The 288,358-nt window shown below is 42.9% G+C and overlaps 1 protein-coding gene across 2 annotated transcripts; it reads right to left on the minus strand.

The window, feature by feature from the left end:
* Window positions 1–86,853: 86,853 nt before the first annotated feature.
* On the minus strand, window positions 86,854–210,754 carry RAD18 (RAD18 E3 ubiquitin protein ligase). Of its 2 annotated transcripts, XM_081184251.1 has the most exons (13): window positions 210,620–210,754; window positions 207,577–207,658; window positions 202,566–202,627; window positions 200,393–200,463; window positions 180,369–180,706; window positions 176,240–176,339; window positions 168,381–168,565; window positions 164,497–164,573; window positions 162,306–162,366; window positions 146,683–146,814; window positions 142,904–143,066; window positions 114,067–114,129; window positions 86,854–87,502 (listed from the first exon to the last, which is right to left on the minus strand). In XM_081184251.1, exons 1-13 carry the CDS (start codon window positions 210,671–210,673, stop codon window positions 87,409–87,411), a joined length of 1,482 nt encoding a protein of 493 aa, XP_081040377.1. In that variant the 5' UTR covers window positions 210,674–210,754; the 3' UTR covers window positions 86,854–87,408. The 2 variants fall into 2 exon arrangements, with proteins under 2 accessions (XP_081040377.1, XP_081040378.1); XM_081184252.1 differs by lacking the exon at window positions 114,067–114,129.
* Window positions 210,755–288,358: the final 77,604 nt, after the last annotated feature.

The following is a 288,358-nucleotide window of genomic DNA, read 5'->3' on the forward strand; positions in this document are numbered from 1 at the left end:
TTTTGCCTAAAGTGTGTGAAGAAATCACAGTCATCCTTTGGACGAAGGCCTTGGGCCAAATTTTAATCTCCATTTTGAACCTGGCTCACTTTGTTGCTTCTGGATTACTTTAGAATAGATTCATCATCTGGTGACCTGCACTAGGGCTGATGGATGACATCTGTACAGGTCACTTGGATCATCTGCCAGCATGGTGTTTTTGCTGCTAAAACAGATGTCATTTTTTGTATTTCCAGGAAATTTCATAGTGTCTTCTCCCTTGGCAGCCACTCTGAATGGTTTAATACAGGTTTATTTTTCTTTCTTTCTTTACTATGGTGATACTGCACGATCCTTTATCCTTTTCATGAGCAACTCTACAAACCAAAATAACTATGTCACCAATTCAGATCCTGAAGTTATCCCAGCAAGGGAATGTATATTTCCCATACAGCCAAGGAACAGAGGAGTAAGGCTCAGACATGTACGTTTAGTGCTCTTTGGTTAATCGCAATATGATCCCAGTTTGTGAAGCGACTGTGAGGGTTCATGAAGGACAGGTCTATTATAAAGGACACATAATAGGACTCCTGGAATATCCCAGGGTGCATCTGTTGCTGGCATGAGCAGCTGCAGTCCTAAAATTTATTGGCATTTGAAAGCAGGTCCCTGATTCTTCAGCTGATAATAGACTAGACAAAATTCAGGTCTCTCCCACCTTTTGCCCCATCTTTTTCTAGGCACAGATCCACACTTTAAAGCTCTGTGTCCTAGCACTCTTCTCTTTTTGCCCAGGTGCTTTCCCTGTGAAAATCCGCTCTTTAATGCTGAATCGTAACAAATGGCACTTTGGATTTTCTGTGGATTGTCATTTGCTCCGATTCAGAGGTAAAGAGCTTTCATGGGGAAAGCACTAGGGCAAACAAGAAGGAAAAAGCATTTGGGTGTGGCGCTTTAAAGTGCAGACCCGTGCCTAAAAATGCACCACAAAAGGAAGTCTGGATGAGCCCTCATTCTATTGAACAAACCCTGGAAGAATGATGAAAGCAAAAGTATCTTTTCTTCTCCCCGCTCCACTTTGTGGTTGTGTGTGGCTAGGCTCCCTCTTCAAACTACAGAAAAACTTCATCCCATCTCATCTCATCTCGTACCATAACATCTTATACCATCCCATCCCATCCCATGTAGGGATGCGGGTGGCGCTGGGTCTAAACCACTGGTCCTCTTGAACCTGCCAATCGGAAGGTTGGCGGTTCAAATCTGCATGATGGGGTGAGCTCCCTTTGCTCTGTCCCAGCTTCTGCCAACCTAACAGTTTGAAAGTACACCAGTGCAAGTAGATAAATAGGCACCACTGTGGTAGGAAGGTAAATAGCATTTCTGTGCGCTCTGGTTTCTGTCACAGTGTTCCGTTGCGCCAGAAGTGGTTTAGTCATGCTGGCCACATGACCCAGAAAGCTGTCTGTGGACAAACACTGGCTCCCTCGGCCTGAAAGCGAGATGAGTGCCACAACCCCATAGTCGCCTTTGACTGTACTTCACTATCCAGGGGTCCTTTACCTTTACCTTACCTTTTACCATACCATACCATACCATACCATACCATACCATACCATACTATGTTATTTGATTGTTTGTTTGTTTGTTTGTTTGTTTGTATTATTTAGAATATTCATATTCCACTTTTCAACAAAATGTTCTCAAGGCAATCTACAATGTAGCATGCAAATATTTTTCAATAATGTGATTTACATTCATGGCAGAAATGAGATTTTCTTAACAACAGCAGCAGCAGCAGCAACAACAACAGTAATAATAATAATTATATGTGCACATCCAGTGAGTCTGAATTGTTGGAATATTCAGGTCAGATAAAGGAAAGTACTTCTTCACACAGCTTATAATTACACTATGGAACTCCCTCCCTTAGAAGGCAGTGATGGCCACCAATTTAGATGGCTTTAAAGGAGGACTGGACAAATTCGTGGAGGAGAGGGCTATCGATACCACTAGCCATGTTTTACTCTAGTTTGAGGCAGCGATGCTCCAGAATACCAGTTGCTTGAAACCACTGGAGCGGAGAGTGCTCTCGTGCTCAAATCCTGCTTGCAGGTTTCCCCCAGGCATCTAGCTGGCCACTTTGAGGATAGAATGCTAGACTAGATGGGTCATTGGCCTGACTCAGCAGGCTCTTATGTTCTTACATTTCAGTTTGAACCCTCCCCTGTGTGTGTTTAACTTGCCACAGGATCTTGTCCCCATGGCCAATCTCTCCATTCCTCACAGCTACATGCACATGACATAGGTGAAGCATCACAACTTGTCAGCATAGCACAGCGGCTTCCCTCAAGCAAGCAAGAAAAAAAGGTTGTTTGGGCCAACAAGGTCACGGAAACCTACCTACATATATATATATATATCCTGTAAATGAGTCTGCACTTCAGACACACTCCTCTGTTCCTTCAGGCACAAATAAAATGAAAGCACATTTCACAGCAGTGCAGGAGAACATTTATCAGAGAGTAAAGTAGTACAGGGTGGCATCACTTTATCACTTAAGGTGATGAGAGCGACAGGCAGGAAGAAGGGAATTTAAAAGCATGGGAATATTGGCAGTATTGACCTACTTTTGAATCAGATGTTTTTAAACACTCTGATAGGCTGCAGGGAATGCTTTGACATCACTGGAACAGCTCTGATTGGCCAAGAGCAGCTGAGATTCCAAAAGACCACATATGCTTGTACCCAAAGGTACTTTGCTGTGCAATTGAGTTTATTAGTGAAATGTCACACTGAGAGAAATAAGCAAATGTTAATTAGACCAGATGTTGAATATTTATCTTTCTTCTCCGGGTCCCAGGAATCTCCATGAAGAAGCTCTAAGCCACCTGTGGTGAGAAATAATATTTAGGCTTTCACTTCCACACAGGCTTCAAGGATATTCTCTCTTTCTGCAATGTATGCCTCCTTTTCCTGAATCACCCTGAGAACAGTAAATGTCATACTCATGGCTGCTGAAGTAACTGATTCACCTTTATCAGAGGCTCAGAGGATGTTAGTACAAGTACTTAAGCGTTATTATTCTAGAATATTCTCCATTGTCTGTGTCAGGTATTGCTGAAATGCAGCTACTGTATAATCCCAGTAACCTGCACAAGAAGGAGAAGAAGAAGAAAAATTATTAGATGGAGTGTTGCTGCCTATGGATGAAATTATACCGGGCAAAATCCTGTACTGTGCATTATTTTATTTGTTTATTTCAAAATATTTATGAATTGCTCAAAATCATAGATCTCAGGGCATTTTTCCAACAGAATAAAATAAAGAAGAACACACGCTACACATAAATCAGTAGAGTATTAAAAGTGATCAGGTAAAACTGACATTTTGGAATTGCTTGCTGAAAGAAAGATGTTTTCATGACATGCTGAAATCCATAGGATGTCAGTATCTGCCTCACCTCCTCTGGGAGGCTGTTCCATATGCACATAGTGGAACAATATCAGGCACCGTTGAAGCCAGTAGAGTCTGGCGCATTGGGGTAATTGTGGCATTCTCACTGTCCCATCAACTTAAGGGCTGGTGCTATCATTAGGCCAACACTACAGTTCTATAATTCTATGATGGGGGGAAGCAGTAAGATCCCTTTCCCAGTCTGGTTCAACCACTCCTTGTACTTGTTATTTGGTTTTTAAAGAGCCATATGAGGGCAAATGTTGGACATAACTAGTTTCTCCCTGAGAGAACACAGAAGACAGCCAGCTCTGCTCCCCACCCTAAGTAGTGCTGTGGTTATCAGTAAGTCTATTAAAATCCCCAGAGTGGCTTCAGGGAGAAGCATCAGTGATTTTAGATGCAGTTAAAAGTACAGACAACCACCTAGTTTGGAGTTCTCTTGTCTTCAAATAGGATTGATTCTTATTCTCTGCCCACCTGGGAGTTTTATATATCACCAGGAAGTGAAAAACAGAACCAATGTATGCCACAGCCCAATTTGTCTGTAGCAAATTATCTCACTTGAGGATGTGGGGTGGGGAAGCATTTATCCTGTGTGCCTGCTGCTATTTTTCAGACTATTTGTGATTACAGGAACAGGAACACTTCTGGTTTCGGCCTATACCCCTTGAATTTTTAACAACATGACCGTGTGTCTGTTACTACCTGCATTCTCAGTATTCTCATTTCATTTTTAGAAGAAAAAGAAAAAGAAAAAGATAAGGTGAGGTGAGGTGTAATATCCATCAGGCTCCTGTGACACCACCCATGTTTTGAGATAGCTTGTCCTCTTTCCTGGTGCCTGAGCCATCCTTTTCTTTTCAGAACTTGTTTACTCGGGTATAAAACAAATGCAGAATAATCAGTCAATTGGTTTTAGATTATTAAATCCTATAATTGGTAAGATTAAACAAAGGGCATGATCCCCATTGCTCCTGGCACCATGGAAAGCTGTTAAAGTTTTTCATCTTGCTTCCATGTCCTGGGTGGATAGTTGTCCCCCCCCACACACACACACACTCTTTCAATCCTGTGATTGGGTTTATATGCATCTCATTGCTGTGGCACAACATTCATTGTTGGATGTATGCCAATGTGGGAGGAAAACAAATATGAACCATCTTATGCAACGCTTCTCGGAGTAAATTGCACTTAAACTGGTGGGGTTTACTTCTGAGTAGATGCAGAGAGTATTCCACTGTGAGGCAACTTTCAGTCAAATGCTACTTGTGAGAATTCCACAAATTTTTATTTCCTACTAAGCACTTTTAATTGGCAATGATTAGACACTGTGGGCAGCTCCCCACCTGAGATTGTCTTCCATAAACATGGTTTTAACAGTGAGTCCGTAAGTGACTGTGGAGGCTAATTCTGTATCCACACGTCCTTCCACAGTAGGAACATAGGTTTCCAGGTGGGAGTTGATCACGGTGAGGGTTTGTCAATGCCTTCCTCTTAGCACATTACTCCCTTTTGTCTTCAAAGTCCAAGACACCTTTGGCAAAGACTGTTCTTCAACTGGAGCGCTCACAGGCCAGTGTTTCCCAGTTGTCGGTGTTTATACTACATTTTTAAAGATTTGCCTTGAGAGAGTCTTTAAACATCTTTAGTTGACCACCAGCATTATGCTTTCCATTTTTTAAGTTTGGAATAGAGTAGTTGCTTTGGAAGACGATCATCAGGAATCCGCACAGCATGACCAGTCCAACAAAGTTGATGTTGAAGAATCATTGCTTCAACGCTGGAGGTCTCTGCTTCTTCCAATACACTGGCATTAGTTCGCCTGCCTTCCCAAGTGATGTGTAAAAATTTCCGGAGACACCATTGATGGAATCTTTCGAGGAGCTGGAGCTGGCGTTTATAAGTGGTCCCTGTTTCACAAGCATACAGTAAGGTTGGTAGTACAATAGCTTTGTAAACAAGCATTTTGGTTTCCCTGCAAATGTCCTGGTCCTCAAACACTCAGCACTTCAGTTGGGAGAAAGCTGCACTCGCAGAGCTCAGGTGATGCTGGATTTCAGCATCAGTGTCGGCCCTTGTCGAAAGATAACTGCCCAGGTAGAAGAGATTAACACTTTCCTATGTTACACCATTGAGCTGGACCTAAGGAACTGGTGGCAAGTCACACCAAGGCAATTTCACACAGGTTGAATGGGAGAACTCCTCCGCAATCTGAAGTTTTGAAGTTTCTGGCTTTGTGCCTTTACAAAGTACCTTGACTCTTTTCAGAATGATTGCCTCCTCATTGCTTTCGACTCCTTTGTCTTGCACACATTGTGGAAGGCTTTCAGATCACTCAATTCCATGGCATCATGGAAATTCTTTATCAGTGTGCTGCTTTTAAGTCTCTCAGTCCTGACCTTGGCATAATTCAGGTGTCTCTGTTGGGTCTGTGGATAAGCAGCTGCATTCACTTCGGAGAGAATAGTACAATGTGCAGCAGCAAAGGGATTGGTCCAGCTCATCAGCAATAATGAAATCCTCATTTTTATTTTTATTTTTATTCTTGATTTTTGCAGCTTTCCATTACAAAGAGCAGATCTGTTGCTGTGCACCATTTCTTGCATCTGAGCCAGGAAGGGACGTCTGCCATAATGTATTCTATTTAAATGGCACCAGAAATTAGGCTGATCTTATTGTACTATTTGGAGTCTTTGTTTTAGAGCTATTGTGAAACTTTTCTCCCCACTATTATTGCTCCATTGATTTATTCAGTTTGAGGGAAAGCAAGTGGCTTTACTCAAAGTAGCCCCAGTGGATACTTCCCTGATTTAATTCTTCATCTCAATATCTCCCTGACCATTCTGATTATGGAGATGATAGCACATCACCAATATTAAAATACTCTTGGGGCCTGTTATCAGCATCCACAACGATTCTGTGGAGAAGTCTGTGGGGGATTTCTAGCTTGCTGGACTCAATGCCCTCTTTGACGTACAGAGTGGCATCACCTCCAGTGTTGCTTTTGCTATAGAGATGATATCCAGAGATACATGTGTCCCACTGGTTCTCTGCTTTTCTACCAGGTTTCCATTCTGCTTACTATATCAATGTTGTCTTCTAAGACCAAGCACTTCAGTTCACCCATCTTAGCTCAGAGGCATCTAGCCTTAGCATATAAACCAGGCATAGGCAAACTCGGCCGTCCAGATGTTTTAGGACTACAACTCCCATCATCCCTGACCACTGGTCCTGTTAGCTAGGGATGATGGGAATTGTAGTCTCAAACATCTGGAGGGCCGGAATTTGCCTATCCCTGGATTGTTTGTTGTTGTTTAGTTGTTTAGTTGTGTCCAACTCTTTGTGACCCCATGGACCAGAGCACACCAGGCACTCCTGTCTTCCACTGCCTCCCGCAGTTTGGTCAACTCATGCTGGTAGCTTCGAGAACACTATCCTGATATAAACACTTGTGTAGTGTCTCTCTCTTCAAATGTCTTGGGCACTTGAGTTTTGTCCAGCTGTGCTTTGCCATCTATGAACTGCTATCCTCTGCCTCTGCATTTAAATTTCCATCCATTTTATCATCTTCATCCCAAGGGGGAGATTTGCTCCAAACCTGACCCACCTCACAACTCCCCAACGATAGCAAAAACCGTGCGCACAAAAATTGCAAGGGAATAACTTCTACTAAATTACAATCAACTTTACTTCAAGTGAAAGCACTTATTTTATTCCCCAAAATAAATTTTAAAAATGCCACAGCAATTTGGTGACATTTAACTTTTATTGCTAGAAATTATAACGCAGATAATATTTAATGGCTTGCAGATTGGTTTCTTGGCAAAGGATAAATCTCTGATACATAGCATGAAATTATGTCATAGTGCTGGAATATTTTGTTTTGTACAGTGTTACATTTACCCCCTTAATATTATCCAACAAAGAACTCACATAATAAAGCATGCAGGGTAGGGTGGTTCATAAAAAACTTTTTTTTGAAAATGCCTGCTCCAAAGGTCTTATCTTACTGCACTAGGGATTATATAGCTTTATCTGAAATTTCATGCATATCAGTTAATATCTTGACCCTCCTCCATGAAAATAGCTGTTTACTTGGCCGTTTTTCTATGTTGTGAAGGCTGAAATTTCAGTTCAGTGGAGCTGTGGTTACTTTGATTTGGGTATAACTGTAAGCTGTTTATCACTGTTGTTGTTATTATCATTGTTATTATTATTGTCATTGGTTTTTATTGATTTATTGGTTGCTTTGTTGCTTGTATAGTATATTTTGTTTTTTAATGTTTTATGTTTTGCTGTGTTTTATATGTTGTAAGCTGCCCAGAGTGGCTGGGGAAACCCAGCCAGATGGGCGGGATATAAATTTAAAATTTATTATTATTATTATTATTATTATTATTATTATTATTATTATTCAGAGGCATGAGTGCTGCGTCCGCTTCCAGCATCCCCATACATGCTGGCTGGCTGCGCCCTTCACCTGCACTGACTGTGGAGTTCTGAAAGGGGGTTCTAAGTATTTTCAGCTGAACACGCTAAGAAGTCTCACCATGATCCCCTCCGTTATGATTATGGCTCCTGAACACAAGAAGGATTCCAAGGCCAGCAAGCAAAGGGCTACAGCCAGCAGGGACAAGGCTAGATTGCACAGCCCCACTATTCCTTCAACACATCTTCAGGCAAGGGCTCAAATGGGGACCTAGGAGCTGGGTTACCATGAGATGAATTTGATGCTGTTTGGAACAAGATGGTGGTGATATGTAGAATGATAGCAAAAGGTTGCCTAAGGGTTGCTTGTTTGATGTGGTTGTGCCATGTCAGCAGAGGGCAAAAGTTGTTATTCATCATCACTGTGATGAGTTTTTATGCTCATTACAACTACTACCAGGTGACTGGCGTGCTTTGCTGTTCCGAGCCCAAGTGTCAGGGACCATGAGGAGGAGGAATGGTGGGAGCCGCCCCCTCCCCCTGCTCCTGAATCTTCCCAGGAGCAGGAGGACAGTATAGCTTTGGAACAGTGGTTTGCAGAGGGACATAGTTCAGAAGGCAGAAGCTGGGAAGTACTGGCTGGGGAACAGCTAAGAGAAGAAGCACTGGGGGGGCGGAGAGTTAACAGATTCACTGTCTCTGTAAAGCATTCCTCCGCCCAGCCCAAGGACAAGAAGAGCTGATAAGGTGGAAGCACAGAAAGCACAGAAATTACGAGCTCAGTTTACAAGATGCAGTAGTGACATGGGTGGAACCCTTAATTGGGAGCACCGCCATTCCTGTGAAATGGATTCTTTGTCTCTCGCTGTGATCATTAATGTTTCTAACTGGTAACGAGACTCCTTTTCCTTTGTTCTGCTTATCTACTGCTGGTGTGGGGGGGGGAGCCAATTCCCTGAAGCCTGACACCAAGAGACTTTGCGTTGTGAAGGGTGGCTGTGGAACAGCAACAACCCCCAAACACACAGATGCTTTCTGGCCTTTGTCTAGGTCAGCAGTGAGAAAGCCTCACTCAGATCCAATATCCTAGATGTAATTTGTTTGCTACATTTGCACTGCACCCTTTCTCAAAGGAGTACAGGGTGGTGCCTATGGTATCACAGGCTGCCTCCAAAGGTTAGTGTGACCGTTTTCTGGAATCAGTGAGAGTCGTTTGTGCAGCTCATAAGAACAAAATGACAGTCCATTAGGCACCAAAGCACGCCGTCACCTGACACTTTTAAAAAGTGGTTCCCTGGCACTGAAATCTATTCACTGGGGAATGAATGGGAGGGTGTTAGGCATGCACCATTGGCTCATAGTTCAGGATCCTGGAAAGAGCCAAGAATGAGCCTACATGTACACATTCCAGTTCCATCAAGGTCCAACTCAAAACGTATTTGGAGTTAGGACTGCAGTGCAGTTTAATCGCAGCATGTTGAAATTAGAGATTGGAGATTAGAGATGTCTTAGAACCTGTTGAAACGTTCTGTCTGGGATTTATTGACACAGAGAACAGTGATGTTTTGCAGCTCACCTAGTGTAGATATGAAGAGTGCCTTGTTAGGCAACATTCCTCACCAAAGTCTCTATTCTATCTGTAGTATTACATCAGCCACAAGTAAGGATGGGCAAATCTGTCAATTTCGTTTCTCTCAGTTTTTCATTTTTCCAGTCTTGTTCAGTTCCCTACATTTCCACATCAGCTTGCTAATAGAAATTTAAAAACTAGTTCAAATAAAAATTCAGTAGCATTTTAGTATGAATTTGTCCCAAGACACCCATTTTTGTTTGCAATTTTTCCTAATGCACACATTTGTGCCAAGTATTCCCCCCCCCCATAAGAAGCATTTTTGTGTGCTATTTTCACTAATGCATGTACTATTTTGCACATTTGTTTAGTCGTGTCCAACTCTTCGTGACCCCATGGGCCAAAGCACGCCAGGCACTCCTCTCTTCACTATTTTGCACACTTCACCCTAATACAAGCATTTTTTTAAAATACAATGTTTGGCTAAAGAGCAACATTGCAAAATTCTGAGAAGTATGAATTTTAACTGATTGCAATATTTGCAATATTACAAATGAGCCACGGACACTGGATTAGAAGGAATCAGCTTTACTTAGCAGCATACTGCTACCATACTATATACAAGACTAAAACTAGTCAGATCTTAGCTTTCTTACCTTGCTGGTTGCTCCCAGAACTGATCCCCTGCTTGCATAGTTGTCTAATTCTTCCTGCTCACATGATGTTCTGTATTTCAGAGGAGAATGGCTTCTCCCATCCCAAAGCCAGAAAACCACTCTTTCAAATCTCACTCCCTCATGCTACCTTTCCCTCAGCATCCTCACAGCCTTATTGTTCCGCATCAGGAGATCGGGTTAAATATATTGGTCTATTTTGCAGAATTGTTATTTGAATGATCGTTTAAATAATGTGCGTGAAGTGCTTTGAGCAGCTCAAACTACAACAAGTAGTTGCTAAGCAGTAACATTATGATCATTGTTGTTAGTAGAACATGATTCAGCTGCAGTCAAGAAATATGAAACCCCTTTGATTTCAATGAATCTTGGCTGCAATCCAATACACACTCACCTGGGAGTAAACATTTCAGTGGGACTTACCTGTGAGCCAATATACATACAATTGCACTGTTAGGCATATAGTTAACTTTCCCAACAAAATCAATACACTTTAAAGGTGATTAGCTTTGGCAGGATTCGGCCTTTTTATATATATAGTATAAGTGCTTTACATCTTACATTTTACATTTCAAGAGATCTTACATTTTATTTCAAGCTAGGTGCATTTGTCTATTTTTCTATGCAAACACTGGTGCTGTTGTGACAACACCTTCTATTTTAAGGGCAATTTTATTTCCAAAAGTGACTGTAGGATTGATTAAATGACTATAAATACATGTACATGCATAGCCTTGCATATCAAAATATATTTTCAACAGGCTCGTGTTTGGCTTTTAGATGTTCAAGCAAATACACATTTGTTATGTGAAACTGGGTTCTGAATGCAAACTTGGGCATGGAGAGACTGGTCACATTTATCTCCTGCGGCTCAATGGGAAGTTGCTAGAATGTGAAGATAATTTGTATTGGGGCAAAGAAAGGCCAAAACCAGTCACAATTAATAATATGATCTAGTCCGGTGTTTAGTTTGATGCAGACTTCCCTAGGGATGCACAGGCAGTTGCCAGGCTGGGCATGAGATGATCATTAACCTCTCCAAGCATTCATGTCCATCAGTCCAGAAGACAACATATCCCTCAAGTGTTGTAAATCAGTGTGTTCCAAGAAATTATGTGCCTCATCCTTTGTAATAGGGGCCAGTGGAACAATCCATTGTCTTTGCAGCATGACTGTCTACCAGCATGGTTAGATACACCATATGGGGATTTCTGGGCCACCCAGTAGGTTAATCATAATGAAGGATATGATGCTACAGTGTAGCTTCAGAGCTACAAAGCCCTTCTAGTTTACACCAAGTAGGAAGGGTTCATCAAGTCTAGATTAAAACATAGTCTCTTGAGTTCCACTCAACATTTTTCCATTCATTTAATTAAAAATAAATAATGAAGGAAATACATTAAACAACACCAAAATATCAAACTCTGAAAAATGTTTTTGAAAATCACAATCACACAATCTTGAGAGTGAATATAGAACAGCTAGCTATGACCTAAATCCCTGTTTCAAATGCCCTTTCTATCACGAATTCAGTAGGTGAATTCGTTTTGCAATCTTATCCCCTCCCCACAACCAACAAGATGAAGGTAGTAAATCTGACATATTAGGATTATCTGTAAGGATTCCTAGAGCCCATATCTCATGAGAACACTGTTCTATAAATGCTGAGTATTGTCATTAAAGGAGAGCATACATAAGTGCAAAAGGGAGGACACTTGAATCATAGAAGGGATTATGAAGACCATCTATTTAATCCCCTGCAATCCAGGAATATGCAACTTTCCCCGAACCTGCAACCTTAGCATTATCAGCACCATGCTCTAACCAGCTGCCCTCTCCAAACCTGCATCTCTTCTTTCCACACAGCCTGTTAAACTTTTAAATTAACCTACAACAGCAAGCTGGGTGATTATCCTCTGCTATTCAATGAGAGCACACCATTCTGAATGGCTAGGGCATCTTAGAGGAAACTGCTGAAGTGCGTAAGATTGGACACACTTCAGAACTCTCACTTCATAAAAGGACATGACAGCTGGGCTCTCTGACCTGCTCCACAGCCTACTTACTCAAAACCAGCCCTTGGCAGACTCAATTAAATATCATTTTAGGGTCTATTTAAACAAAACATTACTTTGAGTTAAATATCCTGAAGCAAGCGATGTGACCTCCAGCCCAGCTTCAAATGATTAGGATGAAACTGATTTCAGGCAAGTCATTTGCTTCATTAGGAACATTTCTTGCTTTCATGGTAGAATGCACAACTGCAATGAATGACATACACTTTGCATGCTTAATGAATATAGGTGCAGACGAAGGATGGGAATGTGTCAATCGACCATGAATTATGATTATGCTGAAGCAAAAATGAGAGCAACTGGAGCTCCTTTATTATGACTAGCAAGCCTGGGCCAATTGTGATGGGTTGGATTTCAAAACTCTCTGAACAAATATTGCATCACAATGACTGAGGTAATCAGTTTCCTTTTGGCTCAACCTGTTTCCTACATCTGACAATCCTCAAAGCATAAGGCTGCATTTATCGGATTAATGCAACTCCTCTCTTCCAAAACGGCAGTGTCATGAGATAATGTTAGACAGATTAAAAAGTAGACAGCCACCTTGCACTCCTTACTTAACTAAAGAAATCTCAGCTAGGAGGAACAAGGCACATGAGTGTAAAAGGGATTTATTATCTAAGTGTTCTGAGTTTTGGAAATCCATCCAGGTTTTTGTTTTCTTTTACATGACTGGTTTTTGAACAAATGGGATCACCTTTGTGACTCTTTAGGAAATGCTAAATGAAAAACCACTGAAAATCTACTTTCTATAATACAGTGGTACCTCAGGTTACATCTGCTTCAGGTTACATATGCTTCAGGTTACAGACTCCGCTAACCCAGAAATAGTGCTTCAGGTTAAGAACTTTGCTTCAGGATGAGAACAGAAATTGTGCTCCGGTGGTGCGGTGGCAGCAGGAGGCCCCATTAGCTAAAGTGGTGCTTCAGGTTAAGAACAGTTTCAGGTTAAGAACAGACCTCTGGAACAAATTAAGTACTTAACCTGAGGTACCACTGTACTTCTGATAAAATGAAAGAGACTGCCTCTTGTTGCTGCAATCTCTAAGGCTGGAACTATGAAAACTTCTGTTTCCCAAATTCTTGTTGGGAATATTCTAAAAAATGCAGGAGTTGTGGAGAACTTGCACAGAGGCATCCCTTGAGAGGATTAGTGGGAATTTTCATCCCCTCTCAAAGCCACCTGTTTTGAGCTGAAGAAGAAGAAGAAGAAGAAGAAGAAGAAGAAGAAGAAGAAGAAGAAGAAGAAGAAGAAGAAGAAGAAGAAGGAGTTATTATTATGACCATTGGCTGAGACTCATGACTATTGTAATCCAACAACACCTGGAGGACCACAGGTTGCTCACCCCTGGTCTACACTCTCAGAGGAGACATTAGCTGGATCCATTTTGATCTCTTTTGAAGCCTGGCTGTATCACCAAAATTGACTTGGTCACCCTGGTGGATGACCTATGCTGAAAGAAGGACAGAAGGAGCATGAAAACCATGCTAGGTCTCTAGGACCATGTCTGGATTGGGGATTTGGGGAGGAGACACTGTCTTTCAGTGGTTCTACTCCTGCCCTGGTAACTAACTGCAGAAGATGGTACTGTAAGACTACTTCCCAGACCCATGGCTTTTATCTATCCTACATTGCTATGTCTTGTCCATTTAACACAGGGATAGCCACAGTTGTGTCCTCCAGATGTTGTGGACCACAAGTCCCATCACCTCCAGTCAACATGGCAAATGGTCTCAGGTGATGAAAGCTGTAGTCAGCAACATGTGGGAGGTGTTTTCTTTAATTGCTTTCAGCTGTTCTCATGCTCTGTTGCACTACTTTATCTTGGTGTGGGCAGTAGGATTTTATTGTATTGTATTAGATTATCTTGTTATATATTTTATATTAGGTGTTGTTTTATGACTGCCTGAGAGTACTGAAGGGCTTCATCTCCAACTTCAACTAAATTCAGTGCCCTTCACTGGGCAGCACAAACCAAGTGCCTTACCCTTGCCAGCCAGTGTCACCTCTGCCAACATTTCCATTTCGGTGCAATTAAGAAAAACAGAAGCGCTGTACTTTAATTGGGGGGCAAGATACAACAGCCTTTCCCTCTTAACATGAAAAGCAATTAGAGCAGATGGCATCAAATGGATCCACCTGCATAATATCCTGCAGATGGGGTGATAGCGGTTGTGTGTGTTTTAATGAACATCAGACCTGGCAGCATGCTTTATCAAGGTTATGTTTTGCACGCCTCACTCTTATTATGCACACTGGAAGCTTCAGCAGTTTTGCTCAACGTGTGCATAGCAGATGTGTCGCAGAGCTGAGTAGCTTCACTCAGTTTGTGAAGTTTCCCTGTATCAACATTTTTCTTGGTCATGGTTGTGCCTTGCAAATTGGGCTCGCAATTGGCAATGCAGTTTTGCCCTATTTGGCTGCTCCCACTGATGTGATGCAATGACAAACCTAGACAGCATCTTAAAAAGCAGAGACATCACCTTGCCAACAAAGGTCCGTATAGTTAAAGCCATGGTTTTCCCAGTAGTGATGTATGGAAGTGAGAGCTGGACCATAAAGAAGGTTGATCACTGAAGAATTGATGCTTTTGAATTATGGTGCTGGAGGAGACTCTTGAGAGTCCCGTGGACTGCAAGAAGATCAAACCTCTCCATTCTGAAGGAAGTCAGCCCTGAGTGCTCACTGGAAGGACAGATGCTGAAGCTGAGGCTCCAATACTTTGGCCACCTCATGAGAAGAGAAGACTCCCTGGAAAAGACCCTGATGTTGGGAAAGATTGAGGGCACAAGGAGAAGAGGACGACAGAGAATGAGATGGTTGGATGGTGTCCTAGAAGCTACCACCATGAGTTTGACCAAACTGCGGGAGGCAGTGGAAGACAGGAGTGCCTGGCATGCTCTGGTCCATGGGGTCACGAAGAGTTGGACACGACTAAACGACTAAACAACAACAATGAAATATGACAGTTTATAAATATGACTTTGTCCATGATCTATATATACGTTGTAAATGATTTTTTGCCTGCAGTACACCCCTAACAAAGGAATCAGTTCTAGACTTGCTGTACTCTCTTTGAACCTTTTTGGTTTTCATGAAGACTCCACTTCCAAGTGTCCTATGTACACTTACACAGTATTTTGAAACATGTACTTTCCTTGGGTTCACAATAAACAAAAATTCTTTGGGATCAATCATTATTAATTTTATTTTACAGTTGGGAAACTGAGGCTGAAAGATAATTATCTATTGAAAGTCAACCACTGAATTCATGGCACAGTGAAGACTGTTGCTTATATAATTCCACTGCCATCAAGGGCCAGTTTTCCTCTAATGTATTGTGTTCTAATTGAACTGTGGATCATGCTGTGAGTCCATATTTTTTAAAGTTCAGAGCATATTGATAGTAAAACTCTTCAGTTTCTCCTGAAGGAATGATAAAACACTTGACTGAGAGGAGAAAGGCAAGAACTGACCCCCATGACTTCCATTCCTTTACTTAAAATAAGAGACCTATAAAAAATTCAACAGCCCACCAAGGCATTATGGCTGGCGGCACCTGCTAAGCAACCTTTAGATGAAGTCTATTTTGAGAAGTCTATTTAAAAAACCCACATGCACATTTCAAAGTTTCCAAATATAGGGTCAATTTTTCCGACTTGTGGGAGCCAGCATTTCATGATAATAGATCAGCAGGCGTTACTTCTTTGTTCTGTTTTCATCAATGAGCAGAAGCTGCTTTTGAAGGGACTGTCGCTCAATTTTGTTCATTTTCCTCACTCTTTTGATGTGTTTAGTCATCCCACTAAGTTTTTCTTCTTATTTCTCTTCTTCTAAATGTCTTTGATTACATTACCTGAATCTACCCATTACTGACAACTATAATTTCTTTGTCCTCTTCGTTTTAAAGCAAAACCTTCCCCGCACTCCAAAGATTAAAGAGAGTTAAACCACTTAAAAGTGACAAGAAGGAAAGAGTAGTATGTTGACACCTAGATGTCTAAGTTCCATTTCCTTTTGTACCAAAAAAGTCACTGCAATCCATTTTTTAGGATGGAAAACGTTGTTTCTGGAAGAACCGGATTCAAATCCTGTTGTTGCCATCCATAGGAGCCAACTCCTAGGAGCTGAGAGGTCTTTGTCCCCCGTCCCCCCCATAAAATTATTTGAGGGGGCTAGGCCCTCCCAAAGTTGATGGACATTACCATTCAAAGTGCATGCACGCACTGCATCATGTGATCAATTATTTGGGGTAGGGCTTACCTGGGCCCTCAATATTTTATTCCAGTTGGCACCCTGTTGCCATCAATTTCGGTAAGGAAAGAGGAAGTGCTGTCTCTTCGTCTCAGACTGCCTAATACGTGATATGGAAAATGGGTTCTGTGGGGGTGTTCTGTGGGTGAACACCTGAAACAACTGCAATGTACACCCCATTACAAGTAATATGAATACAGTCGTACCTTAGAAGTTGAATGGAATCCATTCCAGAAGTCCGTTTGACTTCCCAAACGTTCGGGAACTAAGGCGCAGCTTCCGATTGGCTGCAGTAAGCTCCTGCAGCCAATTGGAAGCCGTGGAAGCCACGGCCGACATTCAGATTCCGAAGAACGTTTGCAAACGAGAACACTCACTTCCAGGTTCACAGTGTTTGGGAGCCAAAACGTTCGTCTCACAAGGCGTTCAGCTTCCAAGGTATGACTGTACTACATAACTGGAGAATGCTACTAGTTGCAAGGTTTACAACAAGATCAAAACAAATTCCAGAAGAGCAAACTCTAGAAGTTGTAGCAACAGAAGCATTTTAAAGAGGTAAATGGTCTTTTGGCTCTCTAGAGGGGGGAAAGGAGCATAAGAAAAGCATGATGGAACAGACCAAAGACCCATCTAGTTCAGCATTCTGTTACCACAGCAACCAACTATATGCCTATGGGAAGCCCAAAAGCAGGACGCAGTCCTATCTATGTTTTGCATCTTTATCTTTCAACTGCCTTGAGACGTAGTCTGGGGGAAAGGCGGGATGTAAATGAATATAATAAAAATTAAAATAATAATAATGCCCCAGTCACTGGTATTCAGTAACTGCAGCCTCCATACACTCAAACATTTCTCCAATGAAAACAGGGAAATCCTAGTTCATAATATTAATAATTTTATTATTTATATCCCGCCCATCTGTCTGGGTTTCCCCAGCCACTCTGGGCAGCTTCCAACATGTATAAAAAACATAATAAAACATTAAACATTTATAAGCTTCCCTGTGCAGGGCTGCCTTCATACGTCTTTTAAAGGTTGTAAAGTTGCTTATCTCCTTGGCTTGGAGGTCTCATAACTCCATACCCTCCAATGTTTCTCCAATGGAAATTGGGAGGTCCTAAGGAAAAATGGGACATTCCAGGATCAAATCAGAAACTGGGACAGTTTTTGTAAATCCAGGACATTCCTTGGAAAATAGCACCACTTGGAGGGTCAGGGCCTCTGATCCCGGAAGTAGTATACAGCCTTAAGGACTAGTGTCCACTGAGAGCCTTACCCTCCATGAATTTGTCCAATCCCATTTTAACATCATTGAAAGTGATGGTCATATCCATTTTTTCCCCATTCAGGAAGGTTTTTACATGTTCTATATTTTATACAACACCTCTAGCATATTTGGATGGGCAATGTAACAAAATTTTGCTAAATCTATGTGTATGTGATCAAAATATAGTCAAGAACCTATGTACAGAACTTGTACATCAAGTTCATTTTCTATTCTGCCAGTCTGCCAGGAAGAGATTCCTCACAGGTCTTTTCAAAGTTCAAAGTGGATTAATAAATTCCAGCAGAACCCATTATTTGCTGTCTGGTTCAGATAAAAATGTTAGTTTTAAGACAGTAACATTAGTAATAGCCGCTGAAACAAAATCAGATATAAGTAGGTACCACTGATTGCCATGGAGACCATCTGATATAATATTTATCGCAATGCTACTGTTGCAAATGTAAATCTTTCCACCTTTATAAAAACACATAGTAATTTGCTATATTGCTGAGCAAGTGTGGATCTAATACCCTGAGCTATATAGATAAGATACATCATATCTAATACCCTGAGCTATATAGATAAGATATATCATATGGAACATATTGCTTTTACAAGGAATGTTAGTTTAAATAACACATCTTTTGGGGGAAATGGAACCAATTCCATTCTCTTTTTCCCACTGCTTTCCAATGAAATTAGCTCACATTTTCAATTGTCAGTCACGAGGTGTAGAAAAATTAAGCATATATGTGGATAAGTATGTGTAAAGCTGACCTTGATACCTGGCAGCTAAGATGTCAACTCACTCCACTGAAAAGTATTGCATATGAAAACAAAAGAAATGGAAGTTCTTTCTGGGGTGCTATACCTGGGATGGTCCATTGACATATGCAAGTCATCACTTGAAATTTAAGACATCCTCAGATAATAAATGTGTGTGTATGTGTGTGGACCTGCAGATATATACCCTCCAACATTTCTCTGATGAAAATAGGGACATCCTATTCAATAATAATAATAATAATAATAATAATAATAATAATAATTATATTCCCCCATTTGACTGGGTTTCCCCAGCCACTCTAGGCAGCTTCCAACATATAAAACAAAATAAATAAACATTAAAAACTTCCCTATACAGGGCTGCCTTCAGATGTCTTCTAAAAGTTGTATAGTTACTTATCTAATTTGGCTCAAGGGTCCAATGAAAATAGGGATGTCCTACCATACCTTCCAACATTTCTCCAATGAAAATAGGGACATCCTAAGGAAAAGCGGGGCATTCTGGGATCAAATCAGAAACCGGGATGCCTTCTGTAAATCTTGGACGGTCCCTGGAAAACAGGGACACTTGGAGTGTCTGCTGATGACAAAAGCAGATAGCAGGGTGGTCAGTCATGGTGTCTCCTGGCCTAGTGTTGTGTTGTGTTGTGTTGTGTTGCGTTGCGTTGCGTTTTGACACAGTGCTGCCAAGAACATCTTGAAAGGCACGTTTTCACATAAATGCAGAAAAGTACAACCAAAATTACCATGGAGCTGTGGCAACTCTTATGGAATGTAAGGTTATAACATTTGGAGCTATTCATTTTGGAAAAGAAGCAAGTAATGATAGACATGTATATAATTAGGCATGATGCAGAGGAAGAAGATATAGTGAAGTTTTTGTACATTTCACATAGTTCTTGAATTTAGGATGATCTAGTGAAATAAATGGTGGGGGAGCAGTGGCATAGACGGTTCTCCCACACAGGGCACTGAGCTGAGGGGGCGTAAAGTAAACAACAACAACAACAACAACAACAACAACAACAACACCTATATTTATGCAGGTACCTACAGAAAAGATCAATTTTAAAAGCAACTGTACCAAAAGGAATTATGAGGAATTGTTGTGAAAATAAGAAATGGAGGGGGACAAATTTTGTCATTGCTCAGGGTGCCACATTACCAAAGTCTACCCCTGTGGGGAGTCAGGAGAGACAAGACCAATGACTTCTTTGAACTTCCCCAAAATGCAGCAATGGTCAACAACAAGCAGCTTTGAAAAGGGATTAGACAAATTCATATTACAAAATATATGAACCAAAATTCACACTTCTCCAAATTGTGCAATACAGTTCTTCAATCAAGTTATATGTTCAAAACTGCATCTACTAGGATAAAAATGTCTGTATTACCAAAATAACATAAAAATGCATTATATTAGTGTAAATTGCTTTGCAAAATAATATGTTTATATTAGGCTATGTTAGGAGAAATTCACTTATGAATTTTCATGGGGACTTTCTAATTACAGCTGATACAGAAATGTGGAGAACTAAATTCAAGCTTAGAAAAATAAGAAATTGAGAGAAATCAAAATTTGACAGTTGCTCATCCTCAATGACTACCGTAGGAGAGGTCTGTTGCCCTCATGCCCTGACAGTGGGTTTCCCATAAGCATCTGCTTGACCACAGAATGTCAAATTAGATAAAACTTTGGTCTTATACAGCAAGGCTGTTCTTATGTCCTTACATAATCAAATCATTTTTCCAAACTGTGAATTTACAGTGCATGTTCTTACTATGAATATTTAAAATCTAATTCTCCCCATGAACGCTTTGTGTTGACTTCCATGGTACACTTGTTTTAATTTCGAGGAAGCACTAAAAAGACGTGAAGCATTTTCTAAGTGTTAGGTTGAAGGGAGGGGAATTTTGTTTCTGAGGGGGGCTTTATTTCAAAGAGACTGATATGGCCAGTCCATTTACCTACTAAGTAGTGGCAATTGTACTGTTTCTACTGACTGACTCATTACAACTCTGCCAAAAGTTTATCACTACACTTCCCTAGGCTTCTATTGAATCCTTGCCCTATGGTTCTTTCTTAATAAAATCTGAATTACTACACCCGCAGTACAATTTCACTAATTTCTAACATTCACCACTGTGAGAACAGGATGCTGGAACGGATAGGCCACTGGCCTGGCCCAGCAAGCTGTTCTTTTGTAGAAGAAGAAGAAGAAGAAGAAGAAGAAGAAGAAGAAGAAGAAGAAGAAGAAGAAGAATCATAGAGTTGGAATAGACCACAAGGGCCATCGAGTCCAACCCCCTGCCAAGCAGGAAACACCATCAGAGCACTCCTGACATATGGTTGTCAAGCCTCTGCTTAAAGACCTCCAAAGTAGGAGACTCCACCACACTCCTTGGCAGCAAATTCCACTGTCGAACAGCTCTTACTGTCAGGAAGGTCTTCCTAATGTTTAGGTGGAATCTTCTTTCTTGTAGTTTGGATCCATTGCTCCGTGTCCGCTTCTCTGGAGCAGCAGAAAACAACCTTTCTCCCTCCTCTATGTGACATCCTTATATATATTTGAACATGGCTATCATATCACCCCTTAACCTCCTCTTCTCCAGGCTAAACATGCCCAGCTCCCTTAGCCGTTCCTCATAAGGCATCGTTTCCAGGCCTTTGACCATTTTGGTTGCCCTCCTCTGGACACGTTCCAGTTTGTCAGTGTCCTTCTTGAACTGTGGTGCCCAGAACTGGACACAGTACTCCAGGTGAGGTCTGACCAGAGCAGAATACAGTGGCACTATTACTTCCCTTGATCTAGATGCTATACTCCTATTGATGCAGCCCAGAATTGCATTGGCTTTTTTAGCTGCCGCGTCACACTGTTGGCTCATGTCAAGTTTGTGGTCAACCAAGACTCCTAGATCCTTTTCACATGTACTCCTCTGAAGAAGAAGAAGAAGAAGAAGAAGAAGAAGAAGAAGAATAGTAGTAGTTTGGATTTGATATCCCGCTTTATCACTACCCTAAGGAGTCTCAAAGTGGCTAACAATCTCCTTTCCCTTCCTCCCCCACAACAAGCACTCTATGAGGTGAGTGAGGCTGAGAGACTTTAGAGAAGTGTGACTAGCCCAAGGTCACCCAGCAGCTGCATGTGGAGGAGCGGGGAAGCGAACCCGGTTCACCAGATTACGAGTTCACCGCTCTTAAGCACTACACCACACTGGCTCCCAGTTATAATATTCCAATAGGTTCTGTTATGCCATGCTTAACTAATTAAACTTCAGAACAATTCCAAAGACGGTACTAGAAACTTTTAAACCATCTTAAACTGACTTGTAAAACTCCTTATGTAGTTACTCAAAAAATGCTCTTCCATGGGATACAAACTGGTCCAGGATTACAGATAAAGATAAGTTTCAGTGGTCAACCTGTCTCTGTTTCCGGTCTAAAAAACATGCATTCATAATCCAATATATTTATCCAACTGTAAGCACATGTTCATAGCCCAGTTGTGAAAAGGCCAAATATGGTCAATTTAAAAGTCAATTTCCAATGATCTGTTTCAAAACATGTTTTTCTCAAGACCAAAAAGAACACTGAAATGACGACCATCGTCTTTTAAAAGCATACGCAGTATAAATATATTCTATATCTCATTCTCATCTGGTTATGGATACTAAAATATTTGCTTTCTGTGACTAAGCTTAGATATTCAAAGGCAAACATTATATGAAGGCAGCAGTCCTTGAGCCACAGAATGACATGATGAGCAGCTTCAAAGGGAATTGTTTACAAGGTCATTTCAGATGGATGAACTATCCCTTCTTTCATTCTTTACCTGGTCTTCTGAACAGATAATTCAAGATGGTTCAAGTGGGGCAAAATTAGGACTCAGCATGCACTAGCCAACCCTTCCATAAAACATGAGGACTGTGGTTTCTGCCTCGTGTATTTTTTGTGATTTTCATACTGTTCTGAATATTAACAAACATGCAGGTTGGTTCGCCCTCTCTCCCAATCAGCATTTTTAAATGGGAACAATTACATTCTGTTTGACCTTTGGGGGGGTTATTTCTATTATAAGCTGTCCATTGCTGCCACAATGATATCTCTTTTCTAGTCCGAGCAAGGTTGTTCCCCTATTATGCTTCAGCTTTCGTTTCTATTGACTGTGGCTTTTTACCCATTCCGTAGCTGATATTATTTCGAAGTGCTGTTACCTAGAGATAGACAAAGCTGCTGACGAACGTCAGGTTGCTTTCAAAGGCCTGTGAAAGGTGGATAAAGTTTTGCATGCTAGGAACCTTTGGCTTGCCAGACCCTCAGGGCCGACTTGAAGTCTACAGGTTTACCTGCCCACTCTCAGGTGGCAGGGGGAGGGCTTGAAACCCCAGGTGAGTGAGAGCACCTTCCCTACTGAGGCTCCGTAAGCAGGTGAGAAGGAATGCTCGCCCTCACTTCAGCTAGACCTAGGAATACCCCCTTTAGCTAAGGTTCTTTTCTTTAGAGCTACCCCAGCCAATAGAGAGGGTGATGCTGCTGCCTCAGGTTGTAAAAGCGCTCTCCCCGGTAGCAGCCCCATGGCCACCCCACTTGCCCTGCTGCCTCCTCCAGCAGCAGAGAGACGACGCCACCACCAACCCCGAAGAAGAAGAAGAAGAAGAAGAAGAAGAAGAAGAAGAAGAGGAGGAGGAGGAGGAGGAGGAGGAAGCAGCAGCAGCAGCAGCAGCAGCAGCGCTGATTTCAGGCAAGATCACATACATTTGGGGCAAAATCTCACCCACAATTGGTGCAATCTTGCCTGAAATGGGTGCCAATGGTGGTAGCATTTTCCTGCCAGTAGCAAATGTGGCAGGGCACGCGGCGGTGGCAGAGAAGGCAGTGGCTGCAGTGGCAGCAGAAGCAAGTAGGTGGTGGCACCTCAAACAGTGAAATGGTACGTGCTACCCCTGCTTCTCTTCATTGACATGTTTGCTCATTGGTTACCCTTTGCATCTTTTATTTGAATGACATGTGCTCAGCAATCCTTGGTTAATGCTTGTTGTGTCGTGCTTAATGGCAGCACAGAGCCTACTTCCTGTGACATTGCCAGGGGCCACCCCTAGGCCTCAATTTGGGGCCCTGAAAACTCAGGGTCTGGGGTGCTCCTGGCCTGGAAACCCTCATGAGGCTGTGGATCTCTGGTAAATTGTTTCCAATCCAATTTTTTCATATACAGTCATACCTCATGTTACGTTTGCTTCATGTTGCATTCTTTCAGGTTACGTCCCACGGCAACCCGGAACTACTGGAAAGGGTTACTTCCGGGTTTCGCCATTCACCCATGCGCAGAAGTGCAAAATAATGTCACGTGCATGCGCAGAAGTGCCGAATTGCAACCTGCACATGCGCAGATGCACCGCTGCAGGCTGCGCTCTTTTCATGTTGCGAACGGGCCTCCGGAACAGATCCCGTTCACAACCAGAGGTACCACTGTGTGTGTGTGTGTGTGTGTGTGTGTGTGTGTGTGTGTGTGTGTGTGTATTTTATTAAATTTGTATACTGCCCTTCATCCCTAGACCTCAGGGTGGTTCATAACATTGAGTCTGCAGTCCTATACCCACTTACCTGGAAGTAAGTCTCATTGAACTTTTAAGTAGGTGTGTTTGGGATTTCAAAAAGCAAAAAAGAAGGAAGTCATACAGGTCCATGACCTTGTTTGAAGCGGGCCTAGCAGCAACTTAAAAACAACAACAAAAAAAAAACCTTTAAAATTAATCATAAGCAAAACCTACTGAGGAAATACCTGCTTGATTTCCTGTACTCTGTTCCGCTCATAGTTCCTGGTCAACATGAATGCTTTTAGTCAACAGAGAATTGGCTCTGGGAGTATAGTTCTGGCAACATTTAAACAACCAATCCAAGCAGAAGACAAAGGCAATTTGTTTCTCCAGACCGTGCTTTTTTATTTTAGTCTGTATTTTTAATGAGAGAACCAGCTGGTAGAAATGTCAGAAATTTCAAAGTAATGTCCTCAACGTGAGTCAATGACCTTGTTCACACATAATGCCAAGCCAAACCATAGCTTAGCACAAATGTGCAAGTGTTCTTCGTATGCAGCACATGGTTTGTTAGAGGAGACAAACCTCAAGCTGGGGTTCAGACAACACACTAAACCAAACCATGGCTTAGCTGGGGGTGGGGAACTGGAGCTGGGCAATTGGGCCACAGGCCACACTGACAAGTGGGTGTGGTTGCCTGGCTGTCAATCACCTGACATCACCATGACACCAAGTGAAGCATTTACCTTTGTCCACATGATTTAAAATTAAAATCCGCAGGCCACTAATAAGCCTGCCATATTGAACTGATTTGAATAGCATGAACTTCTTGAAATGAAATCACAGGATGAGCAACATTAACTCTGAAAGAGCTTCAAGGGCTCTTGAGATTATTTTTCAAAGTTCCATACAGATAGGTTGTTCTCAACATTTTGCCCCAGTGCTAATTAGACGAAATGAGTTTTACAATGCCTAGAAAAGGAGGTCTGGCCATCAGAAAGGACTCTTGGATAACACACATTTGGCAAGCAATCACTCAGTGAGGGGTTGGGAAGCACCTGAAACAGATGCTGGTTTTCATCTGCTCTGCCAATTGGGCATCTGAATTTAAGACTGAAAGATGAAGGGCTGGCTTGTCCTTAGGCTGACACCCACACACAGGAAGGCTCAGCCACACACAGAAACTGTACTCTGGATATCTAAATATCCTGGCACAGACCCCCAATTAGCACCATAGCAGCTCTTTTCTAGTTTATTATTTGTGATCAACTGCTGCCCAAATGATAGGGTTACATTCTTTGGGTGGAATTAAACGCTGAGCTACTACTGAGCTACTACTGTTCAAGCGTATCAGCTTGCCAGATAGAACTATCCCTCTCCCCCTTGTGCACTGATGAGCCAATTTGGGGAGGCACAGGGGTGTGGGGTGAATGGGAGGGGAGAAAACACAAAACCCATTGCACATTCTTGTTTTGTGATAGCAATGCGCGCACACTGCAGTTTGATGCAGAAGAGTAAGTGATGCCTGTGGGAATGGGGGTTATTGTTTTGTTGTTTTGCCTTACTTATTTAATTGTGTTTTGTCTTGTATTTTGTTCTGTGCAAACAGAAGTGGGTACATACTGCCAAGCCCCAACCTCTGTGGCGCATCATTGCTATACATATTAGAGGCACCCACAGTTCTGAAGCGGTCAGCTCTGCGACTAGAGGAAGCTCAGGGGGCTAGCACCCCAGCACAATCAGGGTGGTAAACAGCATGGGAGTCGACTGCAGAGGCAGCCTCCAGTGAACCATGTGCTCAGCCATGTTCTGACCACAGCACTACTCTGTCCTACCTTGCCCTGCCCTGGTAGGCAGCAGCAACATCACTGCCAGGAGGGCAGCTCTGTGCACTTGCCACACCAGTCACCCCTGGGGACCCTCCACAAATAAGGGTGGCTCCTTCCTTCAGGCCTTTGTCCTCAAATTCATGGAGTGCGTAGAGATGACATGCTGGAGAGGGCAGGGCTTGGCACTGGGTCCCAGCTTCCTCTTGTGTGTTCATTTATACACAAGAAGATGATGATGATAATAATAATAATAATAATAATAATAATAATAATAATAATAATAATAATTTATTTATACCCCGCCCATTTGGCAGGGTTTCCCCAGCCACTCTGGGCACTACGAACAAAGTATTAAAATACAGTAGTCTGTTAAACATTAAAAGCTTCCCTAAAGAGGGCTGCCTTCAGATGTCTTCTAAAAATCTGGTAGTTGTTTTTCTCTTTGACATCTGGTGGGAGGGCGTTCCAAAGGACGGGTGCCACTACCAAGAAGGCCCTCTGCCTGGTTCCCTGTAACTTGGCTTCTCACAGTGAGGGAACTGCCAGAAGGCCCTCGGCGTTGCATCTCAGTGTCTGGGCAGAACGATGGTGGTGGAGACGCTCCTTCAGGCATACAGGACCAAGGCCATTTAGGGCTTTAAAGGTCAGCACCAACACTTTGAATTGTGCTCGGAAACGTACTGGGAGCCAATGTAGATCAAACACACAAACAGGGCTCAATTTACTGAGTGGTTAATGTGCAGAAATCGTAGTAGCTTGCTACAGCTACTACAGATCTTGCCTTTAATTCAGATGGCCAAGCCAACTCAGTCAGTAGAGCGCGAGAGGGTTGTGGGTTTGAGTCCCATGTTGGGTAAAATATTCCTGCATTGCAGGGGGTTAGACTAGAGGATGCCCGTGGTGGCTTCCAACTCAACAAATGTTTTGGTTCTGTGATTCCACTAAGTCCTACTCAGGGCAGACCTGTTGTAATTAATGCACCTAAGTTTGACATGTCTCTTAACTTCAGTAGATCTACTCTGGGTAGTTCTACCACTGAACACCACCCAGAAAATCTTGCTACTTGATAAGTTCATCAACCTGTACTTAATTCCTTTCTTATACATGGTATTAGTCACCCTTTAACGCCTCATTTCATTAGGTACATAATGCATCCCTTACTTCTTCAAATGAGCCCTATTCAGTCATTAGCCCTCTTCAGACCTTTATTCATGACAAGTGAATCTGTGGAGGGAGAAATGCATTTGTCATCTTTATTCTAATATGTGTAGAAAGCCTCTAAAAAGAGTTTTTGTTCAAACTAGTGGTTTAACTGGATTCTAATGCTGTTTTTGTATGGTGCTAGGTTATTCAGGGAGACTGGAACTGCAGACAGAATGAAATCGCATGGCAGAAACTATTAGCATTCCAGCAATATTGTCACTATCATATGTGAACTTTCTTGCCATTGACAGATACTGTCAGTACCCTGATGAAAGACTACCATGTGAAGAACTGGTACATGATGTGCATTCCATAAGTGTTTTGTTTTGTTTTTGGAAGCCATTTTTATCATTTTGAACTGGCCAGGAACACAGAGCCTTCTGTATATCACAGATGCACACAGACACAGGCATCTTGATAGGTATTGCGACATGTTCTCTCTCTCTCTCACACACACATACACACGGGGGGGGGGTGGAGAGATTTTCTTACCCCCCCAAAATGAATTAGGAGTCACTCCCTACTCCTCTGTCACCAGGCTGGTTGTCACAATCACAAAACAACTCTATGGAGGAACTTATTACTAGGATGTAAAACAATTGGCCAGTCAGCATCTTCCATGCCCTTCTTGCTATCTCAAAAAAACAACAACAAACAACAGCCTGCTACAACAAACAACAACCTGAGTAGTCTGCATATACAGTGGTACCTCGGGTTAAGAACTTAATTCATTCTGGAGATCTGTTCTTAACCTGAAACTGTTCTTAACTTGAGGTACCACTTTAGCTAATGGAGCCTCCCGCTGCCGCCACACGACTTCTGTTCTCATCCTGAAGCAAAGTTCTTAACCCGAGGTACTATTTCTGGGTTAACGGAGTCTTTAACCTGAAACGTCTGTAACCTGAGGTACCACTGTACATGGCTGGCATGTGATAGACTTAGGCTAGACCAAAAGCAAAGTGACTAAAGTAGAAATCCTGTTTTGCCTACTGTATTTCAGAACTCCCTGGCCTGCTTCTGTTGTTAAACACCAAGTCTGCCCAGAATAAACTATCTATTATTCACAGATTGTTCATGGGTGGGGGGGGCAACTTAGCATGTATAACTGAGGCTTGGGTGGATGAGCTGGGTAACTCTATGCTAAGCCAGCTGTGTCTACCTGAATACTTGGTGACATGCCATGTCAGAGTGTCAGAGAAGTGCAGGTAACCATCATTCATTAAAAAAAAAATCCATCTCTCTTGCTAGGAAACTGATCCCCACCATTTTGGGGTTTAAATGGTTGTTTGTGGTGTTGGATCAGAAAGAACAGGGATATTGTATAGTGTGGCATCTTCTCTCTCCACCCGCACTAGATGTGGTGATGGGGAATCCATCGTGATTGTGTTGGGGGACTTCAGTGTCCACTCTGAGGCTGCTTCAGATAGGCTGGTTTGGAACTTCAGGGCCTCCAGGACAACCATGAGAGCTGCCTCCATACATGATTGGCCTGACACATGTGGCCAGACATACCCTCAACCTGGTCTTTGCCAAAGAGTGGATCTGTAATACCCCACTGATGGTGACGAGGAGGGAATCTTTGTGAGTCTGTTGTCATGGGCAGGTCACTTTTTGCTGTCTGTTGTCATGGTCAGATTGACTCCTTCACTCTGCAGAGCTCACCTTATTCTTTTGATTGTGATTTGCTTTAAATGATTCTAATACTATATTTTTAAATTATTGTAATTCACCTTGCGACTTCATAGGGAAGGGTGAGTAAGAAATGTAACAATAAAGGCAGAAGAAGAGAGAGGATGGGGGGGGGGAATTGCCAGTAAAGTCCCTGCTGTAAGCAAAAAGTCATCACTTATTCCACATATACCGAAACAGTACCAATTGTATTGAACACACACAGCTCCTCCTTTAAGCTTATTTATCTACTTGAATAAGGAGTGATTTTACAGCAAGAACAATTCTATTACTTTCATGAGATTTGTTTACAGGGACAGGGACATTGTTAATGGAATACCAAGCTCCATTTGGGACAATCAAATTCCAAACATTTGTTTCCCATGTACAATTTGTTGATGCCTGCGGCAGACATTCTAAATTGCTGCTAGTTAATAATGAACAAAATAGGCTGGTGAAATATGTCGTTGAGTAAATAGATTAGTTCCTGCACAAGGACTCTTATTCCCTTAGAAAAGGCCAGTAAGTACCACATGTGAAAAAAGTTGGCTATGAACATGAGAGCTAATTTCCATCTAATATTAAGTGGCAACTCAAAAGCGCATTCATACATTATATGTCAGATCTAATATATGCTAATATATTAGCAGCCAGAAGCAGTCCTATTTAGCTGGTTGCAGCCTCTGGGAGCTCGTGACCAGAACCTGTAAACAGGGGCATTTGCAAGGGCATTTTGAGGGGTGAAGGTGGAGTGCTGTCCCACAGTGCATGTGGTAGGACCCAGAGGCATGGATGGCAAGGGAGCTGCTGCAGTTGCCTGCAACTCCTGTGCCATGTTTGTCCTCCAGTCTCACAATATGCAAAACTACACCTGCAGCAAGTGCAAGCTGCTTGCCTCGCTGGAAGAGCAGGTACAGCAACCTGAGGCCCAACTATCCACAGGCGAGTTGTCAGGCAAGGTGAGGAATTTCTTGATAGAGCAGAGTGTACCGTCCTGGAACAGCGACACTGGTGGGGTGCCCCTAGGGAGGGGGAAGATCGCCCATTTCCGGAGACAGACCCCTGGAGGAATGTGACACACAGAAGCAGGACATTCAGGAGCCATGCTGTGTCACTAGAGCTGCAAAATTAATTCCATGCCCTCATCTCAGACACCAGGGAGCAAGGACAGCAGTTGCAGACCTCAGAATGCACCAAGGCAGCTGTGGAAAGTACAGCGTACAGAACAATTCTCCAGAGGAGGAAAAGATGTGTGGTGCTGGTAGGTGACTCTCTACTGAGGGGGACAGAGCCAGCAGTGTGCGGAGGTAACAGGGTGTCCTGGGAGGTATGCTGTCTTCCATTTGCAAAGGCTGCTCAAGCCACACTCAAAACATCTCCACGTGTGTTGGCCCCACCTGCATAGTCCCTGGCTTTCCTGTGTTGAGGAAGGAAAGTCTTCAAGGGAAGCACAACAAACAGATATGATTGTATCTGCCATATTTAGGCTACAGAAAGTATTCTCATAGCAGTCCCCCCCCCCCCGAGGTTGGTTCAGGGAATAGTGACAAGGGAGTGGGCCTTTTCAGTTGTGGTTCCCTGCCTGTGGACTGCTCTCCCCACCAAAGTCCACCTGGTGTTTTCTGTGCCAGGTGAAGACCTACTTTTGGTTGTTGTTGCTGGTGTGCTGCCAAAGCTTCCAGTGGCTGTTATGGGAGTTGTTATGGTACAGTGTTTTTATATTAGTTGCTTGTAGACCTTCAGGTGAAGTGCCTAACAAGTCTTAATTGATCCATATTCTTATTGTATAATATCAAACAGGTCCCATAGGTACATGAAACTATGTTGAACCAGGGTCTTCGAGAGAAGGAGCTCTGTTATTCAAAATAAAAATGAAAATCTGATACTTATTTCTTGTTACACATCTTTGCAAAATTTCATGGGTGGTAGTCGAAAGCAGTTCTACAAGTCCATTTAGGGGGCTCACTTTGTGAGGCAATTGATTACTGGGTGGCTTTAGTCCACTGTGCAACTACAGCTTGACAGCTGGAGCCCAAAGTTGTTTGCAAGGCCAACAGTGTCAGGCCTGGTCTCCTTTCATTACAGCTCTCCACTTTGGCCTTTCGGAGGAGCATGAAGGACTGAGGTGCAATTCAGCCTCAAACCGGAATAACAGCTGACGTCCTCAAAAGGATTAAGCAGACACACATTAAAATGCCATCAAGTTATATAAGCCCTCAGCCAACAAATGTAATAGTTAAAGTTATGTTCTTTGTGTCCTCACAAGCAAAACAGAACAGTATCCAGACAAGATTCTTGGCAACACGCTTCATTATTTTGGTTTCAGAGCTGTTACTAGGCAAAAGTAATGTGGTAGTCATGCCTTGGCCTGCTCAATGTACAATAGAGCCCTTCTGCCCCCCACCCACTTTTTTTTTTACTTCGTCCTTCTTTTCACCGCACTTATTATGCCTCCGTACCAAAGCAAAATGCACTCACTCATTGAATAATTGTAGTTATTATTCAAAGTATAGTCTCAAAGAAAGGCATCTATATGCATCCAATTAAAAAGCATGGTATTCTTCTGAGTCTCCTGAGTACTGCTGGCTAGCATTTTCCTGAGACTCTTGGGTACCAGCAAGCTAGATCTAAATATGCTGCCTTCACCCAAAGGTGTGCAAAAGTAACACATTGCTGTTCTAAATTTTTTGCCTGTGAGCTTATAATAAACAGCCCTTTGAAAATGCAGTGATGTAATATGCAAAGGATTCAAATTATGTGCCAGCAGCCATATTCTGACAGGTTTTGGGTTTGTTTGTTTTAAAGGAAAAGGTTTTAATAATGCTGTGCTTTTTTAAATAGATTTTAATAGATTTGTTTTTATATTGTTTCCATTCTATTAGAGTTTAGTTACTTTTTAATCATTGTCATAAATCTACATATAGTTTTTTGTATTTTATCCGTGTGGTTTTAATTTGCGTAAGCCTCCTTGGTTTGTACTTCAGGGAAAATCAAACTATGGTTTAAGACAGGGGTAGCCAACTCCTAAGAGACTGTGATCTACTCACAGAATTAAAAACTGGCAGTGATCTACCCCCTTTTCAGGGGTTCAGGGCAAAGTTGGTGAGCTTTTTCTAGGGAAGAGGAAAGCCCCGACAGATCGCTGGGGAAACAAACAGCCTCACTGAGTAAACTCTGTCTTCCGTTCTGCAGGTCGTGCAACAATGGAGGGTGGGACCGGATTCTATTTTACCGACGCGAAGGAGAGGGACCCAGCAATCTACCGCAATCTACCAAAACCTCCCGGAGATCTACCAGTAGATCATGATTGACCTGTTGCACATCCCTGGTTTAAGAGGACCAGGCAAACATGTGGGTTCACAGAGAGGAGCTTGCAACTTTTTACTCTAGTGTTGTGCTGAGCTAAGCCATGTTTGGTTTTGTCTACGGCTCATGGTTAGTGGGGAGAGAGCTGAATCACAGATGACATGCTAACCTTGGATTAACTCAGCATGGTGCATCAGCAGAATAGACCAGGGAGAAGCTTGGTTCAGAAACCCACATATTCACAAGGTCCTAGCGAGTCATAGTTTGGCTTACCTGATGTGCAAACAGGGCCACAGGAAAATAATAGCCAAACCCCCCTGAATGCAGGATAACAAGGTGTGCTTCAGGCTCCTTCAACCAGCAACAATCTCTACTAAATACAAGCTCTGCTTCCGCTCAAAATCAAAGTGATGCAATTCATGGAGTCAGCTTGTCAGTGCTACTCTTGCCTTATCACAGTGTGAAAAGCTACTTTGTCACCTAGCATCAAATAAGGATAGCCTGCTGTTGTGCCAGGTGGGGAAACAGCAGCCAGAGAGAAGCCTTGTTATTCTCTTCTGGAAGACATCATTTATGTTCCAGTCAGTCAGGCTTTACCCTGGACCAACCAAGCAGACAACAATGTCATGAACCGCCTTGATAAAGGAAATTCTGACAATTAAGCTCTAGACAAGCAACAGCCTAAATATCTGAAGCTGGGGCACTTCTCCAAACTATTAAATATGCAAGCCAGTGCTTGGAATCAGACACATTACTAAAATAATATAGTGCAAAGTAAACATACTTACTTTGTTTTATTTTAAACATTTATATATACTCCAGACTCTCTGTGTGAAATGCCTAGCAGACCATAGCTCTAAAAAATATGCCAAATAAATTGTCCATATTTTATGAGACAGAGAGCTGAAACAATTCTAAACATATCCGAGACTTCAGGTCTACTTCAGCAGAAGAGTTGAAAGCAGTTTACATAGTCTTAACAATGAAAAACCACTGGTCAATGTAATTTTAATTTTACCTTATAAAGAATGAATACTTTTTTTCTTTCTTTTACTGACAATAAGCAGAAAGAAAGAAAGAAACCAAGGAACACATTTCTTAAAATGTTAAGACTGACAATATTTCTTTATTAAAAAATATCTCAGAAGCAAGAAAAAAACTAGGAATGATGAGGCAATTAAAGATGTGCTTAAGGAGGATAAAAGCTGGATTTTATTTTATTTTATTTTATTTTATTTTATTTTATTGCATCTGTTTTCACTAAGGAAGATATATGGCAGATACCCATGCCAGAACTGACATTTTCAGAAAGCGGGTCTGGCAAGTAATAGTGGCAAAGGGACAAAGGTCTAGGTGAAAAGGGTGAATTCGATGTAAGGGATCATTAGAAAAAGGGATCAAAAATAAAATGATATCACTGTGACTTTATAAAAGTCTATGCTGCAACAACATTTGGGATACTGGGTCCAGTTCTGGTGCTGAGTTGGAGAGTTGGAGAAGGGCAACCAAAGTGAGTACAGGACTGCAGCAACACCCCCATGAGAAAAAGCTTCGATTTATGGAACTATTTAGTTGGGGGAGTGAGATGTGAATCATGTGGGGACATGAGAGAGCTGTGCACAGGTCATAAAGAAAGTGGAAGGAGAGTGGTATTTCCCTTCCTCTCTTGTGATACTAGAAACCAGGGTCACCAAATGAAATTGAAAGTTGGAAGCACTACTTTGCACAGAGCATAATCTAACAATGGGATTTGTTGCCACAAGGTGTGGTGATGGCTTTGAAAGGGGGATTAGACCAGTGTTTCCCAAACGTTTTTGGGCAACGGCACACCTGTGTACTAAAAAAAAATCTCGCGGCACACCACCATTAAAGCCCCGCCCCGTGACGTCAGCGCGCAGCGTCACGCCGGGAGGGACGCACAAAAGTGAACGTTTTTTCCCTCGGCAGCTCCTCTCAGCTGCGCTCAATCCGCCTCCGCGCAGGCTGAGGGAGGGAGGGAGGGGCGCGTGTGACCCGTCTCTGCTGGGAGACCAAACCCAGCGAGACAGAGTCGCGCGGAGGCGCCCAGGCAGCGCTGCCGGCTGCGAGGAGGAGCGCCAGGCAGCAGCAGGAGGCGCGGCCTCTCCTCGCCGCCCCCGCCCCGCCTCTCGCCGCCCGACTCGCCCGCCTCCCTCCAGGCATCTCGCGGCACACCAGCCGGTGTCTCACGGCACACTCGTGTGCCGGGGAACACCGGTTGGGAAACACTGGATTAGACTAATTCAGGGGCAGGGATAAGGCTACTGTTGGCTATATACTGTATTACCTCCTGTGTCAGACGCACTAAGCCTCTGAATAACCGGATGCCCTCTATGTGGCTTTGTTACTGTGGAAAATAAGATGATGGATTTCATAGGCCTTTGGCCTAATTTAGCAGGGCTCTTTTTATAGTCCCGTACTGGTGATCTCTGTATTTCATCAACTCTGTTGCATGGAATGATGTGATTCTTTAAAAAAAAAGACTGGAAGGAGGAGCTGGAGGAGAAGAACAGAGAAGTAATAGAACATTTTAATTGTGAACTTTAATGCAAAGATTGTACAAGTATCTGGTGGGAATGGTTTATATTTAGCATATTGTGCCTAAGGATATGGGGAAGGCGGAATAGAAGAACCTTTGGTTCCCTGCCATTGTATAGATTTGAAGTTTGTAACAGCACTAGCTGCAACTTGACAAAACAAAGGATTAAATGCTGCCTCTTTATCCAATTATGCTACCCTGGCACAACTTGTAGTTCCGTTAGTACTTTTCCTAAAGGAAAACGCCTTATTAAATATCCTAATGAATTCCAAGAAACAGATTAAGTCTTGAATTACGGTCCACAGAAGTCCTTGTCCAGGTGATATACCTCCAGCCAAGTTACCCTACAGGTTAATTACCTCAGAAAGTTGTCGTGAAGAGATGAAGAAACTGTGAATGCCAATAGTAAAGACTGGGTCCTAAATAATTGTTATTTCATTATTTATTAAATTGATATACCACCCTTAATCCAAGGATCACGGGGATGTTTAAAACAAAGAAACAGGGATGTTAACAACAAAGAAACAAGCAAAATAATAACCCTCCTCCCCAAATTATGGGGAGCAACACTGAAATCACTAGAAGCACAATTGCCATAAGGGCTACTCACTGCATGATTCATTTTGAGCATGCATAGCTTACATTTAACCCTAGCACACATTGCTTCACTGTGGAATTCCAATTATGAAATTAACTGTGACCAGAAGTAGTAATGACCCCAGTTTGGATTTATAAGGGATTTAGACAAATTCATGGAGGATAAGACTTTCAGTAGCTGTGTATAACATCAGAAGTAGTATGCCTCTGAGTAACCTTTGCTGGTGAGCAAAAGTTGGGAGAGTTTTGTTGCGCACAAGGGAATCCTGCCTGTGGGATTCTCATAGACATCTGGTTGGCCATTTGTGAGAACAGGATGCTGCAGTATGTGAGGTCCGGAGGGTAGCAACACGAAAATGGGCCTTTTCTGTTGTGGCTCCCTGTTTGTGGAATGTTCTCCTTAGGGAGGTTTGCCTAGTGCCTTCATTATATATATTTCAGGCACCAGGCAAAAACGTTCCTCTTCAACCAGGCCTTTGGCTGATTAATATTCTAAAGCCTTTTAAATGTGTCTGTGGGAAGCAGGGTTGTTGTTGTGTTTTTTGTTTTAATTATTTACTTGTGTTTTTATCCTGTATTTTATCCTGTGAATTTCCCTGAGATCTTGTGATGAAGGGTGGTATGTAAATTTAATAAAGAAAAATAATTAAAGAAAATAGACAGGCCTTTGGTCTGACTCGTCTTACTTTCTTAATTGTCCTTCCATAGGGGAGCACACTTCCAGCGTTATGAACACATATGTCTTTAAACACAGGTAGAACAGTGACTTCATCATGCCAAGCTGTATTATAACACTTGCCCTCCTATAATCTAATAGTCTGGGATGGGCCGTACCCCTAAGGATAAAGACTGCATTTCTGAATGATAACCATACACCTGCCAGTCCATTAACCACCCCTCAAGTCTTGCACAGTGGGAAAACCTACACCCACGGTAATTCAAGATAATTCATTTGCCCTGTTGCACTTTGCTGAACAATTAGGTATTTCTAACTACTTCTGCGTAACAAAGCTGCTGCCCAGCACATACTGACGCGCACTAATTGCAGAGGATAAATGCTTTTAGTTCTTAATACTGAACTAACAAGCCTGTGTCTTTTTGCCAGGCTCACATGGAGCTTTAAAGGTCATTCTGCCGTCACCAATAATCATTCCCCCAGGGCATGTGATTCAGGAGTGGAATTCACAGCGCCTCTTAACAAGGCTGTAAGCAGCTAAGTGGGAAGATTCGCTCTTTGCCGTGGCGCACAGGGTTATATACTGTAGTAGGAGAAACTCACAGGAGTGATCTGTCTCTTGATGAGTATGTTTGCTTTAACCTCAGCGGCACAGAGCAAACAGCTGTCATCCCAGCAAGGAGACAAGAGGGGATTGTGTAAAGCTGAAGGCCGTTGGTCCCTCCAGATGTTGTCCATTGCAGTTCCCACCAGCTGTGCTGACTGTGGCCGTCAAAAGCTGGAGACCAACCACATCGGGAAAGCCACAGTTTCCCCAGCCCTTCTTGAAGCATAAAAACTGCCTATTTAGCAGTGTCCTAAGTGGGGCCCATGGGACACGGGTGGCGCTGTGGGTTAAACTACAGAGCCTAGGACTTGCCAATCAGAAGGTCGGCGGTTCAAATCCCCACGACGGGGTGAGCTCCCATTGCTCGGTCCCTGCTCCTGCCAACCTAGCAGTTCAAAAGTATGTCAAAGTGCAAGTAGATAAATAGGTACCGCTCCGGCGGGAAGGTAAACGGCGTTTCCGTGCACTGCTCTGGTTCACCAGAAGCGGCTAAGTCATGCTGGCCACATGACCCGGAAGCTGTACACCGGCTCCCTCAGCCTATAGAGCGAGATGAGCACCGCAACCCCAGAGTCGGTCACGACTGAACCTAATGGTCAGGGGTCCCTTTACCTTTAAGTGGGGCCCATATTCAATTAAAAATGACATTGAAAAATACACCACTTGTGAATAATGTGTGAATTCTGCAAATAGCACATTTTATCAACAAGAGCTCAAAATGTGTCCCATTTCATAGCCTTTAGTTAATTAATTGCTTCCTGATCTTAGTCAATTTTTTTGTTGTTTTTTTAGGTGTTGAGACCTTCTGGCTGTTTCACAGTGTTGTTTGACCCCAGGATGTGTCTTCGAATGCCTGTTCTTACTCCTCTCTATCCTTCTCCTATAATAAATGATTATTTGGACAAAGCCCCATGTAAATCTTTCTTCTTTGAAAGGAGTCATTAAAGTTGTTTTCAAACCTAAAGTATATTTCTTCCTTCATTCCTCAGCCCAAAACTGAAAAAAGGACTAATGAGGCGCAGTTTGCAGGAATCTCTTAACGTAGTACCATACACAATGCCTAAAATTGTTTGACTAAGAGTGATGAAGCTCAAGTGATCTAAATCCATCACATAATATGAGCTATAAATAAACTGATCCCCCCCCCCCCAGGTCCGGGGCCCAGAGTGATGAACTATTGCAAGATAATAACCAGCAGCTATTCACCTGCCTTTCATAGTTCTGCCAAACACCTTAATTTTGCCGTATGGTTTTAATAGTTCTTGGCATGTCCCAACATAAATATTGATATTTTCCTTAGATGAAATCAGCTGCCCTCTGAAGACGAGAATCGCTTAGAGACACCAATTTGAATGAGTATTTAAAGAACTGCTTACACATCTGCTACAATAATGTGTGCCTACAGATGCCGTTCATAAATCCACACAAGCACGGGGCTCCTCTTGCTAGGACTAGCAGCCAGAGCCCTAGGGGCACACGGCTTTCCCCGTCATGTTAAAACCAAGAATGGGAGACTCCTTTCAGGACGTGAGGATACACTGCAACTTTTTCTTTGCAGGTCCCATTTGCTGTCCAAACTGGACTGAACTACTTGCCTACAAAAAGCTTTCCCATGTAGAACAACATCCACATCCTTTATGCATACTTTGTAGCAACTACACGGCATATACATTGGCCATAAACTGTTTGAGAGAAGCACTGTGCTAGACTGAGATTTATTTTAAGCAAGAGCCTGGAAATTAAACCTTGTCAGACAAAGACCATGACACCTGTGTTTTGCACTTATGTGCCTTAATATCAGCAAGAGTGGCACAAATTGAACTCTTGCCATGAAAATGACCTTTTGCAGAAGGAAACGCCAGGCACACCGTGAAATCTACTGCAATCTGTTTAAAGGTGGCTCTTCCAGCACAACCAGTCTTTCACATGCTGGTGTTACCTGGACCGCATGAAAGAAAACATTGCTTCACAATAGTGGTTAGTTAGTGGCAAGCATGAACAATGATGTAGTGTACACCTCTTTGGAATGATGCCTCGATGTGGGGGGGAAATGATAGAGCTGTGTTTTAACCAACCCAGACGATCTCTTCTGAAACATCAGACATCTATCAGAGCTTCAAGCAGAGGTTCTCAAAAACATTATTCATATTTGAAAGAATGTCAAGCAAGTGATGTTAGTCTGTGTTTGTGTATGAATTCCTAACAGGAGAGTCATCAATTAAGTGTCAGGTTCTGAGCATTCACTGCCCCTTCATCACAGATAGATCCAGGAGAGTTTGCCCATGCCCAGCCTGCAAGCTTCTCAGAGACATAAAGTAGGTAGGTGCTTGGTCTGATCCAGTGGGGCAACTTTTATGAAGCATACCAGTACAAGAAACAGCTGCAGGGTCAGATCACGTTCAGTCTCACCCTTAACCACACGTGCCTCAAATTTGTACCATAGTTTTGGGAGAGAAGTGAGAGGAGGTGTGGTCAGAGAAGTAAAAACAAATTTGGAATTGAGCTTAAAATCCCCATTTCAAATCATTGTATTCATGAAGACTTTCAAAGGCACAAATGATACAAGGCAGGTTTATAAAGCTGCTGATTTTTCAGGAGACCCTACTGTACATGAGAATCAAAAGAAGTTCCCGGAGGAAGGCTATTTCTCTACAGTTTACTTGAAACAGTACAGTACATTAGACAGCTGCTTAAATACAGCTTGTGATCCTTGCTTGAGGCTCACCTAATACAATTGTTGGAAAGTTATCTTCTGTATTTTGTTTGCGGCCTCACAAGTATATACAGTGGTACCTCGGGTTACATACACTTCAGGTTACATACGTTTCAAGTTACAGACTCTGCTAACCCAGAAATAGTGCTTCAGGTTAAGAACTTTGCTTCAGGATGAGAACAGAAATTGTGCTCTGGCGGTGCAGCGGCAGCAGGAGGCCCCATTAGCTAAAGAGGTGCTTCAGGTTAAGAACAGTTTCAGGTTAAGAACGGACCTCCGGAACCAATTAAGTACTTAACCCAAGGTACCACTGTACAGACCAAAAAAGCATGCTGTCATTAAATTTTACGTGGCATACATCCCTCTTTTACGATTATAAATAAAATCACATGACAAAAAACAACAACAAAACAATGCATTTCCATTCTGCATTATTTCCACACCTGGTTTTTGTCAGCATGCGACTGGATCTCATTCGTAACCATAGCAATGAAAGGAACAGATTTGCATGCATTTAAACTATGTATGCAGTGCTTCTGCTTCCACTTCAATCAATGAGATTTAGCTGTGATTGCTGCATTGCATTGAACTAGATGACCCTCTGGGAACCTTCCAATTCTATGATTCTGTTGTGGATGTGAGGACTTAGTCATCAGATATGAAATTACAGCGCACATAGAAGCCTCTTCACTGCCGGGAACCCTGATGAGGCAGGGTTGCAAACCGTGGAGAGGCTTCCAGATGTGTTCAACTGATCATGCTTAGAAATCATCTTCAGAGACCTCCTCATCAAAGGTCTGAAGACGACAGCACAAGCGCAAGGATGTTGGAAGCAGGGCTTGTGTATGCACTCCTTCCATCCTCCCCATTTTAACCCCCCCCCCAGGTGTCCTGGCAAACACCTGAAGCTAATACAACTCACTTTTCAGCTGGCTCTTAATCCCCTGGGAAGTGTGGACTTGAAATCATAGTTTATGTTCTCATTTGTATTTAATTCTGCTGTTACATTTGCATGACCCTCTCATCTTCTGTTGGCAGGCATTTCCCATTCACTGCTGGTGTTTGTATATATTTGATTGTCTTCCTGTCTAATTTCTTATCGCTAAGTTCATTTTTCTCAAGTTTTGCTTTTGATCTCATCTGAGTGCTTTCTTTCCCCTTGTCTTCCCGAAGTAAACACTTGTTTAGCTTACATCCTCAGTTGCTCCCTTTGACTGTTGTCAGAGAACATAAAATGTAAGGTCCTGACTCAGGGTAGTTATCTCTTAATTTCCCATAGCGTTTTTCCCCAAGAGAGGTTTTTGATATCCATGCCAAATTCTTGCTTGAGTTACCGCATTTGGTCAAGCTTATGAGCAGAGCTACACTGCATACTTCCCAGCACAGGCGTCACTGAAAATCACAGGCAAAATCTCCCTTGTACTTTGGGATACTGTTGAATTCTACTTTATATCTGAGTATACTGAGATGGGCTCCACTAGACGCCATGAGGCTAAGTGGGGAAATGACTTATTTGCTGCTGTCACTATTGCTGAGATGACCCAACAATGACTTCTAACTCATCTATGGTCAGACTCAGGTCACTTCCAGACAACCTATTTTGATTTGTTTGCACAAAGTTTACGGGTAGGTTAGATGAAGTCCACTACTTATTGAGCTTTTATTCCATTTTGGTTGCAGGGAGGTAATAATAATAATAATAATAATAATAATAATAATAATAATAATAATAATAATAATTTATTATTTATACCCCGCCCATCTGGCTGGGCCTCCCCAGCCACTCTGGGCGGCTTCCATAGAAAACAGAAATACAGTAAAATATCACACGTTGAAAACTTCCCTGAACAGGGCTGCCTTAAGATGTCTTATGTATAGTGTTTCTTTTCTTAAAAAAATGTTTAGGGGTACTCTCATTCTCCTAGTCATATTGAAATACTGCCCCTCAATGAGACCAAACGTAGATTCACAAAATGTATAGGGGTACATGTCCCCCCAGAAAAAAGCACTGGTTATATATATTGTTAGGATTCTGGGGGTGGGTGGGACCCCTAAACCTAATAAATAAATTAATAAATGATAGGATTTGGATTATTTGGGATATGAAGGGAAAATACAAGCTGCAGAGGAATTCCTAGGCTTGCCTATGCAAAATGGCCTGCCCTGAGATGTAAGCAGAGACAGGGGATTTGGGAGGTTGCTGGGGTAACTGTGTGTGATGTCACAGGAAGAGTTTGGGGCCTTTGGCAAGAGGCTTGGAAAAACTGAAAAAAGGGCAGAATGATCTTGGCTGGCTGAAGGGAGGCTGGGAGTAGTGCTGCACTACTGTGGGGAACAAGCGCTTCTTGACTATGCTGTAGGATCTGTACTCCCTCTATGTAGACTAGGGGTTGTCATCCTGGTCCCTACCGCCCACTAGTGGGTGTTTCAGGATTCTAGGTGGGCGGTAGGGGGTTCTATGGCACAAGCTGAATCCTCCTTCCATCAAGCGCTGGTGGGCGGTAAGGAAATTCTACCATCAAGAAAGATGCATTAGTGGGCAGGTATAAAATGCATTGTGGTAGGTATAAAAAGGTTGACTACCCCTGATGTAGACTATGTGTAATTAAACCATATTTCTAAAGGCACAACAATCTACGCCGCATCTTGAGTCTCACAGGAACAGACCCTGGACCCCTCTGGAATCTTGGCCCTGCTAGGCAGAGATTGGGATTGGCTCCCAATAGCCTCATCCAGAAGTGTGCGTAGCTTAAGCACTACATACAGAAAGTCTCCGATTTCTTTTTGTTTTTAACTGGAGATGCCATGTATTCAAACAGAAACAGGTATGTGGTGATGGGAAGGATCTCATTCTCAAACCCTGAAGGATTGCTGCTAGTCAAAGTAGTCTTGGAGAGATGGGAAAATAGTCGGATCTGGCAGAAGGCAGTGTCCTCTTGTTACATTTCCATTGCACTGATAAGATGATTGACAACAGTCAGCTTGGACTACTGCAATGCGCTCTACGTGGGGCTACCTTTGAAGGTGACCCGGAAACTACAACTAATCCAGAATGCAGCAGCCAGACTGGTGACTGGGAACGGCCGCCGAGACCATATAACACCGGTCTTGAAAGACCTACATTGGCTCCCAGTACGTTTCCGAGCACAATTCAAAGTGTTGGTGCTGACCTTTAAAGCCCTAAACGGCCTCGGTCCAGTATACCTGAAGGAGCGTCTCCACCTCCATCGTTCTACCCGGACACTGAGGTCCAGCACCGAGGGCCTTCTGGCGGTTCCCTCACTGCGAGAAGCCAAGTTACAGGCAACCAGGCAGAGGGCCTTCTCGGTAGTGGCGCCCTCCCTGTGGAACGCCCTCCCACCAGATGTCAAAGAGAACAACAACTACCAGACTTTTAGAAGACATCTGAAGGCAGCCCTGTTTAGGGAAGCTTTTAATGTTTGATGTATCATAGTATTTTAATATTCTTTTGGAAGCCGCCCAGAGTGGCTAGGGAAATCCAGCCAGATGGGCGGGGTATAAATAATAAATTAATAATATTATTATTATTATTCAGTGGGACTAGATCTAAACCTTGGCCTTCCAGACAGCTGGTTGGTGCTGGTACTGAATTGGTCAAGTAACACAATACTGAACACCACATCCGCATGCATATCTAGTTCTTCATCCAACTAGAGAGATAAACACAGAAGTCTGCTTCTGTTGCATATCACACTTTGCTGGATCAGAACATGTTGCCTTCCTATAGCTAGGTCAAATCCAGCCATACATATTCTTAAAATGTATTTTATAGACTCATAGAATTGTAGAGTTGGGAGAGACCCTGATGATCCTCTAGTCCAGGCATAGGCAAACTCAGCCCTTCAGATGTTTTGGGACTACAATTCCCATCATTCCTAACCACTGGTCCTGTTAGCTAGGGATGATGGGAGTTGTAGTCCCAAAACATCTGGAGGGCCAAGTTTGCCTATGCCAGCTCTAATCCAAACCCCCTACAATGCAGGAATATTCAGCTGTCCCATATGGGGATCAAACTTTCAACCTGTGCATTATCAGCACCATGCTCTAACCAACTGAGCTTTTTATGGAGAATAAGAAAACCTCTTGTGGCTATTTTCATGCCCACCAATTTGCGAAACACCAACCTGTGCTCAGAGTTGGGTCCCAAACTTCAGCCAGGAGTTGCCTGAGGAAGGTTATGACAGGTCATCCCGTGGACCACAGATGTTAAAAGGACCTCACTCCTCATTAAAGCACAGAAGCTTCTGTAACAAGTAGACGTTGTTATAAATTAATTATCAAAGGGACTCTCCAATGAGAGAGGGTTGCTGGGATCTGATCAAAGCATCTGCATGAAAGTTAGGACTGACCTTTTTTGCTTTTGCCTTTTTTAGATAACTATAAAATATAGCACACTAAAAGATGTGCAGTATGGACTGCCAACAGAGAAACGGAGCCTTTCAACGTTTGAAATGACTGCCCTGTAAGAACTGGTTTAAGTTTTTGGGTGCCTGGACAAACAGAAACATTTTGACCTGGTGCTGAAAAGACAACAAACTGGCATCAATAGGCATGGCTAGATTGGAGTAGTGCAACGGGAGCAATTGCACCAGGGCCCATGCCTACAAGGGGACCCAGACTCCAAGCTTCCTTAAGAAAAGGGGGGGGAAAGCAAGAAGGGAAACTCCAGACATCCTGGAAGTAAAACCTATGAAGCAAACTGTGCAGCCAGCTTTCAATGAAATTTCTGTAAGATGAACCAGCCTGGCTGTTCCCACCTTTTAGTGTTTTTAGTCAATGAGTGAAGTCAGAGCTGTGCTTAATGAGTGAGTTCATTGAAATCTAGGCTGCAGGAGTCCCTAAGGGCTAATCACAGTTAAGGATGACGTACATCAAATCAGGGTGACCTCCCTCCCACCCAAGATCATCAGTCTGAGGGTACCATAGTTCATCACCTTCATCTGGGTGTTTGGACAGAAGTACCACCCCCTGGATCCCCTTAACGGGATACCCTGATTTCCTGGCTGGCAGTGGAGAGCAGCTCCTTACCCGCCCCCTGTCCACCCAGACTAAGGCTCCAACCCAACGCCTTAAGCACCACCAAATTGTGACAACTGCTATGAGGTAGGCAAAAACCCCAGAAGGGCCCAATTTGTCTGCAGGCAATTTCCTCCCTGGGCCCATATATGGCAGCCAAGTATAGGTGTTACACAGGGCCTGCCCTCTTAGGCAAACCTACACATAAGGCATGGGATAGGCGGTGAAGCCAGCACTAACTGAGACTAGGGCTTGGGCGCAGCTGGTTTTTATGGCCAAGGAGTGGACCAGAGGGAAGACCTTTTTCCCTCCGGTCCACTCCTTAAGCTGCACCCCCAAGCATGCCTGTGATTAGCCACAGGTGAATGTCGGTAATCTGGTGAAGGAGGAAACGACAGCCTCCCCCAGTTGCGCCACAGCCAGAAGACCACTTTGCCAAAGCCATGCCAGATTGCAACCACCACTTCCCTACAGCCTGTAGGTAAGCTTCTGAGAAGCTGCTCTCTCCCCACCCCCACCCCTTCAATGTACTGTCCCTTCCTGCTTCTGTCTCATTTTCTGGTCTTTGGAATTTCCACAGTTTCCCCTTCCTTCTTTTCTAGCAACCATGCGCAATCCCACTGCCTTGTATCCTCTCCCCACAGTGGGTGGGAGGTGGTCTTCGTTGCATTCCACACCACAGTGGTAGAAAACAGCACGCCTGATATTTTTCTGACCTACGCTTCTTCATGAAATGTCACACGTTCATTTAGCTTGCTTCAGCTCCAGATATAAAAGTGATGTTGAGGGATGATTAAAACTAGCCAGCTGTCCTTTGTGCCATCTCTTCTGACGTGAGTCACAGCCACAAATTAATAACAACACAGCGGACTCAGATCAGGTCCAAAGAATTCAAGTTGGCAGGTATGACTCATAGCTTGAAGGAGCGCTGACAGCAAGAAGGGACAGAGTAGCTGTGGCATTGTTTACCCACACGAAGACCCTGAAAGAAAGCATTCTCTGCAAATGGCAAGCCTTGCCTAGAATGCCACTCTCAGAAATTTAGCAGAGAAGCTTTCACAGCTGGAGGTACCAATGCTTCTGAATACCAGTTGCTTGAAACCGCAGGTGGGCAGAGTATTGTTGTCCTGCTTGCGGGTTTCCCACAAGCATCTGGGTGGCCACTGTGAGAACAGGATGCTGGACTAGATGGGCTTGATCCAACAGGCTCTTAAGCTTGCTGCTTTCTTCCTTCTGTTCCTAGTCAAATTTCTTGAATCTTCTCTGATGACAAGCCAAAAGCCAGGCATGCCTATTTGTCCCTGTAATCTCGTGCCCAGATCCAGGAAACTCATATTTCTTTTTTAAAAAAGAAATAAAGAAATAAATGTAGCAATTTGATGCACTTAAACAGTTTTACTCCACTTAAAAAGGATCTGGGAAAAGGAGAATCCAATGGTCAGAGAGCTGGAGCAACTGTCCTAAGAAGAAAGCCAGTGTGGTGTAGTGGTTAAGAGCGGTAGTCTCGTAATCTGGGGAACCGGGTTCGCGTCTCTGCTCCTCCACATGCAGCTGCTGGGTGACCTTGGGCTAGTCACACTTCTCTGAAGTCTCTCAGCCTCACTCACCTCACAGAGTGTTTGTTGTTGGGGAGGAAGGGAAAGGAGAATGTTAGCCGCTTTGAGACTCCTTTGGGTAGTGATAAAGCGGGATAGCAAATCCAAACTCTTCTTCTTCTTCTTCTTCATTTGGCTGTGTTGAGTTTAGAAAAAGATGAACGAGGGGGGAAACGACAGACATATAAAATGGTGCATGCTTATATTCCTCCTCTCTCATAAGAACAAATCCGGTAAAATTGAATGGTGGGAGATTGGGGGCGAACAAAAAAAGGCACTTATCCTCATAGTGCATAAATAATGAAATTTGTTTCCATGAGATGTGGATAAAGCAAATTAATGAAAGATAACAGGTTATCAATGGGTAGTAGTCATGATGGCTGTGTGCTCCCTCCAGGATCAAAGGCAGCATCCCTGGGAATAAAAGTGGCTGAGAAACAACAACAGGAGAGGTCTGCTGCGCTCATGTCTTGCTTCTGGGCTTCCCCCAGGCATCTGGTTTGCCACGATAGGAAACAGGATGCTGGTCTTTGGTTTGAGCCAGCAGGGCTCTTCATGTGTATCTGCTCTCTGTTGGCACTTGGCTAAAGTTATGTTTCAATTATGCAAATATTTTGCCAGAGACATTTGATTGCCATGTTCTTCTGCATGATAGACCCAAAGCATTCTGCAACACTGATTATTGAGCCTGTATTAGGACAGGCAGGAATCCTGCAATGCGTGAAGACAGGCAGTCAGGTCATGCATCCATAGCAGTGGGAAGGAATGATCACTGGGAGGGTTGCAGAGAGGGTTGCACCCGTAGCAGCCAAACAAGATACCTTCATCTGCCACACCTGCAACAAAATATGTTTATCCCACAGCCATGGCAGGCACTGTAACTTCACCCCCAAAGGCTCACTCCTCCATTGTCTCTCGAGACAGAAGGATGCCAATCAAATGAAGACAGGTGTGGAGAGCAGCTGGCCAGATGTGGCCCATGGGTCTCACTTTCCAGTTCACAGTCTCCCCACCTTGCACCACTTCATATCCTCCACTGCCACTGGTCCGCTCCCACCCCGGCAGTGCGTGGGTCCTGATCTGGGGCTGGGGACATTGGTGGCATGTCTTGCCTCAGGTCACAGGCCATCCTTGCTGTTGTTCATTCTGTATACGACAGGACAAAAAGCGGGCAGAACCCCACCTAACAGAAACACTAACAGGATACTGTGAGGACATTTGCCTTGTGCCTTTGGTGCTTGCAGCTAGCTGAAACACAATATTCTGCTGTATTAGGAGTTATGCTTTGTTACACTTTTTAATTTAAAAGTACACAATATGTTAGATCATTACAACAGTACAGCAGCTTCTAAAGGAAAGCAAGAAGGGGGAAGCAAGGGAGGGAGACTAGCCTACCCAAAGACGGCATTTCTTACATGCTAGACAAAGCTTTTCATTATGTAAAGTCAACTGCCAGGGACATTTTTTTAAATCCAATATTAACTCTATTCCCAACGATTTGTTTTGATATGCACAAGAGCCACAACACTTGATCCAAAATCCCCCAAATTCTCTTTCATTTTCAATCATTGCCAAAGCCCAGGGCCTTTCCTTATAACGAGAAAGATGCAATGCATTTTATAAATTGATCGTAGGCATGAGCATGAACAAATCAGAGTCTGTGGCCCCGGCTCAAACAATTCATCTGAAACTTTGCCCAACTTCTTTATTAAAAGTTTCAGCAATTGTCCCCTGCTCTGCAGAAAGAAGAATTCCAGACTCTTCTGCTGGCTTTCAGGGTGGTGGCGGGGGGGGGGGCAGGGGATGGACTAAAGACCATGTTTTTTCCCTAAGCTTTTTGGTATGCTTTGATATTTCTTTATGAATTTGAATGTTTTGTTGTGCTTGGCTGGATGTTTTATTTGCTGCTCTTTGTGTTTCAGAGGGATTCCCTGCTCTCACTCTCATATATTTAAAAGTCAGCTGGCTCTGGGATAAATATGGGGTAAAATGTATTTTAAACACAAGCACACACACTCAAGGGCATGAAGTATATTCAAAGGACAATGTCAGTGAAATATCTGGACATGATGAAGGGAAGGGAAATAGAAACATAGGTAGCTGCATACAACAATAAAAACTGATGCTATAGATTTGAGGGAGGGCTAAACCCTAGAAATTAATAAATGGTAGGATTTTGATTATTTGAGACTATTGAAGGGAAGACTGGAGGCCAGTGGGGAAAAAATACAGGCTAAGCTTCCTTTCCAAGCCAGATCCTCACTTGGGATAGCGGTGTTAACATGACAAAAGGTGTTGCTGACCCACCTAAGAGGAATCCTTGGGCCTGGGCAGACAGAGGTTGTCATGGTGATGGTGCATGTGAGAGAGAGGCAACAGGAAAAGAGTGTATTTATAGCAACATGCGTAGGGAAGAAGAAGGGGGAGGACAAAGACTGAGATCCATCTTGGGCAGGCTGGCTGAAGGTTGGCTGGAAGAGATACCGCTGCCTCCAGTGCTGCACTGGTGCGGGGAACAAGCCCTTCTTGAGATGACCATGCTGTAAGATCAATAGTCCCTCCATGCAGAATGAAGGTGTAAATGTGTGAATAAATCAGATTTCTTAAAGCAATGACAGCCTCCGCTGTGTCTTCAATTTTCCAAATAAGCACAAACCCTGGGTAAACGCCTGGAACCCCCTGGAATTTTGCTACCGCTCGGCACAGAGTAGGGATGGCATCCAACTTTTGGAACACTATGGTTCAAATACATGGTTCTCCTGTGACCCACTTAGTGATTTTGCATTGCAATGGAAACAAGAAAATAATAATTACTTAAGATATGCTAAGTAATTATAGCTAAGATATGAATCTGTTACCACTGCTGCATCTCAGAACCTTTGCTAAAACCAAAATTTGTTAAACTATCAGGCTCTGATATCTTACTGATGCCAGAAGATCACTTTGGATGAGTTTGGCATCTGCAGTTCCTATCTTTCTACTAGTTTCTGCTATTATGAAAAGGGACCATTTTCATTGCATATTCACAGCAGTATCATAGATGACATGCTGTCTGCATAGAGTTTTTGTGGGTCAGGAAAATGTTGAAGTGATTATAAATTTGGAGGTGGGATCCGGTGGAACTTGTTACTATTGATTTATATTGAGTAGCTTTAAATGCAACATTCAGTCAAATAAAAGTTTTTCAGTCAGACAACTGAATTACAAATGCAGTAAAAGCATTTTTTAAAATGAATTTTTATCAATGTTCTAAAAGGCAAGGCTACGCATCACAAAACCATCACAAAAACCAACCAACCAAGATAGATTCCCAGAGTTATAACAAAGGCAAGTAAAAATAAAAACAAGATTTTTGAAACGTTGGTGTTTCATCTGATTATTCTGTCTCTTTTCATAAGTTCTGTAGTGTGCAGAATAAAGTTCGCAAGATACTGGTCACCAGTTGAAAGTTTACACAATTCATTTCAAGCTTTTGTCATTTCTTGAAACCATATGCACAAATACATATTGCTGCAATTGGAAAACTGACGCTGTGATTGTTTGGTTCATGGCATTGGTATGTTATAGAGCCGTATTCTGTGATTGTTTGGTTCCTGGCATTGGCGGATGTCGAGTAACCAATATAATATTTCACTGGGGAGGGGGGAGCCCAGAGTACTATATACCTCCTAATAGACAGAAATATCAGTGCATCTAAGGAATAATCACAAGGTGATCTAAAACACCACAGCTGGGGGACAGAGGAACTAGAAGCAACAGCATATTTTAATCTCACTTTTATTCCATTCCTAACTACACAACAATCTTTTCTGACAAAGTGGGCTTGAGTCCATGAAAGTTTATGCCATAAAAATGTGTTAGTCTCTAAGGTGACATAAGATTCATTATTCTAATTTTCTAGATAAGAGGTCTATCATCCTTTTTTTCTTGACTACAACCCACTTTTTCTCAAAACAGCGCCCAGAGTCCCTAAATCATAAAAATCATGGAAGTGTAGATTTGGAAGCTACCTCAATGTGAATCTAGTCTAATCCCCTGCAATGCAGGAATCTCAGCTAAAGCATCCATGACAGATGGCCATCCAATCTCTACTTAAAAATCTCCAAAGAAGGACAGTACATCACCTTTCGAGGAAGTACATTGCACAGTCGAATAGCTCTTACCATCAAAAAGATTTCTTTCTGATGTTTAATCAGAATCTCCATTCTTTTGGCTCAAGTCTTACCATCCAGAGCAGGAAAAAACAAGCTTGCTGCCATCTTCCACGTGACACCCTTTAGATATTTGAATATGACTATCATATCTCCTGCCAGTCTCCTTTTTTCCAGGCTAAACATATCCAACTCCCTCAACTGCTCCTCATAAGGTTTGGTTTCCAGACTCTTGATCATCTTGGTTGCCCTCCTCTGCACATGTTCCAGCTTGTCAATATCCTTCTTAAATTGTGGTGCCCAGAACTGGACACAGTTCTTCAGGTGTGGTCTGACCAAGGCAGAATAGAGCAGGACTATGACTTCCCTAAGTGCAAGCTGGATTTCGAAGGGGTAGAGGAACCAGAGACCAAATTGCAAACATGCGCTGGATTATGAAGAAAGCTAGAGAGTTCCAGAAAGACATCTACTTCTGCTTCATTGACTATGCAAAAGCCTTTGGCTGTGTCGACCACAGCAAACTATGGCAAGTTCTTAAAGAAATGGGAGTGCCTGATCACCTCATCTGTCTCCTGAGAAATCTCTATGTGGGACAAGAAGCTATAGTTAGAACTGCATATGGAACAACTGATTGGTTCAAAATTGGGAAAGGAGTACAACAAGGCTGTATATTGTCTCACTGCTTATTTAACTTATATGCAGAATTCATCATGCGAAAGGCTGGGCTGGATGAATCCCAAGCTGGAATTAAGATCGCCGGAAGAAATATCAACAACCTCAGATATGCAGATGACACAACCTTGATGGCAGAAAGTGAGGAAGAATTAAAGAACCTTTTAATGAGGGTGAAAGAGGAGAGCGCAAAATATGGTCTGAAGCTCAACATCCAAAAAACCAAGATCATAGCCACTGGTCCCATCACCTCCTGGCAAATAGAAGGGGAAGAAATGGAGGCAGTGAGAGATTTTACTTTCTTGGGCTCCATGATCACTGCAGATGGTGACAGCAGTCACGAAATTAAAAGATGCCTGCTCCTTGGGAGAAAGGCGATGGCAAACCTAGACAGCGTCTTAAAAAGCAGAGACATCACCTTGCCGTATAGTCCATATAGTTAAAGCCATGGTTTTCCCAGTAGTGATGTATGGAAGTGAGAGCTGGACCATCAAGAAGGCTGATCGCCAAAGAATTGATGTTTTGAATTCTGGTGCTGGAGGAGACTCTTGAGAGTCCTATGGACTGCAAGAAGATCAAACCTCTCCATTCTTAAGGAAATCAGCCCTGAGTGCTCACTGGAAGGATAGATCGTGAAGCTGAGGCTCCAATACTTTGGCCACCTCATGAGAAGAGAAGACACCCTGGAAAAGACCCTGATGTTGGGAAAGATTGAGGGCACAAGAAGAAGGGGACCACAGAGGACGAGGTGGTTGGACGGTGTTCTCAAAGCTACAAACATGAGTCTGACCAAACTGCGGGAGGCAGTGGAAGACAGGAGTGCCTGGCGTGCTCTGGTCCATGGGGTCACGAAGAGTCGGACACGACTAAACGACTAAACAACAACAACAATGACTTCCCTTGATCTGGACACTAGATTTATGTGGATGCAGTCTAGAATAGCATTAGCTTTTTTGCTGCTGCATCGTACTATTGACTCATGTTAAGCTTGCGGCCTACTAAGACCCCTAAGATCCTTCTCAAATGTACTACTGGCAAGCCAGGGGTCATCCCCGCCCCCATTTTATAGTTGTGCATCTGGTTCTTCCTGCCTAAGTGTAGAATCTTACATTTGTCCCTATTGAAATTCATTTTGTTACCTTGGGCCCAGTTCTCCAATCTGTTAAGGTCATCTTGAGTCTTGATTCTGTCTTCAGTGGCATTAGCTTCCCCTTCCAGTTTGGTGTCATCTACAAATTGGATGAGCACCCCTTCAATTCATACATCCAAGTCGTTTATAAAGACATTGAACAAGAACAGGCCCAAGACACAACCCTGTGTTTGTAACTTTATTCCAAGATGATGAGATGATAAGTCAGCAAACTTTGGATTTGGTCAGTCAACCAGCCACAGTACAAATCCGCCTTCAAGGCTCTGATCCACCCTTGAAGAAGCAACCCATCAAAAACTGAACACCATGAAGCAAGGGAGATCTCTCGTCACACATCCCTTGGCTGCTGCTTTCCCTTCAACATGTACTTCTCACAGCTGGGGTGTATCCCAGTATGTATTTACCCCTCCGTGGTACTGTTCTGAGTCTAGGAAGCAATGGGCAAAGAGGCAGTCTCCCGCTATTTCCTATAACCAACGCAGCTCACGATCATCATCCTGCAGTGGTTACATGGGATGTTATGCACACCAGAAACTAGCCTTCCCTGCCCCTCTTTCATTGAGGTCCCTTGTACTAAGGTCAGACATTCCCTGGCCTTAGCATGCAGAGGGCAGGGCCCTATTGGTAATATAATAATTATCATCACATTAAATCAATCTGCACACAAACAGGAAACAGCGAGAGACTAATATAAATAAGACCACACAGTTGTTTGCCTAACACATTAAATGATTGGTTTTTTTTACTTAACAGCATATGCATTTGATCTTGTTCGCTTTGACTTCCAAATCAGCCATCACTGTCTTTATAAAGGAAAACAGAGCCATGGTAATCACATTACATTGCAAATTGCTTCATCAGTTTTGGGGTTTTTGTTTGTTTTTTTAACTTTCCACTCTCGGCCTTGTTCCTCACGAAACCAGTGACAAGTGTGAATAATTTGACTGGCGGCACCCCCTGCTTTTATTTATTTATTTTTAAAATCTAGTGCTGTGTTGGTAAGGATCAAAGTCAAATCGTACAAACGCGATGCCTGAAATTATTATCACGCCTAATGTCAACATTCTGGAAACTCTTTCACGACTCCCATTCACGCAATGTCAGTGTGGTGTAGTGGTTAAGAGTGGTAGACTTGTAATCTGGGGGACTGGGTTCGAGTCTACGCTCCTCCACATGCAGCTGCTGGGTGACCTTAGGCTAGTCACACTTCCCTGAAGTCTCTCAGCCCCACTCACCTCACAGAGTGTTTGTTGTGGGGGATGAAGGGAAAGGAGAATGTTAGCCGCTTTGAGACTCCTTCGGGTAGTGATAAAGTGGAATATCAAATCCAAACTCTCTCCCAGTGGATTGTGTCCAGTTTTAGCAGCTCCCTTTCGTGTATTATTCCAGATGGAGAGCCCTCCCCACGTGCAGCAGCTGGGGGAGGGAGCTGCGCTTCCCGCCCCACTCCCAGGGTTGCATCTCCGGCGCATGCTGACCTCAGAGGTCTGAAAAGGGAAGTCTTTGTGTGGAAAGCTCCTCCCCCTTTTCAGCATGCAGTTTGGGGGTGACAGGGAAGCAATATCAGGGGAGGCTCTACGCCTGCAGCCCTGGTCTTTTCCTGTCCTGTTGGTCCAATTCCTGCTGCTATACGTGAGCATCTTACTTGGGAACAGAGTGGGGGAGGGTGTCCAAGGGTAGCTCCTATCATACCTCTTGATTTGGGACTTTCAGCAAGCGAGAATTTCATTATTGCTGTTGTACAAAAATCTAGAAAGGAGAGGAGAGAGAGAGAGAGAGAGAGAGAGAGAGAGAGAGAGAGAGAGGGAGGGAGAGGGGGGGCAGTTTAACAGAAAATTTATTCCGGCATTAATTTCCCTCATGCAATCAGAATCATGTGGCTGGTCTCAACCATTCCGCTGTATAACAGGCACGGGGTGGCAATTTTGCAACCAAGATAAAGTCTTCTGTGATCAAACCATGTGTGGAACCTGGGCAACTGCATCAGGCTCCTCGCTGCAGATGTTTACCTTTCCGTATGTGGAGAGCACCAAGCACAGGGGCCTAATAGAGGAGGCAGAACCAAACAACACTTCCTTGTTTCCTTGTGTAAGAGAAACAAATGTCTGAGTAGCACTTGGCCTGACCTAGGGTGGATACAGATACCCATTTCAACCATGCATCGTGTGTAGTGAAATCCTCATTACCGCTTATCACAGTAATGCAGGTGGCTCAGCTGCCTGTGGGTGAACAGGATGGGAACTTTGCACCCAGGATGATGAACTGTGTGGGCTGGATGATGCCTGCACAAATGTGAGACATTTCCACCCGTGTTTAAACTAATCTCTGGTACTTTCTAAAGGGAAGTGATACCAGCCGCCCAGAGTGGCTGGGGAAACTCAGCCAGATGGGCAGGTTATAAATAATAAATTATTATTATTATTACCAACATTCTCTCATATGCAATGTGGCATTTGTTTGTCTCTCTCAATAGAGTTTTAATTGGATTGTATGTTCCAATAGCTGTAGCTACGACCTGTTCCTCCCCCCCCCTGTATGTATTTTCTGTTTTGTTGCATATTTTAAGGCTGAATTATTTGAAAAGCATAGAAAAAATACATACTGTATTTTACATTACTAAGTATGTATTATATAAAATACATACAATTTAAATGCAGATAGGGGGACATTATTTCCAAAAACCCAGAACAATTTAGACAAAAGATTTATGATTGAGTGCCAACAAAAATGTCAAAAGATGGGATTTGTTGCTCTAGCTGGAACAACTTGGGTATCTCTGACTGAAATCAGACTTTCTTGTCATTCATGTTGGTGGTTCCAATGAGAGGGCAATGGTCTCTGGGGTCATACCACATGAATGTGAATAGCTTGTTAAGTAGAATCAAAGGGAGAGGGGTCTCTGTAAGATATGTGTTCTTCAATGAATAATAATAATAATAATAATAATAATAATAATAATAATAATTTATTATTTATACCCCGCCCATCTGGCTGAGTTTCCCCAGCCACTCTTGGCGGCTCCCAATCAGTGTTAAAAACAGTACAGCGTTACATATTGAAAACTTCCCTGAACAGGGCTGCCTTAAGATGTCTTCTGAATGTCAGGTAATTATTTATCTCTTTGACATCTGATGGGAGGGCGTTCCACAGGGCGGGCGCCACTACCGAGAAGGCCCTCTGTCTGGTTCCCTGTAGCCTCACTTCTCGCAATGAGGGAACCGCCAGAAGGCCCTCGGCGCTGGATCTCAGTGAACGATGGGGGTGGAGACGTGAATCCCAATCCAGGTCCCATCTAACAAGAATCCAAGAGCTTTGTTGTAGCAGTTTAGTAGGACCTGTGGCATCAAATGTGGGGTGGCTGCTGATGCTTGGAAACTCGGGAAGGAAGGAAGGAAGGTTAGGAAGGAAGCACATTGTTGCAAGGGGCCTAATTTCTGTAATTCTGATTTTACAACAAAGTGTCAAACTAAGAGAATGGGAAACTTCTGTGTAGACTAGGCTAGCCAGTAATGGAGCTACATTCCACTGTGGAGAAGTCCACAGCATCACTCCCTTTCATTACTGTTTATGTGTTGCACTACAGACTCTGCAGTTTGTTCCATCTCTTCCTTTATTCCATTTCCCCAAATCCTTCCCCCATCCGACAGTAGTATTTCCATCTGTACCAAATCATCAACTCCTACTCTTCTTCTGCCCCATTCAACTTGTTTTTAAAACATCCAGCTGTTCTGATCAACAGCTGCAGTGAGACTGCTCACCCCTCCCTTTCCAGAAATATTGTGGATCAGCTATTCTGAAGGCACTAGCAAGCTTGCCTCCTGTTAGGGAATATTTAGGGCAACCTGGAGATGAAATTCAAAATATATTGTGGTGGTGTTTTAGCCAGTTGGTGGGGGCATATAAATATGCAGAGGATACTTGGAAGTCTCACTTCCTGGAAAAATGAGGACCTATACAAAATATAAACTAAGGGCTGCTTTCTTTTCAACTGTTGATACCACATATTCTCTAGCAATTCAACTATTTGTGTATTTATTGATTATTCTTCTGACATTTTATATTTGTGTTTGACACCTGTTGATATTTCATGTCACAGATTGGTGACATTTCGCATTGAACTATATTTAATTTTTGATTAAATTCTTGATATACAAAGGTACTGGGAATCTGACTCTGTTGGTTTTGCTGAAACAGGCTATGCTTTTGAAAACAGAAACAAAATGTAGAAGTCTACATTTGCACTGTGCATCAGAGTATATGAGAAAGGCCTGCAAGCATGAGGCAACTTCGTAAAGATGATTTTCTTGTAGACTGAGGTTTTCTCAGGACAATTATCTCTGTCTCTCGAGTGGGTAAAAAATGCAGTTTCTCTGCTTACTTTGAACATATACACATTCAGTTTATAGCATGCTTGTTGCTCTGTTTTACATTGTTCTGCTTTTTGTACAGCTGTTTTAGAAGCACTTAAAAAAAATCTGCAAGCTTACTTAGCTGCCGGCACATCAATTAAAAAGTAATGGGGCCTCTCTTATTTCATGCAATGTTTCCATTACTTCTACCAGTACTTATCTTTTTAGCATTTCACTTCTGTCTCTTTCTCAATCTCATCTTCTGATGGCTATCATAGAAAAGGTTTCTTGATTTCCCAAAGCTCATGTACAGGGAACCAAGCAGAGGGCCTTCTCGGTAGTGGCACCCGCCCTGTGTAACACCCGCCCATCAGATGCCAAGGAAATAAACAACTACAGTCTCACCTTGGAAGTTGAACGGAATCCATTCCAGAAGTCCACTCGACTTCCAAAATGTTTGGAAAACAAAGCACTTCTGATTGGCCCTGGTGGAAGTTTGGGTGTCAAAGAATGTCTGCAAACTGGAACACTCACTTCTGGGTTTGCGGCATTTGAGAACCAAGGTACCACTGTAATTGTGTTTACTGCATCAAAACAGGGTGCGGGTAACTGCAAAAGGAATTGGGCATTTGCTTTAAAAAATGAAATAAAGGCAGCCTATAAAAACCCTCCCCACTCCACAGAGAGAGAACATGTATATACTCAAAATGATGGAATCATTCCATGTAAATCATCTAAGCACACAGGGTAAAACAGATTGAATTCAGGAGACACCGCTATGCTTTGCTAGTTGCATAAAGCCCACAACATTTCAATGAATGATTTAGTATTGTGGCAGAAGAATGTATTCTAATATCCGTAGGCAGAGTTGACTTCTAGGGTAATAATGTGCAAACCATTTTGCACTTGCAAAATTTAATCTTAGCACAAGCTAGGAGCATTAAACAAGCACAGGAAATCAACTGGCAAGTATTCTCATCTTGCTTGTATGTCATATATATATATATATATATATATATATATATATATATATATGTCACACACCATTGACCTTCTTCCACCATTTTGCACTGCAGAAATTGCATGAGACAAATCAAAACTGAGCCCATTTCAGTAATTTAGCTAAACACTTGCAGCTTCTTGAGGAATGACATACTCACAAAATTCTACCATAAGGTTTCAGATTCCTACCACCAGGTCTGAAATGACCTATTCCTTGTGCTCAGTGGGAACTGTTGGACAACATTAAGCAAAAAGAGATTGTTTCCTCTTGCTGAAATATCTGTGCCCTTGGGGATGGGATCTGTAAAGCCTGTTCTGTGATGAACAGGGTTGCCACTATCTTAACAATAAATAACAATAATATATATTGCATATGTCAGAAAATGATAGTGTATCTGATAGTATGAAATCCTTCCAGTTCTTTCCCCTACACGATCAGCTAGCTAGATATTCCTCCCCCCCCCCAAAAAAAAAATGATTTTGAAAAAAGCATAAAATTTGTGTGGATGTTTCCATTTTCGGATTTCAGTAATTCCCTATTTGAGTAATGTTTGAAGTCACAATCTATTACAAAAAAATGCTAATTTAATTTCCTCCAACAGTAACAGCAGCCACACAGGTTTTCTTGAATCCTAGATTGAAGTCCACAAACATCTCATTCCAAAGATATTCTACTGTCACCCAAGAGAGCCACATGCATCAAAACAAAGTTATAGCAGAAGAGTGGAGGTCTGTAAATGTTATTGGGGATACCTAACAGCAGAACTAGGGACGCGGGTGGCGCTGTGGCTTAAACCACAGAGCCTAGGACTTGCCAATCAGAAGGTGGGTGGTTCGAATCCCCGCGATGGGGTGAGCTCCTGTTGCTCGGTCCCTGCTCCTGCCAACCTAGCAGTTCGAAAGCACGTCAAAGTGCAAGTAGATAAATAGGTACCGCTCCGGTGGGAAGGTAAACGGCATTTCCGTGCGCTACTCTGGTTTCGGTGTTCCATTGCGCCAGAAGCGGCTTAGTCATGTTGGCCACATGACCCGGAAGCCGTACGCCGGCTCCCTCAGCCAATAAAGCGAGATGAGCGCCGCAACCCCAGAGTCGGTCACGACTGGACCTAATGGTCAGGGGTCACTTTACCTTTAACAGCAGAACTAGGGATGCAGGTGGTGCTGTGGTCTAAACCACAGAGCCTAGGGCTTGCGAATCAGAAGGTCAGTGGTTCAAATCCCCACAACAGGGTGAGCTCCCATTGCTCAGTCCCTGCTCCTGCCCACCTAGCAGTTTGAAAGCACATCAAAGTGCAAGTAGATAAATAGGTACTGCTCTGGCAGCAAGGTAAATGGCATTTCCGTGCGCTACTCTGGTTTCGGTGTTCCATTGCGCCAGAAGCGGCTTAGTCATGTTGGCCACATGACCCGGAAAAACTGTCTGCAGACAAACATCGGCTCCCTCGGCCCGTAAAGTGAGATGAGTGCCGCAACCCCAGAGTCGTTTGCGACTGGACTTAACTGTCAGGGGTCCTTTACCTTTACCTTTACCTTTAACACCAGAACTAGAAAAGGGACCATAACATGGTGGTAGAGATTGGCAGGTATGATGGTATCAGCTTCAAACTCTGGCACCTCTAGTTGAAAAGAGGTGAATGAGGAGGAAATGGACCTTTATCTGAAATGCTGTGGCTGAGGATGCTGCCTGCCAGTAGAATTGGCAAAACTGTCCAGGAAGATCCGAGACCAGCAAGACCAACGGTTTGAAAAAGACTGGAGTAAATTTATTACGTATTTGAAAGAATATCGTAAACATTTAACAACACTTACAGGACTGACTTAAAGGTTTGCTAGTCAAAAGTAGAAGCTTATTTACAATTATAAGGAATATGAAAACAAAAAGAAAGGTAGATAGGGGGAATGAGAAATGAGGATGAAATTATGACTGGAAGTTAGAAAGTCAGTTTGGGGGGATGGAGGGAACTCAATGACTCAAGACAGTCAAAATAAGATGATAAGAAGTGTAAAAACTGTATGGTGTTTTTTGAAAATGAAAATGCTAAGAAATATTATTATATATAAAATGAGAGAGAATGCTGCCTGCCTGAAACATTGGAACCACTCCCAGTCAATGTAAGATATAATACAGAACTAGGTGGACAATGGTATGACTTGTTACAAGGCAGCTTCCTCTACAGTTTCTGGAGCTGAAGCTCTCTCTCTCTCTCTCTCTCTCTCTCTCTCTCTCTCTCTCTCTCTCTCACACACACACACACACACACACACACACACACGTATGTCAAAGATTTCACCATCAATTCCCATTCTGCTTCCAAGATAGGAGTTCAAAGCAGTGGCCCTCCTCCAATTAAATAGCAAAAGTGTTATCAACATGATCCCAGTGATCAGAAGGAACTAAAAGAAAAACTTAGACTTCAGGTATTGGAAGGGAAACTCAAAAGTGGTGAAAGTGACCTTCTCCTGGCCAAAAATAATTATTATTTGGGGGGGGGGCTATTTGAGAAATAAGAACATACGAACCTATGGACTGGATCTGAAAAGATGGCTAGAACTAAATTATTTATTGGGAATTATTTTTCCACCACTTTCAAGAAACTACATTAAATATTTAATAGAGCAAAAATAGCTTTTCAGAGACAAATGATTCCAGGGATGGTTAAAGGAACAAATTGGTCAGGAGACGTTCCACAGGCCACTTTTGCTGATGGCATGTCTTATTTATTAGAGTTGCCATATTAGGCTGGTGCTGTTCTATTCAGGAGACAGGATTCCTATGGCAAAAACCCCCAGTGGGGCCCATACCCCAGCGGCATGTGAGTAGACCAGCGGCAATGCAGCCGCTCTGCAGGAACACTTGACTTTTGCTGAAAGTCTATGTGAAAAGGGTTCATTCTGTGAGGCGTTGCTGCTGCTCTCTCCAGTTTTGGCTTTCAGCTGCGTCTTCAACTTACCCAAAGCTGTGTCAGAATCCACTGCAACCGAGGCCAGAACAGGGTCACCTTCCCCTTGTGAAGCAGGCTGCCAGAGGTACCTCAATGGTGCACTGGTCATGCTAGGGAAGCAAGCTAGCTATGGGGCAGTAGGGCAGACAGACCACAAGGCATACATACCCTTCTAGCCACTTTCCATGCCTCAGAATTTGCCGCCTGAGGCAGCTGCCTCATACTGGCTCACAGTAGGGCTGGCCCTAGAGCTCAGATCCTGTGGCATGGAACGCGGATGGTGCTGTGGTCTAAACCACTGAGCCTCTTGGCCTCCCAATCAGAAAGTCGGTGGTTCGAATCCTCGCAATGGATGGGGTGAGCTCCCTTTGCTCTGTCCCAGGACCTGCCAACCTAGCAGTTCAAAAGTACACCAGTGCAAGTAGATAAATAGGTACCGCTTTGGTGGGAAGGTAAACAGCATTTCCGTGCGCGCTGGTTTCTGTCACAGTGTTCCGTTGCACCAGAAGCGGTTTAGTCATGCTGGCCACATGACCCTGAAAGCTGCCTGTGGACAAATGCTGGCTCCCTCAGCCTGAAAGTGAGATGAGAGCTGCACCCCATAGTCGCCTTTGACTGGACTGAACCGTCAAGGGTTCCTTTATCTTTTTATTGGCTGTGGGTCCAGCACATCAGTACTCCCATACCTGCCTCGCAGTGGTCCTGCTCCTTTAGTTAGCCAACATTAGGAGAGTTGGCACTTGAACTGATTGTAAGCAAAAACCCAGGATCTGGATCAATATTTAAATTCTGCTGGACCACCCAGAAGCAGTGAACACAACACTGTATCATATTCAACACACATTTGAGTGGAAGATTGCCTAGAAAGTCCAGCCACATTTAATTTCAGAAAAGGGAATTTCTCAAAAGTTGGAGGAATTAGTTTAAAGGAAGTTGGAGAAGTCCCAAATCCTTTCAGGAAGCCTGGCTGTTATCTGAAACCCCTTGATTAGAGGCACAGATAAGTGTGCATCGTAGATTAGAAATGGTGCAAACAATTTCAAGAGGGTGCCGGAGTGGTTAAATAGCAGCACTGAGGAAGTTGTAAAAGACAACAAGCCTCCCTTTAAGTAAAATAAAAGTGGAAGTCCTGCCCCAAAGACGAAAGCCACACACACACACACACACACACACACACACACACACACACACGGAGCGGGGAACACAAACTCTAGCAATACAAATAAAATTGGTGATAAGGAGAGCAAAAATGGAATTCAAGGAATAGATTGATAAACAACCAATACACTTTCTCACACCCCAGGCACATGAAAGCTACAGACTCCACTATTCCAATTTTAAACACCCCCTTTCTATTTTTACCTGGTTTAATTTTCCCTTAAGATCCTATATATTGAATGCTGGAACCATCTTTCTCAACTTTCCCCTCGAGTGCACAGGAACCCAGTTTTAGGGAGGTGGCTTTAGATAAAACTGCTGTGTAAACATGGAATTTACTAAGCATTTAACTAGTTTGGTTTGGCTGAAGTTTTAGGATGCAATATAGGGCTTAGCAAAATACAGTCTTTATGGGTAGCTATTTCATCAGTTATTCTTATTTGGCAACGAGTTCTTTCAGTTAATTATTCTTGCGTAAATTGCTGCTCTCTTTATATCCCCATTGCATTAAGTTGTTCCTTAGACTAATCCTCTGTTGTTTCTGTATTTACAGTTTATTTCATACTTTCATTTCCCCTTCGGTTAATCATGACATGCATCTCATATTGTTCTTCAGGGAAACCCAGAGATTTGCAGAAGAAGGGGGGAAATGTTTATAACCCCAAAACAGAGGACTGAGCATGCTCAGCCGTCACAGAAGCTGACTAGTCACGGGGGGAGGCAAGAGGGGGGAAAGGAATGGAGTATCTTGGAATATCTAATTGACTGGAACAGAGAACAGGAGCGCTCTGTACTGCAACATTTTGTGGCAGATCTCACTTGTTGCTACAAAAGCAAGTAACTGTTCTCCTAACAGGAGCAAAGCCAAATAAAACTCACAACTGCTGAACTAAGAAAAATCACTCTGAAGTAAATGGAAGAATTCATTTTTCAAGGATCCTGAACTCTTTATTCACATGTTGAATAGGTTCCCTGGAGGAAAAGGACTCATGATTTGAGCTGCATTCGGAAACTGGTATAGTACAGTGTTCCTTCTACATGCCAAAGTGCCAGAGGAATTGAGGGTGGGAATGAAAGTGATAAAAACAGATTTCCATTTCCCATTTCAAGTATCTCTATCCCACTTCTTAGGTGAACTTCCCAAACCTGAAGGAGTTCGACTGAAAAGGCAGAATGAGAGCTTAGAAACAGGGCTAAACAGTTACACAAATAGATAAGGCCACAGATTTGAATCCTTATTGCAATTTAGAAATGCAGTTCAGAATCAGGAATCTCTACATCCTATGCAAGAAATCTCTTTTAGGAGGTAAGCTGCAATAGAAGTTCTGTTGTAGCAGGAAGAGCCAACAAATGCAGACAGTATTGCACAGATGGGTCTCTCTCCCTCCATTTATATATGTGAAAATATAGCCTAAGCATGCATGTAGCTGTGAGAGCAACATGCTGATTTCATGTCTAAAAACAAGCCAGTAACATGTACTAGTCACATCACAGTTTGACTACGGCAACCTGCTCTACATGGGGCTGCCCTTGGAAACCACCCAGAAACTTCAGATGGTGCTGGATTTTGTTGCCTGCTTAGTTGCCTCCATTGGAGGGGAAAGAGAGGCCATCCTTTTAGTATATATAAGATGAAATTCAGTTTCCGTTCTATCACCATTGTGTTCATAACTCATCAGGGCTGTTTTCTCTACTGCATTTTTCAGGAACTATGCAGCCAAGCTAGGCTGCCAAGGTTATCAAGTCCCAGCAATGAAGTAGATGGATGAAGAGGCCACAGCAGTGAAGCAGTTTCCTGGGTGTGCACACCTTCTAATTTGCCACTAGTCTGCCGCGCTATGACACAGAGGGTCTCTTTTCACTGATAATCAGATGTGTCTAGACTCAGTGAAGATGTCCTCTAAGCTATGATTAATGTACTTGGTCAAGCACATAAGCACAATTTGACAGAAAACAACTCTCGGCCAAAGATACATAAAGGGGCATGTACGCAACCCAGCAACCTTCTGCCAGGGATCACCTTGATGAACAAAAGCCCTAATCTATCATTCCTGTGGCAGATTTGCAGTGAACAAGTCTCTATCACCCTCGTCCTGTTTCTGCTCATAGCCACTCTGTGAAGTAATTTGGTCTAAGACAGCGGTGTGCCTGAGTCCACCTGTAAAATCCATGGTGAAGTGCAAAATATACAAAAAAAAGATCTCAAAAGTTTGAGTACTTTAAACTTATTAGATGATCCAACTGATTTTTTTTGGTTTATGTGGGTCTTCTCCGAGTATGACTAACATTGGATATTGATCATTTAGGTTTTGTCAGATGACAAAGATAAGATGCCACAAATTGTCAGCCATTACTATTGAAAAAGTAAGTATGTCATTTGATGTTGTGAACTGCCCTGATATCTACGGATAAAGGGCAGTATACAAATTTAATAAATAATAATAAAATTCAAAGCAACTCTGTATGTCAACTGTATTAACATGTTTATTTTTTAAAAACCTGCTTACTGATATTCAATACAAAACACTGTAGCGTGTGTATTATCAAATGCTAAAAACTTTGACATTTGATAGCTGATACGTAAACACCATTTGGGGCCAGGTACCAAATACTTTCAAACAAAATACCACAGTTTTTTTATCATAGAATTGTGGAGTTGGAAGGGACCCTGAGGGTCATCTGGTCCAACCCTCTGCAGTGCAGGAATATTGTTGGAGTACAGGTTGTTGGACTACAAGTCCCATCATCCCTGAACACTGGTCAGGCTGACCAGGGCTGATGGGATTTGGACTCCAACAGTACCTGAAGGGCCACAGGTTCCCCATCCTTCTTTTTAAGGCAAGGAGGACCTAGGATTCTACCTTCTACAAGGTCAGTCTCCTTATCCACGTGGCTAGGATTGTCCTCTTTGACTGGCATTAGCTACCCCTGGCTTCAGGCTGACATCTTTCCCATCACTTGTTAATGGAATTGTTTTGACTGGAGATATGAAGCATGTGCTGAGTCACTGGCTCCTCCCCAAGAGCAGCTGTCACGCTGCAACTTTATAGAGCTGACCTTGTGAATTAGGGAACCACCCTTCCCACTCCTTATTGTCTGAGCGGCTTTGATTGGGGTCACCACCCAAATCAGATGGCTAGATAACATTTTCACAACACACAAAAAAGAACAGCAGCGCTATTCAATTGCTCAGCCTGTTCGTAATGGAAATCTGAGTGGTGCTCACAACAAACAAAAGCTGGGCTGGCATGTACTGGTGAGACTGGTGTGCCTTTCTGACCCGCCCTGGTCCCTGGGCCAGAACTGAGGAAGCTGCTGTTAAACAGGACTTGAGCTGAGCCTTCAGGTTCAATTTCATTGTAATGTTCTGGCCCCAAGCCATTTGCTCAGTGGGGCATCAGAGCTGCTATTCAGGCTCTTGTGGGAAGCTTCTAGTTCTAAGCAAGCTGTAGCCCTGTGAGTCTGCAGAATGACATGGAGCTCCTTGCATCTCTAGGTTAGGAACCAGCCATCGCCTGCTCGACTCCTTCAGGCTGAGCAGGCAAAAGAAGAGGGTGCTGTTGATACAGAGGCAGTTCTAGGGAACGATGAACAGAATCATAGATGGGGAGTATTGGAAGGGACTCAAAGGTCATCTAGCCCAGGGTTTCCCACACTTGGGTCTTCAGCTGTTGTTGGACTACAACTCCCATCACCCCTAGTTAGCAGGACCAGTGGTCAGGACTGATAGGAATTGTAGTCCAATAACAGCTGGAGAGCCAAGTTTGGGAAACCCTGTTCTAACCCAAGCCCCTGCTCACCAATGAAGGAAAGCAGGAGAATCTTGCAGCAGGGCAACCTGGTTTGCAAAAACCACAATCACAAAAACATCATTAATCTGCTGGTAAATTTTCGTTCAGAATACAGTCCTACTAGAGAAGTACCACACTGTGGTACAGGTATGAATGTGTGGTGCTTCTGCACTCACCTGCTTTGTATGTACAGTGGTAACTCGGTTTAAGTACTTAATTCGTTCCGGAGGTCCATTCTAAACCTGAAACTGTTCTTAACCTGAAGCACCACTTTAGCTAATGGGGCCTCCTCCTGCCGCCGCACCGCCAGAGCATGATTTCTGTTCTCATCCTGAAGCAAAGTTCTTAACCTGAAGCACTATTTCTGGGTTAGCGGAGTCTGTAACCTGAAGCATCTGTAACCTGAAGCGTATGTAACCCAAAGTACCACTGTAGTATGAAATTCTTGCTGCACTGGAATTGGCATGCCCTGTAAAGATACTGTTGTACAGGGGGACGTGGGTGGTGCTGTGTTCGAATCCTTGTGACATAGTGAGTTCCCTTTGCTTTGCCCCAGCTCTTGCCAACCTAGCAGTTCGAAAGCACACCAGTGCAAGTAGATGTTGTTGTTGTTTAGTCATTTAGTCGTGTCCGACTCTTCGTGACTGCATGGACCAGAGCACGCCAGGAACTCCTGTCTTCCACTGCCTCCAGTGCAAGTAGACAAATAGATACAACTGTGGCGGGATGGTAAACAGTGTTTCCATGCACTCTGGCATGCGTCACGATGTCCCGTTGTGCCAGAAACAGTTTAGTCATGCTGGCCACATGACCCGGAAAGCTGTTTGTTGACAAACACCAGCTCCCTTGGCCTGAGCACCGCAACCCCATAGTCACCTTTAGCTGGACTTAACCACCCAAGAGTCCTTTACCTTTACCTTTTTTTTTTTACTGTTGTAAAATGGACACACATGCTTCCCTTACAATACAGTCTGTATGACATGAAATTGGTAAGTGTAGATAACTTTTCGTAAGGTAAAAAGTACACTTACGTGCTTGACATTTACAAATTGAACTCCTAAGAGCTCTTATCCAAACCATATATAGTGCTTTCAGCAGCTAGGGGGTACGTATGGCAAAGTAACTGATGGATAGAGAGCTCATTCCAGGATGCAGTTGAAAAGTGTAGCTTTTGTATTTCACAGAGAATGAAGGAGCTGCAATTCTCAAGCTACTGAATCCAATATAGTCATTATCGTAAGTAAAACGCCAGTGAAAGTGGTTTAAGGGCACATGTTTATAAATGATGTTCTTCATCTATTGTGGTGAATAAGGTAAAGGTAAAAAGGGTAAAATAGCACACACACATTACCGCCTGGGAACAGTAGTATTGTGATGCGGTCAGGGAACTCCAACTGAGGATTCTTAACCTTAACAAAAATAACAGATCCCAGGATGTCAAGATGTGTGTCCAGCCCTTTGAGTGCCCAGCCGGCAATCAAAGTCCACACCCTTTCTTAGAATAGCTCTCATGGGCAAGAGCAATCTTCACCCAAGAAAACAATTTATGAGAGCAATTTTTGACACTGACAAATAAGAACAGTTTCCACTTCCAAAAACCCCAACAACAATAGAAGTGAGCCAAAGAAAAAACAGTCTGCAAGTACAGTAAGAAGCAAGGTGTCCATGTGTACAGAGGTGTCCAACAACAGTGAATCTCAAGTGGGTCTCCCAGATCCTCTCAGACTCAGACTCCCCTCCACCGAGGTTGCAATGTGCATTAAATCCATACCGCTTTCTTGTCGGTCTAATGATTTTCCAGAGTAACCAAGCTACCATAACTTTCTTTCATGAATCTTGAAAATACAGAATCGGTGTTTGCAATAGAGTTTTCCCAAAAGTGTTACTTTTAGGACAACTCTGTGCATTGCTACTCACAAGTAAGTTCCACGGAACTTGCAGCCAGGTATGTATATTGTCAGAGTGGTGTTGTGGCTAGCTAGACCAAGGCCTGGGAAATCTGAGTTCAATCCCCCTTCAGTTGTGAAGTTTACTGGGTGACCTTGGGCCAGTCACTTTCTGTCAGCCTATCCTACCTCACAGGATTGTTTTGAGGGTAAAATGGAGGAGAAGCATGTACACCACCTTGCATTTTATTTATAATTGCCAACTTATCCCACCTGTGGTGTTTACACTACTTACAACGAGTGCTTGCTTTGTCAACATTTAGTCTGTATTTCCACAATTATCCCAGAAAGGAGACGCTGCCAGTTTTTAAGCACCTGTGTCTTAGATTTACTCTTTGGATTTTAAATTGTGCACCACTCACAATAGGGTAGAGCTTAACAGCGTGGGATATTTAGTCATTTTACCCTGCCAAATGCAGGAAATGAATGTTCATCTGCCTGAAAGGAATATTTAAAGCAAACAGAAGCTGATCAAGGAGGAACTGAAAGGATATTTTCTATCTTATACACAAACAAAAAATTAAAAGATGTCTATTTACCAACCAATAAAGGAAATACTTGGATTTCTAAAATCATTTTGTGTTCTTACCTGGTGATCCTACTGTATTTTCAACACTGAATTTCAAAGAAGTAAAACTGTACAAAACAGAACAGAACACTCTCCCTCACACACACTCACAAAGGACAGAGAAAGTCTGAAATTTAAGCTAAACCTTACCATAACTCAACAGATCCAACTCTGGAAAGAATGTGGGCTCTTATCCCCAGAGTAGTTGGCAGGGGGAGCAGAAGGGGGAGAGAGAGAGCTGTTGGGAAATGTGCATGAGGAGAAAATGCCTCTAAATTCCCTTGCCCCTAAATCAGCACAGGAAAAGGTAGTGGCGGCAGTAGCAATCAATTTGGCAAATTTTGAAATGAGTCAAACATCTCCATCTGGAATAGGCCACAGACAGAAGGAAGCTCACGCAACATGACATTCTGTGAACACAATATTTGGTGGTCAAGTCAGAAACGTTCTAAAAATGGCCCTGTGCCTGCGCACAACATATACAGTGGTACCTCAGGTTAAGTAATTAATTCGTTCCGGAGGTCCATTCTTAACCTGAAACTGTTCTTAACCTGAAGCACCACTTTAGCTAATGGGGCCTCCTGCTGCCGCCGCACCGCCAGAGTATGATTTCTGTTCTCATCTGAAGCAAAGTTCTTAACTTGAAGCACTATTTCTGGGTTAGCGGAGTCTGTAACCTGAAGCGTATGTAACCTGAAGCATATGTAACCTGAGGTACCACTGTATTGGTTTGCTGAGCAACATTTCCAGCTCATCCTTGCTGTTACCTTCGGTGGCAGGGGAGGAGTAACCCTATGTTATTTCCCTCCAACACACAGTTTGGCAGCATTGAACTGTTGTTCAATTGCCCGGCTTTGTGCCAATATCTACTTTAATTGGAAAACCATTCTGTGTGCTTTGCACGCAGGCTTCAATCCCCAGCCGCAGTAGGACTTGCCCGAAACCCTTGATTGCTGCTGCCAATCATTGTAAACAATGGACCAATGGAGATGGACCAATGATATGGCTTGGGCACCTTCCTAGATTTGTTGCTCCTTTAGTTCTTGTGCCAAGAGACATCGCATAGAAGCAGAGCTTTAAGTTCTCAAATCTTCAAAGAATTTTGCCTTTGAAACATGAAGTAGCAGAAGTCTCAAGCCAAATCACCTAATGTCTGTTGAAGAATTGCATACGCTGTTCCAATTATTTTGTCTGCTTTTGTCCTTCCCCCAGTTTTTTTGGCTGCACCGTTCCATTTGTAAGACTTAGGCATTTCTGGGTACAGATAATCTCTTGGCACGCCAAAGCTGTCATCCTGCACTACATCTTGTGTTGTTGCCCTACTTACATAATTTTGTTATTATCCGTTGGAGTCATACATGGTCCCTGATGTTTATGCTGTTTATAAAGCCCAGTATTCAGGACCACCTCTGAAAACAAGTTGCTGGTGACCTGGAAGATGTACAGAGAATATAGCCACTGGATTTCATTTACCATGCAACTGATACTCAGATATTCCCCACAGTTCCAGCAGGAACAATATATCTAGCAATGGCATGTGTTATTTCATAATAATGCTGGACCTTGTCTTCTACTGATATTGCCAGACGTGTGCAATCATATTTGTGCAAGAGTTTCAGGCAGGTGGAAACAATTCTTGCTTTCATTTCAACACTGGTGTTTTAATGGATATGGGTTGTAAGGATCTACGTATCTATCATGGGCACCTACCAATTTCCTATGTCCCATTTCCAATACTATTCTGTTTTTTTATATATAAAATACTTATTAAAGTTTCAGAAAGAGGAATTACATAAAAACAAAAAATACAAAAGTAAAAGACAAAAATAAAAATACAAGAAAAATACAGAATAAAAAAGTAAGTACACTTACAGAAAAAAGGAAAAAAATAAAAATAAAAAAATCAATCTTTCCATATCTTACATTCATATCCTTGTTTCCCTGACCTCCTCATACCTTCCTTTTTGTGTTCCAATTCAATTAATTAATTCAGCAATTTCTTTCCCTCCTTATTATCCTGATCTTTAATCTTAATATATTGTAACATTAATTTTTTACCTATTTAGAAATCCAATTTTCCATATTCTTTTATATCATTACAGCTAGAAACCACTTAACTTCAATCAAACATCATTCTAACATTCATTAATTTTGCAATATTTCTGTAAATAATCTTTAAATTTCTTCCAATCTTCTTCCACCGACTCTTCTCCCTGGTCTCGGATTCTACTGGTCATTTCCGCCAATTCCATGTAGTCCATCACTTTCATCTGCCATTCTTCCAAAGTGGGTAGATCTTGTGTCTTCCAATACTTTGCGATGAGTATTCTTGCTGCTGTTGTAGCATACATAAAGAAAATTCTGTCCTTCTTTAACACCGATTGGCCGACTATGCCCAGGAGAAAGGCCTCTGGTTTCTTCAAGAAGGTATATTTAAATACCTTTTTCAGTTCATCATATATCATTTCCCAGAAAGCCTTAATCCTTGGGCACGTCCACCAAAGGTGAAAGAATGTACCTTCAGTTTCTTTACATTTCCAACCTTTATTATCGGGCAAATGATAGATTTTTGCAAGCTTGACTGGGGTTATGTACCACTGGTATATCATTTTCATAATATTCTCTCTTAAGGCATTACATGCCGTAAACTTCATACCTGTGGTCCATAACTGTTCCCAGTCAGCCATCATTATGTTATGTCCAACATCTTGTGCCCATTTAATCATCTCAGATTTCACCGTTTCATCCTGAGTATTCCATTTCAACAGCAAGTTATACATCTTTGACAAAGTCTTAGTTTTGGGTTCTAACAATTCTGTTTCCAATTTTGATTTTTCCAGCTGGAAGCCGATTTTTTTGTTCAAATTGTATGCCTCCATTATCTGATAATAATGAAGCCAATCATGCACTTTGTTTTTTAGTTTTTCAAAACTCTGCAATTTCAATCTATCTCCATCTTGTTCCAAAATTTCCCAATATTTCGGCCATTTGACCTCCATATTGAGCTTTTTCAAAGCTTTCGCTTCAATCGGTGACAGCCACCTTGGGGTTTTATTTTCCAATAAGTCCTTGTATCTTATCCAAACATTAAACAATGCTTTCCTGACAATATGGTTTTTAAATGCCTTATGCGCTTTGACCTTGTCATACCATAAATATGCATGCCATCCAAATACATTGTTAAAACCTTCTAAATCCAAAATGTCAGCGTTTTCAAGAAGTAGCCATTCTTTCAACCAGCAAAAAGCTGCTGAATCATAGTAAAGTTTCAAGTCTGGCAGGGCAAATCCACCTCTTTCCTTTGCATCTGTTAGTATTTTAAATTTTATTCTAGGCTTCTTGCCCTGCCAGACAAATCTGGAAATATCTCTCTGCCACTTCTTAAAACAGTCCATTTTGTCCACAATTTGCAATGTTTGAAACAAAAACAACATTCTAGGCAATACATTCATTTTTATCGCAGCAATATGGCCTAGCAGTGAAAGCTTCAAATTTGACCAAATTTCTAAATCTTTTTTCACTTCAACCCATTTCCAATACTATTCTGTCCATTCTCTCAAATTTGATACAGGAGATACTCACTCATGTTTGGCCTGGTAACATTTCTTCAAGACTCTTTGGAACCTCCTCAGCGAAGTTTCCACCCTTCATTCACATTGCTTCTGAGTTAAGGACACCACATGAATTATGAAAAACATATTTAAATGTATTTGTGAAGTCTGGGGCCTAGATCTGGGACTTCTCCTAAAACTGCTAAATTTAGTTGATGTACCTTAAATCTGCTATCTAGAGGTATGAACTTTGATCTGCTCGTAAATTGTATGCTTTTCAGTGCTGACTGAAAACTTTTTTTCTTAAAACAGGCCTTTGCATGATGGAGTGTTCAGACCAAGGGATTATAATACTTTCCTAATACTTTTATGGATGGGGGGGGGGGTGTTGCGTGGTATTTATCTGTTTTTATCTGCTGTGACTTGCCTGAGATCCTGTGTGATGAGGGCCAGGATATAAATCTTATAAATAAATAAAATACAAGACAGTAATCATGTGTATATGAGACAATCCCTTCTGTGAAACTCTGTGCCAGGGAAGTAATTTGCAACCTCTCCAAATCTTGTTACATTTCTTATGTGATGCAATATTACCTTTACTGGAAATCTCACACCACAGGTTAGGACATCTGGTGTTGGGCATGAACAATATGTACACATTCTCCTGCCTCTTTGAATTCCATATGAAATAATGTTTTCTCCTTCTTTCTCATTTTCCCCTCCTAAACATGTCTCTTCAGCACGTTTTCCTTTGGAAATGCCCTCATTTTATTTGCCTTTGTCGTTTCCCCAATTTTTAAATGGTTCCTTCTATACCTAAAAGCTGCCTTATTTCCCTCAGCTACGCTCAGCATATTGTACAGGGAAGGGTCGTAGCTTAGTGGAAGAGCATGCAAAAGATTCCAGGTTCCATCTCTGGAATCTCCAGGTAAGGATAGGCCCTGGACTTTGTCTGAAGTCCTGGAGCGCTGCGGCCAATCAGTGTAGACAATGCTGAGCAAGATGGATCAATGGGCTGATTCAGTATAAGGTTCCTACGAAGGTTCCTATGTTCCTACAAAGGCTCTTTATCATTATCACTGCCTTCTATTTGACAACATCGTTTCAAATTGTTCAGTATTCTCGCTGAGAAACATTCACGGTCCCCCGTCCTGAGATGTTGTGATGAGTCACGCACCACTGTAGTCTTTAAAAAGCTGCATATCACCTTTCTGTCACAGTTGGCATTTAAGGCAACTTGCTAAAATTTAGCTTTTTAAAAAATGCAATCAAAACACAAAATAGGAGACACATGAGAAAGTGGAACATTTTAGTAAGCAGCCATAGATTGTACCCCCCTCTTTTTGGCTATTTTGAGCATCAGATTTCATAGACCTGAGATGGTGCACAACCTCCCCCTTAAAGCTGCTCTTCTGAAAATCTACAGACAGTATTGCTAAGCTCTGTTTTGTGAGGAGAGGCAAAAAAATAAATAAATGGGGGGGGGCAAGGGTTGTTAAAGAAACAAGGTTGGCTGATCTGTTATCTGGCTGCGATAGGATACCATTTCTCAAACAATGTAGTTCAAATTAACTTTGACTCCAGAGATATTGGAACCACCACAGGGAACACATATTTGAAAATGCACTGCAAACTAATTACGTAACTATACATGAGCGGCTGCGGCAATTCACAGAGGGGTCACTGGCAGATGTCCAACAGGTTTCCGGATTTAAACACTAGAAAGTAAACAAATGGCCTCAGGCAAACTGAGGATGGGCTTTCATGAAAATAACGCAAGCACCACCTATTTTCTAAAAACTACAGCGAGTGCTAATCACATTCTACACAGCAGAAAACGTGCATCTTCCACTGTGCGCTGGTGAGGCAAGAACCTCCAGTGCCATGTCCATGCAGATGGAACTCATTTCATACCCTCCTTCGTATAAAACAGTACATATTTCAAAACCCACATTAATCTGCATTGTAGTGTGTAAATCTCCTTTGTGTACAGTTTTCGGCTGAAAGAAGGACTTAAATAATTAGAGGAACAGGAACACACTGCATACTGTGTGTAAGTGCTCACATAAAGGGAATGACGCAACGGGTGCACCCATTTGCAGCGCATTAGTAGAAACGTTGTGTCTCTGGGACTTCTGCAGATGCATTGAATATCCTGCCAGGACATTCAGGTGACTAGAATCTGACTGCCAGTTGGCTGTTGACCAGATTAAATAGTTCTCTTTCCTGCCTAGATCTTTAAGCAATTCATGCTAGTAGGCCATTCTCATCCTAGCCACTTTAACAGCATAACCCTACCAACATTATCTCGCATAATTGCATAATTCCTATTACCTGTGTGCCCCACTGAGACTCCCCTTTAGTCAGTTTCCTTGTGATTTACCTGTTGACGCTTGGATCTTCCTGTAACCTTAGCCCTAAGTCCTCTTTTTTTGGTCTGAATATTATTTCTTGTCCAACCTAGACAAACATATTTTGCCACCTGAGGCAAAGAAGCATATGGTTCAAAACCCACAATTCCCTGTCCCTTCAACACACACACATACACACAAACCAATTAGCCGAAATGATAAAATATGATATTTCTCAAAAACTGTTCTTCTGTTATGCTAGGGGTTACAGCCTTATCAGCTGTGGAAGATACCCAATTTCGGCTTGTGGGTTCAGATTTCACAGCCCAAAAGACATCATACCCTCTGATGATCAAGCATGGGAGATTAACAATAGAAAACAATGTGATAAGTATGTAGTTCTAATCCCTTTTCACTAACACCCAAGGTACAGAATCACTGTAGACAATACTTACTCAATGGATAAAAATTTGTCACCCAGTAAGATTGTTTCCACTGGGAAGTACAGTGGTGCCCCGCAAGACGAATGCCTCGCAAGACGGAAAACTCGCTAGACGAAAGAGTTTTCCGTTTTGGAGGTGCTTCACAAAACGAATCTCCTATGGGCTTGCTTCGCAAGACGAAAATGTCTTGCGAGTTCCTGCGGGGTTTTTTCCCTTCCCCCCTTTTTCTAAGCCGCTAAGCCGCTTATCAGCTGATCCGATAAGCCGCTAAAAGCCGCTAATAGCGCTAATAGCGCTAATCCGTCAATGGGCTTGCTTCGCAAGACGAAAAAACCGCTAGACGAAGAGAATCACAGAACGGATTCTTTTCGTCTTGCGAGGCACCACTGTATAAACTTGTTTTGAAGGCTCTGGTGTTGGCTGCTGATATTAAATCATACCAATGTGAGAGCCAGACTGGTACAGACTGGCCCTTTTCTGCGGTGGCTCCCCATTGTGGAATGCTCTCCCCATAAAGATTTGCCTGGTGCCTTCATTGCATATCTTTGGGCACCAGAGGAAAATGTTTTTCTATAGCCAAGCCTTTGGCTGATTAACATTCTATGGCCTTTTATGTGTTTGTGGGAGGGGGGTTCTTGGTTTGCTTGTTTTTATTGTGTATTTTGTGTTCTCATTTTGTAGTTTTTTGTTGTGAACCGCCCTATGATCTTCAGATAAAGGGTGGCATAACATCATCATCATAGCAGGTAAGATTGCTAGACAAGGACTGGGGAGACCCAGGTTCAATTTTTTTTCAGAAAAAAGCACTGTATATATGTAATAAGGTAATAAAATAAAATGGTCACTGCATATCAATAACGACACACCTTTACCTTATATAAATATTTATATTCCACCCATTCATAATAGATCAAGGTGGTGTACAACAATATGTACAAATACCATAAAATGTAAGTTACATAAAAACAATACAAAATAGTAATAAAAATGAGCCCTGGGCTTCTGAATGAAAACTGGAATTAGTGAGTCAGTGTCTAATTGATCCCCAGGACTGTCTTCCGCAAAGCAGATTCTTCCTTTCATCTGTCTGGAAACAAGTTTAATCAATGCCTTTTTGGGGGCTAATAATCTCTGTGCCTTTGCCATTGCCCAGTCCTAAGCGCTTTGCCTTCATAAACAATCCTCTCCTTTATTATCAAATTTGTTGGCCAGGCTAATGACATATAAAGATATAATAGGCGAGATGAATTTCTGTTAGGGAACATATCCCCTTTATGTATTCCTTATTAGCTTTTGATATTCTGGTGAGCTAGCTTCCCTACCAAAAGGCTGATATTTGCAGCTGACCTTTCTACTATTGACATTATTGTTGTACGTACTTGTTTTGTCGCCTTCATAGTGTGAAATCCAACTGGTGTTTCAAAAAGAAGTCGCCAAGGATACACACAGCAGTGTCAGATATTTTAATAGCAATATAGAATTTAAGGAATTATCAGGAAAATTAGCAACATGGATACCATATCATCATTTGACTGAAGTATTTAAGAGAGATAGGATACGAGGGTTTGGGGAACAAATATCACAACTGGAGAGGGACCTGTTGGAATGTAATGTAAAAATGTTGTTTAAAATGTATAAAAAATTATTGGGATGGGAGACCAAGGATGAGCAAGTAAAATCTGCAATGATACACTGGGCAATAGATATCAGTCATAATATAGACAAGGAAGCAGGGGAACAATTGTGGAATATGGATATTAAATTTACAGCATGTTATGGTCTAAGAGAAAATGATATGAAAATGATACATTGATGGTATCTAATACCGAGTAAATTAGCAAAAATGTATAAATCTAAATCAAACAAGTGTTGGAAATGCAAAGACAAAGAAGGTTCCTTTTATCATATGTGGTGGACTTGTAGTAAGGTTAAAGCCTACTGGGAAATGATATATAATGAATTGAAAAGGATGTTTAAAATAACCTTTGTTTAAAAAAAACACATAGAAGCTTTTCCTTTGGGAATTATAGGGACGGGACTACCTAAACTGTATAGAAACTTATTCATGTATGTGACTACAACAGCAAGACTTACTCACCACAAAATGGAAAGAAGCAGAAGTCCCAGCAAAGGAAGAACAGATATAAAAACTTATGGAATATGCAGAAATGGCAAAGCAGAATAAGAAATCAAGATAACAGACCTATTATAAAAGAATGGAAATGGTTTATTGAATATTTCCAAACAGATTGCAAACAGATAAAACATTGGTAGGATTATTGTAACAACCTGCACTTTCATAAGAGTACTGTATATATTTAAAGTAGATAATTAAATGAGCAAATTAAATGAATTTAGATATGCAGAAGATATTAAGAAATAAATTTAATGAACTGCAGAAAGAGGGGGAAGGAAGTCAAGCCTTGAAATGTTAAAATGATTGTAAAATTAATGAAATGCATAAATTCAAAAAGTATAAATAATTGTTTTTAAAAAAATTAATAGCAATATAGTTGCAATTCTTATATCTATTAATAGAACCTAGACATTTAATACTGTTTATATTTTATGTCCTCATATTGGCAGCACCCAAAATTGTCTTTCTGTTTTAGTTCCCAATTCTACCCTGCCCTTTATTTGCTACAAGGCACAAATATACATACCTCCTGGAACTTTTAACATTAATTATGGGGCCAAAGAAGAAAATCACAAATTGCTGCAGAAATGTGGAGAACTGAATGTAAGATTGGGAAAAATACAAAACCAAGAGACGTGAAGAAGAAGTTTTCAGTTGCAGTTTTCATTTCAAGATTAAGGTTATAGCCCAGAGCTCTTCTGATATATATGTGAAACTGTGCATATAGAATCTTGGCTGAATAAAATAGAATTTATTACATTTATATCTCACCTTTCATTTGCTATAGAACTCAAAGTTGTATGCATACATGGGGTTTCTCTTCAGGTAATGGCCAGAACTAGACCTGTTTAGCTTCAGCAAATTTGCTGTATCCTATGCCTTCATCTCATAACCTGGGATAGAAGCAACTCTAATCATACCCACCTCTATGACCCCATCAGAAACCTCCAAGCCAGAAAGAAGCACTTCTCTCTGAAGTATAGGCTCCCTATACCGATACAAAAGGCAATTTATTACACAAAGTAAACTCCATGATACATTTCACTGGAATAACTTTATGGCGGAAATACAGAAAGCCAGAACTAGCTTTTGAAACCGTTTCTGGTTTTGTTTTGCATATTCACTTACAGATTGTTCCAGCAAAATATATCTTCTTAAACTGCCCTGTGTGGTTCAGTTTGTGAGGCCACTGTAGTAACAAACACTTCCCACCCACCCACCCACCCCCAAGTGAAACCACAGTGAAGAAAAACAAAGCTGTTTGCAATTTTGAAAATTAAATGTGATCTTTTCCTAGGGATTTTCAGTGTCAAGCCATCGTAAGTAATGTATGAAAATGTTGATTTCAAAAATGTTTCATAATGTCAAAGGCTGATTTAATAAAGTACGTTTGTCTTGCAGGGTATCCCTACCTTTGGCATATGGCATAAGAGAATACGTTCTAGTACTGGGGGCTACACATGTTCCCCCCCCCCCCACTCACGCTGCTTGCCAACCATTGGTCATAGGGACCAATAGCAACATCTTCATGGAAGAAATGGTCAGTAGGGCTATATCTGGGATCCAGTGTATCCTATTTGGAGAGGCTGTCGTTTGAATCAAGGACAAGTATGAGAGATAAGAGTGAAGGCAGGCAACGTTTCAAGTTAGAGGAAACTCTCTATCTGTATCTATACACACGCACACACATTTTCTCAAAATGTAAAATGTTTCCACTTGTACTTTCTCCCTTTTCCTACACCTCAAAGCAGCTGACAAACCACAACAGAAAACCACAAATAAACAAAAGTAGCCAATCCTTCTGTAAGCCAAACAAGTACAGCCAGCTAAACCAAAAGGTGTGCCTTACAGTCCCCCCACCCCCCAAAAAGGCCAATTGCACAATCTCAAGGCAATAACTGTAAAGTGCCACAACAGTTCTCAACTCAAGCAAAATTAAAGCCTCAAACAGGCTGCTCATAGTTCATTAGCCCCTTGAGTTGCCCTGAACTCTCTTCTATGTGTGTTACCTAAGAACCAGGCTTTTAAAAGCATCCTGTACTCCATTGGGAGCCAGTGTGGTGTAGTGGTTAAGAGCAGTAGACTCCTAATCTGGGGAACCGGGTTCGCGTCTCTGCTCCTCCACATGCAGCTGCTGGGTGACCTTGGGCCAGTCACACTTATCTGAAGTCTCTCAGCCCCACTCACCTCACAGAGTGTTTGTTGTGGGGGAGGAAGGGAAAGGAAAATGTTAGCCGCTTTGAGACTCCTTCAGGTAGTGATAAAGCGGGATACCAAATCCAAACTCTTCTTCTTCGTCTTCTCTTCATTGTAGCCTGAAACTGAGAATGCTTTCAGACAAAAGCAGCAACAACCCCCCCCCCCAATTTCCAAACTCATTCAGAAAAATCAGATGGTACAACCCTGTTTCAACTATGCCACCTGGGTGTGAGTGAGGAAACTGCATGATCTCCCCCACAAAACTCCCTTAACTTGGAAAACTAGAATACCATATTGAAGCCCAACGCCCTCCCTGACATGGTATTTTCCAAATGCCGAGAATTTTATATTCACATTGGAGAGGAATTGTAGATGCAATTTGTTACCCGTAATCTGAAAAGTGCATAGCCAGAGCCAGAGAAGGGTGAACCTTAGACTGCTGTGTCAACCCCCTGGCATCAAACACGCTCCCACTCTTACCCAAGGGGGTCCATGAGTTGGTGTGAACATCTGAAGAAGTCTTCTACTCAGTGAGAACTTGCCATTGCAAGGAAGTCTCCACATGAACACAGATCAGTTCCCAGTGGAATAAAACCATTCCAGACAGAATAACCTGAACTGGTCCCAACGGCCATATTTCTAGAGACAAGGCCAATCTACGCTGAAACACTTCCTAATCTGTACATATGCCATGAAAAGTCAAAGTGCTGAAACAGCACAACTGATCCCCAATGACAGACGTATATTATTTGTCCTGGCAAATGGTTAGCCCACCCTGAAGGATGATGAGTTGAAGCTTCTCCAGCTACAAATTTGTGTTGTGAAACATGTTTTACAAGAAAAAACTATGTAACACAAAAAGGCAAACTTAATATTGGCAGCCAAGAGTGTTAATAATGACACCCCTTAATCAAAATAAGACCACATGATTGTTGCTATTTGGAATATCAAAAATATAAAGCAACCCATCTTTGTAAGAGCAGCACTGTGCTGCATTTAAGCATCTTGTGTTTAATTTCTGGGCCTTTTAAAATAAACCATGATGGTATGAAATGAGTTTTATGGGAGGTAACATTGGGTCAGATGCCTGAGCCTTGAATTCTGTTGCTAAAGGAAATGACAACTTCCCAGCCGCCTTCTTCTAAGGCAACCAGGCCTACATGGTTCCCGGTTTCATAGTAATGGGTTCTTAGATATATGACAATCTCTCCTTCCCTGCCCCAGTACATGCCTGATAAAACATCCCTCTACCAGATGCAATACATAAAGCTACATTTTTATATCCATTATCTAGCCTATTTTATGAAATTGTGACTGCTTTTTATTTAGAATCTGAGATGCTTTCACATTCCCCCCCCCCCGGGCAATAGTTATGAACAGACACAAGTGAGATCCTGTTCTTCGATGTTTATCGTGCCAGTGGTTGGAAGGCAGGATTACCCAGACAAGCTGCCAACATCTGGATAAAAAACATAACACTCCACATGGCGCGAGGAGAAAGACTTAGAGGCAGCTTCAAGAAGACAAGAAGAAAGTCCTCATCATATCGCCCACAATACACCCAAACAGCCTAAAACACAGGGTACGTGAACTCTGTGTTTCCTTCATGAGGCAAATGTGGGCATGAAGAGACAATTGCAGGGGACATCTGGAGGGCAAGAAATGATGCTTAACCCTTCCTTGGTTCGATCTCTCATGCAAATGCCCCCTAGCGTGTTTTAAATGAGTTTTCCCAAGCTGGCTTTAAAAGGAAGTGAGTCTAAGCAAGAGTGGCAGGGTGGCCTTAGGGGAAGATTTGCAGGGGAGAAGAACTGGCAGCCACAAAACAAACCATCTCTTACTCCCCTCCCCACCCCAATCAATTGTTCCCTGCAAGTGGCAACATGTATTAGGTGAGATGGAATGTAGCTCTGTCTACACAGGTAGGTCAAACCTGGATCCCGTATACTGGATCCCTACACCATGCTAATTTAAAAATGCTGCAGAACAAGACTATTAAGCAGTGGTTTTCCACTCAGAAGAGTAATAAGGTAGCCGAAATGTTTTGCAAAAGCAAATGCAGCAAGATGGCTGTTTCAGCTTCTGCAAGCCAAATGCCAAGTTATTTTCTGGATCACAACATGGCCTTATATATATGCATATTATTTTTCGAGGGGCTACAGCAAAGAAACGAACACACAATATAAAACAGCTAGCAGTTCAAACACTGTGGTGAACAGTATGATTTAGCCATGGGGAGTGTGCACGATTCTAAATCTCACAACTCCTTTTCAAGAAGATAAAAGGAGCTTTCATTCTGAAGAGCGCCTTCATTCCACCACTGCTCCCCCCCCCAAAAAAAACCTGCATATAACAGACGTAACACAGCACAAGCGCTCAAGCTCTCTCATTTTGTTCTATTTCTTCTTTGGCTCACTAGCAGGAGATCTCTCAGGATATGGTGCAATGAAAGCCCAAAATAGGGGGGAAAGAGAAACAACCAACAGCTTTGCTGCCTTCAGACGCTGTGATATGCAACCACCAGGAGTTCTCTGTGAAGTCAGTCACTGAAAACTTTATTTGAAAGAAGTGTTTTTCTTCAGCTCACAGCGTTTTTGCCCAGCATACTTTTCAAAATGGACTTCTAGAGATCTAGATTACAGGGTTTCCTTTGGTTAAGCAAATTCTTCTGGCACATTTGAAGAATGCTGCAATCTCAAATGGCCACTGGAATCCCAAGGATTTCTCCAATAGCTTATTATATATCTATAAACACATATTTTTTAACTTGCTTGTCAGCCCTAAATCAGGCTACCAAGGAAATTCTTTTTTTTAATTTAATGTACATTACAATTCAATGTATTCAGAACTATACGGACAAGTACATGCCCTTCTCAAAATGCTAAGAACAAAAACCAAAAACCAGACACATTAAATACAGCACCTTGAACTCTAAATTGCCTTCTGTGAATGCAGCAGAGTTCCAGTCATGAAATAGTGAATTCCTACATTCCTCTGCTGCTCCTTGCATCTTCGGCTGCTCCTGAAGAATCGGAGACCCTTGTGAATGGCGTGTCACATGGTGGCAGGGATGCAGATAAAAGTGGGGAACAGCCCCTTCCTGTGAGTGGAAGAACTTGGGCTCCAGGCCATTAATTCTGGTTAATTAATCAAGGCAGGGGTGCCAACTTGAATAAAATATTGAATAGCCATACTATTTGAATAGCAATGCCCATCACCGTGGGGGGAGGGGCTCCATTTTTTTTATTGGGAGGGGCGAAGACCCCTCGACCCCAGGAGGTGGCTCCTATGAATCAAGACATCAGTCAGTCGGAATACGTTTTGAGATAAGATTCGCCTGTTGACTTAAAAGTCTACAGTGGTACCTCTGGTTAAGAACTTGATTCGTTCTGGAGGTCTGTTCTTAACCTGAAACTGTTCTTAACTTGAAGTACCACTTTAGCTAATGGGGCCTCCCGCTGCTGCCGCCGCGCGATTTCTGTTCTCATCCTGAAGCAAAGTTCTTAACCCGAGGTACTATTTCTGGGTTAGTGGAGTCTGTAACCTGAAGCGTCTGTAACCTGAAGCGTCTGTAACCCGAGGTACCACTGTATAGGACACTCATATGGGAGGGAATTCCGCAGAACATGTTACTCCCCACTGTTACCAGTTAAGGCCCTGGTCCACCCAAGTTGCAGAAGGAGGAAGGAGCAATGTCAAGGTGAGAGAACAGATTTTACCACTTCACTGTTCAGGCTAGAGGATTTTGGATGCTCCCAGCGAGTAGAAAAGCAGTATAGCAGGCAGTAGGCTGGGTTGGAAATATCCAACTTTTCTGTCTGCAAGAAGGTTTCGACATGGGAACATGGCACAGTCCTTTCTAGCACCTCAGAATTTTGCATCCAGGCCTTACTTTTGTACAGAAAAGGACGGTTCAGTCATGCAACAGCCAGAGGTTTCTCCAGCCACATACACAAGACACATTATTACGTTTCAAGGGCACATTCCAGCCAAGCAAAGGCACTTGAGGAGAGGAGAGAGCAGGGCTTGTAAGGGAGTGGAGGGTCTCCAGGGCCAGACGGAGAGGCCTGGGGACTTGTATCAGCCTCGGCACCTCGGCTTCCCCACCCCTGCTGAAGACCTTTTTATTCTAGCAGGCTTTCATGTCCCTTTTAAACTACTGACCCCGTCTCTGTTTATATCGTAAAACACATAAACTTGTTTTATGGCGTTGTAACGTTGTATATACTGCAAGCCACCCTGAGTGATGCTTCTACACTAGAAGGGTGGGGTGGTTTTCACTGCAGAGCTTCATACGGGAACATCTCCAAAGCAACACACAACAGTTTTACAGAATCAAAACACGCAAGGTAATAAAAGAGCATGTACAAACAATGTAAAATGTTATCCCGCTGTTATATTATACTGACAGTAGGCATGGCTGGAATCACTCCTCTGAGAAGGCCTGCCTGATTATTATTAAGTTTTCAATAGGCATAGAAACTCTATAATAGAGTTGTCGCCTGTCTAATGATGTGAGGTGCAACATTATCGTGCAGGTGCTGCCACATTAAAGGCCTTGCTCGGGGCTGCCATTGAGCAGATATCCAGGGCATGTTGCAGCATCAAAAGATCTTTCCCTCATGACTACAAGTTGTTAAGGGCTTTATAGACTAACACCAAAACCTTAAATCTTTACCTGGGGTATTGTTTAGGGGGGTTTGTTGGGCCAGGCTTCTTGTTGTTTGTATCTTTATTTCAGTTCTTCCTATTTGTTCAATGTCACTGTGTATCTCCCCCCCCCCCCCCAGTTTATGACTACTTTTGTTATGTTTGTTGCTATGTACAGAGCAGGAATGACGGAAAGGCAGCATACAAGTAAAATGATTGACTTGGCCCATCAGGATATTGGCAGCCATCAACAAGTGCCTACTCAGTGACAGTCGGCCACTTCAGTTAGCATTTGAGCTGCTGTCTTCTCACCAAATACAGCTTCTGGGACAACCTTAAGGGCACCCCCACCTAAAACACACTGCGGTAAACTAGTTCCTAGGTTATCAATGCATCAAAAGTGTGGTAAAGCTCCCCGTGTCCAGAAACAGCTGTAACTATATTGCCAGTCAAGGCATTCCAAGCCACCAAGCACATGGGGTGACAAAGATGGATACACAGGTACCTGCTTCTTCAGAAAGAGTGCAGCCCCATGCAGAACTGGCAACTGCCCAGTCTCTTAGACATGAGAGCACCTCATCCATATTGCCTCAGTCCTGCTAGGACTCTGCTTTTTCCTAGTTGCACAGAAAAAGTCCTATATATGTCCAAGTGTACACATGTAGGAACTATATATACTGAATTTGGAAGCAGAGATGGCACATGTGATCCCACTTCCTTCTTCATGGCAAATCTAAGAAGTGAAAAGTGGTTATATCTACTTTCAATGTTCATCGCCAATTTATTTAGCTCATTTTTCTCCCCCCTTCAGCCTTGCGCAAAGACTGAGAAACTAATGAAGATTATGTCACGCACGGTCACTTGCTTAAACAGGGGTCACTGAGTGAAACTGGTTATCTACAAGTTTCCATAACCAAGGCTTGCTTATTTAGATTTGGCCTAGAACTGCTACTATAAACTCTAGATAAACTGAGTTTCTTCATAAATACAACTTGTGTCTCAATAATAGAAAACAGTTTGCAATGTGACAAAAACGTGTGGGGTACACACACTACTTTCCTGGAACCGAATGCCGCTACAGAAACAAAATATTGGGTTCCCCTTTTCTAGATAGTGCTGTGGTCAGTATGAAAAATGTCAGATCTGCAAGACCACATTAAATGTAGCACGAGACTCTTAATCTCAGGGTCACGTTTCAGTGTATGAAACACTGCGGGTTGTGTGTCTTCAGATGCACATGCATGCACAACTGAATTGAGTTTAACTGAATCAACAGTGCCCACACTAAAACAGCCTGGGTGTTTCTTGCTTTGTGGATGTTAAGTTTCAGAGGCTTCCATGAGTAATTAACTTTGACAGGCAATGTTTAGTAAAAAGGATAGAAATTCAATGATTGCAATGTAGATGGAAACATTTAGCTAGCACAGATTCTCTGCACGGCTGTCTAGGAAACTTTGAGCGCACAACCTTTCTTTTCCTTTTTTTTAAGGGACCATCAATCCAGAAACATTGCACATACATCAGGATTTTAAGGGTTTTAAAGGGACTCAGCATTGTTGGTCAACTGAGATTGACTTTATAATCTGCTGTTGTCTTCAAAGAGGAGCAAGGGGATCATTAATGTAAAATAAAGGGCAGAAACTCATTGTGTTGAATATATCACATGCACAGACAGTAAACTCAGAAAGCTCACCCAAACATACTCATATATCATTCACATCAAGCCTGCCAAATTTCAATTCACATTTTGGTCACATAGTAGGCCAAAAAGAACGAACCATAATATTACTAATACTATTGTTGAATACTCAAGTAGGTATGAGTCCATTCGCCAACAAAAGCTTCTTCCCTGAAAGATTTGAGGTGAAATAGTAGCCTTTGCAAAGGTTAGCAATCATCTGTTAATCTTAGATCAGAGGTTCCCAAACTGCTTCATTCCAGTGGTCTGTAGCATGTTGGTGGAGACAAGAGATGGAAGCACATGGATCATATTTAAGATTCAAGTAGATTTCAAATTTTTTATTGTATTTTTATTGCTTCTTCTATTTGTTCTATCGTATTTTATTGAAATACAATTTGAATTCTATAGAATTCAAATCACAACAGAATAAAATGGAATATAAAAGCAATAAAAAGCAATAAAAATATAATTAAAAACCATACAGCATCTAGCACAGCACATTACAATTGCTACAATAGGCAGGAAAAAACATTAAGTGTTCCACCCAGACCCCCCCAAGTGGACTGTGGAGAAAAAAATGTTTAGGAACTACTGCCTTAATATGATTATGGAGCAATGGATCCAAACTACAAGAAAGAAGATTCCACCTAAACATTAGGAAGAACTTCCTGACAGTAAGAGCTGTTCGACAGTGGAATTTGCTGCCAAGGAGTGTGGTGGAGTCTCCTTCTTTGGAGGTCTTTAAGCAGAGGCTTGACAACCATATGTCAGGAGTGCTCTGATGGTGTTTCCTGCTTGGCAGGGGGTTGGACTCGATGGCCCTTGTGGTCTCTTCCAACTCTATGATTCTATGATTCTAAGAAAGAGCCTTTACTGCTTCATATATTTCACTCAAGTAAAATGCTCAGACGATGGGTAGCTCTCAACCTGCAGCAAGAAAACTAACCACGAATAGGGAAAAAATACCAAACAGATTCAAAGAGATTGGGATACCAATTACATAATTCTTCACTGCTCTGGCTCACACAAGATTCTCTCTTCATATTTCATTGTGAGGCTCCAGTTTAAGGTCCTGAGTGTCTACTGCACATATTTAAATCTGGAAGGCATAATGCAGCACGGTGATCGAGTGTTATTCTGAGAAAAAGTTTCATAATATCTATTACCAAATGTATGTCTGTTCTCATTTGAATTTATCATCCTATTAGGTAGGTAAATTACCTTTAAACCCCTTTTTGCTATTTTATGCAGCGACAAAAAAGCTTGTTGTTGATCGTTCCCATCAAGCCGAATATAGATTGCACCATGGTTGCCACCAGTTGAAGGTGTGTTGCCAGTGTCTAGGGCAGGCATAGGCAAACTCGGCCCGCCAGATGTTTTGGGACTACAACTTCCATCATCCCTGACCACAGGTCCTGTTAGCTAGTGATGATGGGAGTCGTAGTCCCAAAACAGCTGGAGGGCTGAGTTTGCCTATGCCTGCTCTAGGGCATCTCATCCATCTTATTCATTTGTTCAGTTAAAATGGGTTCACACTGAAATTGTGGCTTGCATACAGGACATGTACTTGAGCTTTTCAGTGCTGATGCATAAGCATCTCGGAATCTGGCCGAATCATGGTTCTCAAACACATGTACACTGACTTGGTGAAAGACACTATACGCTATGGGTGCCACATGGGCACCTGAGACCAAAGCATGGCCTTTAAAGAGAAGTGCAAACCTATAAGGAACAGGTTGGATTCTCTTCTCTGAACTGGTAGACCATCAGCCAAAAGCACCTCTGCCTACTCCAAACTGAGCTGGTGGTTGTTGTTGGTGTGTCATTCTTCAGAATAGAAGGGCTTCAAATACTAATAGTTGCTTTATTTTTATTTAGTCTGCAGAAATATAGTGAACTATGCCCAAAGTATTATTTGTACTAAAGTGCAATTTTTTTGGGGGGGGGGGGAACCCCAACAGCCGTGTTGTAGCAGTCACATTTATGAAATAGATGGCTTAGGAAAAGTGTAAAGGAGATTGTTTGTTAGAAGAAAAAAGCATACATGGCCTCATTGCGCATTTATGTTGTTCTCATGCCAAATCCAGGAATGGATTTTTAAAAAACCTGGGCTTACAAGAGCATTTTTCAAATGAAAAGGAGAGTCAGCAAAAATGTAAGTTGTAGGTCTTGAGGTATGCTGCAGACAACATGTATGAGAAAGGTGGGGGGGGGGGGAATGTCTCCAATGACTCAAGGGAACCATACCACAAGCAGTAAAGAAAGATTTTACACACACTGGAGAGAGAAATAAAGAAGGTTGTGGTTTTTTGTTTTACATTTTATTAGTTTGTAGTACATCTCAGAAGCAAACTAGCATTAAGTGCTCTAGTGCTACAGAATGCCAAATAAATGACCTCTTGTAAAATATATATATATACTGTATGAGGTTTTTTAATGTTATTTTTTCCACAACCATCATGTTTTATGCATATTAAAACCGCCACAAAAGTTGGCAAAACGTCTGTACTCTTTTTTCAAAAAATGAGGTTTGTTTAAGCCAAATCTCTAGATCTCATCAGTAATGAAATTTGACTGGAATCTTATGGCTGATAAATCAGGCAGTGACAGATCCATCACTTTGTTGTAACTTTGCAAACTATCCCCAAGATTTTCTTTAGTGCAATTGCTCATACCAGGCCTAAGCAGGTTGAAGATGTGTGTGGGAAAGTGAGTCCCTGGGAATAATGGAGAAAAAGGGGTGATGGGTGGCAAATGATGCAGGTATATGAAAAGCAGGATAGATAAGATTACCTATACAAGTATGATATATTTTAGAAGTTTTCTTAATGCAAGTTAGTATCCAGGAACTTTGCTATTCTTTTCTTCGCTTATGCTTAGGCAGTAACAAGCTGCTTCTAGACTGTTCTGATTTTTGCTTGGTCATTTTCTTATCTGGGAAACTGTTGCTAAAAGAAAAGGGGAAAAAAGAGAAAAAAATTAATCTTAAAACTGAATGTAACAGAAATGGATAGTAGTTATCTTAAGACTTATGACTCATAAATACAGTGTAGTCTCTGTAAAGATCAAAAAGAATTTCTCCCCATCTTCAGCTTATCGCATCTACATTATGGGCAAAGGCTGATTAAAATAAGGCAATATTAACATAGCCAAAGGTCAGAAGAAACCACTCAGGATTCTCTAATCCGGCCTCCTGCATGCAGCTCAGATATTTATTACAAAAATCAAATTCACATACTTGAGTTTAGCTAAAGCATTCATTATTGAAGGACATCCAGTTCTGATTTTTAAGACTAAATCAGGGAGAACTGAGCAACCCCTCTGTCTCAAAAGTTAATACCCAAAGAGATCATTTTGTACAAATTTTTTAACATTCAATTTCTTTATTATATGACACTGCAGGCCTTATTAAGCCATCTATACTGATGTAGGAGAGGAACCACATGTGGTAGGTTTATAATGGAGATGATGAGTTTGTCCTAATGAACAATACAACAATTTTGAGGGTGCCTGACGGGAGTCATGCAGCCAGTATTGTATCTTTTGGCTTTCCCAACAATGGATCCGGACAAGCAGCTGGAAATAGGTGATCAAAGTGGGGATTTGAACAAAATAGCCTTAAGCAATAAAAGCTTATGCCCTAACCTCATGCTGTGTCTTTTCAAACATTAACAGTAATCTGAATATATAATATATGGAGGGGGGGGGAGAGAAAACTCAAAATCTACAGATGCTTTCAGTCTCCTGCAGTCCAGCCCATGTAAAGTTGTATCCAACGTTAATCACAGCAGATGCATTAAAATTAAAAGTCTTGACTAACTGAGGTCCGTTGAGTGCTATGGGTCTACTTTGAGAGTAGAACTGAGTTGGATATAACGTATGGTCCCAGTGATAATCAGTAATGTGTCGAAAAGACAGGAACAAAGTTACAAGAAGATCAGATAAATGCATTAAAAAAAAAAAATCTGAAAGGTTAAGAAAATGGTAAAATGTTGAAGAAGTGGAAATGTTAACCGTGATAATGAGGATCAGAAATGGGCAAGCACAGATACAGGGCCTTATGGGGAAACGGCTTCCCCTTTTAATATTACATAAATATACTAGTGACATCTCGTAACATTTAATTTGAAAAGGAATTTCTGCTCAGTCAGAAAAGGTAATTACATTTTCTCCCATGGTAGGATAAAAACCTCAGATTTCAAAATGTAAAGGGCTACTATAAATAAAGGCTACTATTGCAAAGTCAGAAGACAACAGGAGTGAATGCTGAGGAGGAATTAAAAAAGATAAAAGGGTATATTGATCAAAGCCCAAAAATCTATACACGGTCTGCTATAGTGCTGTCATTTTGAAATGTATTATATTCATTTATTTAAGGGGCAGGGAACATGAGGCCCACTATTCTACCTGGCCCATAGTACTATTGCCAGGCCCGGCCCGCTCTTCTCAGGCCACAGCGCTCAACAATCCTGCACCATGCCCTCCTTGACTGCTTTCACCTGACTGGAATGTGCCCTCGAACTATGATAATGTCTCTTTCTTAACTGGCTAAAGAGATAGGTAGGCAGGCGTCTGTAGAAACCTTTGACATTTTCATGGCTAGAACGTAGCCTACTGTAGAAAATTAAGAGTCACATCCAACAAGGTGCTTGATTTTCACTGGCATGAGATGCCTGGAAGGCTGACTGTGAGGGAAATGAGCCCTTTGCTGAAAAGGGTTCCTCATCCCTGAATTATTTTCTATACTCAAAGTATATACGGATTTAACTTACGGGGGTTTTAAAATTTCCAGTGCACCTTCACAGCAAGTGAAAGCCTCATGCTTTCAGTAAGACCTACAGAACTACCTTATACTGACTCGCGCTGGTGGTCCATCTTGTCTAGGTGCCACAGCCACAGAGTTCAGCAGCTAATTGCTTATTTAATAAATATCTTTCCTTTCAGCACAGGACCCAAGGCAGCTCACAGCATAAATGAAAACAGATACAACTAAAACACACAAATATTTTTTGAAAAGCAATTAAATAAGTAACCCTATTAAAAACACCACTGAAAACCCTCAAAGTGCACACACATCCATACACACAAGTGCAACACCCACTCTCAAGAAGACCTTGTCACAACAGCCCATTAGTGGCCTGCCAGTGAAATGAAAGCAAAGCCAGGGCCAGCCTAGCCTGCTGTGGAATGGAGTTCCACAATCTGAGAGCAGTCCCCAAGGAGGTCCTCTTTCATGTCCTCACCAAATGTGCCTGTGAAGGTGGCGGGGCTGTGAAAAAGATCTTGAACTCCAGACATGCTTCTAGAGGGAGTTAAGGCCCTTCTAATATGGTTCAATGTTCAACCAGACTCAGAGTCTGCAGCTAAGGAACTGGAACAGGCCCAAGGCTCTGAGTTCACTCTTGGAAACCCCTGAGCCTAAAGCCAACTGACAGGAACCTACAACATGCATGTATGTAGGCATACATAATTTTATTTGCATGCCACCTTTCTATAGTTCAAACCGTGATCAAGAAAGCTTACATGAAAAAAATCTAGGAACTTAAGAAATGTCAGAGAGAGCAACAAACAAAACATCAAAAGTACAGAAGCAAAATAAACAATTTCCACATATTATATATAATAATATCTAACATAAAGTTACAAAAATGAATAACAGCCAAAAAAGCACACCCTGAACAATATCCCAGTCCAAGAGTTCAGTAGCCTCAGGTTTTTGTAGCTGGAGTCAGTCAGGGTCCTGCCTTCCCAGGCCAGGTGGAAAAGGCCTGCAAGGCAGGGAAGAGGTCTTCCAGGACTCACATCCAAGATGGTCTCTGGCCTCTTCAGCAACCTGCCATATCACCAGGGCCCTCGTGGGTGCCTTTCCCTGAGCCTGAGGAAGTAAACGCATCCCACGGTGCCTCACTGGGTCAGGTGTGAGGTTATAGAATGCAACAGGGGGAGGAGTGCTAATCTTCAAGTCAAAGGGTTGGCGCTTTAAGAATCTAGGTTACCACAAAGAGTGGAGGAAATGCTTTAAAATGCTCAGTCTGCTCTCAACCTTCATTGGAGCACATTGCTTCCTTGGAGCTATCCATGGTCCTGCAACTCTTGATCTGCCTTAGCCCATGGGATAACCTGCACCAGGTCAGTGGCAATGTACTCTGAAAGGCAACAGTTTCAGTGGTTGTCCTCTCCAGTTGTTCTTGGACTACAACTCCTATCATCCCAAACCTTTGCTGATTGTGGCTAAGGCTGATGGGAGTTGTAGTTCAACAGTGTATCTAGAAGGCACCATGGTGACTACCTGCTTTTAAGTCTCAGAGAGCAGTCTTTCCAGATCCTGCTTTTCAAGGGCACTTTTATTAGAGATGTTGGACCTCATACATGTTCGATACAAGTGCTATAATTTAGCTCTGGCTCCTCCCCGTGACACAGGGAGCTACTTGATTATATGCCAGAATAAAAGACCATGTAGCTCAGCTGCCACTTTCAATGGCCTCAGGCAAAGTTCTTTCAAATATCTGTCCTTCCTTTTATGTCTCATTTGTATCTCACCTTTCCTTCAGTGCATTCAAGGTTGTTGAGAACAAGCTGCTAGGGAACATACAAATAACCGGAGGTACTCTAGATGCATATGCTTACGGAGATCAGGTCAGTAGCCATTCTAATGACTGGGACCTGATGATGTGAATGAGGCTCTTTTGCCTATCCATCCCACTACTTGCTCCCTCAACCCCTGCCCCTTCTGGCTTGTTCGTACAAGGCGGAGAAGATGACAGAGTCGGCTCACCAGGTGGCCAAGTATCACTGAGTGAGGGGGTGGTCTGCACCACTTTGAAGGAAGCAATGGTGCACGTGCTCCTGGAAAAGGAACCTTCCTGAAGATATTTGACAACTACCACCCAGGTGCTAATACCCTCCCCTTTTTAGGAAAGGTGCTTGAAGCAGTGGGGGTGGTTCATCTGCAGGCACTGTTGGGAAAAAACTGGACCTGTTCCACTCTTCTCTTCTTTTCCATTGCCAGGTAAGGATGTTGAGATCACCACATGGAACCCAGTTAGCTCTGCCACAGCCTGGTGATCCAAAGCAGGCTTCCCATATTGATGCTCCATCAGCTTTTGGAGACCCAACTGCTTAGGCAAGCATTCCCCTGATCTCCCGACATGCTTTGTTTTCATTGCTGCTTTAACTCTGAAACTCAGTGTTTCAGCTGGCTTGTTTTCTTGTACGTTTTCTATGTGCATGTTTATTTTGATGTTTGGATGAAATTATTTCATTACGCATTGCAATTATGTGTCTTTTGTAACTGGTTTTTATGCTTGTATGCCACTTAGAAGCCACCTTGACAATTAAGTGGTATATAATTGAATAAATAATAAGATGGCAGCATTAGCAACAACTTTGGTAAGTAATCTGGAAGGGGCAATTGTGCGGACCCAATGAAGCATGAGCAATTCCATGGCATATCTGGTCTCACATTCTGTACAGTAATGCTGGGAGTCTTTCTGGGAACTCCCTCCCAAGAGAGGTCTGCCCCATCCCCTTTTTAATAGCCTTTTTAAAGTTCCTTTTGGATTTTAAATGACTGATATCTTGAATTGGTTTTAGTGTCTCGTGTTTCTATATAATTTTATTACTGCAGTGTGCTTTTTTTCCTTTTTTAGTATTAGTTTATTAAGTGGGGTTTCAAAATGTTAATTGATGGTTTCACCTCTGATGGTGGGTGTCCCTGTGCTCATCTGACTGTCTGAAGTGAATAAACAAAGTTTCCAAAAATAACTTCCTTATCAAATAATTGAAACCGATTGCAGAGCTATAACAGCCAAGAGAGCCATGAAGTGCACTTACACTAGAGAGAGAAAGAGAACCTTATTCAAAGAAACTTAACAGTCCCTGAGATTACTATCATCCTCCTGTTACCAAGTGGACAGGCAACTATGGACTCACAAGCTCCACCATATGATTCCTCTCATTGCTAACTATTATTTTATAAGAACAGTTTTTACACACAAAATGCTTTCATTTTGCTCGCCATTAAACTGCATACTGGAGCTGAAATTCAACATTTTACTCAATGAACTAGAAGAAAATTCTATTTGCACAGAAATATAGAGTGTCGTTGTTGTTGTTGTTATACACCAGAAAAATGATTGTGAAATGTATGCCACTTATTCCTAAGTGAGACGACTTCTTAAATCTGCAAGCCAGTTTCCAGGAATCCAACATCACAGTTTATACATCATCTTAGTTCTACTGCCAAAGGTTGCGCAGGCATCCAGCGTAGCTGTGCCAGACTGGATCACATCAAATTAACACGTAAAGCACTAACTATGCATAATCCCAGAAGGAATGTCTTCCTTTATGGTCACTAATTCCTAGCACATGGTTGCTTCTTCAACTGCACGACAGTAATTGAACAAGACAATAAAAATTGGACAGAAAACAGAAATCGCTGATCTGAAAGTCTAAACATGGCATTTCCCCAAATCAGAACTGAAAAATAAATTTGCTGTTTTGTGCTAGAGGAGAGCTGTTGTACACCTTGGTGCATAGCTTTGATAAACATGTGAAGCAGTGGAAGATGAGTTCTAACAAGAACTCAAAAGATGCATCAAACTTTGCTACAAAAGTTGCTCAGCTAAAATAAGCGATGCAAATGCTCTACTAATAAAATGTATAATTGCTGATGTGCTAATAAGTGTGGTTTCTTTTAAATAAATAAAAACTTAGGATGTGAGTCGGTGCGAGTTCTATGAAAATCAATAGACACAATAACTTTGAGCAAATTAAATTAGTCACAGGTTAGAGGGAAAGGAAGGCATTCTATGTATACCTGTAGAGGATCTTCAAGCCATTCATGCAATCCTCCTTTTCAAAAGATCTGCAAGTGCTTTCTTATGGTGACAGAACTATCATGTTATTTATTTGAACAGAACCACAGCATCAGCAAAAGCCCATTTTACACAATGGAAATAACATCTCTCTCTCTCTCTCTCTGCTTCCTAGAAGAAGCTGGTAGCCCAGAATGGCTCCCAGCTCAAGAAGAAAAACATGCAAGTGAATGAAAAATAGATTTCTACAGCCTGCATCTTTGCCCCTGCAAAGAATGCACAATTCTTTTATAAGGAAACCAATCTCTCTTCATTTTAAGTTATTTCAAACTTTCTTCCTTCTTTATTTTTTATGCCAATGGATGGAGACTTGTTTGCTGTAACTTCTGAAACCCTTTGTGACAACCACTGGGAAAAAGTCATGACCACCTGATGAAGACCAATGATTTAGAGCATGGGACCCTCACATTCATGCTTGTTGGAGATACAGGAGAGGGCCTTCTTGGTGGCTGCTCCCGGACACCAGAATTCCCTCTCTTGAGAAGCTCCTTGCTTTTCTTTAGATTTAAAACAATGATTTTCTTTATCCCAGACTGTGGATCCAGACCACTCTGAATGTCCTTCAGCTCTTAAATACAAAGTGCGCCAATAAAATTGGATCTTTGGCTGTTGAAAATAAATAAAAGACTTAAGCACACTGAGCTCCCCAAGAAAAAAACTCACCCCAGGTCTTAGCAGGTCAGGATCATCTTCCAGGTTGTGGTTTCCCTGTGCAAATTCTGTCCTACTTCAGCATCACCAGGACTAACCTTGCAGACAGTGTTTTGAACCCAGTTTGAATTGCATTTCAAATTCTGATTAGTCACAGAGATGGAAAATGTTATATGTGCACCAAGCCTGCACCCACCAGGATTCGTCATGTCACATTTGAATGGATCCTGAAATCTTTCATGAGACAACAAACCAGTGTATAGTGGATAATCTTCCCCCTGACATATCAAAATGTATCGCAAAGGTCCTTTAGGTCTGTCTCTCAGTTCTGCCTAACAAAGGAAGCTATAGTAACAAGAAAAAACATGGCACTGCTACTACATCCACTAGAGTCTACAGAATAGCTGGAATGTTTTTTTATACACAAAAAAGGGACTTCTGTTATTGCTGCTAACTTAGCTGTCAAAGTAAAATGTGTCATCAAAGTAAAATTATAAATTGCCTTTACTAGAAACACAAGTTGTTTGATGAACTACTTACAAAATAAGCTGTTATCTAAAAATGACTGCTGAAAGCTAAAATATTCGCACTAAAACATGTTGCATTAGCAAATAGCTGGGTTGCTTCTTTTGGTGGGGGAGAAAGAGGAAGAGGAAAGAGAAAGAGAGAGAACCATAGGAAAACCTTACAAGGTAAATCCATAACAATCCAAGAAGCACACACATGCATACTTCATGTAGCTACAACTATCCTCCAAAATGAAGGGTTATCTTTCATATAAGCAAAAGTCTGGTAGAATTTCAGCTACTACTGAACTGGAAAGTAGTATTTAAGCATTGTAGCAAAACTACCAGAAGCTTTACAATGAAATGCTTGCTTTAGCTGAGTTTTCTGAATATCTCTGAATAATTCTGTTCCCCAAACCATTACATTTCAGTTTCAATGTCTGAACATTTCCCATTGTTTGTGAGTCACGATTTTTATTTTTGTTTCTTATTTTTACTAGCAGCAAAGAAAATACAATTCCAAGAATCAATTTTGTTGGGATTTTAATTTTACCAAGGAATGCATCCTTGAAATAAAAACCTGGCTGATGGTTAAATAAATGAAAAACACACAGCTGTCTGATGAGCATTTTTCATTTGATTAACATTTTCATTTTATTCAATTGATGATAAATTGTATGGTCTGGAAAATCTCAAAATGTATGCATTTAAATTCCTTGATGTGCCCAGCCCTGAAATTTACAACACAGCAAAATCAAATGATGTAAAAATAAGTCTAACAACAGGATTTTTCAAATGTCACTAAAACAAACACAAACCCTGCACCAACTAAATTAAACCTTCCATAAATCCACTGCCCTTCTATCCACTAGAGAGCAGGGATAACTAACATGGTGCCCTCCAGAAATTGTTGACTACAATTCCCATCATCCCTAGCCATGCTGGATGGGGCTGATGGGAGTTATTGTCCAACAACATCTCTAGGGGGCACCATCTTGGCTACCCTGCACTAGAGCAGTGTTTCCCAACCACTGTTCCGCGGCACACTAGTGTGCCGCGAGATGTTGCCTGGTGTGCCGCGAGATGTTGCCTGGAGGGAGGTGGGCGAGTCGGGCGGCGAGAGGCGGGGCGGCGGCAGCGAGGAGAGGCCGCCCAGCGCGGGGCTCTCGCCGTCTGCCTGCCTGGCTGCCTGCGAGCTCGGCGGGCAGCGCCTCCGTCCGCAGCGCCCGCCTCGCGGCTCTCATTCCCTGCCCCTGCCAAAGCTCACCCAGCCAAGCCGCGCTCTCCTTCCTGCCTCGCTTTGCTGCCTCCTCCCACCCCTAAATCTTGGAGGTTCCCCGGCAAGGGGGAGGGGAAAAAATTGAAACTTACACTTTCGTGCGTCCCTCCCGGCGTGACGCTGCGCGCTGACGTCACGGGGCTGTAATGGTGGTGTGCCTCGAGATTTTTTTCATCAAACAAGTGTGCCTTTGCCCAAAAAAGGTTGGGAAACACTGCACTAGAGAAACAGACTATCTACATGGGAATCAGGTCCAAAGAGATCAAAGCAAGTAGGTTAGGAAAGAATAATGGATTCTGGAAAATACTCATGGTAAGACTTGGGGAGGAAGCAAAGTACAAAAGTTGCAGTCACACTGGACAGCTATCTTCTCCTATGCCACCAACGAAGATCAGAATGAAGGCAAATCTGAAGACAAAGATGGAAAAACTTAAGGAGCGTTCTTTCTTGATTTTAAAACTTTGCATGGTTTACAAAAGAAGAAGTAGAAAATAGGGTGGGTGGGTACAAGATAGCTGTTTATTCCGAAAGGAGTCCCATGTAACCAATTTACATACTGACAAAGACAGGGCATCAAATCCAACTAATCAAAGCTGTAACAATCCTCAGATTCTCACCTATTTCATCCTATTACTTGCATTATGATAATGCAGCTTTGAGTGCCCTGCAAGACATTTTCCACTGTAAGAACAGGATGCTTACTTTACTCAGTGGATCACTGGCCTGATCCAGTAGGCTCTTCTCATGTTCTTATGTCCTGTGAGTGCTTTAGATGAATGCATTCCAGTCTTTGTCTACAAGGTATGGAGCATTCCCTCAAGCTAACTAACTGTTAGAATCCCCCCCCCTTTTTTTTTTGCAATGAGGTGTGGAGAACTAAGAATGATGTTGGCTTTTCCGATATAGCTTTTGGAGGCCTAGTTTTGCATGCAGGATCTAATCTAGATTACCTGTGACTTCTACCTACTGGATAACTTGCATCTATTGAAGGATCTGGAAAGAATCAAGAGGGATTTTCCACTTCCGCTTACTACTACCTGCTTCTCTTGGTTTCTTTGCTCCGACTCCAGAACTGCCTCTGGGTGCAATGGCAGTCATCTATTTAACACACACCGGTTTGAAAATGTTTGTAACAAGCACTTTTTGTGGAGCCTTCTGGGCATAACACCTTGCTCCAGACAGTGAAGAGAAGCATTTGCCTAAAGATTTGTGAAATGTTCTGCTTTCTTATTCTTTTTACAAGTTTTAGAACTATTTGCTTCCTTTATGTCTTGATGCCAAAGGGACCCAGATTTCCTTTAAAATAAACTCAATATTACTTTTTAATTGCATATTCTGCCTTGGGGGTTTTCAGGCAATTGTGCACTGACGCCATCCAGATATTATTCATGTATCCAGTCTGGTACAGTCTGGAAGTATCGTGCACGCTAGACTGATACATAGAAAATATTAGGGTTTTTATTATATTTATTTTTTACACAAGAGGATTTTTGGAGGCTTTCCTGCAGCCTCTGGGATTTTCATTTTTAGGAAATTAGGTGGAAGGACAGAAAGGTCAGGGAGAAAAATCACCAGTTTCATCACCAACAACACTGCCACCGTCTTCTAAAGCACAGGGCATTTTCTAAGCTCTGACCAAGATTAACAGTTAAAATAGTCCCTGCCCACGAGATCACAATCTAATAAAGAGAAAGGGAGAAAGTAATGGAAAGGGGGAAGAAACAAACAAATTCAAGTGCCTGTGCTTGAAGCTACATAACATCAGCATCATGATCTAATCAGGTGGGCCTTCCTGCATGTACTTAGTCTTCTGTCAGCCCTCAGCGCTCTGGCTAATGCCAGAATCCAGCTCAGAGGTCCCAGGGAGACTGGTTGCTGGGGTCAAATGTTCTTTCTGGAAGGGTGGGGGAATCAAGCTCCCTGCTGCTATTCCTTCTCTGGCCAATGGATGGCAGCCAGGCTAATATTCTTACCATTGATGTCCTTCCTGAGAGGAAGCCACCCATTAGCCCTTGGGCCCCTGCTGATGGCCAGGATGTCATGGATCCTTCAAAAACTGTGTTTTCAGATAACAGGCATTTCATCTCTTAGCACAGCCACAGGAATAAAGCCTAAGTTTTGTGTTCTGTGTGTGCCCCTCTAGCAAAACAAAATTTTTGCATCTGCTTACAGTTGATGGCGATCAAGTTCTGAAACTGGATTAAATTAGTGGTTTAATCCAGTAACAAAGAAGTACTCCAAACAAGCATTGAACTGCCTATGGGAGCAGACAGGGGGAGCAAAACATGTCAATCAAGAATGCAGTTACCTTTTGCTAACTTAAAAAAAAGAAGAGACGGGAGCTCTAAGACAACTGAGCAAGGAGAAAAGTGGCAGAGAATAGAAGCCACAGCCAATGCATAGAAAGGATGGGGCAGCGCATGTGTTGTCCTCTCGATTTTGTGAGGCTACATCTCCTCTGATCCTTGGCCACTGGCCATGCCGGCTGCAGCTGGTGGGGTCCAACAACGTCAGGAGGGAAGTATGTGGGTTGCCACAGCTATAAGGGGGCAAAATGCCAGTCCATGTGACAAAATCGTGCAACCGTTTCCCTGCCTTCTATTTTCTTATCATTGTGATAGACATATGAAGTTGGCTATTAAAGAGAGATGCAGGGCTACTTACTGGAATTATTCAAGGCTAGCAGTTGGAATCCAAACTGAAATCACAGTTTGACAGTGTACTGTAGGCCTTCAAAGAAATGCACTCTTTTGCAGCTCTTAAACTCTTCTTTAATGCTTAAACTAGAAACTGCTCTCCTCAAAACTTCCTCTATTTTTGGTCTGCATTCGCGCTCATTCCAAGGGTCTGGAGCCAAGCAAACAAGACATTTGCCTACTGTGTTCAATTTACTGGCATCTTTTGTGCTTGTCGAACTACCAACCCACTCCAGCATTTTGCTTACGTAAGTCGCAACAGCAGCCAAAAAATTCGGATCTAAGATTATTCCCCCCCTCACCAAGGGAGATCATGTCTGACATCAAATCAATAAAGCTAAAAATAAATTTTGACACATAGCATGGATAGATGGTAAAGGTAACTGATTCTGTATCTGAATGTGATGTTTGGAGAAAAATAAGACAATTGATTTTCTACTCCAAGTTTTTTTTTTTTTTTTTAAATCAAACTAACTTGATTGAACATTATTCCAATGGCACAGTTTCATTTGCTTTTTCCAAGAAAGCATCCACTGAGCATTTTTCATGGCAAGGAAAAAAATTATGTGGAGATTACTTTAGCATATTAAGAAGCCAGAAATATTTTTAAAAAACAACTGGTTTTACATAAACATCACTGAGCAGAGAAGCATGCTTTACAAATGCACAGAACAACATAACAAATATTTAGAATCCTACCCATCACCAGCCTGTGGGATTGACAATTTAGAATTTCATATTCTTATAAATGTGTAAATTTAAATTCTTTTGTTTTGTTTCAGTATTTAAGATATCATTACCTGGTTTCTTAAGTGCTCTGGGGTGGGGGTTAACTATAATTTGGGGATTTAATGATTCACCTTAAAGACTAGTAAAACAGAGACTTGTATGAATTCCCTCTCACCATACTAATCCAGTGATAGTTTTGATACTGCCATGGGTGCTATCACATCATAAAAAACCCCTTCCATTCTCCTAAGTCTTGAAAGAAACCTGCAAAGGTCAGGCAGGCAATGACTCTCCTCAGCCAAAAATCTAAGAATCTGAGTAGCCCAGCTACAGAAAAACAGGACTGTCCGAAGATTGCAGCACACAGCACTAAATCTCTCTGCTGCCCCTTTAACTAGGTAAGGAGCTGGGCAGACCAGAAGTGGAAAAGAGGCAAGACATGGGAGGGGAAGACTCAAGGCGAGGCTGTCAGCAGAAGAAAAGGGAAGCTGCTGACACAACTCCAGCAGGTTCTTGGCAAAGGGAGTAGGAGTCTTGAGCCTAGGAGCACAGAAGGCACAATGAGGAAGGAAAGATCAGGTGGGTGCCTTTAGCGGAAAAGAGGTGGTCTGAAGTAAAGGAAGGGTAAAGAGCAGGGCTAGGGGCTTTGGTGGCGAGCTAGGAGAGGGAAGAACTAGGAAAGCTAGGTTCGGGAGGGGCCACTGGGTTATAAAAACCTTATAAACACAGAATAATGAAGAGAGTACGCAAGAGTCAGCCACGACTGGACCTAATGGTCAGGGGTCCCTTTACCTTTACCTTTTACACACATTGATGGCTCAGGGTAGGCTTGGGAGTTGCAGGCAGGTGGCGTGTCGAATGTCACCTGCGGGTGCGTCAGCCACCCACAACACCCAAGTCTCCCCCGAGCTGTCAAAATGAAGGCAAAGTGGCGCAGCTCCCCCCTTCCCCCAACAGCTCGGGGTAGGCTTGGGAGTCGCGGATGGGCAGTGAGGCAAATGTCATCCCCCTCAGTGATGACACCCAGGGCGGTCCGTCCCCCAACATCCCCTTCCTATGCCTCTGCATATGCAAACTGAAAAATACTGTTCTAAATTTGTGCTAAAAATGTCACTCTATTACTATCGCTGTTTTTAGTCTTCGTGTATTTTAAAGTAAAATTGTTGTGTAATTTTATCTTTTTTAAAGTCCTGTGGCCATCCAAATAAAATGTTATGGTTCTTTCCAGTTATAATTTTTTTAAAAAAGATTTTTCAACTATAAACTGAGTTCAGCCACCTCTGCAGGTCATTCACAAAGAAATAATGGATCACGTGGTGCTGCTTCCAGCAGGTAGTTCCAGTAAAACATATTAATATACTAAATGCATTGCTCTCCTCCAGAGATTCCACTTAACAGCAATTCAGAGAAGGAGCACTCCACGCAGTAACAACTGGAAAGGGAGGAAAAGCTCTGCCTCTTGTTTTGGAAAAGCAATTTTCACAGCTTTCTCACCATGGCCAACTGTGCATCACAAGCTCACAAACTCTCAGTCGTGAGGGTGGGCAGAACATTGCGGCCACCTCTAAAACTTCTTTTGACATTGTAAATATTAAAGCATAAAGAAGTGGAGAAAAGAAATGACCAAGAACTCATCTAAACCAGACTTTCTCAACATGGAGCTCTACAGATGTTGTAAGCTATATAGCCCCATCATACATCTGGAACATACCAGGTTGAAGAAGGCTGATCTAAACTGTATATCCACACTGATCTTTTCAATAGGCCAACTGGCATGTTCTAGAACAGAGGTTTGCAAACTGTGCTCCAAGATTCATTCAGGTGATCTGAGGCATGTCTGTAAAAATGCAATTAAAGATTATACAGCATCTAGCACAGCACATTCCAATTGCTACAATGGGCAGAAAAGTGGTCCATATTACTGGAAAGGTTTGGGAACCACTGGTCTAGAGACACAGAATGTAGTTATATTAGTGAACCAGGTTCGACACTGCAAGCTGCCTGAATGGGAGACTTTACCTGGGCAAGAGAGTAGCATCCACCGTAGTTAATGAACAAAACCATTCACCTCCTATACAGACTGAGGCTTCATCCTATGCATACTTACCTGGGAGTAAGCCCCATTAAACACAGTGGGATTTACTTCTGACTAAACCCACATGGGATTACAGTGCAGCCATCTTACATATTCTTGTAGAATGACTTAAATTGCTGCTGAAAGAAGTAATTATTTCCTTGGAGGATTAACATTTGTTAATATGGTCTCGGATGCAAAACCCTCATTTGTGTTCTCTCTTGAAACCACCCCATCCCTTAATATCCTTGAATAAGGGTGCTGCATTCTGCGTCATACTAGAGCAGATTGGATCAAAATGATTAATCTACAAAAGAACATTTCTGCCACACAATGGGAAAAGCAAAAGCAATTTAAGTTTTACGCATGCTTTCTGCCTAATTTGGTGTTGAGCAAACTACCTCCCAAGTGATGTTATTGCATTTAGAAATGTTATTAGCTACCATCTTCCAAACTGAATCTAACTGCCAGGTTCACATCAGCCTCGAAATCTTACTGACTTGGAGAAGATCTGCAAAGAGGAGTGGGACAAAATAACTCCTGAGATGTGTGCAAACCTGGTGGCCACCTACAAGAAACGTCTGACCTCTATAATTGCCAACAAGGGTTTTGCCACCACGTACTAAGAACAGATCGTGAAGCTGAGGCTCCAATACTTTGGCCACCTCATGAGAAGAGAAGACTCACTGGAAAAGACCCTGATGTTGGGAAAGATGGAGGGCACAAGGAGAAGGGGACGACAGAGGACGAGATGGTTGGATGGTGTTCTTGAAGCTACCAGCATGAGTTTGACCAAACTGTGGGAGGCAGAGGAAGACAGGAGTGCCTGGTGTGCTCTGGTCCATGGGGTCACGAAGAGCCGTACACGACTAAACGACAACTAAGTCATCTTTTGCAAAGGGAACAAATACTTATTTCACTCATTATAATGCACATCAAACATCAACCTCTGACTTTTAACTAGTTGAGTGCTGCAGAACCACCTCATCTATTTTCTTTGTCCAGAATTAGGGAGTTTGTATATGCAGACTATAGAGAGAGGTAACACAAACACTGCTCAAATTGAAAGTCCCCCCCCCCCCGATGGCGAAACAAGATGGGAGAGACATGCTTTTCTTTTCTGATTTTCAAGATCAGAACTCTTTCACCACATTGCCCTTGCCCTTTCCTTACCCATTTCACACAGTACACAACAAGGAGGCTGCAAATTATCAACCATTATTAGGGTACAAGGACCTGGCAGTGTGAGCCAGCCCTGATCGACACGGTGATGACTAACAACACATTCATCTCACAGTTGTACCTGTACTGACAACACTCTCAAATGTTCCGCTTTATGCATTAACAACTAAGCTCCCCAAACTGCCTTGGCAAGAGATGGGCAGCCCATGAATCTTCCATTCAGCTTCCACAAGAATACACCATCTGGAGAGGCAACCTGAAGAAAGGCCAAGGCACAGATTATGATCCAGATACAAAGCAGTCTGTGGGGAATTCTATGCCTGCAGAGATTTTGAGGCTTCTCCTTTTGAAAGAAGCAATGGCCAGGCGTCTCCCAAGGACCCCTTCACATCTTCCATCAACCCTGACCATTGTCCATGTTGACTGGGGCTCAGTTCAACAACATCTGGAGGGCACCAGGTTGGGGAAGATTCAGTTCAACAGCCTGTTTCCAAAAGCAACTAGCCAAATGGGTCTGGGAAATCCACAAGAAGGGCCTGAAGGACATCGGCCCCTCCTACTTTCTGCCACAATCCCACAACAAACAGCATTCAGGAAATTCTGAAATTCGAAGATCCCAGCTAGCAATCATGGCTGATGGTAATCAGAAGGCTTTCCTTCCATACAGTTGTCTAGTCTTTTAAATCCACCTAACCCCGTGACCAATGCCAACTCTTAAAACAAAGCCCTCCTAAAGCAGGCCACCTTTCATAGTTCAGCAACCTGCATCCTACAGTGACTAACCATGTAAGCCCCCAAACAGAAGTTGAAGGCCATAGTCATCTCCTTCTGTTGCTTCCCTGGAATTCTGTGCCACATAGCCTCTGAACAATGGATGTTCCATGTGGCAATCACTTATACTCCATGAATTAGCCTAGTCCTCTTTTAAAGTCGTCTGAGCCAGTGGCCATCACCATACCATGTGACAGTGAGTGCCATAAAATGTTACATATACACAATTACTTTCCAGAGCAACAGAAAATGTTCTCCATTATCAATGTGATAGCCCTCCAAATAGTCCTTCAGCCACCATATTGCCTGTTAACTTTCTCTTCAGAAGGCTAAACATAGCCAGTTCCTATCAAAGTAATTTGTAGGATGCCAGCATAAGATAGCACTGGAATAAATTCAGGGCCGGATTTAGGTTTGAGGAGGCCCTAAGCTACTGAAGGTAATGGGGCCCTTTATATGTCCCGCTGTCCTTTGTCAACAACAAATTGTCACTGTTTTTTGTGTTGAATATATGCTATATGGTAATTTATGGACCTAATAGGTATCTAAAGCCATTTGCACATGTTGCCATGCAATCAGTCCATGCAGAACGAAGGCACCCTGTATATAGAAATGAGCAAACCAGTGATATTTTAGGGAGCAGCCTAGCAGGCGGGGCCCATTACTTACATCATAGGAGCCTACACAACACAAAACATTGTTGCTGTATGTAGGTTTTATTTTATTTGTTTTTTATCTTATATTTTGGAAATGTACATCCAGGTTTTTTTCCTTTAAATTTTTTGGGGGCCTCCAAGAGAATGGGGCCCTAAGCTATAGCTTGTTTAGCTTATACGTAAATCCGGCACTGAATAAATTGCTTGGAAGGCTCAGTCAACTTCCTCTCATAAAGGAGTACTAATTTATATTGAAGTTCACGTACTAGTTGAAGCACCAGTTCGTTTCCCCATGGCTGAGGTACTACTTTCCCAAGCAGTTACTGGTGCAAGTTCAAAAAGGTTTAAGCAGAGAACAGTATTTGGAACCTTCCGAAACTACTTAGAGTACTTTGTAGGCCAACTAACCTCAGGCACTGGCCGCTGAGGTGGGGCACAATAATTTGGTTTAAAAAAGCACTGCCTTAACAAGACATAACAAAGATCTGTTGCTTGGTGAAAGTCCAGGCATGTAGCAGTGGGGGTTTTTTTGTTTTTTGTTTTTGTTTTTTTGGTTCAAGAGGATTTGTTGTAGTCTGCACAGAAACCTGCTCCTATTTCTGTAGCCACAGCTCCCTGTTCCTCACAGCAGAAGCTGGCCAATGTTTGCAATCAATCATTTTCACAGGAGAATGCTGTGACTGCAGCATCGGTGTGCCCAGATGCTCACCATGTATTCCCACATGGTGGGTTGCTGTTGTTGCTTTTAAAAGCACAAGCAAGTACTGAAATCCACAAGGACTATCTTTGTTGTACACCACCGACTGCTATCAGAGGGGAACACCATTCCTTGCCTTTGACTGACAAACCTGCATCTATTATGACATCTTCCGAAATTGGCGCAACAGATTTCCACTTAAGATAAGAAAAGGGAAACAAGCGAATGACTCCAATGGTAGTTCTACTCTGAGAGACCCATTGAAGTTAATGGGCATCGAGAATTCAGGTACATTGATTTCAGTGGGTCTATGCTGATTAGATCTAGCATTTGAATACAGCCAATGATGATCACTTTGCCAAAGCTGTCATAATGCGTAGAGCAAAGTCAGTGTAACACTGCTCATGTGTCCAGTCAGTGCTGGATCAGATAAAGGTGCACTTAGTCAAAGTTTTCCCCCCCTAACTGTATCCAGTCAAATGGGAGCTCCTATGCAGACTGAGCCCGGCCTTGGCTGGGGAGGGTGGGGTATAAATAAAAATTATTATTATTATTATTATTATTATTATTATTATTATTATTATTATTATCATTATTATTATTATGGTATCCATTTAGTCCTTAGCAGCTGGCATTCAGAGATATACACTTCCATATGTGAAGTTCTATTTAATTTGACATTATTATTATTCTTCCTTTTACAAAGCCTATGAGACAACTATCTTGAACTCAAACTCTGCTGTAATGTACCCTAATTATGTGGAACTTAAATAGCCACATATTCTTCCCATTACTTACCTGTGTCTTGATTTCTCCCACTTTTGTCTACTCCAGTATAGCAGTTTGATATACTATTAAAAGATAATTCTATGGAAAAGAGAATTCCAACACCAGTTCACTGTTGGACCTCTGCAAATTGATCTGGATAAGTCACTACAGAAATAATTCCAACAGGAAAGAACCGAATCCTTGGAAAAACAGGGTCACTCTGTTACTACATTATTCAAGCTGGATAGAATTCACGAAGTGCCCCGGAGGTCATGTGCTGCAAAGTCAAATGCTCCCAAGTTTGCTACGTAGGTCATTTGGCTTCACTGAGAAGTTGGGAGATTAGCTGAAGAGTTGGTTTTTATTTGAGAAGCCCAGCCTGGGATTAAATATGTTAAGGCAATTTTTCTGCAACAATGAATTAACTGTCCTGATCAGAGACCTTAATTTTCTTTGAAAAGCAGCCAGATTAATGTACAGTGATTACAAGAAACTGGAGCCTGTCCAGCACATGCCTAAAGAAATTAAGCAATGTCTCTTCATGTGTGCTTTGCTTTAAGAAAGACATTTTAATTTATTGCAGCTATGTTAATTGTTACAATTAAAGGCATAACATGTTTAGATATGCTTCTTCTTTTTCTTTGGCGATCACTCTTAGTAGATTAAGATTGTCTTCCATAAACACGGTTTTAACAAAGAGTCCGTAAGTGACTGTGGAGGCCAATTCTGGATCCACATGTCCTGCCACAGTGGGAACATTGGTTTCCAGGCGGGAGTTGATAACGGTGTGGATTTGCCAAGCATGCCTTCCTTCTAGCACATTTCTCCCTTGTGTCATGAGTTCAAGTGTCTTCAGAGCCCATGACACCTTTGGTAAAGGCTGTTCTCCAACTGGAGCGTTCGCAGGCCAGTGTTTCCCAGTTGTCAGTGTTTATACTACATTTTTTTAGATTTGCCTTGAGACAGTCTTTAAACCTCTTTTGTTGACCACCAGCATTACGCTTTCCATTTTTTTAAGTTCGGAATAGAGTAGTTGCTTTGGAAGACGATCATCAGGCATCCGCACAACATGGCCAGTCCAACGAAGTTGATGTTGAAGAATCATTGCTTCAACACTGGTGATCTTTGCTGCTTCCAGTACACTGGCATTAGTTCGCCTGTCTTCCCAAGTGATGTGTAAAATTTTTCAGAGACACCATTGATGGAATCTTTCGAGGAGTTTGAGATGCAGGATTTCGGATTCAATGTTGGCCCTTGTGGAAAGATAACTGCCTAGGTAGGAGAAGTGATTGACATTTTCCAACATTACACCATTGAGTTGGATTTGTGGCACTGCAGAGGGGTTATTTTGTACTTGTTGGTGAAGCATTTTGGTTTTTTGGATGTTGAGTGATAGGCCTAGCTTTTCACAAGCTTCTGCAAAGATAATTAGGATGGTTTGGAGGTCATCCTCTGAGCGTGTGCACACTACGTTGTCATCAGCATACTGAAGCTCTATTATGGAAGTTACGGTAACCTTACTCTTTGCTTTCAGCCTGCTCAGATTGAAGAGCTTTCAATCTGTTCGATAAATGATTTCTACGCCGGTGGGGAGTTTCCCATCAACAAACTGTAGGATCATGGCAATGAAAATACTGAATAGAGTTGGGGCAATAACACAACCCTGTTTAACACCTGATCCCACTGTGAATGGTTCCCTTTGAGGGCTATTGTTATCTGCGATTGTTGCTGTCATATTACCATGGAGGAGCTGAATGATGTTTACAAATTTATCTGGGCAGCCAGTTTTCAGAAGGACAGTCCACATGGCATTGCGATTTACAGTGTCGAAAGCCTTAGTGAGGTCATCAGGATGTCTAAGCAATGTTTCTTATATAGTGCACCTTCCCTCTTGGCAGTAAGCTTCGCCCCTATGGAAAGATGAGAGCACACTGCAGGGCTGGATCTTAGCGCCTCACCTGAAATCAACATGGACGGCAAATACTACCGAAAGATATAGCTTGTACTGTAATTATGCAACACTTTCTGCCACATGCAACATGAAAATGAATTAATGAAGAGCAAGAATACTGCAGTCTTCTCCTGACAACACCACTAAACTATGGATGATGGGGGCAAACATAATGGCATTCCCAATCCACAAAGCTTCATGCCATATAGATCTGAGCTCAGGGCCTTTGGAATTCAGATGCAATGCAAAATTAGATTCCCAGCACAAAACACAAAAATCTCTCCTAAAACTATTTACTCTCTCCCTTAGGGGGAAAAAACCCAGAGGGGTGGCCTCTCGTTATCCGGAAATGTGCATGCTTAAGAGTCAGTTCTTGTTGCAGAACATTTGGACATGGAGAACATGGGACATACAACTTGTCCACATGACATACTGTGACCCTGAAACAACACAATCTCAATGCTTTTCTCCTGTAGATTCGGGATTACGTGATACAGGTACAATCATGTAAGTTGGAGGAAATCAGGCTCAAACCACGCTATTTGGAGTCACAGACAATTTATTTCGGTGTCTTTGTGTGAGTGGACACAATGCTTTCAGTTCTTTTCCTGTCATGCTCGAAACTATTTCTGGTGCACTTCTGTATAGGGGAATATTTTTATTCTTTCGATACTTGGGATTTTGCCATTGCTTTCATTTATTTTCCTGAGTCCTAGTAGGAATGCACCAGGAACTTAGATGCTTGTGCCCACACACACATATTTATTTTGCTTTCTCTGATTTGCGCAAAATTAGAAAACTACACAAGCAAACTTACATCAGCCTTTGTGCTTTTGCACACTCCTTGGGCAGGGGCACTTTAAACAGAAAAAAACAAGGTGAACATGCAGCTATTTTTGTGCATGCCCCCTTGGTACTTAATTGGTCTAAGAGAATCAACACATTAGAAGGCAGGGACAAAGATAAAAGGGAATATCTACTGGTATGAACAGGAATTACAAAAGTTGCTCTGCATAGACAAATTCAAATACATGCAGGTATGCACTAGTCTAGTTTTAATCCGACTGGAAAAAATGTGAATTAACAGCTCAATAATGCTCAAATGTGGACATTTGTTTCTTCTGCGTTCCGAGTCCAGTAGTAAATCAAAATAATCCCATGCACCTTGGCAGCAAATCGTAGCCAGTGAGCATGTGATGTGTACATTTTCCTGTTTCAGTTTGGAATAAAGAGGAACTTCACTTCTGGCTGTGCTCAGAAGCAAAATTTCCAGTTAAGCACTGCTTACTTCCACATTTTGCAAACCCCTTCTCCACTTGTTACTAAAGGCTTTTTTCCTCCCCTTGGAAATTGGGGGTGGGGGGTGGAGGGCTGGTAGGCGAGAGGAGTATTCCAACTATTTTTTATTAGCTTTCCTTAATAATACTAACCTCTCCAGGAAAAAAGAAAAAACACACTATTTCCCCCCTAGTGCTCTTGGAAAACTGCAAAACCTAAAATGAAGGTTTTCAAGGTTAGCTGAGGGGTGTTTGCTCATCACTACACCAAAGATCAGAGTATACAGCGTTTATGCCACTTGAGGTTAAGAGTAGCTTATCAAACTCAGGAGTAAATGAAATGAAAAAAGAATAATTTAACAACTCTGCAACATAATTACTTCATCGGTTATTTTAATTGACATACCCTGACAGCACTTACATTTGCTCATTTAGCAATCACCTTCTGAACCAGAGTCACTAAAATCTATTAGTCTTTAAGTGCAGTGATTCCAGACTATACAGTATAAATTGTGCCGATGACCCTTATTGTAAGTTACAAGAGTTTTAAAAGGAACCTAAGCATAAAGGGAAATGTATGATACCCATTAGACAACCTACTTAACAAGCCAAGTTGGAAACATGTTTGCATACAAGAGAGGAACCACTTTGTGGTTTGTTTTTAATATCTAAAGAATGCTTCTCTTTAATACATTTAGAAAAGTTTGGAGAAACTGAAAGGGTTATCACACTGTTATGATGGATGCAACTGCCCCATCAAATAAAAAAAAAATTGCAAGTCTCATCTTCTGGGCAATAATCCAGATTCGATGTTCAAATCAAATAAAGTGGAATAGTAATAAAAGCAATTATACTTTTGAGTATTAATCAAAGGGTATTTTTCACAGAGGCATGCCACATAAATATGGGCCACGATCCAAAGTGCTACTTAGTGTATACCTAAGGCACTTCTATGCACACACACACAAAAACGCAGTTGATTCCTCCATTTGGCTGCAGCTTTTTACACCACTGAATGCCACTCTGTGCCGCATTGAGGAGCAGCTTTGGGGGGACAAAGGGACAGCAGTGGAGATGTGAGATAGGATCTACAATGTCTTCTGAATTCCTGCCAAATACCAAAAAAAAGGGCTGTCTTTTTCAATCACAAATGCTGTTTTCGTTATTAAAACATTACTGCAAATAAACAGCATTGGAGAAGAAAACAACAACAACAACAACAACAACAACAACCCAGGATGAAAAGACACCCTGTTGCAGGTACATGGAAACAAATGATACTGAAATAAAACATGGCGATATGCACATCTTTATTAGTATGTCCATGGTAAAATAGTAAAAGTGCCTAATGGTTGCACTGTAGTTATACTCAATCCAGATAAACAAAAAACAATTTGCCAACCACCAAATTCCATGCACTATTACAACAAGCTTCAGACATACAACTGGAAGACTGCTGGAAGTAAAAAACAGTTAATGGCATGTAACTATTTCTGTTACAACAAAAACAATGAAGTGTCTTGCAGCACTTTATGGAAAACCGAATTTCTTTATTATGGCATCAGCTTTTGTGAAATTTCACCAGCTGTATGATTATTTTTGTTAATTTATTATTACATTTATATCCCTCCCTTTCTCTCAAAGGAGCCCAGGGCAGCGAACCACACGGAACATAGCAATAAAAACATCTTAAAACGTATTAAAAACAGATTTGAAAATCTTAAAGCTATTTAAAAAATAATAATTCCAGTATGGCTGCAGAATGGGAATTGGTTCAACTAAAAGGCTTTTTGGAAGACAAAGCTCTTTGGTGGGGTCAGCAGAAACAGCACATGTCTAACTGTCAAGAGGAGGCAATTCCCAAAAGCAGGAGCCACAACACTAAAACCCTAATGCCTACATTGTTCAGAATGGACTGCCTGGCAAGATGGCATCATCCAAGAGTACCCACAATTCTTGTGCCACAACTCTCTCCATCACCTTTCCCGGAAAAATGGTATTTGTGGCTGAGCAACAACATCCCCACGCCCCCACACAAAACAGAATATGCCATTGTTCTGAGGATACAGTTCAGGGATGTCTCCAGCTCTTCCATACCCTAAAGATCCAGAGGGCTGCTGAGAGCCCTGCCAAACCGGGCATTGGCATTGCCTGATTTATTCATGCAGCTGAATGTGGTAGCAGAATGGCCCAGGTCTAAGTCACCACATGAAGAAGAAGAGTTTGGATTTGATATCCCGCTTTATCACTACCCGAAGAAGTCTCAAAGTGGCTAACATTCTCCTTTCCCTTCCTCCCCAACAACAAACACTCTGTGAGGTGAGTGGGGCTGAGAGACTTCAAAGAAGTGTGACTAGCCCAAGGTCACACAGCAGCTGCATGTGGAGGAGCGGAGACACGAACCCAGTTCCCCAGATTACGAGTCTACCGCTTTTAACCACTACACCACACTGGCTCTCTGGAACTGGCATAGAACCATAGAATTGTAGAACTGGAAGGGACCGCAAGGGTAATCTAATCCAACCCTCTGCAATGCAGGAATATTTTGCCCAATGTGGGGTTCAAACCCACAACCCTGAGATTGAGAATCTCAGGCTCTACTGACTGAGCTATTCAAGCATGGTGAGCAAATGCTGATGCTAATCACCAGCACCCCTGTTATTTTCAATATTCAGTTCAGTGCTGAGAAGGGAAGCACCAGGCAAAGCTGCAGTCCCCTCCTTGATTTTTCCAGTCTCTGAACCCGACTGCGTTAGGATTCAGTGGCATTCTGAGTAAAGGAAGCCACTGTGTCACCCAGTCTTCTGATTTTCTCTACTCCAGGCTGTCTGGACAAGCTTACTTTGGGTTGCCACTGAGAGAAGGTCCGGCAGGGTTGCCCAAGTTGCCCTCAAACCTGATGCTGGAAGAGGAGCCTGAATAGTACTTTTGCACCAGTTAAGAAATAATTATATTTATGAAAATTTCTCATGCAAGTCCTCCCCTTCACTTCCTTTGGCTGGTGCTCTAAATCTTTTGCAGCGAAAGGCTTCTGAAAATTAGAAATTCAGAGTGGGCTGAATTATATTGCTGTTTTTATACCTGCAACACCTGCTCCTAGAATACATAAAAAGCAGCCCTTTGAAAAAGAGCTCACGTTTCATTCATTATCTATGGGAAGGAGGGAGAAACCTCTCCACTTACATGTGAAAGATTAAGAGGCAGCCAGTCCCTCCATCCCCTAAAGAGGAAGCTGTGATTTCTGTAACCAATGGTGTTTTAAATTTGATTAACAATTAGAAAAGTTTTTTTTGGGGGGGGGATGCTATTGGAATGCTGCTTGGGTTCATATAAGGTTTCACTGTCCATTTGCTTTCCCCAGAAAAGAACTGAAAAAGATAAAACGAACTAAATCTCGAAGAATTAACATATAATGTAGGGAAATAAAGAAACAGTAAAGAAAAGAAGGCCCAGCACCCCAGCTTCTTCACCTTCTCAACTGCAAAGAGGCAAAATCTAGTCAAATTCACACACACACACACACACACACACACACACACACACACACACACGAGAAGGGGAAGTCTGCATTATCAGCTCATACATTCATATGAAATAATGTCTTTATTGACTACTTAACAATCCAACATTGTTTTTTTCTGAATCAGTTACTGATCTTTAAGCTTTGCGTTTGGATTTACCTCTCAGCGAATGCTTTTCTTCTGACACATCTCACAATGTAACAAACATTTTCAATTAAACTCAGCTGGAAAAGTCACAGCTATGTGGAACTGCCTAAACTTCTGAAACCGATGCTATTATTTTCAGTTTTTTAAAAAAACACTTGAATGGCCACATATAGGCATAAGTAATCACAGTGGAATATGGTGCTTCAGAACAAAGAAATGCCATTAAAATATTTTACGGTTTAGTTTATTTCCATCCCGTTTCAAATTGTGTTCGTTGCTGCTCTTCACGCTTGACCCGGAAGCTGCAGCTAGGGCAGAATGCTGCAGCACGATTGCTGACAGGAGTGAGGCCCTGTCAGCATATAACACTTGTGGTCAGAGATCTGCACTGGCTGCTGATTTGCAAGTTCAAGGTGTTACTATTAGTATATAAAGCCCATAATAACTTGGGAGCAGTTTACCTATGAGATCACCTTACCCTACATGTGCCCACTCAACTGCTTCAATCGGTGGAATTGGCACGACTACAGGTATCCCCTAATACCCATTCCATACTCAATCATTTAGAGTGGCGGCGCCTACACTTTGGAACTGCCTGCCTAGTGAGATCAAGCAGGCACCTTCAGTGTACCTTTCTTTGGTGCCTGATAAAAACAAGCCTACCCAGACGCTTGGGAAGTTGAGGTTAATTTAAATCTGTTTTAGTATTTTAACTTCTGTATGTTTAAAAGTTATTCAAGCCTCTTCGCCACAGCAAGGCAGTGATCCCATAGACTGCAAGATCAAACCTCTCCATTCGTAAGGAAATCAGCCCTGAGTGCACACTGGAAGGACAGATCGTGAAGCTGAGGCTCCAATACTTTGGCCACCTCATGAAAAGAGAAGACTCCCTGGAAAAGACCCTGATGTTGGGAAAGATGGAGGGCACAAGGAGAAGGGGGCGACAGAGGACGAGATGGTTGGATAGTGTTCTCAAAGCTACCAGCATGAGTTTGACCAAACTGCAGGAGGCAGTGGAAGACAGAAGTGCCTGGCGTGCTCTGCTCCATGGGGTCACGAAGAGTCGGACACGACTAAACGATTAAACAACAACAACATGTTTAAAAGTAGGGTTGTGTTTTTCTTTCTCTTGATTTTACTGTTTTATCTTTTGTAAACTGCTTTGAGGTTTTGTTTTTTTAAAACAATCAAGCGGTGTATAATTTTTATGAAATAAATCAAATATTGCCTCAGAAAAAGAATTTGACAGGAAACCGGGGTGGGGAGAGACACAAATAGGATGGAACTGAGACAAGTCATGGTAGAAGATATTCAGCAAAAGGTGGCTCTCCCACTCACACCCCTTGCATGACATCCCCTTGAAAAGTCAATCCTGAGAGTTGGGAGACCATCTTGAATGGGATGACAGGACCTCTCAAAGAAGGTGCTTCTGCTCTATTTTTTTTGTCCACCTTTCCCCATGCAGTTCTCCATGCTTCAGTCCACCCTATTCAGGAATTCTCCCCCATCCTTCGGAGAGACCTTGGTGGAGCCCTGGGGGAGGGCAGCCGGGGGGGAGGGACTTTGGGGGAGGGCACATGGCAGGATGGACACCTTCCACAGATGTTTTTCTGGCTCAAATGCCAAAATATTTGGCTCATTTTCAAGTCCACTGGTCAAGTTTCCAGTTAGCTGAGTGTATAGGTGACAACTTTTAAGACACAGAAAACAATTATTTTACACCACACTTACTTCTCTGATGAATCGGAACATCTCCCAGCAATCTCCAAATCCCTTATGATGTCTGAACTTGAGCTGAAAAGTAAAACAAAATTTAACCTTAACGAGCAGTGTAGTACTTTTTAGATATTCCAATCGAGTAGGCAAAGAAGCCATGCTACAAACAGAAAGAAAGATGAAAACAATGATTATATCAGAATGTGGATCCAGTATCAACAAAATGATCACAAACCGAGCTACTGTCCTAAGGCACTTTCAGTTTCTTCCAGATTTGCAGATCTATTTGCACTCTGCATACAAGCCATTGAGTTACAGAGTGTTGGACAAGGACTGCGAAGATCAGAGTACAAATCCATGTTCAGCCATGAAACTCACTGGGTGATCTTGGGCCAACAATTATTTTCAAGCATAACCTACGGTACAGGATTGGTTTGAGGATAACATGGAGCACGTGTTGCGAGGAGAGATGAAAACCATGTATGCTGCTTTGAGTTCCTTGGCGAAAGTGCAGGGCATGAATAAATTCCACCTCCACCCTTCCTTTCCCATTAGTCACCCAAATGCATTGGGGAGCGGGATCTCCGATCTCTTCTAATAAACTTGAAATTTTGGGGTTCATATATTCACAGCTGCCAATGCAGATGCATTCAGATGAGGATTGTTCAGCAACTGAACAATCCATGATGGAGTGAAGATTCCAGAAGATGCATTCTCCTAGGAGACCTAGAGTTTAATAGGTCCTGGGCCAACACATAGTCAGCTTGCCCAAAAGAGGTAGCTTCAGAACTGGTAAGAGTCTCCCCAAGCTCTATATTTGGCTCCAATACCCAACTGCTGTTCAATAGGCAAGGTTAGCCAGGCATCTTTTTCAGAAGGCATGGTTTCTTACAATGCAGAAAATGAACACCTGGTTAGAAACTGAAGATTGGTCCCATCTGACAGAAGTCATGCAGAGTTTGCTGGATGATGCACAAGTGAAAAAACTATCCAACATTCAGAGCAATAATAACAAACTATGTTTCGTAATTCCAACAGTTGAAGTTTTTGGCCCACAGTCACATGGGAATTTATCCTAGGGGGCTTCCTTGGCTGTTGGTTGGGTGGAGGTGCTGGTGAGTGCAACTTTTGGAAAGGGCAGCCAAAAATTGTACATCCCTTAAGAAAAGTATGGATTCACTTCAGACCTGCACACTGAACTAAAATAGCCAAAGATTGTGGTATTAACATTTATACCATTACATAGGCTTAGTAAAAGTGTAAAAACAAACAAACAAACCACACAACCCCAAACCAAACCATGTGAAGGGGGAAAGGAGACATCTACATACAAGGCCCTAAAAGGTTTTTTGCTCAGCATGTCTCCCCTGCATCATTTGTATAACCTAATGGAAATATGTAAGCATACCACAGTTAGTTGGTGCAAATATTAAAAATTAAAATTATTAATAATTTCAAACACAAAAGAGGAGAAATGGGCAACTCCTCATTTAGGAATCAATGTGATATCAAATCTAGAGCTGTTGCAATGCAATTCAAAAGGGGGGAAATCTAGCTTCCATGTGGAGCAAAAGGTATGCAAAGATTCTTGGCAGCATCCACAATTTCCAAATTTGAACCGTATCCATCTAAAGCATTCATATAAAGCTGGGAGGGCTTATAAACTGAGCTTCAGAAACCTAAAATGGTAGGCAAAAGCTTCCATGCAAGCACTCAGAATGAAACGCTCCATTCCCCTTTTTCTTTGGCGTGCATATCTAATAATTAATTTGCCTTTAAAAATAAACACAGCTAAAAACTTTTAAAAACTGATGTTAAATTTTTGAGTCCTCAGGTGTGGAGACTGATATTAGGAATAAGTTGCATACTTTTGATAGAAGACCAGCAATTTCGCATATGACTTCTTTAAGAACCCTTGGGTGGATGCCATTCAGACTGTGCGATTTGTCAGTTTTAATGTATAGTAGGCCTAGAACTTGTCGCCACTATTTGTCTCAGTTTCTCAGACCCCCTTACTGCACAAGTTAGTTCAGGCACAGGGATCTGTCCATTATTTTCCACTGTGAATACAGATGCAAATAATCAATTCAGTTCCTTACTCCTCCTTTGGAACGTCTTTAGACTCCCTTATCGTTCAAAGGTCCAACGGCTTCCCAAGCCTTTTTTTTTATCGAATTTTTTATTGGTTTTACAGCATTTTTTAAACAATACAAACAAATAAAAAGACAAACATGTATAATTTCATAACCTTTTTTTCATAACCCTCACTTCTCGGACTCCCCCATACCTCCCCTTTCTGCATCCCAATTTCAAGATTATTTCAGCAGCTTCTAAATAGTTTACCAAATATGTGTCCTCTTAGTCTTTTCTTCAACTTAATCTTATGTCACTGTATCCCTTTCTCTTTCTCAACACCTCGACATTTTAGCATTCATCAATTTTATAATAGTTCTTAAGATAAATTTTGAATTTCTTCCAATCCTCTTCCACCGTCTCTTTCCTCTGGTCACGGATTCTGCCAGTCATCTCAGCCAGTGTCATGTAGTCCATCACTTTCATCTGCCATTCTTCCAAGGTGGGTAGATCTTGTGTCTTCAAATACTTTGCGATGAGTATTCTTGCTGCTGTCGTAGCATACATAAAGAACGTTCTATCTCTCTTTAACACCAATTGGCCAACAATGCCCAAGAGAAAGGCCTCTGGTTTCTTAGGGAAGGTACATTTAAGTACTTTTTTCATTTCATTATATATCATCTCCCAGAAGGCCTTAATCTTTGGGCACGTCCACCAAAGGTGGTAGAAAGTACCTTCAGTTTCTTTACATTTCCAACACTTATTATCAGGCAAATGGTAAATCTTTGCTAGCTTGACTGGGGTCGTGTACCACCTATAAATCATTTTCATAATATTTTCCTTTAAGGCATTACATGCCGTAAATTTTATCCCAGTGTTCCACAACCATTCCCAGTCAGCAAACATAATGTTATGACCAATGTCCTGTGCCCACTTAATCATTGCTGATTTAACCGTTTCATCCTGTGTATTCCATTTCAGCAGCAAATCATACATTCTTGACAAATTCTTAGTATTGGGTTCTAACAGTTCAGTTTCTAATTTTGATTTCTCCACCTGGAAGCCGGCTTCCCAAGCCTATTAATGCATTGTATGTTGTTGGCATTTATATATTTAACAATGTGCTCCTCAAACTGTTAGCATCTGTTATTGACTGCTTGATTTTTCCATATGTAAAAAGCAATGCATATGTTTAAGTTAAGCGCCCATGTTTCAGTGTAGCATAACAAATCATAGTAGCTAAGACTAGAATTATGTTCAAATAAATAAGCTGCATATTTACAGTGACAACTCACTCATGGAACAGAGGGGAAATGAATTGGATTGGTACTGTCCAATAAATTCAAAAGTTAATGTGGAGCTGGTTAAGCAACAGAGGAAGCTATTGCATTCTTGAAAGAATGCTTAATTTGCCATGTCCTCAAACTCCCATCACAAGGGAACATACATAAAACAAATGGCAGGAGATAATAGCTGTTCCTATCTCAGCTCCACACAAATAGGTTACTTAAGGTCTTCGTGTATTTCTGGCAGACCGACTGAAGCAGAAATGAAAAATGTGGGTTGCTTTAAAAGTTCAGTTAAAAGTGATGGAACTGGATGGCCCCATCGGGTGGGTAACTGCAAATACTTTCAGGTGCCTTATTCAGGTGTATTTTGCAAGCTATTCAGCTAGAGGACAACTGAGAGACAGTCCTGCTGACAAGATGGGACTAGAAAGCATATTGGTCTGGGTCAGTATAAACTAAGATCCTTCCAAATTTATGCATTAAGGTGAATAGGTAAAACTTCAAGTTTACAAAGGTTTGATAAAGAGAGTAAATTAACTTCCTATCTGCCCATCCATGTTGGAAAGGTACAGACCATTCTGGAGTGGGTTATGGAATGAGATTAAGGAATTCATCGCATACGGTTATTGTCATAAACTCCCCCTACATTTCCATCACATGGGGCTGGAAAGAAATTCTAGTCTGGGCTACATGCCCTCCGGACTTGTTTTGTAATATCACTGTGCACACCCAACTCTCACATTTTGTTGCCATTTAGGATGGGAGCGCTACAAATCCAACCCCGACTCCAATTTCAGAAATAAAAATGCCCAAAAGCTGTGCCATCCAACCACCTGTGTCATTCAGTGCAGCATGCCTGGATGCATTCAATAAACAGCATGCTTTTTTGATGGCTGTGCCTCTTGAGAATATGTTTGTGACTAGAATCGGTTCCAGCTGACTAATGCCTGGAAAGCCAGAGTGATGCAGTCGTTCGTTCAGCTTATATCTTTGGGTTGATTCACTCATTGCAAAGGGAAAAGGTTTACCGGTCCTCCTTGCTGCATCAAAAGTCTGCCTACGTTTGTAAAATCATAAGCCCAAATCAGAGTCATTCCCTGTAAAATATCCGAAGGTAACTGGGCAACTGTGGCTTAAGATGTGCATGAGAGAGGTCAGCAAAGCTAGGACTGATGTGCCAGATTTGCAGCAAGGACAGATGTGTTTTCACTCTGCTGCATACATAGGCTGGATTAGTCCCCAAACAACATCCAAACTGAGTTACTCATGGGTTTGGGCAGGAGACACCCACCTCACGAAGCTCACTAAGAGACTCTGAGTATGTCACCAAATCTCAGTCTTGATGTATGTCTCTGCCTGTCCCTGATTTAACCCTTCATGTGTTCAGGATAATGCCTGAACGAGGCTAGGGAGAAATCTAGTTCGGAATTTGTTTATCCTGGAAGTTAACAACTTTTTAAGCCTTGGAAGTTTTTGACATGTGTAGAATTCACCACCATAAAACTGGGAATAACACCAATAACAGATAATAGTAATTTAGGTGCTACAAACTCCAGGTCCTTTCCAAAAGAAAGAAGAACGAACATTTATTCTTCAAGGACATGTTTTTAGAAACAACGGTCACATCCAAGACACACTGCGGTTCCCTCTTTCAACAGAAAGTCAAGCAAAAATGGGTTTGAGATAAAAATACCTTTTTGCTGCCCTCTCTCTTCTCCCTTCAGAATGAAGTTTCTTAGGGCTTTGCCTCTGACCTTGGCTGGCAGCAACCTATATAGATAAATCTGTCTAATAGCCCTGCTGACACATAGAGACAGCTTGTAATTTATGAGAATCTGGATTAACTTGTTCATAAATGACCCGGAGTAAGGTGTGTGGTGACAAAGTTTGCTAATGAAACAAAATTGTTCAGGGTCATTAAAACAAAAAGATTGCGAAGAAACTCCTCCAAATTGATTAAATGGGTGTTCAAATGGCAAATACAATTGAATGTAAACAAGTGTTAAGCAATGCATGTTGGGGCAAAAAAGAATCTTATTTTCAGTTTAATGCTCACAGAGTCTGATCTGGTGGTGACACACCAGGAATATGACCTTGGGGATAGGTCAGTAGAGTTATTGACCCAGCGTATGGCAGCTGTGAAAAAGGCATATTCTATACCAGGGACCATTAAGAAAGGAATTGAAAATAAAACTGCTGATATCATAATGCCTTTATAAAAATCTGTGGAATAGTATGATTCTGGTCACCTTGCCTCAAAAATATATTGTAGAGTTAGAAAAGGTCCGGAAAAGAGCAACCAAAATGATCAAGCGTATGGAGCCTATGAGAAAGGTTAAAGCATTTGGGACATTTTTTTTAGTTTAGAGAAAAGATGAGCCAAGAGGTAAATCTTGTAAATTTGTAAAGTTATGCATGGCTTGGAGAAAAGTTTTCTCCTGCTCACAAGAACATGTGACATCCAACTAAGATGCGGGAAGATATCAGACAGGTAGGACAGGTAGAGCCAGTGTAGTGTAGTGGTTAAGAGCGGTAGACTCGTAATCTGGGGAACCGGGTTCGCATCTCCGCTCCTCCGCATGCAGCTGCTGGGTGACCTTGGGCTAGTCACACTTCTCTGAAGTCTCTCAGCCCCACTCACCTCACAGAGTGTTTGTTGTGGGGGAGGAAGGGAAAGGAGAATGTTAGCCGCTTTGAGACTCCTTAAAGGGAGTGAAAGGCAGGATATCAAATCCAAACTCTTCTTCTTCTTCTTCACACGGTGTTTGGTTGGAACTTGCTCCCACCAGAGGCAGCGATGGCCGCCATCTTTAATAGAGGATTAGACAAATTAATGAAGAGCAAAGCCATGAATGGCTACTAGACACAACAGCTATGTTCCACCTCCACTGTCAGAGGCAGTATGCCTATGAAGACCAGATGCTGGGAATGGCAGGTGGGCAGAGTGCTGTTGTGTCCATGTTCTGCTTGAGGGCTTCTTCCCACAGGTATCTGTTTGTTCACTGTGAGAACAGGATGTTTGACTGCTTCAGCAGGCTCTTCCTATGTTCTTCTATTCACGAGATAAAGGTTTTCTTAAAAAAACCACTTCCACCTGATTATCTCAGGCATGACTAAGACTGCAAAATTAATCGGAGTACAGCTGGAAATTTTCACATGGATTCTTTTAAAACCGAAATGGCAAGCGTTAACAACCTGTATCCTGAAGTGAAGACCTGAAGCAGGTAGATAAGATAAATGAGCCATGATTTTTGACAACGGGAGCAAGGATACAGTTTAGGAGGCAATTTATTAACAGCTAGGGTTTTGGGTTTTTTAAAATGAAAGGCTGGTTTAAATAACCAGCTACTTTTAAAAACTAGCTTTTAAAAATATTTAATTAGCTATCCACTATATACTTCTAATCGTGTGTGTGTGTGTGTGTGTGTGTGTATATATATATATATAGTGTGTGTGTGTGTGTGTGTTTTCTCTCACACACAAACACCTCTCTAAAAAAATTATAAATCTGTGTCCTATATTGGAAATACAATTGCCTATTTTGCTTTGTCAGCAGATACAGTAGATGTAATTTTGACCTCAACTGCAGAAACCTAGATTAAATATCACATTCATCACTTAAAAACAGATTATTTAAGACATTCCAGCCCCATCTATATGATAGCTATGAAAAAGATGCCTTTTTTACACCACTAATAAAAGTTATTTTCTGTCAGATACCTTCTATCGATCAAAGCATTATCTCTCCCGTACATTTCATTTCCTAGAATTGTTTCAACTCTCAATAAATATCTTCTATATTTAAAAAATGCTAGGTGATTCAAAGTTAATCAAATACACGAAGAACACATAACTGTCTTTGCTATCTAATACTTCATGAAAGTTTTAACATTCTATAAAAAGAATCCTGGGATTTGAACAATTTTCAGCTTCTCACATGTCAGAAAGTGATAGTACCCAATTTTCAATTAAGTTGGGAAGCCTGAGGAATCTATCATTACCAACTTTTTTGAAACCTTATTTCCAATTATACTTCTCTTACAAAAAAATAATATTTTAAACAGCAAGCCTAGGTAGAGCGTACTTGATATTTTAAAGCAGCAGATTTTTATGACTGGCTGTAGCAACGTCTCTCAGCAAGACAAAGGAAGGATTTCAACATTGTGCTCTTCTGATTGTTCCATCAGGACAAGCACTTGAGCTAGTGCATTGGGTTAACTGAACCGGCCATCAAAAATTGCTACCAAACACAAGATCCTAAAAACAGCCTACTCAGTTCTGCCAAGAGTGGCTAAAGTCACCCTCTCCCTTCTTGATTACCCTTCACCCCAGGGCACTATTTTCCTCAATTCTCTTTTTTTTAAAATCATATTTATTAAAGTTTCCAATAAAAACAGAAAAGAGATATAACAGAAAAGAAAAGATAGAAAAGATAGAAAAAAAGAATTTAAATCCTTACTTTCATAACCTTCTTTCTAGGACTCCCTCCTCCCCCTCCCGACTATATTCCCCTTTCATTAATTTAGTTCCACAAGCTCTCATTACCAATTTAAAACTTAATATGTTTAACCCATTAACCAATTTAAATTTATACAATCTTACCATCCATCTTTAACAGAAAAAGAAAAAAGATTTTTCCCCCAAGATCTACCCCAATTTCCTTCCACGAATTCCCTCTTTTTTTCAAAACATGTTAGATCAAAATACCATAGTATACAAAAGTTATATAAAGAAATAGAAGATAAAAAATATAAGAAGATTCAAAAAGTTGGTTACATAGCCTTTGGATTCCAAAACTCCCCCTCGCTTCCCCGGTTTGAGTTCCCCATGTCCATCAGTCCAGTCCCTTCCTTTCTTCAATAGAGAATTCTATTGTCTCCTTTTAATGTAAACACCTCTGTAGACAAAATACTATTTCAGTTTTGCAGCTTTCCCAGAGAATAAGTCCTGTGCTCAGCCCAGAGTAATTTTCCACATACGATCACTTGTAATGTCCCGAAACCCCTCTAGGGGGATTGCAGTAACTTTGTATCCTCTAATCCAAAAGTCAAGTTGTTGTTTCTTTTTCCCCCCGACGATTTGTATCCATATAATGACAATTTGTAACAGAATTAGCCAGCAAAATACTTGTAACAAAGTCCTCTTTATATTCTCAAGCTTTGACAGCTACTTTGACAGCTGTCAAAGTCTCCGTCTCTCTTCGCCAGGCTCTGCGAATCGCCCCGGTTCCCAGGGGGGGGGTTGCCTTTTCCCTCTCACCCTCCACTCTTCTCCTCCAGCACAATTCTTGTAATTTCCCATCGTGGAATTAATAATTTTTATCAGCAAAAAACTTCTGAATCGATCTTGGTTACCCAGTCCTTGTTTTAGAATGTTTACAATCAAGGGGGGGGACTGACTTCCTTTTTAGATCGCCCCCGCTCGTGCCGAATCCGAAAAAAATTTCTTTTTTTCTCCTTTTGTACCCGGTTTCCCAATTACTCACGGGTTGTTGTTAATAGTCCGAATTTCCAATGGAAGAAGCCAGCGCTCTCCGTCGAATGGCATGCGGCTGCGCTCGGCAGGGGAAGCGGTAGACTCAAAGCACCACGCCATTCCCCGGCACCCGATCGGAAGCCTTTAAAAAGGCTCCTTCACGAGTCGGGAGGGCGCTAGCGGTGCCAGCCGAGTCACCATGTCCACGGGCTCCGTGCCCGTGGTTTTTAAGGGTCCCCGCGTCGCCGGCGCGGTGAGACCCAGCCCCTGCCGAGCAGACTCCCTCTGGAGCTCGGAGGGAGTCCGCCATTCGGCGATGGCGCCAACCCGGAAGTCCCTATTTTCCTCAATTCTCCCTCACCTTCAGTATTATTATAATTAATAAGATAAATCAACTGTGGTTTAGTGTTGTACCCACATGCATTCAATGTGGCACTGGAGTGCTCACCAAAAAAGCACTTTCTCGAGAGCAGCCAACATTTATTTATATATTTTAAAGCATTTATATACCACTTAATATTTTCAAAATCTCTAAGCAGTATACAATAGAAAAACAACCAGCATCACTGAAAACAAGATGCATCCTAAAACCAATAAAACAGCAAGATAAAAACATAGATACAGATCCAAAAATCTCTGGGGGAGATTTTTAGTACTAGTCACTACTTTCCCCCCCCCCCAATTAAATAGACTCCATGTTGATGTTTATGTGATTCTCGAATGTTTTTTTAAAAAAACCATCTCACAAATCAACAGTTTTTGGCAAAGAACTGTGAGGTGAGCAATCAAGAAGTTCAGTCTCCATTGGTCATGCTAAAAAGTTCGCTCTGAAATTGTCCACAGAGTTTAAGAATTTATGCAATTCAGTGTCTTGGCAGATGTTTATGGGGAATCAGTAATCCTGGTAAATAAAATGCATCCGAGAAGAGCTAATGAAGTTTATAACTGAGTTCTTAGCTTACTACATAATGCCTTAATTTGTGAGAGGGTGAGAGGCTTGTATGACTGCTTGAAACGGCAATTCCGTACGCAAACCCGTATCTGAAGAAGTGTGCATGCACACGAAAGCTTATACCCAGAACAAACTTAGTTCGTCTCTAAGGTGCTACTGGACTATTTTTTAATTTTTAATTTCCATTTCACCTGGTTGATATTTTCAACCAATTTTATTTGGTCCACAGCACCGGTCTTCAGTCAAAGCAAAACTTAAAATGAGGCACAAACTTTCAGCACCAAATGATCTAATAGCAAGACTATTTTCTCTATAGGAAGCACTAATGGTGCAATGCTATGCCTCTGTGAACTCCATTATACCCATTAACAAGTAACGATTGCAAGCTTTTAAAACTAAGCCACTGAACACCCAATCCACAAATTATTATTATTATTACTATTAAGAATGAAAAGAGCAAAATGTTTTGCAAGACAAACATTTGCCATCAGGATGAGCTTTGCTTTCTGGGAGTTCTAGAAATTCTGCAAGAAATACTGCAAGTATGCAAGCTCCTCTTCGCCCAAATAATCAGCGATAAATATTCTGACAAGAATGACTTGACAAAAAAAAAAATAAGGAGGCTTCTTATCAATGAGAATAGTGCGGTCAGCTTAGAGTTAGACACTTTCAGTTAAATCCTTGGCCATCTGTCAGGCATTTAGCTGTGATTCCTGCAATGCAGCAGGGGGTTAGACTAGATTACTCTTGGGATCCTGTCCAACTCTATAGTTCTGTGATTCCACTTGCACCTCTGTTTTGTACTATATTCTTGCATTTTCAGGATTTTCAAGCCCATTAAATGTATTTCTAAGGACTACTGGTTTTCCTACTATGCCAATTGGAGGTTTAAGTGACCAAGACATTACACAAAAACATAACTGCACAATGAACACCTCTAGCAGCCCTCCTCGCACGCGGCACGTCAAAACAGAAATTCCCAAGACCCTGTATAGTCTCCACAACAATGCCTAAGAGTGTTTTTTTCTTATACTTAAAAGCCTTAAAAGTACTGATGTTTCAAGATTTAAATATAATATTCCAACTCTAAATATTCTCACCCGGCAGAGCTATAAAGACCCTAAATGGCACTTTTTATGTCACTGCTGCTGAGGTGGTCCTGTTGCTTGTCTGCCGAAAAAGGCAGCTGACACCACTCTCAAGTGCATCACTGCGCTTGGATTTTTGTCACTGCATTTGGCTGACCCCACAAACATCCCTCCACCCCACCAGCTGTAACACGTCCCTTGGCAGGACGAGGCAAGCAGATTTAATATTGCAAAACTTCTGCTAGTAAAATGCCTTGCTAACATGCTCAATGCTGTCAACAACTCCCTGTTTTTACTTAATAGGACCACTTCTTCCTAACCAGACAGGTGATAAAAAACCATGTTTTTCTTATATAGAAACAATTGGATTAATACATGAGAGAGAGAGAGAGAGAGAGAGAGAGAGAGAGAGAGAGAGAGAGAGAGAGAGGATTTTGGGTTAGATCCAAAGTGTATCTGCAGCCCTTGATCATAAAAGGTTTACTTTACACTTGCAACTAGAGGTTTGCAAGAGAAATGCAAAACAAGTCCAAAGGTGGTGTTCTGCTTGCTCTAAAGCAGGGTTTCCAAAACTTGGGTCTCCAACTGTTTTTGGACTACAATTCCCATCAGGTCAGGGATGATGGGAATTGTAAGCCAAAAACAGCCGGGGACCCAGGCTTAGGAAACACTGCTTTAAACCTTGTGCAGCAGAAACAAGGAGGTGATGTGGGAACAAGAGGAGAAAACCTTAAGATGCACTAAATTACAATTTATTCAGTTAATCTTAGCCGGATAAATGACAAAATTGTATACAAAAGTTGTGCAATCGTTTACATGTTCAGAAGGATGAGAATGGTGATAGAACTGACATATAGCACCATATCTACTTCTGCACTAACTCTTGTTAAGTATTTGTGAAAAGGCACTAGCGGCTACTTTCCTTCAGTTCATGATTATTTCAACCCAACATCTGAGTGTGTGTGTAGATTTTTTTAAATGAATGGGTGGAATCCAACTGGTGCACTATCTCACGGAAGGGATTGCAATCCATCAGAGGCATCGATACGATAATCTTTACTGCCATTGTCCCATACAGAACAACGAAATTGAAAAAATCTACATCAGACATTCAAAATCCAACAAGCCTGCTATCTCAGCTATCCCAGCCTGGTTAGCCCCCTAAAAACTCTGATACCCCATAATTAAATACAATATACTCCCATAGAGACTACCTTACACTGCGTTTAAAACCAAGAGACAAAACTAAGAGACAAGAGGAAAGGCATTTTTTGCTAAATTTGCCTTTCATCTTGTCACCTGCTATGCCACCTTCCAGCCTGTTCTACAGGGCCCTCCAACTCTTTGAATCAGTTTTTTGGTGGGAGCTGCAGGGAAGAGGGAGAAATTCATAGAATCATAGAATCATAGAGTTGGAAGAGACCACAAGGGCCATCGAGTCCAACCCCCTGCCAAGCAGGAAACACCATCAGAGCACTCCTGACATATGGTTGTCAAGCCTCTGCTTAAAGATCTCCAAAGTAGGAGACTCCACCACACTCCTTGGCAGCAAATTCCACTGTCGAACAGCTCTTACTGTCAGGAAGTTCTTCCTAATGTTTAGGTGGAATCTTCTTTCTTGTAGTTTGGATCCATTGCTCCGTGTCCCCTTCTCTGGAGCAGCAGAAAACAACCTTTCTCCCTCCTCTATGTGACATCCTTTTATATATTTGAACATGGCTATCATATCACCCCTTAACCTCCTCTTCAAAATCACCTTCCCTCATCTTCCATTAGCAGGTGCCTCTGCTACCATGAACATAGGGGAGCCACCCTACATTCCACCCTGTCTTATTCCTTTTAAAATAAAACTGGAAAAATATCCCTAGAATGTAATCATACTTCAAGCAAAGGCAAAGGGACCCCTGACTATTAGGTCCAGTCGTGACCGACTCTGGGGTTGCAGCGCTCATCTTGCTTTATTGGCCAAGGGAGCTGGCGTACAGCTTCCAGGTCATGTGGCCAGCATGACTAAGCCGCTTCCGGCGAATCAGAGTAGCGCATGGAAACGTCGTTTACCTTCCCGCCGGAGTGGTATCTATTTATCTACTTGCACTTTGACGTGCTTTCGACCTGCTAGGTTGGCAGGAGCAGGGACTGAGCAACGGGAGCGCACCCCGTTGCGGGTATTTGAACCGCTGACCTTCTGATTGGCAAGTCCTAGGCTCTGTGGTTTAACCCACGTCTGCGTCCCAGTAATCATACTTAAGTGCCATTAAAAAAAAGAACAGATATAACGCAAATTTGGGTTCAAGGTTCCATATGTTATTGTTAATATGCTGCTGCAAATCCATGTCCATGTCTAATACAGTAAGCCTGTAACTTATGCACATATAACTTATGCACTTGGCAAGAATAACATTTAAAAAAATAAAATAAAAAGGGGGCAGAATAGGGAGCGGGCGTCCAGGAAAAAAGACTTTGGCAATCACACCTGCTATTGCATCCAATGTGTTTTGAGTTTAAGTGCAATCCTTGGATCATAACCCCCATGTAAGTTGAGGGCTTGCTGTACTAGAAGTGCTTATGAACTGAATGTGAAAGAGTACAATTATTATTTATTAGTAGAGTTTGGTTTTGAAAACATCAAATGTGACAGCTGTTTCTCCTCCCACCCCCCTGCAAGTTCCCAAAAATGTACATCACTTTCAAGATGATTATTTCTGCCATAGGTAAACTTAGCTAAAGGGACATAGAGACCACTCAGTGCTTATCACTCTGAGATTGAAAGCCACCTTGAAGATAGGACAGCTAGGCACATGGGATATGTAAAGAACAGGAATAAGCAGCTGTTCCATCTTCTTCACTTGACTAACACCCCAGAGCTGCCTAATCCTATTTTTAAACAGTTTACACCTGAGAGAGAATTTTCCCTCCCAAATGGCCAGTAAAATCAAGCGGTGGTAATTGTTGTGAAGTTTGAGATTTCATATCTCTTCCCCTTCTTCTTCAACCTACAGATTGCTCATTAAGTAAAAGGAACAAAGATTTGCACATTACTTCCAACGTGGTTTAAAGGAATTACTTCAAAAGCTCCGATAAATATTTCATTTTGTGTTCCAAACCTGTTAAAACTAATTTTGTACAGCGGGGTATCTGAAAGATGTTTAAAATTATTTGAGATCAGAAGCAGAGGTGGGTAATAAGGGGGGGGGGTGACCTTTAAATCTACATAATACAACAGTTCATTTTAAATTAATGCTGAGCAAACATGGTAAGCAGCTGTCTTACAAGTAACAAGTGATGTGGAGCAAACACAGCAAAGGAAGCCCCTTCTTCAGGGTTTCTACCAAAGGGGTACATTAAGTGACCCCCCCCACCCTACATAACAGTAACAATAACAATACAGTCATACCTTGGGTTGAAGTAGCTTCGGGATGAGTATTTTCGGGTTGCACTCCGTGGCGACCCAGGAGTAACGGAGCACGTTATGTCCGGGTTTCGCCGCTCACACAGACGGTCAAAATGATGTCACGCGCATGCGCTGAACGGTGAATCGCAACCCGCGCATGCGCAGACACAGGTTGTGTTCGCTTCAGGATGAGAACAGGGCTCCGGAACAGATCCTGTTCACATCCAGAGGTACTACTGTAATACACTGTGATGTAGAACCATATACACAATATACATTGTATATACAGTGGTACCTCGGGTTACATACGCTTCAGGTTACAGACTCCGCTAACCCAGAAATAGTGCTTCAGGTTAAGAACTTTGCTTCAGGATGAGAACAGAAATTGTGCTCTGGCGGCGCGGCAGCAGCAGGAGGCCCCATTAGCTAAAGTGATGCTTCAGGTTAAGAACAGTTTCAGGTTAAGTACGGACCTCTGGAACAAATTAAGTACTTAACCCGAGGTACCACTGTATTACATACAATATAAAAATTACATTGGACCATTACAATCAGATGGTCTGCATCACGTTTTGGAGTTGGTAAGTGAATGACAAAGAAGAGAAGAGACTTAGTAAGACCCGCTCCTCCAGATGCAAAATAAAACCTGGAACTCAAGTCTGAGGCTTGGCACAGCTGCAAACACAGCTGCAACACAGAATCCCTTGTGGTGTGAGAAATCACAGAAAAGCCTGCGTGTTGTTATTCAGAGGATCTCTCAGAATGACTGACAGAGAAAATGCAAAGATGGAGCAAGTTGCTTCATTTTTCCCCTTTGGAAAATTTTGCTTATACAAACTGCCCTGCTAGAAAACTCACTGATGTGCGTTGGTTACAATACTAAGATTTGGCTGCTTTTACTTAGGCCGGCAAGTTAGAACAAATTTCTAACTGAAATTTGCACCAACCAAGTTTGCACTTTGGGACCTGGCAGCCAATATCAAAAGCCCCACCCCCCCCAAAAAAAATTGCCCCAGTCATTTAGGTTTTTACTGGCCCAACTAGAGCAAGGGAATGCTACCCCCTGAGGATGCAATGCAAGGTTTCCCTGGTGTCTCTCTCACCTTTAAAACCCCTCACACTTCCTGCTTGTTACAATGCAGTCCTTTCACCAAAAAGACTTGGACACAGAAATACAAAATACCGAAGAAAAAGAAAGAGGCATTCAGGATTGATAAGAATTAAAGTCCTGAAATGTTTTGCAATACAGATTAGTCACAGAGACAGAGGTCTAAAACCATTTGTATGCATATGTTTAGATTCTGACCACACTTATTCTGCATTTGTGTCTTTTGGTTTCTTGATTCCCAGAAAATGTGTTTAGAACAGGATTAGAGGCAATGTTTGTGAATTATCTTCGTAAAAGGACATGTGGCTTAAATTTGATGAAAAAGCAGAAAGAAAGAAAGAAAGAAAGAAAGAAAGAAAGAAAGAAAGAAAGAAAGAAAGAAAGAGGAAGGAAGGAAGGAAGGAAGGAAGGAAGGAAGGAAGGAAGGAAGGAAGGGTCAAAAGCTTGGAAAGCTCTTTCAGAAAGAAAACGTGTGGCCAACAGCTCTGCAATGCCACCAAAGGCTTAGAAAACTTACATGGCTATAAGCAACAGTAACCACTCTGAATAAGAAGCAGCACCATTTTAAATTCTAGTGTATTTATTTTTGTATGGAGCATAGAGTGGCACATGTATTTTAGAATAAAAACAAATTATTGCTAACTGAGTAGTTGCACTATTGAAGACAATATAGGTACAATACAAGAATAAGGTACCTATGCACTTAGATCATGGAATGTAACGTTATGAAGCAGTGTTTTAATGATTAATCCATCCTTCCTACTCAAAGTACCATTTTCAACCACTATTTCATTGCCCCAATCAGTTTTGAAATTAAGATAGTATTTATCTGCAGAACATCTCCATGGTCATGGAAATCAGGAAGGGTTCCAAACTGAAATCACCATGACGTATAGATTATAAAGGATTGCAAACTGATTGCACAATTAGGTTAGAAGTAAAACAGCAACCACACTAATAATAAACAGCACTTTTTAAAGTGGGGGGGGGAGAGAGAGAGTCTGGGCAGGTTGTGTTTGAAACAGTTTACTTTTAGGGGGGAAACTTACAAAGCCAAGTGTCTATTGCCATTTTCTGCTGTTTGATAACACTAAATAAAGTATGCATCAATTTTGAATCTGAGAAAGAAATACTGGAACCCAATCTTTTCAGAGCAAAAAGACTGCCACTAAGCATTTAATACTGAACAAAACCTCAGGATCAAATAAAACTACTGGGTATAGCAGGCTGTGAAAATAAAGGTTTATAATCAGCAGCCAACATAAGAAGCACACTAAGTTGTAAACTCCCGGTATGTTGTGAGAAATTAAAGGCTTATGTGAGGCCCAAATGTTTCTTTATTTGCACCACACCTTTCTTCAGTTGTGGAAGTCATGAGAACCAGTGTGGAATAGAGGTTAGAGTACTAGAATAAGTCCAGGGTTCAAATCCTCACTTGGTTATGAAGCTCATTTGGCCAGTCAGAGCCAGTATGGTGTAGTGGTTAAGAGCGGTAGTCTCGTAATCTGGTGAACCGGGTTTGTATCCCCGCTCCTCCACACGCAGCTGCTGGGTGACCTTGGGCTAGTCACACTTCTCTGAAGTCTCTCAGCCCCACACACCTCACAGAGTGTTTGTTGTGGGGGAGGAAGGGAAAGGAGAATGTTAGCTGCTTTGAGACTCTTTTGGATAGGGATAAAGCGGGATATCAAATCCAAACTCTTCTTCTTCTTCACTCTCAGGCTGACCTACCTCACAGGGTTGTTGTGAGGATAAAATGGGGAGAACTATGTACACCACCGTGAGGTAATGGTGGGATTTAAATGTAATAAACAAACGAACAACAAGTAAGAAGCTTTATATGGCGTTCCCAGGCAGACTTGGATCCCGGCACTCACCAGAGCTAAACCTGCTTAGCTTTAGTAAAGTGTCTGAATCAAGTTCCCTTATCTCCAAATGATGCATATGGCCTGCTTACTCGATTCAGACTCCACTGAGGCTGGGTGATCCTGCAGTTTTATCATTCACAGACTCCTGATGCAGCCACAGCAGAACTACCCACCTTCAGAGGCTGCACATTTTATATTTGTATGGTTCACTGCCATAGGTTTACCTCTTTCTAAACCAGGTAACCCTCTTTGCTAGCTGCTCACTTGTTTACTTTTCAAAACAGCAGCCTGTTTTACGTTGTGCAATACTGCGCTTTTGTTTCCAGCTCTACAACGTCATTATTTTTTAGAAGTGGAAACCAGAACGGAATACACTATTCCAAGCGCAGTCAAACCATATTTGTACAGCAGCATTAGTATACTGGCAATTTCATTTTCAGTCCCTTTCCTAATGACACCTAACAAGGAATATGCCTCTTTTCACAGCTGCTGCACCCAGGGTCAACATCTTCATCAAGCTATCCACCTTGATTCCATTATCTCTTTCCTGCTCAATCACCTTCAGTTCAGTGTAAATCCCATGTGGGGAAACTGTCGCTGAACTACAACTCTCATAATCTCTTGGCATTGCCTATTCTTGCTGAGATTGATTGGAGTTGTAATTCAGCAATTCATGAACAGGAATCACATGTCCCAATTTGAACCATGGGAAGAGTCCACTTTCTACATCCCTCTATTGGGAAAACTGTAATATTCTCTACTTTCCTTTCTTAAACCAGTTACTGATCCATAAGTATAATTGTTTAATTGACACTGAAATGGAGAATGCCTATGTGTATTGCTGAAAGGGTTTAACTGGAAGATTCCATTGAATCTAAAGAGAAGCAAGAAGAGCTCTCCTTGACAGGTTGTTAATTAACTGTTATTGTTCTCTGGTAGCTCTGAGGAGGTGTTTAACTTTAGATGACATGGGAGGCCACTGAATTGCAAATTCGCCATCTTGGAAGGGTGGTGGCTGGAGACTTTGTTCCTAGGCTCCATGGAAGTAGGGTGTAAATAATGAAGCACTTCAGGAACACACAGCCTCAGACTGTAATGGGGGCGAGAATCATAGAATCTTATTGTTGGAAGGGACCCCAAGGGTCATCTAGTCCAACCCCCTGTAATGCAGGAATCTCAGAGAGACAGAATTTTGATCCTGATTCTGATGCTGAGCCTATGCTGCCCTAAGCCTATTGTTATGGAACTGTTTGGATGTATCATTTACTTTTTTCTGTTTTGAAGAAAGTTCTGCAAGTAAAGTTGTGAATAATATCTAATAGGTCTGGACAATGCCCATTCCGAACTCAGGAGGAGGGGGGGTTGCGGGCTCACGACCCCGCCCACTCTCACTCTCGCGAGGCTGGCGCCAGCCTCGCGTGGTCAGGGAATTCCCCTTAATTTGCATCCCCCGCAGCGCTAGCCAATCGGCTGGCGGCGGGGGCGGGCCTCCCAGAGGCCACTTAAGGTCGGGGAAGCCCTGGCTCGCCCCTTTTTTCCCTTGCAGCTGACCCGGTTTGGATCTCCCCCTCGGCGCCGCTGCTTTCTTCGCCTTTACTTCCGGCCTTTTCGACTGCTTCTCTTGTGAGCGTCAGCCTGCTACTGTCGGGTTCCTGGTTTCTGCTGGCTTCACCCTGGACGTCCAACCTCTCGGAAGCCTCCTGTGAACGGCCCACTCTCCCCGCTTCGGTGGCTGAGGCACCGCTCCTTACCTTACCGCCTGAGTGCATACACGGCTCGGGGATCCTGTGTCCGGCGGAGCCCGAGGCTCGTCCGGTGCTAGCCGCGCACTGCGGAGGGCGACGGGGAGGAACAGACGCGACCGCGCGCCGCAGGAAGCCGTTCGGGGGAGAAGCTACGATCGTGGGCAGCTTCAGCGCTCACGCAAGGTTACCCCCGCGGGAAGGGGGGGCGGCAGAAAAAGCACCGGGGGTCGCCGCGCGCTGGGTTTTAGGCGCCAGAGTGTTCATTTACTCCGATTTCCCTCGCGGTTGTGGCTTTTCTTGGGTTTCCGTTTAAGTGCTGCTTGCCTTACCGCCTGATAGCTGTGCTGGTTTTAGCTTTCTGTCGCTGTGTATACGTCCCCTCCTCACCGCTTTGCTTCATAGAACCCCTCACCGCTTGAGCTCTTGGCTGCCGAGCCGGCTTGCAATAGCATTGCGTTGCCTTGGCAACGACCTGGCCGGCCGCCATTTTGTGGGACCACGTGGTAGCAGCCATTTTAAGTGTGGGCTTGTTAGTGCGGCGGCCATTTTAAGTGTGGGCTTGTTAGTGCGGCGGCCATTTTAAGTGTGGCCTCAGTAGTGCGGCGGCCATTTTAAGCGTGGCAAATACCTAACGCAGCCTTTATTGCCTTTACTCTTTGTATTCCCCCGAGGATTCTCGGTACTATTTAATCTTGACGGGTGGCGGCTTCTCTCTTTATAAATTCAAAGGATATAATAAAGAATACAATTAACCCTTTGCCTACCAACTATCTCAACCTAGCCGGTTTTTCTGGTCGCGTTCCCAACTATTTCTAGTATTTAGCTTGCATTCTGTGATCCTTTTGTTGTTGTCAAGGTGACCTGAGCTGCATCATATTGGAGTATTTAACACAGGGTACCTAAAGGGATATTTGGTGGTCTGCAAGACTATTTCAGCTTGCTTGTCGATTATATATTGGGCTAATAGATAAATATAGATTATCGTACGTGGGCAGCAACAATCTAGCTGGCCCCTGTGAACACGTTCCCCTCTCCTCTCCTTGCTTCTTTAGGCCCGCCCTGCCCGGAGACTCTCCTGGCGTTATCATAGGAACGCGTGCGTTGTGTCACTGAGGGTTTACTATTGCTGCTGGTTAGATCGTTGGTTACCATAGCAACCCTATCACATTGCCGGAAAGCAGGACGATTTAAGGCTAACGACTGGTAGTTAGAGCTATTGTTTTCTGGCGGCTCAATCGGGCTGTGTTTTTTGCAAGTCTCCAGCCAGCCATAACAGGCTAGATTGATAGTGATTTAGTCCCACCCACTTGAATATATATAAATTGCTAATCACACATATAGGAATAAATAAATAAATAAGTAATTACAAAAAAAAAAAAATAAATAAAACAAATATATAAATAAATAAATACAATATATATAGTAATAAAATAAATAAATAAATAAATAAATAAATAAATAAATAAATAAAAAAAATAAAAATAAAAAATTTATATATATATACATATAGATAAATTATAAATAACATAGACACTCGATTGGCTTCGCCCCCCCCCGGCTTGCACATGGAGAGCAACGGCAACCCCCAACAACCTCAGCTGGGCAATGCTTTAAGGCCAACAGGCCCTGGTAACCCGCAGGTCGTGGCTCAGCTCGTTTCTGCGCTGCAAGCATTCTACGCGCAGTGCACAGCACCTATCGCTCCCTCCCCTAACATCGTCGAGTTGCCACAGGATTGCATACCAGACACCCCCCCCAGCCAACAGGCTCGGGATGGTCCCTCCACTAGTGCAGCTAGCGCGGTAGAGCAGGCCCCCAACAGGCCACGGACGCGCTTACAAGCTGCAAAGACTCAGAAATCCAAGTCAGGTCCATTAAAAGGCAAGGCACCAGCTAAAAAACCTAGGGCGAGCGCACAAAGGGCCGGGCCAGCGGTGGCCTCTACTTCGGCCCCGCGCCAGGAGGTGATTGATGTTCCCAGTGTTTTCCAGGATAACCCTAGTCAACAATGCACTTCTGAGGAGTCATCTTCCGAGGAGGAGCTGCCCCCTCAGCAGGCGGCCGCTGCCTGCGACGCGGCCCCCCGTGACGATGCCCCACGGGGCGGAAAGAGGAAGGCGAAGAAGAAGCATCGTTCGAAAAAAAGCAAGAAGAGGGACACTTCGGACTCAGAGGAGGAAACAGGTACCTCTTCATCAGATGGGGATAGCGACGCCCCAATGGAAACTTATTGGGGGGAGGGCGAAGAAGTGGGTGCTCCCCAGTGGGTGCATGAACGAAGGGCCAACTCACACAGGAAGGCATTTAATGGCACACTTGACTGGAAGGATGGGGCTTTGGTCCCAGACGTTAAAGTCTCAACCAACGCCGCCACTGACTTTATCCTGGGGAACCACCTCTCTAAGAGAAAAAGGAACAAGATATTGAATGGCAATTACGTTGATATGTTTTCCTTGCTGCCACCAGCCCAGGTAAAGGGAAAAGGGGAGAAAATAAAGTACTATGGGAAAAGGAGGTACAGGGTACCCAGGGTAGAGCGTACTTTTGAGAATTGGCTTAATGGCTATCAGGTGTTTATGGCTGTGGTGTCAAGTTGTTATCCTAAGAGGGGCGCACACCTCGTGTCCTACCTGGCTCACGTCAGGAGGGCACGGGAGCAAGCAGGTGATGAGGCCGCTTTGGCGTATGATGAAGACTTTCGGAGGAATGCCTCGCTACTGTCTTCAACGCGCTGGGACCAAAAGGACAACAACTGCTGGTTTGAGCACGTGGGGCCCAATATTGAGAAGAAAACCGCTCAACAGCCAAAAGCTGGTAAGGTGGAGACCCAACGCCGTAGACAGTGCTGGGACTTCAACAGGGGTACCTGTCAACGCGTTACCTGTAAGTACCTGCACGAATGTGAGAGGTGCTTAGGCAGCCACTCCGCAGTCAACTGCTTCAAAGGGAGGCAGCAGCCCTTTCGTGGGGGCAGGGGTCACCTCTCCCGGGGAAACAGGGGTGGCTCCGCCGGATCTGCTGCCCCCGCCCAAGGGCCAGTTGGGCCTCGGTACTAACATCTCTCTAGGCCTCGCGTGCTCTCCGATAAAATTGGAGCCCATGAGAGCACTCTTGAAGTTCTATCCAAATAGACATGCAGCTCAACTACTTGAGGAAGGGTTTTCTGAAGGTTTTAGAATTCCTATTGCTTTTACTCCCAATTCCACTTGCCCCCCTAACCAGAAATCAGTGTTAGAAAGGCCTGACATCGCGCTTAAAAAGATACAGAAGGAAATTGCGGCTGGCAGGGTAGCTGGTCCATTCGCAACCCCGCCTATTGAAGGGCTTCACATCTCCCCGCTGGGTATTGTTCCAAAGAAGGCCCCCGGTGAATTTAGAATGATACACAACCTGTCCTATCCCAAAGGAACCTCGGTTAATGATGCCATTCCCCAGGAGATGTGTACGGTGAAGTACTCTTCATTCGACCAAGCCGTACGGTTGGTGCGGAGCTTCGGCAGGGGCGCCTTTTTGGCAAAATGTGACATCGAGTCAGCATTCCGCTTACTCCCGGTTCATCCGGAAGACCACCGCTGGTTGGGTTTCAAATTCCAGGGAGCGTACTTCATTGACAAAGCTATGCCCATGGGTTGTTCTATTGCTTGTGCTGCGTTCGAGACCTTCAGCACGTTTCTGGAATGGGCCCTAAAGTTTAGAACTGGTTCGCTAGGGGTGGGTCATTATCTTGATGATTTTATTTTGGTGGCAAGTGACGCTGGTGAATGCAGATCTCTCCTCATGGCTTTCGAATCCTTAGCCAGGGAGCTGGGGGTTCCCCTGGCAAGTGAAAAAACTGAGGGTCCAGTCACGACCATGACTTACCTGGGGATTGAACTTGATACCGTAGCCCAAACCTCACGCTTACCAGCTGACAAATTGGTTGCCCTGAAAGAGCTTATTGGTCAGATGCTGCCTTTGAAGAAAGTCACCTTGAGGCAAATTCAATCCCTCCTGGGGCACCTTAACTTCGCCTGTCGTGTAGTTTCCCCCGGCCGTCCCTTCTGTGGCCGCTTAGCTAAGCTGTCCACGGGTTTGCGGTCACCCCATCATAGGGTACGCCTTTCCAAATCAGTAAAAGCAGACCTACTCGTCTGGTTGCAATTCTTGGATGGTTTCAACGGTATATCGCTCTGGCAAGACACCTTGGCGCTTCAGTCAGATTTCCAGGTACATTCGGACGCGGCTGGGTCCTTGGGTTTTGGGGTTTACTTCAGGGGCCAGTGGTGTGCTCAGCGTTGGCCTCCCTCCTGGCAAGGTAAATCAATTCTGCGAGACTTGACATTCCTAGAATTCTTCCCCATTGTAGTGGCAATCCACTTGTGGGAGGAACAGTTCAAAGACCATAGGGTTTGTTTCTGGACGGACAACCTAGCGGTCGTTTCAGTTTTGAATAAACAGTCATCTCATTCTCCTAGGGTAGCTTCCCTCTTACGGTACTTTGTCCTTTCCTGCCTGCGGCTGAACCTTCACGCGTCAGCCAAGTTCGTCCCCGGTATCGATAATAACATTGCGGATGCTCTATCTCGTTTCCAGATGGAACGCTTTCGCTCATTGGCGCCGGATGCGCAGCAGCAGCCGCAACCATTCCCGGAGCACCTCTGGAGTATTGGCAACGGGAAGCAATAAAGGGAGTATTGTCTGCGCTAGCGCCTTCCACCCTGAGATCGTATAATAAGGCATGGCTGGACTTTACATCCTTCCGCATTAAAAAGGAGCGGTTCAAGCCGGGCAGGCCACCGTCCAAGTCGGAAGTCATAGAGTACTTGGTTCATCTTAGAGATCTTGGTCGGGCCCCCAAAACTCTTAACATCCACTCAGCCGCGATATCCTTCTTTTCTAAAACCTTGTTTTCCGTTGATCCCTGTTCACATTTTGTGGTTCGGAAGATGCTGGAGGGCTGGCGCAGGTCCAGGCCCCACGGCCAGGACAGGAGAAGACCCATAACTTTAGACATACTCACCCGAATTCGTAGGAAGCTGAGGGTCCTGTGCTGGTCAAGTTTCGAAGCCAGATTATTCTCTGCAGCGTTTTCTTTTGCTTTCTTCGGCGCCCTGCGCATTGGCGAGGTTGTCTGTGAGGACAGCGCGGACTCTAAGGGGCTATTGCTGGAGGACGTAACCGTGGCCAGTGCACATGTGCTTATAAAAATCCGTAGCTCAAAGACGGACCAGCTCGGTAAGGGAGCTTTGGTCCGTCTTCAGGCGTCTCAGAAAGCAGGCCCTTGCCCCGTTAAGGATGCCAGGAAATACCTGTGTGTAAGACCAAATTCTAATGGCCCTTTTTTCATACACTCAGACGGTTCCCCCTTATCAAAACATCAGTTCACGAGGGTCATGCGTAAAGCAATTGCTGCCATCGGGCTTCCTCAAGAGGAGTACGCCGCGCACTCCTTTCGCATTGGGGCGGCGACCACCGCCGCCCATATGGGTTTACCGGCCGAGAGAATTATGGATATGGGGCGCTGGAAATCCAATGCATACCGGGGCTATATCCGGAATCCCTCCTAAATTACCATCAACCCCCACCCCCCACCCCTGACACTCTTCCTGAGCCGGGTTTTCTTTCAATTTCTCTTCCAGGTTCTGATGTGGTTCGACTGTGGGTTATCGGCCACAGCATCGTATATTGGGCAAAACGGCGTGCTGAACATAGGGGCTGGGATGCTGAGCTACAATTACCCAGTAGGGTGCAAGTGTCATGGATCACTAGGAGGGGTATGCGTTGGGAGGAGTTTCTCCCGGCTGTATCCAGGAAAATCGCTGCTGAGGGTCCTCCCACTGCCTTGGTCATCCAGCTGGGCGAGAACGATCTGCCTTATAGAAAAGGGGTTAATTTGATGTGGAACATTGTCAATGACTTGGAGTTGTTGAGGGCATCTCATGGTAACATTGCAATAATTTGGTCCTCTCTGTTGGAAAGGCGATGTTGGCGGGACGCGGAAAAACCCGCTGCCGTGAATAAGGCAAGGAGGCTTGTGGAGCGCACGGTAGCGCGTAGGGTGGCTGAGCTGGGAGGATGGGTCATCCAGCACCCAGACATACGGTTTGATAAGGAAACGCTCTACCGCTGGGATGGCGTGCATCTATCTGATGCTGGCAATGATATTTGGTTGGCGGATATTTTCCAAGGCATTAGGGATTGGTTACAGGCTTGAGGGTATTGGCGGCGAGCCGACTTTCGGCTCGGGTGGCGGTAGGCATTGGCCGGGGTATTGTAAGGTATTGTCATGCAAATGAGGTTGGGGGGGAGGAACGCCATCACCTCCCCCAATGCTTGAAGGGTAGTTCGTTAAAGGACTCCGAGGGGCGACGCCTCGTCCGAAACCTATGGAGGCTAGGGCCTAAAGCGCGCCCCCGAGCGGTAACCCCTTGGGGAGCGCCTAGGGATACGCATCTCGGGTGGCTCCCCCTGCTGGTGTTTAACCCTTCCCGGTCAGACCGGATAGTCGGTTAGGGGCCAATGCCTAAAGCCAATACCCTTCTTACCTGTAATCAATAAAGTTGTGGCCTTTTACGCCCATTAACCTAAATTCTGTGTCCGTTGTCTTTTATTTATTCCACCATGGGGGGGGAGGGATTAGCCACGCAATGCCCATTCCGAACTCAGGAGGAGGGGGGGTTGCGGGCTCACGACCCCGCCCACTCTCACTCTCGCGAGGCTGGCGCCAGCCTCGCGTGGTCAGGGAATTCCCCTTAATTTGCATCCCCCGCAGCGCTAGCCAATCGGCTGGCGGCGGGGGCGGGCCTCCCAGAGGCCACTTAAGGTCGGGGAAGCCCTGGCTCGCCCCTTTTTTCCCTTGCAGCTGACCCGGTTTCCCACCCACCCGCCCTCTAGGTTTCGCCATTGACCTTGCTATGGGCTTCGGCTGGTCGCCGCATGGGGCCTGGTAGGAGTTTTTCCATTTGGCAAATTGGCTGGTTTTCGGTGCCACTTGGTTTTTTCGCCTACCTCGTAGCAAATCGTCACAACTCCCTTGGTTTTGGCGGTAGGCATTGGCCGGGGTATTGTAAGGTATTGTCATGCAAATGAGGTTGGGGGGGAGGAACGCCATCACCTCCCCCAATGCTTGAAGGGTAGTTCGTTAAAGGACTCCGAGGGGCGACGCCTCGTCCGAAACCTATGGAGGCTAGGGCCTAAAGCGCGCCCCCGAGCGGTAACCCCTTGGGGAGCGCCTAGGGATACGCATCTCGGGTGGCTCCCCCTGCTGGTGTTTAACCCTTCCCGGTCAGACCGGATAGTCGGTTAGGGGCCAATGCCTAAAGCCAATACCCTTCTTACCTGTAATCAATAAAGTTGTGGCCTTTTACGCCCATTAACCTAAATTCTGTGTCCGTTGTCTTTTATTTATTCCACCATGGGGGGGGAGGGATTAGCCACGCAATGTTTCATTCCGAAAAAAGTCAGTTTTTATTCATCCATTCTCTTCAAGCTGTGCAATATTAATACCTGCAATAAAGAGTTCCTGTCCTCTTACCCCATGTCTGTTAAGTTGATTTGGAAGTTTAGTTTGAAAGTCCAAATACACAATGTCAGCTCTTAGCCACATGCTTACTGACTCTCTGAAAGGACTCTAAAAAGTTGGTCAGACAATATTAACCCTTGCAGAAGCCATGTTGATCCACAGCAAGACGTGTTCTTCTAATATGGCAATTCTGTCTTTAATAATGCTTTCCAACCATTTCCCCCAAACAATGTTAAGCTAATCAGTCTGCAATTCCATAGATCGCTTTTTAAAAGTTGGTGCTACACTGGCCACTTTCCAGTCCTCAAGTATGGAGGCTGATCTTACAAACAAGTTACATCTGTTTTTTGTAAGAAAGTTAACAGCTTCACATCTGAGTTCTTTAAAAACCCAAGAGGGAACCATCTTGGCTTGGTGATTTGTTGGTTTTTAATTCATCAACCCCTGACATATCCAGTTAAAAGGATCAGGTAGCAGATGATATGAAAGAGACCCTGCAAATCTGCTGCCAGTCAGAGTAGACAATACTGGCTTTGTACAAGGCAGATTCCTATGTGCCTTTCTTCCTAAAATAAGCTGCCACCGCAAGAATAGCTGTGAATTCACTTGTTTCTGTTAGTTGATGGCTCATAAAATTTGACTTTTCAGACACAGACATAAGAGGCACAACTTTCCTAAAAATCATAGCCAAAATGGATTAAAAAAACTATACTAACAATGGTCAATGATGATTTGACTGCAGTACATAGGGACAAACATTCTGCTAGCCAGAGATATGGTAGCAATGGGAAACATCTGTTCCTTAAAACATGTTGCAAATTTACATTTTCAAAAGCTGTTTTCTCAGAACGCCATGGTCATTGCCAAATTTCCCCCTCAAAATTCTTTCACATACTTTACATTCTCATGTGCATTTCTGTTTAATTATTCTCTTTTGTATTGAAAACAAATATGAAAGTCAAGTAAAGGTCACCCATGAAGCATGAATGGACTAATCATGTGCACATGAGGGCCCCAAGGTAAAGACACCAACCCATAGCTGAACAATATGAAATCATGCCAAAGGTGTAAAGAAATTGCAAAAGACCTTAATGAACTCCCCAATACTCTCAAGCTGCAGTGTCAGAAAAGCATAAGCCTTATTAAGATGGGTTTTTATTATTCTTATTTTAACTTCAGAGTTTCTTTGCATGTTTTAACTACAAATTTTCAAAGGAATGGTCATAGCTCAGTAGTGGATTAAATGTTCTACAAAGAGAAGGTCCTCAGCATTACCAGGCAGGGCTCAGAGAAAACTTCCCTTCAGAGGCCTTGGAGAGCTACTGCTACTCAATGTAAAACAAGGGGGAAAGAATCTGATGGCCTCCAGATGTCGTTGGACTAAATTCCCATCAATCCCAGCCAGTACGACCAATGGTCAGGGATAATCAGTTTAATAAGCACATGTTTCCCCGCCTCTCAAGTAAATAATAGTGAGCTTGGAAGATTGGTGGTCTGACTGAAACTGCCTGCAAGTTGGAACACACCACATTCATAGAAGAGATAATGGGATAATGCACTTAAGTCCACTTGCAGGTAGAAAGAAAACACTGGCTGAGATACAAAGTATTCACAATGAATTCTGGGAGCAGATGGCATTTTGGGCGTATGTTTCTTCAAGAGAACCCCCCACCCCAATTCCACAGCATCTAAACATAGCTCAGATGGTTAGAGCATGGTGATGATAATGCCAAGGTTGCAGGTTCGATCCACGTAAGGGACAGCTGCATATTCCTGCACTGCAGGGGGCTGGACTAGATGATCCTCAAGGTCCCTTCCAACTCTACAATTTTATGATTCTATGACTTCCCAAAGCAGACTGTAATATGCCATTAAACTCTGCTGTTCTCTGTCCTGTAAAGGTAAAGGTACACCTGACTGTTGGGTGCAGTCGTGGACGACTCTGGAGTTGTGTGCTCATCTTGCTCTATAGGCCAAGGAAGCTGGCTTTTGTCCGCAGACAGCTTCCAGGTCATGTGGCCAGCATGACTAAGCCGCTTCTGGCAAACCAGAGCAGCGCACGGAAACGCCGTTTACTTTCCCGCCGGAGCGGTACCTATTTATCTACTTGCACTTGGCGTGCTTACAAACTGCTAGGTGGGGAGGAGCTGGGACTGAACAACGGGAGCTCACCCCATTGTGGGGATTTGAACCGCCGATCTTCTGATCAGCAAGCCCTAGCGCCACCCGCATCCCTCTCTGCCCTGTAATTACCTATATAAATGAAGTCCTCTCACCTTCAACGTTCATCTTACATTTATGGTCCCATGCCCTGTGACGAGAAAAGGCAATACAAACCCAAAAGGCTTTCATGCAGACAAACCTGCTTGAAGATTCAGAGAACTGATGGGAGGGAGTAGGAGACAATCCTCTGACTTCAGAGTAATCAGGAGGGTGGCTTCCTCCACAATCAAGAGCATCTATTTTGAAAGAGGGATCTGTATGGGGGACCAAGTCTGTTTGTTCTTCGACACTCAGTTTTTCTCCTAGAAAGAAAGAAAAAAAGCACAAAGGAAAGTAAATTGACTCAGCGACTGTTCAATTGATTCCCACCCCCCACCCCCCAACAATGTACCTGTAATCTTCTGCGTATAACTAGAACATGCAGAGATGAAAACACTGGGCTTTTGTGACTTGCACATAGCACAGCCCTTTTAAAAATCCATACTTTATAATAAACTTCTTATGGTGAGACTTCAACAACTGTTTCAGCAATGTCTCCATATATATCTGTCTCCACAGAGGCTCAGCGTTAAAGTGAAAGGAGAAATTACAAGGAATGGATTTCTCTCCCTACTGCAAAACAACAACTACTGCACAAACAGCCAATGAGAGTGAGTGGAATGCATGTGTTGTTGTATGAGTGAGATGTGTGTTTTTTCCAATCACAAGATGAAACTAGGATAGAGAAAAGTAGAAAAAAAGGAGCACTCTCAATGATGGCTCTGAATTATTCTCCTCATAATCACTGAACACAGAGGTCATATGGTGTTAAAGCTTTGTAACTCAAATATTATCTGGGTGCTCTTCAGCAAAGCTTTAGAATTACCACTGTTAGCCCTCTGCATAGCACAATTAATATCCAATGGCTTGGCTCCCGAAGTGCAGTTGCATGAAGGGAAGGTAATTTTGCTCATGCAAGGAAGAATCCACAGTTTTCACCAATTTCTCAGACCCGCTTCAGTTCCTAACCCCATCCTTCAGGGGCAGCTTTTCAAGAAGGCTGGGGTGGGTTGGGGCTGCAGTGAATGGGGAAAGGCAATAAAGCTCCAAGCCAATATATCAGCACACAATATTTACAGTACATTAAAAAAATAAATCTTGTTGGTCAAATGCTTATGACATCCATTTTACGAATGAAGAACCAGGAATGGTACACCTTGACAGAACATGCCAAGAAAGTTCATCGTTGAGCCACTGTAACAAACCATGGTAATCAGAGGTCTAAAGCCATTCAATAGACCTTACTGGCTTAGGTAGAATGGATACAATTAGGTATTCTATCACCTATTGTTATTAACCGGAAAACAGTGTTCTCCACATGTTGTTGGACTACAGCTACCGTTGTCCTTGACCATGATGGCTGGGGCTGATGTACAACAACTCCCATCAGTACAACAACATATGGAGGGAACTATGCTGATCCTTGATCTCATGGTACACCCTTTCCATAGCCCTGCAATGGAAGAATAGTGCACGCTTGGCAAATCCACACTGGGATCAACTCTGGCCCGGAAACCAAAGTCCTCACTGTGGAAGGATGTATGAATCCAAAATTGGCATCCACAGTCACTTACGGACTCCTTGTTAAAACCGTGTTTATGGAAAACAATCTTACTTGGCTACGAGTGATCGCCAAAGAAGAAGAAGACAACTCCCATCAGTACTACAACAAGGGAAACAGTGCTGCCCTAAAACAGGCTTCCTCAACCTCGGCCCTCCAGATGTTTTGAGACTACAATTCCCATCATCCCTGACCACTAGTCCTGCTAGCTAGGGATTGTGGGAGTTGTAGGCCAAAAACATCAGGAGGGCCAAGTTTGAGGAAGCCTGCCCTAGAAGATAAGCTGCATGAAGCCGCTAGCAAAGTTCTATGGCTTGCCGGATATTTGCCAGTCCCAAGGCAAGCCACAAGAAGGACACTTGTCAGCCCCCTGATGGGGCACCGGAAATCACCAGCGGTCTGTATTGGGATATTAGCTGCGCAGGCATGATTTAAGATATGCCTTGAAACCAAAGGGGATCTAGCGGCACCCACATTTCAGTTCTGCCTCTGCTGTGGACCCACACTTTGAATCCCAATTCTTTGTAAACCGCTTTGTGATATTTTCTGGTGAAAAGTGATTTATAAACTTCCAACCCTACAATTCTATAATTCTATGAAATAAGTGAGCAAATAACACTACAACGCAATCGGCTGGGATAGCTCAGTCCATGGAGCATGAGACTCTTATTCTCACTGTCATGGGTTTGAGCCCCACATTGTACAAAAAGATTCCTGAATTGCAGGGGGTTGGACTAGATGACCCTTGTGGTCCCTTTCCAACTCTGCAATTCTATGATTCTAATACAGACAGCGTCACCATGCTTTTAAAGAACTATGCCATCTGTTGTAGAGGAGATAATTCTGAACATTTGTTGACCTTGTAGGTCACCCTCGTATTGTGGCTTTTATTATGTTATCTAAATGTGTTGATAGGTTTGCTAGTTTTTTTGCAAAACAATCCTTCTAAAAAGAGTGCAGAGAGAGAGGAATGTAAGTTTGGACTTCTTCCATCCAATAATATTTCGAAATATACAAAGCGGGACAACTATCGCCAAACAGGCTAAACGTGATAACTTTTATTCTTGGAAGCATCTCAAGCTTGCTTTGGCTTCAAGAACTGCATACGATGTCAGTGATAAGGTTCAAAAAACATCTTGGTATTTCTATTTATTTTTATTCAAGAGGGCTTTTGCTAAGTGAAACAAGTCAAGAACCTCTGACAGGACAAAATAGCAATCTTGTTAACTTGAGAAGGGCTGGGGTTTAGACAACTTAAACGAAACCGACTGCCAACATGAAAATGCAAAAGATGCAGTCAAAAATGAGGCTCCCCATATATGGGATAAAAATAACAACCATAATAATTTTAATAACAAACCAAGATCAAAAAACACAGTTTGATTCTGGTTTGCATTATCTAACTTTGATCAGAACAGCCCAGAGTTTCTGAATTCAATGTGTGTCTGAACCAGCCTGGGATCTGAAAGAAAGATTATTTTGAATTACTAGTAGTCAACACAGAATAAAAGTAAGGTTCGGTGTAATGAGAACACCCAATTCCCCCCTGAGCCGGAAGTCCACAATGTACTAAATTATACCACACATTTCAGGCCCCATCATAGTTAAAGTGTCCACTGATAAGGAGCAGAAATGCCTTCCTATGTCAAGGGCTAATAAGGAAATCTGAAGTTTCCAACAAGTGGTTTTACATGCTCACATTTAAGAGAGAGAGTGGATTCTAATGAAACACTGACAATGGCCGATGTTGAAATACGGTAAGCTCACAACTTACATGCATTTAACTTATGTGCATTCAGCTTAACAGGCTTGGCAAAAAAATAAGAAGAAAGGGGGCGGGGGCAGAAGTCTAGGAAAAAAGACTCTGGCAATCCTACCCACCACTGGTGTTTTGGCTATATGCAATTTTGGCTTTAGGAGCAATCCCTGGAATGTAAACCTCGCATAAGTTGAGGACTTATTGTACTACCTTTCCAGACTCAGCTTAGAATACACTTACATAAATACAATAATAATCTGGCTTAAAGTTATTATTATTATTATATTTCAGAAACCTGTCAAACCAAGCTCTTGGAAAATCAAGCTTCCATTCTTTCAACAATTAATATCCAACATTAGTAAAGGTAAAGGGACCCCTGACCATTAGGTCCAGTCGTGGCCGACTCTGGGGTTGCGGCACTCATCACACTTTATTGGCCAAGGGAGCTTCCAGGTCATGTGGCCAGCATGACTAAGCCGCTTCTGGCGAACCAGAGCAGAGCACAGAAACGTCAGACATTAATATCCAACATTAATTTGCCTTAATCAGCACTGCGTACCAGTCTCCATAGGTAGTTCTTGAGCAGTTGCCTCTTCCTGCTCTGGTCCTTCTTCCCTTATTTTACTTGCATTTTTCTTTCTCTTGCTCACTTGGTCAATTAAAGCCTGAAATTCAGCCTTATGTTTTTTTCCTGAAAAACAAAATCACATTGGCACATAAGGAGCAAATGGAATACATAAATATACTAACAGAATAGAAAGTGCTGGTGAAGAGCTGGTGCTGGCTGGGGCTGATGGAAGTGGGAGGCCAGACCATCCTGAGGGCACCACGTTGACAAAGCCTCCTCTAATTACTCATTCACTTTCAATTTCAGGTGCATTTTCACCTAAAGCGATTCACAGCAACAGATCCTCACAACAAACTGGTGGATGCTAGCAATTACACCAGGCAATATAAAGTTGTAAATAGTCACTTGCCCATGGCTAAGAGCAATTACTTTCAGCCAAAAAGACAGGAGAGGGTTCAAAAAGATAATAAAAATAGAAAGAGTTGGCACTCCCTTCCTCCTTATCAAGGATACAGGTGCATCCCAAAAGGTGCCCCCCCCCCAAAAAAGGTTTGTTGACTAGTAACCTTTCTGGACTCATTTGCAAGGCAGAAATATTTTCTGCTCTTAATGCAATTTCATTCATTGCTCCTACGAAAATAATGGTTTTTAATCTTTTATTTTTATGTTGTGAACCACCCTGAAATCTACAGGTAAAGGGCAGTATACAAATTTAATAAATAAAATAAACAAACAATGCTGCTGTGACCCACATTAAATGACACTATGGAAATATTACAAATACTGCTTTGACAGAAAGAGTTATTTACTTAAAAATCACTGATTTCACAACAAGCTTCACACCCACCAATTTCATTGTCCAGATATTTAATACTGGTAGTGCTGTACCCATCAAAAACAACAGTGACATTTCCATCTGTGACTGATGTCAAATATGATGCTGATATGCTCATTTGTGGGAGGGAAAGAATTACAATTAGCAGAAGAAGGGGGTGAGACATTTACTGCTGACATAATAGATATCCTGGTCCTTCCCTTGTATCTTGGAAATGATGGCGGCCACAACATCCTCAAATTATCAACCATCTTACTGCTCCTGAAAATGCTACGAGTGGTTGTGCTACAATCAGCTCTATTCCTGGAAGGTACATATATCCCATCTCTATTTCATCTCCTTGCCAAAAAACAAACCAACTATATTGCCCAAAAACCAAACAAAAAAATGTCCTCAAGGATTAGCTTGAGGACAGATCAAGTGCAAAATACTGCCATCTGTATATGATGAAAATCCAGACTGATGCAGCAGTGAATTGCCACTTGTGCAGATATGTGTAATACGACACAGGGATGGTAACTTTTGCATGAGGAAAGGTTTGCTCAGTGGTTTGCACACTACAGTGGAAGTACCTGCACAAATATGTCAGCAATGATTAGTGAGGAGGAGGAGGAATACGCAGCAGCAATACATGTGCTCATTCATTTAAATTGGTTCAATTGCTTCACAGTATTCTCTTTCGAAGGCCTTTATGGATGGTTTTCAATAAAGCTCAACAACAGAAAATGATCACCTTTCCCTTCTTGTGCGACTAGATATTGGTAAACGCTGAATACACAACAAAGAGGCATGAAATTAGAATGGTAATTTTTTGAGTTAGATGACATTAAGGGCAATCTTAGACTTTTCTCTTCTACAGTAATGGGGAAGAACACACACACACACACACACACACAGCCCCTGCGTGGGTTGTTGATTTTCTTACAGTTCCCACTGCTAAAAGGACTGATGTAACTAGACTGTATTTTTACTGAAATATTTCAGAGGAGCTTTACCTACACAGCCCACATATCAGTGTTATCAATTTATCGAGAGAAGCATGTCCATCCTGCTCAGCTAAAATGCTCCAATGCACAGGTCTAAAATCTCTGCTGCTTTTCCCTCCCTGATCTTCTCTGCTTTATGAGCAGCAGATCTCTTGTCAAAGACATCAATTTAACCAGGATATTACTGAAGGGAATATATGTGTGTGTCACATACAAATTCTACTCTATCTGTTAGCAGACTATTCAGGGTACTTATGATGACAGCATTCATTTCATCATCTTCTGGTATTTTGTGAAAGGAGTGCTTCTCCTTTTTGGATGTCCCTAATCCCCTCATTAAAGAGTTTGAAAAATGAGACAGCAGCTCAGGTAGAAGATTATCTGTACTGGGCATCACCTTCCAGGTTCCATCAGAACACATTATGTACCCAAAAGTGTGAGGAGTACATCATTTAAAGGGCTTGTAGGGAGACAAAACATAACTGTTTAAAAGTGATTTTAGTGTTGAAGAACACTGACTCGATATTTTGGTTTGTTACAAGGCCAAAACTATTTATTTGGCTTGTGAGACTAACATCTTTGAAATGACAGAAAAACTGGGATAAACAGAACACTTATTTCCTTTTAAAAACTTAAAGAAGTCCTAATCCCAAAGCATAGCATGTAATAAAACTTCAGAAACATTCTTTAAAAGTTCAGATTTGCTAATAAAAAAGTGACTGCTCAAGAAATCCACTAAGAATCTCTGAGATGGCGGAGGGCTCTGGTGAAAGAGGAAATAATAATTTGATTAATGACAGTTTTGATAATAAATGATATAGCAGCCCTCAGCAACTTACTTAAAAGGCACTTTTGAAGACTTCACAGGATAACTGTATTTTGTATGCAAGCACAATACACATAGTCTGCCTTCTCAGAAATCCATCCAAACAGGCCATCCACAGAGACTTCTGAATGCCAAACCATCCATTAAGCAGAATGCAAGCAGATGGACAGGCTACATTGTTTGCTGCTTATTCCAAAAACTGGGAAAATGAAATGTTTTCCCAACACTATTTGACAAACAGCATTAAAAACAACAGTCCAACAATAAGGATGCAACCTTTTTTTCCTGTGACTATTTACTGCTAACAAACAAACAAGCACACACGCTTGTGCTAGTTATACAACTGTAGGAATCTTTAAGAGAATTATGCAGAAGAGTAGTTGACAGTAAAAAGGTAAAGGTACCCCTGCCCGTACGGGCCAGTCTTGACAGACTCTAGGGTTGTGCGCTCATCTCACTCTATAGGCCGGGAGCCAGCGCTGTCCGCAGACACTTCCGGGTCACGTGGCCAGCGTGACGAAGCTACTCTGGCTCGCCAGAGCCGCACACGGAAACGCCATTTACCTTCCCGCTAGTAAGCGGTCCCTATTTATCTACTTGCACCCGGGGGTGCTTTCGAACTGCAGGCATTGGAACCGAGCAACGGGAGCGCACCCCGCCGCGGGGATTCGAACCGCCGACCATGCGATCGGCAAGTCCTAGGCGCTGCAGTTTTACCCACAGCGCCACCCGCGTCCCTAGTTGACAGTACCAACAGACAAATAATAAATTCTACTGGAACCCAGGGATGATACCAGGAAACAATTCCCCCTATATCAGAGCAAGCAATATTAAATATCTGCATTGTGCCTCTTTTTTCCCTAGTGAAGCTAATGCCAGCTCCCCCCCTTTTTGCCCCCTAAGGGGACAGATTGTTCAAGCAAATGGCATGTGGGAAATGCTTAAACGCATCTTCACTGCTGCCACCACTCAGATCAAAATCAAATCCGCACCCTGCCGAAGATAACTGTTTCTAAGTTTTAACAAACAATTATTAACACATTTGGGAGATCAGGTTTGGATTTCCATGTCACGTCTGTTCTGGCCCTAAGACAGCACAGTGGTACCTCAGGTTAAGAACTTAATTTGTTCTGGAGGTCTGTTCTTAACCTGAAACTGTTCTTAACCTGAAGCACCACTTTAGCTAATGGGGCCTCCCGCTGCTGCCGCATGATTTCTGTTCTCATCCTGAAGCAAAGTTCTTAACCCGAGGTACTATTTCTGGGTTAGCGGAGTCCTTAACCTGAAGTGTCTGTAACCCGAGGTACCACTTTAATTGTCTATGGTCTGTTGTTATTACTGCTACATCACCCTTCATCCAAGAAGCTTAAGGCAGTGTGCAGGAATGTCACCCTCTCTGAATACTACAACCCACTCTCTGTTTCTCCTGGCACTCTCTCTACTACCCCAAGTTGCATCCTGATTGAGTGCTCCTAAAGACATTACCCACACTTCCTTAGTTTTGGTCTCATTAACCTAATGGTTTAAAAACAGGGCAGGGAAACCTGCAAATTTCTGTATGGCTTCAAGGAGTTTAAGCACCAGCTACAACTAGCTACATTGCTATGTATCTTAAATCTGTAAGCTAAGAAAAAAACACTTGCACAAACTGTAGCGTGACATTTGCTGTTTTCAGAAACATTATAAACAAAAACATGCATTAGCTTGTGGCTCTCTAGCAGCCTGTCTCGTTCCAAGCTGAACCCTCTGCATACCCAAGCCTAAAAATTTATTACAACACATTCTGCCAAAGTATCTTATTTACATAACAGAAAAATAAAATAAAAATAAACTCTTCATGCTTTCAAGTACCAGTGCTACTATTGCCAAGTGATCTGAAGAAAATAAAAATGAGCTTCTTATACTAAGTCAGGCTTCCTGGTCTAAGGGCATGCATTCCAGAGAATTTAAATTCTAGGCAAATGAAAGAAGAGAGGATTGCATGATACAGAATGTAGGGGGTGGACCAGAGAAGTCAATAATGAGACATACCCTGTGGGTCTATCTAAGCCAGTATTCTCTGCTCTGCCTTCAGAGACGTTCTACAGGGCCTCAAGCAGAAGATTTCCCCATCAAACATGGCATCTGATCCTAGTTTTAACTAGAGATGCCACAGAATGAATGTTGCTTTCTACATACAAAGCATGCACTCCAACGCTTAGCTACGGCCCCTCTGCCAAATTCAGTAGCCTCATATATGCTCAGATGTTCAATTTTCATTCAGAACCATTACACATGCAACTCAAAAAAAGGGCCTGTGTCCTTTGTTTTGATTTCAGTGAAGAAGAATGTAGAGCTTTCTGGCTGTTTTGCTGAATGCTTAAACGGGACAGTTACAAGGCAACTTGCCAGTTTCAGCCTGCCAGGACAGGTTTAAAATCCCCAGCACCACGATGAACCTACTGCAGATTCAATGCCCTGAAGAACCCAAGAACACGCATAAATTGAAAAATGAACTCAACACCGTAGGGCAGAAATGGTTCAGTGCCACTGCTTTACTTGAAAGTTTTATAGTAAAAAAGGTCTTTCCAACCTTCAGAGGTCATCCAGCTTTCATATACAAAGCTGGTTTTGTGATGCAAAGATCCAATTAAGCTTTTGAGGTCAAACTAATCTAGCTAACACCTATCTTATAGTAAAGAACTGTAGTATCTTACATTTTAACCTAAAAGTAGTGCGAGAACCAACATTGTGTGAGAAGACTTTCATTCACCCAAGAGGACTTCTCTTTCTTCTCCTTCCCTCTGCGGCCCCACTGCCCCCATCCTGCATCTGCTTTGGAGGATCCCCCAACCCTCCAGAGCAGACTGGGGTGGGTGGCCATATGGGAGAAAAGAATGAATGGAGGCCCTGTGGCATGAGCAGAAGACCATCCTGCTATTGGCCGGACACCACTGGAGGTCACCCAAAATAACTAGTTTCAGTTCTTTCCTGTAGCACCTTAAAGACCAACTAAGTTAGTTCTTGGTATAAGCTTTCGTGTGCATGCACACTTCTTCAGATATACTGAAACAGAAGTTGCCAGATCCTTCTATATAGTGAGAAGGTGGGGAGGGGTATTACTCAGAAGGGTGGTGGGAATTGGAGATTGGCAGATAGCTGAGATGAGCCTGTTGACGACTCTTAACGACTGTAATAGGTCTTGCAGGAAAAGGCAAGGGGTGAGAAGGTGAGAAATGGCTTAGTCATGTATAATGAGATAAGAATCCAATGTCTCTGTTCAGACCAGGTCTCTCCATTGTTTTAAGTTTGGTAATGAGTTGTAATTCAGCAGCTTCTCTTTCCAGTCTATTTCTGAAATTCCTTTGTAGTAAAACAGCTACTTTGAGATCTTGTATAGAATGTCCTGGGAGATTGAAGTGTTCTCCTACTGGTTTCTCTGTTTTGTGATTCTTGATGTCAGATTGGCAGACCAACACCTATCTGTAACTGGAACCATGGAAGGCACCACATTGAGCCGCATGAAATGGAAGTCCATCAACCACACCAAGAAACTTGCACAGGTACAGACTGATATCTTCTCACAAAACAGAGAAACCAGTAGGAGAACACTTCAATCTCCCAGGACATTCTATACAAGATCTCAAAGTAGCTGTTTTACTACAAAGGAATTTCAGAAATAGACTGGAAAGAGAAGCTGCTGAATTACAACTCATTACCAAACTTAAAACAATGGAGAGACCTGGTCTGAACAGAGACATTGGATTCTTATCTCATTATACATGACTAAGCCATTTCTCACCTTCTCACCCCTTGCCTTTTCCTGCAAGACCTATTACAGTCGTTAAGAGTCGTCAACAGGCTCATCTCAGCTATCTGCCAATCTCCAATTCCCACCACCCTTCTGAGTAATACCCCTCCCCACCTTCTCACTATATAGAAGGATCTGGCAACTTCTGTTTCAGTGTATCTGAAGAAGTGTGCATGCACACGAAAGCTTATACCAAGAACTAACTTAGTTGGTCTTTAAGGTGCTACAGGAAGGATTTTTTATTTTTTTTGACTATGGCAGACCAACACGGCTACCTATCTGTAACTAGTTTCAGTTCTCTATAACTTTCTCCTTGGTGAAGATGTTAATGGACCCTTTTGGCACCTGTGCTGTTAACAATGACCAGTCATTTGTGGTGGTTTCATTCTATTTAAAAGTGTTTTACTTTCCAGAGCAGTGAATGATGAAGTTAATGGGATGAAGACAAAACCTCTTCAAGCACACCGCTGAAGTTCTAACAACCATCACGGTTTTTTTGGTATGAATAAACGTTGACTAGCCAAGGTTTCAATGCAAGCTGACGCAAAATCCATACAAAAGAGAAGGCAGATTAACTGGGAGGTCATCGGAGCCATCCACCAAGCACTCCTCCATACAGTTTCATTCTTTTCAAATTGCGATGAGCAGGCGGTTAAAGCTTTACTTGATGAATTATACCCACAGAAATCAACAACTGCTATAGTAAGTGAGGCTCTATTCTACATCTAAATTTGTTTCCAGTTTTCAAGCATGATTCACAAAGAACTTTCTATGACCTAGACATGAACCCTCTTTGCAGCCTTCTCTAAGGTATTAAAAAGGTCCCCTCTCAACAGATCAATTTAATACAGATCAATTTAATACACTTCAAAGCAGTCTTCAGTTAACCCTATCAGATTGGTTGCTGCGATAATTATGTGGATCACTGAACGCTCAAAATGAAGAATATAAAAACAGTCCTGGGAGCTTGATTGGTCCTGCCAGGACTTTCTATTTGGCTCTGGGGACTGTCCCTCAGCCATCCCCCCCCCCAGGGGACACTCTACACAGGCTCGGCTCTGCACCCTCCTCAAACGCTTTTGTGTGGTTGCAGTGTGTCCCTGAACCGTGATAATGTCTCTCATTTGTGAAGACAGCACAGATCCAAAAATCAGAGCAGATTCACTGGTCGAACCATTGAGTTTGGCAGCCACCAAGGACACAAAGGAATGGTTCCCCCCACAGGGCAATATGTAGTCCAGGGCCTGGGGTTAAGCCAGGCATTTCTGCTTAAGAATTTTCTGGCAACATGATGAATCAAACAGGCACCAGCCCTACTCAGGAATTTGTTAACTGTGTCCATGGAAGACGGATGCATGCATTAGCCCTGGTCCTCTGCCCAGAACCTTCTCACTTTGAGTGGGAAGGTCCGAAGAGGGATATTAAGAATGTTCTGCTGAATGCTGGGAGGGCTATTATCACACTCAAGAGAATGCATATACAATCCTTCTTCAAACCTTCCCCTTCAATGTGAGGAGGTCAGGAAAATAGGGGCAGGGCTCTTGGCCCTTCCTGGATAAAATTAACTAATACTCGGATAAGAACGATGACCTACTACATCAATGTTCTCCAACCTGGTGCCCTCCGGATGTTTTGGATTCCAACTACCATCAACCCATCCATGGCCAATGGTTTGTTAGTTCAGTTTGTTTAATTTTCATACCACATCATCTCATGAATATATCTATGTACAGTGTAACAAAACCAATACAGAACAAAACAAAATCAATACAACAACTGGAGGACACTGTGGGCTACACATTAGCAGGCTTCCTCCTCCACCACCCCTTCAGAATCTGAAAAACAGCTAAGAGGAATGTATCATTCCATGTGATATCCCAGTTCAGAGTTCTAATGCATTTCTTGTAGCAGTCTTTCATGTCTCCATGTGATATGGCCAGAGTCAGAGGGCAGCACTTTCCTGGCCATATCAGGAGACATGAACCTTATCTTACTGCAGCTCCCTTTCCAAGGTTTCTCCTGTTTCAAAAATCACCATCCACTTTAGGGGGGTTCAAAAAGTAGGTAAATGGGGAAGGAATTGAAATAATGTTGGGTAATAACTGTGTCGCAGGGGAAGATTTTGCAAATATACATTTCGGACAGCTGAGATTTTATGCAGTATGTATCTGCACTTTACCCCACCATAAAGATTTTTCTTTTCCTGTTTTTATTTATCAGGGGAGGGATGTCACTTATATACTGTAGACAGCAATCATAGTCCAACAAAAATCCTATCTGCCTCTGAAACACATGGGTCAGAAAACTCCTCAAAAGCAGGCAAAGACCCCCACCCCACCCCCCGGTCCATCCCCACCTGCTTTATTCCTCAGTCGCCTACTTGGTACAAACCAAACCTAAGGCATCTGTTATTTTCAACTGTAACATCCCTTCCAATTTCAGCAAAGAGCTGAAAAGGAGCAGAGGAGCCTATCCTGGCAAGACAGCTGCAATGAAGAGAGTCAAGCTGCCAAATTTAAGACACTAGTAAAATTCAATGGCCAAATTCGTAAGGGGGAAAAGATTCAAGCACAATAATGTTATAATAAATAACGGAGCAATGTACGTCCTTGTTCCACTGTCCCCATTCATTTCAACTTTAAACTGGGAAAACGTTGAAGCATTAATACAGCTTAGAATCAGTCTGCATTCAAAGTTTGCAAATTCTAATAATGAACTTCCTATGCCCAGGCTAAAACAATGCAAACCTACAACATTTACTCAGACAAAAACACAAGTGAGTTTAATGGGAGTTGCACCCAGGCAAGCCTATATAAGATTGGATACCTCAGATTGCAGCCTCTGTTATTCGCTGGTTTTCATAGTTCTCAGTTGGGGGAAAAGGGTCAAAATACATTTCAAAATGTGTATTTAAATGGGATTTTTATTGCAGATTTTAAAAACAAGATTTCACACAGTATGGGTGAAAACATGTGTTTCTGCCTAGAGCAGTGGTTCCCAACCTTTCTCTTTTTTTTTGCCATGCCCCACCTAAGCATCTCTAAAATCCTGATGCCCTCCCCCCCCCCGTGACATGTAATTCTTATTATTCAAAAAGTGAATTCCTATTCACATGGAGGAAGCCTAAAAGGCCATTAACTGTTAATAACTAATTCTTGAATTACCCCCCTTAAAAATCAAATTGTGGCGTGTGCCCCATGTTGGGAACCACAGGTCTAGAGCTTGTACTCAAAGCCACTTTTAACCATTATTTCACTTTAACTACTGAAGATTCAATCCTCTTTCCCCAATATGAATGCATGTATGTATGAGCATCCTTGCAAAGTCAGTGCTCATCCAGAAAAGCAAATGGATTACTCTGGTGTATTCTCACCTTGGATGACAACAAAATAGTCATTCTAACCCATCCTAATTGAACAGAGGTGAAAGCATCCATGAATGCCTCAATGAAATGAATGGAAGATATGCACAAGCAGTGCTTGGTAACTTAGGTCTACCTAGCAGCTTCTCCCAATCGTGGTTCAGTAGTATGGCAACAACTGGAAGCCCAGGAACTTCTCTTGGAAAAGGCACAACACTCAGACTAATTCTACAATGGTTCTGGTATGTCCTTGGTATTGACACAGCTGATGTGCCCTACGTATGAGTAGTGTAGAAATCAGGTGCACTGAGACATCCCTTCCAATTTCAGCAAAGAGCTGAAAAGGAGCAGAGGGGCCTATCCTGGCAAGACAGCTGCAATGAAGAGAGTCAAGCTGCCAAATTTAAGACACTAGTAAAATTCAATGGCCAAACTCTATGATTCTATGAGACACATGTTGTATCCAAGGATGAAGGCGAAGCAGTGGACATCCCCAAAATACCCAGCAAGCATGGCATGGGAAATACATTCTTCACCCTTGTGTAGCCAAAATATTTTGGAATTAAATCTAAAGCTTTTTAAAAACTGTTTGACAAGACACATTTTATAGTCTCATACAAAAAGTTAACAGTACGGCTGCAGTTAGCGCAAATGTAGATCAGAAAGGAAATGAACACTTGTAACTCAAAGCATCTGCTCATAAAGGGCAGAAAAATTCAGCAAGGGATTTCGTCTGGAAGAAGATGGCTTTGAAGCATTCATCCGGGTGAATGCAATTACAAAGCATCCTGTCTGTGGTCTGCTGAAAAATGCCGGCAGTGTTAAGGGTAATCAAACTGGCCCAAGAGCCAAAATCCCCTTCCTGACATCACAGGCTGAATACAAAAGAGCGGCAACTTCCCATTCACCTAGAGCACAACTAGTTGCGCTGATTTCCAAAAGGTAAGAAACAGGGATTGACAGTCCCACTTTTCAAGGGGTCAGGCCAGACTCTCGCAAAGTGAGAAAAGCCCAAACCTGCAACACCAGTACCAGGAGAAAAGGGGGAAGGAGGTTTGATCCTTGCACCCTCCCTAAGTTCTGCCATTTGCTTTATCTCCATGCTTGCTTGATGCAAGCAGAGAACTCAAATGACCTTCCAGGTCCCCCACCCTCTCTGGCTCTGTGCTGAAAGGCGTGGGGGTAAAGGCACATCAGCTTATCTCTGTGCCTGTTGGTCAGTCGGAGTGGAGCTCTGAATGGCTGGGAAGAGCAGAGACAGAGAAGGTTGGAATGCCTCCACTGCCCCTCAGTGGCCCCGAGGTGGAGGACGGCAGAAGTGTGCTGATTTGTCCATGACACAGTACAAGATACAGCATGAGGTATGCGTCAAGTCTTCTCCCCCTGGAGCAAGTGAATGCCCCAATTATCAGAAATGTTTGCTTGGCCATCCAGAATCCGTCAGTCGCTGGTTAGATAACTGGTGATCAGCTGCTAGATGGAGTCCTGTACCACACTGATTTTGTTTGGAAAAGAAGGTCAAATTGCCAAGAATTAATCTACAAGGCAGGGAAGACAGCAACTTTCTATATGGTAGCATTTGCTCAGCATGTCACGGTGCCATTAGAGATTCTGTGAATACTTCAAGAAGACAGTGGTGCTTGCATCACACCTTTTTTGTACTGCCACTGTTGGTCCACAATCGCTTAGTCATCTGAGCTCACCATCTATTCATAGCTAACACCCTGTGGAGACCCTTTTACTATCTATCATCTGTGGATGCATGTGGCAACAGTATAGCTCTACCCAAAGAACAAGAGAACAATGATGAAAATAAGTATATAAAAATGCACAAAAACCATCTGCAGCATTCATAATTCTCCCTCCTTCGGGGGGGGGGGGTTGATGGGAAAGATTCAGGACTCTATTTGCAGCACAAATTGCTTTCTTCCTGGTCATTCAATAAAAAATGAAAATGTATGAATTAATTCTATTAGAGACAGCCAGCCCCCTGCATAAACCAAACAACCACAATTTTTCTGTTTCTTCTTTTGTGTCCATCAATAAAAGCTTGTTTTAAGAAATCTCAGTGATAGGTTTCTACTACTAGAACACAAGTAAGACCAGAAAAGCTGAAGCGGAAGTGAAAAAGGGAGCACAGGAAGAGAGAACATGACATCTGAGCATAGACCAATATATTTTGGATACTTTGCGCTTATAGATCTGTTTGTACATACACGCACATAAACAAGCACACCTCAAAATAAATTATCTTTGGGGTTTTTTGAGGGGAGCACTAAAATGCTTAATAAATTTTAATCCATTGAAACCTTAGTGTTACAATAATACCTCCGCAAACGTCCACCTTGTCTAGCGTCCATTCCAGTGAACATCCACGGCAAACCCGGAAGTACCGGAACGGGTTACTTCCAGGTTGCCGCTTACCCATGCGCAGAAGCCCAAACCCCTCCGCGCGTGTGTGCAGACGCAGCACTTTGCCCTGCATCCTTTTCAGCTAGCGGCCGGGGCTCCAGAACAGATCCCAGCTGCAAAACGAGGTACGACTGTATATGTGTAGTAAGAGGTGTGAGGCTCATGAAACACAGCACTGAAAGTTCATTGATGCAAGTCTTTGTGAACATGATGTGTTTGGAAGCCAAAGCTCTTGTTGAGTATCATCTTTGCTGGTGTAATTGCCAGAGCTGTGAATCAGGCAAAGCCTTTTCTCCTTCTCCCTCAAGAGTCCAGACGTGCTCAAGCAGCCATTCCAGAGTTTAGCAAGCCTCCTGCTATCTGAGCAAATTGTCAGCTAGCTGACAAGCAAAGTGGGATGCTTCTATGAAAATCTGGTCTCCAGGAAAATATCTGCCAGCTTCACGATTGCCATTTCCAGAACTGAGAACCAATGTCTCAGCAGTCTGAAATGTGTTCTCTGAGAAACCTTTTCTCCTTTGCCTTTTCTACTACAGCTCTTTCCTTCTCGTTCATTCTCACTTAAAACATTCTACGCTCTCCCAACATCAGAAGGTGGGTCTAGTTGGTGTAGCCAGCCAATGTTGATTCAATGTGCTGTTTCCGAGCGTGGTTTATGTTCCCTGGCCAAAATAATCCGCAATCTGCTTTGGTTAAGAATGTAAGACAAGCCTGCTGATTCAGACCAATGGCACATGTAGTCCAGCAACCTGATCTCACAGGGGCTGAGCAGATGCCTGTTGGAAGCCTGCAAGCTGGCCATGAGCGCAACAGCACTCTGCCCATCTGTGATGCTCAGCAACTGAGACTCAGAGGCAACATGCTCCTGACAGTGGAGGTGGAGCACAGCCATCATGGCTAGCAGCCACTGGTCGCCTTATCCTCATGAATTTGTCCAATTCTTTCAAAGCCATCCAAGTTGGTAGCCATCACTGCCTCCTGTGGGAGCAAGTTCCATAGTTTAACGATGTGATGTATGAAAAAGTGCTTTCTGTTATCTGCTCTGAACCTTCCTACGTACATTCAGCTTCACTGGATGAGTTCTGTGTCATTCGGTGTCAAATATCAAGAACAATGTAATGTCAGATGTGCGATGATTTTTCAGTTACTAGAACAGGTGCGGGCAACACAACCACCTGCACTTTGTGAGTCTTTTGGTGAAAAAAATGATATATAATTCTGACCCAATCCTTCCCCACAGACCCAATGTTGGTTCCTTTTTGAACAATGCACTTTCATTCCTCACTATATGTAGTAATTAGTTCTGGGACTATGAATTTCACTCTCAGAAATTTGCTTCCCTGTAAATTGGAGTGTCCATGTACTGTAACTGTGAGCAGTGTGTCGGACAGTGACCTGGGAGACTAGGGTTTGAATCCTCACCCACCCATCACTGGGTAACCTTGGGCCACTCACTGTCTTTCAGTCTAACCTACCTCACAGGTGTTTTTTTTTTAGGATAAAATGGAGAGGAGAGAACCATGTACACCTTGAGCTCCTTGGAGGAAAAGGAGGTCTATAAATGCAATAAATGAATAAATAATCCTTTCATTGTTAACTATTCCACTGGCCTACATTAGTCTTCCCAACCTTGAGTACCCTGGTGTTGCTGAACTGCAGCTGCCATCATCCCTGACTGTTGATCTAAGGTTTAGGAAGTTAGGAGCTGAATACAACAACATCTCCCTCCTGAGGGACTTGCCTTTAGATCCTTGTATTCATTGTGATTGGATATGATCACACCCTTAACCATTCCTTAGGTAAAATTCTAAGAACCCTTGTATCAAAGCAAAGGAAAATGAAGTCATTCATTGAGGATCTGGGCACAGACTGCTATTAGTCAGTTTCGATGTCCCAAAGTCCCATACGGCTGCAGAATGTATGAACCTATATGGGAAGTGAAGCAAATTACTGGTCAGGAACAAAATGCATGGGGACGAGCAACTCATCCATAGAAGGCCAGAGCAAATGTGCAGTATTCTAGCTTCTCACTGCTCTCATTAAAAACTGATCAGTTTCATTTGCAATGCAGTACTTTCATTCACCTGTCATGCTACAGTGAAGAATGACATGCATACATATTTTTTTCCAAATGTTCCATTTGCATAATGCTGCTACAACATTTCACATATTCTAGTTAATACTAGTGTTTTGACATTTATAAAGCATCGACTGGGAGCCAAAAGAGGAATTGCTGGACTATCCAGTGTAGAAAAATTAGCCCTGAAATTAAATAAAGAATGAACCAGGTAGGATCAAAATTATTCCCAAAATCAAAGTTTAAAAATAATTAAGAGCAGCCTGTTAAAATATATCCTAAACTCAATTTCATGAGGCAAGCTTTTCTAACTAGTTCAACATCCTGCTGCACTCCCAAAGGACATTTAGTTGCTAAATATGATGAGGAACAGACACACAACAGTCCTACATTGGGTCAATCAAGGGTGTACCTGAAAGTAAAGTGGTACCTCTGGTTACGAACTTAATTCGTTCCAAAGGTCCATTCTTAACCTGAAACTGTTCTTAACCTGAGGTGCCACTTTAGCTAATGGGGCCTCCCGCTGCCGCCGCCGCGCAATTTCCATTCTCATCCTGGGGCAAAGTTCTTAACCTGAGGTACTACTTCCGGGTTAGCGGAGTTTGTAACCCGAAGTGTTTGTAACCCGAAGCATTTGTAACCCAAGTTACCACTGTAGCTTGAACTCTAAACCAGAGTCATAGTCAACATTATATTAAGCATAATTTGATATGAATACAAATCTAATGATTCCTTAAGACTTCTTATTGGACAAACTATGAGGCTGCTAGCTAACAGTTAAAATAAAAAAGCATTGGTTCAGTTCAGACAAAATGTGAAACTGTGGCTTGGCACTATGTGAACCCCCACCCCGCTGCAGCTCCCATGCTCTGATTCAATTACATACTCTCTCTTTGGGATAAACCATAATTTTTTCCAGTATATCAAAACCTACAAACCAGGGTTTCTGTTTCCCATCAAAACCAGGGTTGCATACTAACTTCAAACTACAGATTGTGATCCTATTTGCAGGACAAATTTGCAGGAAAGATGTAACTAACTGAACCAGAGTATGCCTTCATGTTGACACCAATGCTATTATGCCAAATGTGGAAGGAAGAGTGGAGAGTTTTGCTTCCTAGTCATAGCTCCCTGCAATTCCATGATGAACTGCTCGCATTTTCTTTTCTTTTCTTTCTTTTCTTGGGCACATTAGTATAGGTAAACAATGATGGGGAAAAGGGAGAAAATGAGTATTTTAATACCAGTTCCATTTTTAATTTGTTCATTTCCTAAGAGGTAATTTCCTTTTTTTAAAAAATGCAAATGAAATAATCGCTTTACTTACGATAATCTCTGTGAATTTCATCTATTTCTTTCTCCGTCTGTTTTTTTGTAAATGTCATACTCTGGAACAGTAGAACAAACATTACTTTTTAACGAAGGGTGAAGGATATACAGCCACACACCCCAAAATAATCAAGACATAATTATCTAAAAGGGAAATTTTTATATTCTCCTCACACAACCCTCCCCTCCCCTGACAGCTGTAGCTTAGCACTCTTTCTATACACTCTCGATTGCATTTAACGTGTGCTAGTCTACCTAAAGGTAGATCCTTTTCTCTACAGGGTCAAAATCAAGGTACTAGCACTAGTGCATAAATCTTTATTTTTATTTTTTTTATAAAAATTTTTTATTGCGTTTCTTTCCATTGGTTAACAGATTTGTTTACATAGCAACATGCAAGAAACATTTTTTATATATAAAGAAAAGTAAAGAAAAAGAAGATAAAGTTAAGAAACTTTCATAACGTCCTTCAACAGTTCACTTTTGGACCTCCTCGCATCCTCTCGGCACTGCATTCATTATTCTAGCCAGTTCAGCAATTTGTTGTCTTGTTTCCCATCTTATTATACCTTTAAATTCTATTATGTTACCAATTTCGGAAATTTGTAAATTAGCTTTAACACTCTTAATAAACATAATATTTTGTTTCTAAGTCTCGTTTTTTTCCATCAATACTTACTTTATCATTTACTTAAATAAATTGCAGAAACATAACGTTTCTTAATCGTGCGCAATCTTAACATTCAAACAACTTATAATATTTTTGCAAATAGTCCTTAAATTTTTTCCAGTCCTCCTCCATTGTTTCTTCGCTCAGATCTCGAATTCTGCCAGTCATTTCTGCCAACTCCATGTAGTCCATCAGCTGCGTCTGCCAGTCCTCCAGTGTGGGTAAATCTGGTGTCTTCCAGAACTTTGCGATAAGAATCCTAGCTGCTGTGGTTGCATACATAAACAAGGTTCTGTCCTTCTTTGGCACCTTCCGGTCCACCATGCCCAGAAGAAAGGCCTCTGGTTTCTTAGAAAAGGTATATCTAAATACCTTTTTCAGCTCATTATGTATCATTTCCCAAAAGGCCTTTACTTTCGGGCAGGTCCACCAGAGGTGAAAGAATGTCCCTTCTGCCTCCTTGCATTTCCAACACTTATTATCAGAAAGATGATATATTTTAGCCAGCTTGACTGGGGTCATGTACCACCGGTATACCATTTTCATAATGTTCTCTTTCAAGGCACTACATGCCGTGAATTTCATACCGGTGTTCCATAACCTTTCCCAGTCCTCAGACATAATGTTGTGTCCTACATCCTGTGCCCATTTTATCATAGCAGATTTAACTGTCTCATCCTGTGTGTTCCATTTAAGCAGCAAGTCATACATCCTCGAAAGTACCTTAGTCTTTGGTTCTAGTAACTCCGTCTCCAGTTTCGATTTCTCCAACTGGAAACCCACTTTTTTATCCATTTTAAATACCTCTTGAATTTGAGCATAATGTAACCAATCTCGCACCTTATTTTTCAGTTTGTCCTGGCTTTGGAGCTTCCAATTATCTCCAACTCTTTCAATCAATTCCCAATATTTTGGCCAGTAGGCCTCCATATTGGGCCTTTTTTTAGAAATCTTGGCTTCCACTGGTGATAACCACCTCGGGGTCTTGCTTTCTAATAAGTCCTTATACTTCATCCAGACGACAAAAATTGATTTTCTGACAATATGGTTTTTAAACAGTTTATGAACCTTCGCCTTGTCATACCACAAGTATGCATGCCACTAGTGCATAAATCTTTAAATGGCTTGGGACCCAAGTACCTAAAAGAGCACCTTCCCCAATACCAACCATCTCACATCCTATAATTGGCAGGCGAGGCCTTGTTGGTGGTGCCATCACCAGAGGATGCCCAGTTGGTGCTGACTCATGATGGGGTCTTTTCAGTGGTGGTTCCCCAATTGTGGCTGGCCCTTCCAACTGAGGCGCGCCAGTCTCCATCATTATTAACTACATCTCATAGATGTGGAGAGTTGGAAGGGATCCCAAGAATCATCTAGTACAGTCCCCTGCAATACAGGGGGTACACATATGGTACATCCTCAGTTGTGGTTTGAAAAGCTCATTGTGGGATTTTCATCACATGAAGTGACACATGCTCATTTCTTGTCACTAAGCCTCAGTCAAACTTTATCAACTTACGCCTCTTCTAGGTTTACTGGATTCCAGTTGTGTTCGAGCCTTCTCATTTTTTTCCAGCTCTCCTACAATTTCAGCAACTGTGGAAATAAACGATTGCCGTAAGCAGAAGCCTAACGTCACGGGGGCGCCTCTTATATCAAGGCACAAAATGTTTCTGAGAGTATATTCTTTGTAAGAACTGAAACATGCTAGTCTGAAGTGAAAACACATTTTCACCTATAATGAAGCTTTTTCTAAGAGACGGGGAGTACGAGAGAATGGAGGAAGGTGCAGTTCACCTGCTTGTGAAAAGTAAGACCTGAATAGGGGAATAAAGACTGCATCCTTGTTGAAAGGGGTAGGAAACATCAGTAACCACATGCTAGCTGCCAGAAGGATCTCAGAATTAGGACAGATTTCTCATGCCATTCTGAGCAAGCTCTAAGAGGCTTCTCAGGAAATCCTTGACTGTTAATGTATCTGAGTATTAGACAGTATTTTCAAAAGCAGCAATAGTTTCCTGATAAAGGAGATCACAGAGTGAAGGAGAAAGGTAAATGAAAGAGGAAAAAGGCAAGAGGTTCTTCTTTGTGACTGGCTGCGGTAACAGCCCCTGATTCTGCAACAGTAGCCCATCTCCTGCCCAACAAACACTGCTTGTTTTCTGCTCCTTGTGTTTCCTTCCCAGAATCTATCCACCCCAGACCTATAAGCAACAAAGACAAATCAAGGACTGGAAGACCTGAACAGAAGACTGTGCTAAGAGAGTTTTGAATGTCACTACAACAAGGTCCATAGATCTCCAAGCGACTGTTACATTTCTCATTTGTCAACTCCCAACTGCTGCTACTATATTATTATTATTATTATTATTATTATTATTATTATTATTATTATTATTATTATTATTATTATTGGATTTTGCAGGAATGACCAAAAAAGCAGAGTTACAGAGTTCTTATTTCTCTCTCTCTCTTTGGGGAACATCTTTGGTATAAGACAGCTTCCGAAATTCCTAATAGGCTATGAGCATTAATAGTCACTGCTGTCAGTACTAGCAGGCAAACATTTCTTCAGAGCTAACAGAGCTGAAGCCATATAAAAATAAATGTATACATGTGCCTGAACAACATATGTAGGTGGATAATGATTGGGTTTTCATGCATCAATATTTTCTACTATTCAACAGAACAGAACATCTCTAGTTAGAACTGAAATAAAAATTGTTGGCAGGGGGCGGAGGAGTCAGCATGCCCACGGTGAATGTTGTGTAGGGTTAGAGATTAAGAGCCTAGACTTGTAATCAAACTCCCAAGACAACAACTTTGGGCAAATCACTCTCCATTTTGGTACCCTTTTTTGTGAAACAGAAATATAATTGACCTATTTTACAGACCTGTGAGATCAAATGAACCAAGCATGGGAAAGAGGGTCCTTGGTAGCATTCATGCCTGTTAGTGCCACCAAGAATTATTTTATTTTATTGTTGTTGTTTTTTATTTCTGGTCTTTGAAATCCAAATGGCTGGCAAAAACAAAATAGCAGGACAATTTACAGCATGCTATAAAATGAGAGTTTTCTGGCATCACAAATGGATTGTATTTTTGCTTGCAATCAACATGTTTGTTGATTTTAAGTCTGTCCTGCATAGAGATCATTAATTTAGAGCCTATGGATTTTTTCTCACGGGAAAACGAAACTCAAACCTTACTTCCATCAGGAATCTGATACCTTCTTAAAGAAGCTGCTCTATAAATAGATATCTAAGAAATAAGCCCAACATGACTCAAACATCTCCTGATTTATAGAAAAATCCAGACTAGATTGAGCAGTTTAGGGAGTGCGATAGGGTCTACAGATGTTGTTGGATTCCAACACTCCCCAGCCTTGGCCAACATGTCTAAAGATCAGAGGTGGTGGGAGCTGTAATGCAACATCTGGAGAGCCACAGTTTTGCCATTCCTGGACTACAGTCAGAAACCCATTGCTTCTAATGTAAATCACAATAGCCTGAGTTGTATGCAACATTAAAATATGTTTTAATGCTACATGGATGAGCTCACACATGCCTGTCTCCAATCTCTTCCTCCAGTGTGGCTGCCAGGAAACTGGAAGTGTTTGCTTCAATTTTCAATTAACCCCAGTTAAGAGGTTTGTTCGAACCATAAACTGTGGCTAATCTTAACTATGGTTTCAGGCAATTGAGCAAAACCACCATCTGAAATTGGTTTGTTTCCCCAAACCATAATTACCACCCCATGGAAAAACTGTGACCAAAAGGAACCAGGCAAGTAAATGTAGGTGACTAAGAGAGAACATGGTAGATGCTTATAAAATTATGTATGATTTGGAAAAACCATATTCCGAACCATATTGCATGCCACGCTTCTCGTCGTTTTACTCGCGCCATTTTAAAAGTGTTGCCAGAAGATGAAACTTTGGGAAATTGTATTTTAAATGACCTAGAACATGTTAACTATATAAGAAAATGAAAAATGGGTCTGTGGTTTTCACTGAGTTACCCTAGTACATCCAGTCTGAAGGCATCATGCCTTTGAATACCAGTTGCCGGGGAACATGAGTGTGTGGGCAGGCACTGCACTTGTGTCCTGCTTGTGGACTTCCTGCCGGCATCTGATTGGCCACAGTGGGAAACAGAACACTGGAGAAGGACCCTTGATGTGATCCAGCAGGGTTTCTCTAATGCTAACCACCATCATTCATTTTTCTGGGAAAAAACCAACTGTATTTCTCTAGTTCTTGCAGCGACAAAAGTCAAATCAAAACACTCAGAACAGACACTTCTGTTGTTGCCTACGACTACTGGAACCAGGGCAAACACGTTTTAAGAGGTAAGTTGTCATGTTGTCTTCCCCTACACAAATATTTGTGCCCTCAAGTCGTATTTTCGAATTGTAACTCTAGAGGTCATTTTGACCTTTAGCGGAAAAGATTTCCTAGCTTTCTGTTAAAATGGGACAAGTAGAACTGAATCAGAGATTCCTCTCCTAAGTTCTATTCAGAGATATTTTTTTTACTTTTAAAGTGTGTTGTGCAGCTATGTGAGAATCGACATCATCATCATCATTATTTAGATTTTGTACATTTTACTTAGTGGGTTACAACAATTACGCTCAAGAAAATGGGGGGGATGAGAGCTCTGTAAAAGCCGTTGTCTCCTCAAAATGTATATATCAGATGTGAAAGGCCAGGGGAAAGAGGTGAGTATGTGTATTATACCTTGAGTTTTATAACACACACAGGAATCACATGACGCTTGGGTACCAATTTCTTGTGTTTGGATAAGTGAATTTTCGTATAGCGAGAGTTTGGATAGTGTAGCCTGCGTGTATAGAGTTAATTGGCTAGAAGCAAACAATTTACAGCACCCATAGCTAAAATAGCGCAAGACGGAATGGGATGACCACATGCATTGCCACCACCACCCTGGATGAACAAGGACATTCACCAACAATAATTAAGTCTCTAAGGCTGACTTCACTCTATAAACACACAAATAAGCTATTTGAAGTCGCATCCATGTAGCAGCTGTGCAGTGTGTGTGGAGGCCATAGAAATTAACTACCATCATACCACTGAGAATATTGCTGCCAGGGTTACAGGGGAATCCCAACGCCATGCAGAAAGCAACCACTGGACACAAATAGCTACCTTGCGCTGAGCTGACCTCATGCCAATGAAAATTCAAATGGCCTTTCAGCAGAGCGGCTGTTTCATGCGAAAAGAGTCCAAGACCAAATATGTCCAAAGAGAAATCTGGAATAGGCATGCTTGAATGTTTTGTTCTCAAATAAATAAAATGGTAGGTAAACAAGCTGTCAGAAAGAGGCATACTTTATGAAAATGTTGGCAGTTTTCAAGGGAAACCATTATCAGCTTCCTACCTGATTTGGGATTTAAAGAATCACACTCTGAATTATACATGTGCACAAACTCCTGGTGCCTTTTAATAAGCTGTTGTTTCGTTCCCTGAGTGGACAGTCCAAGTTCTTTCAGCCTTCTTCTCAGATCACGATCAGACAGTAAACTGTACACCACTTTAGACAGTAGTTTTCTTTTTTGTCCAGAGCTGAAATAATTTTTAAAAATGGGAGGGAATCAATAAAGCTTTTCCGGTCAGGCACTTCAACAAATGTATGTGTTTTTCCCTACATTATAGTTATTCAAAAAAACAAAAGGGGGGAGACACACACAAATGCACTGCAATAAAAGATCAAATACGTTAGAGGACTTTCAGGTCAGCACAGATGGGTAGTGGTGGATAACAGCATTCCTGGTACTTTTCCTAAGCATCTCCACTTTTCATCCCTCTCAGTCAGGTATAGCATTCCTTTCCCAATACCAAATATTATTATCATCGTCATCATCAACAACATTATTTTTATTAAATACTGTTATAACCTGCTTCAGCTCCAAGGAGCTCAACGGTCTCTCCACTTTCTACTGTCAGAACAACCTTGTGATGTAAGCTAAGCTGAGGGAATCAGGAGTTTGATTAAATAAAATGTTAAAAAACTATCACATTACAGAATATGAAATGCGATGAGCCGAATACTTTGGGTCTCTCTTTCTGATATTATACAAGTATATTGATTTTTAATATAAATTGTTAATACAATGTGTTAATATGACAAAATTCATTCAAGTGCTAGTTAATGGAACTTGTTATTATTATTACAAGTTTTTTATCCAACTTTTCTCTTAGATAATGAAAACCTCTTACAAAATATAAAACCAACAATAGGACCAACAGGTTAGAACATCAGTAATCAGAATTTAACACAGATAGCAGCATCAGTACATCGTGACTAAAATGCCATAACCCCAAAAGGCTTGCTCAAAGAACTATCTTTATTGCCCACCAGAAAATGATTACAGTGGTGCCTCGCAAGACGAAATTAATTCATTCCGTGAATTTTTCCATCTAGCGAATTTTTCGTCTTGCGAAGCACGGTTTCCCATAGGAATGCATTGAAAATCAATTAATGCGTTCCTATGGTCAAAAAAAGTCCAAACAAAGCCAAATTTGGTACAACAAGAGTTTATTAAGTGCTCTTTCAAGTCACACATACTGTAAAGAGCATTTCAAAATTCAAACCGAGATTTTTTTTTAAAAAAACAGCAGAGTGGCCCAATGGTCACAGAAAATCATAAAAATGCAGAAAAAAACCACAAGCTTCCAGATTCTTGCAAATCCCTCCCCAACTGTTCCCCCAGCCACCAGCACACAGAAATTCAAACCGAGAATTTTTTTAAAAAAACAGCAGTGGCCCTATGGTCACAGAAAATCATAAAAATGCAGAAAAAAAACACACAAGCTTCCAGATTCTTGCAAACCCCTTCCCAACACCAAGTCCTTGAATTCTAAACACCCCAACACAAAATCCAACCCCCCCAAAAAAGTCTTAAAAGCTTAACTTACCAAATGGCTGCAAAAGAAGTTTTGGAAAAGCTTCAAAAATCACCAAAGTCTTTAAAAACCTCAAAAAAGGCTACTATGTACACTGCGTTCTATGAGTTGCTCCTCGAAGTCAAGTCGCAACTGTATTAACGGTGTTAAGAAAAAGGAAACAAACTTGCAAGACGTTTTCGTCTTGCGAAGCAAGCCCATAGGGAAATTTGTCTTGCGAAGCAGCTCATAAACGGAAAACCCTTTCGTCTAGCGAGTTTTCCGTCTTGCGAGGCATTCGTCTTGCGGGGCACCACTGTAGAGGTTAATCTAGGTCATGGGTAGGCAAACTAAGGCCCGGGCCCCGGATCCAGCCCAATCACCTTCTAAATCCGGCCTGCGGCCAGTCCAGGAATCAGCGTGTTTTTACATGAGTAATGCGGCCTGCCTGGTGTTTTTACATGAGTAGAATATGCTTTTATTTAAAATTCATCTCTGGGTTATTTGTGATACATAGGAATTCGTTCATTTATTTATTTTTCAAAATATAGTCTGGCCCCCCACAAGGTCTGAGGGACAGTGGACCCCTGATCTAGGTGGCCTGCCTTGGCAAGGGCATCCCACAACCTTGGCATGACTACAGCAAAGGTCCTGTCACTCATGCCTATCAGGTGCACCTCTGGTGAGGATAGAAAGCAAAGTCTCTGAAATTAGCTTCCATGTTCAAGTTGTATTCATATTAGACTCTTCAGCATACCACAGCAAAGATGCCATCAGCAACCATGAAACCAAACTTCATCATCCGAATGCATACTTTCACCCCGCAACAAACAGTTTGGCAGCCTCAAGGGTTCCAACAACAGAGGGCCTTTGGAAGTGTGTTTTACTGGCAAGTCCTGAACACATCATATCGAAAAATGAAGTTAAATGTATTTGAAAGCCAGCTTTAATTTTAACTGCAGTTTTAATTGGAGCATTTCTTTGTATTCTGTAATGCAGGTGGCGAGAAGATACACTTTCTGTACGGGAGGCAGTTCTTTAAGATGCTGGTAGGGAATGCAACTTCTCAGTGGGTAAAACTGCATTATATTACTTCCAACCATCATAACAGAATAAATTGCAAACAAAAGCTGCTGAAGAGGCTGACAGGTGAAGGCTACATAACTCCTCCCTTATGAGTCTAGATTGAAGGATCAGCATCAGACTGGGAAAGGTTGGAATCCACAGGGGTTTGTTCGGTCCCTGTGAAACTGCACACCCCGGCTTCCAGGGCCACATAGTATTTTCAAGACCACCCGAGCCATTATTGAACCTCTATAACAGTGCAGCACATGCATTCCACTCCTTGAGAAGTCTCTTTAAGAACTGTATTCCCTGTGCAATCTAATTCTCACAAGCATGGTTCTAATGCAGACATCAACCTAAGCTTTGGTTTGCGTTAAGCATGGTTTGAACTTCCAAACATGCCAGGTCTGGAGATGCTTGTCTACTCATTCTCCCTCTGCTCAGGGTGCCTTTCTCTGCGGTTCAGTGCGCCCAAGGCTTGGGAAATTGACCAATCAAAACTGTTTGACAAGTTAAGCATGTTTAAATAATGTTCAAGCGTGTGTGTTTTTTCCAGAAAATGCACATTGCTTTTTTGAGAATTGGTTTTGGCTTGCAAACCAACTTCAAAATGTAATGTATGATTCTACCACGCTGGTTAATGGGGGGGGGATTGCCTCTTTGAACCTTCCACATTTTCAAAACACATGTGGAGTGGGAGTTAGAAGCACACATCCTGGCCCTGCCCCAAAATCACTATTAAATTGAGCAGAAAGTCTGAAGAGGGAACCCATGTATGTTCCCTCTTCAAGCCTTCCACCCCCCACACATGAAAGTTTGGATGGTGAAGTTGGAAGGGACAGTCGCACGCCGCAACCCCCGCTCATTCTTTGAATGCATGAAGGCTAATGAAGGTTAGGTTTTCTTTGTCATGGTATAGCTTAATCTGCAAATGAGCCTATGAGGCAAATAATCTTTGTTTAAAGAAAGAATGGGAACTGAGCTTTTTCAAGAGTCTGCACTGACCACCAGTTCCACACATCATTTTAAGCACAGAAAACAGAAAAAGGTTAACATACTTGTATACAGTTACTAGGTTTCCTGTGTGAAACCCAGAATCATAAATAACTGCCCCTCTGAAATGCTGCTTTAAAATATATGTTGGCCATTCTCCATGTGAAGCAAAAAAAACCCAAAACCCACCCCAGATAATATTCCTTACAGGCAAGCTAAATGTCCTAACTGCCACTGTAAGGAAGTTGAACACATTGCCAAGGTCATGCTCAATAACTTTTAGTAGCTAAATCTTTTGAGACAAGAATCTTCTCAGAGGCTGTTTTAAACTGCATGACGCCTAGACAAAAATAAACCACATTACAGAAAACAGCCACATTTCTTAGAATTCCAGAGGGAAAGCGTGTTCCAGCCATATATAAATCTTTACATCTGCAAGTAATAACAAAAATCAAGAAACAGTCAAAAAGCTGTCAAAATAAAGATGCTAGCACCTGTTCAGAGTGCAAGAGAGAGACCTCTGTGGAAATAAGATGACTTGCAAACATTTGTCATTGTCTTTCCATGGCAAAGTGCTAACACATGGTAAGCTTGTGGTATTTTGCATTCAGTATAACACTAATAACTTTTAGTAATGAAAGCACACATTTGAACTAGAGAGAGCACAAGGGAAAGAATTAACTACTGAGCAAATACAGAAATTTCAAAATCCCAGTGCATCATTTGCAAAACAAAATTAATGGCAGATTAGCCATGCTCATATTTCCTACTATTCCACTAAGAATTAGATCAAAGTTTGAAATCAGGGCTGGAGAAATGGCTCAATAAATTTATATCAGAACCGACAGCACAACTACTGCTCAGTGAGTGTGCAATGCAGCCCCTTCGTGTGATGTGGAAAAATAAGCCAGGAAATCTTTAACAATTAGTTTCTTGCTTCATGAAACCAGGACACTACAGTTAATGTCTTTAGAACAAGTTATGGTTTTAAGCAATCTTTGAACCATAGCTTCATATCCTGGCTTGTTTCCAAACCTGTTAGCCATAGTTTCCCAGTTCAAACAAAACAGGAAACTATAGTTAATGGAAGACTTTGTAATCTGTTTGCTCACTCAAAGAAGCTGTGCACGGGCACCCGTTCCTATCTCGGCTGTTGAACTTATCATCTAAACACAGCCATTGTGTCCCTATAGTTTCGATCACAAGTCAACATGAGCCCTATTTAGGCACTTTGTTCCAAACAGGTGAAGGGGACACATGGGGCTACCCCTCCTCATAATGAAATAAATTTGCTGGTCATGTTGTTGTTGTTTAGTCGTTTAATCATGTCCGACTCTTCGTGACCCTGTGGACCAGAGCACGCCGGGCACTCCTGTTTTCCACTGCCTCCCGCAGTTTCGTCAAACTCATTTTAGTAGCTTCGAGAACACTGTCCAACCATCTCGTCCTCTGTCGTCCCCTTCTCCTTGTGCCCTCAATCTTTCCCAACATCAGGGTCTTTTCCAGGGTGTCTTCTCTTCTCATGAGGTGGCCAAAGTATTGGAGCCTCAGCTTCAGGATCTGTTGCTGGTCATACCTGGAGCCAAACCTTTATCTGCATTAGTTTGAAGCTTAGGCCAAGAGTGAGTGACTGGCCCAAGGTCACCATGTATAGGGTTTCCAACATGAGGACAAGAACCCTGGTTAATCATCCCTAGGCTGAAAATGCTATGTGCATCGAAGGTCATCATGGGTTGACTGGGGACACACCTATAGCTCATTTGACACATTCAATACTCATGATACTGAAAGCCTGCATAGGCCTACCACTTTAGAAAGGACAGCACCCTGTTAACAAGACTTCCTTTTCCTGTGTTCTAAATCACCATTATGCATTTGAGGGTGGCATGGAGAGAGGTATGTAGAGCTTTGCCATAGTTGTGGAGCTCATAACCACAGCTACAGTGCAACCTGCATGTGCACCCCATAGTAAATGGGTAAGCCAAACATTTCGAGGGTCAGCAAATTGGAACAAGTTGCAGGTGGTCATCCTCCCAGTGGGCCAGTGTGGTGCAGTGGTCACAGTGCCTGTCTAGGAGCCGGGGAACCAGGGTTCAAATCCCTACTCAGTCATGAAGCTCACTGGGTGACCTTGGGCCATTTGAATGTACACTGTGATCTTTGAGACACAATAGAAAACAAATAGTCTTTGTGTAACTGAGGCCTTAAAAAGCTGGAGTCTGCCTTACATAGTTATGAAGAACTCCTTAAAGAAAAAGGCAGTGTATATATCTTAAGCTTGTTAGACCCCATTGCATTCCCATCAAGCATGATATTCTGTTTCACTGGAAGTGAATTCTATATTCCTAAGTGGGAAAACAGACGATAATGAAGAGGCCCATCTCTGCAATCACGCCTCTCTATTTCTAGCAGTCACAGATATAGTCAATGGGTACACGCAACTGCATTCCCTAACTAACTTGACTAATTTGGCACCAGCGCCTCTTGTACTCCACAAACTTATCTAATCCCTTCTTGTTTATTTATTATTTCTAACACATATGAATCACTGTCCTGCCACAGGCATTCAAAACAATTTGCGACAAATGCCACCAATAACGTTCCCTAGCAACAAGCTCAGGCTCCACAGGCAACTCACGCGTTTCATCTCTTTAAAAAAATAATAAATCTTTGACATCGTTCACCCTGTTTGTGCTATTGCTATTTCATACAGTAATGCAGAATAAACCATTCTACCCTATTCACAAATGAACTCCATTCATAATTTTTTTATTCAAGGTGATTGTAGGATTCTGTCATCTACACAAGACTTTATATATGATCTACTGGGATCAATTAGAGATGTTACTTTCCTACTAATGACATTAGTTTCCTACTAATGAAATCAACTAAGGCTGTCCTCTACCCATATTTGTATTGTGCAAATAATGTATCACACACTATGCTTCTTGTTGTTGTTGTTGTTTTAAATGGTTAAACATAATCACTGCATTTAAACTTGTCCGTTCACTCACTATCCTGGCTTTGTGTGTGCCTTCATGAGAGAAAACAGGGAGAAGGGATTAAAATACATGGCTAGAATGTGTTTTTCTATGTCCAATGCAATGCAACAAGATCACCGATCTTTAAGAGCAAAAGCAAACTCACTGGTATGGCAATCATTAGTACATCATGGGTAAGCTTGTGGAACAATTAGAGGAAAACAGCCTAAGGAGAAGCTCACAGACTACTGAGATAGATTGGATGTAATCATAGTAAAAAAGAAGATGTGTGTCTGTACTTGATTGGATGTGATCAGAAGCTTGAAGGGCTTCTAACATAGCAAACAACTGGAATCCATAGCACCCTAACATCTTTTCTTCAAAATAAAGCTTTCTGGTTTGTTGTACTTGCTGAGCAAGTTTGTACATAATCAGTCTCCAAATTTTGTCAATCCATGGCTGTTTAGAAGACTATATGAGAATCTTCTATAGACTTTGCTGGTCTATATAATTGCTTCATTAGGTCTTGATGCATGGACCCAGCATCATTAGATTCATGGCTTTAATAAGTTACCTGCAGTGATCTAATAATAATGATGTGCAGAAATTCCTGGAAGTAATCAGGAATCACACTGCAGAACATCCACACTGTTGGATAGTTCCAAAGTGGGGAGCGGGGGAGGATGAATCAATCTGACTATGCCTTTTCCAGTAAGTATAACTATAATTTGGATATAGCCAGTGAGGTCTTGCAAGGGTAGTGCTCCACCTACTGAGAATTTTACACTGTGCCTCCTTCTTATTTGTGTTGATTGACAAGGTAGAGGAAGAGGTCCAGACATAACGCCAATCATCTTTCTTCCAAAGATTCAGCTATGCTATTTTTTATATGGCTGTACCCAGGCTGGGCTGTCATCCAAAAGTGGTACCTGAATGATATTATAAATAAACATAAATGATGCCTTTAGCTAACAATACAATACCGTCTATGAAGGATTCAAAGGAAGTCAGTGGGTGCTTGCTTTAAGTCTGGCTAAGAAAGTGACAAAGACCCAAATATTGATACAAAGGCAGCAAGACTGGTTCAGCTTGTTTCCAGACAACTGTGCAGGACAGATGTTCCCCTTTATTCAATAAATCCAATGACTTTGAATAAATTGAACACCCGGAGTTTTGCTGTTGATAGTAGCATTTCCCATTTGGGTGGTGCTTATTAATATCATTTGTTCACAAGCAAACAAAAAAGCTTGGAACAATCTGGTACATAATAGCATCTCCTTGCAGCAAGCACGGGCAGCTCACTCAAGTATCTTACCTTCGGAGACTGTCTTTCTTCTCATCTCTTCTCAAGCAGCCATCAAGGTGTTTATTTATATGAAGTTCTTGAACAGGAACCCCGCAGACAGGGCACTCCACTGAAACATTTGAAAGCATTCATGTTAACATGGACATTCCTAAAGAATCCTTGCCAACTGAAGAAAACCATTTATTTTCATAAGGGAGGAGGGAAAGCATTGGTGTTTATGTGCAAAGCAAAATGCAGATTTTGGGGTGGAGGCGTTGCTAATATATGAACACCATTTCATTACCTGTTCCAAATGGAGCTTACTTCCACAAAAATACAAATATAGACCTCACCAGCCACTTTCTATATAGAAACATGTCTTTCCTCTAGCAAATTTAGGATATTTAAGATTCACAATGGCACCAGCAATGCATCCTCGTCCAGATTTTCCCAAATATGATTGCATTTACCCCAAATGACACAGCCCAGTGGTCCAGGTCTGCAGAACATTTCCTGCCAGCCTGGAAAAAATGGAAGCTCCGTTCTCCAGCAGAAAATTGAAGTCAAAGGTGCATATTAATTCACATCCTAAAATCCAAAGAATCACTTTCTCTTTAAAGCAGCATCAGAAGGAGCTATTTGAAGCAAAGCATCAGAAGACATGGAAAGAGATCGTTCTTCTCTTAATCACCACTTTCCCCTACAACTTCCTTAGACATACACACAACCACTTTGGATTCCAAACCCATATTCTCTGTGTTTGGAATCTTAATATTTCTGCCAATGTGGAACAGGAATGTGGTCCATCACAGGCATGATTCTTAGGTGAAGACTTCAAAGTCCTACTAAAACCTGACCCACCTGACCCCAGTAGGGGACACAGCCTATTTTACTCGAAGCCATTGAACATTAAGTTACTCCCAAAGGTTGGATAGTGTTGTCTTGTGTGTACAAACATGGCCTTGCCAATATTTTTCACAAGACAAAGGATCCCTCCTCCACAACCCCAGAGAAGGATACTCAGCGTGAGAGGATATTTGTTTGTCCCCCAAGGAATTTGGCCCCTTTGAAGGGAATGTTTCCCTCTTCCTCAGAATTATGTTCTCCAACCCAGAGACCCTTATTCTCCATGACAGCTGGGGAGCTGCCACTGTGGGAGTGGGACACAGCTATCACCCACCAACCTCTCTGCCTTCCTTAGCTTTTCCAAGCCCGACACGTCAGTCTCAAGGGAAGAAACCTGTTCCTGGAGAGCCAGGAGCTTCTTGCTCATGCACACCCATGATTTCTCTCCAACACACCCTTTTCAGCTTTCTACCTGCATAATTGCTTTTTGTAGTTTCCGTTACTTTGAGAGCTTGGCTTTTCTATACGTCAAAGAAAGGAGTGCTTATTTTTAAAAAAATAAATAAATCCTGGTAGCAACACATTTTTAAAAGTGCAAGTTATTGTGTAGTTTTCAGTTGTACCTTGCACTCTAGCTTTGATAGACCTGACTAAATTTTACCTGGCTTTAACTTGCACTGACAGCTGCAGGTTTTCAGCTGCACCTTGTTTTCACCCACAACAACAGTCTAACATTTATAATATAGGGGAACAGAGCTTATGAAGGGTGAGGGGTGTTTTTAAAGAAGGCTAAACCCACCCTTTTTAAAACTAAGCTGATTCTCCCACTAGCAAGATCTGTGTTTTGTAGAACTATATATGGTGGAGTTTCCTCCTTTTTATCCCTTCTCCAAAATGGAAGCTTTTAGCCTAGTTTACTGTGGCCCCTCCAGCTTCCCCACAGAGTTGGCACAGGTATCTACAGGCCTCCTACGCCTAGAATGTAGCTCTTGAGTTATGAGTTCTTTCAGGATCTGGCTCCTAGCATACAATGATCTTACACTGGATCCTTATTATTCTGAACTGTTTTAATTAAATAAATGAGTGCTACCTACCCTCTCCTTGCAAATCTGCTTAACTGCCTTGTTTTGTCATCTCAGGCTCCCTTTAGCACGTGGAGCAGGACAATGTTGGATTTTATGGCTGGATTTTATTGTCCTACCGCTGGTTTGGCGTTATTGATTTATGGCTTTATTGAGTTGCTGTGTCATGCTTTAATTTTGTCTATTTATTTATCTGTGTTATGTCACCTAGAGAACATTTTTATAAGGCAACTTATGCAACAAATTAATTGTATACAGATATTCAGCTCAGCTATTCCACTGTAAGTCAAAGCTTTAAAAGGTCCAGAGTATGTCTCGGAGACATAAAGGGGGAAGGCAAAATATAGTACAAAGCCAGAGGACAGAAAATAAAAAATGGAATATAGCACTGCATTTATTTTCCTTTTGCTTCAGACAGGGAAGGGGAACATTTTATTTATTTATTTATTTATTTATTTATTTATTTATTTATTTACTTGCTGTTTTTATATAAAGCCATCCAAAAGCACTATTCTCTGTGTGGTTTCCAACATAAAATGATAAACACCATTAGAAACACAATATCCTTAAAACACAGTAATTATTCCTATATAATAATTGGAATTATTCCAACTGGAATAACTGAACTGGAATTTGGGAGCAGGGAGTAAAGTTTATTTTTCATGGGCATAGAGACTGGGACGTCACTTACTAATGCAGCATTTCTTGAAATGTCAATTATTAAAATGTGTTCTGACGCTTCTATAAATAACACTGAAAAAGAAGAAATCAGGAATGCCAAATTCATCTAAGCAATATTGTTTTGTTTCTAGGCCAACTGGGTTCCCACACTGTATTCCAAATAACATATAAATTAGCAAAGATAATTATAGATGATATAAGGTAGCATACAAAGGATATTGTTGCATTTCACATTTATGACTCAATTCACAAGACGGAGTTAGAAAGTTTGCACTCTTTCCCCTTTCATATTAAGGCAGCCAAAAAAAATGCCCATCAAAATATGCAAGAACAACAGTGGTATATCATGAATGTAAAGGCTTTATTACTGGCAATTTAAAAACATAACCTCTGAATTTTCCACTTCTTTTGGAATTAAGGAGGCCTCAACTGCAAAGCACCACTTGACTAGGGATTCTATCAAAGTCCATTTTTAAACCGAAAACTGTTCAACTGAAAAAACTACAGCAGAATCCTTTTAACATTATCACCTCATGAGCATCTTACTGCCTTTTTTTAAAGACCCAAAAAGAAACAGGATGTTACACTGAGCAAGAATTTAAACACAGTAGAAACCATTCTATTACACAAATCTATCTTCTCTTAATATATTTAACATTTTCTGTGTTAATAGGAATACCTTTCCATCAGATGGCTGAGCGCTATTTAAACCACATACGTGCTGCATCATCAAGAAGATTGTTGTTTAGGATTCAGTGCCACACTAGCTGATACTAGTTGACTGTTGCAGAAGGCATAGTTATGGCTGAGTGCACCAGATTCATTTTTTTGGCCACTGTAGCATGATAAATGAACTATGGGCTGGTTTACTATGGTAAACTATACTTAACATTACAAGAATGAACCTAACCTTTCCCCAGGCTTGTTCCTCAAGAATGGCCACAAGAATGAGTTCAGAAACTTCTACTTCTGCTCCATATTTTTAACATAAACCATAACTTGCCCTATCATCTCTACCCAGACAAACTGTGGTTACTCTTAACCAAGATAAGCTGAAATAAGGAAAGTGCAAGCCATAGTTTCTGAAGTTGCCTGGTGTCCACTAACACTAAGATTAACCACAATTTAGGGTTTCAACAAAATGCTAAACTATGGTTAATTTTTAAAGGGAAGGCACACTTCCAATCTCCTCTTTACAGTCAGACAACAGGAGAGGAGAGGAAGGAGGGGCATGCATGAACCCAGCAGGAAGCTAAACCATTAGGACAAGAGATCACTTTGTACACATTTCTATTTAAGGTGCCATAAAGAATACACAGGGATTGTTTCAGAATCAGAGAAGCAAAGCAGTTTGTGAAACCAACTTAATAAATGAATATGAACCTTACATTTCACTGGAGTTAATGTTTCAGTAAACTCATGGTTGAACCAAAAACTTAAACTCCTTAATAATCCAACCCCAAAAGACCCATCTGAGTATAGATGAAAAATCAATGTGGAACCTTGGTGCATACAGAAAAAATAACGAGAGAACAAAACCAACAACTTACCCTTTGGGATAACTTTTATTGCAGATGTGGAAGGAGTTTCAGGGTTTCTGGTGCCTGCTGCTTCTGTGTGAAGAGTCTCTTGGTCCTCTTGAGAGCCACATGGAATCGCCTCCTGCTCCATTTTGATCTGTTTACTTTCCTTTTCAGATGGGTTTAAGTGCTTTCTGCGGGCTGGAATGGTCTCTTTGACTATAAAGGTATCAGCAGATTGCTGTTCATGTTTTAAAACAAGACCACCCAAGGAACTCAAAATATGGACTTGGTCAGAAGCCTTCTTGGTAAGCAGCTTTGGAGAAGAAAGTGCTGCAGGATCTAAGACTGCCTGGAACAGCCGCTGTCTAGGAGTAAACACAGAACTATGTCAGTGTATTACTATGCTATGTATTTTTGTGTTTTTATATTGTAGACCGCCCTGTGATCCTCAGATGAAGGGTAGTATAGAAATTTAACAAATATAATAAGAATAATAAGAATAATAATTACTATTTATACCCCGCCCATCTGGCTGGGTTTCCCTAGCCACTCTGGGCGGCTTCCAATGGAAGGTTAAAAATACATTAAAACATCAGCCCTTAAAAACCTCCCTAAACAGGGCTGCCTTCAGATGTCTTCTAAATGTCATATAGCTGTTTATTTCTTTGACATCTGATGGTAGGGCATTCCACAGGGCGGGCGCCACTACCGAGAAGGCCCTCTGCCTGGCTCCCTGCAACTTTGCTTCTCGCAGCAACGGAACCGCCAGAAGGCCCTTGGCGCTGAACCTCAGCGTCCGGGCTGAACGATGAGGGTGGAGACGCTCCTTCAGGTATGCTGGGCCAAGTCCATTTAGGGCTTTAAAGGTCAGCACCAACACTTTGAATTGTGCTTGGAAACGTACTGAGAGCCGGTATAGTTATTTGAAGACAGGTGTTATGTGGTCTCGGCAGCCGCTCCCATTCACCAGTCTAGCTGCCGCATTTTGGATTAATTGCAGTTTCCAGGTCACCTTCAAAGGTAGCCCTACGGAGAGTGCAATGCAGTAGTCCAAGTGGGAGATAACCAGAACATGCACCACTCTTGCGATGATGATGATGATGAATAACGGTTCCTGGTGACACATATATGTTCATTCCAGCTATGTATCATCACCATCACCATCATCATTTTGCTTGTATGCCACCTTTCCATGGTTGAAACTATGCTCAAGGCGGCTTACAACACAAGATTTACATAATTACAAACATAACAGAAGTCATAAACAATAAACAGAACACATCAGAAAGTATACAACCAAATGGAAACAATTTCCACGTAAATCATAAGATCTAAAGCTAAAGATGCAACAATAATATCAATAACAGCAACAGCTCTCTCAACCCCCCATAAACAATACTCCAGCCCAGGAATCTGTTCAACAGCCTCAGCTTTTGTAGCTGGAGTCAATCAGCGCACCATTCTCCCAGGCCAGATGGGGAAAGGCCAGCAAGGCAGAGTGCAGGTCTTCCGTGGGTTCACAGCCAAGATGGTCTCATTTAAAACAACACAGATAAAAATTAAAAAAAATTAAAAGAGGAGCCCTCTCTACAAAGCAGCAGCCGCAGTCCTTGTGAAGCCTGTCAAGCCCCGCCCCAAACCAGGTGGAAAGAGGCAAGGGCAGGGCCCTTCAGGCCCTCAGCAGGCAGTCCTGCATGTATATCATGCAGAAGAACCAAAAAGCAAAAATGTAACACAAAAAGATGACAAAAATATTGCTACTGAAGTTATAATACTCATTCTTTTGACAACTTCAATAAGCTAAGTGGTGACATCTAGTGGTCATATATTGGGTGCAACTACCACATATTAGACCCAAGAGGCTGGCTATTTATTTATTTATTTATTTATTTATTTATTTCCCACCCTTCACTAGAAAGTCCTAGGGTAGGTCACAACAATGTGAATAATAGAACACCATGGGTTCACTGTAACATCTGGAAACAAGTAGGTTGGCATATTTTAGATTCAGGTAGGTAGCCGTGTTGGTCTGACGCAGTCGAAATAAATAAATAAAAATGTCCAGTAACACCTTAGAGACCAACTAAGTTTGTTCTGGGTATAAGCTTTTGTATGCATGCACACTTCTTCAGATACACATACAGTGGTACCTCGGGTTACATACGCTTCAGGTTACAAATGCCTCAGGTTACAGACTCTGCTAACCCAGAAATAGTACCTCGGGTTAAGAGCTTTGCTTCAGGATGAGAACAGAAATCGCGCGGTGGTGGCACGGTGGCAGCGGGAGGCCCCATTAGCTAAAGTGGTGTCTCAGGTTAAGAGCAGTTTTAGGTTAAGAACGGACCTCCAGAATGAATTAAGTTCTTAACCCGAGATACCACTGTAATTTATATAATTTTAGACTTAGCACAAGTAAAAGAAGAGATGGGCACAGCAGATGTCAAAAACTTAAGAGGATTGGGGAAAGACTCCTACCTCCTGTATTTATCTTTGGAGGTCTGAAAATCACTTCTGGTCACTTAGATGAATCCTAACTCTTGTTTTCACTTTGTGTCAACTTGATCCAATGAGTTTTCAGGGGCAATCACACCACACAATGGCCAAAGGGGGCAACGGAAGAACAGTCAATAAGTACGCACAGGTCTGCCCAACCTTTTAATGTTTCTCAATCTAAGATGACAAGGCTCCTAGAACTCCCCATAGCAAAAGACCATGTACTTCACATGATAACAAAACAAAGCAGGCAATTAATCAATCATGAACGGCATACATGATTGCTGGAAAACAACAGTTGGGAGAGCGCTGTGGTGCCATGCTCTGTTCAGGGGCTCCCTGGACACCTGGAGGGCCACCGTGGGGAACAAGAGGCTGGACGAAATTGTTCTTTGGTCTGATCTGTTAATCATGCAAATTTATTTTATTGATTGATTGATTGAATATATGCCACCCTATGCCCGGAGGTCTCAGGGCGGTTCACATTAAAATATCATAGTGTGTAAAATAAATATAAAAGCAATAACCCAATAATACCCCCCCAAAAAAGAGCCACATTTTAAAAGGGTATGGGATGTTGATCAGGTCAACCAAAGGCCTGGTTAAAAAGGAACGTTTTTGCCTGGTGCCTACATGAATTTCAGTGGGTCTACTCCGAGTAGGACTAGTATTGAACTAATCAGAATAGGAAAGATCTCTACACATCAGAGCAATACTTTCTGTACTGAGAAATGAAAACTGACCTAGTACTGACTGCAGCTCTACATAAATGTCACTAAATAAATATATAAATTGCCTGTATAAGCTTGCAAGAAGAACCCCACCATACCTCTTTTTGATATGTACTGCATAAACCTATTTACAACTCTTATCAAGTAACGGTTCTCCACCAGGACAGCCTGGAATATGGGCACTTTGAAATTGCATTTCACATCTCAATTCCTTGAAAATGTCACCCTGCTAATAAATCCCAGTCTCTGCTTTCAGGCAGGAAGGCACTGTTTGTTTGTTTTCATGCAAGCTGAAATTTATTCAAAAAGGTTTGGGTCAGTAGCCTTCAGTCCTAGACGAAGGACAGACATCCCTATGATTCGGATATATTACAAAGCAGCTCAGTAAAACCACTCCAATCCCCTTGTTTCGGGGGGTGGGGGTTCTCACTGACCTTAACGCCAACTTACCACAATTACCACCAGGTCAGTATTCTACTGAAATAAAATTATATTTATTCACATAAACCCAGAAACTGGGAGGGAAAGAGAAAATAATTTATATGGTTTGGTTCCAGAAAATTACTAATGTAAGACGTTTTGGTGAAGGTGAATCAGTACCTCTTCCTCACCTGGCAGTCTCCAAATGCTTCTCTCAAAGGTCAGGCAACCTTTCTGAATGTGCCGCAGTAGTGGGATAAGGGAGCAACTGCTGAAAAGTGAACTGAGGCCCGGCCAAAATTCTACTACAGTGGTACCTCGCAAGACGAATGCCTCGCAAGACGAAAGAGTTTTTCGTTTTTTGAGTTGCTTCGCAAGACGAATTTCCCTATGGGCTTGCTTCGCAAGACGAAAACGTCTTGCAAGTTTGTTTCCTTTTTCTTAAAACCGTTTTCTATGAGAAACCGTGCTTCGCAAGACGAAAAATTCGCAAGACGAAAAAACTCGCAGAACGAATTAATTTTGTCTTGCGAGGCAACACTGTATAATGTTTTTTCCCGGTTTTTTTAGAACTATCAGTCAAACAACCACCAAACCCACCTTTGAAAGGAGGAAGGGAAAAGCTACGCCTTTCACAAACCTACCAGAATAGAAATCCAAAAAAAAATCACAGCTGCGCAGTAAAAGTCACATTTTTCAATGATCAATTGAAGTTGGGAACATTTCTTTTAACCTTAAAACACAAACCAGCCAAACGGTTTCACCATAATTATTTCTTTATTACCTCATAAAATATACAATGTTTCCTCTATAAACTCCATCCCAGGCCTGTGAGTGTTTGAATATTATGGACGCCATTAATCTTCTTAGATAAGAGATGAAATAGAACTATTAATACACAATAGACTGCTTTTAGCAGCGCACACGCTTTCCTCTGAATTCTAGAACTTATTTTTATGTTTTATTTACTGGACATTAAAACGTGTCCTGGGTACACAAATCTAAGGAGACTGGGAGATGCATGTTTCTGGGGAAAGTTTACGGTAATTAAATGGTCGAGACCAGGCTTTGTACAGAGTGAAGATGTCAAAGAGACTAGAAGGCCAAGATAGGCCACAAGAAGCCACTACTCTGCTCTGGGTCTGCCACATATACCTCGCCAACACTGTAGGAATCAGAGAAGGCGGCAACACTAAAAGTCTCTATGTGTAGCTGGTTTACAGCAGAGGAAGCCAAAGAAATGTTCTGCTTTGTTGTGGACTCCAGCTCATATCATCCCTCACCAGCAGCCATGCTGGCTGGGGCTGATGGGAGTGGTAGTCCACCACATCTGGAGGGAACCAGACTCCTCTATAAGAACAAAAAGTAACCTCTCACTGATGATGAATGTACCGTATTTTTTGCTCTATAAGACTCACTTTTTCCCTCCTAAAAAGTAAGGGGAAATGTGTGTGCGAATGCAGGCTGCGCAGCTATCCCAGAAGCCAGAACAGGAAGAGGGATCGCTGCTTTCGCTGCGCAGCAATCCCTCTTGCTGTTCTGGCTTCCGAGATTCAGAATTTTTTTTTATTGTTTTCCTCCTCCAAAAACCAGGTGTGTCTTATGGTCTGGTGCGTCTTATAGAGCGAACAATACGGTATTTGCTGCCAACAGCAGGCCACAGATAAATTATGCTACTTCAAAATGGGTTGCTTGTCTTTTTGTAGCTTCTTGCATGAAGTTATCAGGGGAAGAGCCTTCAGATGCTGAAGGCAAAAGAAATAGTCATTTATGTTATGAACCACCCTAAGATCAATGGATGAAGGGTGGTATAAAATCTTAATAAATAATAAATACAGTGGAACCTCGGTCTCCGAACGTAATCCGTTCCGCAAGACCTTTTGACTTCCGAAACGTTTGACAACCGAGGCACAATTGCCGGTCAGCAAGTTCCATTGAGAAAAATGGAGAAACGCACCTCGGAAGCTGTTGTACTTCAAAAATGGAAGTATTCACTTCCGTGTTGTTGGCGTTCTGAAGCCAAAACGTTCAACTTCCGAAGCATTCAACAATCGAGGTTCCACTATAGTAATCATCATTCAGTGCTATTTTTATAGAAAAAGAGGTGCCAGGACTCACCATGAATGCCTCCCTTATTCTCTATTAATGCCAATAGTGCCCACCTGAAAGGTGCCAGAACTGAGTTCCAGTGGGGGCGGGGGGGGAGTCCTGATAATCATTAGAACTGTAGAGCTTGAAGGGTTCTCAAAGTCACAGAACCCAACTGCCATCTTCACACACCCAGAGACACACATGAATGCCAGATAAAGGGTCCTCCATAAGTCCCTACAGATCTTATCCCACCACCAGGCTGATGATTCAACTGAGTAATAAAAACTTCCTATCACTAGTAAGCTTCTTCCAGAGGAAACATTCACTCCCATCCTTGTAGCAGTCCACTGTCAGTTTCCCCCATGCCATGCAAAAAAGAAATAGCAGTACCATTTTCACACGCAGAAACATCAGTGTATAGCATAGCTATTCCCATGACTGCAGTAACTAAGAAGTGCTTTTTCAACTATAGAAAATGTGAGTTGTGTAGAGTCACAGTCACACTATTGTTTCCCCTTGTGATCACACCACTGCAGCTGCTTAGATGTAGGCGACTCTCTGGAGATGTGACTTCAGTCTTAAGAACTTGAAGAAAGCACGCTAAGCCCAACCACTAAACATAATGAACAAAAACACGATGAACTCTCTTAGCCCTTTAGTACAGTTTGCTAAACTCAGCACCAGAGTTCAACACTTTGGCAGCTTCTAATGTCTCAAAGGAAGAAGAAAAAGGAAACAAAGACTGTAAAAGAGCAAGGGAGAAACTATTTGTGGTCGCAAAGGACAAAGGACACATAATTAGGACACAAGGACCTAATGTCTTCCAATCTGCCTCAAGATACTAAATCATACCAGGATTTCCATAAATCCAAGTGAGACTTCTTTTTTTTAACTAATTTGTGGTACCCAACATTAACACTTAGAATATAAAAGTGTGACCAATCCTGAGACTACAGGCTTTTTTGTGGTGTATTAATTGTACATCAGGTTAGCCAAGGACACTGTGCTGAGCATCAATTGATTTCATCTGCATTGGTAAGCTGATAGCCCTTTGGGCCACAGAGGAATAGATTGTTCACCCTCCCTGATTTATAAGATATGTTCAGATCCATTAAGGAAATCAGAAGTAGTTAAGGATTACAGCCTAGGATCAGAATGGGTAGAGGCAGCACAACTTGTTCTTTGCAATACTGCAAGAAAACAATAAAGGTGCCAGTAAATCTGCCCCTAAGACAATTTAGACACAAAGCAAAAACTAAAATATTTATGTTGTGGGATTTAAAACAATCATTTCCAGAATATCAATAGTTCTTAAGAAACAGAGGCACCTGGGAATCAAACACTATTTATATGAAAGATATAGATGCCACGTTAAAGTCAAGCTTCTTTTTGCTACCTGTAATTTGTTCTAAATATACAGTGGTGCCCCGCAAGACGAATGCCTCGCAAGACGAAAAATTCGCTAGACGAAAGGGTTTTGCGGTTTTTGAGCTGCTTCGCAAGACGAATTTCCCTATGGGCTTGCTTCGCAAGACGAAAACATATTGCGTTTTTTGCAAGTTTGTTTCCTTTTTCTTAACACCGTTAATACAGTTGCGACTTGACTTCGAGGAGCAACTCATAGAACGCGGTGTGGTAGCCTTTTTTGAGGTTTTTGGCGATTTTTGAAGCTTTTCCAAAACTTTTCCGACACCGTGCTTCGCAAGACGAAAAATTCGCTAGACGAAAAAACTCGCGGAACGCACCAATGTACAATCCATAAATGCAAAAAGAAAGGAGAAGTAAGGAGAAACACGCTTTATGAATATGTCCCAAATTTCAGCTTTGCCAGTGGCCTGAAAGTGTCTTAACCATTTTGACATCACCATAGCTCTACTTGGGTGTTCCACTTCTTCTTGTTGTTGTTTAGTCATGTCTGACTCTTTGTGACCCCATGGACCAGAGCACACCAGGCACTCCTGTCTTCCACTGCCTCCCACAGTTTGGTCAAACTCATGTTCGTAGCTTCGAGAACACTATCCAACCATCTCGTCCTCTGTCGTCCCCGTCTCCTTGTGCCCTCCATCTTTCCCAACATCAGGGTCTTTTCCAGGGAGTCTTCTCTTCTCATGAGGTGGCCAAAGTATTGGAGCCTCAGCTTCAGATCACCGTACTCCTGCACTGTTGAGAAAGTAAGGTCCAGACTGTGGCCTGCCACATGCATTGGACTGGTGACATGTTGGGACAGCGCCATGATCATCATAGCAGCCACAAAGTCCTGAGCCTCCCCAGAGCCAGTCACCTTGGCATGGATGTTGAAGTCCTCCCAAACCGGTTGTCTGGGAGTCCTCAACACCACCTCCGAGACGAGCTCTGTCAGCTCAGGCAGGGAGAATGCTGGGCAGCAAGGAGGACAGTAAACCAACAGAATCCCTAATCTCTTCTGGTTGCCCAATGCCAGGAACACACAATCTAGATCCTCCCTCCTCCCAAATGGGCAGAGATCCTGGAAAGGGAAGAAGGGAGAGGGAGGGAAAGGGAGAATATGTCTATAGACCACAGCAATTCCCCCTTCCCAACCCTCAAGTTTGTCCTGATGCTGCACCAAGCAGCAGGTGGGCACAGCTGGGTGAGACCAACTCCACCCTGCTCACCCCCTCAGGTCTCAGTGATACTGACCAGATCGGCCTCCTCATCCACAATCAGATCATAAATGAGGGAGGTCTTATTCAGAGCCAATCTGGCATTCAGCAGCAGCTGCAGAACCAACAGACAACCACAATACCCCAGATTGAAGCATCTAATTTATAGGCCTCTTGTACATGATGCCCCCCATAACTGAGTCAGAGCTTGTATGTAAATATAATATACAGTATGTGCTTTATATTTTTCCTCGTGGCAGTTTCAATTCCTGACAAGATTCCTAGAGTTTACACAAAGACCCTTTACAGCAGGGGTTGTCAACCTGGTCTCTACTGTCCACTAGCGGGGGTTTGGGGATTCTAGGTGGGCAGGAGGGGGTTCTACGGCACAAGCTGAATCCTCCTTCCATCGAGCACTTGTGGGCAGTAAGGAAATTTTACCATCAAGAAAGATGCATTAGTGGGCGGTAAGTATAAGAAGACTGACTACCCCTGCTTTACAGTATTGAAACAAACACTGTACCAACCCCAAACCACCCCCCCCCAAAAAAACCCAAAGCTGACATCTTCAAGCAATACTTGAAGCAGTCTCCTATGAATAACCAGATAGCAATATTGAAAATTATTTAGCACAATAACAAGTTTCAGCATTGCTTTCCTAAGGAATATACCCAGTGGAAGAAGCAAAGAAGAAGACAATCCAACCATGAAATAGAGAAGAGGTTTCAGTGATACAGCAAGTAAAAAAAACAAAAAACCAACACCTTCAGGGAAATGCTTTAATTCCCACAATTTTCATATTTTGTGGCATCTGTCCAATTCATTTAACAGCTGGGTTGCTGCTGCTGTTTTTTTATTCCTCAAGTTTGAGTAGAGACCACAAGCCTCGAGAGGTTATTTCTTCTTTGAGCTCCTTTGTAAGAATTTGGGGAGGGGTATTTTTGCCATTATCAGATGCCAAGGTGAAGTGAAAGAGGGACAAAATGAGTGAGTGTTTCAAGGGTTGCCGTTTGCTTCTGGCTGGGACACCATCCACCAACAGCAAGTCGGACATGACAGCTTAGCCTATGGGTAGGCAAACTAAGGCCCGGGGGCCGGATCTGGCCCAATCACCTTCTAAATAGGGCCCACGGACGTTCCAGGAATCAGCATATTTTTACATGAGTAGAATGTGTCCTTTTATTTAAAATGCATCTCTGTGTTATTTGTGGGGCACAGGAATTCATTCATTTATTTATTTTTTCAAAATATAGTCTGGCCCTCCACAATGTCTAAGGGATAGTGGACTGGCCCCCTGGTGAAAAAGTCTGCAGACCCCTGGGCTTAGCCCCAAGGGAATGTAGCCATTGTGAGAAAAGACGTTCCCCACCCTGGTTTAACAGTTATACCCACCACCACCACCCCGGACAATAAGTCCTCTGCTGATCTCTATTTTAACCCAGAGCCCTCAATACTCAAGAAAGATAGCTGTGTAGGATCAAGGAAGTTCAAAATAAAAAGAACAGGTACCTTACCTGGGCAATGCTATTACAGTGATAAACTTCTACATTTTGAGAATTCAGGAACATTCCAAAGTTTCCTAACTAGTGTTCCAGAGGACAACAGATCAACCTATGTTATCATATGACAACTTTTTCAGAGTTGTTTTGGGTTTTTTAAGTGTGGCTTATTGCTCTGACGGTCCTTCTTGCCCTTCCACTGACATGTAGGAACGGCAGTAAGAGTTTAAAGCAAAATATAATAATAATTGTCAGAGTTGCTTGAAGATCCTAGCTCACAGAGGATCACGCCAGCCAGCGATCATTAAGTAAAAGTCTTTATTGAATTACAGTTTCCATTCTCACGCTGCTGCGCGCAAACTCTACGTCTAGTAGCTAGATCGGCGAAGCTCCGTCTGATTCTCCGCCCCGTGTGCACCAACTTAATATCCTAGCCTTGCTCCACCTTTTCCGCCTGACTGTCCTCCTCTGGGTCCCTCTACCCCCCGGGGCTTCTTCCTTCCGGGATTCTTCTGACGCTGACCCGGACCCTCCTGCCTCCTTGCGCCGGGCTTTAGGACCTGGTTCCCTTTCGGGGCTGCTTACTGCGCCGCCTTCCTCTGCATTTGAACTTGGCGCGCGCGCCCAACCTTCCACTTTCCTCTTAACCGTTTCTTCGCTCCCCGATGGAGGTGTGGCCACTCCTGACTCATGCCCTCCCTCCTGTGGTGAGCTGCCAGCGCTTCCCCCCTGGCTCCCTTCCTCTTCCCTGCTTCCTGGCGGTGACGCTGGTCCCGATTTCCAGCTGCTCCCCCCTGAGTCCCCTCTGGCTCTATCTTCCTGGTGTGCCCCCCTTGACTCCCCCCTTGCCCTGGCCACTGGTGCTCCTTTCTGTGAATCCTCTGATTCACTGGAAAGACTAGGAGATCTCGGGTCGTCGTCATCACTCATCTTTTCTTCTGCCTCCTCCCCTTCGCTCTCTGTTTCCTCCCTTGCCCGTGCCTCTGCTCCTAAACCCGTGACATCCATCCCCCCCTCGAAGCCCCCCATTCCCCCCTCCCCTCCTTCCGGTGCTGGAGCTGGGGGCTGCTGTTGCAAAGGGACGAACGTCGGATATCGGTCGCTTCCCGTGGCGGGCCTCCATCTGAACTCTCCCGGGTCTTCCTCCCTGCTCTCGTCGACGACGGTCACCTCCGCTTCCATCTCTGTGCCGCCGTGCTCGAAACCAGGGTCGTCCCCGAAAATGTCCATGTCCGTCTCTCCCTCACTTCCTCCTGGCGGCGTTGCTCGTCCTGAGCATTCCAGCCACTTTCTGCGGAACTGCTCCTCTGGCCTATCGTCCCACCAATACGAGGGTTCTGAGGCGGATCCCGAGGGTGACCCCTCCGGGGAACGGACGTCTCGTGTCGGTTCCTCGTCCGAGTCGAACCCCCGGAACGTGCTGGCCGAAAGCGTGGGCGTGAAAAGCCAGTCGTCGAAAAAGTCTGCTGGCATAGGTCTATGTGGGAAGAGGGCATGAAACTCGTCTTTGAGCAGAGGTTCGTCTAAGGCGTAGCCCGGCACCCAGCTGTTCGCACTGGCCGGGGTGCCCTCCTTGGCGAGAAAGTATTCTACCCCCTCTTCCCCCCATCTGGAGTCCAAAATCTCCGTGACTTCGTTGATGCGCTCCTTCTGTGCCACTCCCGCGTGCCCTGTTCTGTCTCTGGCCGGACTCGGCGCCGTTCCGGGTTCCTGGAACCTGTGCGGTGCCTTGTAGGGAGTGAGCACCGATCTGTGGAATACCGGATGCATTCTGGAACCCTCCGGAAGTGCCAGTCTGAAAGCTACCGGGTTGACCTGCTCTTCGACTTGGTAGGGCCCCAGTTGCTTATGCCCCAGCTTCTTCTTGGCCAACGACCTGGCCGGCACTGCGTGGGCTGCTAACCAAACCCAGTCTCCCACGTGGAGCTCTTCTCCAACCCTTCTGTGCTTGTCTGCTTGTACCTTGTATGCGTGCTTGGCCAGCTCCAGGTGGCGCCTCAGCTGATCGTGGACTTCCTGCAGCTCCGACGCGAACGCATCTGCTGTCTGCGGCTCCCCCTCCCCCATTCTTTCCAGTCCCGGGAAGGTTCTGGGGTGCCTCCCGTTGTTGGCGAAGAACGGCGTGACCCCCGTGGACACGTGCTTCGTGTTGTTGTAGGCGAACTCGGCAAGCGGCAGGTAATCCACCCACGTCGCAGGCTGTTGATTTGCATAACATCTCAGGTACTGCTGCATGATGGCATTGACCCGCTCCGCTTGCCCGTTGGTCTGCGGGTGTCTCGCCGACGCCAGGTTGATCTTGACGTTCAGGAAGCCCATCAGCTTCTGCCAGAAATTCGAGATGAACTGCCGCCCCCGGTCGGACAGAATAGACCGTGGCAGACCGTGAACCTTGAACACGTGGTCTATGAACAGTTTGGCGGTTTGCTCCGCCGTGGCCACCTTAGCACACGGAATGAAATGCGCCATCTTGGAAAACAGGTCCACCACCACCAGCACTGCCGTCTTGCCCCTTGAGCTGGGCAGATCCGTGACAAAGTCCAGGGCCACCCTTTCCCAAGGTTCGACCGGAGTTTGCAGCGGTTCCAACAGTCCGGCCGGCGGTTTGTGCACTGGTTTGGCCCTCTGGCAGGTGTCACACCTCGCCACGTAGTCTGCGACCTCCCCTCTCATTCCAGGCCACCAGAAATCCCTGGCTACTAATTCCACCGTCTTCTCCTTGCCAAAGTGCCCGGCCGTGGGCGCGTCGTGCAGCTGCTGCAGCACCTTGGCTCGAAGTTCGTCTCCCGGCACGTAGATGGCCCCTTTACGGATGAGCAATCCATCTCTTAGCTGGAAACCGTCGGCCGCTGCCTTGCCCCTTTGCACCTCTGCCATCTTTGCTTGTGCGAAGGAGTCCCCCTGCAACGCTCGTCGCACCGCCTCTAGGTCCACGGTCGCCGCGGCGCACGCCCACACTGTCGGTGCGAAGATGTGCATGGCGGCCGCTGGTGTTGCGTCCTCCAGATACTGTGGCTTACGGGAGAGAGCGTCTGCCATGATGTTGGTGTCCCCCGGGACATACTCTATTCGGAAGTCGAAGTTCGCAAAGAACTCAGCCCAACGTATCTGCCTCTGGTTCAGGAACTGTGCCGTGCGCCAGTGCTCTAGATTCTTGTGGTCCGTGCAAACCTGCACCGTGTGCTTGGCGCCGATCAGAAAGTGCCTCCACGCCTTGAACGCTGCGTGAATGGCCAGCAACTCCCTGTCCCATATGGTGTAGTTCTGCTCGGACTTGCTGAGCTTCCTGGAGTAAAACGCTCCCGGTCGCCACACCCCCTGCGGGTCCTTCTGCAGCAGGACCGCCCACACGGCTCTGTCCGAAGCGTCTGTCTCCACCCTCATCGGCTTGCTGGGGTTGACATGAAGCAGCTGCTCTTCCGACGCGAAGAGACGCTTGAGTGCCTGAAAGGACTGCTCCGCTTGCTCTGTCCAAATGAACTTCTTTCTCTTGGAGCTAAGCGTGTCAGTGATGGCCGCCGTCTGCATCGCGAAGCCCTTGATAAACTTGCGATAGAAGTTCGCAAAGCCGACAAACCGTTGGACCTCCTTCCGGTTGCGCGGGCTCTTCCAATCCAACACCGCTCGAACCTTGGCGCTGTCCATGGCGAGCCCCTTGTCAGACAGCTTGTAGCCCAGAAAATCCACCTCCGGCACGTCAAATTGGCACTTCTCCAGCTTGGCGTAGAGCCTATGTTGCTTTAGCCTGCTCAGCACTTCCTTGACGTGTTTGTCATGCTCCTGCTGCGACTCCGAAAAGATCAGGATGTCATCTAAGAAACAGACGCACGTCTTGTAGAGAAGTCCCGCCAACACGTGATGCATAAATGCTTGAAAAACGTGGGAGCCATTTTGCAATCCAAAAGGCATAACTCTATATTCGTAGGTCCCCAGTGGCGTGAACATGGCTGTCTTCCACTCATCACCCTCCCGCATGCGAATGAGGTTGTACGCCCCCCGCAGGTCCAACTTGGTGAACACTCTGCCCTTCCGTACCTTTGCGAGGAGGTCGTCAATTCGGGGCATGGGGAAGTCCGATGGCCTAGTCACACTGTTCAAAATCCTGTAATCCACTACGAGTCTCTTTTGGGGCGTGTCCCGCTTCTTAACAAAGAATACGGGACTGCCCCCCACTGCCTTGGACTCCCGGATGAAGCCGCGCTGCAAATTATGATCAATGAACTCCTTGAGTTCTTGCAGTTCGTCCTCTGACATGGAATACAGTCTCCCTTTAGGCAGCGCCGCCCCCGGCAGCAGGTCAATTTTGCAGTCATATGGTCTGTGAGGGGGTAGCCTGTCTGCCTCCTTCTCGCAGAAAACTTCCAAAAATTCAGCGTACTTGTGGGGAATCGCTTGCAGCGTGCCTAGCAGCAGCTGTGACTCCTCTTCCTCTCCTTCCTGCCTGGGCACGATGCAGTGTTCAGCACAAAAGGAAGAGCCGAAGGTCAGCTGCCTCTGGTACCAAGCCATCGTTGGGCTGTGCTTGTCCAGCCAACTCATGCCCAATACAACGGGCGTGTCAGATAGTTGAGTGACGTTGAAGCTGATGATTTCTCTGTGATTCCCAAGTCGCATCACCATTGGTGGCGTCTGCTTCACCACTTGCCCCCCGAGCAGCTCCCTGCCATCCACCGTGACAACCTGCAGGGGCAGCGTGGCCGGCAGCAACTGCACAGCGTGCCTGTCGACAAAGTCCTGCCCTATAAAGTCCGCATTGCTGCCTGAGTCGATGGTGATTGGCACGTCTATGGTGATTCCATTGGGCAGCTGGAGAGATGCTGTGAGCCTCACTACTGGTTTGGGCGGGAGGGGGTTCACGGGCTGTAAAATCTCTGGGGACTGCGTCACTAACACGTCTGGCTGGGCCCCAGTGCCTCTTCCTCCAGCCAGACTGCGTCGTTTCCCTGCTGTGGTCCTCCTTGCTGCGTTGCTGCAGTCACCATTGCTGAGGCTGCAGTGAGCTTGTGGGGCCTCTGGGGACACTCTTTTGCCATATGCCCTGGTTCCTCACAGACGTAACACTTCCTGTTCCCTCTAGGGGGCTTCGCTTTCACTGCTGCCGGTGCTAGGGCTCTGGTTGCTGACTGAGCCCTTGCACCTCCAACCTCCATAGGTTCGGCTCCTCCTCCTGGCGGAGGCGTGGATTGCGCCCGCGCTGCTTCTCTGGGAAGGAAGGAGGGGCCCCCGGCTGGTTCGCGCCCTCCACGCCCTTCGTCCTTGCTCCACGGACGTCCTTCCAGCCTCACCCCCACTGCCAGTGCCCTCTGAACGACCTCCTGGGTGGTTCGGGGTCTCTCCCCCCTCGCGATCTCATCTTTAATCGAGTTGTGCAGCCCCTCCCAAAAGAGGTCTCTTACAGGAGCCGAATCTCTGTCCCATTCCAGGGCACTGACCAAGGCGAAAAAGCGGGCATGATACTGCCTGACGCTGGCCCTCCCTTGTCTCAGCCCATGCACCTCCTTCCGTGCAAGATCCACGTCAATGCTTGATAAAAGGCACCCATCCATCGCTTTAATAAAGGCATCCGCATTCTGGAGCGCCGGATCCTTATCTCTCCATAAATTGCGTAGCCATGCTTTCGCATCCCCATGCAGATGGGACATGATGAACCCCACTCTCTCTTGTTCATCTCTAAAGTCTTTATGCAGCAGTTGCAGTGCGCACAGTATGTCGGCTCTAAAGTTGGGATACTGTTGCAGGTTCCCATCGAAGTGAGAGACCAGCCCGCCTGTCCGTCTCGCCAACCCAATTCCCTCCTGCCGGGGTGTCTGCTTTGTCAGCACGTCTAACCTGACCTGGAGATCCCTGCAGGCGGCAGCTGCCTCCTCCTCTCTCTTCCTGGATGCGAGAACCTCGGCGTTCAGTTGTGCCACTGCTTTTCTGAGGTCCTCTATCTGCTGCTCAGCCGTCATGTCGTCTGCCGTTCGTGAGCTCGCTAGTAGGCACCTGTTTCTCTCCCCTCCTCGAGGCTGTAGATGCCCACAATGGTGAGACGGAGCTTACTGTCAGAGTTGCTTGAAGATCCTAGCTCACAGAGGATCACGCCAGCCAGCGATCATTAAGTAAAAGTCTTTATTGAATTACAGTTTCCATTCTCACGCTGCTGCGCGCAAACTCTACGTCTAGTAGCTAGATCGGCGAAGCTCCGTCTGATTCTCCGCCCCGTGTGCACCAACTTAATATCCTAGCCTTGCTCCACCTTTTCCGCCTGACTGTCCTCCTCTGGGTCCCTCTACCCCCCGGGGCTTCTTCCTTCCGGGATTCTTCTGACGCTGACCCGGACCCTCCTGCCTCCTTGCGCCGGGCTTTAGGACCTGGTTCCCTTTCGGGGCTGCTTACTGCGCCGCCTTCCTCTGCATTTGAACTTGGCGCGCGCGCCCAACCTTCCACTTTCCTCTTAACCGTTTCTTCGCTCCCCGATGGAGGTGTGGCCACTCCTGACTCATGCCCTCCCTCCTGTGGTGAGCTGCCAGCGCTTCCCCCCTGGCTCCCTTCCTCTTCCCTGCTTCCTGGCGGTGACGCTGGTCCCGATTTCCAGCTGCTCCCCCCTGAGTCCCCTCTGGCTCTATCTTCCTGGTGTGCCCCCCTTGACTCCCCCCTTGCCCTGGCCACTGGTGCTCCTTTCTGTGAATCCTCTGATTCACTGGAAAGACTAGGAGATCTCGGGTCGTCGTCATCACTCATCTTTTCTTCTGCCTCCTCCCCTTCGCTCTCTGTTTCCTCCCTTGCCCGTGCCTCTGCTCCTAAACCCCTGACAATAATAATAATAATAATAATAATAATAATAATAATGGTTATGTTTTACAGGTTGGCTCCCTTTCATAATAGACAGTCTGGTTTCAAAACCAGAGCACAACTTCTTGAGGTTTATATGGATAGTGGCTTTTCTCATCTTTTCATGTGCCACTAAAAAGTCTTCATTTCATGGTTTGCTGTCCTCTGTTTCCTCCACAAGCTACAACTTGTCATACCAAAACTAACCCTTAACATTCAGAGATCCGAGATATCTCAAGAGGAGTTAGTGAAAAGAACCATAGTAACCTGCCTCCTAGAATGTGGAGACTTGTTACATGACTTCATTAAATATATATAAATAAGTGTTATGTGTTCAAAAGAGAGGGAAATCGCAGAGCTGAAAAACCCAAAGGAAAAGCCAAAGCACGTTTTTTTTAAAGTAACGAGGGATAGTGATGGCACTAAAAACCAACACAGAGTAGGCCACAGAGCAGAGATCGAGAAACGCGGCCCTCCTATTGTTGTTGGACTCCAACTCCTATCAGCCCCAGTCAGCACAGACAATGTTCAGCGATGATGGGAGTTGTAGTCCAGCAAGTTACCTCACCTCTGCCATAAAAGCTGTCAAGTCAAGCAAGAAAATATTCTGAGTTGCAACTCCTTTTGAGGGATATAAACATTCTTCAGGGACAGATCCTTGGTGGTGGGGGTATGGAAATAGCAATCTTATTATCACATGGTATGAGCCACATTTCAAAGAATAACCTCCTTTAAAAAAAACCATAATATATGTAGGAATTGCTCCATTTCATTGCATTCTCTTGGCAAGGCGCTAATTTGATGAAAGATTCCACACACACCAAGATACTCCCTTGAAGAGGGGCTGGGTAGCCAAAAACAAGTCGGGACTCAGGATTTTTTTCTTGAATCAATACATTTTCTACAACCTTGCCTACATTTTTAAAACACAATTTGCTCCACACAGAAAGGTTAGAAGTTTAGCGGAACCCCTGAGGTACAGAACTCTGAGTCATCCAAGTAAAGAAATTACACTGGGGGAGCAAAAAGGCAAAGCAGTCGATAGTAACACAGTTCAGACACGCAAACGGCAGGAAATATCCAATTATTAACAGCTTCTGGTTAAGAAAAGCAATTCTTGTTGTAATTTACAATGGAATCAACAGCCATTCTCTTACAGAGTGCTTGCTGCCACACATTTTTTTGTTTTTTTAAATTACCTAACAGTTACTTTTCAGCATGTAGTACTCTTGCCAGTTGTCTTATGTAGGTTTCATTGTCATTCTCGTGCATCCACCTTCTTGAATGACTCCCAAAACAACTCCTGTGTTCCCTTGTCTTCCTTGGAAAGACTCAAATATTGCTATTATTGACTATGATATTTATTGATGCCATTATTACTACTCATTAGAACCAGAACATGGTGGTCACAATGAAGCACCGTCACCAAAAATGATTGGTAGAGGGAGGGCGCTGACCACCATACTATATGCTGAGGGTTCACTTCCTCTCTTGAGCACTACCCTGAAAAAAACTACCCTCAGAAGATGACTTTGAAGGCAGTGTTCATGTAAATGAAGTACGTTCCAGGTCAGCCCTAGTTTATACAGTGGTACCCCGCAAGACGAATGCCTCGCTCAATGAAAAACGCGCAAGACGAAAGGGTTTTCTGATTTTTTAGCCGCTTCGCAAGACAAATTTTCCTATGGGCCTTTCTCGCAAAATGAATTTTTTTTTTTTTTTGAGTTTTTCCCCACAGGCTCCCTCTAAACTTCAGCGGAGCGGGGCGGGCTGGGAGGGAATCCCTTGGCCCACCGCCGGACTTCCTGAAGCTCTTTTGAAGTCCGGCGGGGGTCCAAGGGATTCCTTCCCAGCCGCCCGCGTTTAAAAGCACTCCGGGGAAAGCAGCAAAGCGCGGCGCGCTTTGTTGCTTTCCCCGGAGTGCTTTTAAATGCGGGCGGCTGGGAGGGAATCCCTTGGACCCCAGCCGGACTTCCTGCAGCTCTTTTGAAGTCCAGCGGGGGTCCAAGGGATTCCCTAACCGCCGCCCGCCTTTAGAAGCGCTCGGGGAAAGCAGCGCGCTTCGCTGCTTTGCCCAGAGTGCTTTTAAATGCGGGCGGCGGTGAGGGAATCCCTTGGCCCCCCGCCGGACTTCCCGAAGCTCTTTTGAAGTCCGGCGGGGGTCCAAGGGATTCCTTCCCAGCCGCCCGCGTTTAAAAGCACTCCAGGTGCCGCCCGCGTTTAAAAACACTTCTGAAGGCTGGCGGTGGGAAGAAAAGCCGTTCTCCCCCCGCCTGCCTACAGAAGAGGTTCGAGGAAAGAGGCGAAGGAGCGCTGCCCCTTCACCTCTGTCCCCGGAGCTTGCCGTTCTCCCCCGGCCTGCCTTCAGAAGAGGTCCGGGGACAGACTGTCCCCGGACCTGGTCTGAAGGCAGTCTCCATAGGAACGCATTAATTGATTTTCAATGCATTCCTATGGGAAACCATGCTTCGCAAGACAAAAAACTTGCAAGAAGAAAAAACTCGTGGAACGAATTAATTTCGTCTTGCGAGGCACCACTGTATTCCTTTCAAAGCCAACAGGGTGCCTGAGGCCTATCAAGCGCAAGAGAAGAAAGTTGAAACCACTTCACAATTTATATCGCTCCTTTCCAAGTGATGTCTCCTGCTTGATTTCCTGTCAGGAAACACATTTATTTGTGGCTTTCGCTTTCCTTAACTTTCTGCCATTTGGCAGGCCATTAACCTGGAGGAATTGATGTTCTGAATATTAAATTGCTATTAGGAAAGCAATGAGCACCACGTTCTCCCAATCATTTGTTTATTATTTTTAAAAAATAACTTGGGAGGGGACAATGAGAAAGATCGAACGATTTACCTCCTAGTGGTGCAGCAATATCGTGATTCTATGTTGAGTTTCCCGCATTGCAGGGGGTTGGACTAGATTACCCTTGGAGGCCTTCACAACTCTAAAATTCTGTGATATGTGCCTTGTACTGTCTACCTGACTAGCGGTGGCTTTGGGCTCTCAGACAAAGGTCTTTCATGAATAGAGATGCTGAGGGTTGAATTTGGGACTGTCTGAACACAACGCATGTATTTTACCATCTGGCCTAACTCCACCTACTCCCCCCCTTCCGGTCTTTGGTTGCTCTGAACAGCTTCTAACCACTGTGGTACTGTAGGAATTATACATGAATGTGTCATCCAAAGTTCCATAGATGTATGTATGAGTGAAAGGTTTCAAGAATATAGGAGTATCTACTATGGCCACTGACCAAATTAGAAGTTAGTCAATATCAGAATCATCACAGGTCTAGATTTTTAACTTCAGCATAACCTGTATTTCCAAACGGAGTCACATTCGCATTCTCACTCTGAAATTTACAAAATTATGTGGGGTACCTTGCATAATCGAAGGTTTTTACCAGTTCATCTAATATCCGGTTATTTTTCAGGTCAGGTTCTGTAGCCGCCTAGAAAAGAACAAAGGGGGTGCTAATTCGCTCATACATTTCCAGTATCTCAAATCATCTGCACAAAAATTGCTATGTTGAAAGCAAAACATAAAAACCAAGTATGCATCCTTTTTCCTTAAAACATCTAAGCTACTAGGGAAATCACCTCTTTTACCAAAAAATCTGAGAAATGTTTTATAAATGTAAGCTTCTTTTATCAAATTATAAAAAGCTATTACTGGCAAACTAATAAACTCTTAACTCCAATTGCCAGAAATTCACTGTTTTATTATGGCTGCAACGGCTTTTTGTAAGGCAAAAGGATATATACTGAAGATGCTAATATTAAGGCACATTCAGGGGTTGGAGGAGAAATTAGAGAGAGAACTTAAAAAGGATAAAACTTCAATTAATGGTGGAACAAACAGATACAGATAACACAAAGGTTTGCGGCATATAAATTATTCTTTTTATAAAAACTGCCTGATATTTATCTTTCTTCTGCTTTTAGTTGCCTTGTATGGTGCCAAGCTGATACATACTGTGTTCCATTGAAATAAAACTAATTGTTTGATGTAGACGATACAAAGGCAAAAACAAGTTATTTGCTCCAGACATATTTACAAAGCAGTCTTCAAAACCAGCACCAGGCGTCAGGGGAGACAGGAAGCTGAGACTTCCAACTTTCCATTCTTTGTAGTCCGATTCATACCTTCAGGAGGAGGGAATAAGAGGCAAACATACTTTGCCAGTGCTTATCAAAACCTCTGCTTCAGTTTTTAGTGAAACTTATCATTTTAAGAAGCCAACTAAAGTCCAACAAGTTTGAAGCGACAACTAATCCCAATATGGTTTAGGGTAAATATGGCTCCCTGCTATTTAATTTTCCAACAATGGATTTAGAACCAACATGCTGTGCATATATAATACAGACTTCATTTGCTACTTAGGAAAAATTACTCCCAGATTTGCTACAGTTCCTCAATGCTGAGCACCATCTCATGAGCCATAAGGGTTTGGGTACACTTCAGTTATTAGCTAGGCATTCAATTTTAATCTTATAATAAATTTTATTGAGCAGTCACAAGAGAGATTTATGGTGGGATGCATCAATTAAAAGCACACAGAATGCTACAACTGTGAGCCAGAGGCTAGATTAGAGCATATGACTAGGAACCTAGGAGGTCTGGATGGCCAGAAACTCAGTGGTAGGCCTTGAAAACTTTGCTTCACAGCCGTAGAAACCCATGGAAGATTTTGGGCGGGTCATTCTCAGCCTCAAGTGCCCCCCTCTGAAATGGGTCTTACCTTATATGGCTGTGCTGAGAGCAATTCTAGGCTAAAGTTTACGTTTTGCAAATTTTAAAATGTTGTATAAATAAGTAACAGTAAAACGGCCAGTGTTCAAAACTCCCATTGTTTTAGGTGCATTTTGCCACAGGGAATTACATTAGCGCAAGCAATTTCTGAGCTCTGGGTGCAGTACTGCACCTAAGATTTCAGATTAAAACTGCAGAGTGGAAGGAAAGGAGGACCTTTTTCTGCCTCCCCACTTCCAGCTACTCTCTGAAGGCTGGAGAAGAGACCCTCTTAAGAATATTAGGGGGGGCTAATTATGAAAAATAAACATAATATTTTAGCTGCAGTTTTCAGCTTCGTATTGTTATAAAAAAGCACGCCTAAACATTCCATTGTTGCGCCTATACCCTCAGTTTAAGGTGCCATTTAGCTCGTAGCTTTCATATCTCAGTTTTTAACCCTGAAAAAAGCAAACCTATGTCTGTTCTGGGTGAAGTCATTTGCACCTCAAGGAAATCCCATAAGATCTCAGTAATTTAACTGCATGCACATTGTGCTCTACAAATACTTACAAGTGACAGTAGACTATGCTGGAAAGAAAGTTAAGCATTTACCATACGTTGTGCTACTGGCTTGCTCACCATCCAAGTCATACATCGAATAGGGGGGGGGGGCAGGTTGTTCCATTTAAGATCCCAAAATGCCTAAATCAGGCACTGATTGAACTAGAAACATTTTCCAATACCTCCAAGTGTTCTCAGTTTGTAGAACTGTAGAGCATTTGCTTCAACAGAAACAGTAGGACAGGAAATAACACTTACCACACAACATGTAGGGCACTGAGTTTTGTAGGACAGGGACTTGCGAATGCAGAGAGAACAATCTGGAGGAAAAACAAACACAACATAATTAGAACACCAGGCTACTTGGCAGCGCTAGAAGTGCTGCAGTTTGATTTTCAGTTGGCAGAACTTAAAGAGTGTAAATTTCATAATTGGTTTCAATTTCCCTCAGCGTATTAACTTTGTGCTCATCGTTTTAATGGTGAAAAATATTTATCAGAAGAGCAGCCTCACAAAGTAGAGGAAACTATACAATGCAACCTTGCAAGTAGGATGAAAAAACATTCATAGCTCATAACATACATCTAATGGACAGTAATGGACCACATGCAAACAGGAAATGCTACCCCATACTTTGGTCCTGCCAGCTACTTCCTAAGATAAACAAACCATACATTTCAGAACATCCCTGTACAGGTGAACACCTTGTAGTAAATGTACACCAGTTCTTTCTACAAAGAATTCTAACTACAGCCAAGATGTGTGGATTAAAATAAAAGATAAAAACATGTTCAATTAAAAAAAATTGATTAAAAACATATTTGATTAAAAATAAAAATAAAAACAGGGGGCTCTGCTAGTGCAATCATTAGCTCAGGTGAGAACAAAATTACCTTTGGGTTGGGTTAGATGACCCTCGGGGTCTCTTCCAACTCTAGGATTCCAACAAATGCTGTTCATGGATTGTTAGGTTAGTTGACATTCCCTTGTGTTTTTGAAGGTAAAGATCCAGCAACCCATGTTGGCATGGAAACCTTTTGCATCAGGCACCCATGGTCAATGGTAGCATAAGCTTAGGTTTTTTCTTCAGTTTAGCACATGAAACTCATCCCTGTTCTTTAAGCTGGACAGTCAGAAGCCTGTGGCAGAAAAAAATAGCCTACCTTCTGTCACGAATATCAATACTTTGTTTTGGAAAAACCATCTTTATTTCAGCCAGATCCTAGACAGTGTTTTAGGCAACCCCTCCTTTTAGGAAACAAAACCTTTAAGTTCTTGTCCTCAAGGGACAACATTGTTTAATCCAACCATTTGAAATCAACAAATTTATTTATATGCTTCTTATTCCAAATTACAGTATGCTCAAATCAGCTTACAAGAACAGTAAATATATAGCCCCAACCAGGAAATGAATGATATAGTTATACTAGCAAGCTAATAAATATTACAATTAGAGCTACCCTGAATGTATGAAAAACGTTTCTTTCACAAGAATTAAAATATCCACATTCAACTGAACAATTTTTCACTAATGAATCCAAATCGCAAAGGGATCTGCAGCAGAAAAGGCTTTTAAGTATCAAAAGGTTACATTTTAAACCAATTAATTTCCATCACAGAAGCAGCATTAAAATAAGGCTGGGGAAATTGTTCATCTTTATCAACGTAAGAGCAGCAAAAAACAAGCTCACAGGAAAATCCAGTACCAAGGAAGTTCACCAGTTCTGACAAACAGTAACTGGACAGCCCATCTCTCAGCTGGGCAACCTTGAATCCAAGCTCTCATCTAGGGCATCATCAAGGCTCAAGGGATCTTCCATCATGAGCTCCTCCTCGTCTCATCAGAGAGCCCATAAACCTTTACTACCAATAATTCTTCCCGTAACAAATTGAGTGGAGCTTCTCTCTAGGCTCCTTTAGCAACAGGAGGCTATGTAACTGGAATCAATCAGTTCCCACCCTCCAGGCCATGTGGAGATGAGACAAAGAAGAGCCAGCAGGCCTTGCAGAACTCACATCAAACCACTATACCACATTAAGATGTGTTTTGAGTAAGTGACAAATTCCTTGTTCACTATAGCACTAGTGTTGACGCAAGTTTAAAATTAGTAACTAATCCATTTACATCACCTTTTATGATGAATACTAAGACGCACTGGAGCCATTAACAAAGTTCCTGTTCAACGTCTACCCTGTCAATCAATTAAGTAGTTGACACAATTAATGATACATAATTCAAAATGCCATATATGAAAATCCATACTGGAAGGGAAGCTTTGGAGCTGAATGAATATGGATCAGCTTAATTGGTCTGTCTTGCAATCCCTTGAGCACCAAGACATTTTAGAACGTGAAAGGACTGGTTGATGTTATGTTCAATATTAATGTCCCGAACGAGCTGGAACACACTCAGAGATAAACACTGAAGCTGAACCAAAAGAACAGTCTTCAGCACTACACCTCATTTATATTTGCAGTGACACTGCTCTGTCTAAAGAACTGCACCTACAAAACTAATTACAGCACTCAACTGAATCGCCAAGTCAGAAGAGCCAACTACTGTTCAGCCCAGTCTCAGGAATATCCAACTACATTAAACACCAGAGAAAGGAAACCAGGACAAGGGACCCTAAGCTGTTCAACAGAGTCAGAACTATACCACAATGCCAGCAACGTTTTGATAAAATCTTAGCTATAGCCTTTTTTATTATTTTTACGAAGGTGGATGAAGCTCTCTAAACGATATGATCTTCACAGTGCCACTATACAGATCTATGGCATATTCAGAATGTTGTCTACAGTTGCAGTCATCCCATCACAAAAAGGGTTTCATAAAAGCAGCAGCAGCTACAGGAAACTACAGCTGAAAAGAACATGAGTGAATATTTTTCCTACAAAGAAATACTAAAGAGGCAGAAACGTCTTTGTTCAGAGAAACACATCTAGGAGACCTAACAGAAGCTCATGAGGTTATAAATGTTGAAAATGGCTACATTTTTTCACACTATGCTAGCTTTCAGGATCAATTGTTTACTGAATGAGGGGTGCTCCCAGGTGGAAGTTTATTGTGGAATTGGTGTTAATAATGCACAGAAGGGTCTTTTTTTGCACTGTCCACAAGACATTGCCATCATCAAAATGCTAGCCTGTCATTTTTTCTTTCCACACACATTTAAGTTTCTATCTTACCACAGAAAATCTGGAAAGTAAACTTGTCATGTATCTGCAGTCACTTGTGATGAGGAAGCACATTAACACAATTGTTAGGTAAGTAGCTTCTGGCACATATGACGAGATTTTTGTGGCTGGTCCTTATTGACACACCCCTACTTCCATTTGCTCCTCACATGAGAATAACCAAACCATTTTGTTTCTGGCTGCTCACAATGCTAAAGGAAAAACACTTATTTCCTCTGATAGATGCATGCAGAAGGCATGCTGGTTTTCAAAGGAGTGAGTCACTCAAGATCTCTGCAAAGTAAATGTGAGCGATTACCTTGGAAACTAATCAGAGTACCTACAGCAGGCTTTAAAATAATAATGTGGAGGTCTTGTACAAGGCCTGTTGATCACTCTTGTGCAAGCCTTGTACATTAGGTAAATAAAGCTCTTGACATCAGTATTGCAAGATTAACAATAAATGGAAATGACTATTTTGCATATCCCTCCACCCACAAAATCCCACAAACCTTCATTTTGCTCATTGAGAAACATGATAGCTAAGGTTAGTAATGTTCACTTTGGCACACTTCCTGAAGAATTGGGTTTTTTAAAAAGGTGTTCATGCAAAGCTCCAAAAATATCTACATGCAAACCGAGAACATAAAAAGGTAGTGCAGAAGACAGAAGCGGAGTAATTGAGGGAAGGGGCAGAAAAAACACAGCTGAATACTGCAGGTTAGCTAACCCTGGCATATGGTCAATAGCATGCAAATCTCATGTTTTAAAAGGTAAATCCACTTCTGATAAACATCAAACAAAAGTAGAAAAAGGGAAGTCATGCTTGCAAGCTGCAATATTGCAAACAAGACTACACCATAGGACCTAAGGTGGGGAAAACTTACCGCTATTTCCAAGTCACTTTGAGCATCTAATAATTCGATTGTATCATACTACTGTAATTAATGAGACAACTATTCTAAAATCAATTAAAATTAGACCGGACCACAAATAGTTTTGTTTAACAGCCCCACACATCTTTTTGCTCCATAAATAGTTTAGACCCTTATATTTCTAGTGTTGATAAAAAGCTGCCTTAAACAGAGTCAGACCATTGGTCCATCTCGCTGAGTACTGTCTACTCTCAATGGCAGTAGCTCTCCAGGATTTCAGACACGGTTCTCTACCAGCCCAACCTGGAGATGCCAGAAATTGAACCATGGAACATTTGCATACATAACAGACGCTCTGAGCTAGGACTGCTTCCGTACCATCTTCATTATGACAGCCATATATGACTTTCATGTCTTCCATAGGCCCAGGTCAAGTGCTACGTTTTGTGGTGAAGGACCTTGAGAACAAATGAGAACTTACATCCTGACCATCCATGAGAACTCATACTGAGAGAATGGCCTCTGCCTCCCTCTCTCCATCCCCAAATGCACTACTGCCTTTGACAGCTGTCTGCGCCTCCTCCTGGCATCCATGTTTTTACATATGGAAGAGTTTTTAATATTTTTTAATTATTATAATTGTCTTTTATATATGACATTGGGTGTTTTTTTTAAATTCTGAAGTCACGTCAAGATACTTTATGGGCAGTGACTCATATACGGAATTAAACAAAAAAATAAAATAAGCATATCCCAAACTTTAGAGTCCTGGACCTTAGCTATGGTCCAACGGCCTTATCACTAAGCACACTTACTCAGAAATAAGTGCTACTTGCTTCCAAGTAAATATGCTTAGGATCAAGTTAGAGGTCAGGTCAACACCACCAGGTTGTATTGTACTGGTTGCCTTGCACTCAAGGCACTGTAGCATAATAGGTTGCAGGCAACCAAGAACCTCCTATTTAAAGCAGACAGCAAGAGCCACTTATGACGAGCATAACAGAACTATAATGAAACCTGGTGAATCAACAAGTCTGCCATCAATTACTGTAAATTACAGACTCCCAATACCACCCTACCCTAAAGATTTAAATTTCTAGTTTATGTATGTTAGCACTGACATATTGGATTTAAAAAAATTCAAAAATAACTAAGCACTGATATAAAACAATACATTAACAGGAAACAAAAATGAAATAAATAACTTGTATACTTACAATTATGTGAACACTGAGGAATGATCATTGCAATATTGAAGTAGTCAAAGCATATTCCACAACGCAACAAGTTATCCACTTCCTGAAATGGGATTTTAAAAGTTCGTTTATAAAGATTTGGCAAAATGAACAGTTCAGATTACATTTCAAGAGTAAAGTTTCTCATTTAGAGAAACTATTTACTGAGAAAGAATAGCTGGATAAAATTACCGCCACAATTACATAATAGAGGCAACATAATAACTTACTGACAAAATATAATCATTATGATTTTTTGTGCTTAAAATTGTTTAAGCTGGTATTCAACTAAATTTTATTCAGAGTAGTCCTATTGAAATTAATGAACATGACTAAGTTATGTCCTTTAGTTTCAGTAGGCCTACACAGATGAAAACTTAGTTGACCACCCTAAGTACTGTACAAAATTCAAAAATAAAAGCAGGCGCTGCCCACAAGCTTACAAGCAGCGTTCAAAAAAATTCTAAATCATTATTTTGGCAATACTTTTAGCCTAATAAAGATATTGCCCCAATGTCATGGCTATCTTTGTTTTTTATTTGATTTCTGCTCTCTATTGATAGAAACACCCACAGGCGGTTTATCAGGGGCCAAGCCTGAAACCATTTTAATCCTTTTTGAGAAATGATACCAAGTTACCATGTGTAAACAGACACAGATCTTTTCCCCCCCGACACACTATTTTTAAAACAATGTAGATGTGGCAACCACCTTTTCCACAGTTATCATGGCAGATGAACAAAACACGCTAAAAGAAAGTGCATGCATACAATGATTCACACAGGCATACAGAGACACAAGTGAGGTGCAAGTCTCCTTTGTGACAGCTTCAGTACAGTTTTATAGAGCTTCAGGGTGAAGCTAAATTCTTTAAAAGGGCAAAGAATTCAATGTCACAAATGTTCCAGGTACGCTAGCGTATCAGTTTGCCTGAGAAAACAATCCTCACTCCCCCTGCATGCTGTTCTGGGGGTTCACCCAACACTCAGAGGGATGGGGGGGAGCCCTGTTTCAGAGGTGCAAGTGTAAGGTGTATCCTGCCCAGTGTAGGAAAAAATGCAACTATTTATCAGCCACCTCTAGCCCTGGAAGTTTAGTAAAACAAGAAACCTGAATTTATGAGAAAGTTGCATTTTGTTGCAGGTCCCACTTGCAGTTAATATTAACAGCTGCATCTAGCACCATTTTCAGGGTTTAGACTTCATCATTAAGAGCACTTTATCAATGTGGCTAGCAAATACATAGGCTATATATAGGTGTGCATGAACACCTGCATATATCACCACCCGCCAAGCAGGGCCGGATTTAGGTTTGATGAGGCCCTAGGCTACTGAAAGTATTGGGGCCCTTTATATGTCCAGCTGTCCTTTGTTTTTTGTGCTGAATATATGCTATATGGTAATTTATGGAACTAATAGATATCTAAAGCCATTTGTACATAACAACATATGTATTTTATCAAAGTAATTGTTGAACTGAAATACAATTAGGAAGAATATTAACAGTGAAACACAATTAAGAAGAAGTATATTCATAGTAGGGTGGCACTGTGGGTAAAACCTCAGTGCCTAGGACTTGCTGATCGTAAGGTTCGAATCCCCACGGCGGGGTGAGCTCCCGTCGTTCGGTCCCAGCTCCTGCCCACCTAGCAGTTCGAAAGCACCCTTAAGTGCCAGCAGATAAATAGGTACTGCTTTATAGTGGGAAGGTAAACAGCATTTTCATGTGCGGCACTGGTGCTGGCTCGCCAGTTGCAGCTTTGTCATGCTGGCCACGTGACCCGGTAGTGTCTTCGGACGGCGACGGCTCCTGGCCTCTTGAACGAGATGAGCGCGCAACCCTAGAGTCGGTCACAACTGGCCCGTACGGGCAGGGGTACCTTTACCTTTATATTCATAGTGAAATAATTATTAAGCTCTAACTTTAAATGATTTTTTTATTCATAACAAACTTAATAATGCAAACACATTGGCATTTGGCAATAACGAAAGTTCCTTTAGAAACACAATTTACAAAGACTCATAATCTAGTCTCTAGAAACCATAACATGAAATAATAACAGGTGTAATATGATGCAAACTACTAATAAATAGCAGAATGTAAAAGGTAAAGGTACACCTGACCATTAGGTCCAGTCGTGGCCGACTCTGGGGTTGCGGCGCTCATCTCGCTTTATTGGCCGAGGGAGCCGAAGTACAGCTTCCAGGTCATGTGGCCAGCATGACTAAGCCGCTTCTGGCGAACCAGAGCAGCGCAGGGAAACGCTGTTTACCTTCCCACCGGAGCAGTACCTATTTATCTACTTGCACTTTGACTTGCTTTTGAACTGCTGGGTTGGCAAGGAGCTTGGACCAAACAACAGGAGTTCACCATGTCGTGGGGATTCGAACCGCCAACCTTCCAATCAGCAAACCCTAGGCTCTGTGCTTTAGCAGAATGTCGGCACCCTACATATAGAAATGAGCAAACCAGTGCTATTTTAGGGAGCAGCCTAGCAGGCGGGGCCCATTAGTTACATCATAGGAGCCAACACAACACAAGACACTGTTGCTGTATGTAGGTTTAATTTTATTTGTTTTTTATCTTATATTTTGGAAATGTACATCCAGGTTTTTTTCCTTTACATTTTTGGGGGCCCTAAACTATAGCTTGTTTGGCTTATACAATCCGGCATAACCACCCAAAGAGCGGCAGAGGATTTGAGGACCTCAGACAACAACCTTTCAAGAGAGATGCCCCTTAAAGTGGAAGCTTTAAGTGTGGTCCCTCTGCCGCCGCCCCTGAGAAGCTTCGCCTCCAAGGCGAGCCTTTCGAGAAGCGACCCGGAGGCCCCAGCTTCCTTGATTTTTGCTCCAGCAGCCATTCCACCCACCTACACACATCTACGGGGCTGCGGACGGCTCTTCCGCGGCAGGCACTCCGCACATGCTCAGAAGCGCTCTTGGGCATTTCTTGCCTCGCTTGCCATAGGGAGAAGGGCCCCTCCGGCAGGTTCTTCCCCGCCGCTTGCTGGCCCCTTACTTACTTTCAGCGCCTGGAGAGGCTGAGGCCACGGAGACTCAGCCGCCGGGACAGACATGATTTCCCCGCCGGTGCCTGAACTCCGCCCTCCTCGCCTCCCAAACTCCGAATCACCCGCGCTCTCCGCCTTCCGGAGCGCGCGGGACGCCACGCACTCGTTTCCGGCTGCTGAGGCTCATGGGTAATGTAGTTTGTTCCCCCCCACCCCGTGTTTCTTAAAGCAAATCGCGCTCCATTCTAATTCCCTTGCAGCGGGGCAGAAGCAACCAGGTTCCGGTAGCGGTTATGGAAGGGAGGGCAATTGACTCCTCTTACTACGCCGCTGTTCGCTAGTGGAGCAGGCAGGCTGATGATGAGAGTGTTTGGGGAATGAATTTCCTGCCAGGTCAGCCTGCAGCCACCTGGTTTCCCACCTGGAAGAGATGTGGGGACTCAAGAATCTTGTATTCAAGGGCTTACTGTACATAGACGTGTGTATGTTCCTAATAATTATTATTATTTATTTATACCCCAGCCACTCTACAGTCATACCTCGGGTTACAGACGCTTCAGGTTGCACGTTTTCGGGTTGCGCACTGCACCGAACCCGGAAGTACCTGAACAGGTTACTTCTGGCTTTCGGCGCTCACGCATGCACAGAAACACTAAATCGCGCATGCGCAGAAGCACCAAATTGTGACCCGCGCATGCGCAGATGCGGCGCTCTGCGGGTTGCGAACATTGTGGGTTGCGAGCGTGCCTCCCAGTTCCCGCACGGATCACGTTCGCAACCTGAGCGTCCACTATATTCATAGTAAGGAAACGGAGGTGGCTTCCAGTTCTGCTTGATTTCCTGTTGGAAACATAGGGATCTGCCTTGTGAAAAACTAGAGCCGTGGTTATTCCCAAACTTTTTTGGGCCACCCCTCCCCCCTGATTCTGTAAACTCATTCCCAGTCCCCACCCCCCACCCCAAAACTACCTACAAAAGAAGTACTGTATCCAGAATAGCAGTTTGCGTGACCCACTTGGGATGATAATAACAACACGATTCAAAGCAGCGCCAATTTATTTGCACATTTATTCTAAATCCAAATAAAACTAGTTAGCTTCATTAAATCAACAAAACTGATGAACGTGATCCAGAGATACCAGCTTTACAAAGACTTTGAGATAAGGTTACAAGTTTTTTTTCAGTGAATCCGGGAACACTTTTCAACTTCCTACTAAATAGATGGATTTTGTCAGGGGACTGATTTGTAAATCCAGGGACTGTCCCCGGGAAACGGGGATGTCTGGTAACCTTACTTTGAATAGCCATTTACAGCTCTGGCGCTTCCTTAGGCAATCCTGGCTCAGCACTGACTAGCTCAGTACTGACTGGGAGTCACTCTCCAGGGTTTCTCTGGAGAGCTCCTCCCAGTCACAACCTCCTATATACAGTACACAGAAAGTAATCTAACACTGCACTCAGCAATGGCACGGGAGGAGAACTTGTGATCCTTGTGGTATTGTTTGACTCCAGTTCCCGTTGGACCCAGCCACTATGCTGAATGGTCAAGGATGATGATACATCTGGAGCATGCCAGGAGCTGTTATAGGGAATTGCTATTATTATTATTATTATTATTATTATTATTATTATTATTATCCCAGCCACTCTGGGCAGCTCCCAACAGAGGACTAAAAACAGAATAAAATTTCAAACATTAAAAACTTCCCTAAATAGGGCTGCCTTCAGATGTCTTCCAAAAGTCAGATAGTTGTTTATTTCCTTGACATCTGATGGGAGGGCATTCCACAGGGTGGGCGCCACTACCAAGAAGGCCCTCTGCCCTGTAACCTCACTTCTCGTAGTGCGGGAACCGCCAGAAGGCCCTCAGCACTGGACCTCAGTGTTCGGGCTGAACGATGGGGGTGGAGATGCTCCTTCAGGTATACTGAGCCAAGGCCATTTAGGGCTTTAAAGGTCAGCACTTTGAATTGTGCTCAGAAATCACACACAAAGCTGCCTGGAAGCCTTTGGACATGAAGGTTATTTCCTGTATCCCAGATGATGGAAAGCAGTGACTCAGCAATGATGAGAAACATCTATATATGCTTGAAAGCACTCTCTTTTGACCCTACTATAAGGCAATGCAGCCCACCGGAGGTGGCTGGTTTGGGAGTACCATTGAAGGACAGGCACCTGTAAATTATTTAAAGTTTTACGACCATCGCAGGAGCAGAAAAGGGGAGGGGATGCTGAAATGGGTGCTCTTCATGAGACACCAAAATGGGTTTCTGTACGACTGCAGAATAGAGCTTTATGGTGATGAAAACAGCTGTGGAACTTCAGAGTTCTGCAGTAGCATAGAACTCCCCATTTCCATAAAATTTCATCAAATACAAATGTTCAGTAGTCTCTACCCCTATATTTGCTTGTGCTTTTTTATATATATAAAAAAGCGTGCAAAATATATTATTCAATACATACTGTCTTTTCGTCTTTAACATTGTTTACTGTTTATGTTTGCTTATAATTCTACAGAGAGTAGTGAAAGTGACCTTGTTCAGTTTCCAGTTTTAAGTGGTGTGTTTTTGTTCACTGGGTCTATTTCACCAAATTGTTTCTAAATAAGTATTCTACCTTTGCTGACTCATCCACATCCTGCCATAAGTCTTTGGGAGTTCCGTTAAATGTTCTTGTTAGAAAGTCATGTTGACACTCTGAAGGTGAAGCAGACATGAAAACAATACTTGATGAGAGCACTGTTGAGGTTAGGAAGGAGATGTGAAATAGGAGTGAGAGACTGGAACTTTCCCTCAGAGAGTGGCTAGCAGAAGCCATACACTAAGGGCCATGCCTTGAACCAGAACTAATTGCTCAGATTGTGTAAGATTCTATTAATGCCTCGGTACTTGTGTACTCAGAATACACCTCATGCTTTTTTCATTTTCTATGTCTGTCTGGGAACTTTAAACACTTTTACATAACAATATTAGTTTAAACTCAAAGTGCAACAGCAGATAAAAATGAAGCCAATTAATGGCTTTCCACTCTGCTTATTGGACACTGCCTGTCAACGCAATTTACAAAAAAGGCCCTTGAAAGGTTTTATTTAAAAGGATGTCGTTTATCACTTCCACTTCAATTTTATTTCTCTGTTGGCTGGTACTTTTAAGAGATGTCAGAACAGATCTGAAAATACAGTCTAAACTATCTCTCAGTGGCAAGAAGACAAAGAAACCATTTGTATTGAATTATGTCACAGTTTCTCTGTGTTTGATTTAACTGGACTGAAGAAAGCCACAGCGACTGTATGTCTAGGGAGCCTGGATGCAAAGCCTATACACTGTATAAAGCCACACACACACACACACACACGCACGCAAGGAGTAAGAAGACTTTCTGAAACTCTCCATTGAGGACAAGTATAGGATTCCTGCTTGCTCTGGGTCAATGGGGCAGAATTAGCTGACCAATAGCACACAACACGTTCCAAAGGTACAAAAATTGTTGAACAAAACACATCTGACATAGTCCAATGGCCACAGTACCTATAATGCATTTGTAAAGCAGGGCTTGCATTTTGTCTGTTTTGGAACTTCTAAACACTCTAATCAATAGGTCAGTTACTGCTGCTTACTGGAATCATATATCATATATCAAAATCCACTTCTTACTTCCATTTTTCTCCTGTCCAGGGCCTATTCTTTCCATAAAGGCAACATCAGTCTGCAGTTTGATGTGGCTGAGATTTTTTTACACAAAGAGTCACTAGGACTTGGTGGCTAATCTATTACCCTCCAGACAGGGCCAGCCTAATAAATTTTGTCACCTGAGACGAACCACATAATGCTCTCGAACCATGCAACCTGACTGGGATATTTTCCACATTTGTACAGCACCAAGCACTCACAAGCAATAATGATGATGATGATGATGATGATTTTGAATTCCTACAGCACTGAGCACCTGGGGACTTATCCCCTGCAGGTTTAGGGCTAAGGCAAAGCACTTCCAGTTATTTGATTAATATGTTATGGTAAATCTCGTATCTGCCACAAATTCATTAGAGTAACTGGAGAGGACACAATGACCAAAAGATTACATCTAGCAGGTGGTGCAGGGAAAAGGTCTCTGTAAAGTTCAGCCATTTCTTGTGAAATAAGATTTTGTAATTTACACTTCCATGAGTTCTTGGCTGCATCATTTTAAATCTGAAAACGCTTTTTTCATTTTGCCAGGGCATGACAGCAACAACCCAGCAGGTCACCCAGTTCAGCAGTTAGGAGATAACAGTATATCCATTCTTTAGATAAGCAGGAGTCTTATTATAGGGATATGACCTGACATGCCTTATCCACAAGGTAGCTTTAAAACAGTGTTCTTTTAAAACAAATTAAGTGCAAACTACATTTTCCCATACTTCCCTTTTATAACTCTGTTGTTGAATTCCAAAGGACTTTCCCCAGGTCATTCATGTATATAGTGTGCCATGTGATGAATTCAGTTAGACATGTTGTATTTCACCTAAGAGCACCCCAGCAGCACAGCTTAATCATAATGGGAATCTGAATATTTGCATAACTAAAATGTAGGTACTGTGGGTAATATCTCCACCCACCCTCTAGGGCAGATACTTCTGGTAAGGTGTGATCATCAGGAAATCACCCTGCTTTCTAGGCTCCCAACATACTATACAGTTTACACTAAAAGGTAAAGGACCCCTGACAGTTAAGTCCAGTCGCAGACGACTCTGGAGTTGCAGGCCAAGGGAGCCGGCGTTTGTCCGCAGACAGCTTCCAGGTCATGTGGCCAACATGACTAAGCCGCTTCTGGCGCAATGGAACACCGAAACCAGAGCAGTGCACGAAAACATCGTTTACTTTCCCAATGGAGCGGTACCTATTTATCTACTTGCACTTTGGGGGGGCGTGCTTTCAAACTGCTAGGTTGGCAGGAGCTGGGACCGAGCAACGGGAGCTCATCCTGTCACAGGGATTCGAACCGCTGACCTTCCGATCGGCAAGCCCAAGAGGCTCAGTGGTTTAGACCACAACGCCACTCGCGACCCTTCTACAGTTTACACTACTAACATACAAATGGAAGTTTTTCCATCCTTCAAGAGACTCTCATCTGTGAGTAGTTCTGAGTAAACGTTGGCAGAATAAATTTCAGAAAGGAGGGGTTTTGGGGGGTGGCAGGTGGGGTGGGAGTGTTTCTGTAGCATTCATTATACCGCAAGTTTCTGTGAAATGACAGTGTTGTGAATAAGGAATAAGGAATAAGGACTATCCCTCATTATAAAAGAAAGTTGCATACATTGGCAACCACACTGCATCTTTAGTTATTTCCTAACATTTATACACAGCTTGATTGTAATTCATGTTTAGTGAATTGAGCATCAATTTGAGGCGGATTTCATTCTTTTAGCAAACTACCAGTTATTGCAGCCACAGGATGCTTGGAGATGTGTTGCCTTTCTTAGTTAACATATTGCTGCAGGCAAGTAACTTGTTGAGGAAGGAGGCAATAAATATCAAATCTGAAATATGGAGGTAGCAATAACAATAGCATATCTAACAGAACTTTAGCTGAATACTGTATAACTTATGTGAAGTACTTTGAACGTGATGAAAGTCTTCTGTATTATTTCTTCGCCCTCTTCCATTCATCTTGTTGTTTTGGTTTTGGTTTTACTTTCCAAGGATATCATTCAATCCATATAAATAAGGCCAATTACAGTGGGATTTCCCCCCCAGCTCAATTTATAGACAGTTGTACAAAACCAGAGCTTCCCTTTCACAGTATGTACTTCTTTGTAGGCTTTGGGGGATTCTGCTATCAACCAGGCATCTGCAGATAGTTTATTAAACTCGCACTTATATTCCCCTCCAGGGTGCAGAGGGAACTACAAACATGTGGTTATTATTTATAGCAGCCTCACACTCTAGATGTGTTCCCATCGAATGGGAGAGCAAATTTTTACAGCACTTCTAATGACATTTCCAACATATCCTGTAAACCTTAAATCGATTACAGTGGCAACTGCAGGACAAGAAAGAAAGAAACCCTGACATTCTGACAATCCACCTTCCTTGTGACCTTAGCAATGTTATCTGCTCAGTGTTTTTCCATTCCCTTTATTCTGAATGGTACAGAAGCAATTTTCACCATCTTGGCACAGACTCGCCTGCTTTTCTGAATCACATTCAGGGACTTCTAAGGTCATCTTAAGCTGCCATTCAGTTTATTTCCAAATGCATCATAATGTTATATACAGGCTGAACATCCACCACAGGCTGTTCCTTCGTTCCCAATTGTTTCTGCCTGGTAAACTGCTGTGGTGCCCCCAAGGTTTAAAGGGCACACCAGTTTGAAGAACACAAGCCTACTGTGTTGTTAATAGGCATTGCACTTGGGCCAAAATGGCTCTGTATAGCTAATAGCAGTAATTGCCCCAGACCGTTGCATTCTGAGCACCTCTCTTAGTCTTAATTGTTGTGCCAATGCAGTCAGAATCCACCCTGCCATTAAGCATTTAGCATACTTTGCTTTCATTAGACATGGTACACAGTGTACTTGTTCATACAGAACTTGTGCGTTGACTGCATGTATGGCCAGCAGATCCACAAGGCGAGACACATGGTGCCCACTCAGCAGCCATGGTGAAAACTAAAAAGGAGCATTACTCTACTGACACATACGAAGGCATAAACAGTATGGTAATGAGTCTACACCATGGGTCCTAGAGCGCTGGAAACAAGGATTGCAAGCCTAGATCCTAGGCTCTCTCACCAAGGTTGCATTCAGAAAAGCCTGCCTAATTCTGACTAAACTTGCCCTTGGTCACCTCCCTCACCTGGCTGGTGGGATTGCATAAAAGCAAGGGGGTATTCAGAATGAACGACGGACAGAGGTTTGTGTAGGAGGTGAAGGGGACTGCTATTAGGAAAATTACATTCTTGGTAGGAGGGAGAGCTTTGTAAGGATATCAGGGAGGATGAGCAAAGTAGGAAAAGGGCACGTGGATGGACAGGACAGAGGTGGAGGGGCATTTTAGAGGTGAAGAAACAGGGCAGACCTGTGTTGGCGTAATTTGGAAAAATGGGTGAATTTGCACTAAGTGCTTGGACCATGTCTTGAGGAGCCCACCAGCCATGTCTGGATTTTGTGACCCAGCTGCACAGGAAACAACCCAAGTCTAAATGCTTGAAGGACGACCTTCCCTCCCTTCCTTTCTCTAAGAAATGTGTGTACGTGCAGTGGCAGGTATAAAGCCAAGGTCGGCTTCAGCAGCATTGGCAAGAAGTATTCACTGAGAGTAAGGTTTTTGCTCAGTGCAAGGTATCTGTGGCAAAGCTGACAGTTACATGCTATAGGGTTCGGTATAGCATGATGAGCTAGCATGGTGAAGTGCTCGTGGAACTCTCTGTAAGCTTGTATCTTTACAAGGTTTATTTCTAAGACCAGAGAATTTCATTACTGTAGATTAATTTGTGATGTACCAGCATCTCCTAAAGTTTATGTCGCTAGTGTGCTTATGCTCGTCTTGTGCCATAAGGCAGCATCTACTTTGAACTGAGCTGAGTGGGAAAGGAGGTGTCTTAACTGGGGACTCTGAAAAAGGGTGACTACTGGAAAGCAGGAAAACCCTGGTGTGCTTGAAGTCTCTTGAGAGCCAGTGTGGTGTAGTGGTTAAGAGCAGTCGACTTGTAATCTGGTGAACCGGGTTCGATTCTCCGCTCCTTCACATGCAGCTGCTGGGTGACCTTGGGCTAGTCACACTTCTCTGAAGTCTCTCAGCCTCACTCACCTCACAGAATGTTTGTTGTGGGGGAGGAAGGGAAAGGAGGAAGGGAAAGTCTGCTGGAGTTGTGCATACTCTGCTGATCACAACAGTCGAAGTATAGTGTAGTATCAACAATGGATGGTGGGCCCAAATCTAATACATCCAACAACCAGAAGGCCTGCACAACAGAGGAGGAGTTGAATATTTGGGGAATTTAAGGGGTAGGTCACATTGGGAAAAGAGGGAGAACCACGAAGAACTGTACATCTTGATCATGTTCCACATATGCGCTCGCCTGCTCACCACAACTGAGCATGTCTTTTGATCTGGTGAGGGCAGCATCAGAAAGCATTGGTGTACTTCTCCTGAGCATGCAGAAAAGTGCGGACTTCTGAGATGCTTGGAGAGCAGTAAGGCTTCTCTGCCGCTTTTGGAGTATTTCTGGGATTCCCCCAGCACCCAGCGGAGAGCTAGAAAGGAAGGAATTCCCAACCACCACTAGTAGATAGGTAGCCGTGTTGGTCTGCCATAGTCAAAATAAAAAAACTCCTTCCAGTAGCACCTTAAAGACCAACTAAGTTAGTTCTTGGTATGAGGTTTCGTGTGCATGCACACTTCTTCAGATATTGGTATCTGAAGAAGTGTGCATGCACACGAAAGCTCATACCAAGAACTAACTTAGTTGGTCTTTAAGGTGCTACTGGAAGGAGTTTTTTTATTCCAACAACCACTGTTGCTTTGAGCATGAGCTTGTGTCTTATAAGATTCTGCCGCTCCTTCCCATATAAATAGAATATGTTTTTAAGAGAATATGTTTTTGGTTGAAATAAATATTACCATATTAAAATAAATGTGGATTTTTGTGCCATATCATATTGAAACAGTTTTCATTTTCATTCAGAATGTGTTCTTGCATTCACAATAAGAATTTAATTTTAGATAATATGACCTTCAGTGATTAACTTTTTTTCTATGGAAAATATCTCTCTTCAGTGCTACATTTCTGAATATAAATGTTGGTGTTTTTGCTGTGAAATTGATTAATGTATTTAGCATTTCATTGCATTTCCCAGAATATAGCAAGCCTTCTGTTCCTTTCTTCCCCTATACTGCACCCAAACAGCAATCACAAAAAAGCAAAGTATTAACATTTACCCTGCAGGTAGATAGGTAAAGTGACAAGATGCTATCAGCAGTAAAATCCACATCTTTCATAAGAGAGCCTATTGGACACATTTGTGGAACAGAAATGATTGCATCAGATAAGTAATCTCTTTTTACATCAGTGGGTGTTCCAGAGATCTTATAAACTACAGCTTCTAGGAGGAAGTGGGGGAGAATAATACTAAAATGCAATAGCCCAGCCTTTAATCTGTAGTTCTCCCTCTCTATTCTGTAATATTTACCCTTCATTATAGCCATTCTACAAGGCAAATAACATAATCTCATTTTGAATGCTGTATGATATGAATCATTGGTTTGCAATTAAGTTCTGTCATCTAGAAACTGTCACGTGAATTGTATTACTATAGAAACTATTTTTTGCATGTCTAGGCAGCGTCAAAGTGCAAGATTCATATTCCTGTTGATAATCTTGCATCATGTTGTAAGTTTGGGGAGGTTAGCCTGTATGATGCCTGAGTCTTTTCTAATTTCTGGGTTCCTGGATCCACAAGGGCTAAAATCTAATGATGGATTCAGTTGGTGAAGTGGCCAGGCCAGCTTCTTGGTGACTTAATGGCCTAAGCATAGCCCTTAGTTGTTGGTATCTGTCTGTCTTGAGAGACAATGGAGAGCTCCTCCAGGGATGAAGTCAAACTACTGGAGAATCACAGCGCCTGCTGTGGCCGCAGAGAGCAGTAACTCATAACTGTTGCCTCTTGTGTTGTTTTTGTTGCGTTAGCAGCACAGAAGTGACCTCTCCAGGGCACAAGCCTGGGCAGTGTGTATAGAGGTCCTGGGCTGCCCAAATGTCAAGACCTCAGCCTCACTGGTGTGGTCCAAAGGAAAGCAGAGCAATACATTTGGCACCAGCTTGGCTGCAGGAGTTGCCAGAAGGAGGTGTACAAGGCATCACCCAACTTTCTTAGGGGCTTGACTCCAGATTTGTGTAGGGTTTACTTTAAGAACCACTGAGTAGTAGCCACAGAATGCTAAGTGTCTGCTGCAGGGATTGGAGTTGAATGGAAGGGGTGGATGGATAGAGCTTCCACTCTGCACTGCAACATGTTGTTCCAGGCTTTTTTGTGTGTGTGTGAATGCTTGTATACACATTGAAGTAATGCACTGCTATAAATTGCCTTAAACCTGAACTACATAATAATTATTTTACAGCTTCGTTTTAAAAGGGTACAATGCTCATACTTACGGTGGCTGTTTACTAGTGGTTTGGTCCTAGATGTGCCCATACAACTTCACCCTTATCTGGGAGTAAGTCCCATTGACGTCAGTAGAGCTTCCTTCTGAGTAGGCATGTGCAGGATTCCATTGCAAGTTATTACTCAAACACCCAGCAGCAGTTAAGTCCTGTTTGCCTTAGGCTGTTTTGTATAAAATGGTGCAGACAGTTTCTATCAGCATTTATTATAAACGTTGACAAGTTAAGATTAATTCACATACTACAAATGGCCTGCAAGAAATCAGTTCCTTCCGAGTTATCAGTACCTTGTAGACGCCTGGAGGAAGTGTCAGATCTTATAAACAACATCATCTAAGACACACATGTTGGAGGTGCTAATGATCATTTAGGCAACTTAAATTTTGGCTCAGGTTAATTCACGATGTCACAGAGCACAGGATTTTCCAGAAGCACAGAAAAGTTCCAGATAGCTTATTGTATGAGGAGCAAATCTGATAATGGACAAAAATGGGTGTAAACAATTTCAATGAACTAAAAAAAACATAAATGTTACCATATGAGAGGTGAGGCTGCCAGGAAAATTATGGAGTTGTTGTTGTGTGTGTGTGTTTTTTAATGGATTCTATTGATAAGCCAACTGGTTTCTTTGTGCCCTGTAATAAACTGTATTCAACTACACGTGTAGCTAGCCCAAGATATTTTGCCGCCTGATGCAGAGACCTAACGGCAGAGCCAGCCCTACCATTATATAGAGTAAGGTGGCTGCCTCAGCTGGCAAATGCTAGGAGAACAGCACTAAGATGTTGAGAGGACAGAGTGGTGTGTACCACATGGCCTGCCCTATGCCAGCCTACTTCTCTCAAGTGCACTGCATGTGGCTATCCCATCTCCTGCGTGGAAAGAAAATTAATTGCTGGTGATCTTAAAGTACATGCCATGGTACGGGAAGCCATCTTGACCTTTAATTCAAGCAGCAAAATGCCTTGATCCAGCCCTGCCAAATGGCTTCCCTTCCCACCAATAGGGCAAATAATTTGTTTATTTGTGTTTATTTTTGTACTGTCTCCATTACAAAAGAGCAATGCGTTAACCAATATTTTATTAATCAATGTTGCTATAGCACTCGTTTGAAACATAGCCACCAATTTTCACTTACATATTTTCAGAGTCAGAGATCAAAAGTAGAATGCAAAATATATTACAAAACACAATATAACTATAGGATTGAATAGCAGCCCTCTTACACACACCCCTTTTAGAATGAGCATATAACATAAATGGGAATTATTTTTCAAAGAAATGGTCCTTGAAATTATGGGGGCATAGAAGCCTTAATTTGCATAGCTATTTTGTGCATTGCGAGCAATACCAATACTCGGACAAATGTTGTAGACGATCCATTGCGTCACATTTCCATGCTGCACATGTGCATTCAGAAAGTCATATGTGCTCACAGAATTGGGTTTCTTGGAAAGATACCAACCCAGAGTAATAATTTGCAAAAGCATCAAAAATTCTTAGCTATAAATTAATCTTCCTGGCCATTTATCAGTGGCACTATTTTTTCCAGCACTTTGAAAAGTCTTGCTATTCAGACACTCATTTCATCCGTCTTCCATCTATCTTCCCTGACAAAAATAATGTACTGCTGAATCAGACCAAAGGCTTATTTAATCTAGCATCCTATTCAGCACAGTGGCCAACCAGATGCCTATAGGAATCCTACAAATAGGACATGACCTGGTGTTCCCTCCGTTACCTGGTACTCAGAGTCATACGCCTTCTGATCCTGAGGGTAGCATCTTGTTATCATGACTAGTAACAACTGATAATCTTATCTTCCTTGAATTTGTCCAATCTCCTTTGCATTAAACCATTGAAGTTTGGAGCCATGGCCACATCGCATGGTGCCACTGCAAATTGGTTGCTTCATGGTGGAGCCAGCCCTGAAAGTGAACAGAAATTAAGTAAGGCCATTGGACTTGGAGGAACATCTATAGAATTTGGCTGTTAGTCACACACAAAAGAGAGCACTTGAGTACTTGTTTCCCATTGGCCACAAGTTCCAGAGCTCCAGTCTAGAGATAAAGATATGCGGCAAAAGATAAAGAAGTGTAACAAATTAAGCAGCCTCTTTTACCATCCCACATTTCAGTATTGCTAAAATGTATGTCATGTTCTTTGTTGTGAATGAACCACAAACAGTTCCTTCTATGCTGCTGACATGTGCAACCTAGGTATAACTCCTTCAGATCAGATCAAAGACCTTGGCTGTCTCAGGCATCACAACCGAAGATGAATGAGTGTGCCGCCTTGGGAAAGAAATCAATCCATCACTTGGCATTCAAGGACTGTCATATCCCTGCTACCCACATGCCTAGACGAGGGATGATCTATGAACTGCCTTTCTGAAGCATTTAAAGATTCATTTCTAATTTAGAAACAAACTTCTTCTGTACCTTTAGAAGCAAGTTTAGAAATAATATGGATCCCCTTCTCCTTTATTAAAAACAAACTTTCCATAATAAGACTGTATTTTTAAATCTTAGAAACAGGAGATTCCCCTATTCAAAGAATTTCAAAGCACAGCCCCCGAGGAGCTGTCCAGGTTGAGCCCCGTTTAAAGATTTTAAAAACTATAGGAAGTTGTGCACCAATAATCGGCAACTAGACCACATACAGATCACCTGATCACAGTTTTCCACAGTATGTGTTTCTGTTTGAATTAGAATAATTGTTTCAAAATTTACACTTAAACATACCGATTAGAATACACACATTTTCTGCATATCCGTGTCCCCTTTTGTGGTAAAGCATTTCTCTGCTGAGACAGCAGCAGGAAATGCCTGTTTGTGGGTCTCCACCCTATGGTAGGTTTGCTACCATATCCTCTTTTGGGGGTCCTACTTGCCCATCTGGGGGGAATTTTACATTTTAAAGCAAATATCCTGGATTTGGGTTTGGACTCTGGCATGAGCCGCTATTGGCAATTGTCCTAAAAGAGCTCAGCAACTTTTTCTGTCCAGATTTCTACTTACTGAAATATGGCAACCCTACCTATGGTATTCTGTAGGGTGGTGGCACAAGTAGAATCTCCTCAGGTGAGCAAAGTGATCTTACAGTCTATACAGGGTCAAGCTATCTTCCAGGCAACCTTAGCCAGAGCTGTTCATGAACAAGACATTGAACATGGCCTGGTAGCTGATCGTTGGCCAGTGCAGTTCTCTCAGCACGGGTGTAATAAGAGCATGACCAGCTGCTGCACTCAACAACCTGGCCACAGTATTCTTCACCAGTGGCAACTTCCAGATCGATCCCCATAGCACCACGAAGAGTGAATAGCAGTAGTCCGGTTGTGAGGTTACCAATGCATGAACTGAAGTGGCTAAGCTACTGTGTAGATAAGGGGTCGGCAAACTATGGTACCCAGGCCGGATCAGGCCCATCAGGGCCTAAATTGGCCTGCGCCACGAAGCCAGAACCCGCCATGAAGCCAAGACTCCTGGTGATGGCAACGGGAGGAAGAGGCGGAGCAGCAGTGGCTCTGCCACTCAAACGCCACACCTGCAGCATTTGATTGGCAGAGATGTCACCGCGCCACACTGAGGTAAACCAGGGATGGCCTTTGATTGGTAGAGCTGCCACCGCTCGGCCTCTTCCTCCCGTCACCATCACCACCGCCGCTGTGGTGCTTCTGTGGGCCAGAGAGCAGAGTGGACGAGCTCGCTCTGCCTACCCACGAGAAGCAGCAGCGGTGGTGGTGGTGGCGGCGGCAGCCCCTGGGAAGGTAAGCGCAGCGGCTGGGGGTGGGGATGAGGACTACTTGCCCCCCCTCGCCTCTTCTTCCAGCTCCCCCCCCCCCGGTGCTACTTCTCCAGCCAGCCACAAGGTCTGATGAGGGACAGTGGACCGGCCGACTGGTAAAGAAATTTGCCGGCCCCTGGTGTAGATCCAGTGAAGATCCTGCACTGACCATGGAGAGGACTAGATGGGACCCAACTCTGAAATTCTACGTTTCTCTAATTCTTAGTACAAAGAGGCTGAATGTGTGGTATTTGAGAAGGAGTAGGCAAGCAACACAGCCACACAAGCCCATTTGGAAATCTTCCAAGTCTGCTTTTGGCACTAGGCTCTACAAGCTGCGCTCTATCCAATTATTCAGCTGTTCAGCAGAGATCAGCATGAATGAGCAAGCATTTTAACAGAGGTTAAAGATGATGTGGAGTACTATTGGCCATTAGTAAAAGCCTGTGGCAAGGAAGCAGATATTGCATACAAACAGCTGTATAAGACTTAAGCCCGGGAACGGAATGGCCAGCCCTGCAAATGTGGTTTTCCTAGCGATGTGGGTAGGAAAATAAGAAACCATAAAGAGAAAAGATGACAAGCAGTGACTTTCTGACAGATGACGGTTCAGGATGTGGTGAGGACAATGAGCTTGACGGTGAAAATGATTGTGGACTGAATCAAATGTGTGTGCCATGGGAGGCTTGACAGCAATAAACTTGTAGGCTTTTAAATCACTGATCTGTCTCTGATCTGCCCGGTGCCGTTTTTCAGTAACTGAGCTTTGTCAATTAGAAGCATCAGTCAGGACCTGTCTAAATTTACGAGAGCAACTGCAAGTTTGCCACTGCAGTGAAATCAATAGGATGCCATGAACTGCTACAGCTGACAGGTTTTTGGACCACAAAAGCTGATCTACCAGATCTGGTAAGAAGCTTTGTATACAACAGACTCCACACTATTAAATTATTCTGCTGTTTGGCAATATGAATGAACACCGTTTCGGCAAGTAGGCAAAAATCGCATACAAGTATCTATATGAGATGACTAATTATTTAATTCGTTTAATTCATTCAAGGATCACAGGACAGTTTACAGTACAAAAACACAAAAATGCATAACATAATAACAAAGCCATAGGTTGTTTAATTAGCCAAAGGCCTAGTTGAAGAGGAATGTTTTCACCAGACACCTAAAGATGTGTAATGAAGGCACCAGGTGAGCCTCTCTGGGGAAAGCATGCCACAAACAGGGAGCCACCACAGAAAAGGCCTGTTTTTGTGTTGCCATTCTCCAGACCTCTTGTAGAGGAGGCACACGAAGGAGGGCCTCAGATTATGATTGCAGGGTTATCGGGGGGCGGATCTATTTTACTAAAACATTTGAGGGTCACAAGAATCAGGTATCAACTTTCATCTTTTAATCCCTTGTCATCGCCATAAACTGAAAAATTACGGGGAGATTTTAATTAGGACTGCAACATGCAGGCAGGAGTTCATCTGCTCCTGCTCCAGATATGATCCCAATGAAAATCCACACCACCAGCTTGGCACCAATAGGAGCTTTCCTTCCCACAGGGGTAATAGCAGCACTGAGAGAAAGGAATATTTTCATTGAGATCAGAGCTGGAAAGGGAAGAATTAAAGCAACCCTCCCCACATCCTGCAATCATCAACCCTGTGCCACTTATATAACACAGACAGAGTCCAGAGAGAAACTAAATCCTGATAATACTTCACTGAGGAAAACTTGATCAAAAACAGCATATAATTTGAGGCAAAAGGAACAGAGATGTTTTGTCTTTTTTCAGACCTTGTATATAGCAGGTCATTCAACCAAACATGCAGAGGGAAAGCTCAATTAGAACAACTCAGCTAGTCATGCCACTCTGCCTGGTTGCTAAGTAATACCTCAACCAACATTCATCTAGGCTAATTGACTTTACTTCCTGATTCAGTCCTATCAGTCATGTTTCCAAAAGAAACTCCCTGTTTTTTACTGCAGCAAGTGTTCATTGTTATGTATGTAATGAGTTTTGTAGAGATCATTTTTGATGACCTGTAGCAGATTGTAGTTATTTTTCATAATTCAAAGATTGTTGATTATTCTCTCAGCATAAAATTAGCTGACTATGTGGAGGGGGGGAAGTTATGTCAAATTTTTCAGGCAGGAAAATTATAGTCATTTTCTTTGAAAAATGCTTATGCTGACAATAAACTGATCTAACTTTTGTGTCTGCTCGCAGCAATCAGGGAATGCAAAGTCTATAGAACCAATTAACCCAGGCCATGCACTGCTGCATTAAAACAGCAGTTAGTGCAACATTTTTCAAGAAGAAAAAAAGTTATCTCATTGATTTTGTCTTATGTCAATTCTATGATCTTTCAAGCAGCAGATCAGGAAAGGAAGTCAAATATATTCATTGCTAGCATCCATTTTAATACTAATACTTTATTGCAGTTTTTAGTTTCAATCATTTCTCCCCTGCCCTCTTTTTTCTTTCATTAAATCACGGCGCACACAAAAATCCCTTTCATATGTGAGTTCACAATGGGGAGAAGGCGCTTTCCGCACTGAAATTTAATCAGTGCACATGGGAAATCAGTGCACATGAGAAAGTGTCCCAAGTTGTGGTCTTCACTTTCAACATTTCTTAGAGCCTATGTGCAGTGCAAAATTAGCACATCCTATCCCCTGCATAAACCACAGGCTCTTGGGCTTGCCGATCAGGAGGTCGGCAGTTTGAATCCCCGTGACAAGGTGAGCTCCCATTGTTTGGTCCCTTCTCCTGCCAACCTAGCAGTTCAAAAGCACCCCCAAAAGTGCAAGTAGATAAATAGGTACTGCTCCGGCGGGAAGGTAAACGGCGTTTCCGTGTGCTGCTCTGGTTCGCCAGAAGCGGCTTAGTCATGCTGGGCACATGACCCGGAAAAACTGTCTGCGGCCTTTAAAGCGAGATGAGAGCCGCAACCCCAGAGTCGTTCGTGACTCGACTTAACTGTCAGAAGCCAGGATGGCTTTTGTAATTCCATGACTGTCTCTGGAAAATAGGGGCACTTGGAGGGTATCTGCTGATGGCCTTCAAGGGAGCGGGGCTAAGCCAGACATGGCCAAACTTGGCCTTCCAGCTGTTTTGGGACTATAACTCCCATCATCCCTAGCTAACAGGACCAGTGGTCAGGGATGATGGGAATTGTAGCCCCAAAACAGCTGGAGGGCCAAGTTTGGCCATGCCTGGTAAGAAGTTAGAACTCGCTGAGCCTCTGAGAGTGGCTTTCTCTAAATGGCTTTCACACTCTACTTTCAGGAAACAGCTTTCCTTGTTGATTTGTACACCAGAGATTCTCTGCAATTTATTTATTTATTTATACATACATACATAAATACCCCACCCATCTGGCTGGGTCTCCCCAGCTACTCTGGACAGTTCCCAACAGAATATTAAAAAAACGACAAAACATCAAACATTAAAAACTTTCCTAAACAGGGCTGCCTTCAGATGTCTTCTAAAAGTTAGATAGTTGTTTATTTCCTTGACATCTGATGGGTTCCAGAGGGCGGGCACCACTACCGAGAAGGCCCTCTGCCTCTCCCTGTAACTTTGTTTCTCACAGTGAGGGAACTGTCAGAAGGCCCTCGGAGCTGGACCTCAGTGTCTGAACGGAACGATGGAGGTGGAGACGCTCCTTCAGCTATACAGGGGCGAGGCCGTTTAGGGCTTTCGAGGTCCACAATATTCTAGAGTATTTTCTTTAGAGCACCTATTCAAGTCACACAGAGCATCAGCCAGATCTGTTTGATTCATCACCATCCATACAAATTGCAAGGGAATAGTGGATCTAGTAGGAAAGGTGCATTCCAGGAAAATTTGACTTCGACTCCTCATTGAGGAAACCCCTTGATGAGCTTCCACAGGACCCTAAAGTCGAATACATATTGAAAACTGCTACCCTTTATAATCCATCTACAACAAATAGTTATAGACAGCAATTTATTACCTTGTTTCAATTCTTAACTTATCCCAAATATTATGTCCCAAATTTTAAGTAACCTTATCATAAGTTAGCCTGCTTAATTTAAACATAATATTATTTCAAACTTCTTCATTCCGATGCATCACACCTATTTTCATATATCATAAAGCCAAATTACTGCTGCCCTGTTACATTTCAAGCGTGCATTCTCCTAGCATTCATACAATTTATAGTCAAAATAAAAAAATTTTCTTCCAGTAGCACCTTAAAGACCAACTAAGTTAGTTCTTGGTATGAGCTTTCGTGTGCATGCACACTTCTTCAGATACACCCTTCAGATACAGGGTGTATCTGAAGAAGTGTGCATGCACACGAAAGCTCATACCAAGAACTAACTTAGTTGGTCTTTAAGGTGCTACTGGAAGAAAAAAAATTTTATTTTGACTATGGCAGACCAACACGGCTACCTATCTACTACTGGAACAATTTATAGTGTTTTTGTAGATAGTCTTTGAATTTTGTCCAGTCCTCTTCCACCGTCTCTTCTCCCAGGTCTCGGATTCTGCCGGTCATCTCAGCCAGTTCCATGTAGTCTATCAGTTGTGTCTGCCATTCTTCCAGTGTGGGTAAATCTTGGGTCTTCCAGTGTTTCGCAATAAGAATTCTTGCTGCTGTGGTTGCATACATAAAAAACGTTCTGTCTTTCTTTAACACCCCTTGGCCGACAATGCCCAAAAGGAAGGCCTCTGGTTTCTTAGGAAAGGTATACCTAAATACCTTTTTTAACTCATTATAGATCATTTCCCAGAAGGCCTTCAAAGAATGTTCCTTCAGTCTCCTTACATTTCCAACATTTGTTATCATGCAAATGATATATTTTTGCAAGCTTGACTGGGGTTATGTACCACCTGTATATCATTTTCATAATATTTTCTTTCAAGGCATTACAAGCCGTAAACTTCACACCGGTGGTCCATAACCTTTCCCAGTCATCAAACATAATGTTGTGCCCAATGTCCTGCGCCCATTTTATCATGGCTGATTTAACTGTCTCATCCTGCGTATTCCATTTCAACAACAAGTTATACATTTTTGAAAGCACCTTGGTCTTAGGTTCTAGCAGCTCTGTTTCTAATTTCGATTTTTCCACCTGGAAACCTACTTTTTTATCTGCCTTGAAGACCTCACTAATCTGAGCATAATGTAACCAGTCTCGCACTTTATCCTTTAATTTCTCAAGACTCTGCAATCTCCAGGTATCTCCTTCTTTTTCTAATATTTCCCAATATTTCGGCCAGTTGGCCTCCATATTGAGTCTTTTGTGGGCCTTGGCTTCCATTGGTGACAACCACCTTGGGGGTCTTGTTTTCTAGTAAGTCTTTGTATTTTGACCAGACATTAAACACAGCCTTCCTGACAATATGGTTCTTAAAAGCCTTATGGATTTTTACCTTGTCATACCACAAATATGCATGCCATCTGAAAGCATTGTTAAACCCTTCCAGATCTAGGACATCAGTGTTCTCAAGAAGAAACCAATCTTTCATCCAGCAGAAAGCTGCAGATTCATAATACAGCCTCAGATCTGGCAGGGCAAACCCCCCTCTCTCCTTAGCATCAGTTAGTATTTTAAATTTTATTCGGGGCTTTTTGCCCTGCCAGACAAATTTAGAAATATCTCTCTGCCACTTTGTAAAACATTCCACTCTGTCCACAATCTGTAGGGTCTGAAACAAAAACAACATTTTTGGCAATACATTCATCTTAATCGCAGCAATTCGGCCCAACAAGGAAAGTTTAAGTCTTGACCAACTTTCTAAGTCCTTTTTAATTTCTGTCCAGCACTTCTCGTAGTTGTCCTTAAATAAGTTCAGATTTTTGGCAGTCATGTTAACCCCTAGGTATTTCACCTTTTTAACCACTTTTAGATCTGTCTCTTTCTGAAACCTTTCTGATTCCACAGTTGTCAGGTTTTTTTCCCCAAAACCTTAGTCTTTTGCTTGTTTAGTTTAAAACCCGCCACCCGACCAAACTCATGTATCAGTTCTAAAACTCTTTTCGTACTAGATTCTGGCTCCTGCAATGTCAAAACCAAGTCATCTGCAAAAGCTTTAAGTTTATACTGTTTGGCTCCGACCTGAATCCCTTCAACCAACCAGTCCCCTCTAATCATATTCAGGAGCACTTCCAGGACCGAAATAAATAACAAAGGGGAAATAGGGCAGCCTTGTCGTGTTTCTTTCTCAATCTTGAACTCTTCTGTCACCACATTGTTAACTATTTAGCTTTTTGTTCTGAGTAAATTGCCTCTATGCCATTTTCAAACCCCCGTCCCACTCCCATCCCTCCCAAATTTCTCTTCATAAACTTCCAAGAAATATTGTCAAAGGCCTTCTCCGTATCTATAAAAATCAACACAGCTTTAGTGTTAATGTTCGTTTGTAAAAGTTCCAAAATGTCGATAATATTTCTAGTATTGTCAGACAAATGTCTGCCTGGGAGAAAGCCTGCCTGGTCTTTATAAATTACTTCATTTAACACTTTTTTAAGTCTATTTGCCAAAATGTCAGCAAAAATTTTGTAATCCACATTCAGGAGGGAGATGGGACGGTAGTTCTTAAGTTGTGTCTTTTCAGTTTCTGATTTAGGTATCAATGTGATGAAGGTCTCTTTCCACGATTCCGGTGCCTTCTTCCCTTCCATAATCTCGTTGCAAACCTCCATTAGTGGTTGTGTCAAATAATCTTTCAGTATCTTGTAGTACTTGGAGGTAAGCCCATCTGGCCCTGGGGATTTGCCCAATTGCATATTCTGAATGGCACCTTCAATCTCTTGTTGTGTTATTTTATAATTCAGGATTGTTCTATTTTCTTGAGACAATTTTGGTAAGCCATTCCTTCTCAAAAATTGGTCTATCTCCATCTCATTTTGCGGCCCTTGAGTATAAAGTTGTTTAAAGTATCTCTTGAAACACTTTCTAATCTCCACGGGATTCTGAATATTTTCCCCTTCAATCTCTAAATTAGTAACCGTGTTTAATTTTTGTCTCTTTTTCAATTGCCATGCTAACAACTTACCACATTTATTTGCCGATTCAAATGATCTTTGTTTCATTAACTTAATTTTCCACTCCACTTCCTGATTTATCAATTTAGAGTATTGTGCTTGGTAAAGTTTAGTTTCTCTCAGAATCTCCTGTGACTTGGGTTTCGATCTTAACTTCTTCTCGCATTCTTTAATTTTCTCCAAGATCTTGTCCTTTTTCTCATTCTGTGCTCTCTTCTTTATTGAGTTTTGTTGTATCAGAAACCCTCTTATTACGGCTTTGCTTGCGTCCTAGATTACTCTTTTTTCCACCGTGGTGTTCAAATTTATTTCAAAGTAGTCCTTCAAAACTTTTTGGGCCTTCTTGATGATCTCCTGATCTCTAAACAGGTTGTCATTCATTCTCCATCTAAAGGAGCCGGTTGTAGTTAGTCTCATATCCATCTTTACAGCGTTATGGTCGGAGCAGGTCTTTGGGCAGATCTCCACTTTTCTAGTCTTAGGTGCCAGACCTCTCGGTATCCAAATTTGGTCGATTCTTGTCCATGTCAGTTGGGCTTCAGAAAAGAATGTTCCTTCTCTTCCTAGGGGTTTTTTTGTCCTCCAGATATCAATCAAGTCCATATTGTCAGTTCAAAAAAAGTTTTAGGTAGTCTGCCATCTTTTGTAACATTTTGGCTTTGTGACTTATCCATGTTTGTAGACACCACCCCATTCATATCTCCCATCATAATGATGTTACCATAGTCCAGATAGTCCAGCATTGTCTCATGCAGCTTCCTGTAAAATTCCGATTTTCCCTTGTTCGGTGCGTAAATTCCTAATATCAAAAACTTTTCACCCTGAGTTTGTATTTCAATTGCCAAGATTCTTCCTTGCTCATCTTTAAAAAGAAATTTTGGTGAAAGACTCTCCTTTGCATAGATCACCACTCCTCTCTTTTTTACTCGGTCAGATGAAATAAATTCTTGGCCTAATCTTTTGTTAATTAACACTTTTCTGTGGAGTCTAGTCACATGTGTTTCCTGCAAGCAAATAATGTCCAATTGTTCTTTCTTTAATATATGAAATATCCTTCTCCTTTTTTCCGGGGAATTTCCCCCATTAATGTTCCAACTAAAAAGTTGCAGAGACATCCTGGACACGTCTGTTATTCGGTAGGTGGTGGTGTTTCTTTCTCCTGGTCAGTTGATCCCAAAGGTGTAAGTGCAGGCTGCGGCAGTGGCCAGGATCCAGGCCCTGTAATCCCTTTCTGGAGGTCTTCTTCGTGGTCGTTCAGAAACTTATCTTTATCCTCTGGTGTTTTAATTTTCACCTTCTTCCCTCTGAATGTAAAAGATAATCCTTGAGGAAATTCCCACCTAAAAGGAATTTTATTACCTTTGAGCAGCTTTGTCAGTTCCGTATAGGTGGCTCTAAGATCCAAAAGTTGTTTAGGGATATCTTTATAGATTTCAGCTCTCGTGCCCTGAATTACAAGAGACTTTTCGTAGTGTAGGCCTAGTATTTTATCCCTTTCCTCCTTGGATCTCAGAGTGATCAAACAGTCTCTGGGTCTATCCTTTTTCACTATTCTTCCAAGTCTGAAGGCAGTCACGATTTTAAAGTCCTTATTTTCCTCCAAATTCCAGAACTTAGAAAACTCTTTTGTCAAATAGTCTGTCAGGTTGCCCTGTTCAAGCTCTGAACTTGATCTCAGCCTCAGATTGTTTTCCCTCGAACGTAGTTCAACCATAGACAGGTAGGCCTGATGTTCACCAACCTGTTTATGCAATGGTCTAACTTCCTCCTTCACTGCCTCCACTTTCTGACTGGCCGCTTCCACCAATTTACGATTCTCAGAAGTAGCCTCAAAGAGTTTCCCAATTGATTGTGCATGTAAGGTAACTTGTTCAGTTAATTTATTTAGGCTGGCAGTATTTTGGTCAGTCTTAACAGCTTGTACATCCGCTTTCTTGTCCAATATTTCCAGTTTCTGCAAGATTTTATCTAATACTGAGTCATCTCCTCAAGCTGCCATGCCTTCTAATGAAGTCACCTCAATTTCTGCTTCTTGTGTTCCCAAAACAGTGGGAACAGATGATCTACGCAACTGGGAAGTCAATGTTGATTGAGTTAATTGTATAGCTTTAGCTTTGGCTGCTCTTGTTTTCCCAGTGCCACTCATTCCACTCCCGTCTACGTGCCAAGGTCAAATTCTATAGTCTCATGGGAATCCACAAGCCCAGAGAGTAAACAAAAGTTAAAGGGAGGAAGAGGAAAAGTACCAGTCCCAGACAATTGTAAATCCAAGTTCCACTAGGGGCAGTAGAAACAGGTCTTGAGGGAAACAAAGGAAAAGAAATTTTTCCCCAAAAGTTTAAATCTAAAACTTACAAAATATTCTCAGTGTCCGACAATGTCCCACCAGCCATAAATTTGCAGAAAGACCTTCAACTCTTCTTTAAAATCAGCAGAGTGAATCCTTACTTAAACAATGTTTCAGCATAAGTGCAAAGAAAAAGTGTTTCAAAATAACTAATCCAGAAACACTCAGATGTAGCAGTCCACTGTAACAATAACAAAGTCCAGCAACTGACAGCCCCAGCAATCCGGCAGTCAAGTACCTGGGTTTCTTTATATAATTTTGTAAATCCACAGGGAGAGGAAAACAAAGCCTGCATCCAAAATAGAAGGAAATTTAAGTCCCTTAGTTCCTATAGCGACAGTTCAAATCATGCACGAAGTTGTAACTTTTAACTCTTCTTCAAAGGCATCAGATCAAAGTCGTTGCTTTAAAATTTAGCGGAAGAGGGAGACGGACTTCCTGGTTGCATCTCCCGCTTTGTCCGAATTTTTAAAGTTAATTTAGGTTGTTTTAGGTCCCCTTTACTCACGGGTTGCTGTTTCCGAATCCAATAATCCAGGAAAAAAGGTCAGCGCTCACCGACAGCAGCTATGCGGCTTTGCCCTCACGGAAAGAGTGATCGACTCACAGCACCGCGCACCCTTCCACATTCCGAGACCCCTTATGGGGTCCCTTCTTCGTTTCTGGGAGCGCTTTTGGTGCCCGCCGAGTCCCACGGCCACAGGCTCGCTCTGCCTGTGGTTTTCCGACGTGGGTCTCCGCTTCGCCGTAGCAGACGATCCGTTTCCGCGGAGCTTCCCCTTCAGCAGCTGAAGGAGACCACCATTGCCGTTCGCGCCGCCTCCAGAAGACTATAATCCATCTATTTTAATTCGGCTAGCCAAGAAAGCTGATCGCCGAATAATTGATGCTTTTGAATTATGGTGCTGGAGGAGGCTCTTGAGAGTCCCATGGACTGCAAGAAGATCAAATCTATCCATTCTGAAGGAAATCAGCCCTGAGTGCTCACTGGAAGGACAGATCGTGAAGCTGAGGCTCCAATACTTTGGCCACCTCATGAGAAGAGAAGACTCCCTGGAAAAGACCCTGATGCTGGGAAAGATGGAGGGCACAAGGAGAAGGGGACGACAGAGGATGAGATGGTTGGACAGTGTTCTCAAAGCTACAAACAAGAGTTTGACCAAACTGCGGGAGGCAGTAGAAGACAGGAGTGCCTGGTATCCTCTGGTCCATGGGGTCACGAAGAGTCGGACACGACTAAACGACTAAACAACAACAAGAAACAATGTGGTGCCCTCCAGAAGCTGTGGACCACAACTTCCATCATCCCTGACCATCGGCCATGCTACCTAGGGATGATGGGGATCATAGTCCAAAACATCTGGAGGGCACCACGTAGACTACCCCTTCTCTAAATAACCCCTAAATGCCATGTGCTAAAACCAGTGAATTTTTTATGAGGGTACTCAAGTGTGTGCAATAACGGCACCTTCTCCCCCCTAAAAATGTTAAAAATGTGGCACTTACTGTAACAACATCATGGTTTCTTTCTTTTTAAAAAATAAAAAGCACTGCCCAAAACAAAACAATGGCAGAACATCGTTGGCATCTGCCTGTCGAGAGATAACCGAGGACGCCTCCAGGGGTGACGTCAAACCACTGGAGAATCACAGTGCCTGTTGTGGCTGCAGAGACTGGTGACTCATAACTGCTGCCTCCTGTGGTCGTCTTTGCTGTGTTAGCAGTACTGAAGTGGCCTTTCCGGTCCTTTGAACGGAATGGCTTCAGGTCCAAATCCAGTCATTGCTACGAAAGTTGACTGGGTGGCACTCGCTGCTTTTATTCTAGAAAAATAGGTGGCAGTACTCACCATGAAGTTGCTACAGTAAGTGTAACATTTTTAACAACAATAACAAAGGAGTGTCGGACTGAGTACCCTTGAGTACCCCTTGTGGGGGACAGTGGTGGCACTGTTGTTGGGTTGTTGTTATTTTTTAAAAAAAGGAATTACTTGAGTGTAGCCATTGCTCAGCTTCCATGATCTTCAATATAAACTCAAACTTTTCAACTCAGTGAAAGAAGGAAGGAATATTAATGCAAGCAACAAATAAAGTTGTTGTACAGCACAGAATTGGATGCTATGGAGGCGGGAGAGGGGGAAGGAAAAGAAGACAAGGGGTGACTTATCTTCTAAATATGAACACATTTCAGCCACGGTGGAGCTGACAGTATTGTACAGCCCTACGTGATGCCTGAGATATTATAGGAAGGTGTTCCAATAAAATGCAATACAGTACAAGAGAATGGGTTTGTTGCTATCTCTTATTTTTCCCTTGATGGGCATATAAAAATCAATAGGTAATGCACTGATGTCACCAAAAACTTTCTAGCTACATAAGAAAGATGGGAGACTGACTACAAGCTCTATGAAAGCTCCCTTTACAACATTTTTCTGTTTTCCTTTGAAAGGTGGAACAGGGTAAATAGAAGGGAAGTGAAGAATGCCCCCGTCTTTTATCATCCATTAATCTCCTGTGGGCTGTATGTTCTGACTGACCTACCCATTCTCCCCTCAGGAAAAACAAAGATGGAAGAAGGCTTTGCTATATGGGTTTTCAAAAGGTCAAGGTATTTATGAACCACCATGCTTTAGTCTGGCATATTTGCCAGAAAGCTAGTCCCACTGAATTCACAATGGACGCTACAGGTATTTTTATTTTATTTTATTTTTTAGCATTAGTAGTTTATTGTTAAGATACCCCGTTACTTATAACCATGACATTAGCCAATAACAAAAATAAAGGAGAGGAATAATAAATAAAATTACAATAAAAAATTAAAATAAATATTTAGGATCAAAGTTCTGTGCAGTAAGTTAAGAGTCTAAACCAATATATGCTTTGCCAATTCTCAGTTTTAAAGTGTATCTTAATTTAGTTATTGAAAACAAAGAGTATTACAAGCTCAATTTCACAAAAGGCATTTACTGCTCAATAAATCATAAATCTAGATTCAGTTTAATTATCTCATGCAAGGAGGAAATGAAAACTGAAAATGTTCTAATGGGCCAAATAGCTAGAGAAAGGCATGCTCTAAGAGCGCAATAGCCATAAGTAATGGTAAGAGTACAACTGCAATTGCCCCATCACCTCTCTTGGCATGAGGCCTTCATTTTTCTCCTGCGTTGTTTTTGTTTTCTTCTGAATACTGAATACATCTGCTGAAGCAATTCCCCAGACTCACCAGTTCCACTTTTCTTAGATGCTATTTCAGGTTGCTTTCTTCCTTATTTTCTTACAATGTGTTTGGGGAAGCAGTCAGCCAATGATCAAAGGGGCACGTTTTGCAATATGCACTTCCCTAGGACAGCACAGACAATAATGTTGTTCACTAATGGCATATTTTCTTCTTTTTTGTTTTTTGTTTTTTTGTTTCAGGGTATCTATCTTACCTTATATGCATTGCCTAATTTACACCTTGTCCTAGTTCTCTAACCACAATATTTTGGAAATACTTTCCTAACAATAAGAAAAATGGGATCCATGCTCCCTGCCCACAAAACAGTGCCCATTTTCAATTGTCATATAGAATGTAATTATGTGACTGGCATGGGGGCCTATTTAACATACCAGAGATGGATTGTGGAAGTGTTACTGCAATATCTTTATTGAGAGCCAGTGTGGTGTAGTGGTTAAGAACGGTAGTCTCGTAATCTGGGGAACCGGGTTCGCATCTCCGCTCCTCCACATGCAGCTGCTGGGTGACCTTGGGCCAGTCACACTTCTTTGAAGTCTCTCAGCCCCACTCACCTCACAGAGTGTTTGTTGTGGGGGAGGAAGGGAAAGGAGAATGTTAGCCGCTTTCAGACTCCTTAAAGGGAGTGAAAGGCGGGATATCAAATCCAAACTCTTCTTCTTCTTCTATCTTTACCCAACAATCTAAATTCAGTTTCAAGGGCTTCACAACTCTCTCACTCACTCTCCACACACACACACACACACACACACACACACACACACGAGCTCAAGACATCATGCATGATTCTCCCCACACCCCATTCCACCCTCACAACAACTTTGTGAGACAGGTTAAGGTGAGATCAAGGTCACTCAGTCTGTTGTATGGGATTTTAACCTAAGAATCCCCAGTCCTAGGGTCACACTTTAACCGCTACATTACAACGACTCTCAATTTGTCTATTAGCAGTGATTTCTTTCTTTCTATATTAAAATAAAATGTTTAGGGGTAATCTCATTTTGACTCAAGAAAATCACCATTTTATAGTTCAAATCGGGGGAAATGAATACAGTAAATGGCCCACAGTCTAGTTTCTTTTCTGTAGTACAGCCCTTGCTCTTTTCCATTGCATAGTGGTACCCTTCCCCCATCCACAACCGCTGGGCTTATCAACTCAGGATTCATTCCTTATACTCTCTTCCCTCTTTGGCTTCCCTGTCAGCCTCTCCCCCTTCTTCGCTACTATCTCCCACACACTCTATCCTTTGGCTGTAATCTCTCTCTCCCCACCCCTCTCACCCACCAACCCAACCCTTTGCTCTCTTTCCACATCCATGCACCCATCAATTTCCTGGGATGTCTCTGCTGAGCCCTGCATCTTGCCTTTTCTGTAGCTGCTGTGGTTATCACTGCAATGGTGCGCAGCAGCTGCATTCCTGTTGCCTTCCTTTTGGTTTGCCTGTGTTTTTCTTTAAAGCAAGCTGAAAGAGGAACACCATCAGAGGTGGCGGCACCCTCCACATCCTCCCACCACTGCCAGGACCCCCATACCACTCCTACCCAACAAGGTGCAGCCATAGGATGATATTAGCTCATCACCAGCAACGTTGTAAAGTGCAATATACAAATGTGACACTAGATGGTGACAGTGAGCTATGCCAAACTCCATGTATTTTTCAAAACTTTTTTTTTAAAGCATTTTCACAGCATTTTTAAAATATGTACGTAGATTCCACCTGGGAGGCATCCTGCAGCAAACAGTTTCCCTTGGGCGATGAAAATGGAGATAGACCTATCATGAATGCCTGAATTCAGCTTGCAGAATTCAGCTTTTCTAGGCACGGGTTTTGGGTTACCTGTCAGGGAATTGAAGGCAGATAAGGAGGAGAGGGGGGAGAGAAGGGGCATTTACAGTTTGGCCAGGTAGCTGGATTTAAGCTGAATAAACAAAAAACTAAAGTCTTAGGAAAAAATTTAACAGATATGGAGAAGGAGAAATTCCAAGAGGAGACGGGGTTGACGGTGGTCAAGAAGGTGAAATACCTAGGGGTTTATTTGACATCTAAAAATTTGAATTTGTATAAGGATAACTATGAAAAATGTTGGTCAGAAATTAAAAAAGATCTAGAAATATGGTCAAATTTGAAACTGTCAATGTTAGGCCGAATTGCAGTGATTAAGATGAATGTATTGCCTAGAATGTTATTCTTGTTTCAAACCTTGCAGATTCTTGACAAGATGGAATGTTTTAAGAGGTGGCAGAAAGATATCTCGAAATTTGTCTGGCAGGGCAAAAAGCCCAGAATTAAATTTAAAATATTGACAGATGCTAAAGAAAGAGGGGGTTTTGCCCTGCCGGACTTAAAATTGTACTATGAGGCAGCAGCGTTTTGCTGGCTGAAAGACTGGATGCTCCTCGAGAACACAGACATTTTGGACCTGGAAGGTTTTAATAATGCATTTGGTTGGCATGCATATCTATGGTATGATAAAATTAAGCTGCATAGTGCCTTTAAAAATCATATTGTCAGAAAAGCATTGTTTAATGTCTGGATAAGATATAAAGATCTATTGGAAAATAAAACCCCTAGATGGGTGTCTCCAGTGGAAGCTAAAGCAGTGAAGAAACTCAATATGGAGGTCGGATGGCCGAAGTATTGGGAAATTTTGGAACAGGAGGGAGATAAATTGAAATTACAAAGTCATGAGAAAATGAAACACAAAGTACAAAACTGGTTTCAATATCATCAAATAATGGAGTTTTTCAAACAGGACAGGAAAATTGGTTTTCAGGTGGAAAAATCAAAATTAGAGACTGAATTGTTAGAACCCAATACTAAGAATTTATCAAGAATGTATAACTTGCTGCTGAAATGGAATACACAGGATGAAACAGTTAAATCAGCTATGATTAAGTGGGCACAGGACATTGGTCATAACATTATGTCTGCTGACTGGGAATGGTTATGGAACACCGGTATTAAATTTACGGCATGTAATGCCTTAAAGGAAAACATTATGAAAATGGTTTACAGGTGGTACATGACCCCAGTCAAGCTGGCAAAAAATTATCATTGGCCTGATAATAAGTGTTGGAAATGTAAAGAGACGGAAGGTACCTTCTATCACCTTTGGTGGACATGCCCGAAGATTAAGGCCTTCTGGGAAATGATTTATAATGAAATGAAAAAGGTACTTAAATGTACTTTCTCTAAAAAACCAGAGGCCTTTCTCCTGGGCATTGTCGGCCAACTGGTGCCAAAGAAGGATAGAACTTTCTTTATGTATGCTACAACAGCAGCAAGAATACTCATCGCAAAGTATTGGAAGACACAAGATTTACCTACTCTGGAAGAATGGCAGATGAAGGTGATGGACTATATGACACTGGCTGAGATGACAGGCAGAATTCGTGACCAGGGAAAAGAGACGGCGGAAGAAGAATGGAGAAAATTTAAAAGATACCTTAAGGACTATTATAAACTTGATGAATGCTAGAATGTTAAGGTTCTCAGGAAAAAAGGGATACAGTGATATAAGAACAGATCATAGAAAAGATTAAAATGACAGAGGTCGGAAAGGAATATTTAGAAGTTGCTAAAAAAATTATGGACATTGGGATGCAGAAAGGGGGGGTATGGGGGAGTCTCGGAAAAGAGGTTCATGAAGAAATATTATGAAACTATACGTGTTTGTATGTCTTTTTAGGTGTTTGTTTGTCTTAAAAAAATTCTGTAAAACCAATAAAAAATTTATAAAAAAAAAGAGAGAGAAGGGGCATTTACAGAGATCCTGTGCCTTTAATAAGCAGTTGCTCCTCCTCGGATGAGGAAGAAGAGAAAGGACTGTCGGGAGACAATGAAACAGGGAGGGGGGAGCCACTTCCGGGGCCCAGCCACTCTCGGAGCAGAGGAAGGAGGGGGGCTGGGCTTAGGAGGTGGGTCTGCTGGGGGGAAAAGCGGAAGGGGCCAGTCGAAGCAACTGACTCATCGTAATGGAGTATTTCTTTTGAACTCTTGTAAATACTTTGAAGCTGTGAATAAATCGCTGTACAGATGGCTGGTTTCCCAGAGTTTCTTATCTCAGCTAGCAACCTCAGCACATCCGTAACAATACCTTGACCAGATTTTTGTTGTTGTAGTACTTTGAACACAGAGCTATGGCAGAAAGCCTAGAGATAGGTGGTGACAAGGGAGGAAAGGTGATGCATTTGCATGAAATGGAAAGTATTTTGTATGGAGAAACAAAGGCACATAAGAAATTAGTCCAGGTTTTCTAAACACTGCTCCTCTCTTCTAGCCAAGGCTTTCTTATATCAGTTGAAACAACTCTTTTATTCCCTGGTTTTTGAGGTGTCATTTTGAAAATGGAATACAAAAGCAAATAAAACATTCCCACAACAAATAAGCACATTTCTAGTAAAACACATTCTGGACCTGGAGTTCTATTTTTGCTCAACTGCAAGGGATTTTTTTCTTTGTTTTCAGAGTATAGCAAGGTTGTCTCTGTAATTCACAAAGCACCAGAAGAAGAATGGAAAGCAGTGAATGTCACTACTAACATCATTATTTGGTATTTAATGTTCCCTCTCCAAGGCTAATATTGGCTTAAGTGTACTGTGACACTAGGTAAAGGAATTCATAGTTTCATTCTGGGGGCTTGACAGGGTTTATTTCCCCACAATGTGTGTGGAAACACACAAAATTGACCCTATGCATTTCAATTTATTATCACAAACATCCAACTTGCTTGGTTCTGTACAGTGGTACCTTGGGTTAAGTACTTAATTCGTTCTGGAGGTCCGTTCTTAACCTGAAACTGTTCTTAACCTGAAGCACCACTTTAGCTAATGGCGCCTCCTGCTGCTGCCACGCCACTGGAGCATGATTTTTGTTCTCATCCTGAAGCAAAGTTCTTAACCCGAGGTACTATTTCTGGGTTAGCGGAGTCTGTAACCTGAAGCGTATGTAACCTGAAGCATATGTAACCCAAGGTACCACTGTATCCTTCTTAGCCATCGTATGTAGAATTTAGAAGACATATTTGTAATTTTCAGATAAGCAACATAGGTGAACCTCCATAGCAAAGTAGTGGGATGGTGGCATTCATGTGGGCCCCTCAACAGCTGAGCTGCCGCTGCTGCTTACCAGGAGGGGATGACTCAACAGGGAGTTTGCCATTGTACAATGGCACTGGCAGTAGCATCACATTGGCACAGCACCAACTTCCCTGTTGCCCAGTGCCTCCCACTTTCCCTCCCAGCAAGCAACAGCGACTCAGATGTTTCCTATAAAAATAAATAAATTATCTCCCATATTTCTATGCTGCCTTCCAGGACAAGCCGTCCCAAAATGGCTTACGCACATGATTAAAAACATCATGCAAGGGAAGTGTGATGGGCTCAGGAACTAATGGTTCCTGGGCCAGCTCAGTCGCTCTCACCTCCAGAACGTTTGTGTGTTGGCAGCAGGAAACCTGCTTACCCAGAAGAGCTAGGTGGAGGGACACCCTCTGCCCAATTCGAACTTCCCCTAACCTGGGGCCAGAGGGATTTTGATCGCTGTTAGCTGTGAGGGGAAATATATTTCCCTTCTTTTTGAATGTTGATGGAGGAAAACCTTTAGTACTATGTATGGTTATACAGGGGTACTTTGGTTACAGATGCTTCAGGTTACAGATGCTGCTAATCCAGAAATAGTACCTCGGGTTAAGAACTTTGCTTCAGGATGAGAATAGAAATTGCGCGGTGGCGGCGGGTTAGCTCAGTGGCGTAGTGTGGGGGGTGCAGGGGGGCCGGCCGCACCGGGCGCAACATCTGGGGGGCGCTCGCACTCGCAGCTCTCTGCCCCTACCTGGCTCACTCTCTCTCTCTCACTGCAGTGCTGGCTGTGCGAATCCGATCCGAGCTGCCGGGTTGCCGCCCACTGTGGAGGGGGAGGGTGCCAGGCGTGCGTTGCGGTGCGGAGCGGAGAGAGAGCGAGGGAGGGACTATCTGGGGGAGGGACAGTGCAGCGGCCGTCCAGCGCAGCGCTGAGCGCGGGAGAGAACCACACCAGACCAGGCAGCAGCAAGAAGAAGCTGGCAGCGGCGGCAGGTTAGGGGTTAGGGGGCGCAAATTACTTGCCTTGCCCCAGGTTAGGGGGCGCAAATTACTTGCCTTGCCCCGGGTGCTGACAACCCACGCTACGCCGCTGGGTTAGCTAAAGTGGTACCTCAGGTTAAGAACAGTTTCAGATTAAGAACGGACCTCCAGAATGAATTTTCTTAACCCGAGATAACACTGTATTGATTTTGTCCATTTTATAGTATCTTTCTGCTGTCTGGTTTATAGTATCTTTAGTTTTATGGTATCTTTTTATTGCTTTTTTATTATCTTTTGCCCTGCATGCTAAGACAGGCTCTGGTGGATTGAGCCGAGGAGACCAATAGTGGGTCCAAGGGTCAAGAAGGCGGTTTCTCCACATGCTGTAGAGGGAAGTCAGGGGGCAGATGGGGCTCGCTATCCCATTTGGCAGAAGGAGAACTTTGATCCTAAACTTCCGCTGCCGTATGGAGATGGTTGGATGGTGCCTTGTATGCCTCCTTCAGGCAACTACAGCAGCCAAGCTGGCACCAAACGTATTGTTCTGCTTTGCATTGGATCACATCCGTGAGGCTGGGGGGGGGTCTTTTCATCTGGGCAGCCCAGGACCTCCATACACACTGCCCAGGTTTGTGCCCCAGAGAGGTCACTTCGGTGCTATGATTCTCCAGTGATTTTACTTCACCCGCGAAGGCACACTCCATTGTCTCTCGAGACAGACAGAAGTATCTTTGTGTTTTTAATTTGTAAATTGATTTGAGAATCCTTTTGTAACAAGTAGCAATAATTATTATTAATAATAGAGTTCTAAATCCACAAACAAATCGTATGAGACAAGAACTGAGTGGGAGTCAGTGGCTGCCTTTCATTCGCTGAGGTAATTCCTTGGCCCCTTCAGGCCTGTGCTTGAGACGACTGAATCATTTGACTAAATGAAAGAAAATCCCTCTCCCTTCATCCAAAAATGCAGAAAGAGACCGAGAGCGAGAGAGCGAGAGAGCGAGAGAGCGGCCGAGAGAATGCTTATATGTCCCATGCAGAAAATGGTAGCTGAAAATCAAAGCTACAACTTGGCACAAAATGTAAAACCACATTTCGAGAACCACAAAATGAAAACAGAACGTTTAAATGGGATAAGCTTCTAGCACTCTCCAATGTACAGAAGTATGTTTTCGATTAACTCTAGCTGGGCCTGTTTTTCATGGCTTCACAATTTCCATGAGATCCAAACCATGCCATATAATAATAGATGCCCTGAGAAGAATGCCCCATTTTGAAGAGATTTATAAATATTTGCTTTGGTGAGTTTTAAAGTCCATTCGTTAACCCTACCCCGTTTTTTTTAAAGGTGTTTACCATGTGAAATCTTGTCTCGAAGCAGCAGCAGAAGAAAACCTTATTTTTCATCTGGATCTTGGTTAAATATAATTTATTTGTGAAAGTCTCTGAATGTGACAGGTTTCTGGAATAGGGAATGTGAAAATATTATTATTAAAATTATTATTTTTGAAGGGAGACCATGTGACATAATAGCACATGCATTGTTTGATCATGAAGTCATTTTCCTGTGCTCTGCTGCAGTGAAGCAATAACTCAAAAGATATTTGGAAGAGAGCAGGAGCCAATACAAGGGGATACCCATATTTCTTATCTGGTGTTATGATCCAAACTACACATCGGGGCCAGGGCTTTCTTTTTATTATCTGCTGCCCAGTCAGCTATTGGCTGAAAGTGGGAGGTCAGTAATATGAGAAAGAAGCTTCATTGGCACTCTACATTTAAAGCAATATCTCACCACTTTAAACAGTCGAGGCTCCCTCCCCCCACAAGAATCTTGGTAACCGTAATTTGTTAGGGGTGCTAAGAATTGTTAAGAGACTCCATGTCCCGTCCCCCCCAGAAAACTACAATTTCCAGAGTGCTTCAACAATCAATCTCTCTTCCCGAGGAACTCTGGGAGTTGTAGCTCCATGAAGAGAACAGGGGTCTCCTAACAACTCTCAGCATCTGTCAGGGGTTCAGGAGCAGAGGCGAGGGCAAGGGAGGAAACAGAGAGCGAGGGGGAGGAGGCAGAAGAAAAGATGAGTGATGACGACGACCCGAGATCTCCGAGTCTTTCCAGTGAATCAGAAGATTCACAGAAAGGAGCACCAGTGGCCAGAGCAAGGGGGGAACCTAGGGGGACACCCCAGGGAGAAGGGTCCAGAGGGGGCTCAGAGGGGAGCAGTTGGAAATCGGGACCAGCGTCACCAACAGAGAGCAGGGGAGAAGAAGGGCGCCAGGTATCGAGCGCTGGCAGCTCGCAACAGGAGGGAGGGCACGAGTCAGGAGTGGCCACACCTCCATCGGGGAGCGAAGAAACGGTCAGGCGGAAAGTGGAAGGTTGGGCGCGCACGCCAAGTTCAAATGCACAGGAAGGTGGCGCAGTAAGCAGCCCGGAAAGGGAGCCAGGTCCTAAAGCCCGGCGCAAGGAGACAGGAGGGTCCGGGGGGTCCGCTTCAGAGGAGTCCCGGAAGGAAGAGACCACGGGGGGCAGAGGGACCCAGAGAAGAACGGTCAGGCGGAAAAGGTGGAGTAAAGCTAGGTTAGTAAGCTGGTGTACAGGGGGCGGAGACTCAGACGGAGCTTCGCCGGTCTAACCCATAAGACGTAGAGTTGCGCGCAGCAGCTTGAGAATGGAAACTGTAACTCAATAAAGACTTTTATAAAGTGACCGCTGGCTAGCGTGATCCTCTGTGAGCTAGGATCTGGAAGCAGCTCTGACAGTAAGCTCCGTCACACCTTGTGGGCATCTACAGCCTCGCGGACAGGAGAGAAGGCGGGTGCCTACTACCGAGCTCACGAACGGCAGACAATATGACGGCCGAACAGCAGATAGGGGAACTCAGAGAAGCAGTGACACGACTGAATGCCGAGATACTTGCATCCAGGAAGAGAGAGGAGGACGCAGCTGCCGCCTACAGGGATCTCCAGGTCAGGTTGGAAGTGCTTACGAAGCAAGGGCAACTGACACCCAAACCGGAGGGGATTGGGTTGGGGAGAAGAACAGGCGGTCTAGTCTCTCACTTCGATGGGAATTTACAACTGTACCCCAACTTTAGAGCAGATGTACAGTGTGCAATGCAACTGCTGAACAAAGACTTTAGAGATGAGCAAGAGAAGGTGGGATTTATCATGTCCCATTTGCATGGAGATGCTAAAGCATGGCTGCGCAATTTGTGGAGAGATAAGGATCCGGCGCTCCAAACCGTGGATGCCTTTATTAAAGCGATGGATGGCTGCTTTTTATCTAGCATAGACGTGGATCTTGCCCGGAAGGAGGTACATGGACTGAAGCAAGGGAGGGCCAGCGTACGCCAGTACCATGCCCGCTTTTTTGCATTGGTCAGTGCCCTGGAATGGGACAGAGATTCAGCCCCAGTCAGAGACCTATTTTGGGAAGGATTGAACAGCGCGGTTAAAGACGAAATTGCAAGGGGGGAGAGACCCAGGAGCACGCAGGAGGTCGTTCAGAGGGCGCTGGCGGTTGGGGTGAGGCTGGAAGAACGTCCATGGAGCAGGGACGAAGGGCGTGGAGGGCGCGAACCAGCGAGAGGGTTCTCCTTCGTTCCCAGGGAAGCTGCGCGTGCGCAATCCACGCCTCCGCCAGGAGGGGGAGCGGAACCTATGGAGGTTGGAGGTGCCAGGGCTCAGTCAGCAACCAGAGCCACAGCACCGGGAGCAGCCAAAGCGAAGCCTCCTAGAGGGAACAGGAAGTGTTACATCTGCGAAAGTCCGCAGCACATGGCGAAAGAGTGTCCCCAGAGGATCCACAAGCTCAATGCAGCCTCTGCAACGGTGACTGCAGCTACTCAGCACGGAGACTCACAGCAGGGAAACGACGGAGTCTGGCTGGAGACAGAGGCACTGGGGCCCAGCCAGATGAGTTAGTGAAGCAGTCCCCAGAGATTTTGCAGCCCACAGACCCCCTCCCACCCAAACCAGTAGTGCAGCTCACTGCATCGCTTCAGCTACCCAATGGCCTCACTCTAGACGTGCCAATCACCGTTGACTCAGGAAGCAATGCGGACTTTATAGGGCAAGACTTTGTAGATAAACACGCTATACAGCTGCTGCCTGCCACGCTGCCCCTGCAGGTCGTCACGGTGGATGGCAGGGAGCTGTTAGGGGGGCAGGTGGTGAAGCAAATGCCACCAATGGTGATGCGACTTGGAAATCACAGAGAAGTCATCAGTTTTAATGTCACCAGACTGTCGGACACGCCTATTGTCTTGGGCATGAGTTGGCTGGACAGACACAGTCCGACGTTGGCTTGGTACCAGCGGCAGCTGGTCTTCGGCTCATCATATTGCGCTGAACACTGCATTCTGCCCCGGCAGAAGGGAGAGGAGGAGGAAGCGCAACTGCAGCTGGGGACGCTGCAAGCAATCCCCCACAAATACACGGGATTTTTAGAGGTCTTCTGCGAGAAGGAGGCGGACAAGCTACCCCCCCACAGATCATATGACTGCAAGATTGACCTACTGCCAGGGGCGGCGCTGCCCAAGGGGAAGCTGTATTCCATGTCTGAGGACGAACTACAGGAACTCAAAGAGTTCATAGATCATAATTTGAAGCGCGGTTTCATCCGGGAGTCCAAGGCAGCGGGGGGCAGTCCTGTATTCTTTGTTAAGAAGAAGGACACGCCCCAAAAAAGACTGGTAGTGGACTATCGGATCTTGAACAGTGTGACCAAGCCATCGGACTTCCCCATGCCCAGGATCGACGACCTCCTCGCGACGGTACGCAAGGGCCGCGTGTTCACCAAATTGGACCTGCGTGGGGCGTACAACCTCATTCGCATGCGGGAAGGTGATGAGTGGAAGACAGCCATGTTCACGCCCCTGGGCACCTACGAATACAGAGTTATGCCTTTTGGATTGCAAAATGGCTCCCACTATTTTCAAGCTTTCATGCATCACGTGCTGGCGGGGCTCCTCTACAAGACGTGTGTCTGCTTCTTGGATGACATCCTGATATTTTCTGAATCGCAACAGGGTCACGACAGACACGTCGAGGAAGTGCTGAGCAGGCTACAGCAGCATAGGCTTTAAGCCAAGCTGGAAAAATGCCAGTTCGACGTGACGGAGGTGGATTTCCTGGGCTACAGGTTGTCAGACAAGGGGCTCGCCATGGACAGCGCCAAGGTTCGGGCAGTGTTGGACTGGAAGAGCCCGCGCAACCAGAAGGAAGTCCAGCGGTTTGTCGGCTTTGCGAACTTCTATCGCAAGTTTATCAAGGGGTTCGCTATGCAAACAGCGGCCATCACGGACACGCTCAGTTCCAAGAAAAAGAAGTTCATCTGGACGGAACAGGCGGAGCAGTCCTTTCAGGCACTCAAGCGTCTCTTCACGTCGGAAGAGCAGCTGTTGCATGTCAACCCCAGCAGGCCGATGAGGGTGGAGACGGACGCATCAGACAGAGCCGTGGGAGCAGTCCTGTTGCAGCAAGACCCGCAGGGGGCTTGGAGGCCAGGAGCGTTTTACTCCAGGAAGCTCAGCAAGTCTGAACAGAACTACACCATCTGGGACAGGGAGTTGCTTGCCATTCATGCAGCATTCAAGGCGTGGAGGCACTTCCTGATCGGAGCCAAGCACACGGTGCAGGTCTGCACGGACCACAAGAATCTGGAGCACTGGCGCACGGCGCAGTTCCTGAACCAGAGGCAGATACGTTGGGCCGAGTTCTTCGCAAACTTCGACTTCCGAATTGAGTATGTCCCGGGAGACACCAACGTCATGGCGGATGCCCTATCCCGTAAACCACAGTATCTGGAGGAGGCGACGCCAGCGGCTGCCATGCACATCTTCACACCGACGGTGTGGGCGTGCGCTTCGGCTACAGTTGACCTGGATGCGGTGAGGAGAGCGTTGCAGGACGATACCTTCGCGCGAGCCAAGATGGCAGAGGCGCAAAGGGGCACGGCGGCGACCGGAGAGTTCCAGGTTCGCGATGGATTACTCCTCCGTAAAGGGGCCATCTATGTGCCGGGGGACGATCTTCGCGCCAAGGTACTGCAGCAGTTGCACGACGTGCCCACTGCCGGGCACTTTGGCACAGAGAAGACGATGGAATTAGTCGCCAGGGATTTCTGGTGGCCCAGAATGAGAGGGGAGGTCACGGACTACGTGGCGAGATGCGACACCTGCCAGAGGGCCAAACCAGCACACAGACCGCCGGCCGGACTTCTGGAACCGCTGCAAACCCCGTTCGAACCATGGGAGAGAGTGGCCCTGGACTTTGTCACGGATCTGCCCAGCTCGAGGGGCAAGACGGCAGTGCTGGTGGTGGTGGACTTGTTCTCCAAGATGGCACATTTCATCCTGTGTGCGAAGGTGGCCACGGCGGAACAAACCGCCAAACTGTTCATAGATCACGTGTTCAAGGTTCACGGTCTGCCGCGGTCTATACTGTCGGACCGGGGGCGGCAGTTCATCTCGAACTTCTGGCAGAAGCTGATGGGCTTCCTGAACGTCAAGATCAACCTGGCTTCGGCTAGACACCCGCAGACCAACGGACAAGCGGAGCGGGTCAATGCCATCATGCAGCAGTACCTGAGATGTTATGCTAATCAACAGCCTGCGACGTGGGTGGATTACCTGCCTCTCGCCGAGTTCGCCTACAACAACACGAAGCACGTGTCCACGGGGGTGACGCCGTTCTTCGCCAACAACGGGAGGCATCCCAGAACTTTCCCGGGACTGGAAAGAATGGGGGAGGGGGAGCCGCAGACAGCGGATGCGTTCGCGTCGGAGTTGCAGGAGGTCCAAGATCAGCTTCGGCGGTACCTGGAGCGGGCTAAACACGCATACAAGGTACAAGTGGACAAACACAGGAGGGTTGGCGAAGAGATCCATGTGGGAGACTGAGTCTGGTTAGCAGCCCACGCAGTGCCGGCCAGGTCATTAGCGAAGAAGAAACTAGGGCATAAGCAACTGGGGCCCTACCGAGTCAAAGAGCAAGTCAACCCGGTGGCTTTCAGGCTGGCGCTCCCGGAGGGCTCCAGGATGCATCCGGTGTTCCACAGATCGGTGCTCACTCCCTACAAGGCACCTCACAGATTTCAGGAACCGGGAACGGCACCGAGTCCGCTCCGAGAGGGAACCGAGCAAGGTGGAGTGGCACAGGAGGAGCCCATCAACGAAGTCACAGAGATTTTAGACTCCAGATGGGGAGAAGAGGGGGTAGAATACCTTCTCGCCAGAGAGGGCACCCCGGCCAGTGCCAACAGCTGGGTGTGTTGGAGGAGCCTCTGCTCAAAGACGAGTTTCATGCCCTCTTCCCACACAGACCCATGCCAGCTGACTTTTTCGACGACTGGCTTTTCACACCCACGCTTTCAGCCAGCACGTTCCAGGGGTTCGACTCGGACGAGGAACCGACACGAGACACCCGTTCCCCGGAGGGGTCACCCTCGGGATCTGCCTCAGAACCCTCGTATTGGTGGGACGATAGACCAGAGGAGCAGTGGTGCAGGAAGTGGCTGGAGGGTCCAGGACGAGCAACGTCCCCAGAAGGAAACGAGGGAGACACGGACATGGACGTGTTCGGGGACGACCTGGGCTTCGAACACGGCAGCACCCAGCTCCCGCACCGGAAGGAGGGGAGGGGGGAAGGGGGGCTTCGAGGGGGGATGGATGTCAGGGGTTCAGGAGCAGAGGCGAGGGCAAGGGAGGAAACAGAGAGCGAGGGGGAGGAGGCAGAAGAAAAGATGAGTGATGACGACGACCCGAGATCTCCGAGTCTTTCCAGTGAATCAGAAGATTCACAGAAAGGAGCACCAGTGGCCAGAGCAAGGGGGGAACCTAGGGGGACACCCCAGGGAGAAGGGTCCAGAGGGGGCTCAGAGGGGAGCAGTTGGAAATCGGGACCAGCGTCACCAACAGAGAGCAGGGGAGAAGAAGGGCGCCAGGTATCGAGCGCTGGCAGCTCGCAACAGGAGGGAGGGCACGAGTCAGGAGTGGCCACACCTCCATCGGGGAGCGAAGAAACGGTCAGGCGGAAAGTGGAAGGTTGGGCGCGCACGCCAAGTTCAAATGCACAGGAAGGTGGCGCAGTAAGCAGCCCGGAAAGGGAGCCAGGTCCTAAAGCCCGGCGCAAGGAGACAGGAGGGTCCGGGGGGTCCGCTTCAGAGGAGTCCCGGAAGGAAGAGACCACGGGGGGCAGAGGGACCCAGAGAAGAACGGTCAGGCGGAAAAGGTGGAGTAAAGCTAGGTTAGTAAGCTGGTGTACAGGGGGCGGAGACTCAGACGGAGCTTCGCCGGTCTAACCCATAAGACGTAGAGTTGCGCGCAGCAGCTTGAGAATGGAAACTGTAACTCAATAAAGACTTTTATAAAGTGACCGCTGGCTAGCGTGATCCTCTGTGAGCTAGGATCTGGAAGCAGCTCTGACAGCATCCTTAACAAACTACAGTTCCCAGGATTCTGTGGCAGAAGCCATGACTGTTTAAAGTGGTACCATAGGGCTTTAAATGGCGACAGAAGAAACTTCCTATGTCTTTGAATGTGTTTTGAATGTGTGTATTTAATAACTTTCAAAAGATTTTTTTTTAAAAAAACACAACTCAGTCAGCTTCTCTTTTAATTCTGACTGTGTGTGCTACTTTTGTTGGTCTTTATGGTTGCTATGGAGTTTTGTTGATTCATTGCGATTATTAGTTATACATGTTAGTCACATTTTTGCACTCAGGTGTCTCAGAGTAACTTACACAACAAAAAATAGACATCGCAAGACATTAAAACCAGATATTAAAAAGCAATAAATGAAAATGCTCGTCCAAAAATGTGTTTAAAAGAAACAAGTCCTACCTACCCAACCTAAAGGATTTAATTCCATGGGAATTACTCCCAGGTATAGCAGTCGTGTGGACTGTATACTCAATTGTGATTCTTCCAACAGTACTTAGTATTATTATTTAAACTTATTTACCACTCTCCTTCCAAATAAGCCCTGACCTGCTTACATATAGTTCCTAGGCAGTCACCTACCATCATCACACAGTGACTGGTTTGCTTAGCTTCAGCCAGAAAACTGCCCCAAATGCTTTATGGCCATTCTGTGTGTTAAATTGTGGGTGAACACATCAGACGACACAGCGATTCTTCAAACAGCTCTTGTTTATTCACAGGCCAGAACAGAACTGACTGAAGGGTTCAGCCAACCTGCTTATATATATACAGAGCTCCACTACAAAGCAACAGTAACAACTTTCTGAAACTATCCAATCACTGAACATCACTTTCAATTCCTTTTTTGCATATGCGGACCTGAGTGAAAACTATCTACAGTATCCCCCTGCTGGCCCAGGGTGAGAACTTCAGTACATAACACTGTGGGTATTACAGCACCATCAACAGAGTGCTTTCTCCTGTGCATCTGATCTCAACACTGGCATTTACAGGAGCACAACAATGTTCTAGAAGTCATAATATTGTCCATTATGCATATGCACCAATGCGGATTTTCATTCTAAATGCTAGATCCAGAAAATCCTGGTACAATCTCAAAGAGGCAGCTTGGGAAGGAAAGGAACCATTCCATTTTCTTATTCAGGTCCAAGCAATGTTTGTGATGGCTGCTTTTCATGGCTAGTTAGAAAATTCTTGTCAGAGAGCAATCAGGCTTTGGGGAATCGGCTCCCCACCCCCCGCCGCAAATGAGCAGATCAAACAAAAGCCAATTCTTACTAGTTAGTTTCTTTAATAAACACAGCGAAGGACAAAAGAAAGCATCTAACCAGAATGGTGGTGCTCCCAATTAAATATCAAATCCCCTTCTGTCCCTATTAATCTACGTCACTCCTACGGCTTGTAATCTGAGCTTGTACCCTCTGTGCTTTCTGTTCTGAGACTTTCTGAGCTCTTCTTGACCTTGGGCTGAACGGAGGAATGCTGTCCAGAGACTGTGAATCTGTTAACCCTCTCTCTTCCAGTATTTCCACTCCTAACTGTTCTCCATCCAGTATTTCCCAGCTTCTGCTTTCTGAACTGTGTCCCTCTTCAAACCACTGTTCCAAATCTATATTGTCCTCCTGCTCCTGGGAAGATTCAGGAGCAGGGGGAGGGGGCGGCTCCCACCATTCCTCCTCAGAACAGTCCCTGACAAGAGCACTATTTTGCCTTCATTTTATGTGTGTTCTCTCCCAAGCACGTTGGCTAAAAAGATTCAAGGAAGGCTGGAGAGATCTGGAGTTAGGTGTCAAGGGGCTGTCGGGAGAATGGGGGTCTTTCACAGGTCAGGAAAGGGACTCGAGACACAAAATGCAATTAGCTGTTATTCTAATTGCAAAAATAAAAACACAACAGAGTCCATCTGGGCTAGTCTCCCCTAGTTGAAGATGTTTCTGGAACTGATGTCTGGCCCCTCCTCCCCTCTCTAGCCTTGTCCGTCTGGACTTCTCCCAAGCAGCCATAGACTGCGACAAGGGGTAGGGCTTCCCCTCTGGGCCCGTGTGGCCCATTGCTCAGCAATGTGCAGGACTGGCTGTCAGTGGAGTTGCCAGTAGAAACAGGATGGCCCAGATGCTAAGCTGCAGAAGCAGCTTCTGCCTCCTCTCTGTCAGAGTCTACACTCACCCTGAGAATCTCGGCACACAGCTTTGTCCTGGAATGGCTTCCTCCTTCTTCACTTTATGCCCTGCATATTTCCTAAATATCATTCTCACCCAAGATATCTGTGTTCATTGATCATGCATGATTTTTTTGTCAGTGCAGGTTTGCTATAATATCTATTAAGAACCCATAAACTAAATGGATCACACCGTTACGTAACTGTAAACAATGAAACATTTTCTACAGAACATTATATACTTTTGGCCTGAAGCCCCCATTAAAATGAAAATCCCTTTCCTGTGTTTTTTGGTTTTCTTGGCAAAGTCCTCCTCAGCAGTGCAGAAAGTTTAACAAGGCAAAAAGCCAGTTGTTTAATTTCAAGGTCAAAGGTCAACAGCAACATTTGAATTAGTTTTCATCAGTCACTGAGAATGTTTGGGGCCTCTTTTGTGGATTCCTCACCTCCCCATCCCGAAACCTTATTTGTTATTGGTCACTTCAGGATACTTACAGACCATGAAAATGTTTTGCTTTCAACTCAGCCTTGAAGTACTTCGTGCCAAGCATCACTGAATGTCTGGTCTGGCCATTCAATGAAATAGGTTTTGCTGAACATGGAAGCAAAAGTTTTATTAAGGTTAAAAAAAATCTATATAGCCCAATAACTTCAGGCCAACATAAACCAGTGAAACTATCCAACTGCGCTGCTCAGTGGTATGGATTGAGATAGAAAACCCGTTGGAATTGCTGTCTAAAGACCTTTTTCTAAAACAGCCAGGAACAATATTTAATCTTTCTCTGTAGCCATTATGCATGAGAAGACTCATGGTGGGGAAATCATACTGGGAATATGCCTTGTGTATCATCAGAAACCATGGAATTAAGGTCAAATATCAAGAAGATGAAGAGCAAACCAGAGCAATACTCCTTTCCCCCATAAAGGCAATTCCTAGTGTAATCACATCCAATATTACTTCTGGTAACTTTAATCTTGGTCTCAAATGGATGTTTGCCCTCATAGTCAAGCCAGGAAAATGCCAACTATTCCTAAACAGATAATTGAGCCCATGTTTTGATTTTCCAAACAACACTTGGAAGTTATTTCATTTTTACCATTCACTAATTGTATCGGTTTGTTCCAGAAAAGTATAGCACATACACATACAAACTTTTAATCAAACTTTGGTGCCCTTGAAACCATTCACTCATTCATTATTTGTTTGTGAGCTGCTTTCCCGCAAATGCTCAAAGCAGCTTACAACAAAGAAAACAGGAAAGCATTTCAAAACCAAACAGTGCAAAAGCAATTTTATAACAACATAATAAAACAACACCACAATAGCAAATTACAAAAAAAAAAAAAAACCAACACCATTTCAGTGCTGTAAATGAAACAAGTTTACATTACAGCTCCTGGCAAATGCCAAAATAACAAGGGAGTTTAATAGTTTCACCTTTATCCTATCAGTGGTAAATCACCATTAATTGCATATAACCGTAATTTCACCTTAATATTGTGATCTTCCAGTATTTTCAGAACTAGCTCAACTGCCCTTAAATCACTCCATAGCTCTCAACTTTTCCCTTTTCTTGTGAGGAATCCTATTCAGAATAAGGGAATTTCCCTTTTAAAAAGGGGAAAGTTGACAGCTGTGCTCCAAACACCATTAGGGCTTCATTTCTGGGATTAGTGCCTGTAACATATTATTTCACTGACTCCCTGGAAAGTCCAGAACATGCTATTGCAGACCTATCAATGGCATCATTAGGTAAGAAGAAATAACCAGATAGTCTTACATCATCTCTAATCCCTGTCACCTCTTCAGATGAAACTTTTCTATCACTACATGCTTTGGTGACTCCTTAGACTGATGTCAGTGGAGGGGCTTCTAATCACGGCAGCCTTATTGATAAGTCCCCATTTATGCACTGAATATTCTTCATTTTTAATAAAAGGCAAAACTGAAAGATCATCTAGAACATATGCCATGTACGGTTTCTGTGCACTATAGTTTTGTATAATTATTATTTGGTTCGATGGGACTAATATGCTAGAGTGAAGAATTATTCTGTTTACTTGATATAGCTGTAAATAAATGCTATTTTTACAGAAACCTGTAGGAAGTCCTTTGGTTACATCAGTACCAGCCCATCAGTAACACAAGACCAAGAGGGTATAAATTCTAGAGAAACTCACTGTTGCTATTGTAATCATACAAATGTGGACAAGAGAAAGATAGAGGAGAATGGAGCAGAAAAGGGAACAGATAGGTGAAATCAAGAGGACAGGATGTTGAAGATCTACATTATAGTACAGGTCTGCACTGTATAGAACTCATCTTGAGACAGATTGACAGATCAATAGATAAACAAACATTCTTAAGTCGCAGCATGAGAAGGGTAATGAAGTTAATAGTTTAAATCTTTCTGGTATTAATCAAAGCCTTGGCTTTGATTCCAATTCTCTGTGGCATATCGGACCTTTGCCAACTAGTCCTCTCTCTCTCAGACTTGAGGATGTGTTTTTCCTGGATTATGGGGAAATCCAAATACCATCACACAATGTGGAACATGAGAACATTTATTCCAGCTCTGAACTAGCTAGATTTCAATAATGGCTGTTCCTTGCTGATCGAAATCAACACAAAGTTCAGTCACAATAGTCTCCCTACACATCATGTGTTTGCAGAGTACTCTTTTGATGAGGCACCCAAGAGACAGCTAGACTGTTTTAAATGGTCAGGAAATAAATGATGAAAGTGGTTAGAATTCCAACGCTGGTTCAAAACTCAGGATCTGATATGAAATGTTTCTGTGAACTTCAACATTTAAGGTAAAGAAAGTCTTCCTTTTCAAATGCCCCCTGTACAATCTTTTTCTGGCAGCTCGTATTCCCTAAGATCCAGTGATGTGTTATTTGAAATGCTAATCATGGGGAAATGGCCTTGAACACAAAGCAACTTTTAATTAATTAAAGATAAGGTTATATCTTGCAATATCTTGCCCAGGGAAATATGCATTTTTATGTCAACAAAAGCAACAGGTACCCAACATTTTACCATGACAATTCTTCTAATTATGATCTTTGCTGGATAGGATGCATTGATTTCCTGCACAGAATAGCCAATGCAATTAAAGGGAAACATTCCAAGTAGATGATTAAGTAGATGATTAATGACCCAGAACTGAAGGGAAATCATAATAGTTGCTGTCCAGATTAGCCTCCACTAGAACTCAAGATATAACTGTTAGAAATTTGCATCTGGAGGTTTCTCAGCATCAGAAATATTAGTTGATACAACTCCAGCTACACCATTGAATAATTACCCTCTAATTTAATTTGGGTCATAAATTATGGTCATACATATAGCAAGCAAACTATCAGTAACTGGTAGCACACTACATCCCTCCAGCTAAATATTGATTTGGTTTTCTACTGAATTGTGTTATGAGTTTGGGGTGGCATGCGACACTATCATTTAACTACTGTCTCCATTTAGACTAACCTGTGAGGATCTAGCATGTTCTAAATGGGGTTACGCTCCCACTGGAGCAGATCCAGTGCTTTTTTTCTTTAAAAAAATGTTTAGGGGTGCTCTCATTTTCCTACTCATATTGAAATACTGCCCCTCAATGAGGCCAAACTTAGATTCACAAAATGTTTAGGGGTATGTATACCCCTGCGTCCCACCAGAAAAAAGCACTGAGCTTGGGGATCCCCATAGCTTGGGGATACTTTTGGATCCATTGCTGTTGTTTAACACACAGGTGGCAAGGACCACTGAAGATGGACAAAGGGACTTCAGGCATAGGGTTAGTTAGACCTTTTGACTTTTAAGGTCCCTTACAACTCTATAATTCTGTGCTGGATGAACCCACCATTCTGTAACCCAGAAAGCTAGAAGGCCCCAGGGAACTTTTCCATTTCACCCACTGAAGAATTTTGTTCAACCTTGAACCCATGCATAGCTATATCAACATAACATGTGTCTTAAAAATATTGTTTGACTGATCGGATATTTCTTAATGCAGGGTTTTATGAATCCCACAAAGTCATCCCATGAGTGCAAGGCCTTCCATCTGCACAATGGGACTTCTTTTCCTTCTTCTCTTGCCATACACCACCTACACACACCCTAAATCTGTTCTAGGGTTCCCACAACCTCCAGAACAGATTTGGTGGGGAAGGAGCATGCAAGGAGAGGAGAGGGAGAGGAAGTCGCATTGCACCAGCAGAAGTTCTTGCACTAACAGGATGACTTTGTTGGCTACAACCCACAGTTTTTAAAAAATTAAAAATGGCCTGGCTAGAACATCTTGACATTGAGGTTGTCCCAATCCTTTAAACTGCTAGTCCATTTTATTGAAACAAGCTGCTTGTTTGGACCAAGTTCCAAAAAAACAGGAAACCAATAACCCTACAGTCAACCATCTTATTCAACAAACTGGTTCAATAAAATATCACCCTTCATGTAAAGGGTGTTGGATCCAGATAATAAAAACAACAAGAAGAATTGTTATTCTCCTAAAATCCTCCAAAGCCAGTGAAGTATCTCGATCTCTAGATCTTATTCCTGACTCAACATGTTCCTCTGGCTATCTTTTCGTAAGTTATTTCATCTGCAAAAGAGATATATCTTCCTGCTGGGAACAGAGTGAAACATAATTAATCTTCATAAAGCACCACGTGGGACTTTCAAGGGAGCTGCCATGAAATTGGAAAGTTACTAATAATAAATTCTTTCATTTAAAAAATATTTATTTATTCCCTCTGTGATGATATACCAATTTAGCATGCAATCCAATGTCTATTTAGTAGGGCTTCGGGGGGACTGGGCAAAAGTGTCCCTCTGCCCAGCCCGGCCCAGCTCTACTGGTCTTTGCTGGCATGGAACTCCACATTCCACCCACCAAATGTGCAGGTGGTCAGAGGTCCACCCGGCAGCTTCCATGCCAGCAGAAAAAACCTGAAACAGCCCCATCAAAGCCTTATTGCTGCACCAGCTCCACACCTTTCACCCCAAGTAGATGGCATGGGGGGCTGCAGATGTGGTGGTGGTCCCACCACTCCATTAAGCCCTGTCAGGCAGCAGGCAGGGTTAGGGCTGTACCCTTATCCAAAATAAGCCGCACTGAACTCAGTGAGATGTATAGGATTGCACTGTTAGTCATATGAAAATCACAAGCGAAAACCCATGATCGTCCATTAGTCTTGAGAGCTCCATCCCTTATGTGACACTGCTAAAGTCTTGCCTTCAGGCCCTCCTAATTAGCAGGGCAATGGAAGCCATAATTTTAAAGCACCTTGGTGCACGTCTAAACGCATGACTTCCCTGAAAGAATCTTGGGAACTGTAGTTTCCCCCTCACAGAGATACAATTCTCACTACCCTTAATGAATTACAGAGAAGGGGTAGTGGAATCTGTTGTACTGAGCCCAGAGCTGGAAGGGAGCCCAGGTGAAGCTGGCAAAAGGTCTCCTAGCCACTGAGGTCTCTTGGCTCCAAGAGCAACTCTGGTCCTTGAGGGGGAGTATGATCCCACTGGTGTTTGATTAAATGGTCCTAAACATCTTTGGTCCAAGATTGTTGATTGAGCCTTTCTCCTTGTATGTTGCAACCAGGCTACTGAAATCCTTGGAGGAGGCCCTTCTCAGGGCCTCAAGGAGTGGCAACCAGGACTAGAATCTTCTTCATGGTGTAAACGACTTCATGGAACTTCCTGCCTCTGGTGGTGTATTAGGCAGTGTCACTATTTTAATTTCACCGTTTGCTTAAGGCACACTTCTTTCCATGGGTGTCCTAATGCTGATCTAACTGGGTGTTCCAATCCATTAAACAGGCTATTGAACGAATTATCTCACTGCTCTTCTTAGTCATAGTTTTGAGGATTTAAAATATTGTTTTATACTCCTTGCTCCTTGTTCATGTGTTTTATATTATTATTTATGAACTACTCTGAGATTTTGAATGAATGAATGTACCAATAAGGTGTCTGGAAGTTATGGAAATGCTGAAGTGAAAAGAAAATTTCCTGCCGGAAAAAGAAGGGTGGGGTTGTTTATGAATGAACAAAATAAATAAGTGAAGTTTGATCCTGGATGCTTTATTTTTTAATAAAGAAAAATGCATTAGGGCAAAATTCAAATTTCATGGCTGCCATTAATAATAATAATAATAACCTCCATGTGTGGGTGGGGGTATCAGTTACCTCTTTGACAGTTTTTATGATTGATAAATACATATTTTTCTCGAACATTACAGTTGCTCTAAAATCTGTCAGTCATCTTGGAACCATTGCAGTCTACTGCCTTTGATCGGTCATTCCCCAGCTGTTATCAGCCAATACATTTTTCTCGGAAGACTATTCTTGTCATCTGCCGTCAGTCTCCGAAAGCCTCCTGGCATTGGCTTAATTAAAAGCAAAGGGATTTCATCTGAAATAACTTGGAACCCACTGTGGACTTCCTGCCTAAAGTTACTTAGGAGACAGGAACGTATTGCTCCTTCATGCTCTTCATAATAACCTCCATTTCCCCTCAGGTGTTTCCTTACCTGGGAGGGAAATGTCTTGTTATGCAGCCTCAAAGCCTTTCTCCATCTTTCAAAAATTATATCAGCTGTCTGCACTCTATTAGTCCCTGAGAGTGTGTTATCCTACTGAGGAAATAAACATAATTCAGGTGTCCCGTCTCCCCATTATGGAAATGTTGTGATGAAAGGATTTGTGCCCATGAAACTTCTCTGTTGTCCTCAGAGTCCTTGAAGTGTCAGAAGCCATTTCCCATTTAGGTTATTGATTTGTTTGATGATGCTGGTTATGACTCCCGACAACTCTGGACATGATTTTGTAGCCTATTTCCATCTGTCATCCCAATGTCAGTGTGTGCCTTGTAAAATAAACAGAAACTATGTGTTAGCCTAAGTGGAGTTTGTGATCAAACTGTTCTAAGTCCCTGCTCTACAAGAAGCATAGTCCATTCTACTTTAGTTTACTTTTTTGCAAGTTAAGCATGATACTAATTGTGTGGTCGATTGCTATCTTGCAAAAGGATGGATGGCTTAGCAATGCCAGATGAACAGATTGGAATGTTGGGCACTAGACTTCTCAAGCAATGAGAATGGAAGCACAATTTAGGAGCAGCTATTCTAAACAACATGTAGAGAAGAGTAACAGTGTTACGAGCTTTCATACCTACTCCATATTCCTTTGTTTTATTATCTTGCCTTCTGTTTTGTTTCATCTCGTACACAGGGCCAGCTGGTTTACAACATGCATACATTCTTTTTTCTGTTATGAAGGGGAAGGATTCCTGAAAAATGAAAGTATCAAGGTTATTCCAAATCTTGAACATAGCACCACCTTATGAAACAAATAAATAGAAACGCTTTCAGGCAAGAGCATAGTCCACAAGCCCTTAATTTAGTGCTTGTGGGCACCAGGCACCCTTATAAATGCCTCTCAGCTCTCCTAATTTTTTAATTTTTTTACTCATGAGCAGCACCAATTCCACAATAAATTCTGACCTAGAAGCACCCTTTGTGATGGATCCTCATTTGACTCGGACAGGTATTTAAAGCCTTTGTGGGAATGTGAGTATGCTTACCCATTCTAGGTCACAGGTGAACCAAACATCTGTGTTAGAATATCTCAGTTCCTATAAAACTCCCAGTATTCTTATGAGAGCTATTAAGAACTGTAGCAACAGAAAATATCTTGTTATACTAATTCTGATTAGTCATTAAAATGATCTTTATAGTTCTGTACCTGCTGTCCACATAAAATACAGCATGGTTTTAGCAGGCAGTATAAGCATCACAGGCCTCATTATGTGCAAACATCCACATAAAGCAACATGAATCTGAAGTTAGCAAAGAATGAGCTCTGTGCTGCTTTAAAAAATAAATAAATCACTGCTTGGTAAGTTTTTCTAAGAGCAGGCTTTCATTTGGAATTGTATGCTTAGAAATCTTGGAGGGAAAAGGTGTTGACATATTTGACAGCACCTGTGCACCCATTGTTGTAATGCCAGAAGCTTGTAAATCATGTCCTCCCTAAAGAGAGCACGTGTTGCAGTGAGACTGACCTCCTGTGTTGTGGGTGGGTTAGATTGGTCAGCCACAACACCCGATTGGTAAGCCCCTTGATGTTGGGTTCAATCTGACCAATGGGGCACAGTCCAAACAGATTAAGGGACCCATGCATGTGACCCAGAGCTTCCTCTTTCGGCTTGTGCATTCAGAACAAGCTAACAGCATGTCCTCTGTGCAGCTGAGAGACTTATCTTCGACGGATCGTCTTGGTGATTTCTTTCCGTTATTCTCCCCCTTTCCATTATTACTTTCTTTATTGTTTCCCTTTTGAGTTGTCCCCTTCCCCCCTTCCTTCTCCTTCCTTCCTGTCTAGTGGGGCTTTGCCCCACAGGGGCTCCAGCCCCTGAGCACTCCCCTTTGCGGAGCTTGCCGCAGCCCTTGAATCCTGCCCACTTGGCTCCCTTTGCAGCGGCCGGTGTCCCTGTAATTGGCTGCGGCTGCAGCTTTGGGGTATAATTTTGAGCTAGCACGACTTTTGGCAATTGCGGCTGTTGCTTTTTGGGCACTTTCGTTCAGCACTTTGTCTAATTTTACTGCATCGAGAGTTCCCTCTCCGTTGCAATATTGACTTTTGAGAAAGGCTGGTTGGGTATTTGTCTGCGGGCAGGAAACCCCCTTCTTTTCATCCCAGCCACCAATTTGGGTTCCTTTTGCAAGGAGAGGTTCGTCCCTGCTTAGTTTTGGCAGGAGCACCATCTTGTTTTGGCAGAAGTGCCATCTTGTTTTGGTAGAAGCGCCATTTTAGTCTTCCTGGGTCCCATTGGTATAGTGTGAAGATGTCTATTAAAAGGAATCCCAGTCCTGCTCTCCCTTCTAAGAGGGTGATTAGAGGTCCGTCTCAGCCACTGCGTTCAACTCCAGCCCCTGCGGTCCCTCAGCTTACGCTGGATCGCTTGAGTGCAATTATGGCTAATATTGGTTCAGACCCTTCTGCCATGACTAGGTGCAATTCAGAACTTGAGACGCTGGCCCAGCAGTTTGGGAGGCAGCCTGATTCTCAGCCTGGCCCCTCCACATCTTCTACTGTTTTTGAGGCTCATGGTCCTTCGGATGTGGGCAAAGGGAGCGAGGTTTATGATCCTTCTGGGGCTTTGCTTTCCCAATTTCAGCCTTCCAGAATCTCAGTTCCAGCTAGTCCTAGGGGTCGTCCTAGGAGAATGGGTGCTATGGTACAGCAGGCCTTTCGGTCTGGGCTGCCTCGTTCGCAGTCAGAGCCCCAGGGTCTGGGAGCTCAGGGGTTCAGCCAGCACAGCAGGTGGGAGGGGGGATTTTCTCCCAGCCAAGCTCCTCACATATTTTTAGTTCTGTGCAGGTTTGGTCTGTCCCTTTGAGGGAGGCGCTCAGTGTCCAGGCTTCAGAGGAGGATCTTCCGGTGCCTAGAGTCCTTTCATCTGGTGGCAAGTGGCAGAGGAGTCGTTGCTCCAAACGCAGGGCTAAGAGGCGCAGAGATGGCAATTCCTCCTCATCTACTGGTACGTTTTCTCAGACCTATGATGATGACTCAGACTGTATGGGTCTGTATTGGGGTCACGGTGAGGGGGCTTCGGGACTTCCCAGGTGGGTGTGGCAGCATAGAGCCAACACACACAGGGCCAGATATGGCCTTCTTTTGGAATGCTTGGATGGTGAGCCGTCTAGGACATTAAAGTTTCAACCAATGCAGTCAGGGATATTATTCCTGGCACACACTTGCCATCCAGGGTGCGTAATCGGATCCTCAACAGTCGCTATGTTAAGATCTTTAAGCTCCTTCCCCCTAACTAACGCCCGGATAAAGATAAGCAGGTTGCAATGGGCAAGGGTAAGGCCAGCTTCCACAAGGTGCAGAGAACCTTTGAGAAGTGGCTTGGAGACAGGATTATCACTGGTTAAGAAAGTAAAATACCTAGGGGTTAACATGACTGCCAAGAATGTGAATTTATTTAAGGATAATTATGAAAAATGCTGGGTTGAAGTGAAAAAGGATCTAGAAATATGGTCAAATTTGAAGTTATCATTGTTAGGCCGAATTGCTGCGATAAAAATGAACGTATTGCCAAGAATGCTGTTTTTGTTTCAAACTTTGCAAATCCTGGATAAAATGGACTGTTTCAAGAAGTGGCACAGAGATATCTCTAGATTTGTCTGGCAGGGCAAGAAACCTCGAATAAAATTTAAGATATTAACAGATGCCAAAGAAAGAGGTGGATTTGCCCTGCCAGACCTTAAACTTCATTATGAATCAGCCGCATTTTGCTGGCTGAGAGAATGGATGCTCCTTGAAAACACGGATGTGCTGGATTTGGAAGGTTTCAACAATGTATTTGGTTGGCATGCATATCTGTGGTATGATAAGGTTAAAGCACACAAAGCGTTTAAAAACCATATTGTCAGAAAAGCATTGTTTAATGTTTGGATAAGATATAAGGACTTGTTAGAAAATAAAATCCCAAGATGGTTGTCACCAATGGAAGCAAAGGCACAGAAAAAACTCAATATGGAGGCCAAATGGCCGAAGTATTGGGAAATTTTGGAACAAGAGGGAGTCAGATTAAAATTGCAGAGTTTTGAAAAACTAAAAAATAGAGTACAAGATTGGCTCCATTATTATCAGATAATGGAGGCATACAATTTGGATACAAAATTAGGCTTCCAGGTGGAAAAATTAAAACTGGAAACAGAATTGTTAGACCCTAAAGTTAAGAATTTGTCAAGAATGTATAACTTGCTGTTGAAGTGGAATACTCAAGATGAAATGGTGAAATCTGCTATGATTAAATGGGCACAAGATGTTGGACATAATATCATGATGGCTGACTGGGAACAGTTATGGACCACTGGCATGAAGTTTACGGCATGTAATGCCTTAAAAGAGAATTTAATGAAAATGATTTACAGGTGGTACATAACACCAGTCAAGCTTGCAAAAATTTATCATTTGCCCGATAATAAATGTTGGAAATGTAATGAAACTGAAGGTACATTCTTTCACCTTTGGTGGACATGCCCAAAGATTAAGGCATTCTGGGAGATGATCTATAATGAAATGAAAACGGTATTTAAATATACCTTCCTGAAGAAACCAGAGGCCTTCCTCCTGGGCATGGTCGGCCAATTGGTGCCAAAGAAGGATAGAACTTTCTTTATGTACGCTACAACAGCAGCAAGAATACTTATTGCAAAGCACTGGAAGACACAAGATCTACCTACCAGGGAAGAATGGCAGATGAAGCTGATGGATTACATGGAACTGGCGGAAATGACTGGCAGAATCCGAGACCAGGGAGAAGAGTTGGTGGAAGAAGATTGGAAAAAATTTAAAGTATATTTACAAAAACATTGCAAAATTAATGAATGTTAGAAGGATGCTGGAATGAAGCTATATGGTTTTAGCAGAAATGTAATAAAGAACTAAGTAAAAGCTGATTGATAATGGGCCAAAATGAAAAAATTTAAGGTTAGACCGTTAAGATAAATTACAGAATAAAAATTGAGAAAGATGGAAAGAATTTGCTGAAATAGTTAATTGAACTAGAATACAAAAAGGGAGGTGTGAGGAGGTCAATGAAACAAGTAAATGAAAGGTAAAGATATGGAATATCAGATGTGTTTTAAGGTTTTTCCTTTTTTGTTGTATTGTTGTATTGTTTTTATTTTATGTTTTTTTCTTTCTTTTTATATGTATTGTAATGTATGTTTTGTTAATTTTTTATTGTTTTTTCTTTTTCTGTTTTCTGTAATTCTTAAACTCTTAATAAATATCTTTTAAAAAGAAGTGAAGTGGCTTGATGCCTTTCAGGTATTTGCTGGGGTTATTTCTGCAGTGTATCCCAAGAGAAGTCTACACCTGTGGATTTATCAATCTTTGGTGCATAAGGCCTTTGCATTGGACGGTGATCTGTCACCAGGGCATTACCTTCCGTGATGCGTCCCTTTACAGGCTTGATGGGGTTCATCTGTCTGTGATTGGGAATGATTTTTGGCTGACCTCCATGTCAGGGGGGTTAAGGGACTGGTTACAGGTGTGAGTGGTTGGTGACGAGAGTGGTGCTCGTGTGGCAGATAGGCACTGGTTCAGGTGATAGGGATAGGGGAGTGGTCTCACCATCCCTATGTGAAGGGTATTCCGTTAAAGGAGTCCAGGGACTCAACTGGTTTGGTCAACAGCTGTGGGAAGGTTGTGCCCGTACCTGAGTCCAGGGGGGCATGTGGGTGGTGAACAGAGTCTGTTCCCAGCTTTTCACCTTCCTAGGTGTTCACCCTTGGCTGACCTATGCTGGTGCCCTGGGTCAGCGCTGCCTGCAAGGGTGCAGGGAGCTAGTCGAACCAGAGCCTATGCAACCAGTCACTTGCTGTAATCAATAAAGTTGTGGCCTAAATTCTGCCAAAAACCAAAACTAAAATTTGAGTCATGTGTGAATTTATTTAGTGGGGAGGTCCCTGGGTCTGAACACACAAAATGAACTTTACAATACTTTCATATTTTACATTCCAACTTGAATGGATAGGAAGCAACCTAGAAGGTCTTGATGGCATGTATGTTTTTCTCCAAGTTCAGATTTTCAAGCATGAATTACTTAAAGCAAATTATGTATACATTACAGAATCATCATTACACCACATACCCACATCTTGAGCATTTTGTTTTCCAAAACAGGGCAGGAATCACTGTCTGATTTTTGCCCGTTGCTTAGATTTTCCTTGCAGCATTTACCAGCATGACCCACAACCACACACCCTCCTGCATAACTTCTATTTATTCTGAATTGGCAAAGCATTATTGAATTGCTCAATTGTTAGTTATGTTGACAGGGTATTACCAGCAGATTTATTCATCAGTTCTCGGCAAGTAGTAAGAAAAACAGAGGACAGGGAGAATCCAATTACCAAAATATTTAAAGGAAATAAGCTACAAGCCTGGGAGAGTCAGACTATCAGATTACAGACCATGGGGCTGTAAGGCCATAAGTGCTAGTGTTTGGGCCGATGACTTAAGTTTGATAATATTAGTTAATCAGTCTGTATTTGGGCGATACACTTCTGTTAAATTCTGTGCTGCTTGTGGGGCAAGAAGCATTTTACAAACTTGCAAGAGAGAAGGGGCACCCAATGCTCTGTGTCTCTTTTGTAGAGGGAGAATAAAAAACCAGAGGTGGGGATAAGTGGGAATGGAGTAGACAAATAGATCCTACTGTGTTTACCGGCCATTGAAAGCTGGCTCCCTGTATTGCTCTTTGATCAAAGAGAAGTTTGCACTTACTTCCATCACCCTCCCAACTTCTGGAGCAGCTTACTGCTTTCCTTCTGCATATAGGTCTGATTCCTCTGAGGGAACTAAGCCTCCATCTCCTTTTCCTGCCACTACAGCTCAGATTTCATTGTCTTCTGCCTAAAAAGTTCTGCTGGAGGGTGGATTTATGTTGTGTGTTGTATTCCTGGCACATACCTGGCCAAGACAAGGAAACACGAGTGCTACATTGATTTGTCAGAGAGTCAGAATGAAATTATAGACTCTGTAAGACAATTGAAGAGTTTACACAGAAATGTTCCTATGGGGGTTTCTTAAACACTTCCTGGTATCGGGGAGGAGGAGCGACATGTTCTCAGCTTTACCAGCTTTGGAAGTTCCCCAGATGGGCTCTAACAATCCTCAGATGGCCCTTATGCTTATTTGTTCTTTCTTCTGCATCTGGTGCCAGCAGTTTGTTACGGTTACTGCTTAGCAACAACCAATGTGGATAGTGGCATTCCGCTGGAGGAATATAGCCATTGCTAACAACCGCGAGTCCATGAAACTATTCATTATCTGGGAAAGAGGAACGCAAAATATATTTGTGGCAAACAACGACAAAAGCTTGAAGCATGGTTAGATATGTCAGCAGCACTGAGATGACTTCTGTGTACCAAACTCACAAAGGAAAACCCAAAACCAAAAATGAAAAGTTTGCAGTTGACAATTTAAAGACTAAAGGAAGCATAAGCAGTTAAGCCTACTTCCTTTGCTTTGCTTTGGGACGTGGGTGGTGCTGTGGTCTAAACCACTGAGCTTCTTGGGCTTGCTGATCAGAAGGTCAGCGGTTCGAATCCATGCGATGGAGTGAGCTCCCGTTGCTCTGTCCCAGCTCCTGCCAATCTAGCAGTTCGAAAGCACACAGGTGCAAGTAGATAAATAGGTACCGCTGTGACGGGAAGGTAAATGGCATTTCTGTGCCCTCTGGTTTCCGTCACATTGTTCCGTTGCACCAGAACTTGTTTAGTCATGACCCAGAAAGCTGTCTGTGGACAAATGCTGGCTCCCTTGGCCTGAAGTGAGATGAGCGCTGCATCCCCCAAATCACCTTTGATTGGACTTAACTGTCCAGGGGTCCTTTACCTTTACCTCTTACCCTTTGTGCCAGGATGAACTGGAGAGTGAAGGAGGGAGGAAGCAGAACTGGACTTGGACTTCTCAGTTCAGAGGACCTTTAGAGACCAGAATGCTCACTTCATGTATGTGATAGGCATTATGAGTCGCCAGTCTTCATATCTCGGAGTCAGAAAATATGATTAGCTGTGGAGTAGAGGGAGATCAACTGTACAATCCTATGCTTGTTTAGACAGATGTTTACACTTGAGAGTAAGCTGTGTGGAACTCAGTCAGTGGAACTACGTTCTGAGTAAGCTTCTGTGTAAGCAAGCATAGGAGTGCACAATTAATCTCCCTCCGGTTCATACTGAACCAGTGTCACATGTACCAGGGCAATATATTTGAACTGTAAAGGATCCATTTGTTCTATAGAACCACACATTCAGTAAAAGAATAGTAGCACCATAAGTACATAGCAATAACCCTATTGGTTCAGGATCCTGCTCTCACTGTGGCTAACCAGATGCCTGTGGGAAGTCTGTAAGCAGGAACTGAGTATGTTGTTGTTGTACTATTGAAGTCCTCTGTTTATATGCTGAAGGTTGGCTGTGTCTCCTACTTTGTATAACAAGGGTTCTTATTAATCAGCTGATTGCAGGAGTGGGCTAGAATATTGCTCATTGAGGAATGGCAGTAATCTTCCACAGCTATTAGTCATTATGGTGGGTATCTGCTCAGAAATAGTATTTTTCCCTTCTTGGAAGCATAACTGTTTTCTAACCAGTGCCTGATGTTTCCTTCTTCTTCCACGTGAGCGGATAAAGTAGGACTGGGAGTCTTTGTATCTAGGTTCCAATTCATGAAATCCTACCCTCCTGTAGGAAGGCACTCCTGTAAATTGTAAACCACAAAGAAGAGTAAAAGAACACAAATGAAGAGGGAGACTGAGGAAGAAGAAAATAATAACAATAATAATAATAATAGGAAGATTGGAATGTATTGAAGCTTGAAGGATTTTTAATTAAAACTAGAGAACGTTTCTTTCTACTTCCCCCCAGAAAATATGTGATTCATTGAGTTGTAGTGCAATGGTACAAGATTTGTCATTTTAAATATTTGCTTCCATTGTTGGCTAAAACACATGCATAAGAATACGAGTTTGCATTTACAAATGATGTCCAAGAACAACTGACAATGAAAATAACTCAGAGACACACACAAAAAGATTTTATTTGGGAAGGATTGTGACAACTCCAGAGTATTCTTGTGAAGCCATCACAACACCTCTATTGAGGCATCTGCAAGCAGCATAATGAGGGGAAAGAGTAGCCAGATTGGTTGGACTCATGGCTACTAATATGACCCACTTCCCCTTACATACAATGATTGCATTCTGCAAGGCCAGCAATCTGTTTAGGTGGTTCTCAGATGGATTCATGATGGATATATCATGAGGAATGGAGTAGGAACTGGTAGTGGTCTACAGAACTCCCGTCTATCAAAAGGTTCTTCTTTGACCCAAAGATGCATCTCATTCAGCAAAAACTAATATTCTAGAATTACTGCATGCCATGGCCTCCACCATAAACGGTCACCTCTGTCCCCGAGGGTGTTGGTGGTGCGAGACAGAAGTCAGATTCCTTATTGGCATGATTTTGAGTTGCCCACATGCAAGCTCTTTTGGGAGTAAAGACTCGATCATCATTTTCATCCTGGAAACTGCACTCCATTTGGGAACATAGTTAGCTGTGATCGAAACCACTGAGCCTCTTGGGCTTGCCGATTGGAAGGTCAGCAGTTCAAATCCCTGCAGCAGACTGAGCTCCCATTGCTTGGCCCCAGCTCCTGCCAACCTAGCAGTTCGAAAGCATGCCAGTGCAAGTAGATACTGTAAATAGGTACCGCTGTGGCGGGAAGGTAAATGGTGTTTCTGTGTGCTCTGGTTTCCATCACAATGTTCCGTTGCACCAGACGCAGTTTAGTCATGCTGGCTACATGACCCGGAAAGCTGTCTGTGGACAAACATGGGCTCCCTCAGCCTGAAAGTGAGATGAGCGCCGCAACCCCATTGTCGCCTTTGACTGGACTTAACCATCCAGGGGTCCTTTACCTTTTACCTTTACTGAGTCATACGAATTGGTCCATCTAGAGTAGCTCAGTATTGTCTACACTGATTAACAGGTGCTGTCCAAGGTTTCAGACATGGAAGCTTTCTTACTTGGAGATGCTAGGGATTTAACTTGGGACCTTCAGCATACAAAGCTGATCTTCTGACACTGAGCTACAGCTCTTTTAAAGTTACATATATTTTACAGAATCACATCCCTGATATTTAGAACTTGTCACAAACTGTGGATCTTTTCAAAGGATTCTACTTCCTCCTTTTTCCTCCTTCTTTTTGCTCTTATTATACTTAAAATGTAGGTGCAATCAAAACAGCTGTTGCCTACTTCATCATTTGAGCTGAAGAGCCAAAACCCATGAGCAAATGTTATTAGTTCACATTATGCTTCAATAGACTGTATATTTTTCTAAATAATTACAGTACTGATTGGAATTCAGCTTTGCACAAACAACTCAGAGCTACATGTAAGCACATATGAGTTCTGGCTACTGGTTAAGCCATTAAAATATACAAACCAGCATAAAATAAAACTATAACTTAAAGCCCATAGCACTTCAGTTAGATGCAAGGTAAGACTAGCTTAAGAAAGCCTAAAAAGGCTTAAATATTTGGTCTCCATTGTTGAGGACTGGAATATAAAATGAACATAACCTAACAAAGGTTTGGTCCCCTTAAGACTGGTCCTGCTTCATATTGCCATCTCCTGTGCATTCATTTTGGCTGGAAATTTTATTTTTAAGAAAGTGGAAAGTGTGATGAAAGAGGCGTACTCTCTCACACACTTCCCTCCTTCTCATTACTTGTGCACCCCCTGGAATTGGCTCAGGGAAGGTCAGGAGAACCCCCAGAAAAGAGCATGGGGCAGGAGGAGAGGAAGGTTGTTCCATTTGGGAAGCCAAAATGACAGAACGGCTGCCTTAGCTTGACGCTGAATTCCTCTCCTAAGAAGCTGCCTTATACTGAGTCAGACCATTGGTCCAACGAGTTCAATAGAGTTCTTCAACCTTGATTCTCCATATGTTGTTGCACTACAGTTGCCACCATCTCCAGGCAGTTTAGTCGATGGTCATTCGGGGATAATGGGGTTGTAGCCTGACTTCTAAAAAGAAGAAGGCTAGTCTACATGGACTACATGTTTGAAGAAGGCTAGTCTAAATGGACTTGCAGTGGCTCTCCAGAGTTTTAAACAAGGATTTATCAAGTAGCAGCAGCAGGAAGGCAGAAGGCAGCAACAACACTGGAGCATTGGTGGGACAGCAAAGTGGCAGGATGCTTGCAGGCACCTAAGCAGATTGTGGCAGTGAGCTGCTCACTGAGGCACTACCATTGAGAGACCCATGTGTGGTGTGGGTGGGTGAATATCAGTGTTAGAGGTGACCCCCTGGATGGTCCACACATTCAAAGGTGGCATTGCTTAGCCAGAACACCCCTTTGGAATTTTCTTTGAGTAGCATTGACTGGTGAGGAACCAAGGTAGGGTGAACTTTCATTTAAAACTGTCTGGCCAATCTCTTACACTCTACCTGCAGCTCAAAACATACCCTGTGTGCCTATGCTAGGTGAAGCCATAAATATACAGTGGGAACATCCTATCCCATCACTGGCCTTCCTGTATAAATCATGATTGGCACAGCGGGATTTGGAATGGTGCAAAAGTGTTCATGCCCTGTGTATGAGATCAGCTATGCCACAAAAATATGTATTTCACATCTTGCAGTTTGGGGTCCTTAGTTCCAATTTCCTTCTGACTTCCAATAATATATTAATAATCCATTTCCAGTGATCTGCTTGTTTTTTGTTGTTTCTTTTTTTAAAAAAACAACAACCTCATTAAGCTAAGCAAATTATTCTCAACATCTGAACATTGTGTTGCCCCTTCAGAAAAGGCCAGTGAGGTGCAATGGCTCTGAGAACCCCTGGAGGAAACACTTCATTAACTGACTGGCGGGCACATAAAGAATTCATCACATCTTGCGTACACTTGCTGTCCACTATGCGCATAACTCATAGCATGCATAACAACTCACAGCACAGTTTCTTTTCTTCTAATTACAGACTGCTCCAGCTCATAAGGAAAGATCTGATTATTTCCAAATATGTCTGCTAATTTGGCACATTATCTGCTTGTTTGTGACTTGATCAGTGCCGTTCCTTCTCACATACTAATCGCACCTAGGCGGTCAGGGCAGCTGTCAGTTAGTCACCTGTTCAACGCTCATCTCGCCGCATCTTATTGGGCTATATATGGTTCTGTCCTCTTCCATGCTGTTGACAGCATCTTATTGTTTCATCTGCTTTGCATATTTGTATTGCTTTATCTCAGATCTGATCCGATCCTGCAAAACAGTCTCCTTGTGAATAGGGCTTTGAGCCTGAGAGAGACCTCTGGATTAGAGGGTTCTCTCTGGAACCTTGGCGTAACTTCTTAAAATATTAGAGGAATCAGAGATCACATTCTATTCTGGGAAACACATTCCATCGTACTCTTGATCAACTATACAGGCTTGCATCCCAGTCTTTCATCTTGTACCAAGATTATATTTAACTGATATATGAAATATTTCTCCTTTCATTATGTCCTTGATCCTTCTAAGCATCCTTCAGCTCTCAAAACACCAAAGAGCACCATCTCGACCAAAAACAATGCTAAGTGTTTATTATCATAAACTGGTCATGTACAACATGCCCTAGTTCTGACAACAAGTGTCTGCAGAGAGATACTGCCATATACAATATCAAAATCCTACCTATGCTTCCCCAGTCTTTTCAGACAAACATAAATTCAACAAGTTAATCTTTTCCCATGACTGCACTTGCGTATGATCAAAAATCTTCACCTGTTTGATTGCCATTGTACAACATTCAAACTACAACAGACCTACCAATAAAAGAGGTAGTAACCTTGCTGTCTGTTGGTCTTTGCTGGCTGCCCTGTGTCAGTGAAATGAGTCATACTGAGTAAGACTGAGAAAGAATTCTATTTGCAGCCATGTACCACACACTGACTTTGGGTACCATTCCTTTAATTTCAGTTTCCTGATATAAAGGTAAAAGGTAAAAGACCCCCAGACAGTTAAGTCCAGTCAAAGGCGACTAGGGGGTGTGGTGCTCATCTCGCTTTTCAGGCCGAGGGAGCCGGTGTTTGTCCACAGACAGCTTTCCAGGTCATCTGGCCAGCATGACTAAACTGCTTCTGACGCAACAGGACACTGTGGCGAGTGCCAGAGCACACGGAAACACCGTTTACCATCCTGCCACAGTGGTACCTATTTATCTCTTTGCTCAGGCATGCTTTCAAACTGCTAGGTTGGCAGGAGCTGGGACAGGGCAGCAGAAGTTCACCCTGTTGCGTGGATTTGAACTGCTGACCTTCTGATCGGCAAGCCCAATAAACTCAGTGGTTTAGACCCACAGCGCCATCCGCTCCCTCCTGAGATATACCTCAGAATGCCAAAGAAACAGTAGCAGATGGTGGCTGAGTTTACCCCAAGTCTCTCTCAGTGTCTTTCTTCTGGTCATAATAAGCACTATGTGCCAGCCGGTTTATGCAACCAGTTTACAAGCAATTTGTGTGCTGTGCCAATTTCATTATGTGTGAAATGTTGCCCATTTACAAAAATGTTTCTGACTATCCACAGCTACCAAATGCACAGGGGGGGAAGGCGGAATCACAGTAGACTGCACCCCTAACCTGAACACCATATGCAAATGAGGACTTTACCTTTTACAGGGTTCCTAGTTAAGAAAGCCTATGCATAAAACAATCCACTGGATCTATTCACACACCTGCCTGAACAGAGTGTCATGAGTTTGTGGGTGCCAAACCACTATAATCTCTGGATTGAGCAAGTATCAAAGTTTAATTAAGACTTGGGGTGCTAAACTGTGTGCTAGACACTTCTAATCCCCCAGAAACAACAAATTTTATATGTAAACTGCTAAAGATGAGGTAAAATGAAAATCAGATGGGGGGACTTGGGAAAGCCCACCTAGCAATGTTTAGAAAAAATAAGGATAAGGCAAGAATTTGTTTGTATTGTTCGTTTTTCTGTTTGTGTTGTTTATTTGTATTATTAAATGAATTTAAAAAATTGGGGGAGGGGAATAGAATCAACAAATGTTAAAAGCTAATTAAGCCAGGCTGGTTTCCCATTAAATGATAGCCTGGGTGATGGGCCATTAAGAGAAAAAATGGATCAAAGGACTTGGTGTGAGATGGCAAATGATTTTTTTTATATAAGATATTTATTGAGATTTTCAAAGTGTTACAAAATAAAATAAAAGCAGAAGAAAATACAAAATAAAAATAGTTAACAAAGTAGAAAAAGAAAAAAACAAACCCCTTCCAACCATACGAATACAAATTCAAAAATAAGAAAAAGATACAGAAAAAAATACAAAAATACACCACCAACAATTAAGAACATTTAAAAACAAATTCATTATTCTCCAATCCTCAACTGTCATTACCTTCTTTCTTTGACCTCCTCCTCCTCCCTTTCTTTGTATCCTAGTTATTAATTATCCCAGCAAATCCTTTCCATATTTCATAATATTCTGTCATTACATTACCCTAAACTGTTTTAATCTTGTCTTTCTATAGGAGAATAAACCTTAAAGCTTAAAACTTAAATCTTATCCTTACCAACTTCTCATAACCATAATATTCTTTCATAATTCTTTAAACATCTTTACTAAAGCCAAGTAATTTCATTCCAACATTTTTCTAACATTCATCAATTTTATAAAACAGTTCTAATGGGAAAAAAAAATACAAACAGATCCAATCTTCATCCAGCGTCCCTTCCTCCTGGTTCCGGGTTTTGTCAGTCCTTATTATCCCATCGATCTAGCCCATTAACCTGGCAACCTTATATCCGAGGCCCTCAAGTCTCTTCCATGTCCCTTCCGCAGCTCTTCTTCATATTTGTAACTGTATTTTCCCTTGTCTCCTGCTCGTGGTAACTCCAGCTTGGCAATATTTTTAACCCTTCTCGACAGATCAGCCCCTTTTCCATATTCGAATTCGATATGGTATTTAAAAGCATGTTTCAAAGACCCTCCAAAATTAAGAGCCCCCACAATCCCAAACATCTCACGGCCCATTGCCAGCTTTGAAAAGTCCAAACATCCCAGCATAGGGGGGTCAATCCAGCCCCCCATTTCCAAGCCAAACCAAACTTTTTCTTTCCAAATCTGGCTTTTTCCAAGTTCATTTGTCAAATCCGAAAACTCATATTCCTGTTGGGCCTGTTCTGTCAGGACACACTCCTGATTTAATTCCTGGGTGGGCTCCACATATTTTCCCACTGCCTGTTCAAAATTTCCCACTGCCTGTTCAAAATTTCTAGTCGAAGTCGCCATCAAATTCACCTTCTCATGTAACTGTTCCAGTAGGGCATTTATTTTATAGAAAGCACACAACAAAGCTTCTGAATACATTGTCCTGCAAGGTCAAATGCCTATTCCCATGATTGTAATCTGTAACAGCTGCCGGCTCCCTGGAGTCGGTTACAGTTTCACAGTCTCCCTCTAGGGGGAAAACTTCTATTTGTTCTTGCAACAAAGTTTCCCTTTTTTGAGATACTTTGTCAATATTTATTCCTTTAAAGTGCGAAGGGAAGCAGTGGAATTACTATGTTTCTCTTCTTTTAGCTATCTGTCAAAAACGCTTGTCTCTGGTCAATGAACTTCAAACGTCAGTCCTGACACCCCGCTCCAGGATCAGGACGGAGGAAAGTTGCTTTACTTTTAACTCACTTTAAACAGTCCGAAAAAGATCCCCCTTCTTCTCCTGCTGTCGAAGGGGGGTTCCACAATTTTAAATGATGAAATCCAATCCTTTAAAGGCGATTTTCTGAGCTCTAGTTTACGTTGTCTTTGCTTTATTCTGTCTACAAAAGAACGGAAGGCTGACTTCCCGTTTAGACCTTCCCGTTCCGTACCAAATTAAAATAGATTTTTAAGATCCAATTCCTTTCTGCTCACAAGTCCCCATTTAATGTCCAGTTGTTCAAAGTCTAAGTACTCACAGGTGCTTATTTTAGAGTCCAAATTGTCCCAGGAAAAAGGCAGCGCTCTCTGGCAACGGCTATGCGGCTTCGCTCTGCGGAAATAGCTTGAACTTCCGGGGTGGCGAACTTCCGGGGTGGCGCCATCGGCAGTGACGGACTCCCTCTGAACTGGAGGGACTAGCTCCGCGGGAAACGGATCTTCTCCACTACGGCGAAGCGGGGACCCTTTTAAAAATCACAGGCGGATGAAGCCTGTGACCATGGGACTCAGCGGGCAACTTTAGCGCCCCCCCAACTTGCTAAGGAACCCACTAACGGGCTCCGAAGTGAAGAGGGGGAAGTGGCACGGTGCTGTGAGTCAACTGCTATTTCCGCGGAGATGGCAAATGATTAGAGCCCCTCTATTTTAACAGATAAAGCCAGACTTAGAGTAGAAGAGTTAGGAGTTATGTCATATTAATTAATTCAATTAGTCTACTCAGGGTACAACTAACATTAGATATAGCCCATAGTTATCCTTTTCAGTGATAGCTATACCTTTAGTGTAATCTCCAATTTGCTTCTCTTCTGTATGAGCAATCTCCACATACACAGAACAAGGAAGATCCAAATGTGATATTTAAAACTTGCATATGAAAATGCTCACAGAGTATGTTTATTGAGGTGCACAAAGATAGTACAAAGTATTTCAGGCTACAAGGCAAAATAAACAGACTTACCTGGGAGAGCATCTGTTTCTGGCCTCTAATAATCAGATATTTGGTACAGAAGGCAAAATTAAATTTCTGATTGGGTTCCAGGAACAGATCAGTTATTCCTAAAGTAAGCCAAAACTGATATAACCCAACTCCTTTTACAATATAAATTACTATAATTTGGGGAGGGGAGTGGAACTGCAACATTAGAGTCTCCCAGTGGATAACATTTCATGACTTCCACCAGGACATGAAACAAGAGATCTTACAAGATACCACACATTTCAAAAACAGTGACAATGTTTCTATTCCAACAGTGACAGCTTGCTTGACTGTGATTATCTTCTGCCTACTCAATTCACTGGGCTTGACTGGAACATTCTAGGAATATCTCTCTTCCAAGATTTATCTCGAAAGAAGAATTGCACCCCAAATGTCATTTGTCACTGACGGAAGAGTGTCTCATTTATCACATAATGGATTCCAAAGATACCAAACTTCATTAATCAAAATCCACTTCGGTTTAATGTGTCCTTGTTATCAGGGTCAAATTCAGCTGGAGGCTGAAAGGTATCTTGGCACAACACCATCAGACTGAACTGATTGGCTACATACGGAACTCTTTTACCAAGGAAGATAAATCACAGGCCTTGTGTCAGTAATCACTGGTCCAACTCTAAGATTCCCTGTGAACTTCATGATGTTAAGAGAGCTTGCTCAAGCTAACATCCTGGCAGGATAAAATCAGGTTCATAATGATGATTATGCCTTGACGGCATAATCTTGCATGTTTACTCAGAAGCAAATCCCTCTGAATTCAAGAGACTTGACTCACATAGGATTGCAGTTGTAGACAATGTTTTCCTGATGCCAAAGACTACACCCTTTCTATAAAAACATTTGTCCAATCATTTCAAATCTGGGACACAAATATTGACAGAAAGGTGGAGCAGGGAGATAAAAAACAACCTGTTCCATTGGGCAAGAGTAACCACTGGGTCAACTTAGAGCTACTTCTACTAGTAGATCTCCCTGGGTGGTTTCTCCCCTGCCTGCTTGACAGCCACAAGGAAAAGGCTTTCTCACACCTCTCGATAAGGCTTTTTGAAACCCTGATATGCAGTAACAGAATTGGAAATGGGCATATATATGCATGCCCTTCCCCACAGTGTATATTGCTCGTGGGTGAGCGGCTTCAGCTCCTCCTCCCTACTAGTCATCATCCTGCATGTGGCTCCACACACCGCACTCAAGAGCCACTATTCTGCACCTGATTCCAGTTGTTGGACCTCAGGGTTCTGACAACAACAGAACCTGCATGCCTGAAATCTGCTGTAGGGTCAGTAGAAATATGTTCTTATGAATGTAGGAGTCCTGCTAGATAAAGCCAAAAGCCTTTCTGGTCCAGCATCCTGTTACAGCTAGTTCAGGAGTAGTAAAGACTGGTCACAAAGGTAAACTAGCATTCCTCTGCTCAAGCCTGGCTGGAAGGAGAAGTTCCTACCCTCAGTTCAGCAGATATGGGGCCTCCTGAGAGTCTAAATGCCTGATACCCACCCTAAACTAATCTAATAAAGCCTCATAGTTAAACTGCTTTATGAGAGCCATGGAGAAGTAAGTAAAAGGGATAATCTTGGAAGCACTGTGAAATGTCTCATATCATATCTTCACCTTTTTAGATCACTCCCATCCTCAGCCCCATCTCTTCTGCCCTCCCCATCTCCTATAATTCCGGGCCTGATATAGCTCTCCATATGTACAAGCTTTATAATAAACCAAGCACTTACATGCCCTTATGCTCTGAGTCATGGTCTCTTTGCTTCTTCCCTCACCTGGGAGCTTTCGTTCATTCCAACATGGTGCTCTGTGATTCTGGGTCAAAGCTCCCCAACACATACAGTGGTGCCCCGCAAGACGAATGCCTCGCAAGACGGAAAACCCGCTAGACGAAAGGGTTTTCCATTTTTGAGCTGCTTCGCAAGACGATTTTCCCTATGGGCTTGCTTTACAAGATGAAAACGTCTTGCGAGTGAAAGAGCCTTTTTAAAGGCTCTGGAACGACATCGGGGGAGCGCGGTGCTGAGAATCGCTACCCAGCCCGCAGGGTGAAGCCGCGTCGCTATTAGTGGAGAGCGCCGATTCCTTCCTGTAAATTACGGACAGAAAAAACCCGTGAGTAAAACGGAACTTTTATTTGGATCTAAAATTTGGAGATTTGGCTGAAAGCGGGGAGGTCAAAATCAAGGAAGTCTGCCTCCCCCCGACTGCATGAAAGTGAAAGCAACGGAACTCTAAAGCTGCATCCGTTAAAGACTTCGTTTTTATTCAATCAAACCTGACATTTGGACTTTAGATCTCCCCTCTAGCTAGCAGGGCAGAGGGGAGGCAAAAGAGACTTTGGCAACTGCATGATTTATTTAAAAGAAAAACCCTCTGCTGCCTCAGCTGTCTAAGAGCATGAAACGGTCTGCCTTTTAGGACAATAGGACATTGAACTGACTTTTCCCTGTGAAAGTTACACTCTGATACAAAGTTTCTGCATTGCCTGGATACAGTACATCAGACAGTATCTACTGGGAAATTGTGGCAATTTGCAGTTACAAGCCTCCAGCTACACTTGCTTTAATTTTTCTCTTTCTCCCTTTCCTACGTATTTGGATATTCTCTTTGCCTTTGTATTTGGACATTTTATATTTGGCCATTTTGATTTGCTCCCCCTAGAGGGTAAAGTAAAGGTTGGCACAGCCTAAGACAGTGGAATTTTCCAGTGGGGAACAGCTCCTGTGGGAAACGACCTTGACATGAGTGGCTCACAAGAAGAGATAGTCACAAGAGCCAAGACCAAACAACAACAACAGCACCAGCTGCAGCAACAACAGCTAAAGAAAAGAGGCTCAATCACAGGCGTAACTGCCGGACTTGCAGGAATAACAGGACAAGAAAAAGTGACAGCTGTCTCTATGGAAGCCGTGACAGAAGCCCTGCTCAAGATAAATCAATCCCTGGAGTCTTTGACAAAACAGACTTCAGAAAATACACAAAAATTAACAGAAATATCAGCAAGACTAGACCAGAACACAGAATCTATAAACAAATTGGTTGAGGAAAATTCTACTACACGTAAAATTGCTGAAGAAGCGAGGGCTATCGCTGGAGAGACACAAGAGAATTTAGAACCGATTGCCAAGAAGGTCCATGAGCACGACGCAACTTTGGCTCTGTGGGAATTACAGAGAAAAGAGAGAAATTTGAAATTGAGATTGATTCCAGAGAACGAAAGTGACAACCTTGCGGAGTTTTTAACACAGGAGTTTGCTGATTGCTGGGATCTGGAGGAAGACGAATTTAAAATTACAACAGCCTTCAGATTGGGCAAAAAGCAGGATAGAAAGACCCCGAGAGACTGCCTGATTACACTTAGATCTAAGGAAGAAAGAGATAAAATACTAGGACTACACTTTGAAAAGGCCTTGCAAATTGGAAACTCAGCTGTACAGATTTTTAAAGACATTCCAAAATATATTTTGGATTTGAGAAACTTTTATAAGGACTTAGCTCTTTTGTTAAAGAAAAACTCCATCCGCTTCAGGTGGGAATTCCCACAGGGACTGTCTTTTGATTACAAGGGAAAGAAGGTCAAAATAAAGACTATTAAAGACAAAGACAAATTTTTGGAAAGAAATCAAGAGGACCTGCAGAAGGGGACTGTGGACCCAATTGCAGAACAGAGGAGAGCATTAGACATTCTGAATCTCTCGCTTGGACACAAACCACCACCATCAGAGGAAGAGCAACAACTTGGAGCTGTTGGAGGAGTGTCAGAGAAATAACAAAATGGCTCTGCAATTTCTTAGCTGGAATTGTAATGGGCTCAATGGGCCTTTGAAGAGAAGACAAGTTTTTCACATTTTGAACAGAGAACAATTGGACTTGATATGTCTACAAGAAACCCACATAACCAGAGCTCACAGGAGATTACTTACAAACAAAAGACTAGGACAATAATTTATCTCATCAGACAAAGTTAAAAAAAGAGGAGTTGTGATTTATGTAAAAGAGAAATGGGCCCCAAAAATGATGTTTAAAGATGAGCAAGGGAGATATTTGGCAGTGGAGATACAAGTACAAGGAGAAAAACTTTTAGTTGTTGGAATCTACGCACCAAATGAAGGTAAATCTGACTTCTTCAAGAGACTTCATGAAACTCTGATGGACTATTTGGATTACAATATGATAATTATGGGAGACATGAACGGTGTGGTCTCCACCAACATGGACAAGGCACAAAGACTAACAGTTACCAAGGAAGGGAGACTTCCTAAGACCTTTTTTGAAATGACGGAAAACATGGACTTGGAGAACAAGGAACCCTCTGGAGAGAGAGGGAACCTTTTTCTCCCAAGCAATGATGACCTGGACCAGAATTGATCAAATTTGGATTACTAGTGGCATGGCTCCAAAGATTAAGAAGGTAGAAATCTGCCCAAAAACTTGCTCTGACCATAACGCCGTGAAGATGGAAATGAAACTTACAACAACTGGTCAATTTAGATGGAGAATGAATGACACCCTCTTTCGAGACAAGGAGATCCTTATGAAGGCCCAAAAAACTTTAAAAGACTATTTTGAAATAAATTTGAGGGCTGACGTGGAGAAAAGAGTGATCTGGGACGCAAGCAAAGCGGTGATGCGAGTTTTCTTGATTCAACAAAACTCAATAAAGAGGAAAAAACAAAATGAGAAAAAAGAAAAGATTTTGGAAAAGATAAAGGAAGGAGAGAAAAAATTAAGAGTAAAACCAAAGTCCCAGGAGATCTTAAGAGAGATTAAGTTATATCAAACACAATATATGGAATTGATGAACCAAGAGATTGAATGGAAGATAAAGCAAATGAAACAAAAGACATTTGAATCAGCAAATAAATGTGGCAAACTTCTGGCATGGCAATTGAAGAAAAGGCAGAAATTAAATACAGTTACAAGCCTAGAAGTGGATGGAAAGAATATATCTAAACCTAATGAAATTAGAAATTGCTTTTTGAGTTATTTTAAAAAACTTTATACTCAAGGCCCGCAAAATGAAGAAGATATAGACAAATTCCTTGATAAATATGGATTACAAAAAATCTCTCATCAAAGCAAGATGGATCTGAACCAGAGAATAACAGAACAAGAGATAGAGGCTGCCATTCAGAATATGCAACTGGGCAAATCTCCAGGACCAGATGGATTGACTTCCAGATACTACAAATCGCTGAAGGAATGGTTGATTCAACCACTAAAAGAAGTCTGTAATGAGATCCTTGAGGGAAAAAAGGCACCTGAATCGTGGAAAGAAGCATATATTTCACTCATACCAAAGACAGAGACTGAAAAGACTCAACTGAAGAACTACCGCCCAATATCACTACTTAATGTGGATTACAAAATTTTTGCAGACATTTTGGCAAAAAGATTTAAAAAAGTGCTGATGGAAAAGATTCATAAGAACCAAGCAGGCTTTCTCCCAAAAAGACACCTAGCAGACAATGTAAGGAATATAATAGATATTTTGGAAAAGCTAGAGGTGAATATAAATACTAAAGCAGTACTGATTTTTGTGGACGCGGAGAAAGCCTTTGACAATATTTCTTGGAGCTTTATGATAAAGAATCTTCATGGGATGGGGGTAGGCCAAGGTTTTGAGAATGGTATGGCTGCAATATATTCTGAACAAAAAGCTAAATTGATTGTAAATAATGTAGTAACTGAGGAACTTAAGATAGAAAAAGGAACACGACAGGGGTGCCCAATTTCCCCATTACTCTTCATTTCAGTTCTGGAGGTGTTGCTGAATATGATTAGGAATGACCAGCAGGTTAAAGGAGTGCAGGTCGGAGCTAAACATTATAAGTTAAGAGCATTTGCAGATGACCTAGTATTGACTTTGCAAGAGCCAAACACTAGTACGAAAAAGGTCCTAGAAATAATCCAACAGTTTGGCCAGGTAGCTGGATTTAAGTTGAATAAACAAAAAACCAAAGTTTTAGGAAAAAATTTAACAGATATGGAAAAAGAGAAATTCCAAGAGGAGACAGGGTTGACGGTGGTCAAGAAGGTGAAATACCTAGGGGTTTATTTGACATCTAAAAATGTGAATTTGTATAAGGATAACTATGAAAAATGTTGGTCAGAGATTAAAAAAGATCTAGAAATATGGTCAAATTTGAAATTGTCAATGTTAGGCCGAATTGCAGTGATTAAAATGAATGTATTGCCTAGAATGTTATTTTTGTTTCAGACCTTGCAGATTCTTGACAAGATGGAATGTTTCAAGAGGTGGCAGAAAGATATTTCGAAATTTGTCTGGCAGGGCAAAAAGCCCAGAATCAAATTTAAAATATTGACAGACGCCAAAGAAAGAGGGGGTTTTGCCCTGCCGGACTTAAAATTGTACTATGAGGCAGCAGCTTTTTGCTGGCTGAAAGAATGGATGCTCCTCGAGAACACAGACATTTTGGATCTGGAAGGTTTTAACAATGCTTTCGGTTGGCATGCATATTTATGGTATGACAAAATCAAGCTGCATAGTGCCTTTAAAAATCACATTGTTAGAAAAGCATTGTTCAATGTTTGGATAAGATATAAAGATCTGTTGGAAAACAAAACCCCTAGATGGGTGTCACCAGTGGAGGCCAAGGCATTGAAGAAACTCAATATGGAGGTCGGATGGCCGAAGTATTGGGAAATTTTGGAACAGGATGGAGATAAGTTGAAATTACAAAGTCATGAGAAATTGAAACATAAAGTACAAAATTGGTTTCAATATCATCAAATAATGGAGTTTTTCAAACAGGACAGGAAAATTGGCTTTCAGGTGGAAAAATCAAAACTAGAGACTGAATTGTTAGAACCCAATACTAAGAATTTATCCAGAATGTATAACTTGTTGCTGAAATGGAATACACAGGACGAAACAGTCAAATCGGCTATGATTAAGTGGGCACAGGATGTTGGTCATAACATTATGTCAGCTGACTGGGAATGGTTATGGAACACCGGTATTAAATTCACGGCATGTAATGCCTTAAAGGAAAACATTATGAAAATGGTCTATAGGTGGTACATGACCTCAGTCAAGCTGGCAAAAATTTATCATTTGCCCGATAACAAGTGTTGGAAATGTAAAGAGACTGAAGGTACCTTCTACCACCTTTGGTGGACATGCCCGAAGATTAAGGCTTTCTGGGAAATGATCTATAATGAAATGAAAAAGGTACTTAAATGTACTTTTCCTAAAAAACCAGAGGCCTTTCTCTTGGGCATTGTCGGCCAATTGGTGTCAAAGAGGGATAGAACTTTTTTTATGTACGCTACAACAGCAGCAAGAATACTCATCGCAAAGTACTGGAAGACACAAGATCTACCCACTCTGGAAGAATGGCAGATGAAAGTGATGGACTATATGACATTGGCCGAGATGACAGGCAGAATCCGTGACCAAGGAAAAGAGACGGCGGAAGAAGAATGGAGAAAATTCAAAAGTTATCTTAAGGACTATTATAAACTTAATGAATGTTAGAGTGTTGTGGTTTTCAGGAACAAAGGGATACAGTGATATAAGGTCAGAATATAGAGATGACTAAGATGACAGAGGTTGGAAAGTAACAATTGGGAGTTGCTATAAAATTATGGACATTGGGATGCAGAAAGGGGGGGTATGGGGAAGTCCCAGAAAAGAGGTTTATGAAAATATGTTATGAAATTATACGTGTATGTTTGTCTTTTTAAGTGTTTGTTTGTTCTCTAAAATTTTGTAAAACTAATAAAAATTTTATAAAAAAAAAGAAAACGTCTTGCGAGTGTTCCGAATTTTTTCCGCTTCCCCCCTTTTTCTAAGCCGCTAAGCCGCTAATAGCCTTTTAGCCGCTAATCCGCTAAGCCTTTAATAGCCGCTAAGCCTTTAATAGCCGCTAAACCGCTAATAGCGCTAATCCGCTAAGCCGCTAATAGGGTTGCTTCGCAAGACGAAAAAACCGCTAGACGAAGAGACTCGCAGAACGGATTAATTTCGTCTTGCGAGGCACCACTGTATTGCTTGGATATATGTGTGTAGCACAGGCATCCCCAAACTTGGCCCTCCAGATGTTTTGGGACTACAACTCCCATCATCCCTAGCTAACAGGACCAGTGGTCAGTGATGATGGGAATTGCAGTCCCAAAACATCTGGAGGGCCGAGTTTGGTGATGCCTGATGTAGCACATACACATGTAGATGAGGGCATGTGGTAACAGAGGGCAGGCACATTGGAGGGGGATACTTATTGTGGTGGGCTGACCTGGGACTCAGCTATATAGCTGCAAATATAATGTTTTAAGTGCATTTTAAGTGCATTATACAAATGTGACATGAGATGGCAATGATGAGCTTATGGCAAATTCAATATACTTTTCAAAACACTTAAAAAAAAAATTCACAGCCTTTTTAATATGTGTCTAGATTCCACCCCGAACTGATGCTCACAAACAGTTGCCCAGATTTTGCAATGCCATTTCAGTTCACAAAAAGTGCCCCCCCCCCAAAAAAAACCTACTCGTTTCACATTTGAAATGCATGTGAATCGGACTGCTCTATCCATTTCAAATGTGAGGTCTACACAGGCCTCCCCCTCCTCAGAATGGCCTGGGATGCTGTGCCCAAGAGCATGTTTCAGAAAGGGAGAAGTTAAAGCCAAGGCTGTGTTGTTGCTCCTCATGCAGATATTACTGCATGCAAGCATGTTGGTTGCCCCAGATCAATACCAAAATGTATACAAAGTAAATGAATAAGAAATACAAATGAACAAAAGAAAAATCCCTTCCAAATAAATGAAAATGAAGATTGCCAAGATGAGAAGTACTTATATAGGTGTGCATCCGAAAGTTTACTAATGAGTACATGCTGATTTCAAAGGGATTGTTTCTCCTAAAACTTATTTTTCACAGAATGTCAGAGTGTGCACCATTTTTCACATTGTGGGGGCGGGAGAATACAAATAAAATAAACTTTAACCTGATGATGAGGAGGATGATAAGAGCATGTGGAATCCAGTATAGAGCTAAGGCAACAAAACCTTCTCCCCCTCTCTTCTCTCCCACATACCCTCTAAATCTGTTCTAGGGGTTACTTTAATCCAGAGCTTCCCAAACTTTCCATGTCGGTGACACATGTTTTAGACATCCACCATTTTGCGACACAGTAATTAAGTTTTACTAGCAAACTGGAGGTTAAACTAACCCTTTTCCAGCCCCAAGAGCAGCGTGGGAAGCATTTGTGCGACATACCAACAAACTGCAGCTGACACACTAATATGTCGCAACACACAGTTTGGACAGCTCTGCTTTAACCCCTTGGAGGAGATTGAGGGAGAGGGGAAAGCCCCATTGCACACAAGCAGAAATCGTTCCACTGATGGGTCTCATTAGCAGAATGCCACCTGAAGATTTCTCTAGGATTAGCTTGGCGGTGCCATTATACAGTGCCTACAAAGCAGGTCCATCCTTGCTCTGCCCCTGCCTCATCAGCTCTGTTGTTTTCCATACTGGCAGCAGAATGGCTCACTATACACTACACTCAGAATGGCTCTGGTTATCTCCTGCTTAGACTACTGCAATGCGCTCTACATGGGTGACCCGGAAACTACAACTAATCCAGAATGCAGCAGCTAGGCTGGTGACTGGGAGCGGCCACCAAGACCACATAACACTGGTCTTGAAAGACCTATATTGGCTCCCAGTACGTTTCTGAGCACAATTCAACGTGTTGGTGCTGACCTTTAAAACTAAACGGCCTCGGTCCAATATACCTGAAGGAGCGTCTCCACCCCCATCGTTCTGCCCGGACTCTGAGGTTCAGCGCCGAGGGCCTTCTGGCGGTTCCCTCACCGCGAGAAGCCAAGTTACAGGGAACCAGGCAGAGGGCCTTCTCGGTAGTGGCCCCTGCCTTGTGGAATGCCCTCCCACCAGATGTCAAAGAGAAGAACAACTACCAGACTTTTAGAAGACATCTGAAGGCAGCCCTCTTTAGGGAAGTTTTTAATGTTTAACAGACCACTATATTTTAGTACTCTGTTGGAAGCCACCCAGAGTGGCTGGGGAAACCCAGCCAGATAGGCCGGGTATGAGTAATAAATTCTATTCTTTCTATTCTATTCTATTCTATTCTATTCTATTCTACTACAAGAGCCAATGAGCTGGCAAAGCAGGGACACAATGCTCTGTTCATCAGCCCAAGAGCTGGCCATTACTGTCAACTTCCGGTTTAGCGCGATCTCGCCGCAAGCGGGGATTTTTCCTAGCGGAGAATCCCATGAAGGGAAGGGATGAAGGGAAGTTCTCTTTCTGCACATAACTGTGGCATTATGGGAAGTCCTGCTTCTTTTCTCTGGCATTCTGGGAAGTCTCGCTTTCAAGCTTTTCTCTGCTGTTCTAAATAACAACCTGTTCTAAATACCAAGACATTCCCTCATTTCCCTAGGATGCTCAGTTCATCTTAAGTTTATGAAAACACTATGACCTGTTCTTAATGCATAGCTGACCACAAATTCTTAAGAAGAACAACATTGAATTCAAATGGGAATACCCTGAAGTGATTTCCTTTGTTTACAAAAGTAAGAGGCACAGGCTGTCCAGCCCAGAGGAGATAGGCAAGTTTCAGAGAAAATATAAGGAATTGACAACAGAAGAAGAAGAAGAGAAAGGTGCAGTAGGAGGAATTGGAGCCACAGGAGGGACGGATTTAGACAAAAAAGAGAAGAATGGAGAAAAGACAGACGAAGAAGAAGAAGAAGAAGGAGAGGAAGTAGACAGATTATAGAAAAGTAATTTATAAAAATTTTTTAATCAGGAAGCATTATGGCGTTAAAAATATGGAATTGGAATATTAATGGGATGAATGAAAAGAAAAAATGGGATAAAGTGGAACAATATTTTAAAAAGAAAAATTTGGACATTATCTGTCTACAAGAGACACATGTGGCAAGAAGACATAGAAAAATTTTGATCAACAAAAGACTTGGGAATGAATTCATATCCTCTGATAAAGAAAAGAAAAGAGGAGTAGTTTTGTACATTAAAAATAAAATTGAAGCCCAGCAAATTTTCAAGGATGAAGAAGGAAGAATTATCGCTGTACAGATCAATTGGCAAGGTGAAATATTAATAGTTGTCGGGATCTGTGCACCTAATGGAAATAAGACTGATTTCTATAAAAACTTGGAAGAAAAACTGTTTGAATACATGGACCAAAAGATAATTGTGATGGGAGATATGAATGGGGTAGTATCAACAGAAATG

The sequence above is a fragment of the Podarcis bocagei genome (genome assembly GCF_964188305.1).
Source record: "Podarcis bocagei genome assembly, chromosome: 2".
Lineage (NCBI taxonomy): Eukaryota > Metazoa > Chordata > Lepidosauria > Squamata > Lacertidae > Podarcis > Podarcis bocagei.

Bases quoted from the DNA above. Each gene is read 5' to 3' on its own strand.
- RAD18 (XM_081184251.1), bottom strand. From the start codon at position 210,673: ATGTCTGTCCCGGCGGCTGAGTCTCCGTGGCCTCAGCCTCTCCAGGCG. The intron at 176,340-180,368 runs GTAAGTTGTTGG...CAAATGTTTCAG, and splicing joins AATAAAAGTTATCCCAAAGG to TGGAGTGCCCTGTCTGCGGG. The intron at 168,566-176,239 runs GTAAGATACTTG...AAATTATTTCAG, and splicing joins AAGAAAGACAGTCTCCGAAG to CTCTGGACAAAAAAGAAAAC.